The sequence below is a fragment of the Lagopus muta genome, chromosome 2, assembly GCF_023343835.1.
Source record: "Lagopus muta isolate bLagMut1 chromosome 2, bLagMut1 primary, whole genome shotgun sequence".
Taxonomy (NCBI): Eukaryota; Metazoa; Chordata; class Aves; order Galliformes; family Phasianidae; genus Lagopus; species Lagopus muta.
The window spans coordinates 53,617,958-53,906,315 of NC_064434.1; the positions used below are offsets into that span (position 1 = coordinate 53,617,958).

A 288,358-nucleotide genomic window follows, 5' to 3' on the forward strand; every position below is an offset into this window, starting at 1 on the left:
TTTTAAAATAAGGTACATTTTATTCAGTGTATAGTTTGTAGTTTATATAATACATCATATGTCAACAGAAATACATTACAAAGCATTTTTCAAGTAAGTAGAGCAGAGGAAGCAATTCTAAACAGAAATGCCATACTAAACAGGCAGTTAAAGGTCTGTTCAAGTCCTGCCATGAGCAGCTCTGAAACATACTATAGCACATAGTGTTCTCTATGGCAGGATCCCACAGACATACAAGAGAGCAAATATTTATTTCACAGATTTGGATTCTAAGGTGAAACATAAATATTTTGTATGTTGCCCATAGTGCATTATCACAGATCCAATACTACATTTCTCAGAAATCAATCACCTAAGATGCACTTTGTACTGAGACCCAGGGTAGGCCAGAATGCTTCATATTTTGACAATAATCCAAGTGGAAGTATAGGTGTATCCCACAGCAGCCTCTTAGAGAACTCTGAGTAATTTGGTTCCTGGCCAATCACATCAGTATTGTACTGTTTACGGTCCATTCCTCACATTCATAGCCAGCCTTGGAGTTGGTTCTTTTTGGACAGTCCAAGTGAGCTGGGTGTTCTTGGCCAAGGAGCGGGTGTTTTTCCACAGCTGGGACAGGAAGGGCTCAAGTGGGTACTTGTGAGTGGGAGGAGTTCTGGACAGGTTTCCACCACTAGAAGGAGGTAACTTCTGGTCAGTGGTAAGCTGCATCTGGACGAAGATCTATATGCACGAGTATTTCAGGGAAGAAGTGACAGAAGTCCTAGAAGACACCATTCACTTCTCCTCTGTCTTGGTGTTTGAGATGCAACCTGGCAGTTTTAACGAGAGTCATGTGGGTTCAGTTTTGCATGTCCCCAGAGATGTATTCAACATGGGAGTCAACATCAGGTGTGATCTCTAAAAACGTCTGAGATACACATGAGTGCACCACATCTAATGCCATACTGACCCCAAGTCATTTGCTCTTTTTTTTCTAGTAACTAGAGGCAAGGCTTCCCTCCTCACAGCATAACCCTTTCACCTTCCCTTTGCAGTATCAGATAACTGAAAAACATTCACTCTGTGACCACAAGGAGCATACATTTCATAAGATGAAACAATATATCCCACTGGTCTAAAAAAATACTACTCAGTCCACTTCAAGCCCAAGTGTGCAGACTGTGTAAAAAACATACGCCATGAATTGCATAAACTGACTACAAAAGGAATTACTTTTATTTCAAATTATTCCTGAGGAATAGCTACAAATCACTCTTTGTGTTGTCATACAACGTAAGAGAGGTACTATTTATAATTTTGTTTTCCACAGATCAAGTTCCCATCAGCACATCTGAACCAGACATCTGCAAGTTTTTTTCTAAGACTTTTTCATGCTCTGCTGCATTTCACCAGATCACTATCTCTGGCTTAATCCTATTTGTCAGCCATTAGATTCTTGGCTGCATTTGTGGCATCAACAACACTAATTCGGGCAAATTTACAAGCTATTCTAACCTGCGGTCTCCCATTCACGATAATAAACTTTTCTGTCAGCTAGAACTGGCCAGCAGCAAACTGTCCTTCCCCAGCCATCCTGAAGCATGTGTTCCCCTAATCTTTTGGCTTTCCTACGTTCAATAGCTTAAAAGCTCATTTACAACCTTCTTTTTCAGGGCCACAGTTTGGTTTGGATTAAGTTAATTCTTCCCATACCACTTACAGTTAGAGTGAAATACATCAGGAATTGGAAACAACCCTCTTTCTGAAAATCTACTACCTCTTTTTGTTTCGCCCTATCTTCTTTCTTTGGGAGGCAATTCAAAGGACACTACCGTAGAAATCTTTGCTTTCAATAGCCTAAATCTCTGTGTCCGTAACTTCATTCCTGTCCTTTGCCACAGGAAGAGTACCCACAAGGATCATAGCTGTAGTGTCTAGAACTTCCTATGGGTCTATAAAAGGCACTTTTCAAGGCTTAACAGCTGGATAAAGGGAGAGAAGACAAGAAGTTTTTGTGTTCTTAAGTAAAGACTTGTTTATTAAAAAATCTAATTACATCTAATATCTGTGTGGAGTGAGAGAATTACAGATTTACAAAATAATGCATGGTGCTATAAATACGAAGAAATTCTATTTAAACTCTACATGCTGTTTTTAAAATGTTATGTATTTCTGTAGTCCTCATGAGACTGAATCAACATGGTGCTGTCTGAAGATTTGTGACAGTATGAAGAGTTTTCAAAAATTATTACCGTTTCTCCTTGCCTATGCTTTTAAGCATGCAGACTGGGAGAAGCAACACGTCTGCCAATACCAAAATTCCTCTCAAGAACATGGGGTGAATAAATGCCTCTTTACCCAGAAATCAATACCCCCAGATCCATTTCCTCTATGCAATCTTCCAGCCACTCCGCCCCAAGCCTGTAGCATTGCCTGGAGTTGTTGTGGCCAAAGTGCAGGACCCAGCATTTGGCCTTGTTGAAATTCATCCCTTTGGCTTCAGCCCAGCTATCCAGCCTGTCCAGATCCCTCTGTAGGGCCTCACTACCCCCAGGCAGATCAACACTTACAGCCAATTTGCTGTCATCTGCATATTTACTGAGGGTGCACTCAACGCCCTCATCAGATATTGAAGATATCATAAAGATGTTGAAGAGGACAGGCCCCAGCACTGACCCCTGGGGAATACCACTCGTGACCAGTCACCAGCTGGATTTAGCTTCATTCAGTACCATTCTCTGGGCCCAGACCTCCAGCCAGTTCCTTACCCAGCCAAGTGTATACCTGTCCAAGACATGAGCTGCCAGCTTCTGCAGGAGAATATTGTGGGAGAGAGTGTCAAAGGTTTTGCTGAAGTCTAGACTACATCAACAGCCTTTCCCTCATCCACCAGAGGATTGTGAACTGCCTGGGTAAGCTAAGATGCAGAGAGAACATTCTGACTTAGTGCACTCAGGTGCACAATACACGTCCAAGAAACTTCAAGGAAGCAATGAGAGATTAAAGCTGACAACTTGTTAGATATGTCAGCTGTCTCTTTTCTTTATCTGTCAGCCAAAGATGCAGCCAAGGGCACTAGCAGACAGCACTATCTGTGCGCTGCTGTCCTCCCTTACAATAAGCCTGTCATTTGGTACCACACTGTGATACGTGGTGAGAGAAAAAACATCCTGCGGATAATGGAGATTATAACAACATGTGCGTATGTTTGTCTGTCTATAAAGAAACATACAAGAAAGCCACAAGGTGTGGGTGTTGTGAAGTGAGAGAAAAAGAGAGGTAGAGAAAGAGAGACAGAGAGAGATAGCATTTGCTAATGTTTAAAATTATCCATCAGGCTGTATATTATAATTATTATTATATTATTATTATATAATTATTATTATTAAATTATCCATCACTGTATAAAGAGAATGTTCTCCCTATCAAGCTGCTTTTGCAGATTTTTTTCCCTCCAAACAGCATTTTGATGAAAACAGGAAGAAAAATCCCTGTTTTTCAGGTATTCTACAAGAATACCAGCCTTTTCCTAGGTCACCAGATCAGCCTTGTTGACTGTTCAGCCCAATGTGATCTGCGTAAGTTGTTTCAGCAGTTGTGTACCAACAGCAAACATTCGCCTTTTGCCTTCCTGTGTCACTGAGCTTCTTTCTTTACCAAGGAGCTCCTGGCCAGCAGCCACAGACAGCAGACTCACCATCTTGACTCGGTCATATTTATTAATTCAGTCTAGATAAACACAGCTGATCAGCAGCGGCCAGGGTACCTTACTCAGCTATTCTTCCTGACAAACTCCAGCCATAGTGTGCAACTGTGTTACTAACTTGTAGAGATCTGGAAGATGGCATGGTGTCAATAAGCAAGATGTGCGCAAACACAAGACTCCAAAACAAGCCCTGAGAGTCTCTACATCTCCTAGGAAACAACCTTTTCCAGGTTGACTTAAGTGTGAATTAACAGTCATGAGATCAATTAATTCAGTGGTTCCAATGGAAAATGACATTTCTTGGTCTGCCCAAAGAAAGGAAAGAATCTGAGTTTAAAGAGGAAAAATATTACAGCCAAAAGGGCATAATTATCTTCAGGGAAGGTGATGTTCAATAAGACCAGTTCAAAACAAATTTCCTTGAGCAAAACTTTTGCCACGCTTGTTGGTTCTCCGTTCAGCTTGGAGATGTTAGACTGTCTGCAGGGAAACTGCAGTTACAGAAAGATGGATGCTTTCCATCTGCCCCCTTGCACCTGTAGTGATGCTTCTGATGCTGAGGTGGGCAAAGATACACTGATCCCACATTTCCAGAAGAAAATACTGAGAATCATAAAGTCAAAACAGTGAGCAGAATGATTGTACGCTCTCATCCAGTCTGGTTGCTGTTTAACTTTCTGTTGTTACACTGAACCACTTTGTTACATCTTTCATGGTTTCCACTTTTGCCTTAAATAACACAGATGTCTGTATTATTTCTGAAATTTTCTGAGCAAGGCATACTATAGCACTGATTCATCACACAAATTAGTTTGACTGGTGCCAGCAGGAATACTTCATTTACCATCAAAGATCCATTCTAGAAGGAAGGAGAATGCAGTCTTTTCACTACTGACACCTGTAGCATTAATCTTTGTTGGTTTTATTGTTTTAAATAGTTCTCAGATGGGCTCTGTATGGAACACTTTGCCCCTGTTTTTCACCCTGAATGGGGATCTTGTTCTTGTGATCACACCTCTGATGTCATGAGCTGGTTTTACCCTTGATGTGATGCCCAGTCATACTTTTTCCATGACTGGCTGCAGTATGGCAACAGGCATGGGGAGATGAGAGAGCCTGTGTATCCAGTCACCTACCTACCCGAGTGTAGGAATGAGAGCAGAAAGGGAAGATGAACAGGAAGCAGTCCAAATCCCCGTCCAAATTTACTGAATAAATGTACAGAACTGGGTAAAATACTCCCTCTTGCTTTCAGACGTGATGTCTCAGCTCTGCAGTTAATGACAAGCTGGCTTTGTTTTTCTGATCTAAGCTCTGGTTTAAGGATAGAAAGAAGGCAGCCGCCTTTTGCGTATGGTGGTAGGAAAGTAGGGGGATGCTCACTCCAGGACTGACTGTGGGATTTATGTGTACCACACACACCCCCAAAATTCCTCATTTATTACTATTTTGGTGCAATTTGAGCAGACACAAACATTTCCCAAGGGAGAGATGTTACAGCAGAAACAATATGCAATATTTTCCAAGTATTTTTTCCATCAGCTTCTACCTTAAAAAAGAAGTTGACAGTATAGTTTGCATTTATCCTGTTCTATAATATGATTACTTGAGAACAGAGAGGAAAAGGAAGAGAGGCAAATTACAACTGCTCATTTTCCAGGTGATTTATAAAGTTTCCTTTTTCATAACTAAAACAAATAATGAAGAAAAAATAAGCACAGGACTTGCTGACAATTAAACTTACAGGTGAAGAGTAAACATCTGAGCTAAATAAAAGAAATCTGTCAAGAATGCTGAATTCTAAGTGCTTGATAACACTCACTTTTAATTATCACAATTCAGAAAAAATCTTGTTAACTCTCCCATCTGTGATAAAAATGTTCTAGAAAAGGAAGTTCATATTAAGAGATTACTTTTTATATTAGCTTCTGAAGGGAGATGTAAAAGTATACTAAAATAATTTATCCCAGGTATTGCTGTGGATCTCTCCTGCACATAAGTTAAAAGAAAGGTAAAAATTAGCACTGAAGAAAAAGATGAGAATAACAACAATCTTTGCTGAATTATATATATATATATATGACTATTCTAAAACTGCTTTGAGCTATCAGTTATTACTAAAGTTTCCCAGCTTTTCCAATTTACAGGTTCTGGTTGAGTATAATTTTTCCGATTTCTTCATTTGGACATTTTTTCACATCTGAAGTCTGCTTTAGGCTGCATTATTTATGGAAAAAATCAGTCTGAAATGATTCACTCATTTCCAAGTAAGAGGTTAGTTAAAAATATATTGTTTTTCACGCAGGCAAAACATTCTGGCTGCTTTCTTCTGGAAAAGCACGTAAGTACCCCTCTTGTTTGAAATACAGCATGAAAAATTGTGTTGGATGACACAGAGGCTAGAAGTAAAGGGCTGCTCAGGTACTGCAGGTTAGCTCAGAGCACACTCTGGTATATTTTCAGCAAAGCAGCTAGCAAGGTATTCTCTCCCCACTAGAAGAGGCTGCCAGCAGATGTTTGTCAAATCAGTCTTTGAATCACACATCTTTCTCCCCATCTGCCACTAGCATATAGATCTGTGTGGGAGCTGACAGCCTCCAGCCACAGTGAGCTACCTGCTCTTTCTCAAGCTTTTGTTTGGAAATGTCAGCTCAGAGTGTGTGAGCACAGTGCAGACCTATGCTTGGAGCCTCCATGAGGTGCTGTGTTCCATATCAGACTTGTTGCTCCAACCACTGCAGCAATGAGCTGCACCAAGCAAGGCGCTTCAGGCTGGCTGCCCAGGCTGTTCCTCAGATGGTACACATTGTACTGGCCAAAAACTGCAGATGTTTCTTCAGAAGCTACTGCACTGTAGGCCTTTGGCTATAGGATTGTTGACAGGGGAAAAAAAATCAGCATTTCTGCATACTCGGGCTTCCACCATCTGACTGCTTTCCAAGACTGTGTGTGCATGACATGAGCAAATGGTGCAGGGCAACAAGACCTCAGGCATTGTAAATCCAGTTACCTCAGATTGTGTGCCACAGCCCTGCAGTCAGATGCAATGATTTGAAGCTAATGGACCTTTACCCTGAACTGCCAGAGAACAGAATGATAGAATTATCATAGAATCATAGAATGGTTTGGGTTGGATAGGACATTAAAAACCACTCAGTTCCAACCCTGTGCCATAGGCAGATCTGCTCCTCACTAGTTCAGGCTGCCCAGGGCCCCATCCAACCTGGCCTTGAGCACCTCCAGGGACGAGGCATCCACAGCTTCTTTGGGCAGCAGTGCCCATGCCTCACCACCCTTTGGATAAAGAATTTCTTCCTAACATCTAGCCCAATTCTTCCCTCGCTTAGTTTAAAGACATTCCTTGAAGTCATATCACTACCAGACCATGTAAAAAGCTGGTCTTCCTCCAGTTTGTAAGCTCCCTTCAAGTATTGGAATGCTGCAGTGGGGCCTCCCTGGAGCTTCTCTTCTCCAAGTTAAGCAAGCCCAGAGAACAGGATTAGGCCATATGTGCTGTCTGCATTCACATAGCGTCACTGTGACTGTTGATTTGTGAGGTCAGCCATCTGTATGTGCATATACCTGTAGACTGTGTGCGTGCACAGGTGTGCTGTTGGAGATGCACACTCAGCCAGGCTGTTGGCTGGACCTGGGGGCACACAGCTGAGGCAGCCTCACCTCTCTTGGTCTGCTAGACTTGGCAGCCCCAACCATACAACTTGGTATTTCCCCAAGCAGAGTAAGTACTCTGCTAACGGAAAGACGAAGATGCAAATAATCACAGGACATCCTCAGTTGGAAGGGACCCATGAGCATCACTGAGTTCAGCTCCCGGCTTTGCATATGGGCAGATAAAACTAATAACAAATCTGTTAACAGTCCCCATTAGGTGAAGACTGAAAGGCTGTGCTGTTTACACTCCTATTCCACCCCCTGCTGTTTCTGGAAGGCCGGTAGCTACATGTGCGCTCAGGCACAGCAGGGAGGGGGCTGGCGAGGATCGGGAAATGGCGGCGCGCTGCGGGCCACGGCACAGGGAGCGCGATGGGACGATCCTGCAGGCTGCGCCGGGCTGTGCCGCCAGGCAGCCACCAGGTGGCAGAGGGCCTGGCTTCTAGCTCTGCTTCGTAGGTCCGTCGTGTTTATTCGGTTTGGTCTGCGTTTCGTTGGGGCTGTTCCACGCTCTCAGCTACCCTGATTTGCATGTTTTCTGCTAAAAAAAAAAAAAAAGCTTGAACGAGGAGTTTAAAGAGGCTGCTTTGGTGATGATCTTTAGCTGCTGTGGGGGTGGGCTTTGTTTTACTCACACAGCGTGAGTGCTGCGTTTTTAGCTGCTTTTTCACGCCTTTCTTTCATCACAGCGGAACTCCCCCTTGGCAGGACAGCAGGAGGCAGGATTTAGGGCTGATGGAGACACGTTAACAGCACCCGCTCGGGTTCCCCGTCAGCAGAGGGCATTTCCAGCACCCAGGGAAGCGGCCGCTTCAGCCACTGAATGTTCGGAGGCGGCTGCCGCATGCAAACCTCGCAGGAGGCAGCAGAGAGTGCTGTTCAATAAGCAGTTGTTATTATCAATCTGATTCTCGTTTTAACGAAAAATCGAAGAGGAAGACGTGGAAGAGAGGTAAAGAATTTCTGGACTCTTTCTGCTCAGGGGAAAGAGCCCTCTGTCCTTTGCAAACGCTGGTATGGGACCCAAAAAAGACATGAATGGACATGGTTAGTGAGCATGGTGGTGATGGGGTCGAGGGTTGGACAAGATGATCTTAGTGGTCAGTTCCAGCCTCATGATTCTATGACTGTGTGATCAGCTAGCAATTTAAAAGCCTTTACGCTTGGCCAGTCTGTTTCTCCTGACTGGTTGTCTCAGCTGCAGCTGTTTAAGGCAAGGAGGTGGGCATATGGGGCAGACCCACAGCACGACACTTGGAAGGTACCAACTGCCTGCTACCAAGTCCAGGATTCAGTCCTTCAAAGTTCCCCTTCTGCTGTTACCTGGCTGTGCAGGCAGGTGAAGCATGTTTTATCATAGACCTCAGAGATAAAGAAGCAAAATAAATCCTTCACGCTAGCCAGAGTTTGTGCCATTTTTTTCTCAGGAGACAAAAGAAGAGAAAAACCCTAAAGGTAAAAAGAAGATGAAAACAGATCTTGTGTGAGACCTGACGAGGTAGCAGGGAATTGGAAAGTTCCATCTAAGACCACTGAATGAAAATGAAAGAAGGGAAGCCAGGAAACTGCAAAAGTGGGAATTAAACTTGAATATGTGAGTGTATTTCCCAGTATAGCAACTAATTTTTATAGGCAAACACACCTTCCATTACTCAAAAAAGTCAAAAAGTCCCACTTTTGGTGGAATATGTTGAAAGAGTTATTCTTAGTAAAAGTGAAACTTTGGAGAGGACTCCCTATAGTAGGATTTAATTTACAATCTGCTCTTGATTTGGGGTTGATTACCAATTTTAATATATATATTTTTTCCAATACAAGATATTTTCTCCAGCTCGCAATTTCCAAAATTTCCAACCTGTTTCAAATCTTCAGACAAAGACTCTATTAATTCTTTAATAAAAGATTAAAAAAAAAAAAAAAACCCACAAAAACAATAACTAGAAAAGAACCATGTCTGTGTATCGATTTCGGCAAACAGGTACTACTAGTCCTTTAACGAGACTTTTGTTATAAGCATAATGCATGCTTAGAATAGTTATTTTCCTTCCATTTACAAATAAGTGTTCTTAAGTGCTTACCAGACTACCCTTGCCAATAAGAGAATGTTTGATAAAATTTCTGTCAAATCTAAGATGACCTTTTCCAGACTGGAAAGACCTTAGAACTTCACATATAAGATGAACAAACAGTTGGACAGACTTCATGTACAGGAAGGCTTGGCTAATAGTCTTTTCCAGTGTTCCATAGTTTTAGTTTGCCTGATTGTCCCCAAAATCCCTTTAATAATTCCTTCTCCTCTTTCAAATCAACACATTCTCTACAAATATGTCACAATCCTCCATCTCTGTGATATCCAGCTCCCCCATGCATGTTTTCCCAAATTTGCATACCATTGTCCTGTGAGGCTTGGAGGGTGTATTGGTCTAACTGCGCATACATGGTGATGTCATGGGTGGCTACTAAACTCAGGACTTCTAAGCTTGGTTAGAACATTAGGTGTGAACCTGTTTGTTCTGTCTTTTATGCCTATGTAGAGATTATCCCCTCCTCCTTACGCCTCTGTTTTCCCCACCTAAGCCACAGTGTTAACCTTTAGCCATATGTTCAGCTGGACATTTATCTTTAAAAATTTCCTATGCTGTCTATTTTCTGAGGTGCCCTTCTCAACTTTCTGACCTGCTTTTCTTCATCTTGCTATCCTTGATAGTCCAAATCCTCTACTGCCGAAGGATGAGGTAGACTCATATAGCTCTATAAATGGATTCTTGCAACAATACAATGGCGGTGAATCCAGACTGTCAAGTCTAAAAATGTTCCCAGGTTCACTATTTCAATTACAGTCTCCCCAGAGATGAACAATCTGGAAAAAGCTTCTTTCAGTTTTACTGCGTGATGCCACAAATGATCATCAACATTTCAGCAGCTTTTATGGAATTCATAGCATATAGAAAACTTGTGACTTGATGTCTAAAAGACATAGATATTTATAGAAATTTGCTGTATTCCCCAGAAACACCTCACAAGTTTTTGCACAGTTTTTGAACTAGTTTTTAAATCCTATCTCCTTAAATATCTTAAGAAATCCTCTGACAACAGCCTGTCATAGTATCTTGAAGTGACAAGTCAAAAAGAAAAATGTACTGCAAGACATGCTTTTCCAGATATGAGAGAATTCTTCTGTGAAACAATAGGAAACTCTTAAAGGGGCTGTTTGCTTTGATGAAATAGGTATTTTTAATGCATTTTCTCTTGTACTGATAACCTACATTTAAAGCCGGAAGCTATTTGAGATTGTCTCATTATTCTTGCTCCTTTGTAAAGTTATATTCTTCACAGCATTGTGTCAAGCTGTAAGAGCTTTTTATTCTCTGATTCCTGGAGTAGGTAAGGGAAGGAGTTTTCAGCTTGGATTTAATCAGTTTTTCTTTCAAGACATTACAAATTTACAATGAAAAATGCTGTAATATTTCTTAAAAATCATGGTGAATGGAGAAGGTAAGTTATGATTGAATAATGACAGTATACTGAGAAAGTGTGTGTCCAGGCCTATAAAACTAAAAGAGAGCATTATATTTATTTATTTATTGCTGTGCTACTGTTTTATAAGGGAATTTTAAACCATCTGTAATGAGACTGCCTGGTTATTAATTACAGAAAGAACCACACTGAGCTCCCAGCTGGTTTCTTGCTCACTGGAATGGAAGAAGCTGAAAGCTTTTACAGGGTGGTATATATGTAACCCATGGGAGACATAAATAGGAAAGGAGAATACAGTCTCACAAAAAGCAATTTAATTTGCCAGTGACTCTCTGAATCTCAAGGAGCATTTATAAAATCTGTTTGCGTTTTACAGTAAGTTTTCTGTCTCTCATTGCTCACCTCAGTGTGACAGTGAAGCTGTTAGTGAAATTCAATGCTACATGAGTCTGCTGCACACAAAGTAGCAAGTACAAAAAGACATTTGCTTGAAATATTCTTTTTTTTTTTTTTTTCAGTATGGCTTTGTGCAAAATGTTACTTGACATGAAATACTGACAGGGCAGAGCTGAACATACCCATGTTCTCTGCTGGCCTCCTCTGCTACAAAGAGCAACCAGAGACCTCAGCTGCCTTGAAGGCAAGAAGAGAGAACAACACTTGGCATCATGTAAGGAGCTGACATATCCCAGGTAAAATCAACAGTACATAGGAAAGCATGACAGCTAGGAGAAAGGGGCAGTTATCTTTATCATCTCAGTAGGTACAACCTTTTGTTCCTAAATCTCTCTTTCAGAAAGAAACAGCAACAACAAAAACTTTATAAAATCAACTGGGGTTTAAAATACAAAGGAAACAGTGTAAGTTGAATGGAAAATATGTTGTACTGCACGTTAGTAAGTTGAATAAGATCAAAGCAACTCTCTCTCCCAAAAAGCATGCTCTGCAAGCTAGGAACCACTGCGGTATGTATCCACTTAGCTACCTATATGCTACCTACGACATAATAAAAGTTAATTTCTACACTATGATCTGGGTATGAACTTAATAATTAAATCATAATAGAAATAGTTGTATTCAAATTAAAATTAAGTGGAAATAGTTTAATTCTGATAAGCCTGGGAGATGAAAGCTGTTGCCTGTTTTAGCTAAAACAAGCCCTGCTTTGTCTCTCCTGGACTCTCCCAAACAAGAGAGCAATAAAGGAATCACACAATGATTTTATTCTGAGGAAGTGGTGATAAGGTAGTTGCTTCCATCTGCCCAGCATGCCAGTCTTCCTCTTTCTGAACTCATTCATTTACATTTTTAATGTTTCCTTTGCTTTTGGCTAAGAAGATGCATATTTAATTCAACAGAGCCTCTTAAAAATCTCAACAGTACAATTTAAATCTCAGAACTTCTAAAAGGACACTTCAACAAACATTTAATCAACCATGTCTACATCACTCTGCAACCTTTCTAATTGTGCAATATCCAGAGTACATTCTAATGAAGATTTTGTTTTTAAGGCAAATATTTATAGTGTACTGAACTTTTTCTCTTTATATTAGAGCAACTACACTTATTTTTGCTGTTAGAAAAACATACTTTGTCTCTCTACATTCAGCTGTTATGCATTTTTAAAATTAATTTGATGTATACAATCCAACTGTACAGTTTCTTCAGTTCAGAGCTCTTGTGATACATCAAAACACAGCATTTCCAAATTCTGTGTGTATATTAAAAATGTATATTACTCCTTTCTTATCAGGTGCTTAGATGGCCAAGGAAATTTATCGGCAGCCATATGAGGCAGTTCAGTGGCCACAGTCAGTTCCAGAGCTCGTCAGCATAGCCAAGAAGCAAAGAGCAGCAGAGCCTCTGAACTGCAGAGTGCACAGCCAGTACAGGTGTCACCAGTGACTGAGAAATATGAGGCCACCATTACTGCAGCAAGGACTTTAAACATATTTTGCATAAAATGCTACTTGTACAACAGTTGTTTAGAAAAAAAATCATGCTCCCATATATATCACGTTTATATTACATGTATACCACAGCTGTGGTAGCCTTGAAAGTTTTCAAAGGCAATCTTGTGAGCATAAGATTTGGCTTAGGTACTGGAAGCAAGAGTTATCGTTCTCTTCTGTCTTCTGCAGTAACATAAACCAGGGGAAAGTAGGTTTTAGAACAGTTATAATAATAACTGCATACAAAAACCACAGCTCACCATGTAATGTTGGCACTGACATGTTGTACCAGAAGAAAATGGTCCTCTATGACTGCTACCTCATATAGGTATTGCTCATATTGTCTTTTTCCACAGAAGAGTAGGATAAACAGGGAAGCAATCACAAATTTAACAAACACAGTTGTACCTTTAAAAAATCTGCAGTGTGACTGAAAAAGCTTTTCAATATTGAAATCTATGTGCATAAGATAAACCAAGTGGGTAATAGGAAGAACCACGTCTGATTATGCAGGATATCTCAAATGGCAGTATGTATAATTCTTGCTCAATAGTCTGGAAGAACTTGTACTGAATTTCAGCATGGCTTTTTTTTTTTAAACAAGTTATGATGAGTCGTTCCTAAAACATTTTGCTTTCACACGTGGGTTGTAAGTCATACTTTTTATACATGTTAAATCACCTTATATTCACATAAAAACTTACAGTTGTCTTAGAAACTACAGTTTCCACAGAAGTAGAAAATTCAGTCTGGGAAAATACTTTTTCTAGTTTTGATATCCAAACACACACTACGTTCATACCTGTATTCTGAGTGCACTAAGCACTGGGCTTGAGATTTCATGGTTGTTCCAGTAAATAGACAATTGTTTGTACAGTACAGTTAAGAAGCAAGGAGAGAGGAAAACAAGACAGTAGACCTGCATAACTAATTCTTCTCTATGTTGGGCAGAGCAAAACCTTCAATTTTGTGTTTACAAAGCAGTTGACTTAATAAACAGTCTGAGTTTGGAACAGAATCCACATTTTTTACAAGAATTAATATTAAAAAATGGTCTTATTATTTCTAAATTTATTCCACTTCATGAAGGTTAGCACTTTCCCTTACTTTGAAGAGCTTGGAGCCCAGGCTGTCCTCAGAGACATCTCAGACAATTCCTCCCAGTGTTCGTCCCTGACAGGAGAAGGCAACTGACCAAGGGGATGTTGGGGTAAGCAGGAACAGAAAATGTGCACAGTGGAGAAATGAGGAGTAAGTAGACAACAGTACAAGAGGGAGCAAACAGAGATGTGGGAAAGTGCTAGGGAGCAATTTTAAGAGAAATGACAGAGAGAAATTAGAAGATTTATCAGAAGTCAAAAGATAGAGTACCATACACCTCAGAAACCACAACACTGGCTTGTATTTGAACAAAAATTTTAATCCACATATTTCAATCACATTTTGCAATTTTTTCAGAGTTAGAATTTTTTTTTTTTTTTTTTAAAAAAACAAAACAAAACCTCATTTCTAGATCCCAGGAGCTGGAGCTTTATAAACACTATGAGTACCCAGTACCGCAAGAGATGACAACTCTGGTAGGTTGATGACTTTAACGTGCTACTCAACAGCTCTCAAATATTTTCAATTTCTCCATAATACTTCTGGTCCATAGACCAGGGCTGTGACTGAAAAATTTACTTGCCTAAGGGGCACATAGGTGGCATATATGGTGTGGGGTTTTTTGTGTGTGGTTTTTTTTTTTTTTTTCTGAAGTATCTACAAGCAGTGTATTCCCAGAGCCCAAGACAGTCACCAATAACTAAATGCTTTAAAAAATTCTGATCCTGGGTGATCCTTGGCATCCTAGGGCAAGCAGAGCAGATGGCTAGCTACACATCCCCAGAGTTTCAGATCAAGACCTCAATCCCTTTAGCCCTGAAGGTTCAATGCCAAAAAGACAGCTGTGAATGGAGAGTTAAAAATTGTGCTTGAGGACAGTTCTTGCTGATTAGTTAGTTGGCTTGCATATATATGCCCATAAAATGATGAGCCCGTTCCTGAATATGTTATGAATAGTAGTGAGTTGACTAAAGTATCTTAGCACAGCAGCTTTAGAAGGCATGGAAGTTCAGCGAGCCCTGCTCTGTGATCAGTGGTTCTCTCCAACCCTCCCTCCACCTCTTGGTTGTTGAGTCTTGTTTTCTGGGGACAGTCTGTCCACACAGGGCTAACATGCAGGCAGCTGGGGGCACCTATACCATGAGCACTTTGCAGGTGATGAGGAAAGGGAAAACCCACAGCTGCACCCACCCTTTGGCCAGCCTGTGCTGGCTCAGTCTGACTGTAGGATGCTGGTCATTTCTGGGGGTGCTGATGCTCCTCGAGGTTCCTGCAACATGGGGAAGCAGCCTAGAAGTCCCTGTTAAAACTATCATTTTTTACTCCCCACTTTCTTCTCTACTGAAAATCTCAGGATTAGTTTCCTCTCTCTCTCTCATGGCTCTATCAAAAAGCTTCCATAAGAGGCTCAGAGCAGAAGTGGAAATTCTTAAATGTGCTAGAAGCAGCAACTGGTCTATAAATAGCCCAATTCTGTATGAAGGGAGGAAAGAGGAGAATGAGGCCAGTGTTTTCACTGGGTTTTATTTATTAAATTTATGCCTCTTCAGCATCTGGGACAATATGGTCACACTGTCCCACCATTTAACCAACCAGGCTGATTTACGAAGCAAGACCTCACCAGTGGCATGCATAAAGCCCAGCAGAGGTGCACACCCACTGCTCTGCTGCTGGCATGTGTGTGGATCTACACACACTCAACTTAGAGGTCACCACATTCCAGGCACCAGTGGATGGACATGGGCTTGTGCAATGGAACTGGCAGAGCAGATGCAATCCCCAGAAGGTACAAGGAGTTACATAAACTCCAGTTGCTATCTTCTCAATATTCCTGAATCATGGTTTCATGATAAACAGCCAAAACCTCAAGTGGTTGTTTTGAGCCACATGCTCATAAAATGGAAGCTCCAGAATGAATAAAAAAAATAATAAGAAGAAACAAAGGGAACTAAATAGTATAAATTGGGTAGATAGACAGACAGGCAGACAGCATAGAGGTGATGGGCAGCTTGTCCATTATACAGTGAATCTGATTCAAGAAGATAGGGTCTTCCAGCCCAATACATTACTTATATATTTAGTTTCATGCTAGAAACTCATAATGCATTTCTTCACACAGGAAAATTTTGGCAAAAAATTCCAAGGAAGGTGTTCTTTACTTGTTTCACGCTCATTATCTCATTGATCTCCTGGTGGGTACTGAATATCTTTTCTTACGCAGTGGTATACTTGGAAATTATTTATTTACTTTTAACTATTATGAAAGCTTTGGGTAACTTTGGGTAGTACAATTCAAGAGTGTGTGCTTTAGCACAGGGCAATATTGAAAGTAAACCACACCTGTGCCTAAGAGCTTTTTCAGGTGCAGTGTGACATAGTAACTGTCTGCACCACCTGTATTACTTCAGTGGCATAGAGCTAACTTGTAGCATTTCACACTTTATCTTTGTTTTGAGCTTTGGACGTTCTTAGACTTTCAGCATTTACTTATTTTCTTAAGTTTCTTTCATAATATAATGTGCTTTTATTTGTTTTAGATCTCTTATCTACAAGTATCCCAGAACTGTATCACCAGTCTCTATTTTTATCTACCTGTGAAGCAAGATTTTCTTTTCTGTTCCTGAAGAAGTTATAAAACAGTTGCAGGTTAAGTAAAAATGAGCCTTTAGTATATAAGGGAGGTGTTGCTGATAACAGTGACAGTTAATTCTCACAGACATGCTTTACATCATCTCATGGCACACTCAGTGGCAACAACAAATACGCATTTGTTCACATGTTATTAGAACGGGTACCCATGGAAAGGAAATTCCCATAGACAAAAAATAGCACCAACTCAGAGAACAGCCAAAGTGAATGGAAAGTAACCCTAGATCTGCTTTATCTTAATTACAAACCAAGTCTACATAGGACTCATGCTAGTAGTCCAGAGGAAGCAGCTGCGCAACAGTGATAAAGAAACTCCCCGGGATTTGATGGGAGTTGCTCTCCTACTCCAAGTGCAGATTGCAGCGTCAGGAGGATTTAGCAGGCCCTATGAACCTGTCTTCACAGATGATTTTAAACTCCCTTTATGCATACGTTTCATAATGAGATTGCTATAGCTCTTAGAAATTTAATCTAACATTGATTAATTCTTTCATCTCTACTTCAGGCATTAGTATCTTCAATGCCTTTCTTCTATGAAGACTTTCACACTAATTGTCATTTTGGCTATCCACAAATTAGCTTTACCAGCTTTGTGATGCTTTCCTTCTCACTACTCAAACACAAAGAAGACAGATTCCAAATTCCCTCCTTATTATCCTTCTGATGTGACAGCTCTTTGCATCAGAATAGACTGCTCTCATGAAGAAATTTAATTTCACAAACAAGTGCAGGTTTTAGTGGTTAACATCCAATGACCCAGAAAATCAGTTCACTTCAACTAAATCGAGTTCTTGATCTACTATGGACTGAGCATACTGCAGCACGGTGCTCAGTGACATAGAATGCACTTAACAAAATCTCTATGTAATAATGTCTACAGAGGTTAGTTGTAGTGCTGGTGCTGCAGTGGTTAGGGAAGCACTCTAAATATCCAAAAAAACTTATTTTCCCAGCTGAATTCCAGTAATGTTTAGGCTGAAGTGTGGAAAATGTATAGTTAACTGCAGCTACAGTGTGTCTGTAGAAATGAGGACTTAGGGACAAAGTTGTTTTCCAAGTGTGTTGCATAATTTCATTGGGAAACTATTAATTAGGTATCTTTAGGAAGATTTCCCTGCTGAACAACATCTGAGTAAAGAAGACACAGATTTTCACGTTAAACAAATAAACAAAAAGTCATACACAAGGTGTGCGGTATGCAAAAAATAAGCTCTTTATCAACAGTTTGGTATATCAGGATGCTTGGCATGTGCTAACAATAGCTGCTGGCAGGCTCGGACTCTCCTCTCTGTGCATGCCAGTGCCTGGCATTGAGATTGATCTTCATCACTGCTGCTATATCGAGGTTGTGCACAACAAGGATGTGTTAGCCTCACCAAAGCTCTACTTGGCCTACCCAAAACCTTAAGAAAAAAGAAAGACTGAACTGTCAGGGACTGAGGAAAAGATGAAGAGAAGAAAGGAGGAGAGAAACCCCTGGTTAGCCAGGGACTCCTTGTACAGGGATCTCTATGGGGAGGTTTGGGGTTTTCATCCATTTAACAACTGTGGCAACTTGTTTTTTTTTTCTCTTAGGAGGAGTTGCAATGTACTGCTCCTAGAAATGGTCCCCTAAATAAATTCTCCCTTTACTGGCTTTACTGCAGGTGCCAGTCAGACATACCCAAATACATGTTTATAGCAATAACATCTTAACCTGCACATGTCACGAACCAAGACAAAATAATACAGCATACTCCAGGTGGAATGTGGTTAACTAAGTTTCTTTTAGTTTATTAATTTCACCCATATACATAGTTGTTTTGAAAACATGATGTGAAGAGCCAGGACAAAGTGTAACAAAATGGTATGTGAAAAGGTTTCAATATGCAACGTGCCAGTGTACCTACTGTGTTTTGTATATACTTTACACTGAAAACAAGTAAACCGCAGTTTTCAAAGGAAGTACACATTTTATTTTGAACTAGCAAATTTAGTTTATTAATATGTAAAAAAATAAATCTACAACAGCAACAGTGCAAACACATCAGAACTTGCATGGCATACAGAACACAAATGAATAAAAATTATTGTACAAAGGGCCCAAAGTTTCCTATGGTAGTGGATGTGACATGTACCACAAACAGCAGAGTGAAGGATAAACTGCAAGGTAAACAGGAAGATGAACTGCATATTACTGGTTCTGTCTTGTACGGTCTCTCTATTTCAGGAGGAAAAGCTGTCATGCCTTGGAACTGCAATTAAAATGAAAAATTATCAGTTTCATCTTATAAGAGTAGAAATCTGTCAGAGCTTTCATGAGAATCTGTTGATAGCTTTGCATTGCAGTTGTGACTCTTACTGTGAAGACATCAAGCTCTGTACAAATATTAATATATTACACGCCAAACAATCAGCCAGTGTGTGGATCCATTGTTTTTAGCTTGGGAACAGCTGCATACACTGGCATCCTCTCCAATAAACAAGGTCAGGCTTTTGTTGGTTGATCTGTATGGCCTTGTTTTGTTTTGTGGGATTTTCTGGCTGGCTTGATTTTTGTTTTCATCTTTCTGAGAGATGCTACTGGGATATTGGATGATATCTGAAAGTATTCATGGCACATACAAAGCTTTTACTTACATGTAGAAGGCTGTTGATGGGCACACGTTTTATGACTTTAGTCCCACAGAATCACAGGATGGTTGAGATTGGCAAGTACCTCTGGAGGCCATGTGGCTCAACTCTCTAGTCAAGCAGGGCCACCCAGAGCTGTGTCATGCTTTTATATATTCAGCATTTTCACTCTTCTCTTAGAACTCAGTGCAATTCTTATGGAGTATGGCATCTACCTGTCTCTCCTGGCTTTGGCATGGAATCAGAGAGATTTTGGTGCACCACTTAGTTATAAATTTCCTAAATCTACTCCATGCTTACATGGTTTAATTCTGAATTAAAAGAAACACTGTCAGGCTTATGTTGAAGAAAAGAAGTTCTATGAAAAGTGAGCCCCTGGGCACAAACATTTTTGCAGGTTTGAATGTCCACCTGTACAATATACGCATGGTGTTTTTCTCCGTGTTGCAATTATCCTGCACTGCAGAGAATGAATAATCCAAATACTGGTTTATTCCTAGTGAATACAATACAAAGCTAAAACTGATCATTAGGCTATCCCTATAGCAGAGTGAAGGTATTTTCAATTCACTTCCTCCACTTCAAGTTTTTACCTTCTTGTGACAACTCACTGATTGTTTAGCCTTTCAGGTTAAATCTGTTTCCAATTTTGATGAGTATGGCCAATTACATGTAATATCACCACTTAGGGAAGTAAAAGGAAAGAGTCCTAATCTCAGCCTTGAAGAATATGCCTGAGTCATTCAAAATAGGAAACTAATGATAAAGAGAGCTAAGTACTCCTGGTTCCAATGAACTCACTGTTTGACGATGTTAAGACCTAAGTACTATTCCTTCATCCTATAAGATAAAGTGGAACAGCATTTTCCTGAAAGCAAACCACTCAAAGCATAAAGAAGCCTATCCCCTCCTGATAAAAATTCTGAGTGTTTTCCATCTTCTTTATATGTTTTCTCACTAATAATCAGTGAAAAAGTGGCTAAGCAGCTGCTACTGGCCAGCAGTTTGTCAAGAATCTTACCCCAAACCAGTGAATAGTCACTCATTCTATCATCACATGTATTCAGTAACTACTTTTCACAGAAAATCTGCAGTGGGGAAAATATTATATATATATATATATATATATATATATATGAATCTCTTTGATTACTTATAGCTCATAGTATTTCACTTACCTTCATTGGGCAGAACAGTCCAATGCTGGAGAGACCTGAGAACACTGCTGCTGAAAGGGGAATTTCTCCACTACCTGAAACTACTGTGTGACAGCTCAGAAGCTACAGAAGCTTTTCTGCAGAGTGGGGATTTCCTAGGACCAATCTCATGAGTAGTATTTAGTATCAGCTATGTTAAGCTGGCTTAAAATGAGTTAGGAAGTAAAGTAGCACAATGAGACAATTTCCCCTTCTGGGGAGAAAAAAGTCAAAAAATAAAATCAAATCTTGAATTTGGAATCTGTAAAGGAGTTCAAAGAGCAATGTATGTTTTCCAGTGGATGATACTTTATCGTGCTAGTAGTTATTTATAAGCACATATTAACATTAATGATAAGAGTTTTTCCCAGAGGTCCTGTTAATATACCAGAAGTAATTTAGAATGAAGACTAAATTAATGGGAAATTATTTTTATCTTACAGTTTTTTAATCAAAAGTACAGGGAAAGGAAAACTTCTGAAGTTAAAAATCTTCCAAGAATGTACAAAAAGACAGGCAACGCTTGATGCATTTTTCTGCCCCACTACTATAGATATCTCTAAGATACAATACCAACAGAAAAGTGAGAGATGTTGGAAGACTTTGTATAGATTTAAGTGGTTTAGACGTCTGAATTAAGAAATCAGATTCTTGAGAATTCCTCATGTAGCCAATACAATTTCCCCTACAGAGTGATTAAGAGAATGATTTAGAAACTTTGAATCTTCCATTACAAGACCTTAACATAAGTCCCTGACAGTGGAGGGAGCCAATGGAAACTTGATGCCAACATGGACACCTAATCTGAATACATGTTTATTCTTTGATCTGAGAACTAGACACAGTAGAAGAGACCATACACCTATTATTAATCCCAAGACCTGCTCAAAGTTCCAACTTTTCTATTCTTTATAAACATTTCTAGATCTCAAGTTCATGAAAACATCCATAAAACATTCTCGTAATTTGTTATTGCAGATCTTCAGTGGACATGTAAACAGTTTGAGGCCAAGTACTTATTCATAATCAGTCAAGTACTGTTTCATGGCATAGTTGCCTCCTTTTTAACATTTAGAAAACTTAGATGGGAATAGACTTACCGACCACTCCGCATTATCTGTTTTTGAACATCTCACATTCATTGGTAGTTTAAGCACCAGCTCATTATAGGAGAGACCCTCTGATTTGGACCACTTAAACTTGTTCATTGCATCCATAAAAGATAGGTTTTTATATTGCTTAGGACTCTTGATAATAAAAGGCCAAGTCCTGAAGAAAAATCAATAAAAAGAATTTTAAAACAAACAAACACCACCAAGTCAGAACCGATAAGGGATTTTACTTTTGGGAATTTATTAAGAAAACATGCTATTAAAATTAATGCATACATACATACATATATAAATATAAAACTCATTTGAAATCTCTGCTAGTGAAAACTGATACAATGTCACTAACTTCAACAGAACTTAGAAAGCTTATCATCAATTTAGGAGTTGCTGCCAGATGCTTTTAGAAGTGAAGGATTTCCAATTAAGAACTACATTGCTATTCTCTCATCTACAAACTGAATACACAGACAATTGAAAGCAAATTTTCCACTGTAAGTTTCCCAAACGCATTAATAAATAAATAAATAAATAAATAAATAAATAAATAAATAAATAAATAAATCTTGCCATCTGCAAGGCTTGACAGGCAGTGTTGTGAAAGCAGTTAGAAAGCTGTTTCCAGATGGCTCTGCCATAACTCAGATAATAGGTCAAACCTCAGCCTAGCACAGGGTTGCTAGGTTGGCAATGCTGCCAAAGAATTGAATGAAAATAACCAGTGTTTTGGACGTTTTCTTTTGGCATGTCTCAGTGCTATGGCTGCAAGGGAACTTTTGGCAAGAGGTAGGTTAGAGATCTGCTGTGCTGCTGTAGGAGAGCTGACGTTTGGAAACCCTCTCCACGAACAAGTGGGCTTAGTCTCATTCCCCACCACCTCCCTGAGATGGAGGAGTGGAAGGAATGAGATCTCATATCTTTCATTTAGTAATAGAAAATTCAAACATAGTAATAACAAAAAATAAAATTTAATAATGAGCAAACAAAAAAAAATAGCTAAAAAAAGCTTTTCTACTGTTTTTTTCATTCTTCTTGTTTGAATCAAGTGAAATGAAAGGAAAAAGCATGGTAAATGGGGCAAGTTTTCAAAAACAAAGTCAGATACAGCTTGTGCAAAAAATAAAGTGACAGAAACTTAATCTAACTAACTTAATGTTTTGTTTTTCTTTTTTGGATGAAGTATGTATTATACATTTAAAACATTTTAGACAGGACTGTATATCTCTTGCAGTACACTGTCTCCCATTTCTTTGGATAAAATTGCCTATGCCAATTTCAGCTTCATTCAATATCTAGGCATGGAGGATGTGATTTTAATCAGACGTCTATTTTACACAATTGTAGCCCAATCATTTTAATCTCAACTCCTAATTATTTATACCACTGTCCATGCCACCAGACTGAGGGAAAAAAAGAGTTTTGAAGTGAGCCACCGTTGCCTTGATCCTGCATCCAGTTGCCTTTATGTCTAAGTCAAGAGACTTTAGAGGAGCCAGTGAAGCAATTCCAGTGTAAAACTGACACAAGAGAGACGAGCATCGGGTCACATACCCTTAGGCTAACAGAGCTTAATGAAAAAAGAATTGTGGATTAGGTCATAAATACTAGAGACATTAACAATCTCTTCTTCTAATTACTCCACCATTTGCAGCAGACAGTCTGCATACATACTCTATTCAAAACATCTTTATTTCCCCAAGCCAAATGTGCATTTTTTTTCTTAAATACAGTTATCATGAATGAACCCTCAAGACAGCATACATTCGTTAGAATATTTTCATTATAACCTCAGAAAGACTCTTTTTGCTAGGATTAGCTTAGAAACTGTGCTCTCCCTGTACAAAGAGAGACTGAAAACAGCAGTGGCGTCAAAATGAAGTACATACTGGCTGCATTCTGACTTTCTTTAAAATATCCAGTCTTGGAGATAAACTACAGGACAAAGACCAATAAGCCTGTACATTAAATTGCTTTGCGATAAATTTTATATGTTTTTATGCAGACATACTGCATAAGGAAAGCCACCTTATAAAATTTAATCAAAAGGCCATGCTAGTCATCTATCCATTTAATTTTAAAATCTTACTTACTTGCCTTGGACTACATTTTGAAGGCTAGCAAGAGTTCTGCTGACTTGAATAAATTCTAATGCCAAATTTAACCTTCCCCTCTGCAAATTCGCAGGCCAGCAGCCAGATGCCAGCTGAACTGCATGGGTCTTCATAGGGCTTATTACAGATACTGAATTTTCACAGTGGACACTGAATTAGTCAGATCCTACAACAAAATGATCCCTTTCAATCTGAGCAGCTGGGCAATATTCAGCATTTTGTGGGTTATTTCTGTTAGAAAGAAAAAATGATGATGGAGCTAGGGGGGTTTTCTTTCTTACGCAATCCTGTTTACCTCTCAAAAATGTACAGTGATCTGTTTCCCTCAAAAGTGGGAATCAAAGTGTCAGAAGACAGTGTTTGCTCAACTTCTGCAATCAGTGGTTAACCAAAAGCCTGTTCTTCCTCTTGGCTAGATTTCTACTGCTTTATCTCCCTTTTTTCTAGACTTACTTTGCATATCATCTCCTGACTTGTAATTCTTTCAAAACTCCAGTAGCCTTTATTTCCCCATTCATGATGCTTAACTACCATTTTATCTCTTATTGTGAATGACTTAATATTCTCTCATCCCCTCCATTTTCTTTCTTACTTAGAACTTCTTGCCATTTTATGTATTCTTGTCAGTGTCAATGAAACAGCGATGAGCTCCACATGTGAACATTGGTTCTACAAGGGCTGCTCTGAAATATCTCCTATTTTATTATGCTGGCCCATGACTTCCGAGGCAGATGTTGGCTCTATGGCAGTAGAAGCTGAACCCTCCAGCCAATGTTCCAATACATTTTGTTGCCATGTGACAGATGGCAGCAGAGGAGCAGTCTGACCAAATGGCATCTGACATGGAAGTGCGTATGAAGCAAAGGTGTATGAAGTATGAAGCACTGAATTTCTCCATCTGGAAATTGAATCTGACATTCACTGATTCTTGCTGAATATTTATGGATACCAAACAATGGATGTGAGTGGTACATTTCAGTGATGACACCGTCAGAGCAGCTGTGAATCAACTTCAGCAGAATTAATGACAGCAGATCTACATGGACTAATTCAATGCTAGTGCTCCTGAAGTCCTACTTTTTCAAAATTATCTGTATATCCTTTAGTCATTTCAGTGTTTCACTGATATGTTGTGATAAACAAATACATTTGAAACATTAATATGATATTTATATGAAGTTTTATTTGTCTAGGTGGTTGGTGGTGAGGTACCTGCTGCAAGAAAAATAATTTTTTTAACAGAAGAAACTGTTTTTCAAATAGTAAAAAAACATAATAAAAAACAATTTGGCCAGAGAAACAAGTAGCTGCAAAGCACAGGTTATTCATCAAAATGAAGTGTCATGAGTGATCTTACAACAGGTTGCACATATTCACAAACATTTCACTTGCCTGACTGGTCTGTAGATTTCCTTAACACCAATGAACTGGAGCTGCTCCATGATGTCGGGAATACTTGCGCACCGGGTGAGGTTGATTCGTGGGTAATAGAGCAGATACGACAGGCACATTTCATTCCTGGTGCTCAGACCACCCTGAAAACGGGATTTTTCTTTTAATCTAGGTAGCTGTGGAACGCCACAGATAGAAACATTGGTTGTATTTATATGCTAATGAAATGTGTAGCAGGAGGCCCACATCAAAAGGTTTACTTTGCATGGTAGTTGATCAGGTAACAATAAACTATTATGTAATGAATTACAAAATACACTGCAAGCTCAAGCAACAACTCCTAAGCTGAAGAGATGTCGGAAAGAACAACGGTCAATAAAACGAGCCACTGTTATGTTCAAGTTTGATCTGAGAACTTCAGGTTTACTTTTAGCTGTCCTGAACGTAGTTATGTCTACCATGATTCAGAACAGGTGTAGGAAAAATCTAGTAGGATAATTAGTCTTCTTAATACGAAATTGCATGAGCTCTGCCTAATAAAATGGAGGCTGGGATGGAATATGTTTCTGTATGGACTATATGGACCTAAGAACAAAGGAGCACTAACTATAAAAGAATTGGTAAGATTTTTAGCTCTTAGAAGAAACATGCTCTGAAATAGTCTTCCACTGAGAATCTAATTTAAAATTAATATGGGTAAGTATGGACAAGTTTATGACCATTATGTGCCCCCAAATCCTGTGGAAACACTTCCATAAATCTCACAGAACCACAAGTGATAAGAACATGGAACATAAAAAGCAAGAACCAAGGTGCAAGAACTAGTGCAGTCACCACACAGGATAATAGGAGAAGCTGGACTTTACCCTGAAGTATGACAGAATTGGATAATTAAAATCCAACCACTTGCTTCTCACTAATAAACATTAGTAACAAATAGAAAGTAGCAGAGTTTATTCAGTGTAAGGATAAAAGTTTTGACAATCTCTTAGTTTGCCCTTTTTTGTCATATTCTGCTTTGCTGAATTTTTTAAAACTTCATGCCCAGCATCATCAGGGAAATTCTCTTTTCCTACCAGTATTCTAATCTGTGCTCTTTCAGGAATATTTATTTCACTGCCCTGCCACATGCCATTACACGTATCAGTTTGTAAGGTGTCATACCAACTAAAATTACAGCATTCAGCTACCTTTCTCATCTCAAAAGTAAGCTAAGAGCTCAAACCACAGATTTACTAACATGTTTACTTCCATATTAATCATATAATAATAATATAATAATGATAATCTTTACTAAAAGATATACTTCTATATGAAGAGTGCTTTAACATGGAAGCACATCAGTGCGCTTCACTACTCACATTGTCTGAGTGTTTTTAATTGTTTCTATGCTGATATTTCACTCAACTAAGATACAGTTAGCACAACAAAAACTAAAATGGCTTGATTCTTGCTATTTTGCTTTTCTTCATACATGTCCCGCATTTGCCCACAGCAAAGCCATGATTCAGCAAGAGCTATCCCTGTGCTCTCTGAGCATCATAACAAGGTCTTCCTTACTGAACAGGTCTCAACTTCTGGAGATCTGGATCCAGGCTCTTCTGAGTATAAGGGATCAGCCCAGCACCCCTGCAGGATAGATGCCTGCAGCTGTGCCCATCCCATACATGTTATGGGTCTGGCAACACTCCCTGGTTTCACTGTCAGCTGGCACAGTCCAGCTGCTGCATCAGCTGCGAATGCATGCAGGTAGAACACCCTCTCCTCCTGCCCTGCACAGAAGAGCAGCTGCCAGGGAGCCCCTTTGCAGCCCCTTGCCAGCATGCTCAAAGTAGCAGTTGGAGCAATTTGCTGCTGCGTGAGAAAGGTAAAATAATGATGTGGCTATTCCCAGCCACCTTATCCCAGTCATGCCTCAGTCCTACCTGAGGTACAAAAGCAAGTGGTTTAATCCTCGTCATGGCATAAGTGAAAATAAACTCATAATTACAACTTCAGTGAAAAACAGGTAGCAAGTTCATAAACATAATTCATTAGAATATGCAGAATTTACATGTTAATGCATGTTATGAAGAAAGTACTCATTTTTCAGTATCTGTTATGAACTGGCTTGCTTATTTTTATAAACTAGTCATATGCAAAATTATTATGCAAGAGATCAGACTTTAATCATAACAGTCCTTATGACTTTAAAACCTAAGAAATGACGTGATTGTGTAATTAAGTACATACATAAATTAGCAAGTAATCTCACACTTTTTAATTGCATCTTATGAATAAGATTTTCTTACCCACGTCATGCGTATTCGGTCCATAGTGCTGTAGTGACATTCTGTGATTAAATTATCCCCCTGAAACAGACGATTTCAGAAATTCAAGTTTCTGAAGTTTATCAACGCTAACTTCAAGTAACTACAGATGATGGCAAAAACTTAATAAAAACAGATCAGAGCAGTGGATACAAGCTCTTAAAAGAGCAAAGAATTAGGCAATTATTCTATGCCAAAATTTGGCACTTAACATTCATATTAGCCCAGTGCCTCAAAGGATCTCCCATGGATTTAAACAGAACCTTCTTAAGAGGGTGATCTGTTTTTTCAAACAGCAATGGAAGTGCACACTTAAAAGCCCATTTTCAGGAAAACTATATAAGTAGACAGTGCACGCACATGATTCTTTCTCCAAAACTCTTCCAGTGCTACTTTGCATATCTTTTCCCAGGCTAATTTATTCTGCCAACTTCTACAGAATTACTTGAAAAATCAGGAAAATAAGCTTTTCCACATCACAACAACAGCTATTTATCTGCCAAGTCTGCGAGCAGAGGAGTGGCAGGCAAAGACTTAGCCGCACTGACAGATATGTATGGGAAGGGCTGAAGACTTACCTTCTCAACTAAGTGCAATTAACTTTTTGCTGTCTCTACAAACAGTGTTTTTAAATAAAAAGGCAGTACCTTTGTTCCCTGTACCTAATCAAACACTTGTCTCAAAACCACTATGATGATCAACAGAAACAAAAATACTGAAGAATATAGAACATACTTCAAAAATCTGACATGTTGGGGCAACTTCATGTCACAAGGATGCCAGAGGCTTACTTGCTCTGGTTTCTTTCTGTTTGTTATCATCTTCACTTATCACCCACTGTATCAGTCTTTCTGGAAGAAATCAGATTACCCCCCCGAAGGCTGAAAATTTCTCCTTTCCTTTGGGCTTCACTCCTGCCAGGTCACTGCTAGCAGTAACTGTAGTTCTGGGCTACCAGAAGAAGGTACGTCAACCTTGCATTGGGCAAATGAAGTCTGAGTCTTCTCAGGGAGCTTGAACTGGCAAAGCATCACTTCTCCTCATGGCAAGAAGCCAACTGGCATCAGTGAGGACTCTGGCTCCCCTGGTTGAAGCTGGATCATATCATAAAAGTTTTCCACTTGCAAGACTAGATCTTTTGGTTCTAAATTCAGAAGGTGGTACTAGTATACAAAGAAAAACAAATCATCTAGACTCCACAGCTTAAAGAAGAGATATCAGGAGAGAATAACAAGAACTTCTATGATATTTTTACTTATATTATTATTAGCATTATTAGTTAATCAATTAGTCTTGGTTAGAATTACACCATATAATTACATTATATGAAGAATAACACTGGTATTTTTTGCACAAGATGAAAACAATTCAAAGGCATGGAAAAGGCTCACTTCAGAGAAAGAATTCCAGCTTCTATTTTAGCTGTCTGTTAAGTTGATGATACTATCAAATACCTCATCTAATCTTTTTGCTGTCTACTCCCTTTTGTTCTTGAATTTTAAGAGGCCTTTCTCTATAATCTGCATGGATTTTCCTGAAAGTATTATGGTCTTTGTAAACCTGTCATCTTCTGCCAGCCCTCTTCCTAAACTCTTCAACATTTCTTTCCTGGAGGAGGTAACATCAGTTTGTCTTTGAAGTCCTCGCGGAGTACAAGCAGTTGGACTTCAAAGAATAGATGCTGCACCTGAGCATCAAGACATTAAATTCTAAAGTTAACATTTTAGCTTATTATTGCCTTTCAGGGACAAATGTCAGAGTATCCCATAGTGTGGGAATAGAGGCTGAAAAAAACCCTAGAAGATCAAACCATGAGGATCCTGACTACACTTGAAGTTCAGTCATTCCAACATCCTTTACAGCTCCAGTTATAAATAAAATGCAGTTGTCTGACACTTTGCATCCAACCAATTTCATGAAGTAATGGGCTTGTTCATGTGCACCAGAACAAACACATCTCCACCTGCTCTGCTAGTTGGAAGTGGAGTATCCAGCCCTTTTTAGTGATAAGCTTTCTATCCTCAGGCCACAGCTTCAAAAATAGGTGCCTGCTCGAACTAAAAAGAGATGAATGAATAATTTTTAAGCTAGTGATTCACTCAAAAAATAAAGATTGCTTTCATGAAATACCTGGGGATAGCTACTGGTTTAATTTGAAGCTTTGTAATATAAATATATTTTTTACTTTTAAAAAAGTATATTACATTATCACAAAAACAGCAGATAGAATTGAATGATTTCCTCTTCCCCAGAATTTTGTTTACTCAGTGAAATCTCGTGTGGAACACAAGCTTAGAATTTTATTCCTAACAATAAATTAAGTATGAAAAAAGGAAAAACTTGGCTGATTCGTAAACATGCTTGCAAGGGTGAATACTTGCTATGCACAAATATTTGTGATGCACTACCTAGTTCCAAGGGCTCATTAAAGCCCCATGGTGATGTTTCCATCCTTCATCTGGTTGGATGCACAACAAAGACGCAACCAGGCACGCCTGTGATTTTATTTTCTGCTTTGTTCAAGCATTTGTAATAGCAAAGCTCAAATCGAGCAATTCTGGACATAAAACACATCCAGTGAATGAACCGATATCGGGTCCACGTCAGTTCTGTAATGAACCAGGTGGATACTCATGAGACACAACAGCTTTAATGCATTCATCTATTTGCAGTAACTGGAAAAAGGACCAAAACACCAAAGGAATTATGTAGCAAAATTAATCCTAAGTGTGAGTAATGTTAGGCAAGTGATCTCTTAGGCAATTTCAGGAAAAGAATTAAGAGTGCCATACCGGCATGATGGTTCTCTCTTCTTCCAGATACTGAAACTCTTGGAAGTTGAAGTCAAACTCATCATCATAAGCAAGCAGCTTCTGCTCCTCACCATTGCGGAAGTGACGCATCCTGATGGCTCTGCCAGCAAGGTGAGCATGAAGGAGGACCGCAAATACATGAATCCCACTAGGCCTCTCAGCACCTAGAGCCTGCCATGAGGAAATTAAGACCATCAGTACGCCTAGAGGTAAGGTAGTGTAATGCAGAGTGAAGATATATTCATTCGTGCACTTCATGTTTTACAGCAAAACACAGCCTGGAGCAAAATTAAATCAGAATGGAAATAATGGTTTAATATGCAAAAACGTTGATTTTGTCCTGGGGATTTTTTTTAATTTTTTTTTTTAACAAAAACATGCTTTCACTCCTAATGCACGCAGCTTTTATGAAAATCAACAGAACTGCCTATAATTCTCAGTATATTAAGACTTTTAAGTGTATTATATCAAAACCTACACATTATTTTACTGTTCTTGGCAAATGCTACTGAATATGGATGTCTATTATTATATACATATATGCAGCTGTGAATGAACACTGTGCCAAGAGAAGCCCCTTATATTAAGAGACTATAATTACAATATATTTTACTTCCCATCTTCAAGCCAATGGGTAGAGAAATATTGTTGGTTTACATCTGAAACTTTTTTTTGCTGGTTGGTCTAAGTATACTTTTCAGACTTTCACTTTGCTATTAGGAGCCTTTTGCACACACATGTATCTTAATTTCTCTCAACAGTCCTCCTAGGTTAGTGATTTCAGGCTACCAACAGCTTTGCCATGGAAAGCAATGCATGTTTATATACTGAACACAGAATTAAATTATCACAAGCACATCATCCAATATTACTCAGATCAGTAAAGCAATAGAGCATCCCAAACGCCTAGATTAAAGACTCAAAATTCTGGAGGGCAGCAGATGCATTGACCCAGTTCTTTAACCAGCAACTATCAATCTTTCCAAGGAGATAAAGAGCCTGTCCTAAACTAATTCAAAGCATGAAAGCCATGGGTTTCAGACAGGACACATACCTCTTCTAGACATTCCAACGTGCAGTGACCCTCTGACACAAATTCAGGCATGCCCGGTGGGATATTGTGGAAGAGGCTGACCCAAAGACCAGCTTCAATAACACCAGCATCGTATTTCCTTAAAACTGGAGTATAAAATAGCCTCAGACCAGAGTTATCTATCAAGCCTGCAACAAAACAACACAGTCAGCCATGGCAGTAAATCAGTATTAAAAAAATATATAAATCCAATCATTTCACATTTATCAAGGCTTGTCCTACGTTGTTTTTTTTTACAATAAAATTGAAGAATCAACCTCAATAACCTGAAAATGAATCAAACCATATGTGGGAAGCAGTAAACAGGGGTAGCCCACAAGGGGGTTGTTAAAGATGGTATGTTGATATCTGCGGTGTTCAGACAGGATTGAAAAATGTGTGTTGCTTGGAGCACATTGATCCTTCTTTTAACTTACTCAGCATGGATATCAGAGAAAACAATGTAGATTACAGGCACAAGAAACAATACAAGGAAATGATAAAACCTCAGAAGTTGCCAAGTTTAGTTTTTAAAAAGAAATATTTAAAACAAAGCTTAAAGATGTTGTATTTTTTTTCCTTGAAATATTTGACTCGTGTTACCTTCTCCCTGTGAATTTATCTATTCCTTCACCTTAAGCCCCAGCAATAATAATATTTTTTCCTTTGTTCTGGATTGCCTGTCACATCACAGCATACCTCCGATGACCAAACATATCCTTTTTCAATCTTCCCAATTAAGAGATCATCAACTAAAGATATGAGAAAAAGCTTCTTAAATCACAAATTTAAATATAATACTACCAGGCTGAATAAAGAAGGCAAGGGAACTGCATTGGAATTTAATCCTCCCCTCAAGGATTTCTCTTGATTACAAGAGTAGTCTAAAGAGCAAAGGCCTGCTGTTAGAAGGTTGAGCTTTAAGAGTGAGAATAGTATGAATCTACTTCATTCATCTAGAAATTTGGCCGTACTCATTTGTTTATGTATCTACTCGGAATTTATGTTGTCTCCATCCACTAAGGTATTATAATTATTTATCTTGCCTTAGCTATTTTTATGAGGCAAGATATAAGCAGAAACAAAGACAGCTTTGTGTTGCACGAGCCCTAAATTCTGTGTTATCTTATCTGTTACCTTCCTGTTTGTTGTACTTTTTCAAATTTCAGCTTTGAAATCAAAAATGCAAAAATTTTGCCAAGTATCTCAGAGAAGGTAAGAGGCTTCTTCCTCTATCAGTCTTCTAAAAAAACTAACAGACATAGTAGTGGTTGAAACCAAATTTTACATCAGTACAAATTCAGCATGCTATTTTAAGATAGACAAATGAGAGAGGGATACAGGAGGTGCTAAGTCACCCAGCCACTGTAACACTTGAGACAGCATAGTTCATTAAAACTAAGGAACAAATGCTATGAGCTATGCACAATCACGTACGAGTGGTAGAGAACTATGAGACCATCTGTAATATACAAGTCATTATATTTCAGTTAATATACGCTGTCTCACATCTTGATGTTAATTCATTTTGGCATCTGTATTCATTCTCTTTCTGGAGCTATCTGTAATCTCATCAATTTGAATTTTTCCTTCATGGTGCTCCCCCCTTAAGCCTCCTGATAACATCTAAACGCCAGAAATTTTTATGATATCTAAGAGTTCTTGATAAAAAGACTCAAAAAAAGTCATCTTTCAAATTAAAAGTGGGTGTTCCTGAAAAAGAAGCATTCAGAATCCGCCAGGCTAGCACCAGTTCATACATTTTTGAGCTTGACCAGGAGCCAGCACTGATTATGAATCTGAGTCACTTAGACAAACACTGCTCCACATGCAGAGGTGAGGCTGCTGGCTTAACCACAAGACCCAAACTGGGAAAACACAGACCCTGAAATGGGAAAACAATGGTGAAGGTGACCTGGTGGCAGGATGGGTGGGAGGACTCAGGAATCGCACCCAGACTCAAGCAGCGAGAGCACTTGGGTTCTTCCCCTCCCTCTCCTGTAATAATCTTATACTGTGTGTTTTGCCAGGGAGAAGAGAAACCACCTGGATCGCACACACCTTGCTTTGCCGATGATCTCTGAATTTTCCCAGGTCTTAGTGAGTCTCTGTGATCACTCACACTGTCTCAATATGGCAAAGCTGCACCCATTGCTTACAAAGGAAACAAAACTCCTGATTCCCAGATTTTATACGTGTTACTTAAGCTAAGACAGAATCATACAGCACAATTGATTAAAATAAAAAAGTGAATTTAGAACACAGTCCAATTTGAAAAGAGGTTTTCTGCACATGATGTGTTGAGCTTTCAGGTAATATTTGATGGGAAATCATGTTCTACCAAGGATAGAATCATAGAATCATTTGAGTTGGAAGGAATCTTTAAAGACCATCCAGTCCATCTCTCCTGCAATGAACAGGGACACCTACATCCAGATCAGGTTGCTCAGAGCCCTTCGAGCCTGATTCTGAGTGTCTCCAGGGACAGGGACACAAAATAAGCTTACTGTATCACATAAGACCATGCATGTTGAAGGATGAAAGTCTGTCATTAAATAAAACAATTTTAAGAAAGTTATTCTCAGACATCATGAAGAGAGGGAATAGTAGTAAGATGGAATGCCCCAGCCAACACAGAAGTTTTTATTTAAATGCATGCGGCTGTAAAGGACTTGTACACTGTGCAATGGATTTTACCCAGCTCACTTATTCCAGTAATCAGAGTATCCTTAGGCATAGGAGCTCAACAAAGTTTTGTATAAAAGCAGAAAACATTACTGAACTTTTCAAAAGTCGGTTTTGAAGTATTCTAGATTTACCGAGCGTCTTAGTTTCACAAATTAAAACAAAACTTCCTTTTGTTTTTTCTAGATATGAATAAATTTTAGACTGAAGATTAAAAAATAGCATTATAAAAGTGAACCTTATAATTTAAGACAAACTGTTTTTACATAATGAATGACCAACAATCTGAATTTTTATTTTACTTTCTGAAATTGCCCACAGGCAGATGTATTAAAAAACACTTCAAAGCTTATAAAAAGCTTGTTCTCTGTGATGCTATCTTGCAGTCTGGTTGATGTGCTGCTATCTCTCAGTCTGATTGGATTTCTGAGCAAAAGCTAAGAATACAGAGAGAGATAACACAAAGAATGTCTTGATCAAAGGTGTATTCACCTGGTCCACAATTCTTTGTATCTCTGAATCCCCCACTTTCTTCAGGCTATGTTTCTTAGTGCAGTGAGGAAAACACTGAGAGTCAGAAAACATCAAGAAATGGAAAATGAGCCTCAGCTTTGCATCTGTTCTATTGCAGTGTGATGCAATGAGTACATTTTCCAGTATTGCTTATTTTACAGAGCATGAGGGTACAAACCTTCGGTGTACGTTGGATTGTCATAATGCACTTCCATAAGAACAAACTGAGGGTCAGCTGCTGTGCCAATGGATAATCCAACATGGGGAGGGTAGGTGAAGCCCTGGAACCAACACATGCACACTGAGAAAATGAACTTTTCCCATGTTTAAGAGTTCATTTTTTATATATGAATACAATTACTGCTTTGCAATGATACAATCATGCAAATGATACAATTTATAAATGTCATTTATTTTAAAACGTTCTGAATGTGACATTGTAGCATAATATATTTATTAATACTGCATGCACTAGGTAACTAGGCCAGTATAAATTAATAGCTTTTATGCTTGCTAGAGGATAAAGCCCTGAACAACCTGGTTTGACCTCATGACTGACCCTGCTTTGAGTAGTAGGCTGGACTAGAGGCTTCCCAAAGTCCCTTTCAACCTTCATTATCTTATGATCTTGTGATTATTTATTCTTTCCTTATTGCTTGAGTGGAAAACAGAAATGCCATTTAAAATGTATAAACAGTGCATCATTATGCATTTTGTCCGACAATAAAATCCTTATGAAAAAGTGAGTCTATGTTTTAAATGCTTCTAGTTTACAAAAGCAGTAATTTGCAGGGAATACAGTGGTCATTCATAATTAGATTATTTTTCCTGTACAAATCAATGCATTTTAAGCAAAATGATTTCAACAATAAAAACTGTCTTTGTGGCACATTTACATTAGTGAGCCATATGGTGAGAAAGAAATAGAACTGTACAGCACAACAGGTTGTGCTGGACTCACTGTCCCCAGTTTACTTTCCTTGGACAATCTCTACAGTCAGCCTTATGCACTGAATTCCATTTTTCATTGAGAAGCGCTGGGTTCACCCCCAAACATTAAATTTAACTTCATCCTCCCAAAAAGGATGACGTTACAAACAAAGGAGCTTAGTTAAAGGGGGGATAACTGAGAGATTTGTTTCAGAAGTTCATGCCTGATTCAAAGCAAAACACCAGTATCTTATAGGTGAACTCATTTACCATACTCACATTATGAGGAATGAATCTGCCCCATTTTATGTTATACAGATAGCATTTTAATATGCAATTTGAGATCCCAACTTTCTGATTCTCGATGGACATCCATGAATTAATCTTAGTATATAGTTATAAATATTATGATCTTCATGCTACATAAGCATAAACTGAAGCACTGAGTACTCCAGTAAACTCGAGTGTAACCCAGATCTTCCAGGTTGCTCTCTGTGGATCTTCTACAAGAAGAGCATCCTTGCAAAAGCTTCCATAACAGTAGTCAAATGATAAGTTATTTATATGAATTTTTTATTTCACTTAGATTAAGAAAGTTGAAAGTAGTAGGTCAGAGCATAGCTGATGGCAAAAATGAACAAAGTGTACATCGGAGATAATGCTCATAGTGGATTAAGCTTCTTTCAGTTTGTACATGTAGCAGCTCCAGCTTTCTCACACTGCAGCACTCAGAAACAGTTTCTGGACTGCAGGCTCCAAAAGCAAAGACTCCAGAAACTGTCATCTCCTCAGTCCCTCCCTTTGCCCATATCAAGACTGAGCTTGCAAACAGTGAAGCAAGGAGGTTAAAAAAGGTTGGGATGCTTCATATGGCAGTAGTGCTGTCTTATGTCAGCTGAAAGCATTAACAGCAGTTTAAATTAGCATGTGAAATACGCTGAAATCAGCGTCAGGGTTAACATGGCATCTACTATGTTTTCAGTAGATACATCCCACTGCCACAAATAAAGCACTCCTTGTGCTGGCTCTGCAGCAATACACAATCACTTTAACACTGAAATGATGACTTTTAGGTTTGGGAAGGAAATTTCAGAATATTATGCCCCAGTTGGGCAGTATTACAATCCAGATGCTGTTGGGGTGCAAAATGAAATAGATCTATGTCTAGCAAAGCCTTTGATGCAGTCACATACAGTGCTTTTAACTCTGCCATTCTCCACAGATAACAGATATCTATTTTCATTGATGAAAGCAATGCTTTCCTTTGTTGTATAGGACAAGATTATATGGTGACAGACTTCCATGCTCCCAGCCATCCTTCTTTACTTAAAATATAGATTTGGTCTATACTTTTTTTCATCACTTTAAGCTTGTCACTCAAAAAGTTCATTGTATCTAGCACTTAGAAAGCCAACAAGAAGTGGAGGACTTGGTGGTGAAGCATTTAGAGGTTGACTGTACAACCTTAAAAAAAGACACATAAAGAAATCACTAACGTACTAGAAGGAAGCTTCATTTTTATATACATCCTCCTAATTCCCACTTCATGCAGCACACTAGATAGCTATTTGTCCTACCTCTCCTCCAATGGCCCACGCAAAAATGACCGTCTCACATGTGAAAAAAGAGTCTGGCATGTTGGGGTGGTAACACTCATGCCCGTAATCCAGTACGCTGTCATTCAAGTTGCTGCTGCACTGATAGAGCAAGATATGGTGCACCAGGTTCTCATGGCCCTTCTGAATCAATGGCTCAACCTATCAAAGGTAGAACAAAGAAGAAAAGGAAAGAAAATATATCTCAGATATGATTGTTTCAATTAAGGTGTACGGATAGAACTACAAAGTACATTGTGCACTTATACTGAAAGAGAAGCCTCAAAGTTAGATTGTTGCTACATTGAGATGCTACTTCAGCACTCTGCAACTGCAAGCATTAAAAACATCTTCATTTAAGTGCATCAACAAGGAACAGAAAGGAAAACCTGTGTCCTGACTAAAGCTATGTTGCCATCTGTCCTTTCTCTCTTCTCCCACCCCAGCCTTGTACTGTCACTTGTCTTTCTCCCTGTCCAGCCCCGTTTAGCCACATTCCAGCATGTCTGGGATATAAGCCAGCTGAACGTCTGCTCAGCTAAACCAGGCTGGTATCAGAACTGTGCAGAGCTTTTCAGCCCCATCTCTGCCTCTTTTTCACTACTTTGAACTAAAGTTGCCTATTAATTCTGCACATGTAGGGCGAGCCTGGAGGTATAACCCCACATTCCTCAGCTCAAGATGGACTTTCAAATTTTTCAGACATCTATGAAAATTTAGAATTTATAATCTGCTCAGTTGTAAAGACTTTATTAAGATATTCCTCAGAGGCTGGATGCTCCAGTCTGCTTGTGGCAGTGAGGAGCTGGAGGGTTCTCGGGTGTGCAGGGGTGCCCCTAGTATAATTTGGCCACTGAACTTTAGGGTAGTCCAAAATTTCATTCTGATATAAAACAGTGCTTGCTCTCTCTTTGGATGGATGATGTTAAATCATCTCTGTCAGTGATGACACCCCTGAGGCAACCATGAATACTTCTGAAAAAAGTTACTTTGCTTTTCAGAAAGATAATATTCCACAAAACATCAGCATATAGACAACTTAAAATGAAAGGAGTTTTTTCCCTTGTTTTGCTTTCAAAGACTGCATCCCAATCTGTCATATCTACTTTAAAGTTGAGTAAGCTGAACATTTTCTGTAAATATGTTCACAAGAAATCTAAAGCTTAGCAATGCAACATTGAAGATGCAGGTATCTGTGCAGTATTGCATTTTAATACTGTTAGGAAATCAAAGGCATTTTAAGCAGAGGGGAAAAAAAAATACAAACAAAACATATATAAATCCTAAAATTGCACCTATTTATTTTGAACACAAATCCCAGGTACAAGAGCAGGGTAAGAGTTTCTTACCTTATTAAAACATTTTCAGCACAATATTGTCATAGAAATGTATCTCTGTATATTCTTCAAACCACTAAAGCAATTACGGAAGAGGAAGGACAGGCAGAAGTGCATATCGAGACCACTTTTGTTGATATAAATCCACAAAGTACCACTGAAGTCATGCACTTGAGGAGTCTAACTGCTGCTGAGTTATGTGTATGTCTTCCAAGAAGTGCACAACCCAAACCACCCACCTTACTGTGCTCAGAAGTCAATGGGAGGGTGCCAACTTGCACTGACACACCAAAGTTTTGTTCTAACGGCAAAACCAAAATGTTTCACAAGAAATCTTCTGTACTGTTTTCAGTAATCCCTATTTTAGTTAGCAATACCATTCTCATGAATTACTTTTCCATGAGAGTAGAAGTATTTTTGAAAAGGCGTTAAGAGTCAGTTTTCCCATCAGATATAAGGTATAAGAATTAATACTCAACTATGTGAGGCTGATTGACAGAGATTCAGGTGTCCATTTCAGACTGATGTTGTTTCTTTCCTCTGCTTTTTCATGTACATGTGCATTCACCCAAATACTGAAGAATCATATCATGGCACCTTATACATTAAACAGCAGCATATATCATGGAAATGCAGAATTTCCACATAACGTATAGATTAGTCAGGGAGTTGATTATGGAAATGCTATCCCTGTATCTACCAAGAAAAAAATAACAGTTTTGTCCAAACACTTGATAGCTCTGCGTGCTGCTACAAGATCTCAACACCTGCTGTGCTTACAATCACTGCTTCAAAACCAACTTCCTCTCAGAACAATGGGATATCATCGGAATTAGAAACTCACATCCTGTCAGTGATTTCTTAATGTCAGATACCTAAATAAAAACAGCACATCAGAAGACAGTTTTGTTCAGCTCTTTAGTATAGAAAAAACAAAAACCAAACAGTCCCTGAGCATCTTTCCAGTGTATCTTCTAGGACATCTCATATTCTTCAGATGCACCAAGAAATAACAAAAAGGAGCAGTGAAGTTAGACCTTTCATACATTTTTATTATAACTTGGTTAGAGAAGTACCAGCTTCTCTCTTTCCTTTTCAACAAATAGAAAAGAAAAAAAAAATAGAAACTACTAGGAGTAGGTCAAAAATCTTATTAAAAATGTAGGAAAATTTCATTAGTAGAAACTGCTCACTTAGGTCACCTTCCTGAAGTTCACAAGCATTGTTTCTGACTGAAATGAGATCTGGAAGACGAGCAAGCCCTGCTGTTGTGCTAAGTTTCCTTTCTCTGACCCAATGAGTAGATAGCTATAGTTAATTAGTGGAATATCTTCAGCAGAAAATAATATTTAAAACATTTGTCTTACCCCCTATTCTAGTGACTGGAGCAGGGATTTAAACATGCCACTTCTACACCCCAGGTGAGTGCTGCCCTACTTACTCAGCTATTTGTCATTGTAGCTTATAGTGTGAGAAGGTTCTTTAAATTGCCACCCTCTTTCTGTCTTTCCACAAGATCATCTGTACAGCTTAGTTTGCTCCAAGCAGAAAAGAAATTCCCAAATCTCACTTTTTTTTTTTTCAATAAACAGAATTCTTGTTTTCTGGCCTGCCTTACAAATAATGATGAAAAACGACAGAGTTCCTCAAACGTAAAGCCAAATTTAATAAACTGCTAAAGCATTTAAAGGTACACATAAGTAGTCCCAGATTTAAAATCAGCTGCTAGAGAATGTATCTACAATTAAATATCTTGATCAGGGTAGCCTTGTTTCCAGAGTACTTGCAGCCCCAGTGAGTGATAACACAATTAGTTGGACTCATCTCTACAAGGTTATTACTAATACAAACGGCTCTGTAACAGTCTCCAACAGGCATTCATTTACAAAATGTGTACTGTTTTATGCACACATTCAAAGTTTCCATCTATTTGAATTTTTAAAGCATAAAGTATTTTGGGTTTTGGTAGTATTTTATCCTCAAACCACAGAACTGAAAACTAAGCTAAGGATTACTTTTGCAGTTCTCCAGACACAGCGATGATGACCCCATGCTGTAAGTCACTATAACTGTCTTGTATTCTTGTCTTGGGAAACCATGCTACTTTTATAATATTCATGAAAAGACAGTAACTTACTATGGCAAATTAGGGCAGAGAGAGAAATACAGAAAAAATGTGATAAAAGTTGGCATATTATATAGTAGTCAATAAACTCTACAGATCTAAGGAATTCATTTTTATTGATATCTTGTTTATACATAGGCTTTGTTTACTTTGTACTTGTAGTGTAAGTAGACACTGGAGTGACACTTTCATCCATCAATACCTGAGCAAATCAGAATGTTGTAGTGAAAATGGAAGTCAGCCCTTCATTTTCACATCCTGTTAGCCAAGGCAGTGAGGGAAAATATCTGAACTTAAAGAGAATATGCATATAACCATCTAAAACACTAGTTTTTCCATTTTACTCTATTCTTTGATGTTGATCTGTTGTGCTTTAATTGTAGCTGCAATGCAAGGAAGAACCAGCTGTCAGGGTTCATCTCTTTGCCATGCCATGAATAAGCCTGCAGAGATAGTGCACTACTGCCAAGGCACCTCAGTGACTTCTCCACCTGCAGGCAAAGTGCATTTTCTGCTTGACATTTCATAACTGCCAGGGGCTCTGTGCACAAAAGCCCTGTGCCCACCAATTGCTGAAAGCATTTGGAACTGTGAAAAATAAGTGGATACCCAAAAATCACCCTCCCCTGCTTTTCATGAAACCTGCAAAAAGAAGCTGCTCTTTTATTATTCATGACAATTTACTTTTTAGATCTTTTCTACCTTTTCTGTAAGCTTGAATGAAACATCTTTCTAACTGAGTACACTGACATACATGAACAAACCCGACTCCCTCTGACAGAGGTAAAAAACAATAGATGTGCTCTACTCACCCACCACATCAAATCAGGGTCCCAAAGAAGGAGATATCAGGCAAAATAAAAACAATGCTTTTTACAACCAAGAAATGTGTTATGGTTATGGAGTTTTAGTAGCATGACCAATGCGGCAGGTGGAGAGGTTTTAAGGACCTCCTTGTGTAATTACTGTATCCCTCGGCACTTCTCTTTTGAGTCAGTATTTTTACTGACTTTCATAATACAAAATAATAAATTTTCAATTCATTATCAAGTTAAATTAGTTAAGACTTATGTTTCCCACCATTCACTCACCAGAAACCGTATTCTAGTCAACATGTCTACAACACATGAACAAAGAATGCCTGCATTACTCAACTTCAACTTCTAATTCCTCTCTTCTCTGTTATCTATTAACCTTTTACCTGTTATACAAATTGAACATAGAACATGTCTTTGTATCTTAAAAAAAAAAAAAAAGCAGGCAAAAATTCTAACAGAGGCTTGCATCTCAAGCTGCTGATAAGCAGGGTCAAGATTCTAATGTAAGACACATTGAAGAGGATGAAAAAGCAAACAGCATTTCTAAGAGCATAATCTAAGTTAGATTTCCTGCAAGGAAAAAAATATCTCCAGAAAGCTGGAAGTCTTTTTTGCTTATTCTCTTCTTTTTCCCTTTTTTTATTTGCTTTGCTTTCTTTGATGTTACAGCTGTGGTTTGTTCTTCGTGCCTGTTTGCGTGAATGATGAAAGTCAGTAAACTATCTCCAAAATCTCTCCATAGTGTCCACTTTACAAAATACAGTTCAGTGAGCTTAAGAAAACAAAATGCTGAATTTATTTTTGTATATGAAAAATGGCAACAGGTTTTTGGTCTTGTTCCAATGACAATTCTACACAGAAATGTCATTTTAAAAAGTAATTTTATTTTCTCAGGCTCAAAAGCAAGCTCCAATTTATTTTTACATTTCAAAGTGTTCCATTAAATTCTGCTTCCATTAATCTATTACATAATCATATCGTGACTTCTAATCTCCTTTAGCCATATGTACACTAATAAATACCAACCACAGACAATTCTTATCTTTGAATCTACCTGTGATGCCATGTTCATATATTCATAGAGCTAATCTCTCTAAAAATTGATGTTAAAGTTGCCTCAACCATACCTGGGCATCAGCTGTTCAGCAGTGGTCAAAACCATGCCAGGAAATGTGCAACAAATTAGAAGGTATGTAATCCTCAACTAAGCCTGAGATACTGAAAATGAGAGAGAGTAGGCTTGTGAAAAGAGCAGATGCATTCAGCCCAGAGTCTTCAACAAACTGACTTCAGCAACACAACTATCAAGCTACTAAGATTTCCTGTTCCCTCTGGAGAACATCATAAAGTACCAAGCATCCTACCATCACCTCTACTAACTGAAAGACACTATGGCATGGCATATTGCCACTATAAATGTCTGCCTTAGCCTTATATAACACTGTGTGAATGTAGCCTCTGGCAACACAGAGGAAAAACATTTTTCTATCATCTGAAAACTGAGAATAAAAATTTGACACAAGATTTTGTCCTGGCACTGTTATATCTAAGATTGTTTCTAGTCTGTGGTTGGTTATTTTATTGAGATTGCCATGTCCTTGATTAAACTCAGACCAAAAAGTAACAGTTTTGAAACTGAGGGCTGGCTGAGTTTGCTGTAGAGAAATTTTGAAACAGAGGCCAAGGTTTTTGCTCTCTGCTTTCCGTACTCAACTTTGGGAAGAACTACCACCTTTCTACTGATTACTCTGGAATTTGTACTTCTTACACAATATATACCACGTACATGTATTTAAGTAATTGTCCTATTTAGAAAAGTTCAAAATGTCATCAAGATTTTTCCAAATTTTTTTCCCCAAAAATGCAGTCTTGGAAAAAGCAAATATTTATCTAAGACATCTCACTGAAGGTTTATGATTTTTCTTCAGAAAAGCAAACATGTAGAAATACTTGGCTCAATAAAGTTGTCTTTTTCGGCAAAAAACTCTGTGTATTCCAGGAAAAAAAAAAAAAAATCTCAATAATAATATGGTTTGATTTTCATATACATTTTCTAGTGTTTTCAAACACTAGTTGCCTTCTGCTTAGCATTCGTTCTTCCACACATCCTAAAGGTGAGCTTGAGCAAAAGCCCAAGAGCTGGAAATGTGCCCTAGAGCTAGGAGAGAAATCTAAGTCCATGACTCCAGGGCAGACCAAGATTTTAACCTCAACAGCTATCTCATGTCAGGAGGAAAGCCTGTCTAGGCCAGCATCATATCTGCAACATTAATCTGCTGCAGACTTTCAGCCGCAAGTTCAGGAATCCTGAGGTCAGACAGGGACCACCCTCCCAGCCCCCAACCCCATCTGTCAGAAAGCATTAATTTAATGTCACAGAGCAGCTAGGGCTGAAAGAGATACCTCAAATGCTCAACAGGCTGCAGTCAAGCATGGGCTAGTTGCCTAACCTTTACTGAGATCAGCCCTATCATCTGCAGCCAAGGGTCTCTTCGTTTTTCTCACTGTACAATTCAGATCTTAAATTCAGTCATTACTATCAAAATCCTTTACACTCATCTTGATCTGAATTTAAACACTGCTGTTCATGTAAAAAGTTGTATATCTTGGTGAATGACTTGCAGTAGCCTTAGCAAAGCCACAGTTCCTGTTTCACTGGTAGTTTTTTATGTACGAGCGTTATTGCTTATCTTGAACTGTTTTCCAAATATAAAAATATTTATTCAAATTATTTTCACAGCTTTAAGCTGGAGAAAATATTACTAGTGATGCTACTGATATATATGGCTTCTTATATTTTAAGACAAAAGAGATACAAAGAGAAAAAAGCACAGGCAGCAGCAACCATCCCCACCCCCACCTTAATAATGTGATTAGGTAAGGTTTCTTTGGAGGATGGAAATTTTCCAGACCAAAAATAGAGGTTCCATACAAGTTAAGGCATTTAAATTTGCATGATTTGTCCTTAATATATCTGTTCTGGTTTTTTTTTTTTCCCCAAAGCAAGATTAAAATACAGGATATAATCCAAAATTGAAATAACAGTGCTGACTTGTTTATTTACTTTATTTAAGTTATATTGTTGGCATTTTAACTGGTTTAAAACACATAAAAATTCTAGCATCAGTGTGGAGAAACAAGTCCTTACCACATGAATGGAAAATCTTATTCAGAGCACAGATATTTCCTGTTCTTGGTGTAAAGAAGAAAGGATTTGTTTACTCAGTGTCTGTGTTGTTCAGTGAAGGCTCTTATTTAAGTTTTATTAGTATACCACATTAAGAACTAATTACCATACTGCAGTTTTAAGCTGCAGAATGTTTATAGAAAGAGAATAAGGCCTTCATGATAAAAGTTACTGTTCCTGTTAGTTGGAGAGGAGGCTGTACCTTTGAATTCACACAATTCCTGCCATTCTCACATATTACCATGATTAAAGAAATGCTAATGATTGCACTGTACAGCTGGAATTTCTATAGGTTAGTATGCAGAACAACTTAAATATTCTAATTAGGAGAAAGGAATCCAACAACACAATAACCATGAAAAACAAAGCATTTTAAAATGAGAATTAGAGATGGATTTAAGGCTCCTTGTTCTCTCTGCCATTAAGTTTATTCCTAAATTCTTATTCCTAATTAATTGCCTGGAATTTTGCCACTCACAAAGAATTCAGATCTGAAAGACACACAGTAATTTCAACTAAATCCAAAAGAAATATGCCTCAAAAGGAATATTCATTAAAAAACTGCTTCCGCCTGAGGAATGTCTGAAGATTTAAGATAACACATTTAGCAACAATTAAAAATTATAACCCTGAGGAGCAATCTGATAAAAAGCTTGGGTCAAGAAAAAACATGTTTCATTCAGTTACGCTTTCCGGCAATGCATTCATTGCACACCTAAGCAGCAGGAACATGGGCAGAGTGGTTGTGGTATTCAGTAGGATTGGAGTCTCTCAGCAAAGCTGATCCACACCAAACAGAACAAATCAGCAATTAATCAGTAACATCATCACCTTCTTGGGAAAACAGTATGATAATAAAATAATATGTAACCAAATACTTTTCAGATCTAAAGCCAAGGTGAATAGTCCATAAAGTCTTTGCATTTATCCCAGATGAACATATAAATATAATTATAAGTAATGCTTGTATTAACTTTTTTGATGAAGTCACTATTAATACACAGTGATGTCTAGCTGTTTCTTTGAGATTAGCAATGGAAAAAGATTTAATACTACGCACAACTGCAAAAATTTCCCTTTGATCGTAACTTAATAACATCAAACTTTTTCTCTTCCTCCTTGGGAAGCAACAAGAAACGTTACTGAACACAGAATGCATGAGAATTTCCAGCATGTCTGCTTTGTGTTTGACAAATACACAGATATAGGTAAACGTGTTTTCTGTGAACAAAATTCTGATTTCTATTCAGAAGTGAAGAAAAGGAAAGAGGAAAGACTTTAAGCATGTGGATACAGAATGAGTTCAGCAGTCACCAGCCTGCACTATTTGGAACCTCAAGTCTACTGAAATGAAAGTAGGGGATAAACTATGCACGTCTCCCAACAATGACTTGGCACAGCTTCCTGAGTCAGCACAACACATCTCAGGAACTGTTGCTCATACTGTCTAAATTTTTTATTTAGATGTTTTACATACATACAGACAGACATGAGATGATTTGTAAAATATATGTTGTTGAGTCCTGTGTGAGGTTAAATTATGTCTCCATTAATATCATGAGTTCCACATTTTCTCACCATAATCCAAGTCCTGGTAAAGTTACGAAACAAGTGCCATTTTCAGATGACATGGTCTTTGAAAGTTAAGTAAGAATATTAAAATTATACTCTCATAATTCTCTAGAAACCACAACTGTCACTGGCAGTTTACAAAACAGAAAGACACAGTGTCAGCCTAAGCAACTTCGGAGATAGCAAAGGCAAGGTCACTGAAATGAGGGGTAAGAGAAAGAAGACTAAAGAGCACTCGTTTTTCAGTTTACTATAACTCACTTATAACGTATTATTTTCTCAGGTTAGCACTCTGTGTTTGTTTGTTAAATTTTAATTAGGTCAAGATATAAGTTATTTCCGTACCATCTAAAACTTCACGTAAACCATGGTGCAAATGGAAACTGTTAATTTATCTACCTGCAATTCAGTTGTCATCTTTGTCAATTGACGTGCTATGTGGGGACATGGTGGAGTGCTACTGTCTGACTAACTTATTTTTTCACTGTTACTAATGCTCTTTCTTTCTATTTTGCCCCCAGCAATCAATGAATCTACGCTCTGGACATAACAGTAACTGCTGTGTACAGATGTGGAAGCAGGAACGGAGGGGATATCCCAGCATTATTCTCTGAAAACTGAACCAGTAACTAAATCTACGTTTGGAGACAGAGAGGTGGGACCTGAAAAGATAACACTTCATATGGTTAGAACGAAATTTCTTCTCCATATAAATTACATTGGATCAGTTCAGTATGGCCCTACTGAAAATCTGGTTAGGATAATGTTACTACATGACTTATCTGAATTAGAAAGTTAATCATAACAGACAGTGTCATAGGACAGAAGTAGATGTGCTCTGTGATCCACCCAGATGCTCACTTCATACTGCATAAGCTCCACCAAGTCAGACTTTGATGCCTGTGATGCTGCTGTTCTGCCATTTGCACAGAAGATGGCTTACAATTATTCATCAGAGGCTCAGTTTTTCTTGGAAATATTTTATTACCTGCTACAATAAGAAGTGTGGAAAGGATGACTGCAGACAATTGCTAGACAGGATTTTCTTATCTTCTCAGTGTGCTACCTAACCACGTCACTTTAAAACCAAATCTAAGGATGAGTAAGGAAAAAAGATGCTGCACAAAACATAGTGGGGTACATCAATAGCAATTCTCTACTAAACACCTCAGAAACAGATCTCAGAGAGATTTCACAAATTCAGCACTTTCTTGTTCTGCATTCTCACCTTTAGTCTTAGTTAAGGTCCCTTTCATCTAAGACTTATATGCAACCAGAACTGACATAACTTCTAACTTTCATATAACAGAAAATACATATTTTCCAACTACATGCCTAGTGAATAAATTGCCTTGATGGATAAATGAATGTAGTTTTAATTAAGGAAAAAAAAAAAAAAAAAGAAAATGAAAGAAACTATATTAAATTAACTAGATGTTCATGTTTGTTGATGCCAGAAATGAAATAGGTTATTTTTGCATACCAAATATGGAATAACTAATGCAGCAATAGATGCATAGCTTAAGTTTTCCTGTTGTAAAGGTATACAAGAGAAATGAAAGAAGACTACCACAAAACAAGAATACATTCCACTAAGAAATAATAAGTTTGGTCTGACAGTAAAATCTGTGGTAATATGTAATTTCATCTTTGATCACAAATAATTTTACATATGAAATAATTCAGCAGAATATGAGAGAAGACAGCAGTTCTTTTATTTCCTGAGAGAGATGCTTGGGAAAATTGCATTTTCTAGTCAGTTCAATCACATGTGAGTCTGTAACACTGAAAACCCAACTTAGGGCTTGAAGAGAGCCCTCCACACCAAAGGGCAGAGAGCCTGCAAGCTCTGCAGCATAAGATATCATTTCATTCCCATTCTAATTTACCAAGGCTGAAATTGATTTGCAGGGGAACATATAGGACAACACAGAACATTTGTTTGTTTCAGGCTGCATGATGCAATTTGCTTGAATTATCTATCACATTTAGCAAAACGTAAAAGTTCAAGCCAGAGAACAACAAGCAGTTACTGTCTGGTATCACTCAAGTTAAAAATCAGTGCCCTCATTTAGGTACTGAAGGCTACAATCTGCCCTTCTGGCTTTCAATCAATCAGTCTCTTAAACTGGAGTCCCTTTGTATTTCCACACTGGGGTCTTTGGTATTACTAGAGCATTCCACTGTCAAAAAGCAAAGTTACCCTTGGCAACAAGTTTTTTTTGGAGTTTTTACTTCCTTATCAGAGATTGCTCTGAAACTGAACATGAAGATTAACTGGCAGCTGCTGGTGTGCTCTAATACAGGCCCTTCTTTAACTGAAAAGAAAGTCCCTTTTCTAAACGAATCAGAAATGGGAAAACTTGGTGCTTGTATAAAAATATGCCCAATGTAACACTTCAAAACATGCTTAATAATTAAGGTTTTTTTCTGGTTATATGTTTGACCTGTTTTCGCTATTCATATATACTCAGCTCAGTGTCAAAAAATTACATGGAGTTGCGGCTGAGAAAAATCATTTTTTTCCTAAGGGCAAACTGAAAAAAAAAAAAAAAAAAAAAAGTGTTGGTTTTTTTTTTTTTTCCTCTCATAACAACCCTGACCATTTTGGTGGGACACATCTCTGATTCAGCCATCTGAGAGCTATGTATGTAATACAGGCTGATTCTCTCTTCTTAGTTCGATGGAGAGAGACTGAGTCATAAAGGGGATGTCTGAGCTCATCTATTTCAGACATTTACTCTGGGATGACATAAACAGCTATTTTTGCCACTGACTACTAAGGGCATTCAGCAGCTAGCTCAGACCAGTAGATTGGTCAAGTTAGATGTGAGGCAGCCCATCTTCATCACTGGAAATCTTCTGTCTTTAATAACTTTAATTTAATATGCATGAGGCAGACTGAAAAGATACCATCAAATCCCCAGCATGGAATCCAATAGTTTAAATGCTTACAAAATGCAACCTACTGTCCTCACTGCCAGTTCTGAATGCCCTCTAAAACTGGGCTTTCCATTAAAAATTCTCCTACAGAATCTGAAGTATTTTGTGCTCCTGAGCCTTTTGCCAGTGTTCTTCCACTCCTAATGCTGATTTCAAAAATAAATAAATAAATCGGAAAGTTCAGAACTATAGGGAAATAAGCAGTTCTAAGGGAAAAGGTATGTAGATACACCTAAATGACCCAAGTACTCTATAGCATTTGATACTTTACATAAAGCGTTTTTCCTGTTCTTAACAGTGAAATGCAATGTCAGGCATGTTTTTGTCTATGAGATTATCACTCCTCAAGCCTTGGGAACTACTTTCCCTGAGGAAAATGTAGTCTGTTTCAAAGAAGAAAGTAAAGTGGGAAAACAAAAAGTGCTGAAACTAGCATGGGCATGCTGTACATTGCAGCTGGAAAACTGTAAATTGATTACAGCTCATCTGGAAGGTAGATTATAGGCACTGTTCCCTTACCAGTGGGTAACAGACATTTTCAGAAGTTCACACATCCCATTACACAACATGTCAGGTGCAGGGAAAGACTACAGGTATAGAGAACTTGCAGAAAATCTAGGGACAGTTGAGGATCTGCCACATTTTAAGCTTATTTAAATTGCATTGGGAAAAACAACAGTGATAACAAAAAGCAAAAGCAACAAGTCTTAGCAGAGGCAGTAATATTAATAAGTAATAAGATTAAGTGAAGCAAATGGAAGACATAGAGTATTGGCACCTAAGGTAAAGATAGCAACAAAAGAGCTGCATCTTTAGAATTACAAGCAGAAACAGCACTAAAAACAGGTTTCAAAAATATAGCAAGAGCTGTATTTACTGAAATACTGAGAAGTGTTTCTTATGAATGTAAAATAAATTTTCATTTTCATGACATTAGTAAACATCTACCCGATGCCAGCTCACGGTTAAGCAAAACACAAACTCAGCAAATAGGCAGAAATAATCAATCACAGACGTGTCAATGCATACATAGGTACATACATCAAAAATAATGAAAAACAGATAGTAAAGGACAAACAAAAATTAAAGCATTTCAGAAGTGAGTGTGCTGCTACTAACGTTTTTTTTTTCCTTTTTCTTTCTTTTTTTTTTTTTTTTTCTTTTTGACTGGAAGGAAAATGCTAAGGATACTCAAAATGGACCACTGCAGTGCATGCTCCACGGTTAAGTGCCTCTCCCTTCCTAGGTCTCTGCTCCTAGCCCTGCACAGCACTGTTTGTCTGTCTGTCTGTAGGGCTAACCACACCCACGGGAGCTACTCTCCATGCAGCTTGTGCAGGGAGATAGACACCTTTTCATGGGGAGACCAGTACATGGGCATGCCTCTCTGTGTGTCTGTCTGTGTGCCTGTCTCACCCATGGATCCCTCCCTCTCTCCCTCTGAGAAGTCCTCTTGGAGCTGAGGGCCTTCTCCAGGTGCAGTCACTGAATCCAGAAAGCTTTAGCAATGTGATTAAGAGGCACACTCAGGACCAAGCAAAACAACGTTTACAGAGCACGGCAAAGATCCCAGCAAGAGCTATCCTGAAGCCCATGTCCAAAAAGTGTGGACTAATAAACAGAATGCTTTTTTTTCTAAGAAAGCTGCTTCTGAGAAAGCTCACAGCTAACTTCCATCTGTGAGGAAAATGAAATCCCTGTAGGATAGTAAGCCTGATGTGCATACCACAGCCTGGAGCTCAAAGTAGCAGAACAGGTCAATGCACAACTAGCTGCAGCGGGATTCTGCAGCAGGCAGCAGTGCATAGTGCTACACAAAGGGCTGCCAGTGTCTGCACCTTGGGACCACTCTGGTGCCATCCTGCAAGGAGCTAATGTGAAGGAAGATGGATGTCAGCTACTACATCCAAGCAGCCCCTTTCATTTTTTCTGTACGTTGCTGTTTTTGATACTGATCTGTTATCCTGATAACTGGTTCTGCTAACACAAACACATATGAAGAGTGAAAACTTTTTGAAGTTTAAGAACTTTCCAAGTAGCCACCTCTCCACCAGGTATGCTGCTTGAAGATGAGGAGTAATGTATTCCATCAGACTCATAAAAACAAGCTTGCTAGCTGATATCAGTTGCAATCTGAACAGCCCTTATCACTATTATGCCCAGCTATTGAGAAATCATCTTAATTCACTTTATTTCTTAGGAGGCATAAAGTCCTTATAACCAGCTTTGTGAGTTGTTTCTCCAGAAGTTCCTGAAGGCACCAGATCTCATAGCAGAAAGCACTGCAGAGACACGTAGGAAGATGCAGTCTCTTCCCTAGGGAAGAAGTTGCAGAGCTATGAAACAAAGGAAGATTTAAAAGAGCCATTCTGAATCTGGCTGAGTGCCCCATTATCATACTGAGGCTGTTCTCCATTGGAAAATATAGCAGAAGGAGAAGTTACTCAGCCACGTCCTCATTCCACCTATGAGATGAATGTAAGATTACAATCTTATCTCCTGCAGAATTTACATGTCATGTAGTGCTTGATCAAGAACAGTCAATGAAAATATTCTGTTTCACATTACCTGAGGTTCTTGGAAAGTAGCGTGAATATTATGTAGAGAAAGAAAACATGTAAGAACTTACATAATTTATTTTCTATTGATTTTGAGATATTGTGCTAGTTATTTATTTATCTTCTGCTAAGGGGAAAGCCCACTCCTTCAAAACCTACTCCAACAAGTCCTTTAATGCAATCATAGCTCACCCCTGTGAGCACTGGGGTAGAGGACTGTGCCAAAGCTCCCTGGAAAGCAAAGGCAGCACTTTGGGAAATCTGCAAAACAGCTTCTCCCTGCTCAGAGAGTCACTCTGCTCAGTGTTTGCTTTTTCTTTCTTTTTACTTTTTTTTTTTTTTTTCCCCTCCACATGAAGAACATCAACACCAAAAACGTGAAAGAGGAAAAGGACAGAAGAGGAAAACAATGTGATCCTGGCACCCACACTATCCAGAATCAGAAGTATCTCATGAGTTCTGTGTGGAGTGCTTTAATTGTCCTCCTGGTACATGCTTTACTATTCAGTTTCATGATCTCCACAATTGTTTAATGACAGTAATCATGCCAAAGTGAGGAATAAAAAATTCTAATCCAAACCACTGTAGATACATCCTAAGACCAAGCATCATCACTTCAACTAGCTAATATACCATTAGCTTGTAGACATTTTTAAGTGCTTTGAAGACATTCTGCCTAACAGCAGAAGGGAAGTTAAAAATACTTTTTAATTCAGAATCTGGCATTCATTAACTAGGGACAACTGCCCTCTTGGCTTGAAGTTTTAGCCTCTACCCTGGCTGCTAAGTCTAACTTTTTCCTAAGATATTTGCCATCATTAAAGTCTTGTGCTTTCCTGAGGAAACTGACATTTCAAAAAATACATAACTATGAAAAATAAAGAAATTTGCAAGATGAAAGGAATGAGAGAGAACAGTTGAACAAGATGAAAAAAAAAAAGAAGTCCAATTGTGGTTGTTAAACCTATTTGAGAATCCAGTAGATTTATACATAAGCTGCTGCTGGCATGCATTGCTCAGCAAAAGCTGAACTGCACAGTGTTCCACAAAATCATCATGGAGCACAGAAATGGCTAAAGCCACTTGTACAAGACTTCTGTAGACTGAATTATATCAGAGATGAATTTGTACTATTTACACTTTTTTTCCACCTATAAGATGTGTAGATTTGTATGAAAGTGACATTACAGACAAAATGGAATCAAGAATCAGCATCAACATAGTTATTTAGGGTCAAATAATTCATCTGCCTTTTCCTTTGTGAAATTCAATCTTTGTTGCACAGATAATGCAAGTACCCATAAGCCCAATCCTTAGTCTGTCAATAGGCTTTAGGAAATGTTTAATTAGATTGCATGAGTACATAAATACAATTTCACAAAAACCCTTTAAGATCTACAGAAGTTACATATATATATATGTATATATATATAAATGTATATATATACAAATGCATATATTTACATATAAGTTTATATATATGTATATATATAAAAGTCACAAAATACAAGCTATCTTTTCAATATATGAAAAGATATGCTAAGAAGTGTTTCTATGTTAATGCTTCTCTTTTCTATAATCATTCTTCTCTTTCTAACCAAATCTGCTGGCTTTTCTGTAGTTGGAAAATTGCTGGGGATTCTAATCTCATTTTAACCTTAAAGCAAACAAATTGCTTATTTCAAACTTATTTCAAACTGTGATTCTTATAAGTTACAATATGCATTATACGTCATAGTAAAAACATATTAAACTTCTTAAAAATTAATCAATTTATTATCTCTGAATTAAAAAGATGTTTTGTCTTCAAGTACTGTTTTGTTTAGTTTTGTTTTTTAAAGAGTGTCTGCATGCATGTGTAGTCAGGCAAAACATTTAAAAATACATTCAGTAAATATAAATAATAAATAATTCCAGAAAACACAACAGCTTGCATATATATAGTTCACCAAATATAACATGGAAATCATTATTCCAATATTCCCAACTTCTAAGCTCTCTCACTTGAGAGCACAAAACAAGGACTTACATCATATATACCTGATTACAAGTAAAATCTGTCTTTCATTCTGTGCAACTACCTGTCACAGCTTCCAAATGCAATTAATGTATCTGAAGGTGGAAATTTTGACCTTTATTCTGATAAACTGAGGAAACCCACAATATTTCAGAATAAATATGAGTATTTCTCAGACATACACTAATGATCACACATCAAATTATCTGAGTTAAATTAAAATTTCAGTTCTACTCAATTCGTTAGAGAAGTATGACTGACAATAACAAATAATAAAATTGAATACATTAATGAGTTCAAAGAAACACAAAAATGAGGGCCATGATTAAGCTGCCAGGTTCATACAACTAGTTACAGAAATGCACCAACTGCACTATGCGCCTCTGAGATGGTCTTCTTCATTTTCCCCATGCAAGCCTAAAATAACACTTGTCTCTATTCTTTTGACCTTTATTGATATAAATGCAACAACTTTAAGGCTACTGTCCATAAAGCATTCAATTAATGTTGAATGAATAGAAAAAGCACCTTAAGGCCTGTACATTTATTTTAATTACTTTATATCACTGTGCTATCTCAAGCAATCTTGAACAATAAGAAGTTGTTTCTTGATTAGGTTTCTAGTATATTGCCCCTTGGGAGGAGTGCGAGAACCATTTACATTAATTTTTCAATAAACTATAACATGCATTTCTTCTTTCTTTTTGTAATATTTGGCTTTTACACACCCGAAGATAATGAACTACCTGCTCAGATTATGTAACATGGCCCTTTATTTTAACAAAATTTTGCATTTTATTTTTTTTAATCTAAAATTACTCTCTTTTAAAAGATATCCATAACATTCTTATGTATAGCAAAATCTTAATGGAACAAGCTTTTTAGACAAACATGTTTTTGCCAAACACGTTTATGAACAGTGGTAAAACTTTCAACAGTATTTTCTTAAGGGAGAGAGGACATGAAAAAGTGAAAGAAAGCATCTCTGTCACTCCATGTGCTGATTGTTAGGGTGCATCAGAACCAGGTCCTGGGAGCATACATACACTTTTCCCCCACTTTTGTTAAGACATATAAGAGGTCTTGTTTAGTGAAAAAAAACAAGAAAACAAGACCAGGTCTTGTTTAGTGAGTGGTGAAACAAATTTTCAAAGTCCAATCAATTACTGAATCTGAAGAGCCATCATTCTCATCCGAACTCCTCTAAACACAAAAGCATAAATATATAACCTGGATTCACACAGTCAGAATCCCTCACCTTTGTCACATGGTGCTTCTCGTGTTGTACAGGGATCTTAAACATTTGACACCAATATGTTGTATCCTTGTCTGGTATGGGTACCTGTCTTAATGAAAAGGGAAAGAAAACGATATTATAAAAGTCATACTGTCCTGCTGTGTAAGCTCAGATGTTGGGCTGCCACCTTAGCCCACACAAACCCAAAACACAGAGTAACTTACGTCTTTGTTGGTCAGGTCAAAGTATGACAAAGAGGCAGGTGAGACTTCTGCTTTCTCAGGGTTCAGTAAACGTAGACTCTTTGTACCACGGGTAGACCCGTGGTAATTCTGACCTGCTTCTCCCAAGTCTTTGTGGTGGTAAGCCCATATTACCCGCACTGTGCTCTCCTGGAAAAAAACAAACAAAAACACGTAAGGAATGGGAACAATATGCTCTTGCATAGTTCATACAATTCCTAAGATAGATATGATGTGTTTGAACAACAATAATGAGAAGAAAACAGCTACTGACACAATTGCAAAGAACTTAGAAAAAATCAACTGAATTCATGATTTAATAAATCATACTCTTGAATTTGAGAGGTATGTGGGTTTTGTCTTTGTACTTTTGAGGATGAGAATGTAACTTAGCAAGCTCTCGTGGGCTGACGCGTCATCTTGGAGATGGACTTGATCCTTATGGATCTCTTCCAACTCAGGATATTCTATGATTCTGTGATACAAATTTTTATCAAAAATTAATCATGCTTATATTCAGAGTTCAATGTGGACCCACAAAATTTGAATCTCTTTCATAGCTTCCTTCAGAAATGTGGCAAACTTGAATCATATCTGAAAACAGCAGAACAGACTCATATAGAGGCAATCAACTAAGCACACGGAACATTTTTTCTAGACATGGCACTCATCTGACTTGTGGTCAGAAGCTGTCCTCCCAAAACTGCTTCCCAGCTCGCATGTGTAAAGGTCTGGGCACCTTCTGTGAACTGCTGGCCCTATACACTAGGAAAGATAGACATTCAGCTATAGAGCAGATTTACATCTTAAAAATCAGTTTGTAGCTACAGTGCAGATCAATTCTCTGTAAACCATTCTCAGATTGCAATAATCACCCAGTGAGACAAAATAATAAACACTGAAGGGTCTCAGAAAGTTAAGTTATGCTGAGACAATTTGGAACAGATGCAAAAACCACAGAACCATTGACAGATGGAAATGTGGCAGTTTATACAGCTGTGCATTTGCTCTATCTTTTAGCTCATGCTGTCGTTATCGCATGTATTGTGAAAACACAGATAATGACAATCATGTTAAACTACTACTGCAATGCTTCCAAAATGAATAGTAGTAAACAAGCCAAAGCACGAAAAGTCTTTCAAATCACGACAGCCTGTCATTTTCAATATGAAAATAATCAACTTCATATAATTTAAAATTATGCTTATGAAGCACAGCAGAAAAGTATTTACTATGCATAGAAAGGGCAGTATCACAAAGCTGTATCACAAGATTATTCAACCTCTTCATTTTTAATATGGAAATAAAACAAAAAATACGTTCCAACTATACATGTTCAAAACTTTTCTAAAAGTCCAGCTTTAACATCATTTACAAATTAGTCTAAGACCTAAAAAGTATTTCACAAGCTGACATCTCCTGAATGATTGCAAACATAGGATATGAGAGTTGAGGGCACAGGAGTACCTGTTTCACTCTTGGGTTCACATGGTGTGTGACATATTAAGGAACACTATGCACTGAAGTGGAAGAACAAGTAAAGTTGAAAATAAAATATGAGAACTCATTAAAACTAGGCAAGTATTTTATCCTGCTAATTTGATAGAATAGATGCTTTGGAAAGTGCATTGAGAGCTGAATAAGCACGTATCCTAAAATAATTTCTCCAATTAAATTTTAGTAGCCAGCATCAAAACCAGCTATACACTCATTCTGTGTTAATATATCATCTCTTTTCGTACAGGCAGTGCATCTCACCGTTATGCTCTTATCATTTGGATCACAAGTGTGCAGTTCTCTGCTAAAAGCCAGTATGGTGTGAGTACTGTTTTCCAAGGCATATTCCAGGCGATAATCCTGCTGTGGATCTTTTTTGAGTACTCTGTTTTCGTCTGTATGATAATCCTGTTGAAAATAAAAGGTATGCCATTATTAAAATCTAATATTCAAGCAATAACCTTTTCCTCAAATACTGAATACCCTTAAACGTTGCCTTTATGTAAAACACTGAAGGATTACTGTTTTGGTGACACTAAACATATTTTTGATTAAAAATCTTAGCGAAAGTGGGTCTCCTTAACAAGCAGCTTAAAAAAATGGTTTGAACAACTTTAACCATACACTGCCTGTACATAACTACAGAAATAAAGGTTGTAGTCAGTCCTAAATTATAGTCATAATTTACGTATGTAGTCAATTTATTTAATGTAGTCATCCCGGTCATAACTGGGATGTTGTGGAGTTTGTAGAAATTACTGAGAGAAATAAGTTCACTTAATACTCCAAACAACAAAATTGCCCTTCTCTTTTCTCCCAGCTTTTTGTTTATTTTTCCTTCCTCATGAACAGCAAATCTCCCAGAATAAAATCAATCACAACCAGGAATCCTACAGCTGAACCAGAAGAAACAGCACTTGGCGCACACAGAATTTGCCTGGAGGGTTTTGGGGTTTATTTGGTGGTTTGGGATTGGGTGGCTGCTCTTACAGGCAACGCTCAGAAAGATGATCCCTGGCTCAGCAGTACAGTAAAATGGAGGAACGATGCAGCAATGCCAGGTCATTAACCTCCTCACCCCAAATTCCTGCCACACCACCAGCTGTGCCATGTCCCAGTCATCCTCTTCCCTCTCTTCCAGACTGTTCCACCGCCTTGCCAAGGCGCAGTTTTTTGCTGTTTCTGCACTGCTTGGGGTAAGAGGAGGTTTAAGGATGCTGCTCTGTGCAGCTAAGTCTAGCGCAGAGCCTCTAAGCTTGGTTAGACACCTTTCTTTTCCAGAACGTGCCACCTTCCTCCCTGATGGCAGGTAGTTACTGGCGGGCACCATGAATTGTTTTGCATCTTTAGCAAAACACACCAACATCTGTTTTTTGAAGGCATCTATCTCTGAAGCTACTTGAACCTCCATTTAATTTTAGAAAGGTTTTTAGTTTTCATATCCATTCACTCAAGTAGAGGCAACAAAGCTGAAAAATCACAAAATGTTACGTTCAAATACCGTGACACTGGTAAATGTGGCTGACATCATTTTAATTCACAAAAATATCAACTGGGAGTTATTACCTTGAACTTAATCGCAGTTGAGAAATCTTTCTATGTACAAGAGACCACAAGCAACCTGTTACAGGTGTGAGAATAACTGCATGCTCAAACACCTCTTTAAGATATTTTTAGATGACGAAAATTATGAAATTATCTCAGTCGTGACACAATTTCAAGGAAGAAAAGGGTAAACACAGACCACTTATATCAGCAGAAAAACATTCTGTCTTACCAAAGCTACTGAAACAGTTCTGATTTTTACACTTCCAAAACAAATCCAAATTTTAAAGGTACTGAAAAGAGTAATGCTTTTCCTGTCAACACTTTTTGCAACTAGAAGTGAATGAATACTTATATGAAGGCACAAATACCTGGGAAAACTACCACTACAAACAGCAAAAGGGAAGCATGGAAGGTGAAGCTATGTACTGAAAAAAAGAGTAGTGATGAGCTATGTTTGTTCATAGAAAGAACTTTGGATTTCCTTTTCCAGATATAGTGGACCTGTTCTGGGATGGTACTCAAAGGTGGATATTTTGTGGGAACAAAGTGCTCCATTTCACCTCTGCATTAGAGCTTAAACAGAGACACAGCATGTCTTTACAAAATACCATCCCTCCTCTGAAAACACCTTTATATAAGTAGAACATCTGTTTTCATCTTAAAAATAGTAAATACCTCTCTGAACTAGAAGTGCAACCTTGTGACCATCAACTTTTACGAAGGTGTGGTATCTTTTTTGAGATGTTACATTAAACTGGAGGAAAGCATCTTGTATTAAAATAAGGAACCAGATAGTGAAGTACTGTGGAACAGAAATGGAAGAGAAGCTTTTCCTCGTGGGAATACACTGGGAGTCTTTGCCTGAAACAGCTGGGAAGGACAATTCATAAATGAGAAGCCAAATCAGGTGTGTGCACTCCAATATTTTCTGGTGATCTGCAAGTACAAAACCACGTGTAGAACAGCCCTAAGTTCTATGAGCCTGCAGGGAGTGGGCAAGAACAACTGGAAGAAGCGATGTAAAGAAGGGTACTTGCTTGGCTATGCCTTGATACGGTGACTGTTGGTGGAACTCTTTGTTCACTTGTGTGACAGCTGTGCCGCAGCCCCACTTGCTGTGGGCTCACCCTGTGCCCTGGGGAAGGGGCTTCCAGGCCCTGCAATGCCCCTGCCTGCCCACCACCAGCCCCCAGCAGCATCTCACTCCCCAACTCACCCAAGAGCATCCTGCAGGCAGATCTTAATCTGACCGACTAATGCTAATCTTTCCCATGTGAAAATTTCTGCAGAGTAATGAAGTCGCTGGCTCTGCTTGCTTCCTCTGCCTGATACACGGCCCCATGAAACATCCCTCGAATGTCAGGGTGCTGAGAATACCTGGAAAGCAAATTCGTGTAGTTCCTGGGAAGCTAGAGATATTCCTTTGTCTCCCAAATCCTACAAATCCACTTAGTGCAATCGGACTGCACTAGAGGAATAAAGCATGAATACATTTCCCAGAAGCTGTTTACAAGTTACCAATTGCCTCTATCACTACTTTTTATTCCTTCTGCTGAAAATTATCTAGGTGTTCATCATGAAAAATAAAATCAAATTATACAGCAAGAACATTTCTGAACAGCTCAGGATTAGATTGCTCAACCTCTGACATGAAAACAGTTTGTTTGCCAAATTGAGAACAAATGAAGGACATGTCATGAAACAAATGAAGGAACAAATTAACATGAACAAATGAAGGAAACATTCTGATCTCCTTCTGTTCACAGAACAGATTTTAAGTCAAACTATGCAAGTTTTGGTCAATTTATCCACCAGAGCTGAAAAGCCCTTAAGAAACAAAAAGATGTTTGTGCAAAAATGACAAAACAGTATCAAAAAAGGAAAAGTAACAAGAATTGGCTGGAAGTTTCACTCATCTTTTCTCATGCTCACTAAGCTAAACCTACATAAAGCACATTACTTTTAAAGAAATATTACTTTCACCAGCATAGAAGACACATAAACTTCAGGTAACTTTCTTGAAACACAGTTAAGCTCCCTTAAATCCCTACTAATTTGGGTCGGTAGCATCACAGATATTATGAACATATAAAGATGCATCTCTAGAGATATTTCTTTTCAGAGGAAAAAAAGTGATAAAAAGGGAAATTCCTGTTCCTGTGGTACAAATCCAATCAAAACACCATATTTAGGCAGCCGATGCTCCACTTCGTTAGTTAGCATAGTTCGTTAGATCTTTGTCAGGAGAAAGGTGGGTACCTCTTTAGGCTTTGAATGTCATTTACAAAGCCTAGGGACAGCATAGAGGATGTACCCACCAAAAGTCAAACAGGGGATGTCTGGGCTTCAGCAGCATGGAGGGCATCTAAATATCACAGTATCACAGAATCACCAAGGTTGGAAAAGACCTACAAGATCATCCAGTCCAACCATCCAACTATCACCAATAGTTCTCACTAAACCATCAACACAACATCCAAACGTTCCTTAAACACCTCCAGGGTTGGTGACTCCACCACCTCCCTGGGCAGCCCATTCCAGAGCCTGACCTGTCTTTCAGAAAAGTAGTATTTCCTAACGTCCAGCCTAAATCTCCCCTGGCGCAGCTTGAAGCCATTCCCTCCAGTCCTATCACCAGTTACACGAGAGAAGAGGCCAACCTCCAGCTCACTACAACCTCCCTTCAGGTAGTTATAGAGGGCAATAAGGTCTCCCCAGAGCCTCCTCTTCTCCAGGCTGAACATTCCCAGCTCCTTCAGCCACTCCTCATATGGCCTGTGCTTCAGACCCCTCATCAGCTTTGTCACCCTTCTTTGAACCCGCTCCAGGGCCTCAATCTCTTTCTTGCAGTGAGGGACCCAAAACTGGACACAGTATTAAAGGTGTGGCCCCACCAGAGCTGAGTACAGGGGGACAATCACTGCCCTGTTCCTGCTGGCAACACCGTTTCTGATGCAAGCCAGGATGCCATTGCCCTTCTTGGCCACCCAGGCACACTGCTGGCTCATGTTCAACTGAGCATCAGTCAATACCCCCAGGTCCATTTCCTCTACGCAGTCTTCCAGCCACTCCACCCCGAGCCTGTATCATTGCCTGGGGTTGTTGTGGCCAAAGTGCAGGACCCCGCATTTGGTCTTGTTGAAATTCATCCCATTGGCTTCAGCCCAGCTATGCAGCCTGTCCAGATCCCTCTGTAGGGCCTCGCTACCCCCAGGCAGATAGATGCTTGCAGCCAGCTTGGTGTCATCCGCAAACTTACTGAGGGTGCACTCAGTGCCCTCACCCAGGTCATCAGTAAAGATACTGAAGAGGACAGGCCCCAGCACCGACCCCTGGGGAACACCACTCGTGACAGGTCGCCAGCTGGATTTAACTCCATTCACCAAATATGGTTCCAAATGCCCCCAGTGAGAGCCTGCCATAATACAGACCTCACCTAAACTTACAAGCTTCACAAATGTAATTCTGTTGAGAAGGGAGGGTGACATTTCTATCAACAGAATGACAGTACAGTACTTCAAAAACTATTGCAGATGGTCTGAAATTTGCCTGATTTTGGAACAACTTACTATTCCTACCAAATAAAAAAAGACTCTAACATGGACACCTCTTTTATGCAGATTTAGTTTTAACACCCCCATACAGTCAGAAGACCTGTTTCTTTCGTAGGCAGGATTATACTGGTGCAAGATATTCTGAATTTTATGGAGTTCCAGCACAGATTTGCAGTAACTATCAGCTCCTTAATACTGAATTTCTTAGCAAGAACCCGAAAATGTGATTTATTTACTGATTTTGCCCTTGAATTCAGATCCTTCAGCTTCTTATATACACACAAAATATATGTTATATGGTTAAATGAAGATAAAGTTGCTAAGTTTTACATGAACTTGACAGAAGCATCAGTAGTTACAGAGAGAAGATAAGGGGAAAATGACTGTTCTTCTGATACAAACATGTTATTTTGGTTACTGTTTAAAACAAAGACTTGACAGTGTTGTCATGCTACATAATAACAAAATGTTGCTTCAAAATTTACTTACGTTTACATTAGAAGCATTTACAGTTTCTGCACTCCCATTGATTCTATTGCATAAACTGGCATTTAGAACTCTGGGCTATGTTGTGCAAACATCTCTAATGCTACCTAGGAGTTGAATCAACAGATTGAAAAGAGAAATCTTCCTGATACTGCACATAGTTTGCTCTTTTCCAGAAGTGTGGCTGATCACATCACACAGTTTTCAGATCCTATGAACTGCTCACTTTCTTAAGAAAATGTTTTGTGGTGTGGATGGTTTCTGTTTGCTGCTCAGCAAAAGACAGGGTAATTTCTCAAGGATGTAAAAAATAGGCGCAACTGGTTTTTTTTTTATCCTCAGAGAATGTAAGCACAGCTGCAGAAGGAAACCTCATGAGAAAAGCACTACCAGCTGTCATCGCATACTTGAACAGGTGTTTATAAGGCTCCCTCCCCACATTTTTACAATGTACAAGCTCATTTTGTTTATGGTATCCATTTCCCATGTTAAATTATATACAGTACCTTTCAACCTAAAGGAGCCACCAACAGCTCCCAGGCTGCGGCCCCATCACCTGCAGCTGGGCTCTGGCACAGTTCTGTCTCTGTGATCTCTGTGAGCTACCCTGCAGTCAGGAGCTCCTCACCATCCTGGCTGTGGGAACAGCCAGAGGAAAGCCAAGGGACAAACCAGGAAGGACAAATGGAGGAAAAATGAGCTAAGTCTCAACCAGTCCCAACCTATGGTTTACAGCCAACTCACAGAGTTTTGAACATTCCCAGAGTGCCCATACCTGTGTCTAAGAGCAGGGTTGAAGAGTATGGCAAAGGAACTGGGAAGCTGCAACCAAGAAGAGTTCGTGCAGGAGAAGATCAGTCTTAGTCTTATAGGATGGATAAATTGCTACAGGATGCAAAAGGCTCAACCAAAACTTCTGAATGAAATCAGCACCAAGCTATGCCTTTCTGGGTTTCCAGAAGAATAGCTGTGGTTAGCATTTCTCTTTTTTATTGTTTCATTTAATTCAGATGGAATCCTGCTGCTTGTGGTTCCAGCACACACTGGATACAACCACCAAAAAAATATATTTAAAAAAGCTGTTTTTACATTGTATTTGGCAAGAAGCAAACAGAGCATGAGTTTACAAATAAGAAAACCAACCTTTTTTCAACCTCAAATAAATTTCAGCTTGCGTTTAAGGCAAAGATCCTACTATACTCCCATATCAGGGAAAAGCAGAGCCCACCTACAGAAAACTAACACAAAGTGGGAGTCTGAAAGCATCGCTGCTTTAAATAAGAATATAAGAACACCTTGAGAGCATTCCAGTTGACTGATCTGATTTTGGAATTGGTCTGCAAATGGAATATTCTCAGCAAAAAGTTTGGTGGCGGCAACCAATCAGTTGCAAGAAGTTTCTAAAGTAAGTGGGATCAGCAAGTTCAGCCACAGCCCTAAGAGCTGACTGCTCCTAGTTAAGTTACTGATTGATTGGGTACTTTTTGTTGCTGCCATGTTTGTTTTTTTTAACCTACACACCAGATGAGTATGAGATGATTCACTGCCTGCTGAGAAGCCCAGCTCTCTGTCACATGGAAGCTGCTTCGACTGGCTGAGTTACACTGGAGTCAGCATGGCATTATGTTTAGTGCAACTATACTACTAACTTTAACAAGGACTGAACATTTTTATCTATAACAAATAACTGGGCTGCATTTCTGTTTGAAATGCACACACAGATACACAAAGATTCCCATTTTCCACTTGTGTATTTGCACAGATACTGCATTAAAAAAATAAGGTATTTTTTACAGATGAAACAATTCTTTACTGAGAGACACATCTTTGTTCCGCAAGCTGTGAATCATCTGAACATGCTTGGGTGTATTTCTTGTGTCTGCCCAGAGCTGCTCCCCAGCAGCCTATACTCTGTGGTGACACTCCCTGGTTCCTGTGGCTCTCCTGGGGGATGCAAAAACATAATTTTCTACACACAGAAATGAGAAACACTGAAGCATAATTTCTTCAGCTTGACACACAAAGGTGTAAGAAGCATTAGCAGTTGTGAAGTTGGCATCGCTTGTCAGCATGGAGAATCTGACTTTGCAGAGGAGTCCCAAAGACCCTGGGACATATTACAATAAATATTGATTTTAGAAGCGTTTTTCCAGTTGTATCAGAAGCTATAGAGCCAGATTAAAGACTACCCTTACACAAACAGACTAGACTAAACATGTAGCTATGTGTTTTAAGGGGAAGAAAACCTGTAACTAGGAGATGCTGCACGATCCAATCTCACAACTGCACTTTATCACAAGGAACATTCCTTATACAGGAGCTCATTCAAACAGCACAATTTTTCTTGTTTTAATTACTTTAATTGCTTCAATTATTAGAAGTTTTCTAAACACTGCAGGGATTTTGGATCACAATTATTAACGATACTTGTTCCCAAAGTGCCACAGAACATCTCTCCTAGTCTTTCTGCTTCTAAGATATTTGCTTGTAAGGAGAACGAAACCATTCCCCTGTTACTTGAAGCCCTCACGTCGCTCACGGTGGCTGCATTTCCATCCAGCGCAGGCTGTGAAGCTCTGATACTTACTCTAGTGGAAAAGTTAACTTTCTTGGAGTTACCAAAATCCAAACTGAAAGCGAAAATACCACAAGCACCAGAAAAAAAACCAACTTGCGAACCAGACCCCCGACCCTTGCCTAAGACGGGAGCTCCAGAGTGATCCCCATCTTTTGTTCGCCGGTAGTCGCTGCCTTGTCCTCCCCACCATCCCTCTGAAGGGCAGCACAAAGCGCCCGGCCCGAGGGGACGTCCGTACCGCCTCCCTTTGAGCCCCGCACCGAGGCCAAGAGGACTCATTAGTCATCGGGAAATCGCGCCACAATGCCCGAAGGCTTGAAATACCTCCAACAAAGCGCCGACTGAGATATGTCAGCGTGGCACTCGCTTTGCATCTCTCTTTTGGTGCCTTTCAAGTTGTTTTCTAAACACTTCTTTTGTTGCCGCTGGCATGAGTGCACTTAAAAGCAGCATATCGTTAAGTACAGAGAATGCTCACTGTTTTCTGTCCTTTAAAACCTCTTCCAAGTACTTCCCTACGAGCAATTAAGCTAACTCCATGGGATACATTTGATAACAGATATTCTTTAGTTCGGGTGATGGTTAACAAGCGGGGCCGTAATGAATAATAAAGTACTTTTTAGTGACACACAGTCCCTATTCACCCTGAGGAGGGACTATTTTTGTGCAAGTTCAACAGAAGACTCCAACAATGCCACTCTCTTGTGTAACTTGCACAAAATGGCCATTCATCAAGGAGGATTACTCGCCCCAAAACGGGGCTCTCTGCAGCTACGTGCTGTGGGTGGGGATGCACAATTCCAGACAGGGGTGGAGACCAAGGAAAAGGCATGGCGATGAAAATGCATGCTGTGTCAATTCATAAGCACAAAGGACATTAAAAAAAAAAAAAAAAAAAAAAAAAAAAAAAAAGTAGAAAAAGAAGAAGGAAGGAACACTCGATGCAATAGCTGAAGCTGACCCAAAAACACTCACGAAGAGCACACACACTGCAAGTGGCCACAGCCATGCTGTAGGAAAACTTTTGCAGAGTACAAACTGCCCACCCAAGCCAACCCCGGCAAAGATAAAGGCAGGTCATTGCTGTCTGACACCAGATCCCATTGGTACCTTCTACTTCTTCTCATTACGTTTGCTCCAAACCTGCATAACCCTCAGCCACACAGCACAAGGCTCTTGGCAATGCGCTCCCGTAATTCACTCCTCCACCTCCCTCTTTTCTTCTCTACACTCAGTACAGGCAGCTCCCTCAAAATACACCACTGCTACGGATGTATGCACACATGCATGCTGTATCCTCTACACTTTCCCAAAGTAAGTCTGTATTCCTGTCCCAAATACCAAACTTCAGAAAGGCTGAAATAATCAAGGTATAATTCATATATCATTCAGAAGTTCTTCAAAAAGCCACTCTGGTGCTTGTACCACTTGCTACCTCAATATATTTAGAGAAAAGTGAAGTTAAGTCTTTCAAATCTTTCTGCTCCTTACTCATTATCCCAGACCTCCTATTCCTTACATGCAGTTCCAAAATGGAAAAGCAAAACAAAACAGGTAAGCCTTGCACCTAAGTTCACCAAACATATAAAATATATATATATATATATAAATCCCATCTCAAATCTTCAGAACTTTCAGTCATCCAATTTTCTGAAGGAAAGACACAGCCCGCTGATGGTGGGAATGGCACAACTTGCAGTGAGAGGATGAACAAATGCTGGAGGAAACATCTTCTCTCTGAAAGCTCTCTGGAATTCTCCTTCTACCTCAATACATTGCTGCACAAAGCGGGCAGCACCTGCCATCTGCTAAGGGCTGCAGTCTGACTGCACTTGTTTGTTTGCTCCCAGGAGAGGACTCTTCCCCCCAAGAACACTTCCTATTTTGAAAGGAGAAGAGAGAATTTAAGGAGGTTGGGGGCAAGAGGTTCAGTTCTCCTCAGAGAGCAGCACGTTAATGCTCGTTTGAAAGGCTGTAAAGGTGTTTCAGAAGGGCTTCTGAAAATCAGGCCAATAACAAGCATTTCAGAATGTTCAAAGAAATAAAAAAATAACCCTCCTAAGAGTTTAGACACAATGCACATTTCCCAATGGATGACCATGGATTAAAAACATATTTCTGAAACCAAAAAGTAAGTTCTTTCATTTACAGTGCACATATTTCATAGAGTGCAACTAGGCACAAACCTATGTACTCCTAAATTCCTTCTCATAGTAATAGTGTAAACAATGATGATATGCAACTAATAAATGAAGTGTTTTTAAAAACTCTGTGACCAGTAAAGGGAAGAGTTAGATGTTACTGAAGTAGGGCTCTAGAACAAGGTACTCATTTTGTATCAGTCTGTGACGCCTGTCCAGAAAACACTCTGGATGGATTTTGTTTCTTCACGGGGTTGCTCCATCCTCTTCATATCTCACCCTTCCTTCTTCCTGGGCAAGCACAGAAATGTTTTAGCAGTCTGCCCTTCATAAAAGACCTCGTCCCACTTTACCAATAAACCTTACTGCCTAGTACTGAAGAACTGTGGATGGTGAAAGCCACAGGTTACCAGCAAGCTTCAGGGATAGAAGGGATTTCTTCTGCAGTATATCTGCTCAAGAGTGTAACATAATAACTCATAGCATTTTGCCTAGCAGATGTTTATGTGTTAAATCAGTGTTTCAGAACAAATATCAGCTGTTCCGTGACAGGAGGCAATCGCTACAATCCTTCCTTTTCTCTTTCTGTTCTATCTGTCATGTGGTGACAGGAAATTAAATCTTTGGCAGAAGACTGCACGGAGCCACTTTTAAAGATGCTGAAAACCGGAGAGAGGTGCTGAAAAGAGCCACGATGTTGCTTTGAGTGCTAGAAAAAAAATGCAATAGAATCATAGAATGGCTTGGGAAGGAAGGGACCTCAACACCCAACCAGTCCCAACCCTGTGCCATGGGCAGGGCTGCCCTCCACCAGCTCAAGCCCAGGGCCCAATCAATCCGGCCTTGAGCACCTTGAGGGATGGGGCATCCACAGCTTCTCCGGGCAGCAGTGCTAGTGCCTCACCACCATGAGTAAAGCACTGCCTCCTAACATCTGATTTAGGAAACTAAATTTCCCCTTTTGATTTCCTCTATTAATTTAAAGCAACCCCCCTTGTCCTATCACTGTTGGAAAGTGTCAAAAGTCAGTTTCCCGCCTGCTTATAAGCCGAGTCATGCAGTGGAATACTTACAGAGCTGCATCTATTTATTTTATGTAAAAGAAAATTGAGGAGTGACCTGATTACAGCATATAAATAACTTCATGGGGGCAGGATTTGGGGAGTAGGCTTTTAAATCTAATAGAGAAATTACATGGCTAGAATTTGGGCCCAGCCAAATGCATACTGGAAATAAGGAGCAGCAAAGTCTCACCATTGCTGTGCACTACCAAGAAAAGTGATGGATTCTCCATCACTGGGTGCCTTTACATCAGCTCTGGATGCTTTTCCACAAGGCTTGCCTTACATGAACACGTCCATGAATCAGCCAGACAGAAAGTCTGGGTTTCTTTAAATAGGTGCATGTGCTGCGATGCAGGGCTCTGGTGAATGCACACCCTGCACCTCTGAGAGCTGTGCTGCTCACCAGCCAGAATGAGGGTTTTATTATTGGTGTTTTATTTAGACTGAGGTTTTTAAAAATAAAAAAAAAATAATAAAAAAAAATCGATCTTCACTTTGAAATATGAGAAGAATTACTATGAAAAACTTTGAACTTAAATAAGACAAATATTTGCCTAAACTTGATATAGCAAACTAATAAGGAATGTATATCTACCTATCTATATATACATATATATAATAAAAAGGCACCTTTTTTTTCTCAAAAAGGTTTGATTTCATAAAACCTTGACGAACTGCAGAGAGAGAAGTTATGGAGCATTTCGTTTCCTCATTGGGAAAAGTTAGTAAGAGCCCGTGCTATTACGCTATTGAGGAAAAAAAAAAAAAAAAAAATCCAACTCAAAAAAACTGCCTCTTGAAATAGAAGCGGCAGTTTCAGTGCTCTAACACAGCTCCCAGCCTGTCCTCTTAACAATAGGAGCAGAGTGAGATCCAATTCAGAGAGCTGTCATTAGGGGTGACAAGCCGCCACGCCGATCCCGCTGCTCGGCCCCACGCAGCCCCCAGCTCGGGGCTCTGGGAGAGCCAAAGGTTCCCATCCCCCCACTGACACCTCCAGGAGCGGGTGAGCCGCTGTCCCGCTGTCCCGCACGCTTGTCCCAGCCACGGCAATACGTAGACAACTGCTGAAAAATACCCGGAGAATTACGCCCGTAGGGTTGGGCTCCCGCAAGCTTGCTTTACCAAAGGGTAAGCGGTGAGTTCCAGCGGTTACCCGTGAGCCCTTTTCAGTAACGAGGGCAAGAACACCACCAGGTGAGGAGGAGAGGAACACGGTACAGAGGTCTTTTAGCAGCCCGGGAGGGCAGCGGGACCGTGCGCCCATGTCGGCGGGTCACAGGGACGGAGCCAGGCCGGCGGCTCGGCCGCCCCGACGGTCTCCGTTCAGGGCAACCGCTCCCGTCCCATCCGGGTCCAGGCTCTCAGTACCCGCGGAAGAAGCGCCCAAGGGGACAGGCGAAGGCTGAGGCGCTTTGGGATGAAGGAAACCCGACACCTCCGACAGCACCCGTGCAGAAGTTTGGAAGGAAGATTGGCGGGGCGCGGACCGAAAGGAGGGGAGAGGCGCGCAACAATGGGAAAAACCGAAGGGCCAGGAGGAAGGAGCGGAGCGGAGGTAGAAGAAGCGGGGCGGGGAAGGGGACGTCCGCGCGGGGAGAAAGAGGAGCAGGGACGGCCGCCAGACAAAGAGCAGGGGATGCGGGTCCTTACCTGCAGGTAGGGCTGTCCGCCCTCCACGCCCCCCACCACTATGTCGGCCGAAGCCATGCCGCCGCCGGCCGAGAGCCCGAAGCCCACGTAACCGCGGGTGCGCACCTCCAGGCGGAAGGCGAGCGCGCTGCCGCGGCGGCCCCACAGCAGGCGGTAGGCGGCCGCGCCGTCCAGCACCGCGACGTGCGGGTAGCTCCGCGCCGCGGCCGCGGCGGTGCCCAGCAGCGCGCCCAACAGCAGCGCCCAAGGGCGCAGCGGCCGCATCCTCCCGCCGCGCAGCGCCGCGCGTGGCACTGGGCGCGCGTGGGAGCGTGCGCGCCCGGCAGCGCGGAGGAGGGATGGGACGGTCACCCCGCCCAGCCGCGGGCCGGCCCCGTCGGGGCAGCGCCCCGCCACCGCCGCTTTGTCCACTCCCGCCCCGCCGGCAGCACCTGCGGCCGCGCGCCGACGACGGAGGGTGGGTTTGCTTCGAGGTACGGCGCGGCGGCGGAGGGTCACGGCCGGCAGGTTGCGTCGGCCCTCGCCGCCTCCCGTTCGCACGTAGTTAAAGTGAAGTTGCGCCGCTGGATTTGGGAGCGTGTCTAATTCCGATGGAAAGAGTGCCATACTCAGCGCGGTGAAAAGCTGATTCTGCGAAAACCACTCAAAGCAGAACGTAAGGGAGGTAATAGCGTGTCGTTCGTAGGCTTCTGTGTGCAAATGCCTGACAAACATCACCAAGTGAGGTGTGGAGCAAACTGCAGAATTTCTAAAAGAGAAAAGGATGAGGAAATGGTAAGCACCAAGAAATTACTTTCATCCGAAGCACTGTAAGAAATACAAGGGGCAAAAATAACAGTGAGTGATTAAATACTGGAGACACGGACCTGATTTTTAAAGGGGCAGATTGGTGTGAGAGCGCTTCCAACTGTAGCAGTAATTTCAAAGGCGACCAACAGTGCAGAGCACACGGAGGTGTTGGGCGGTACTGTACTAATGCCCACAACTGGATGGGTTTCACTGAAGCAGAAACTGTAACTGCACGGTACCTGTGCCGTGTCGTCTGTCACAGAGTTAAGCAGAATATGCTGAAGATCTCCAGGGGCAGAGGAGTGGGAAGAATGAAGGATATTCCTTACAGAGGGGCTTAGTTTTCTTAAAATGTTTTCTTACTTTTCTTTTAAGGCTGTGTATTACGTTCTTACACAGCAGAAACCCTAAGAATCACAGAATTACAGAGTTAGAAGGGACCTCAAAGCCCATTCAGCCCCGATCCCCTGCTGTGGGCAGGGCTGCCACCCACCAGCACAGGCTGCCCAGGGCCTCATCCAACCTAGCCTTGAGTGTCTCCAGGGATGAGGGTCAGAAAGCCAGAGAGCAGGCTCTGAGTAACCCAGACTTTGGGAAGCTGAGATCATTCCGGAGAGCTCAGCCAAAAGCCGAGGCAGTGTGTACTCTGGTAAACTGGACAGGCTGTGGTGTTTCAGAAGGCAGAGCAGAGGTCTGCCCTGTGACAGGGGGTTGGCAAAAGTGGCAGCACTGTGGGCAGCCAGGTGTTCCTGGTGAGCTGCCGGGAGTCCTACCCTGAGGAGCAGCCCCCAGGCAGTATGGTGTGCCCTAAGTTCCCTGTGACCATGGGGTGCTTCCCTGTTCCACAGCACTGGAAGCCAACCCTGGGCTACTCCCAGGCTTTCTTTTGCAGAGAAATTACGTTTTGAAGGCTGAGGGCTGGTGCAAGGACAATGCCGTGCCAACCCTGGGGCTACAGCCTGTCCCTGGCTGTGGAACTGGACTGAGGCTCAGAGGCCCCGCTCACCCCCCCACACTGATGAACTTGGAATAGTAGAAGGGTGGGAATCACAGCCCTACAGTTTTCCAAACTCCAGCAGACATTTTTCCATTAAGACAAGCCATCCCAACGGAACTGCATGCTTCATCTACAAGCACAGTGACAAACCCAACCTTTTCAGGCTTGCTGCTATTTATACTCCTAAGAACAATACCAGTGCAATAAAACTTTCCTAGTGGAGTTAGAAGAGGCACTCTGTGGGAAGAGCAGCACAGTTCCCAAAATTCACAGTTAACAGACTTTGGTGACTTCAACAAAAACATTTGTTTTGCGTAAGAAAAAGACCAAACTCTCACAAAACCACATTGGGTGACACCTCCTGGCTGAACCCAGCCCTGTGCTTCTCTCCCAGGGGAAGGCAGTCTCACAGTGATGGGTGTTTTCCTCTCGGATCTCTTGCTGCTGTTGTAGGATAATAGTGCCCATTGCTCCCTCACACAATTACACAGGAGTTGCTCACACACCAAAAAAAGGGTTAAAAATTTTGTTCACGTCACAAACACTGGAGAAAATATGCACAAGAGGTGCGTAAAGCATGAAGAACTCACAAACGCAGGCACCCTTTGATACAAACCATGCACTTCGTGGTGGAGATGTTCCACCCACCACTTCCCAGCACTGCAAGAGGAAAAAACATATCCAAGGTGGAGCATCAGCCCACGTCCATCTAGAGGAAAGCTGGATGTCAATCAAGGAACTGCTGAAGCTGTGTAAGAAACAATCTCATATATATATATATATATATATATACGGAGAGAGAAAGTAAACCACTCAGAGCTGGCAGTGACAGTGAGCTTCATTCAGAGCAACACCTCCCTTGAACACAGCTCTTGGCTAAAGGGCAGACTGCACACCGCCTGGCTGATTAGTGCAGAAGTATTTTAAGCCTATAGGGTGAAGGCCTTCCCAGGTGCTGCAATCCATGGCTGCAGGTGCATTACCAGCAAGTGTGGCACCATGCACCTGTGAATAACGCTGCAGTACATAGCAGTCACTGGGAAAAAAAATCTCCTATTAAACCTATGTAAAAAGCATGGAAACTGTGTGTGCACCGTGTGATGGATGGATGGGCAAATAGCAATGTGTATTACATTGGCAAAAGTATCAATCTATGAAGCATAGACAACCATTTTTAAATTGTATATACTTACAGCTATGTATCTTAACTGCAGTCCCACTTTAGGGTGGATGAGTGCTGGAAGTGAAAGTGGAAAAATGGGGGTTGGGATAAATCCAAATGAAAGGGAAAGGGCTCCTGGGTTTCCCTGGGGAGCTGTGACCGGCAGAGATGCGCTGCCGATGGCCCTTGGCTCTGAGTCAGCTCCCAGCACTGCACTGCAGGAGGGGCCGCAGCAAAGCGCTTCCCTTCACAGAGGTGCTCTCAGAAGAAGTGAAAAGACAACAACCGCAACCAAGAGAAATGAGAGAGAGACTCTTTGCTGTGAAGCCTGTATGCTTTTCCAACTGGTCTAATAAAAACCGTGCCCTCCAATTTTCTCTCCCAAGAGAAGTGAGAAGTTTCTATGAACTTGACTCAGACTGTTTGGAAATTTGGCAGTGTCTGCAGATACCAGCCTGCCAGCATGGAAAAGTAAGCTAAACAATTCTGCTAATGCCCCGAACACAGCACTGGGAAAATAGACTCTTTTTTTTGTTGTTGTTTTTTCCCCTAAAATTTTGTTTTTCTCTCCTCAGGCGAGTAACTTCAAGCATCAACAGACATGAGGCAAAACTCATTGTAATAATACCTGAAGGCATCCTGGTCTTTACTTGTGTCAGTTTGAGATTAACAGAGCGTTTCACACTTGGGTTGAAGGTAGCACAGGGGAGCTCCAAAGCAATCCTAACCAAAGCCAAGATAAAGCTTCCTTTAAAGAGCATCAAGGTAGAACTGCTCCACCTCCGTTCCCAGAGGTGCCAAATGTTTCTTCCAGCTCCAGTGATTAATGTGTATTACTTCATAAGAAGAATTTGTAACTTCTTGGAATGCCAACGAGAAAGCAAAAACAATGGTGTCTTCTTCTCTGCTCCCCCCAGCAAAAGAAAATAAAAATGCAAAACAGCTACATCAAATGCACAGTCAGAGAATTAGAAATTGTTATATGAGCCTCTGTGTGGTTAATCTGTTTACAGAGATCAATTAAATTGTAAGTATTTTCCATTGCACCACGTAAAAATAATTTTCAAGCGTTTGAGAAACAGGGTGAGAAAAAAAAAAGACAAATGAAAAGAATAAAAAACTTTAAAAACTTAAAGATGAACCAAAAAATCAAATCCAGATATTTACTGAAGCTTGGGAAAACTTGTATCCCCACCTTGACTGGTGCCTTGCTTTCAGAGGGCAGTTACTCTCAGAAGATATACTGGAGCCATACATTTCCCCTCTCAGAGCTTCTCCGTGCCTCCAATATCCTCTCAGAAAAACATGGGAGTGCATAAGAACAATGAATACAGAATTTCTGGTGTATTTACATGACTGTTTTGTTCTCCTAAGTGCAGCTTCATAAACATCAACAAAATAGGCATCATGCTTTTCTCTCACCTTAGTTAAGCAGGTTAGAACAAAAGGCTTGTTCTCACCTTCCAAGAGTTTTGTTTTCCTGTATTTTGAGCATTTTAACCAAATGTTTAACAGCAACCAAGTCACTGCACACGCCTGAGGAAATGTTTGGCACTGCTGGAGGCACATGAACATTTCCACCTTCCTCTTGAAGCAGCTTTGGCCCTAGACCAAGACAGAGGAGTGCTGCTGCTCCTCTCATTTGCACTGGTACTCATGTTATCCAGGAGCCCACACTGCTGGCTCAGCATTTCCAAGGCAACATCAAGTCCAGCCTTCCTGCCCTCAGCACCCCATCTGCTCATCGTAGGCAGAACTATGGACACCAGATGGGTTTATTCCATGTAGGTATCATCCCAGTATAACAAACTTCCAGATGGATCTACAGCCTAACTCCCTGTCACTCTCACCACCTTGATATCAGAATCTGGATTTACATCAGTCCTTCCGGTGGGGAACAGAAAATGAATTCAGAAGTAGGTAAAGGTTATTTTGTTTCACTTTCCATGGGTGAAAATAGACTCCTGGTTGTTCTCCATTAACAAGATAGTGTTGCACTGGCTAAGGAATTTACAAAACTTTTTATAAAATGTTACGAGATATATTTGTGTTAATTAGTAGTGTACAGCCAATATCCAATACGCATGGATTTCCTGCACATAAACTGAATCACATAAGAGAACAGCCAGCATGCACCTTGGCCAAAGCTCACCACCAGCACTGAACGTTGTAGGAACTGATGGAAATCAAACTTTTGTATGTCTGTGGGACACCTCATTTTCTACAAATTGCCAGAACACAGTTCTGTGCTGAGCTGCTCTCTAGCAAGAAAGCCTTAATACATGGGTAGGTGTTAGGCTACCTGCAGTAAGGCTAAATCATAATTAGGTGACTCATTACAGTACAATGGAGACACCATCACTTGGCCTTCACTCCCTATCTTCCCTCTACCCTTAGGAGCATCCTTCAGAGGGTCATGCCAGGAGCAAAAGGCCATCTCTAATTTCCAACAACATGCTAAACCTATGTGTTCCCCACAGCACTAAAACCTTTCTCTTCCCATCTACATACAGGTCCTACAGACATAACCTGTGGGCCTCAATTAATGACAAACTCTTGATATGTAAAGAATATAAACACTGTTAATTAGAGAAATCTCTCTAATTTTAAATGCATGCAAACTACAGCTGAGCAAGTAAAAATAATGATAACCATTGAAAACAATGGAGTTACATACACTGCTTTTTAAAAATAAATGAGTAGTCCGAGGCTTTTGGTTTTGGTACTTTCTGGTGCACCAAAATGTCTGAAATTCTGAACCCTCTATATCACTGAATCATTAAGATTGGAAAAGACTGATGATCTACTAAGATCATCAAGTCCAGCCATCAATCAGCTTCTTACAGTGCCATTAAAAATTCAATCCACGTTTTGAAGTAATAACTCAAGGATTTTGGTGATTATACAAAACATCTGGATGAATGTGATAAAATAAAATAGCCTCTTGTATTTCCTGTAGTTCTGCATCTAAAAATCAACTCCTTTACTCCTCCTCTAATAGGGCAAAGATAGATCTTTTTATTTGGAGAAGGGACAGAGCACAGGAAGCCAACCAGCTCCAGAAAGAGCAGTGTGCAGCAGGTAGATTCTCAACACAGTGACACCACTGAAACAAGTGGAGTCATACAGCTTCTCTCTCCTGTGTCTTAGTCATTTCATACACAAAAACAAACCAAGGTTATTTAATTAAAGTCATTTTCTTATTGGTTACAAGGTGATAGTAGATAGATTTTTAGTAGATTTTGTTGGTTAATTAAATGTTCTCTATAGTTATCTCCACATAATACTGAATTTTTGACAGTGTATTTTAACTGGTTAATGACTTTAATATTAACATCTTTCTTACTAAAAATAATTATCAGTCTGAGAGTATACCTCTGGATCCTCTCTTCCTTAAGGCAAACTGGGTAAAATCAGCATGGAGGCCTTAAATACAGTAATGCACTCACTAGGCTGGAATTACCTTCCTGAGACCACCTAAGGTAAGCCTTGACTCCAGAACAAGACTGGACTTTACCTGGGTCAGGACTGAGAGACAAAACTGCCTAGTCTGCCCTATAGGAAGCTCATCAGCACTGATTTATTTTCTGTTCCCCTCCTCACTTCTCCCTTCTCATAACACTGACTCTGATCCAACACTATGCTCCCCCTCAAACAGCTCTGCTGAGTCACCAGTCTTAATAAAGGCAATTTAGGACCACAGCTGCTGTTCTGAAACTTACACATCCATCTGACTGACTGGAAGCCAGCACAGATGCTCCTGTGGGGGCAGGAGTGCCATTCTTGGTACCTCAACTCCACTGCCTTGCCTTCCTTGCTGGTCAAGTTCAGGTAATGTAATAATTGGTGGGTAAAGGGGGACAATCTTTACTTTTTTCTTAATTGGACAAATATATATAGAGAGAATAGCTTTATTTTCCCTCTCTTATTTATATTATAAAACAGAAGGAGGAAGGAAGGTGGGACTTTGTGCCTTTGGGGAAATAAGCTGATATGCACGAGAAAGCACATCCCCAGGCTGTTTTCTCTTTGCAAACAGGCTGAATAACCTGTCCAAACTATAAATACACAAGGCACAAAAATATAGCAGAAAGGGGAGTTGCCAAATATACTGCATCCTTTGGTCAACAGTGGTAGCATCTGTCTTCCCAATGACTTCTGAATATTATCACGCGATTGCTTCATCACGTAAAAGTTTCCAGAATTCTTCAACACAGCAAACCATTGAACACTGTTCTCTTTCCACTGAAGTCAGTGGTAAATCTCTGAATGCAAACAGAAGTAATCTTGCTTTTGAGAAGGAAAACATTCATCGATAGCAAAAATATCCCTCCCCAGCACTCTGCTGAGATGAGGTTTTCTACTCAGAACGGAAGCAATACATTTTGCTCGTACAAATAGCAACCTTGCTGCCTCTCCTTCCCAAACATTTGCACACACACATCTTGGCTTGTGTCTAAGCAATGAATAAAGTTGCAATTAAATGTAGAGCTTACATATAAAGCACATTCATACGAAATACATGCAGATTGAGGAATAAGTAGCTTGCTTGCTGATTTGAAAATACATTTACTGTAAGATTTCCAAAAGATGGTATTTAACATTGTCATCATTAAAATGTCTGGATTTTTCAGCTGGATTTTTTAGGTTGCCTGCCGTGACCACAGGTGTTCTTGTCCAGTTTCACACCTTGAATTGCAAGCACAGTTGTTGCTAAAGCAAAAGGAATATGACAGAATATAATGCAATTAAAATCCTTAAAACAAACAAATGACATTGTCTCTTGAAATTGGCAATGTCAGCAATAGAACACTAACTTCAGGAGGCACTCAGCTGACTCAGCTGCAGAGGAACACAGATATGCCAGACCATACATCAAGTGTAGAAAGTGCCATGGCTATATAATAGAAAAGGTACACTAGAAGCAACAATGCTGGAAGACTGTGGCATCGTGGTAAAAAGGGGTAAAAAAAACCAACACACACACAAAAAAGGGTAGATGTGGCACAAAAGGACATGGTTTAATGGGCATGGTGGTGATGGTTAGACTAGATGATCTTAGCTTTTTTTTTTTCCCAACCTCAGTGAATTTATGATTCTGTGATCATAACTAAATAACCTTCCAGCATGAAACAGCAGAGAGAACTGGTTGTGCCACCAGTGAAGGAGGCCAGATCTGCCATGCCACAATCCCTACTCCAGAGTCCCTGTACTGAACAGACAATTAAGAAACAGAAAATACATGGATAACAACCAAAATACTCCCTGAATGTCTGGAGAACCTGAATCTTTTTGTAGCTTCGAGTTGAAGATAGAAGATGAGTTGATCACAACCTCTAAGTATCTATGAGATAACATTAGAGTAAAAAGATAATCCATAAATAAAATACTACCCAATTGCATCACTGAAAGCTGAAACTATCCAAAGTCAGAAGAAGGACAATGAATGGAAAAGTTAAATGGTAAATACAAACACTTTCCAGAAGGTGCAGCAGGCAGTGCTGTCTTCTAAGCAGGACCTGTGCTCGTCTACACAAGTACATGCCAACTCAGCCAAAGCTGTGATTTTGATGCTGAAATTTTTGTGCAATAATCCATGGCCCCCACAGCTCTGGTGATTGGAGACCTCTGGGGAGAGGTCTGTGCTCAATGGTTTTGGACCAAACTATAATTGGAAATGATGGGATAACAATTAGATCATGTCCTGTCTAGTGTTACAGACTCCCAAGCTCAATTTGGTCATTCAAATGTTGCTTTAAGATAATTATTTTATCAATTTACATTCTTATTCTTTTGAACTATAGCTGTATTATGGATAGAGCATCATTAGTGCATAGATATATATTTTTAGTTGTTCATATTTTTTCAAAAATATTATGCAAGTACTGCTGAAAAAAGAGTAAGTATCATGAAAGATTTCAGGACATCCATAACACAGTGGATCTCAGACATATATTTTAAACGTCAGCAGAAAAACAGCTGTCAAATACCTCCATATGAGCACTAATTGTAAAGATTTTGGTCTGCCTGATGTCCAAAGGCAGAAACACTTTCAAATTAGGGCTCATTTCACCAAATTTAGTCTTCCAAACATAACTAAACAAATCATTGCTGGTAGCACATGATATCAGTACAAAGCACAAATACACATTATTTCAATTTTTGGTGATGATGGGTTTGCAAATACACCCATGAGACCGAAGGCTGGAACCCGTACTTAAGCAATCCTTCTACACATGGTTGTACCAGCTGGACACAATATCCACACAGTCACAGTCTATCTGCAGAGATTCTTGGCTGGAGCTGTATTTGGCACTTTCTGCTGGTGGTATGGGTTTGGGTCCTTGTCTGCTTTACACTCCAACAGATGACTCCAGGTGCCCTAAACCACGTGGATTTAAAGGTCATCACAAAAGTCATGCAGAAACAGCTGCCTGTTTTCTGGCTTTCGTTTTAACCAAGGCTTTAATTCCTTTTGTATTAGTCATAAACCATGATATTAGCAAAATATCATAGATAATCCCAATGCTGCCAAAACACTGCTGAGCTGTGGGAGAAAGAAACTACTTTTCATAACTGGATGTGCTTTGAGCTTCCAGGAAGGGTAGGCAGTTCTGACAAGTGGGAAAAAAATAGATTTCATTAAAAAACAAAACAAAACAAACAAAAAACACATTTACTTTTAACTATGAGGATAAAGACTGATTACTTGATTGCTAAATTGTCTTTGGGTCAGGCTGTGCGGTCATGGTTAGGGGCAGAGGAAAGCAAGAAAAGTTCTCACAGAATTGCCAGAGCAGGAGCTGCCCTTCAGCCAGTCTCAAAGACTATGAAAAAGAGGCACAATAGATAGGAAAAATAGCTCTGATTCTACTCCTGCAGACTTTGGGTTAAGAACTGGCCAGGCTGCAAGCTGTAAAACAGCAGGAGCATCCTGCAAAGCCAGGGCTGCAGGGTGCTTGCAGGGGGATGGAAGAGGGAGACATTGCAATTGCATAAGAAAAATAATAACCATGCAAATGCAAGAGCAGTGCCTTTTGTACAGTCCGGATGCAGGAGTATCCATGTACAAGGCAGTCTCCTCAAGTCTTCCTCCTCATGGAGGTAACATCAAAGGCACCCCCCAAATAGCACTTCTGCAAAGGAATATGCTTTTTTTCCTGAAATGTCTGCCTGCCCTACTTCAGTACACACATTTCAAGCAGTTACCTTTGGTAATGCTATGGCCTGTGAAACACCTTGCAAAGACTACTTCTGCACTCCAAGATTTATTTATGATACAGCATTTTGAAAACAATGACAAACTACATGTGATCAAAGCAAGAAAATAGCCTTTTATTTTCTTTTCCCTCCTGTGAGAAAAAAAAATAGTCCCCCTATGATCAACTGGGATGGACACAAGTATCACTCAGAAGGCAAAACTATGGGGTAATTCCATTAGAGAGGAGCTCTGTTTCTCATTTGGGAAAGGATATGCAATACAGTAGTAGAGGCCCCAGAGGCAGCAGTGTTCAGCAGTCTCTCTGGGCCCAGAAAAGCCCACCTTCCTGCTTGGACTAGGGCCACTGCACTTCCAGCACCTCACCGTGGACTTGTGTACACCCTTTAAAAACATCATTCCCAATACCAACGTGCTTATCAGCAATAACTCACTAACAGGATTTGCCCTCTGACAGATCCCTGCCCTCAGTTTTACAGGTCTCCTTTAAAATACAAACACCACTACTGCCAGTAGATCATGACTCGTTCTGGCAGTACAATGCTCTGGAGCCCACATACCTGGATCCACAGAAGATCTGCTTGTGAAGCAGGGCTCCTCAAGGAGGACTTCAGTGCTCTTCCCCAGAGCCTTCGTGGGAGATGGAGGAAGCGGTCACAGTGCATAACCAGCTGTGGTCACAGCCTCAAAAGGTTTCTGTGATACCAATCCTGTTGTCGACCGCTTCTTTCCTGCCCAGTAGCACAATGTGTCATTTTGAGTAAGTCGCTGCATTTCACGGACCTTAAATCATAATGTCTGTTTTGTTTAGCTTCATTCTTCTCTCTCTTCCTGTAAGACTGACACCACAGTAGCCAAACTCTGTGTTCCACCAAACAGATGATCTCCAAGTAATGAAATCTGGTTCAAAATCACTGTACTGTAATTTCACAGTACTAAGTATAGGTCAGATTCTGACTCCTCAGCATTTTTCAGGACCTTCTGTATTATTTTAACACCATACTTTTGTTACATGCAATCTAAGGCTTTGGTAGAATAAGAAGTTACAATTTCAACCCAAACTTCCCTGCAAATTGCTGGTTTACATACTCACAGCCTGTTGCAAGGCTCACAGATTTCTCTGTTAAGTATATCAACACTAGTTCAAAAGAAAAAAAAATAAACCCACAATTACTTGTTTATTCTTTCTGTGCCGCTTCCAAGATAGTGATGAGAAAAAATATTTTCTTAAAACAAACAAACAAACAAACAAACAAACAAAAAAACAACCAAAAACGCCAACAAAGCAACAACTAACCTTAAGAATTTTCCAGTCATTACATCTTGAGCTGAAGAGCTTGGGTTTTTCTTTTCCCCCACTCCTTTATATCACCAATCCGAGCTCTTACAGCTGGTGGAAAAAATACTGTCAGTAGAATAGTAGAATCACTCAGGTTGGAAAAGGCCTTAAAGATCATTGAGTCCAACCACAACCTAACCATACTACCCTAACAACCTTCCACTAAATCATGTTCCTGAGTACTACATCCAAACGGATTTTAAACACATCCACCTCCCTGGGGAGCCTATACCACTGCCCAACAACCCTTTCTGTAAAGAAGTTTTTCCTGATATCCAACCTAAACTTACTCTGGTTCAACTGACGACCATTTCCCCTCGTCCTGTCATCTGTCACCAATGAGAAGAGACCAACCCCTCTCTCGCTGTAAGCACCTTTCAGATATTGGAAGAGAGCAATCAGGTCTCCTCAGTCTCCTCTTCCCCAGACTGAACAGCCCCAGTTCCTTCAGTCTCTCCTCATATGGCATATTCTCCAAGCCCTTCACCAGCCTTGTTGCCCTTCTCTGGACCTGCTCCAGCATCTCAATGTCCTTTCTGTACTGATGTACCCAAAACTGAACACTCCAGGTGAGACCTCACCAATGCTGAGTACAGGGGCAGGATGACTTCCCTAGTCCTGCTCACTGCACCATTCCTGATACAAGCCAGGATGCCATTGGCCTTCTTGACCACTTAGGCATACTGCTGGCTCATATTCAGCCAACTGTCCATCACCAAGTACACCAAGGTCCCTTTCCATTAGGCAGATTTCCAGCCATCCCTCCCCAAGCCTGTAGGGTTGCCTGGGATTGTTGTGACCAAAATGCAGGACCTGACACTTGGCCCTATTGAAACTCACACAGTTAACCTTGGCCCATTGATCCAGTTTATCCAGCTCCCTCTGTAGTTCTTTTCTCCCCTCAGGCAGATCAACATCCCTCCCAGTAGCATGATGGCTTTGCAACTTGTCCAGCTTGGTCTGATCTTTGTGGGAAAAGGCAGCAGAGATAGGAATACACACAGATCTGTATGCTCCAGGCTCTACCACTACGCTGTTGCATAGTGTGTGTCTGAATTTCAAGCAGGCAGGAGATTTTTGCTGTTGTGTAGGTGTTTTTTTTTGTGATAATTTTTTCCCCCATCACTACCTTGAAATCAGCAGTGTTGTGAGGTGCCGTAATTACCTCTTGGCTGCTCTGACACAACACCTCCCCACCAGCCCTGGCCTTCTGCCATCCTGCTAAGCCCATTTCATCCCATTGCTGACAGCACTTCAAAAGTACTCTGCTTCCCACTAAAATCAAATCAGTATTATTGGCACTGTGATGACTAGTGGTCATTAAGTGCTACTCAGTACAGAGGGAAGTACACTTCAATGCATGTCCATGGGAAAAAACATACACAAACAGCTCCTAGAACAACTGTTGCTAGAAGCTCAGTTAAACGTTCTTAACTGTACATTCTCATGTCTCATTTTAATTTACAAATCATATATACACACACACTTTTTTTTTCTTTTTTTTTTTTTCTGTTAAGTTGAATTCTCAACCAGACAAATGGATAATATTGTACCTTTTGCCTTTGTTAAACATTTATGGGCTGAATTTATTAAAGACTTCATCAGAAGTTCTCAACATACACACATTGCAAAATGTATCAATGAAAGACTGAAACCCAGGATCCTTCATCCTCAGAGATGTGGGCTAAAGACTCACACTATTCTCTGTTACCACCACGACTTATTTGGGGTGGAAAAGCTTCAAGGAGATGCCCCACAAACAGATCCTGTCCCAAAGAGCCTCTAAACAGCCAGGAACTGGCCTGTTTCCTGTACTGCCTTCAGCCAGTCTGCAGCCCCACACGTGAGCCATCACTACTGTCCCTTTAGAAAGGCCTCAAATCATCATGGCCCTATGCTGAGAAGCCCCTGTCCTGTCTCCATCAAGAGAAACAAAGGAAGGCCAGCCCATATCTAAGTCTCCAAAAAATAAAAAGGCCTTGACTTCCGCTCCAGTCCTCCTCTGATTTCACTCAGAACATACCGCTCCTGAAAAATATCATAATTGGAAAACCAAGTAAAGTTCAGGGATCTGAGCACTTCCCTAAACTCATAACAAAATGATTCCACCAGATTACTAAGGTCTCAGGATACAAACAAAATTCATCACACAGAGAAGCTCCTGCTTTCTTCCTCACAGAGGTGTAAAACAACAACAGAAAAGGTATTTTTATGGCTATGGAAAAGGACAATTTTAGAAAGCTATTCATTGAAGAGCAATTTTCAAAATTTGAGTCGTGTACGGGGTGACAGTCAACCACAACCCACTGCACAGAATAATGTTGTGTACTGTATCCAGTACGAATTCAGTACAAACCTGCATAGCCATATGCAGTTTCTTGCCTGCTTTCAGGTGCAAATCCATCATCCTATTAGAGATGAGGAAATAAAAACAGAACAGCAAAACAACCAAACACTTCACTCCTGTGTCTGTCAGAAGAAACAGGATGAATGATCTTCTTCACCAAGAACAACTACAGCAAGATTGAGGCTATGACCCACTGAGTTCACAAAAGTTATTGCATTGATGGTGTCAAAGTGCTCCATCACTGAATGCCTTTGACACCGAGTGAACGTTTGCTCCTAGTCTTGAATTCCTCACCTTGCACAGTAATCATGTAGTGAACCTAACTGTTCTTATCCTCAGAAAGAAAATTAGCACAATGAATTGGCACAACTTTAAGGCAAAGCTGGTTTTACCCGTATGGGCTGCCAGATGAAAACTGGATCTCTGTCCACACGGACTGCTACAGTCTGTCCAAAACTGTAAAAATCAAGTTGAAGTGCAAATCTTTTCAACTGTTGTACATACAGAAGAAATCAGTGCAACAAGCAACAAAAGCAAAAAAAACCCACCCCAAAACTCTTTTTTTTCTCTGAATAAATCAAGAGCATATAATCCACTCTCTTCAATTTATATGGAGCAGAAGTAAATCCCAAAATAATCCCAAAACAAATTTTATATTACAAATATATTTAACAGATGCTATACATTTCAAAACAGATTTGGAGAACGTAACTTCCACACTTTATTAAAAAAGATAGACAACAAAATTGTGAAAGAAACTTCTACAAATGGAATCATGAAGAAATTCTTGACTCATCTCAAGGCACCACAGACTCTCACAAGCTGTTCCCACATTCATCTGCAAGGAAACTTGGGCTGACAACAGCAGGACTAGGGGAAATGGTTTTAAGTTGAAGGAGGGAAGATTTAGGTTAGATGTTAGGGGGAAGTTCTTTACTAGGAGAGTGGTTAGGCCCTGGAACGGGCTGCCCAGGGAGGTTGTGGATGCCCCGTCCTTGGACGTGTTTAAGGCCAGGTTGGACGGGGTCCTGGGCAACCTGATCTGAATGTGTATGTTTGGTGGCCCTGCTAGGCAGGGGGGTTGGAACTACATGATCCTTGGGGTCCCTTCCAACCCGGGTGATTCTGTGATTCTGTGATTCTGTGAAACCATAGAGAGATACATAAAAGGCTCTTTCCAATAATCCATCCATGTTTTCTCACTGTAACTTCAGATTCCACAGGTGCTCTGACACTTGATTTCATACAGTGTCACGGATGGCAGCGGCTGGTGTTTAAGTGTATCCTCTGCTTTAAATGGAAAAGCTGCTTCTGCCCTGAGACTTGAAAATTAATTACACCCTGTGCTTTAGCTGGGCCACTCAGGTGCGATCCTGCCCTTTTCCAGGGATACCACTGTGGGTCAGCAGTGGGAAAAAAACTTCTGTGTCAGTGGACAGCTGCTCATTGCTGCAGAGACCACTCCTGGAAAGATTAAGATTCACAGTTCTCTGCTCGATTTACAAACTAATTTATCAACTAATAAAAGTCATGTAGATCGGGGACAAATATTCCAGCTTCTGTATGCTTAAAATTCTCCTTTCACTATTTTAAATAAAGACTGCTTTACTAAAGACATCAAAACTAAGTATGACACAGAATAAGACTAGCCTTGATGTGTTTTTGTCACCTTACAAAGACAGTTTAAATCTACTTTTTAATAAGCATTTCTAATCTTCCCAGCTTCTTCAACCTAATTCTCTCTGACAACACAGCGGCTGGTCTGCATGATTGTATTTATGTATTCTTCATCTGGTTGAATAATAGCTGTCAGGGAACAGACAATGATATTTCTTGCTACTTCAACGATGCTTTGTGGCACTGAAGTACTTGAAGAAAGAGACACAAAGGTTCTCTTTCGCTAAGCTTCAGGAAGCTAATTTTGGGTTTCCAGTTCCTCTGTGCAGAGAGAGCATTCAGGCTGATGTGAGGGTGGGTGGGAGCATGCAAGATACACATGATTAGTAATATATTTAACTATCCTTTCTGCAAGCTGCTTCCTAACGTTCTCCCCTAAAGCAGAAAAGATGTGTCAGCTTGTGCCTGTTCACCTTTTGCAGATGAAGGTCTACCCTGCAGGCAGAGGGCATGGGGCAGCTGAAGCAGTGGCCCATACAGTGGCTCTGAGTGTAGTCAAGTCCTCTCTCATAAGCTCCAAGCAATTTTTTGGTTTGTTTTTGTTTTGAGTAAAGACAGAAAGTTGTACTATCATTTGGACTTCCTGGATTATTCAGTTTGCAGCTTCCTTCCCATTCTTATTACTACTTCCTTCCCATTCTTATTACTTATTCTTCAGACTTCAGCATGCATTGCCAAAGAGCAAGTGTTTTCTGCTTAAATGTTAAAGGAAAACATATTCATAAACCAGTTCAGGACGAATCTTGAAAAACATAGGAGGGAAAATGAACAGTGCTACTAGCAACTTTTTCTTTTTTAAAAAAATGTTAGATCTTAAAATCATATACTGATAGGTTTGAGAATGTTACTTTGTTAAATAAAGCTCCAATTGCAATCTGATTGTCTTATGCTGACAAACCTTGTGTTTTCTAGGTATTTTTTTTCTTCTATCAGAAACGCCTCTATCAGCAGTAGTACCAGAAAAATTCTGTGTTTGTGGGCAGAGACATGCTTATAAAGGAACAGACACTATGACTATTTCTTCTTCAGAGTATTCTTATCAATAAATGGGATAAATCCCCTTTGCCCTGAATACTTCCCTAATATTTGGAACAGGAACAAAATAATCGCAGCTGAGTTTACACCTAATCATTCAAAATTGCCAGAGGGAGAAGTACACCATCCATAGTCTAAATAGCAAGTTATGACATCATTTACTGCTCTTGTGGTATTCTACTTGAGAGAACACAAATTGTCTTTTGAAAATGAACATTTTGTTACTCTTCCTGGTTGTTTCTGGGCTCATAGTGCTCTTTATTGTTATGAAAGCACTTGGATTCTTTTATCACTGAATTCAATTAGGTCACACAGAGAATTAAACAAATGCCCTATTATCTGCAGGCTTCACAAGCAACATCAGAGACACACACAAGCACAAAGATGTCTGAAAGCTGATGAGTTTCAGGTATTTATCCTTGCAACATTATGTTGCAACAGCATCTAGGATGGCTCTGCAGGTAGGCACCTCATCAGAGAATAATTACGCCTCACCCCACAGCAGCTTTGGTTATGATGCTTGTGTTTAATTGCAAACTGAAAAAGAAAGCTGCATGCTATGCACTTAAGCATCACTGAGCACTGTAGGTACAGCTAAGAAACAAAGCCATCAGATGCTGATGTATAGCAAAACAAGAGCTTTCTGCTCTTTCCTCCCTCAAAAATCATCTGCTCCTGAAAACATCAAAAATGTTCACCCAGAACAACTAAATAAAAGCAAAGCAAGTCTTTTCCAACATGATACCCAACAGCACAACTGATCTTTGAAATAGCCCAAATTAGTGACCAGCTGCAAAGGTGTTTGGTCTTTCAAACATCTGCTAACAGACATGTTATGCCCTCCTCTTTCTCTGCTGTACCTTTTGATCCCTTACTGCCAAGACTAAAAACTGTTTTGTGATTTCAAATTATTTTGGATGTCCAAAACCTAACCCTCATTTCTGATATCAAACATTTGCATGGAGTTTGTGTGTGATGTAAGAAGACTTAGATATGAATTCTGATGATATCATACACCCTGTTGATTATCAAGAACAATTTCCAAGAGGGAAAGGTGCAGTGAAAAACAGAACAAAACAATCCACACTACCACAGAATCTTTAAAGAGTTGTCTTACCCTGTGATTTTCAGCTCTTTGAAAAAGCAGGAAAGAACAGAGAGGCACCCCTGGTGCCTGGGTTAAGATAACTACAAAAGAACTATTCTTACCAAGTTCCTTCAGCAAAATGAAGAGTGCTTTCATTGCATTTTTTTTTTTTTTTGGCCTCGCTAATCTCACATACTGATGGATAATTTCAAACAGCCAAAATATTTCTTCTAAGAACATTGATTCATGCATGTTAAATCCAGCTGTTTTTTTTTTTTTTTTTTTTTTTAGGTTCTTTACAACTATCAACATTTTCTTTAAATACTTGGAAACTGCATTTTGATTAAGAGTGCAAATATGTACATGAGGGAAAAGGCAGAAAGAGAGTGACTCCATTAAGAGCAATTTAAAGAGGGGTATTTATGGCTCTACCCTCCCTCTTCTACTCCCCCCTCCCAGGGTCTACATGCTAAATACAAAACAAAGCACATAACACTTTGTGCCTAATCAAAGTATTAGCATCACTAATTGGTAGCATTACCATGGCTGGCACTAGTCTAAAGTAAATCTGATGGTTATTTAACAAGAAAGGGTATGTAGAGTCCCAGCTTCGCACTCAGCACAAAGGCAGTCACATGAAAACTGTAGCTGAGACCTCAACACAAACATCCATACTACAACTTACTTGCAGTCTGAGAGGTTTTCCATAGGCTATAACCATGCAGTTCTTCCTCCCTTGCTTTTGGGATCCAAATACATCAGCACGAGTCTCCTTCCCACACTATGGATTCCTGTCTCTGTGCCAAAGGATAACTTAACATCTGTGCCACCCGAAATACACAGTAAAGCAACCTGTTCTCCTTGTTTTCCTAAGGCTGGGGTCACAGAGGTGGGGAGAAAAGATCCAAGAGAGTTTCCATTAACAATATGAATATTAGCACAGGAACAGCAGAAGAGCTGAAATTCTCTCTATTCTAGACATACCAGCAATTTACATAAAGGGAAAGACAATACTTATGCTTATATAGACAGAGTTTGAAAAGGAAAAAGAAAAAAAACAGTACTAGAAAAAAATGTACTCTTTAAAAGACCTTTATTTTGGTTGCACAGTTACAATTCTGAAGTCCATCTTTGCTTAGATTGTTTCCAAACATTTCATAGTTCACCATGTAAACAGTGCATTCTCTATCAGTCTAGTGTACAAGAACCTTATAAAATACAAATTGACTTTTTTCATCTGTACACTTTCCAGATTAGTTCAACATCAATTACAAATGCAAATAGATTTATTGGCAAAAAAAGTGTTTGGTTACATTTTTAATATATTAGTACAAAATGGCACAAAAGAAAAAAAGGTCATTTTAAAGGCTATAAGCATCAGAATTCTTAAGCAGTTTGAGTAAGTTCAACTGATTAAGAACTTGTTTTCAAATACCACTGAACTTGGAATTTAATTTGTAATCTTTTCTTCAGATGTATGAAAGACCTTACATACAAGTTTGGATCTGCTCGTGGAAACTGAATCACAGCAGTTTCAGAACAGTAACATTCAAGTGCAGTTAGGAAGCTGGGAATTTCTATTCTTCCCAGTAAATTTATGAATTCACAGATTAGAGCTTACTTTCATCTAGCCAAGCTCATTGATAAACACTTCAGATGCAAAGATACCAGGCGTATGCACATAACACTTTATTTCTTAATGGAAAAACTCAAAGAAGAAATCCAAATAATTATATCATCCACCCTATCTACTTTTGTAGAGTCTTCCAGGCTTAACCAGAGTTAACGCCAGATAGAGATATATGAATCATCTGAAAGATTAGAGGCAAACTGAAGGCTTAATTTGAAGACTTCAGTTAAAAAGAGTTCACACTAACTTCACGCCTATGTCTTAATTTTGAACCACCCATATCAAATGGGCAGGTGGGTGAGATGGAAGAGAAAAAGACAGAAAGACATTACTAGCTTAAAACTAAATTCCAACTTGTGAATTTATTGCCTCAAGCAACAATTCAGGAGTTTGTTTTGGCAACAACATTTAGCAGTATCTCAGTGATAATCCCATCCCACTCCCCTTCCTTCAAAACAAGTTATCAAGATTTTGATTAATCTCCTAACCCTTAAAAGGATTTTAAGTTAAGTTAACGGAACAGTATATGATGCTGACTGGTTTTACTGGTAAGACAGCACTCACGTCCAAGAGAGCAGGCAGTTACGATATGACTGAGAAAGTTACTTCTCAAGTTAAAACAAAAGTCTCATAAAAAAAAAGTGAGTGTGATGAAGTACAGAAAAACCATCATTTTTACTGAGCTTCATAATGAGCAAACCATTACTGTAGAAGTTTTGTTTCATAATTTAAATATCAATTGCAAAGCTTTCTCTAGAGACTTATTTTAGAGAAAACCATAGGATGATTCCAAGAATCAGTGCTCCAATAGCAAGTATACCAATGAGGATGCACATCTTCTTTCGGGATCTTTGCTGTAAGAAAGGAAAAAAAAAAAAAAAAGCTGACTGAAAACTGCATCACAAGATCAAGAAACAACTCAAATGTTTTTATGACCCTACTGCTTGTGAAATCTAAATAATGCCCTTGCAAACAAGTCATATAAAGTTATTCACGGAAAGAATAATCCATGACTTAATTTTCTTGCTGTATTAATCAACAAAAGGATTTTAGTAGCATTTCCTGGCTCAAATAACAAACTAATGAAAAAGAATGCAGCAACATAATGAATGTATTGGAATAAAACACTAGGGAAAGAAAATATTTGAAAGCAGATGGCCTTGTACATAGGAAAAATCAATCTGCACAGAAGAGGAGGTAGAAATGACCTTCTCTGAAAAAAAAATTAAAAAGTGTAAATGTATATACAGAAGTCCCAAATTACTCATTTTTAGACTTCTGCAAGATGGACTTTGCATCAACTCACAGTTACTTTAAAGTTGTTTTTGTGATGTTTATTACATCCAAATTGCTCTTAAAGAAAAACAAAACACAAGATTAAAAGACGTAAGTTCTAAGATGTCATTATAATACACTGTAAGTTAAGATCGTGTCCAAAACTTTCAGATCTCCCACAGAGGTTTGTAACTTGAAATACCAGAGCAACCACAACTAGGAACAGATTCTCATCCTTTATCTCAAGCAGAAAGAAAGGAAATAACACACTCTACTAGTGGTTTTGCAGGCTTTTGCTAATAGCCAAAGAATAATTACACGCAAATCTTGGGAATCTAGTTTACAGCTCCAGAGTTCTGCAAAGCTCTGCTCTCCTTTTAGCAAAGATTTATATCACTGCTTATGTTGCTTGTCCTGTGGGACTACATCTGTGCCAGTTCCTCACTGGGGCAATATGGTCTCTGCCCAATACCATGCAGACCATCAAGCTTCTTTCTTAGATATTCTCTGCTGCTAGTCTTACATATTCTCTGCTGCTAGTTTTGCTGACTCCTCCCATTTTCAAGCTGAGATTTCTGCCCCTTAGCTGTTTAATCACTTTGCTTGCTAGCACTCAACTTTTTATTAGGGTCTCCTTGCTGCCAGATTGTCTCAATTCTATCAGACTGTTTCCCTACAACTCTTACTACTCCCGGTTTCTTCTTTTTTCATTCTTGAGCACCTTTTACCAACACCACATTACAGTCAAACACTTTCTATCTAACATTACTTAGGCAAGGTAATGGAATAAAGACATGGGCATCTTATTTCCTTACACACTCGATGATCATTTCTACAAGTATAAAGCAGTGGCAATAATGGGGGAAAGAAACAGAGCAGCCAAGCCTAGAATCATAGAATCATAGAATCACTAAGGTTGGAAAAGACCTAAAAGATCACCCAGTCCAACCGTTCACCTATTCCCAATAGCTCCTACTAAACCATGTCCCTCAACACAACATCCAGTCTTTCCTTGAACACCCCCAGGGTTGGTGATTCCACCACCTCCCTGGGCAGTCCATTCCAGTGCCTGACCACCCTTTCTGAAAAGTAATACTTCCTCATGTCCAGCCTGAATCTCCCCTGGTGTAGCTTGAAACCATTCCCCCTGGTCCTATCACTAATGACACGAGAGAAGAGGCCAACCCCCAGCTCACTCCAACCTCCCTTCAGGAAGTTATAGAGAGCAATAACGTCTCCCCTGAGCCTCCTCTTCTCCAGGCTGAACATTCCCAGCTCCTTCAGCCTCTCCTCATATGGCCTGTGTTCCAGACCCCTCACCAGCTTTGTTGCCCTTCTTTGAACACGTTCCAGGGCCTCAATATCTTTCTTGCAGTGAGGGGCCCAAAACTGGACACAGTACTCGAGGTGCGGCCTGACGAGTGCTGAATATAGGGGAACAATCACCTCTCTGCTCCTGCTTGCAACACTGTTTCTGATGCAAGCCAGGATGCCATTGGCCTTCTTGGCCACCTGGGCACACTGTCGGCTCATGTTCAGCCGAGCATCAATCAATACCCCCAGGTCCATTTCCTCTACGCAGTCCTCCAGCCACACCGCCCCAAGCCTGTAGCGTCGCCTGGGGTTGTTGTGGCCGAAGTGCAGGACCCCGCATTTGGCCTTGTTGAAACTCATCCCATTGGCTCCAGCCCAGCTCTCCAGCCTGTCCAGATCCCTCTGTAGGGCCTCGCAAACCCCAGGCAGATCCACACTTCCAGCCAATTTGGTGTCATCTGCGAATTTACTGAGGGTGCACTCAATGCCCTCGATGCCCTAGCTTTGACCCCAACAGCTCTGCTCTACAAACACATTCCACAAGGCAAAGGGATAGTGCATACATCCACAAAAAGGAGTTGTGAGAGCACTAACCAAACCTAGTTCTCACTAGGATGCCTCAGCTTCTACCAGCTCCCTAAGCGGGTCACAGCACAAATATATTAAATGCTTTTTCAAGTACACAGAACAAAGCTGAGCTTTCAAGCAATGGCAACTTCAAATCAATCCAACTACACAGTCCTTCTTAACACAAGCAAGCTCAGCTGAGTATTCAGTCTCTGCTGTGATACATATGAAACAAGAGCTCATCAAAAACCTGATAACCTTGAAGTTACCCAACCCTTCCTCTTCAAGAGGAAAAAGGTTTTCATGTTAAATTTCAACTCCAAAACTGACACCTTCCAAAGAAAATTTTGACTGCTGCTATTTTTTTTTTCTTCCTGAATTTTGTCAGTATCAAAATAGCCATCAGTCATACTTAATGGTGGGTTGTGCCAATTACTGCCACTTAGCATACAGTTTGAGGACATGTCCACTCTTTTTCCCTCCCACTTCTGAAATCAGCAAGTAATCCTTCAGACATTTTGTCATTGGTTTACCAACCTGGTTACTGTTAATACACATAAGACGATTAATTTTTTTTTTTTTTTTAATCTACGGACTAATTTTTACTAAAGAGGGAAGACATTACTTATAAGATTATTTATAACAAGTGCCAAAAAATTAGAAAGAAGTGGCATTAAAAGGTCTTTTCAAAGGGACTTTTCATCAAAAAGTTTGAGAGTTTGAAATGCATTTTTTGCACCACGGCAGCAATTAACAGAAGCTAGACATGCTCAGTTTTGAGATGATGTTGTACAGTAAAAATTGATGCTGGTACAGCACCTTCCAAAGACCTTCATAATCTTCCAGTGATCTTTAAAGACTCACACTTCACCTTTCCTTCTTGAGCTGTTAAAAGAACTCCTTTCAGTCCTAGGTAACAGTAAAATTCAAGGTGATCTGAGACAACCTAGATAGCTCTACATGAAACACAAAGCTTTCAGAACTTGCTCTCCCTTCCCCCCCCAAGGTGACCCATCCAAGTCTAGGAAACACTTTCAAGAGAGTCCTCAAGATCTGAAAAAAAGTCAAATTCTGAACTGCTATATTAAATCAGGACTACTGAGAAAGGACACTTAGACATAACTGGCAGCAGATATTGACATTACCTGGTAGTTTGCTGCTCTTGCCAACTGCTGGTTTGCTTGTTGCACATGTACTTCAGCATTTTCCACGTTAGCTTCTATGCTATCTGTATTTTAAGAGGAAAGATTTCAAGCTTTGGTTAGTCATAAGCCAACTAAACGTTTGGAATACTGAAATACACTTGAGAGCAAGTGTGCCACCTGTCCCCTCAAAATGTTGATTTTTTTCATTCACACCCAAAGTTCCATACCATGCATTATGGAAGCTGACCTTTCCTATACTTGAGTTCATTTCTGAAATGCTCAGGTGAAGTTCATGTCAGCAAAAATCCCTCTTGCTCTCAGCAGGGATGAGCCTTAGAAACTGACCAGAATAGAAACTTTCTCTTAGTAGTCTTCTGCCATTCAACTTGCTACTGCCTACCCTTTGCTCAGATTAACAAAAACAACAACTAAGATCTACGAGATCAGAGGAAACAGATCAAAACACCCCAAGAGGCAGAAATAGAATATGAACACACAATTCCAAAAACTACTGTTACATATTTTACGTACCTTAAAAGGACATAATTAAACATACATTTAAACTATATTTCTAAAATTATCTTCATGGATCCCCAGCTACCTCAATCTACCCATATTAAGTTGCACTTGATTTGCTTTAGCATTAACATTCTCACTAGAGGAATTTTTCCAGCAAAACAGAATCACAGAATCACAGAATCACAGAATCACCCGGGTTGGAAGGGACCCCAAGGATCATGTAGTTCCAACCCCCTGCCTAGCAGGGCCACCAAACATACACACTCAGATCAGGTTGCCCAGGACCCCGTCCAACCTGGCCTTAAACACGTCCAAGGACGGGGCATCCACAACCTCCCTGGGCAGCCCGTTCCAGGGCCTAACCACTCTCCTAGTAAAGAACTTCCCCCTAACATCTAACCTAAATCTTCCCTCCTTCAACTTAAAACCATTTCCCCTAGTCCTGCTGTTGTCAGCCCTTTTGAAGAGTTTACTCCCCTCCTGGGTGTAGGTTCCCTTCAGGTATTGATAGGCTGCAATGAGGTCACCCCGCAGCCTTCTCTTCTCCAGGCTGAACAAGCCCAACTCCCTCAGCCTGTCCTCATAGGGGAGGTGCTCCAGCCCCCTGATCATCTTAGTCGCCCTCCTCTGGACCCTTTCCAAAATCTCAATGTCTTTCTTGTACTGAGGGCTCCACACCTGGACACAGTACTCCAGGTGGGGCCTCACAAGAGCCGAGTAGAGAGGGACAATCACCTCCCTGTCCCTGCTGGCCACCCCTCTCCTGATGGAGCCCAGGATCCCATTTGCCTTTCGAGCTGAACCACTGCTCCCTACATGACGTAACTTTTCAGATAATATTTGAGTTGGGCTTACCTATTACATCGCCTTGCTCATGAATCATCATTCCTAAGTCTTTAAAAATTTCATTGATGTCCATAATATCAGACTGCAAGGAAACAATCATAACGTTATTTGACAGAGCATAACAAGGTATCTGTAAATGCATCTTAAAACACTACTCATTTTCCTCCTGAATATACACTCTTCACCCTACAAGAAAAAGAGAACTTTTAATACTAATCTGGAAGACTTTTTTGTACTTTGAGACAAAGTTTATTAAAATCGAACTAACTGAAGATGGCTGTGCATGAGGCACAAATTCACATCGCTTCAAAAACAGGATCCATCACTGCTGAAGGCTCTTCTACACACAAGCTTGTCTCAGTTTAAGTGACAATGCAGGTTCATGCCAACTTCGCTTAATAAATACCAATTTAAACAAAATGAATAAAAGTACATGTACAGAGTGTTTTGCACTAGTTTTAGGAAACACACTGAACACACAAAGGCCACAAAATTTACAGATGTGGCATTTATAATATAAAGCCAAGTCACTGAATCAGGATCACACTACCCTACTACTGTTTGGCTGCAATGAAGTTATACATGTCACATTGCCACTGCATGTATGATCTCAACTAATAACTGATAAATACTTAGTTCATTGTACGTGCAACATATGGATGGCAAGGGAGAAATTATCACAACAGCATCTTTGTTGTTGTTGATGGCAGAGATGTGGATTCCAGGTTGGCTGGAAAAGCTCACTGTGTCTTCATAGAAGTCTCCTGATGTCAGTATTTTATCACATGACATTGGTATATTCACAACTCAGTGCTAAATACTTTTAATTTTTTGACGAACCCTTAATTACAGAAGTTTGAATAAAATAGTGCAACTCTATTTCTGAAAGAAGTATTCAGAAAAAAAAAAGAAGAAAATACTCTTACAAAATTAAGAAGCTGAATGATGGGAATAGCTGGGTAGGAAGGTACAGCCTTGGTTCAATTTATTTTTGAAAAAATAAAAAACAAATAATTGGCAACATTTTCCTCAGAATATTTTCTTGTTCCTCAATGAAATCATCTGAGATTAAACACATCAAAACATGGCTTTCACACATTAGATTTCTGATGTACATTTAACATATATCACGTAAAGACAGTATTTGTAGAGTTGAAAAAAAAAACTATCCACAAACAATTCCTAGGCCCCCAGGATTTATGCTAATATAAAACAGTTTTTTTCTTTGGCAGCATTAAGAGCATATTCTGAAATCTGCTGTGTAACTGTTTATGCCTACCTCAAGCTGCCTAATGGAAGATTCCCTCTCCTCAATAAGACGGAGATCATCCTCTGTAATTTCTTCATCTTGCACTTGTGCTTGAGGTTGACTGTCAAAGAAAACCAACCAAAGCCAGAATTGAACATTACCATATGGAATAAATTAGAATATGAAGAATAAGATGACAGCCAAACACGTATGGCACAAAGTTTACCAGTTAACAAAGCACACATTTTTAGCCCTGCATGCCTACCAAGAGACAAGACCTAACAATGCTATCTTTGATACAGGAAGCTGCTGCTATAGCAATCTGCACATAGCATTGAGCGAGCTGTTTGGAAATTCCAAGTAAGTATGTAAGGACAAAGTTTCATCTGAATTATGAAGTGCAGAGTTCAAGCAGGCAAAGATAGGCTAACCAATATCAACAGAATCTGAGACTGAGATGCAGTTTTTGTAAGAGTGTAAATAACAGGAGATCCCAGTAAACAATGGATCAATCACAGTTTAACCATTTTACACTATACACAGGTTGGACTATGCTTACCTAAGTTTGGGTGTCCCACAGCCCAGATATGGACTTGGGTCAGCTTAAGAAGATGATTGAGGTGTAGGAAAAAAAAAAAAAAAAAGAGGGAGACAATGTGAAATGCTTGATTTTCATCCCATCTATCTCACTAAAAAGGCTCTTTTTCACTATTTCTCTATGGAGCAAAGCTGCCAAAAAAACAGCAACTCTTCTCTGTAAGCAGTTTGTTTTTTTAAATTCTGAACTAGGTTAAGTTTTAATAAGAAATTCAGCCTACCTGTCCCAGGAGACGAGTGTTCCTTCTTTGTAGCTGTCTTCAGGAGCACCACCCTATGTGATCAGTGTATGGAAAAAAAAAAAAAAGGTAAAAATATTATGGACCAGAAAGGAGCACTGTCAGCATTTCTATAATGAGTAAATATTACAAGGCTTATAAAGAAGTCAACTTGAAACTGAAACATGACTTAACATGTTTGTTCCTTGATTTTGCTTTTGCATGCATAAAGTTGAAATACACACAAAAACATTCAGCTCACTAAATACCTGTTGAAATTTACAAGTACAGTGACATGTACTTGGCACAGACTAAAAAGGCAAAATTGACACGCTAACATCTCAGCCTCCTCAGCGCTTCTCCACATCAATACTGCATAGATACCTGGCAAGGGATTCTTCCTGGTAGAAAAAGTCCTCATTTCTAAACGCCCAGAAAAAGAATTTCAAGATCACTAAAAACTGCTTCTGTAAGACTACAGTACAAACTCAGGTGCATTCTGTGCCTTCATGTGACCAAGGGGAAAAAAAAAAAACAACAAAAAAACAGCTTTCAGGAGTTTTCATTACAACATAATTCAGCTTTAACAATAAAATGAACCGTTAAATTCAGCTGCATGGAAGTAAGCAAAGAAAGCCACTATGCTCATAATCATATTTTTACACATTCTGCAACATTTGGACTGAGATATAAGCTCCTGTAAAAAGCATTACAAAGGCATGTTTGAAACCACTACCACCACCACACCGTAAACAGAACATAACAGCACATTTTCCAGTACTTACAGATATCCTTGAGCTGGCTCTTACTCTGGCTACAAAGTCTTTTTCTTTCTCAGCAGCTTGCCTTTGCAGCCTCTGAAAATTTGTGAGCGCTGTGGTGAACTCCCCTACAAGACGATCTTTCTGTATTTTCTTTTGACGCTATGGGAGAAGAAGTTTTACCAAGCCAAATGAGATCAGGCTTTTCAAGACTCGTCATTTCCAGACTACTCAATACTCAGGTGTACTCTTTTTTGTTTTCTTCTTCCCTAAATACTGTCTACAAAACCACTTGCGTGGACAAACCTACCCTTTCCCCTGGGATTACACAACTCTGCCACAATTTTAGAGATTTAAAAAGGAAACCAATGTATTTAGTTCATTTAACAGCTGAAAATAAGAAATGAGCAGGTCATATACAAGGCACCACGCACTGATACAGGGGAACCTGATTAATAAATTTAGTCTGTGGTTAAGTGTGAAACATCTTGATATTGCAAATTCTAAAATAAGCAAAGAAGAATGAATGAGGGGAATAGTGCTGAAAAACAAGAAACGAGCAGGGAAAAAGCTCTCCACATGTATTTTACATAAACACTGGAGATGCATATTGAACTGCAACCAGAAACGGGTGCGCACCCCTTCCAAATCCTTAGAAACTGTTAGAGAAATAGCTACTCTATCTTTCAAGTCTTTTTTTCTTTTTTTTGAGGAAGATGCCAAGGAAGAAACGGCAATATCAGGTACACCAGAAAGCCTCAATTTTATTTCCCTAAATATATCCATTATACAAACTCTGTCTTCCAAATTTGCAAGAGGCCATAATTTGCCATTCATCAACCCAATGTCTGTGTATTTCATTGAGTGTTGTCTTTGATGAAAATGCTCATGATAAAAGGATTAGAATTAAACAGCAAAATATCCCACTGCCAACTTGTCAGCGACAAGGCAAAGAATAAAAAACATCTTTGACTCAACCAGAGGTTATGTCCTAAGACCAAGTTCTAACTCTATTAGAAGTTCACAACTTAGCAGGCAGAGCTCATGTGGAACACAGCCTGCCATTTGAAATGAGTGTTTCAGGACAATTCACTTTCCTAAGTGCTCTTTCCTAACAAGTCACAGATCAGACGAATTGTCCAAGCAGCAATAGGCTGCATTCATATTTTCCTTATTTAAGTTATGGATTTCATGACTATAAGAAATCAAAGGATGGAAGTTGAGAGTAAGCTAATGACAACAGCTACTTTGCATGTAAACTCCTGCATGTATTTCACACAAATCTGGGAAAGAAGCAGCTTAGAGACTGCACAAATTGTTTCAGTAACAGCTCTTGTCCATTCCTCTTAAGAAAAGAAAAGCTTGCGGACAAGATATAGCATATATGCTGATCTGAGTTATGCAGATCATACCTATTCTGCACAAATTACTTGGACAGTGTGCAAACAGATTTGGTCATCTGCCACATGGTTAAGGCAGGCAATAACTCCTGGCCACTGAAGAACTCAGAGTACCTGGTGAGTCAAACTCAGCAGCAACACTGCTACAGATTACTGAGTGCCATAGCTGAGATCACAGGCACAATGTACTGTTTTGAGTCCTGCCTTCTCAGTCAAACTCAATCCTAATATTTAAAAACATCTTTGAAACAAGTCTGGAGCAAAATATACTTGTGTAGTAATTGTTCCTGCCATGCAAATGTCCTGACTGACCAGTGCTTACAAAGCCTGGTGTAGAGTACAAAAAACAGGCATGCAAACTGAAGTCACTCAAATACTCTACATGAGCCAACACGATAGTCAAACAAGCCATGTTCTTTGGTTTTATACCTGTTCACTTGTTGCAGGCAAAGATCCAAACTCTTTAATGTATTTGTCAGTTTCTTTGGCAAGCTGGTTTGTGTACTGCTGCTTCTGTTGCCTAAAAGCAAATGCAAACCTTCATTAGAGACTGCTGGCTAATTTTGTTGAAGTTTCACCAGTTCTCAGAAACACAGTGGTATTAAACACTCACTGAAGTGTACGATGCCATCCTTCTACTGTTCTTCACTGCAAAAACACAACAACAGATCACCATGGATTCCAGATGACATGGACACTAAAGGAATGTTTCTCAGTGTGACAGCACAACTACGCACCTTTTACACTTTTTTCTTTTTGAGATATTGTAATTGTTCCCCTAATGCACAGCAACAAGGTCCCAATTACTGTGAATAAATAAAGATGCCTTTCCATCACTTTTTTCAGGCTATCAGTAATTGGAAAAAACCCTCTCTTATTTTGTTAAGGAGTTCAGAATAACTGTATAAGGGACCAAGCTTCCTCCTGTATTGAAGAATATTGGGCCCGAACATAATTCCATGAACATAATCCATGATAGGCCAATTCCTGATAGTCATGGGGAAGCTTATCCAAAGAAATTTATGTTCTCCCATGATACAACAGCTGTGAACTTACCAGGAAAGTTTAATTAATTGCTTAAAAACTTAATAACTTAAATTGTGCTTTAAAAATACTTGTGCTCAGCAGCACTTCTATTTGCACTTTATGTTTCTTTTCACTTCTGCTATTACCACACACTTCCATTATGACTTTCATTTTTGTTTTCTTTCCCCGGAGAAACTCTTTTTTTTTTTTTTTTTACCTGTTTTCACAGGCTGGAAAGCAATTAGCAAGCAATCAACATAAATAGTTGAAAGTAATCAAATAACTCTCCCAGACAACTTCAAACACAAAAGGAAGGGCAAAACGTTCAGACCAGTGGAAAGATAACGGCTGAAAACCTTACGGAAATTTATCACATTAGCACCTTGGACATAAATGGACAAGTTTCTAGCCTTTTTAGTTTTGAATTTATGCTTAGTTCTTGCCTGCTACTGCATAACTCACCTACATTGATCTTGATCTACTCCATCTCTAGCATGACATCCACCTGGATGTGGATCATACCTGGCTATTGTTATGATCCTCAAGCTCAGGTTATTATGAAGCAAGCTGGCTGTTCACACAAGATGAATACAATGCCTTTGGCTCAATACTTATTTCCTCCTACTACTCATTTTCATATTACTCCTACTGTGTGCAGCATTAGCCACAGTGAAGACTGACAATTTTCTCACCCATAGGGTTAACACAACACAATGTTTACTTGCATTTATGCTGCTGAGTTTTATGTGGTAAAGGAGGTTGATTTAAAAAAAAAAAAGTCATACAGGTTCATCAGACTGTGCTGAGGAGTGGAGAGATGCTGACTGACATGTTCATGAAAGTCCATCTTCAGGAGATGGAACAACAAAGCACAGCATCCATGTTTAAATCTTATTTCATCTTGCTTTTTTTTTTTTTTTTTGTAATCTGCTCCACAATATCATTGCTTACTGTAGCTTTCATTATTAAAAAGAGATTCCACTTTCTCCTCAGGTACTGTATCTCACAAAAAAAAAAAAAAAAAAAAAAAAAAGACTCCATACATCCAATACATTATTTTGTGAAACTGATACAGTCAGATTTGAAGAGTTGACTGGAGAATGGGGTGAAGGGTTGAAGTAGTGTTTCTTATTTAAACAGCCATGTTGCTTTTTGGCCCTGTTGCTTTCCCTTTGCTGACATACAGAATAAGTTTTGTACACATATTGATACTGTAGGCAATGTATGTGTGCATGCCACCTGACTAGTGCACAAAGAGTATTCAAAATTAATTAAGAATAAAAAAAGGCTCCTTGACATGCAAATTTCAAATATTTCCCTATACCTGCCTTTCTCAGTGAAGACAAGTACCTTGCCTAAGGAAAAAACAAAAACAACAACAACCCACATCTAATCATCTTCCTGGAAACTGTCTGCAATGGAATGAAATTATTTTCATGTGAAATACTCACAGCTGTTGCCTCAACTCATGTGTGTCCTGTGGTGTTCCAAGCTGATTTAGTATTCTCTGTATTTCGGCAGCTGTTTGTGAAGAGGAAGAGAAAATTTAGTGGTGCACAGACATTTCCAATATAAGTTCATGTTCTTTTGCTTGACAATTCTAAAACAAAAACAGTTGACAGAATGATATTGAACACTTTTTTTTTTTTTTTTTAATCTCCTGAAAAGATTTCATTAAGAGATTCCAGAACAATTTGTAAATGATTTTGCCAACTCAAAGACAAAGCCCAGGATTTCTCACAAAGCATGAGAATATATTCAAGTATCTAAGCAGAAACAGACAATTTAAAGGCTAGCATTTTAATGTAGTAAGTATAAATTAGGCCTTTCTATTATAATACTGTAAATTAGAAGCACAATTATTTTCTGGTTTAATCGTATTTTCTGCATGCTATTTTGAAAAGCCATATGAAGGCCTGATATGACACTACTACACAAAAATATTTAAGAAACGAGGCAACAACAAAGCATTCATTGGCTTACCATACATTAAAACACCAAAAATCAGGTTATCTAGATTTAAATTTTAATTATGAGATCCTTGTTGTCAATATGTACGTCCTTTTTTAAAAGCAGAAAAACAAACCACTTCAGGGTTGTAAAAGTATTTCATAAAATAATTTCGAAATGCAAAAAGCAACACTTCAGCTGCACGTTTGGGTTACTAAATTGACTGTCAGATGAGAAAGCAAGGGGAAAAGTGGACACATACTTCATGACATGCACTTAATCACACTACAAAACTAAAATTCTCTGTGTGCTCCATCTTGGCTCAACAGCCTCACATCTTTTAAAAATAAATAATATGTACACAAAATAATTTATTTTTGCTCAGCTTCAGGTAGGAGCCAACTGGTCTTCCTTGTACATGGTGCTCTGTGGTGCTTCCCAGGCAGACTGGTACAACACTCAGACATAGAAAACATAACAGAATAATAATATGCAGGATTCTTACTACACTGGTATACTATTCATTCTTCCAAATTCAGTTAAAATTACAGTAGAAGTCATTGTTTAATAATGGCAAAAACTACAAAGAATAGATACCAAGGGAGAGATCTGCAACAGAAAGAATTTCAGTTACAAAATGCAACTACTCAGCATGCTGATAAAACTAGAATTCCTTAGAACATTTTTACTAATCAGACTCTACTATTTGTATCAAGAGGTAACAGCCTTAAGTTGTGCCAGGGGACGTTCAGGTTGGATGTTAGGAAAAATACCCTCTCATAAAAGGAACAGGCTTTCTGGAGGTGTTCAAGAAAAGGGCAGATGTGGCATTCAGGCACACAGTTTAGGGGACACGGTGGTGATGGATTGGTGGTTGGTCTAGATCATTTCAGTGGTCTTTTCCAAGCTCCATGATTATATGACTCTATGATAAGAAGTCTCCAGTGAAACAGATATTAGATCTTCTACACTGCTTCACACAGCGCAGTGATCTTGATGACTGCTGCAGCCAGTTACTTCTTTGCACATTTATGTACTGAAGATATTTTTAAAAATGGAAGAAGTTAGTCCTTGAGTCTTACACGAGATCAAAAATCAAGTATCTCAAGACAGAAGGTTTTGAAGGAGTCACAAGCTGCTAAAAAATTAGTCGAGAAACAGGAACTGTAAGATGGGCTTTGTGCAGCTTGTTCCTTATTCGAGTTGAAAAGCACCAAAACCTAAGTAAAAGTTCTTCGATGCTTTCTACAGTTGAAACCTAATACCATCAGCTTTTCCCCAGGTGGAGGTCTGGTACTTGCAAGGGCCAAAAAGCTCTGTGCAGCCACCTCTACTTCAATGCTTATGCACAGCAGCAGCTTGAGCCCAGACATGCACAAGCAGCCACAAGTAGCCATAAATAGATATTTTGGTTAATTAAACCCTTTTTTTTTTCCTCCAGTGTAATGCATCATTTTAAAATAAAATGTGTCTTTTCGTTGTTATCTTTTGAATTCAGTGTTAAGTTTTAACATACGTACAAAATTTCAGAATACTTTGCTTTCAGTTTTATTTGATCAAAGAAACTCTCCCCTATGATTCAAGAGCCAAGGTCTTCATTTATTCTTTAAGTATTTTTACAAAGAGAGAGAAAAAAAAAAAAAAGCAATCTACAAGCACTCTGTTGAAATGTATTTTGCAGACAGAAAAGCTAGCATGCCGTACTGCCACCTAGAGACAGAGTTATTTCATTACAAATGAAGAAGTGAAAATGGTTTGACTCACACTTGAAAAGCTCTTGGAAACAAAGTCTATATTTAAAGTATTTTCATACCAGCTTACTTAGATACTTAGTATGCACCTGTAGGTCTACCCTTTGTACTCCTTCACATTAATAAGAACACGTGATTGCATACACAGGCTTAAATATGCTAACGTGTTTCCTATATACTCAGAGATCTTTTTTTATTGCAGATTCTTTACTGCTGCTTCTACTCACGAAGAGATTTCATTTAAAACTATGAAACTACCTAAACTGCAGACATTTACCCAGACTCATGAACTTACACAGATGTATTGCTAAAAATACAATTTATAATAGGTTTTAAGACAGTACCAACTGAAAGAAGGTAAAGCGTCTTGTTCCTTCAGACACACACACAGACCTTAAGAGAATTTGATTTAAAGCAAGAACTAACTTCAAAAACGTCTCAGAAAAAAGTTAACATCTTTCCCCTTCCCCAGCAGAAGGGCATGGTGGTGACAGCCCCGTTTCTTGGATTCACAGAATGATAAAGGTTGAAAAAGACCTCTAAGATCATCAAGTCCAACCACCAACCATCCCCATCATGCCCACTGAACCATGTCCCTATTAGAGCATGTGACTTAAGGGCAGAAAACACAAATCTCTGTTTGCAGTTGGTCCCTTTTCCCCGTTTTCAAACAGCTGGAGAAAGGCACACTGCTCCAATCCATGATTGATGCCATTCTGAGCTCCCTGACTTACAAACATCTCTGCTCTCTCCCTCCACAGCACCAGCTGGGAAGCACATAGTGGCCAGTCTTTGCACTGAAGGGGGAGAGTAAAACTGCTGGACACCCGGGAATACTTTCTGTAAGACAGAGGCCCCTACATTCTCTTCACTGCTGATCACAGCATTTATGTCTCCCCTGTTTCACCAGCCTTCTACCTCACGCAGGGAATTAAGGCTGGCAAATTAATGCATCTGGCTGCTTGTTAGATGCCTCATAATTCATCAGCAATGACACTCAGGTGTCCCAGAGAGCTGAAAGCACAGGCCAAAATCACAAAGCCATAAATACACTGATAATCACCAGAAGTCAAAGATCAGAAGACAATTTTGACTGGTTCCTAGGTGACCTCATCCCTTAAGGTTTTCCCTTCCTCACTTCCTGATTCTTCCAGCTTCCCACACCCTGTAGCAATGACAAGGGACTATGAAAACAAGAATAGCACTGCTGCCAGAGGTTCTCCCTGCTCTTCTGGGCGTTACCAATCCCACAACAGAGCCTGTACAGATCTTGTGTGTGATTTTAAGCTCTTCCAGTGCAAAGTCTGACACTGTAGCTCAGGTTCCGTGGGCACGCAGAAGTAGCTGTTGGACTTTGCTCCAGAGCTGCAGAAGTATACACACTGTGTGTGCACAGATATTTTTCAGACCTCAGAGGTACACTAACTGATCAGGCCATCTCTGCAGTGGAGGTCAAAGTAGATGTTTGTGTATAATGACAACCAAGAGTTCTTTCAGAGCTTACAATATCCCCACAGAAGCAGCACCTTGTCAGCTACTCTATCCAGATGTTTTCTTCAGGCAGCTACCATCTCATGCCAAAAATCTTACTTGTTCCATCTCTGAAAGAGTATCAGAAAGAAGCAATACCATTTTGGTAAGAAGACTTTCATTCTTTCTGCAGCATTCCTAATCTGTACCACATAATATGTAACTATCAGCTGTTGAAAGCTATTTGGCTGCTCTCTGAGCAGTCACGTGCATGAGAACAGGTCAGACATGGTTAATGATGAGCCAGCAATTAAGAGCTAACCTGAATACCTATGGAGAGAACTAGTTAAGAGCCAGCTTGTGTTTGCTTTTACTATCCCCAATAGGGGATCCATTTACAAGCAGTGGATGCAATAAGTAAAGGGAGCAAAAACAAACAAACAAACAAAAAAAGGCACAGAAAAGCCCTGCAATGCCTAATATAAAAGGGCCTAATTTTCTCTACAAGGGTTATAGGAGTAGTGAGATTTATGGTGGAAATACTTACTTTTAAAGAAAAATAAAAGTAGGGGTATTTAAGAAACATGCTCCTGTCAAATCTGCAGTATACAATATTTCATATATAAAAACATACAACATACTTGAAATATTGGATGCTAACTGGAGTAGTTGATGCTAGCATGCTAACTGGAGTAGTTCACTCACCTTCTCTGGTAGGGCTCAGAGATGTCCAAATACCACATTCATTCTTAGCATGACAAAAGGGAAACTGAGAATGGTCTTGATTCAGAACACTGACCCATAACTGTAGCTACAAGAGAGATGCTTTCCCAACTTACTATTGGCCAACTTCCTATATTAATCTCCCTTCAGCTTTATGTTACTCAGTTTAACATTCATAAAACAAACCCTAAAGCCTTCGATTGGCCATCTTCAGCTCATCGCAGCTTCACAGCTTTAGAGTGAGGTGAATCAACACACAGCCCAAACCGTTCGTAAGAAGAGGCCACAACACAGAAGTATGAAATTCAGGAAAAAGTATTTATTCAGCGCTGCTTATTGCCTCCTTGCAGCCTGGAACTCTCTTCTATTCAGATTACACAAGATGGCATTATAGTCATGGAGCAATAATTTCCTTCTGTAGTGCAATCCAAGCCAGAACAATCATATCACCATATTTCATTGAGTTGCTATCAAATACTTCCACAGGAAATGCGTGGGTGTGCATGGAAAAAGCACCAGCAACAAGCAACAAACAGGAGGTACCATACTACAAAGAGGACAACAACCAGACAAGCTGGACAAGCAAGTACAATGAATTCAGTATTGCACAATAGCAACACCTGAGACTCATCACAGAAAGAGGGAGTACAGTTCCACCAGCAACTACAGCTGCTCATCACTATTTGCTGCAGTGATGAGGGGTCATCCAATCCACCACTGTGTTTTGATGAAAAAGAGGCAGACGTGGTTTCAGTCACTGCATAAGGTTCAGTGCTTTTGACTGAAGCTGCACAAGACATTCCTGGACTAACACTGTATAAAAGCTTACATGCAACAACATAGCACAGTGGCAATAAAATCAGCATATCAAGAGCTTTCTGTACAAGCCTAAGTAGCTCTTTAAAACTATCAGTACAGTTCACATTCACTAAAGATTTTAAACATACACCTCGTTACCCCTGCTTTAACAAGAGTAATAGCTCACCAGAACAACTAAATCAGGATACCACCAGTCAAAGTTGTTCCAATCTAATAAAAAGCGACCCTGCCCCTCCAAGAGGGTACCCAGCTGCCTTTTTCTAAGAGCCTGGTGATTTGGTTTCAGATGATTAAAAAAAGATAAGTGCAATACATCAGTGTGGAGGAACAGTGAGGGTGACGGAGCACTGGAACAGGCTGCCCAGGGATGTCGTGGAGTCTCCTTCTCTGGAGATATTCAAGACCTGCCTGGATGCCTACCTGTGCAACCTGCTGTAGGGAACCTGCTTTGGCAGGGGGGTTGGACTCGATGATCTCTGGAGGTCCCTTCCAACCCCTACGATTCTGTGATTTCCAAAAACAGTACCTTGTATTTATGTAATAAAATGAGAAATGGGAGACTTGATTGGTACAAAAAGCAGGAAAACTAAGTCTCATACACTTTTCCATTGGGTTTTATTAAAGCTTCTTACATTTCTTAATGGAATCATGCCTGCAAGTAACCAGAAAGAAATACAGGTAGCAATGTCTGGAGTTGAGGATCTGCCTTCAATTTTTTCAGTTCAACTGTAATTACTTTATGCTAGTTTACTACCATCTCTAGTGGTTCATATAAAGAAGCTGTCAAGTGGGATTGAAGTACTGCTTGTTCTTCTAATGTGGATGTAGAGGACACTAAATGCATGTTAAGTGCATAATAATTGATCATGTGATCAAATGTTACAGCTCAGCTGAGGGGAAGTCATTAAGCCACTTTGTGTTTACATCCTAAATTCTTCCTGGCACCTCCCTGAAACCCAATCAGAACATTTATCTAAAGAACTTTTGTTCTGTAAGCAGTGCATGATTCTTTAGAGCACAATAGCTGCACAAACACCATAAACCCAACCCACCCAAGCAAAGAAATTTTGTTCGCTATGAGGTGAGGCCAGTGACACAGGAAGCTTATTCAGGCAAAGACATCATTGACTGGTCAACACAAGAAAGTAGCTATCACTCAGGGATACACTTGCTGTCAACCACTGACCTGGGCTTATTTGCAGGAGAGCAGCATACTGCATGTGAGCTTGAAGTATGTGATAGAGGGCTTCCTGGATAATCAAACTGCCATGCACTATCCTGTTTTCCTGACTACAGGGAGGATAATCCAACAGAATGAATGAGGTGCTTTAACTACCTTAGAGAGACTCTTAAAATTAACTCTAGACACAGGAAGGAACATGTTGATCCCTGTAGAAGAAAGACATGAAACTGCTGGAGCAGTCCCAGAGGAGGGCCACAGAGATAATCTGGAGCACCTCTCCTATAAAGAAAGGCTGAGAGAGCTGGGCTTGTTCAGCCAGGAGAAGAAAAGGCTCTGGGGAGACCGCACAGCAGACTGTCAGTATATAAAGGGGACTCATGAGAAAGACTTTTTACCAGGGCCTGTAGAGGATGAGGGACAGCGATTTTAAAGTGGAAGAGAATAGATTCAGGTTGGCTATAAGGAAAATATTTTTCCACCATAAGATGAGACAGGGAACAAGGTTTTGTCCAGAACAATTGTGAATTCCTGGAAATGTTCACATCCAGGTTGGATGGTGCTTTGAGCAATCCAATCTAATGCAGAATATCTCTATCCACAGACTAGTCCCTTCCAACCCAATCTCTTCAGTGATTCTGGCAGAACTCTGACCAGATCCCTTCCCATCTCTGCTGCAAACAGAGGTTGTTCTGCAAAAATTATCTTGTCTGGATGAGACCATATATATGTTCCACCACTGAAATAAACAGTTGTTCATACACAACTGTATATGTCTCCGCTGGTCATCAGGCTATTTGCAATTGCACAGTGATTTTATAATTACTACTTACATTTCTAACAATACCATTATTACAGTCTCATCAAGCTCTACTTGCTTTAAAACCACACCTGTACAAAACCACACTTGAAACAGAAACAGAATAGATTCTATTTTCATACAGGGCATGACTTTAACACCTCAGTGATCCCACTTACCATTCTACCATCATTACTTGGCAATCTCTAGTCTTCTAAAGAATAATCACACAAATCTGTTAGAGATACAAACATGGCAGCAGATATATTTCTCACAAATGTTTCAGACCACAGAGGGCACATATCAGAAGTCTAGTATTCCTCAAGGCTCAACTTATGTTTATGATTTTCTATAGTTACACAAATTGAAAGGAAAAGTCATACGATAGATGTAATTCAGCTCTGATTTTAACAACATTCAGTGAAGATATCAGCTTACAGAATGCTTGGGATTCAACAGAAATTGGACAAACTTGCTGTCACAGGAGAGGTATCACATGACAGAAGTATCACAGCAGTGATCTCTGCTGGTCGAAGCTGACCTTCAGGGAACGCACTCGTTATGAATACATGTCTGTGCTACCTTAAGAAACAGCAAATCAGGAGTTGGCAGAAAGCAGTGGTCCTTATGAGAAAGTCTCTGTTAAAGCCAGACAGACTCTCCCTAGCCATATGCAGATTTTGCCTACTGAATTATTATTTTAAAAATATGTTATGATCTTTGCAGAGCACAGCTAGGCTGACTTTCAGTGTCCACAAACAAGTCAAATACACTATCACTGACCTTGCCAGAACTAAGCAAGGGTAAATTATGACATTGTACTGACTTTGCAGACATCACTGGGCAAAACCTTGCCACATGACCTTTATAAACTGGGGATGGAGAGAGGGACAGTGGAGAAATATGAATGCTTCGGATGAGTCATAGTGCGCTCTGTAACTGCATGATTACAGTTTGTAGACCAGAAGACCCCTCAAACACTAAAACTGGGCATGATTTATCAACACCAGACTTGGTTGTGTGTTCTCTATCAAACCACAGCATATTGCTGTACTGCTTCTCAACCAACAGCTCCTAAATCCAGGCTTCAGATGTCAGTGGAGATGCAGTAATTATCGATGTAGCTTGCACTCTTGCTCTTCTTAGAGGATTTCACAGTCTTTGGTAGCTCCGTGCAAAAACAAACAAAAAGAATAAGGAGCAAAGTGAAACAAAGGCAATGACCCCCACGCAGGAGAAAGACTTGAGAAGAACACAGGGTTAGGAAAAGAAAAAAAAAAAACACAACAAAAACACAGTGAACTATGTAATCTTGCAGAGTTCCTGTCACAGATTCACAAGTCAAATCTTTCCAGCTGAGTAGAAGGGGGCCCTATTATCCTAACCACATATTTCCTACTCTTACAGCTGTGAAATCATCCTTCTAAATGAACACAACCTCCATTCTGTTCCCTGCTGGGCACAACCTTTCAAACAAACTGTTTTCCCTCGTGTTGATACACACAAAGAACTAATTCTTTAAAATACAGAAACCTGACAGATTTCCAATAATTCTTCACCCTCACCTTTGCGTTTGCAGGAAGTCTGAAATTAACACACTCTAATCTTTTAAATTAGGCCTTTTTTTTATATACTTATTTTACTCTAATCTTTCAATTTTCTGGATTTTCTCTTGTACAATTCACTGTACTTACACAAAAATAAATCAATAAATAAGATCACCCAATGCTCTCATCTTACACAGCATTCACTAGCATGGTAAAAAAAAAAAACATGCCTGGCAGAAAAGTTTCTAAGGAGACAGGCCTTTGTTTGCCATTAAAAAAATATTTTTTGTTAGCTCATCTGATTTCTGTGCATTCCTCTTTCCTTGCTTATCTAGATGCAGTAAATAAGTGACCAACAGGAAGTATTCGAGAGCAATGCCTTCCTTCAGGATGCAACAAGTTATAGCAGCTTTCATTATGCTACCATAACACCAGTGAGTGTGTGACCTATGAAACCAAGTTCTGGGACTACTGCTCCTTTGACAAATACAGATAAAAATAACTTGATAACAGGTTCTCTATCTGCAAAATCCAGACATGTTGGAGCTCTATAGAGTGTGTCATTCTTTATATACCATTCTCCATGTTCCTGTTCTTCATATTTAGAAAGTTAAGAACAGAACTCAATCATCTGTAAATTTATATTTCAAAAATCCCACACAAGGTGTATAATCTAAGTTTTCTAATCAGACATAAGACTGGCCTGGAATGAAAATCATACTCACTTAGGACCAGATTCCAGACAGAGGAAATTTCAAACCTGAACCATAAATTGTGCTCTAGTAACACAGCAATTTAGCAGCTATCTAAGCAGTGCCAAAGTGCACTACAGGCTTGTTGGTTCTTCTCTTTTAAATCTGAGATTTCCCTAGCTGTTCACAGTTGTTTCTCTCCCCAGATAACACAGATTCAAGATCAAAACATGGCTTGCAGACACGTGAGTATGCCCAGTGCAGCTGACAACACTGATGCTCAACACAGAACACTACAGCTCATTTAGGCACAGTGGTTCATGCCCCTCAGGTTTCATATTGCTGCTCATTGAAAAGTCACGCGAACTCTGAAAACATGAGGAATAAACAGGTCTACAAGCCCAGCTCTGACTCAAAGACTGCTACCCAGCACTGGATATCAAGTAGAGCTTTGATTTTTGCAATCCCAGCAGTTCAATGTTGCAGTTTCAATAAAAGAAGAAATGCCCCAGACTAGCTCCCAAAATCTCAGCTCGTAGGTAACTTCAGCAGGCAAAATATGAGTTTACATCTCTTCAGGCCAGGGAAAGTAGGCTCCACTCACCAGATAATATTAAAACTGCTTGTTTCTATAGAAGTACTGGAAATGAAAAATAGAACAAGAATACTTGTTTTTAAAGAACAGCTGAATTTTTTTTTTTTTATTCCCCATAGGACAGTCTAGACTTTGGGATCCTTAACACATCTAATGTGCGTCCCTGGCTTAAATTTCCAAGAGACCTTATATCTTTGAGATCTTAAAAACGACCTATCCAACACTCTCTTCCATCCAAAGCTCTGCCAGCCTATTACAGATAGCACTGACTGTTCCAGTTTACCAGGGGTTTGTTCAAGGCAGAATGAATCTACAACTCTTAACATGCCTTCAGCTGCATGGCTGGATCAACAAATAAAATCCATTCTTCAAGAGAGTGCTAAGCCATCCCAGCTGTTACCTGATATAAATGGTGCTCTCTATTAACACAGAACAGCTCAAAACAAAACCAATACTCTCTGTAAGTGATTACATTATTGGTCTGCTTAACCAGTACAGAGCTTTGTTAGCCAATAGCAGTGGATTAAAGAACAAGGAAAGAAGTAAGGATCACGAGTACTAACATAACAGCAGCATCATGTGGGTGGCATTATGAAATGCTTGATATTTCATGTATGCTTTTTACCTTGTGTATATATGGCATTTAAAACCACTTCACCAGGAACCAAATCAAATTTATTACTTTTGGAAGGGCTACATAATTCAGCTTTGAAGTTGAAAAGTGCAACAGTAAATGTTTTAATTCCAAGCAATGTTGCTTTCTTTAAAAATTCTGTATCATGAAATCTAATTCAGGAAGTTAATCTGTATTCTTCCACAAGTTAGAGGAACAGCTTCTAGCTGGAAGAACCAGCTTCCTTTCAACTAATCTGTATCCCATCTATATCTGTGTAGAACTATTCAGCTTGCATGTTAACAGAAGTATAAATTAGTTTCAAGGGACTTCCCATAACATACCAGTAGTCTGAAACCAAATTCTCTCCTACTTCATTAATTTCGTTCTGAAAACCAGAGAATCTCCACAACTTCAGGCACTGGAATAATGGAGGTAGTTCAAACACATTGCTCCATCTCACAAATACTAAGAACTTCTGTACAGAAGTGCAAAAGTGAAGCCAATAGCTTGGAAGCAAGAGTGCGGATTCAGGGTCAAGATTCCAATTTCTCTCTCCCTCCCCCTCTAAACAAGATCATAAAGGCATGTAACAGACACCTACTTAGCAGGCAGTAGCTCTGCGGCTCCCTAGGCTTGCAGGCTTCTCCCCATCTGACCTGGAAGTTCCTATGGTTTGTAATCTTCCAACAAAAAAAAACAAACAGCTTCTGAGCATGGAAACAAACAGTTAGAAAGTGGCCAATCACTTAGAGAGGTCTATCCAGGAAACATGCTCCAGGAAACATTCACAGAACCCAGAATGGTTAAAATTCTGTAGGGTCTAGAGAAGAGAAAGGGTGGAATCCAGTTGTGCACCTAATGGTTCCTAAAAAATCATGTGGGTGGACTTTTTGAAGCCTGATCTGGTTTTGAAGCCATGCAGCAGTGTAGATAACATATCTGGACTCAGGTCTTGGAAAGGCAGAAGCACCTCTCTATTCTTCTCTTAGCCATCTAAATTTCAAAAAGGAGGAATGAACTGCAGGTAACTTTTTAACTACACCTTGCCAGCTTTCTTTTTAAGTCATACTCATCACAAGGAGAAAGGAAACACAATAGAAGCAAGAAAGTAGATGGAAGAGGCAGGATGAGACTACAGACTTACTGAGCACAAGATGACTAATTACGTTCAGTGACAGTGTTCACAGTAGTCTGGTTTCAACTACTGATCTCACTTCATGGTTTTACCTAACAGCAGAAACTTACATCTCAGTGTCTGCCACAGGCTGCCAGCCTGGCTGTTGATGGCCAGCTCCCTTACGATGAAAAGGATTCTTTGCATGATTTGAGAAATCAATTTATATTTGCTGTTCATATTAAATAAACCTATGAAAATATAATGGAAAACAGAGAGAAGGGAAAAGGACTGAGAAGCCTAACTGCCCAAACTTACTCCTAACTTGAACGTCTCAGTTAGGTGGCTAAAATATCAGGTGGGATGAATCTAAGCACAGTATATTAACACTTGCATAATCTTATTTACATATCTAATATGTACTTCCAAGGGTGAGCTGCAAGGCCACAGCTTCTACCCCGATAAGCAATGAAAGCTCCAGCAAATATTTCATGCAATCCTTGCTCAGCAAACACTCCAACCCACGATCTTAAGGTGCCACACAACTGACCAGTACAAAATAGGCTTATTCCCAGCGGCCATCTTACTAACTATTCATTCATTCTGTGAATACAGCGTGATACTGCACTTCTCCCAGACACATCACACTTAACCACACATCTGAAGGACTCAGTCTGCTGCGTGGTATGCCACAAACCTGTCAAGTGGGCAGGTGAGGTCAAAGAGCGAATTACTATGGATGAACCTGCAAAACTAACCCAGAACACAGAGCATGGACACTGAAGTTTTGTATAAACATGCATAAATTCAACTTACAGCATTGTGTGATCTTCTGGATGTTAGAAGTTATGCGCTGGGCTAGTTGATTAGGATCCACCAAGCCGGCACTGTACGACATGGCTGGGTAGATTTGCTGTCAAAGTCATCCACGATGGGAATGGTCTCCACTTATTAAGGACACCTAACCCCCCCGCAAAGAAAACAGAATTATGTCCTGGTCGTTGGCTTACAGAAGTCTTCATCATCATAAAGAAAAATATACAAGAAAAGATTTTAAAAACCCTTCACATACTACTGTTTACTCTCTTCTACAACAGAGTATTAAATATTAAAGAAGAATGTGATAATACAATAACTCAGTATTAGGTTTAGTAATAAGTATAGGTTAAAATCTGCAATCACACTACAGCAGCTACATCACAGAAACTACCACTTTTGTCAAAGTTCTAACATCTTCCACAGTAAAATAAAAAAAGTATGCATTCTCATTAAAGAAAATGCTGAACATTTATTCTGTGACTGCCAAATCCTCTAATGAATTATGCCCACAACCAATTGTATGGTTATTTCCACGCCATGTATCACTTATATCACTGATAGATCCTAGCATATTGAACTGCTGGGAAAAACAGTGACACTTTCTCACAGGGTATCAGAATGAATGAGGCACCTTGTGTCCTCCAAATACCAATGATTTTTAACTGCAGTTGCAACTGAATTCTATGAACTGTCATTTTATACTGCTTCAGCTGCTATGTTCCTCAATATAAATTCATTTCTCTACAGCTTGGGTATACAAATGCATTTGTAGATGTGTTTTTTTTCTTTTGCACCTAGAACCTATGTTATTTTAAAAGGCCAAAATTCAGTAACACGAATATGCTCACAAATGCACTTGCTCTGAAAGAACACATATATATAATCATACAGTATACAGTAACTATTGGAAATGTCCTAGTTTACTTTCCATCATCACAGAGCAACTTCCAGTCCAAGTTCAAAGATATCCCAATTAACATGGCATAGCTATGGGTACATGTGCAAATGAAAACTGGCAACGCATCTGTTCTGCAGTGAGAATGCACACAAACCGAGTATATATGCATCCAACACAATGCCGCCATTTCCATGCTTAGTTTTATCTCATCCTTTCCAATCCCCTGCACTTCACATTAAAGGGTTCAATGTTTTAACTTCACCAGTTCCCTCCATTTCCACTGTTTGACCCAAACTGTGCAACGTTCTCTTTTCCTAGGCGACCAGCTCCTCAATAAGAGATATCGCTACAACAGTTTTAGGGTCAGCCAACCGACTTGCCAATGGTGATACCAGATGTCCAGTCTGCAAGCTCAAGTCCTTTTTATTTACTTTTGAAAGTAAAACTAATTCACAACTCTTGGTGCCAAACATTACTTTCTTCCACCTCCAGAATGGCATATATTAATACACTGAAGCCAATACCCTGGCTGTTTTACAGCAGAATAGTTCTCACAGCATTTTCAGGGAGAGCAGCTGAACACTAAAGAAAATTCAAATCTTTCAGTGTTCACAGTTTCTAGCAGAGCTGCCATGAGATTGCAATGGTCAGAGCTACAAAACATCCCATCCCAAAACTCCACCAAAGCTACAACTACAGAAGTTTGGCCTGCAGATGCCACCCTGCAGAGGGCATCACCTACACCAGGCTGCTACCACAAAAATAAAACTCTCCATGACTTTGAGAAGATTGCTGGCTGCACCAGGGTTTCAAATCCTGTTTGGAGGCACCAGGCCTTGAAGCATCCCCCAGTAATAAACAATCTGATGGCAGATGAGGAGACACATATTTGCATTCTTCAGCTTGCTTCACAATCTCTAGCAGGCCATTCTGCCTCTCTGCACTATACTTCCTATCTTAGTCTGTTGCACGTGCAGATGCAAGTTATTTTGGGTCACAGATGAAATCTTGAAGTCAGACAGCTTAAATCCCACTTCTCTGGACCAAGGTTAGCACAACAATCCTTGATCTCATTTCGAAAGTCTAGGCAATATTGCATTGAACTGGTAATTTCAATGTAAAATTTACATTAAGTAAATGGCTCCACAGCTTAGCATGCTGACAAAAGAAATTGTACCATTTTAGTGGGAAATACAATCACAGGCAGAAAATGAAAAGACTTCAGTTTAAAAAACTGTTGACACTGCTTTTTCCCTTCAGATGTTATTTCTAAACATGTCAGTATCATGCTAACTGGAATGCCAGCGCTGGCTAAAATACGTTTTAGTTAAATATTATATTTAATGTTAGAAGTTAAACATTAAAATGCAGTTGCTGAGCGGAAGAGCCAGCAAGAAACCAATCATCTTGGGTAAAAGGCTGCAGAACTGAAACAGTCCTTCACGGCTTTTTTTCCCTTGTATTTGTATTCACTTGCAGCTGCACATAACACATTTTTCAAGCATTTAAGTGTTGACAAAAGCAAAGCACTTAACTTTCTTGTTGTCCTGGAACTTAATACAGCTGACTTTCAGATATCTTTAAACAAGTTGCACTGTACTTCAATGAGGAAGCTGCCTCAAACGTACTGGTTGTATAATACACAAAACTTTGAGCTTTTCAACTTTCTAGTTACATAGCTGGGCAGCCAAACATAACAGATAGTGAGAAGATGTTCAGATGGTAAAATCGCAAAGTTCACATGATACACTCTAGCACATGTGGTCTTCTCTAATGAGTTCACCTTACCTTATCAACAGAAGGCATGAAGAGAATAATTTCAGCTGTAATTATATACACTGCAGAGTGCTGAGTCTAGGACACACTTGTAACTACAACAGTCAGCACTGCTGCAGAAATCAGTTAGTCCCCATTCTAAGAACACCCCAAAATGATAAAAGCTGATGCGATTCATGAGCATTTCCTAAATCAAACTTTTTATTTGGAAAGTTTTCAGCTTCTAGACATCACCAAACAGCTTCCGTTTCAGACACACAACAGCAGGTGCCAAGAAAATCTTTCTAATGGTGTAACTGTGTACATAGTTAAAATGCTGACTTTTTTTTCAATTTCTGAAGTTGCTTCTTTGGGAAGTTCACTTGGTTGTTTAAAGAATTAAAGTGAAATGAAGAGGAAGGGGTGCGGCTTTGGCAAGGAACAACATACTTCTTTTAATTAGAATTTACAGTCAAGTCACAGCATAGCAATGTAAATTCATAGCTGTCTTATCCCATACAAACTCTTCCATCAGTTATGATATTCCAGAGCACATCGATAGCACAAATTGGTGCAGGGTTAAGTTTCTGGTCTCTGACTAGTCCGGGTAACAGACTGGAAAGAGGAGTAAGCAGGCAGCCATCAGCTTTCATCAATTCCCAATCACAGAGCAGCCCAAAGAAAAGGAAATTTTTGTATCTGAAACAAACAAAAAAACCAACCCACCCTCTCCGACAGCAACAAAACACACACACAAAAAAAAAACGAAACGGGAAGTATGAGTTTCTTCCTCATTCTAGTTATATCAGCTCTGGTGTCTAAGAGAATGAGCACTCCAGATGTACACCCTTCACTCGTCAGCCTGGAGTCACTTGCCCTCTGCAAATCCAGACAGCTGCACCCTGGAAGCCAAGGGGAGCTCTGCTAACAGCAAGGTCAGGCAATCAGCCACTGGGGAACAAAACAGATGTGCACCAAGCACTTCCTTCCAGACAAAGCCAACAGGAGCATTCATTAAGACCCTACATTTCCATAGAAATTATCCCTTTCAGTTCCACAGTATTTAACTTCTCCATCATGCAACGCTTTGGCATTACTGCCTGCATGACTTTTTAAATGGGAACTAATGATGATATGCTGCAGTTTGAGGAAGTACGTTTTGCATTCAAACTGGAACAGATCTGCGTTTGTAGTAGCACTCAGTTCCTCTCAAAGTTTCAGCCTGGTGCAAGCTTTTGATTTTAACTCTCATCTTCTGCTTGCCAACATAGTCTGAGACTGAGACCACACCTAGAGGTAACTCAGCTAGTCAAATGACTGAAAAAGGTTCACCAAAGAACTGAGTCTATTGACAGGAGGGGAAAAAAAAAAAAAAGACTCAGAACACATAACACTGAATGAAACAAGATCTCTCTGTACATACAGAAAAATCTAAAGAATTCAGGAGATCAATATGTATTTTTCCTAACTTCTCTATTAATGAATTACTGTCCATCACAGTCACTCTGATATCCTAAGTAAATAAAGAACTCCAGTTTCAACTTGCTTTCTTGCTTTCCTTCATCAGGCATGGAAACAATTTGCTTTTCCCTTGGCTGTTTCCAGTAAGGTTGCTGCTGACTGCAGAGGCCAGTTTCTGCTGACCAGACAAGGACGTGGAACTCTACAACCAAGCAGCTCTCTGATGCCATCCTTGAAAGCTCTCTTGAGACAAAAAGATGAGATGTGACAAGCACAACATGGGCTGGATCTCAGCAGCCATTATCTAACTACACTGTAGGTGCTGGCCGGTTACAGTTAACAAACATCTAATCCATTTGGTATTTTCTCATTTAGACATTCTATGATTTTTCCTTCTCCTATAAAAACTGCCAATACACAGCATCAAGACAAAGAACACTTAAGCAATAATTTTACTATTTAAGGAATATTTACATGAATCCTCAGCTTATGGTAAGCAAAAATTATACACTGCATTCCAGAGAAATGCTTGAAAATTTAAATCTGATTGGAATTAGGATTTTGTGCCTTTAAATATCCAGAGACAAGTCATGTGGTTTTCTTGGACATGCTTTTCTTTTTTTTTTTTTAAATAAAGCTTCTTCAATGACTTTCTTTGTAATATAATCTCTGCTATATATATACGCACATATATCCTTCAAATAGGGCAAAAACACAATAAAAATTTTTGATGTAAGTATTAGAAAGATTCTACTCCCATTCCCCGTAAAAAACATCAGACAGTCATAATACTAACTATTGAAGATTTGTATCACAATGATTAGTAAGATTTCTGCAAGTTGACAATGCCCTGTCCACCTCATCTGAGTAGGCTTTGCCAACCAGCTTCTGAGATGAGACAAGGTGACATAGCGCTTTTACAGAGTGGCTCCAGCTCCCATTCTAAAGCAGCTCAAAATAAATCATCAGACATCAGCTTTTGCTGATCTTAGCAGCAAGTAGTTAAATTAAACTTCAAGAAATAAAAGCTTCTGGAATAAGGGAGAGACTGCACACCATAAGGTAACTACTTCTCTGCTACTGCACCAGAGGCACTATCACAACTGACTCATACAGGCAAGAATTAAATCTGCCCCTGTTCTCTCCAGAGGGGATGGGGAGGTAAGTTTTGTTTGGATATATCCTTTCCCCCCAGTTTAATTAAGGCCAAAATGTATTAAGAATAACACCATACTTTCCACTTCTATGCTTTACAGCTCCAGATGGGCTGAAACCCTGATCCGCAAAGGCACTCTATGGGCATCTGTAATACAGGAACAACTATGGGACATAACAAACAGAACAGCAACATGATTTCCTCCCTGTCTGTTTAAAATAAGTGAAAGTTAAACTATTCAGATTTCTTTTCTTCAAATCACCTAGCTTAAGGTAAAACTAAGCCTAAATCCAAAGTGGGAAGAAAGCAAGCAAAGTTTATTTTAAAACTTTATTTGCTCTAATGCAGGAACACTAAGATAGAAGAGATCAAAAGATAATTTTTTATTCCACTCTGCCCAATCACCTTGGTCTTGCCTCATCAGTTGTGTTGAAGCGCATCAAAACTGAACTTACATCATGCAAAGACCAGATGATTTTTAAAGAAGAAATAAGAATTGTTAAGACTGTGTAACTGGTCAGTGTCATTCCCCTAGAAAAGATTTCCCAACAAAGATGTAACTTAAACATTACATTTGCAGTTGTGCATTAGAAGTGCTCAGTATGTAAAACTGAACTATGGAAACATGAAACGTGATTAGGCGTAAAGGACAACCAATGCCGCCTCAGCACACATGGCTAACAAGGAATATACTTATCGCTATCCAACTCATTCTTACTGATTATTACATGAAGCAACAGAAGAATGTGCCTTTTGCAAGCCTAACAACACAAGTTCCCAAGGAAATGCCTTCACAAAGAGAATCATGCTTCTGAGGAAGAAACAGGAGATCAACATTGGGAACTGGCCCACAAGGATATGGCAATGACTAAATTACAGGTCTTCATTTTTCCAGAGCTTCTCTTTGATAAGCGTTACTCACTATTTTTACACAGGGCTACAAAAGATGCCTATTCCACAGGAATAGAAATACAACAGCTCAACAGAGCACCTGGCACCACTTTCCTCTAATTTTAAGAAATTTCAACTGTTTACATTCCTCCTTTCTAGTAACAACATTCATGTGAAGCCACGGGCTCATAGCAAGAGGCTGCAGGGCAACACCACTCCCAGCTTCTGCTTTGCTCGTTCCTCAGGGGAAGTCAGAATACACGGACACATCAGCTGTGGCATTAAGCACCCTCCGATTTTAGCGTTAAGCTTTGATGAAGACGCAGCGCCACGCGTTTCACGCCTGGCAGAGCCGAACCCTCCACTTCCCCCACAGCTTCACTGAGCTCCCACTTCTCAGGCAGCAGCAAGTCACTCGACAGGAAAGGCAGAGATAACGCCGGGCCCCAAGCCCAGGCTCTATTTGCACAGGCGATTTGAAGCCTTCCTTCCCGCAGCCAGCACACCTTGCTCCCCTCACACCTCCAACACCACGAGCGCTCTGATGCAGCGCAGCTCAACTCCCCGGGCTCAGACTGCACTTAAGCCGCCACAGCACACCGGCTCGAGGCCTCGGAGCAGCACGGCAGCGCCCGACAGAAAGCTAGGGGGATGTCACGGCGGGAGGAGCACGAGCTGCCACCCCGGAGCTGGGCAGCCTCCACCCGACAGCGGGGCTCCCCTGCCTTCAGCCGCCCAGCTCAGCCCCAGGCCCAAGCGGCGGCCGGGAGCTCCCGCAAGCACCGAGGCCCCACCGTGCCACCCTCTGACAGCCCCTGCTCGGCCACCGCCCAGCCCGCGCCATCCCTCGCCGGCCACCCGAGCGTGGAAGCGAGAAAGAAGCGGCCGCCCCGATCCACTCCCGCCGCCCTTACCCGGCTCCGGTGTACCTCCTCGCACCGGGCGCGGGGCGCCGATGACAGGGAAGCCGGCTTACCGAGGGAGGGCCGGGGCCTGGCTGCCCGGCACCACCCCGTCCTGTCATGGGGCGGGGGCCGCGCCGTGACGGCGGAGGCGGGGGGAGGAGCGGCCGCGGGGCCGGGCCGGGCCGGGCAGAGGAGAGCTGCGGGCCCAGAGCTGCGGGCAGGGGGCGCTGCCGGCTGGGAGGGCTCGGGGTGGGCGGGTGTGGGCTTCGCGCTGCGGCCTCCAGCGGGCGGCGAGGTTTCAGAGGGTCGTTAAGGTTGGAAAGATTGGAAAGACCGCTGAGATCATCTGGTGCGACCGTCAGCCCACCGCCTCCGTACCGCTAAACCGCTTCACTCAGTGCCACATCCATGTGGTTCTTGAACACATCCAGAGACGGTGACTCAACCACCTCCCTGGGCAGCCTGTTCCAATGCATCACCACTCTTTCCAAGAAATGTTTCCTTATATCCAACCTGAGCTTCCTCTGGCACAACTTAAAAACACTGAAATACAATGAAATACAGTGCCATTATGTGAATGTTCTTTCTGACCTTATGTTTTGGTCATCATCTCTAAATGGAAGTAGAAACTTATAAGTAAACTGAAAGAATGGGAGATTATAAATATATTTAAAGAAGTCTGGTGAGACGTCTGGAACAAAAGTTGTATGAGGAGTGGCTGAGAGAACTGAGACTGTTTAGTCTGGAGAAGAGGGTGCTCAGAGGCAACCCTATCACTCCCTACAAATAACCTGAAAGAAGGTTGTAGCAAGATGGGAGTCAGTTGCTTCTCCCACTTAACAGCAATAGGATGAGAAGTGATGGCCTTAAGTTGTACCAGGGGAAGTTCAGGTTGGATATTGGGAAACATTTCTTCTCAGAAAGAGTGGTGAGGTATTGGGATAGGCTACCCAGGGAGGTGGTGGAGTCCTCATCCCCAGATGTGTTCAAGAAATGTGAATGTGGCATTTAGGGACATAATTTAGTGGGCATGGTAGAGAAGAGTTGAAGGTTGGACTAGATGACCTTAGTGTTTCTTTCTAACCTTATTGATTCTGTGATTCTATGCCTAAAAACCACTGCTGCAGGGAGAGGCAGAGCTAGCAGTTGGACATGGGGGAACCTGGTCTCTCCTAACCCAGTTACTTGAGAGCATGGGATAGATGAACTTCTGAGGCTTCCTTCACAGCAGCTGCAAATGCTCCTGAATCCTGCTCCATTTTTAAAATGGAAAAATCACAGGATCATGTGTTCCCCCACTGGGATGCTTAACTTGCGAGATTAAATTAAATACTGCAGAGTAAACCCTGTTGTATGGGTGGCTGGGAATGCTCTCTCTTCCGCAACACCCAGCCTGGACCAAGGAAGTTGGGTAGAGTGATTGTCCTTCTTCTCCTTTTAAGCTGCCTCACTGTCTTGAGTGTTTATTTTTGCTCTGTCATGGATCTTGGTCATTGCTATGATTTGAAAATAACTAGAGTGGAGGAAACTCTCATAGCGTGGTAAGCAAATAGCACTAGTAGAAAAGTACAAGAAAACTAAAACACAATGCAGCAAAGTAAAAAGCCTGAAAGATTTACCTTACGTAGATTTTTAATATTTTTCAAAGCATGCTCAAATGGGAGAGGACTTTTGTGGTTTAATTCAGCAGCTCAGCACACAAAATCATTTCTTATTCCCTTCCTCCTCCTAGTGTTATAGGGGAGAGAACTGGAAAAAGAGAAAAGTAGAACTCATGGATTGAGATCAAAACTATTTATCAAAGTAGAAAAGGAAGAGATAAATAATATATATAACTACAATGTAAGTGACATACAGTGGAATTGGTCACCATCCACCCACTGATGCCCAGCTAGCCCCTAGTAGCGGCAGCTCCCTCATCCAACTCCTCTCAGTTTTGTAATTTTTTTTTCACATGATGTCTGTCATATGGTACAGAATATCTCTTTGAACAGTTTAGGTCAGCTGCCTTGGTTCTGTCTCCTCCCAGCTCCCTGTGCCCCCAGCCCCTTTGCTGGCAGGACAGTACTAGAAGCTGAAAAACTGAATCATTCTTGTCTCTGTACAGAACTGCCCAGCAACAACTGAAACATCGGTGTGTTGTTTTTTTCTCCTAAATCCTGGTTGTCCCAACCAGGACAACAACATAGCCTTCAAGACTGGCATATCTACATAAATTTATATTAATAGATGCCTGGAGATGTCCAGCCTTACATTTATAAATTAAAGTTGTTAAGAAAAAGCATTCTGATATGCCTAATTTTCTAACTTGCCATGGGAATGTTTACCTCTTCATTCTAAATTTAGTATGTTATTTAGATTAGCAATGATCTTAATGCAGCTACGTGCATGGGAAAATTTTCCCTCCACGCTGTTGAGCAGTGAAGTTAATCCAGGATTATCCCACTAGATGGTGCACTAATGAGAGGGTAATGCACTTCCTTTCTGTATTAAGGCCTTGCCTTGATTTTTACATCCAAGTTTTGATTATAAAATCTTTGACTGAGCATAGCCACTCCTACTTCCAGGAGCCTCAGCTAGGCTCACTGTCAGTTTTCCCTCAGAAAACAATGATTTCAAATAAGTACTTCCAATTGAAAAATAAAAGAAAAAAGAAGTGTCCTGTTATTCTTCCCATTATTGCCCCCATTACTCTTACTGAGTACTTCATCTGCAGATTGCCACTTCTTTTTTAGCTTGCAGATAACACACTCATCGATCAGTGTTCATTCTCACACCTTGGAAATAGGTGAGATGAATGATTGCCTAGAGATACTGGGTGTTCTACGGACAAAATGCTCGTTGTCACATGCTGTTAGCTCATTTAGCATCTACCTTTCATTGTTAAATAACTAGAAAAGCTTGTGATATTATTCTTTAATTTACCCAGTTCCTACAAATATCTTACAGCCTGGGAAGGAAACTGGATTATTAAACAAACTTTTCATTACAGTGTTGTCTTATTATGAAAATATTTAAACAGCCTCTTTAATATAGTAATCTGAAGTAAGATGCAGTTAAGACGGCAGCCAGAAAGTCCTGTTTATTGACCAGGTTCTCCTGAGAGCACAAAATATCCTTTAAACAGCACTATGAAAATGTGCGTGTTTTACAGTTGAAACAGCAGTGTTATTTCACTTTTTTCATTATTTCCTTTGCTAATAAATAATAGTGTTTTCGATCATTTGTAATATATGGCAGGAGTTCTGAAGAAGCCGCCTTTAAGTGTAATATTCAGAGATGCTGGAAAGGAGAGCTGCTAGAAAATTTAATCTATAAATTCATGCCATCAGCATATTTCTAGACCTCACTTGTGTTACGTAAGAATTGAGCTCTGAACCATATGTTCATCCAATTGCAGACTACATTACACAAAATGGGGAAAGCTCTGGAAAAAGAAAAGGAGAAATATTGAGACTGTGGTATGTGTAGATTTGGCAGAGAGGGTACTGTGGATATTCAGTAGATATCACTTAAGATACTCTGGATATTCATTGAGTCTGAAAATCAGCATTTCGTATCTCTGCTATTTTATGTAAAATTAAACTGATGTGGTGTAACTTCAAAAACATTCTGTTTATATTCCCTACGGTATCCGATATTTGAAAGAGGTTGAAATTAGACCAAGACCAACACCATGTGATTTGGGAGAGACATTGCTTCCTGCTCTCCCAGTGCCTGAGCCAATAGTCTGCTCCACCTTCCTGTCTCCTTCCTGGAGTCCTCTTGTTTCTGCAGTCCCCACCTGCGAGCACGTGTAGCCAGCAAGGCGCTGTCGCTGAGTGCGGATGATGAGTACAGGGTGGCACAGGCATTGGAGTTGCTGGTGAAACTGGGGCTGGGCAGTCACTCCTAACCAGCTCTGCATTCCTGTGTGATACACAACAGCACAATAATGCAGAAATTCATCCCTATCCTCATACTCCTTACAAGTGTCTTCTCTCCCAGGCATGAGCAGTGCATAATTTACCTTGCAGGCAAATCTCATTCTTGGCTATTGCATTTCACTTGCGCACCACTGACATTAGATATGGAGAGCCATGCTGTTCACATTTGCTACAAATGGCAAATTGTCTAGCAAGGCTTCCCAGCAAATGCTTGATGCATTCTACAGAGTGAAGAATTGGATTTACTGTTGTTATTGCTATTTGCAGATTTAATTCAGCTATCCACTCCAAAACCTGAAATAGGATTATGTTCCTATTACACCAGATGCTGTTCCAAGTTATGGCAGATGACTATTTCAAGCCTTAACAAGCTAGTGGGTGAATTACATTGCAGAATGGCTAAAAAATTGTTTAAAAAACTGTTTTGAACATTTGCAGGTTAATTAGATTGCTACTTACTCGCCAGCAGCAGTAATTGTCATATAGTATATATTTTAAATAACAAGAGAAAAATTCCATTCCCAACATGGATGTTTCCTAAAAGAATAAAAGAAAATGAGGCTTTCTAGCAACTTATTTAAATTTTTATTTGCCTTTCTATTAAATTCTCAAAAATCACAATATGCTTTACCTGCACAAGAGAAGTGAGCTGAAATTATTCTTGCAAATTCTGGTCTTTAATTAAGAGGTTCCTGGAAATAAAAAGTCCTTCTTCCCTCGGGCAGACCACTGTAACAAGATGAAGATTTATGCAGGGCATAAAACTAATTGTCAGTATTTTGTTCAGATAAAGAAATACAAATCTATGGAAGAACATACATTAAAAAGAATAAGTCTATGGAATTTGAGGCCAGCAACTAGATCTTATGGAACTAATATCTTTTCATTTTGAAAAGAAGTTAATTGTTGAGCAACTGATCTCCACTGTTTTATAGCTCATCATCGCCATTATCATTTTACAATTCATAATTACCTTCATTGCTTTTTGAAACCATGGAGAAAAATGCACAAAGGAGTCATGACAGAATTTGTCTACGTAAACATCAAAGGTAAGGAGTAAGAGGAGGGGTTATAAAGATGATGAAAGTATGAGTTACAATTGCTACAAAATGCAGTGACAGAAGAACAGGAAAGCAATTATGGCTGCTTCCAGACCTGTCTCACCTGTTTGCCCTAGCACTGTATGTGCCTCTCTCCATTGTCCCAACCCGTTTAACCAAAAAGAAGACCTAGCAACAGTCACCTAATGTGATGTGCTAATCCTTCTACTGTAACCTAGAAAATGATAATCCATCAGGGGAACAATGCTCATCCTCTTCCATAGAAGAAAATTATAAAGACAGATTATGCAATGGGACTCCAAAAAGAAGTGGCCAATTGAATATGTTTATGATGTGTACTTTCTTGAATCTATTGAGGATTGGTAGAAAATATCTCAAATAACAACTGGAAACTCAGTGGAAGCTCCCTTTCTCTATTGCTTTGGCTGTGGTGAGTTCAAGAGAAAAAGGTGTCAATAAAAGCTGTTTTTAAGATATCCATATGACGCAGTTCGGTTTGAGACTTGCAGATTTCTACATAACTAAATGTCTAAACTTCTGTAAGATGCCCTTGCTTATGCTAAATACCCAAACAGGGACATCTAGTGCTGTTTTAGATACCCAGGTATGTCCCACCTGGCTCTATGCCTCTGCTTCCTCTGAGCTGAATGCTAGTCTTCTGTAGTCATCTCAGGTTCCCTAAGGCATCTTTGGTGTCACCAGGCAGCTGATTCATATTCTAGAAATTTACTGACTGCAAGCAGAGCTTAAACATCCATTCTGGTTATAACTATAATCAGCTTAAACACTTACTGTAATCATGGACAGCTAGGCACATTAAATTTAAGAGCCTTCATCTTAAAACTCAAGCCACAATCTAAGACTTTAAATATATATATTGTTTTCATACATATTTCTGTGGTATTCTGTTGACAGAGACCAGCTCAAGACACCTGGGACAGATGGGCTTAGGCTCTGGTGGCGCAAAAGCAAAGTTTACTGTTGTTACAGGGTTTTTATATCTTTTAGCTACAGGAGTATACAATACTTAAATCAGATAACATTCATGCAGCTGACAGCAATACATCATTACTTAATTAACTCTTTTGTGGATTATGATCAAAAGGTGTTCTCTTCACAGAACATGTTCTGCTCTTGGTCACGGAACAAAGAAGCTGTAACTTATGCTTGCCAGTTTCACATGGCAGTCCTTCCCTTTCAGGAGGGGCCGCGTGTTTCCTGTTTGACCCTTTCAGGCCAGTCAGGTCTGTTTTGCTTAACAGTCTTCCTCATTCTGTCACCTGTATTTCCCTAAGAATCTGATTCTGCTTTTCTTTCTTCAGCCTGGTCACTGGCTTTGCTGTGCTATGCTAACTGTACAAAGTCTATAGATGTAGGCACTAGGGTGTGAGGTTTTTACCTTTTCCTACAGAATGAGTAGATAGAAGAACAGTAGAAAAGTCTTTGTATTCCATCCTAAGAAATAATGAAAATTAATACAACAAACCGGGGGAGTATCAGACACTGAGAGAAGGATGTGATATAGAATGACGCTAACATTCTAACTAACAGACATAGGGCTTCATAAATGTCTTAGCTTAAAAACATCGACAGTTTACTGTCACTGTCCAGGACAACCTCGAGATGAACTCTTAGGTATTCTCCTTCCTCTGTAAAGCTTGAGCTTTGATTATTTTGAATACTAATATATATATATATATTTTTTTTTTACTAGGGTGTTACGAGTATAGACAAACAGTAAAAAGTTTTGAAATTATCTGATGTCAGGACAGATTACAAAATGCTAAAGCAATAACTCATTTTTGCTAGTTGAGGAAACTCTTGCCATGCAGAAATCTTAACAGTATGATAAAAAAAAAAGAGCAAAAGGAGTTTTGGCATTTAGTTTATTACATACATAGTTAAAGTATATAGCTGTTGCAACAATTACATTATTGCTCTGATTTCCGACAGAGTATCGGTTGTGAAATTCCTCTCTTTTGTTCTGACACATGTGCCCATGTGGGATTGATTCAATTGCCTACCGAATTAGTAAAAAATTAATCGCTCTTTTAAGAAAATTGTTGGGTCTCTGCTGGTCTCTTGCTATTAGTTACTTTCTTTCTGTAGCTGTCTCTTCTTCTTTCAGTGTTTGTCCTATAGAAAATATGCCTCTGAATATAAGATTAAATGACATTCTTTAGAAGACAATAATAATTCAAACAACATTAAAACCTGATAACATTTTCACATGCCATTAACAGAATAAAATGATGGATTATTACACTTATTATTTGTATGCCTATTAATTCTTTATAAAAGAATTACTATTGCTTGGTACACTTCTTTTCTTGATAAAATGGTCATAACGTTGAGGTAGAAAATAGCTCCATTATGTATAGTACAAAATTTTACCATTCAGCTTGCTGCTTCCTGAACAGAGATCACAATGGTCTACAGATCTAAAATTGGCCTATGAAATCACAAAAATGTAAACATAGCTGAAGAAAACTAAGAAACTGCACTGACACTTCATGTGCAGCTCAAATATGTAAGCATATGTTATGTCTGTAAGCAGACCCACTTCTTTGGGATCAATCAATCAAACACAAAAGCGTGAGGAATCCTAGGGAAAAGAAAGACAGCAAAGAAAAAAAAAACACAAAAATTATTAACAGTTTGAATACTCCATGCAACTCCTTTCCTCCCTCTGTCCCCTTCTTCTACTCCTTTACACAGTAGGAATGGAAAAGATACGAAGAAGGACAATAAGGATCAAAGGTATGGAGCATTCACTTTGCACATTCTGATTAAACAGGTATCTTCATTCCATGGGTTTGAAGAGATTCTACCAAGGAATTTAGGATGCATTTCCTGTACGTAACATCTGGCTCAGTAGCAGGCTGGGAAAATTAAGTTAAAAATGTCAGATTGACGTTTCTTTTCCTCTGCTATTGTCCACTACCATAGTTAAGGATTTCGTCTTACCTGTTGTTGCATTCTTATACTTTTTTGTACTTAAAAATTAGCATACACCCTTTGTAACTTACTAAATCATCATCACCTACTTTGTTTATTAAAAACAACTGTCTCTTAAAAAGGTGTCTTCAGAGACAGGCAGCAATTTTTTCAGTAACAGTGTGGATGGGGTCCTATTTTGCAGCTGACTATAGACAAGTTTCAAATGCTTGTCACATCACATAGCAAAGTCAAGACTAACAAGGCATGTGTGCTGAGATAAATGTTGTGGACAATTATTCACAGAACAGCGTGCCTATTTAAACCTGAGATTTGCACAAGCCAGCTGTTTTAGGAAAAATAAAAAAACTAGCTAGCTGGATGATCCATAATATTCATGAGGAATGCCTAAACATAGCCTAAAATATTTTCAGTGGTGCATGAGAAGGCTCTGGTCATTATTGGTACAAGTCTACTCTTGATGTCCTGGAACAAAAGACCCCCTGAGTTAAGACTAGTTTCACAGCTTTCCTGAACCAATGATAGGAAAACACATAGATCAAGGGATTGCAGGCAGAATTAAAGTATGCAAACCAAATGAGGATGTCAAATAGGACTGGAGGAGTGATGAAATTCAGAAGGCTGTCTACCATGGTGTCAATAGTAAAGGGCAGCCAGCACAGGAGATAGATTCCTACAGCTACTCCAAGAGTCTTTGCTGCTCTCTTTTCACTTCTGGATGCTCCTCTGTGTAGCTGAGCCCCAAAACTTTTATTCATGTTGTTTATCAATCTGGCTTGCTTGTTAGCGACAGTAAATATTTTTACATACAAAGTTATCATTATGAGGCAAGGGAAGAAGAATACTGGGAAATTCAGCCACCCCCAGAGCTTATTGAACAGCAGCTGGCAGCTACCAACGCAGGGTACATCTTGCAAAAAATGGCCCAGCCCTTCTGCAATCTCTTTAATGTACAGGAAGATAGAGGTGTAGACCATGGGGACTGCCCACCCCACTCCAATGCACATGCAGGCCACTCTTAGAGTAAACTTGGTGGGGTAGAGCAAAGGGTCACAAATTGCACAGTGCCGATCTATGGAAATGAAACACAGGTGAAATATGGAGGTCAGGCAAAAGAGTGTGTCCAGAAAGGTGTGCAGTTTACAGAAATCATCTCCAAAATACCAGCAACTCTCTACAGACCGGATAGTGCTGAAGGGCAGCACAGTCAATCCCAGGAGCATGTCAGCCAAGGCAAGGGAGAGGAGCAGAAAGTTGGTGGGAGTGTGCAGGGCTTGGAAATGGGAAACAACGATGACAACGAGTAGGTTCCCCAGCACTGTAATCAGTATGCCTAAGGAACAGGCCAGGTAAATGGCCAGCTGCACCCCAAAGGGATGCTGGGTTCTGTGACAGGAGCCGTTCACCTCATAGCACAAGGCGATGAGCATCCCCATCTCCGCGCTACGGCCCTGGGCTGAGCCCATGGCAGGTCCTGTGCCTGCTCGGGTTAGCCGCAAGCCTGGAAAAGGATTCAGCTTCCAGTGGAGCTGCCAAATGACCTGCAAAAAGCTGTTTAAAAGGCAGATTAGAAGGAGAGATGCCTTTTAATCAAATACTTTCATTTAAACTATTGAACAGTTTGCATATTTCAAGTGAAAAAAAATGTGCCTATAATATCACTTTTGCATCTCCTGAAGCTTCAGATCAGCACGTTCAATTTTAGTTGCAACAATTTTCCTGCATTTTTGACTTGATTTTCTGTCATCCAATACTGTGAGTAGTGTAGGGAATGCAGCAAATCTGTGTAAGTAATAAACAAAATGAAGTCCTGCCATAGAAGGAAAAATACTGCTGAGTAACAGGCTTTGTGAGCCAAAGCTCATGGAATATATTAAAGCTGACTCCAGTATCATAGCACACTGATTCTTGTGAATTTCCCTGGAAAGGAAGTTCCAATTTAGTTGTGAATCTTTTTATTAAATAGAAACTGAGAAGTGATTTTTACAAAGTAACATCTCACTGCAAAAGTAAAACCTGCATGACACATTTCTCAGACTAGTTTCCTAGCTATGGGCATATGCATGGATATCTGGTGAGGTGATGACAAATATTCAGCAAGACAAACACAAATACTGCTGTATGTCCTAAAGATTGCCACTGTTTTATACTTGTGACATTACTATTCAAGCTTTACGTTTAAGTTATTTAAGTTTTAAATTGAGCTGTACCAAATACAAGATATCAGTGGATTATAATGAGTTGTTCCAGTAATCTGGAATTACTATATCAGATAACTGAATGGCATAGTTTTTAACAGCTACAGTTGAAAACACAATGTTTTCCTCAGTGTATTCTTTTTTCCTTAAAATGACTGCTGTAATAGCTGGATAATATTGTCACCTTTCCCATCCTTCCTAGCATCAACAGAGCTCTTAAATTGGGAATACTTACAGTGAAATAGCTCTTTCCATGCTACGGGAGCTGTACTGCAGTGTATTGAAATCCTTTTCCAAGTACGTCCATTGTCTGAGTGGAAAATGTGAGATCAGTCAACGCCTTAAATAAACCAGATGGAGTGTCCCTGTAGGTGGCTATTATACCTTAGGGGCATAGGGGGACTGTTGTGTATCTGGCAAAAATAGCCATTTTCTGAAAAGCTGTTCAAACACACAAATGCTCAGCTGCTGTTGAATCTCTGAAGGCTTATCTCAAGGTTAGTATCTGTACTTTCTTTCTTAGGATGCTTCTGAAAGAAGATGCAGCTCATGCTAGCTCATCCTGGGGTGTCACTGACCCTCACCCCATGGAGGCCTCCATGACCAGTGTGGACACTAAAAATCCCAGTGCATTAAAGTATAAATTAGGCATAGTTCAGTGAAGGACTGCACTAACCTGAACATATTTCAAAGTTTTCTCCTTTTCCTATGTCCATGTTTTAATAAACGAGCATTTATGTTTAGATCGTTAGAAGCTTTTGGATAGCTTTAGTATTACCAATAGCTTTTTTATACTCTATGCTCTAGTATTCCCATTAATTTTCATTTTTCCTATATTTTACATGTAATAAAATACCATTCTCACTCAATCCCTTTGTCATTCATTGTCAAAATACCCATCAGCTAGCTAACTATCATGGTGCTTCTGAGGTGATTATTGTCACCCTGAAAGAGACTGGTGTGTAACAAAACAATCTCAGTTTGCCCTTCCTGCACATATAATTTGCTTGACATCTGGTTGCATGAAAGAGCTCATGATCAAGAAAAGGCTCAGACAGTGGCAATGTATGCCTTTATAGCTTAAAACAGGAAGAGATTATTAACATGTATCAACTCTGAATGTAAGAATGGTACCATAAAATGAAAAATGTCAATCATTTTCAAAATGTTCCTTCCCTTACCTCTTCCTCTTTCAGACAAAACTGCTGGATATAATCTCAAACTGAGTTTTTGTTGAAAGTACTACATAGCCTAGTAGTCAGCAGAAAAAAAGCCCACAAAAAATATAGGAGGAAAAGTGTTCTATCTGGCATAGTTCAAACTCCTGCAGTGAAGACATGGATAGACCAAGATCTTTTTTATTGAAATTGCTGTCCGTGGGCTCTAAGTTTTTCTAAGTAATCTCTAAGTCTGAACTCCTTAAAATAGAACAAGGCAGTTTGAATGGATTATGGACTAGGACAGCCATCATCATTGCCTCTGTGCTGTGAATTTTTTCCTCACAGTTTCAAAAAGAATGAGTCCGGTATCCTTAAACAGAAAATAAAGAATGAGAAGGTGATAGGCTTGCTAAAATGACCTATGCTGCACTGCTGAAACTAAAACTCCAATCTTCTGTCTGTAATGGAACCTATTCTCCTTTGTAACAGAGAGAAATGGTTGTCTCTGAGGAAGTCTGCATATCATATATGAATGTTTCATCATTACTGCAGACTTGCTGAAATGTATGTTGTGTAAATTCTCACCCAATGCAGTCTAAAATCGTACGAAGGTGCCATTCACTGCAGACAGGGGTCTCCACAAGGTGCCACATATATCTCTTCTCTACAGGACTGAGGACTTCACATTTGGATGCAGTACTCCAGGTGAATTCCCCACTGGTGAGAGGGGAAGGATCACCTCCCTCAACCTGCTGGCCACACTTCTCTTAAGGCAGCCCAGGATGTGGTTGGCTTTCTGGGCTGCAAGGACACATCACTGGCTCATGTCCAGGTTTCCATCACCATTACCCCCAGGTCTCTTTTTTTTTGGCAGGGCTGTTCTCAATCCTTTCATCCCTGAGTTTGTATTGGTAATGGGGGTTGCCTTGACTGAGGTGCAAGATCTTGCACTTGGATTTTTTGAACCTCATAAGATTCACCTGGGCCCACTGAATGGCATCCCATCCCTCTGGTGTGTTGGCCACATCCCACTGCTTGGTGTCATCAGCAAACTTGCTGAGGGTGCACTCAACGCCACTGTCGATGTCACTGATGAAGGTATTAAAGAGTATCGGCCTCGGCACCAACCCCTGTGGGAAACTAATCTCCATCCGGACACTGAGCCATTGACCACTACTCTCAGGATCAACCTGTACCCAGTTCTTCGTCCTTCAAACATTCCTCCAATCAAATCCATATCTTTCCATGGAAAGATCTTTTCCAACTTCCTTTTTGGAGGAAAGGGTATTGTAGGGTACCATGTGAAAGTTGAAATGGAGGACATCAGTGGCTATTCTCGAGTCCATCGATGCAGCGACACCGTCATAAAAGGTGACCAGGTTGGTCAAGAAAGATTTGTCCTTATGAAGCCATAATGGTTCTCCAGTATCACTTCCCTGCTTTCCTTGTGCCTCAGCATAGCTTCCAGGAGAATCTGTTCCATCATCTTCCCAGGCACGGAGGTGGGACTGACAGGTCAGTAGTTCCCGGGGTCATCTTTTTTACCCTTTTTCAAAATGGATATGATGTTTACTTTTTTCCAGGCACCAGGACTTCTTCACCTGATTGCCAAATTGATGGGCAAAGGCACAAAATCTGGATCCTAGCTCCGCTGATGCCAGGTACCTGCAGTTTATGTGAAGGTAAATCTCCACCTGAAGGATTCTCCTTTTGTCTCCAGTCTATACACCAGAGCATTTCAAGATTTCAATAACAAAAGTCAAAGAGTAGCAGCTTAATGATGTATGTAGCTCTTTCTTGTAGAGTAAAACTAATTTTACAGTGGTTTTTATTTCAGAGTCTTGGCTTTTCTCTTTCTCGTTTTTTTTTTGTTTGCTTGTTTGTTTTTTGTTTTTTTTTCCTTGGCTGGAGAGGAGATGGAGAAAAACAGTTTAGCCTTTGTTTATGTGGCAAACAAAATACCTTCAAAGAGGAGCAGGTCTGTGACCCTGCTATTTCTGCTGTCTCAGGTTCAGACATCTGATGCACAGGAGCAAGTACATGTGTGGACTGTGAATGTAGCTTAGAAAGGTGAAAAAAACTATTTATTCTTTCAGAAGTGATCTAGCCACATAATTTGCACTGATTTTAATTATATGTGGTGATTCAGATATTTTTATAATACAGGTGATAATATCCTTCATTAAGAAATTATCCTTAATAATATCCTCTAATATGCTTTGCAGACACTTAAGAGGAGTTTTGCTATTTATAAACCAACTAGAGGCAAAGTATTTTGTCTGTCTGTTTTGTATTCTCAACAGTGCTTCAAGTTGTTTTTTGCCCCTTCATTCCAGTGTAGCCTCAGTTAGACAAATACTCTGATTCAGAGCTAGCCAGCAAAACATGTTTAAATATCTGGTCTGTTATTAGAATGCTTTTTTTCGGTATTCTTTTCTCCCATTATTGCATTTTGGAAGAAATGTTTAATTGGAATACATCCAAAACCAGTCTTTCTTTTATACAAGAATGACCACAATTTTCTCAGTTTATATGTAGTTAGAGTCTCACAGCTGTCCCTTGAGAAGTTACTCATTTTTTGCCACATCAGTTTTCTCTCTAATGCCTCAAAGATGCATTGTTGCTGCTGCTGCTGCCTTGAAAACAGACACACACACAACCAGTCGATGGGAAGATGATTTGGTTTGGTTATGTGAAAGGAAGAATAAATAAAGTATTTTAATATATTATGTTCACGTCTGTACACGCCCCTTTTGTCAGGAGTTTCATAGAACTCTTACTTCCACTTACTTAATTTTCATAAATAAAATGTCTCAGGGAGGTCTTTGTCAAAGACATTACAGATTGCATACTGACTATGGAGCATTAATTTTGGAAATACTATGGCAGTGTCTCAAGGAAATTGCCATTTGGATTTTTGTGTTGTTGCTCATCTCCAAAACATACCTCTGTGCCTCTAGATCCTCTGTTATGCCAGTGATCTGATGTTAAACACCTCCTAAATGCTCTTCACTATTAAGGCACAAAATAAAGATTAGCAGAGATCTTGTAAAATTAAATCCATCTATGTATTACAAAACGTACAAAATGGTGTTTTTGAAACCTAAAGATTCAATTTTATTTTATTTTTATCCCTGTATAGATAAAAGCAAAATAGAAATGTCAGTCTTCTTTAAAACTGCTTTTGCAGGTGGACTCCACAAGGGGGAAGGAAACCCTCTCAGACAGTTTATTTAGGATGTGACACAAACGATGGAAAAAAGAGACACACACTCCTGCTGCCTCCACTCCCTCCGAGGCAGTGTTAGCTCCTGCTGGAACCATTCCCAGCTAAAAAAAAATAAAAAAAGAAAAAATAGAAGCCCCAGTGCTTCTGGTTGCTGTCCCAAGGAAAGGAACAGCCTCGCAGAATTTGCAATAAAGCATGAAAAAATGTGTAAGAGGCTAACGTGTTTCAGAGGGAAAGGTTACATGCTATTTTTAGAGACAAAATCTTGAAGAGATCTGCACTGCTTACATCTGAATATAAATGTGTACCTCATGGAATTGAATGTGGTGAGGGTTATAGCAAAAACTGCAGACGTTCCAGTTCACCTGCAGACTAGCAGGCATGGTCTGCAGATGTTAATCTGCAGCCCTTGATTTCATGCAGAGCAGTGGTTGGTTTAGCATCAGGTTTTGAATTTGTGTTGTTTACAAGCAGGTGGAACAGCAAATGGTGCTGTATCCTGCAAGCCCCTCCCTGTGACAGATCTGCAAGACACCTTGTCCAGAAAAACTACTCCGGTAGTCCAGATCCAGCTGTAGGCAGACTGAGCAGAATACTCCAAACACACCCAAGGACATGAGACACTGAAGCCTCACAGGTAGCCGCAAGTCATTTTCTGAGGATTTGCAGTAGAAGAGATGTAGGTGTAATATATTGGGCTGACTGTGAACAGTTTACATAGATGTTACAGAAATCCTGAAATTATTACTTAAAATGTCTTTGACAGCATCATGTGTCACCAGCTAGGTATATAATATATAGAAAAAATTTTCAGAAATGCTTTAATGCAGAACCACAAACTTAATTGGATACCTACCATAAACACAGTCCTGTTGAAGTAGGAGGAATTAACACATGCCTGCCCAATAGTTGAGTACAGTGGTGATCACTTATGACAGCAAACATTGTGAAGATCCTTTTAAAGGATATGTGGTTAGTTTTCAACACAAACCCTTCATGGACTTACACCTGTGCTGTCTGCAGATGCTCATTCTTATTTTCACATAGAGACTGACTGATCTGATGACACAGAAGTTCCTCTAAAGCAGCCACATTGAACCATATGAAGGCATGGCCTGGGACATCTGGTTGTGACACTGCCTCTGTAGTCTCCCCTATCATCTGTCATGAAACCCTCCATGTTGACAGCAGCACACTGAGGATGCTACATATCCCTTCAAGCACTGCAAATTTCAAGGGATTAATCTCCAAAGGAGAGACAGAAAGTCCTGCATCTTTAAGTATAGCAAGGCTCACATGAAACTTACAAACAGGGTATTTCCAAAGGGAGATTTCTGAGTTCAGTTTCATGCCCAAGGGCCTTCCTATCTGGTAAGCTAATCATTTTCCCTTTCATCAGCTCTTAGTGGACAACAGGGTCCATCTGCAAAAGATCTCTCATTTTCAATGCTGATCAACAGTGCACCTCAAGAAGTCTACCCTGAAAGGCATCCCAACTGAAGGGAATATAAAGGGCAATAGGCAGTGGTCAAGAGCTCAAGGGGTTCTTCACTTAGGGCAGTATTTATAAGATCTTGAGATAATTAACTTTAATCAAAAATCTTTCAATTTCTGGCTACAATTCAGGTGAGGCAATCTTGGAATCTTCTCCTGTAGAGTTCTGGTACTCTCAGACTGTACATTCCTGGTGCCTTTCAGGCCAGGCTACAAGGAGCTTGAGTTTCAGGTATGGTCAGGGAGTGCCTGATCATCTAAACTCACCACACTTGAAAGGCAAAAGCACAATGGTGGCTTACACTGAGCTTGTAGAGTGTTATGGTGAGTCTGCACCACCACAGAGCCACAGCTAGAGGCTTCAGTTCCATGTTCGGGTTTGCTGGAGTGAATCTTGGGAGAGTTCGTGGTTGGAATATTCTGTAGCACCTGAAGCCTGATGTGGAAGCTAAGAAAGCACAGGGATGTACATAAAATGTGAGTAGAACTCTCATTCCTGTGCACTGTGCATATGGGGGATAAATGCTGCAAATCCGATTCCGCTGATTTCAAAGGAAAAGAGCAACTTCAAGCCAAAATTACACTGAAATTCTATACACTGGGAATTACAGCAGATAATATACATCTATACATTAATGCCTTAGTCAACCTTCAGACAAAAGGTTGGAAATACTATCACCATACTGGTTTGGGATGTATTCAGCTTAGGAAATTATTGATGGTGAACCTCAAGAAAGACTTGCTGCATGCATGCAGAATTAGATGAAATTAGATGTTTATAGACTGTATACTTCCTGAAATAGTTCATGCAGAGATTCTAGAAAAATTTAACTTCTCAAACAGAATCAAGGCAGTAAGAGTCAGCACAGGTGGCAACAAAATACCAAAATATAAAGTGTCTGATTTTATTAAGGGAATATTTGATAATTCTACAGAACTGAATTGTGAGATTCATATTGTACATTTCAAATAATTCACTGAATTATGAACACCAAGCAATCTGTTGTTTAATCTTCACCTTTAGAACTGGGTGTCAGTTGTAGAATCTACAATGTACTACTGTGACTAATCTTCAGACGAAAGTTTTGTTGTACGAAGTTGGGAGTTAAATATTTTGCCTGTTACAATATATTTAAAAGCTTTCCGAAACCATGGGTAGAAAAAGCCATATATTAATGGATTACAGGTAGAATTTAAGTAACCAAACCAGTTTAGAGCATCAAACAAAGGGGAAGGAATAGAGAAATTTAAAAATGGATCAAGTAGGACTGCAAAAAAGCAAGGAAACCAGCATACAAAGAAAGCCAACATAACTACACTCGAAGTCTTGGCAGCTTTCTTGTCTTTACTCTTAGGAAGTCCATTTTTCATATCACTTTTTCTGTGCTTGTGTGTCTGGCTCAACACACGTATGTGCTTTTGGGAGACTACAAAAATTTTAATGTAGATCCCTAACATAATACAAGCAGGAGCAAAAAGACCAACTGTAAATAAAACAATCCCCCACGCTTTGTTGAACATAATAGGGCACAAGCTTGAGCATTTGACCAAACTTTCATAGCCCTCAATTCCAGAAGCATAAGCTTCCGAGAAAACAACACCAAAAGCAAATGCAGCTGGCACTGACCAACACACTGCTGTTATTTGTTTTATGGCAGCCATGGTCATTGTGCTGGCATAACGGAGAGGGTGGCAGATTGCATAAAAACGATCCACTGCAATGGAACAAAGATGAAAAATGGAAACCAAGCAGAGCATCAGGTCAAAACTGTAATGAATTTTGCAGAACATCATCCCAAAATACCAGCAGTTCTCCACAGATCTCACCATGCTGTAGGGCATAATGACAAAGCCCAAGAGGAAATCTGTGACAGCCATGGATAAGATGAGAAAATTGGTTGGAGAATGAAGCTGTTTGAAATACAAGATGGAAAAAATTATGGCCGTATTCCCTGAGACAGTGAGAAGGAAGGCTGCAGTTATGGAGAAATACAATACCCCTCGTACTCTCGGTGACCTAGAGCTGTCAGAACAGGACCTATTTCCAAACTCAAAGCAGTCGGTAAAATCTCTCGAGATGTTCATGGAAAATATAATAATCCTTTATCAATTTTTCTACTGGGTATGAAGTTCCATAAGTAGATACAATTTTCACAAATTTCCAAAAGGTTCCATGTCCTAGCATGAGAAGAGAAGAAAAAGTTAGACAAGAGCATGAATAAATTACAGAGGGGAATGCAATAATTCAGAGACAAACTTTCTCTTGGCTTAATTATTGCAAATAGTGTATAAAAAAGCAGTTGAAAGCAAGCTTAATTATCTTCTAAATTAACTGAATTATAATACAGCATCAAAAGTATTTTATGCATTCTTTTGTATCTAGATTACTTTGTAAAATATTTTGTCTTTCAAATAGATGTCAATATCACTCATTCTAAAACATTAGAAGAAAAAGATGCGTAGACAGAGAGACCCAGGCTCACTTCAGTCTCCAAATACTTTACAGGATTTTTTTGTCTCTTCAATCCTAGAACATTGATATTTTCTAAAGGAGAAACATGTCATCACATCAACTTTCCTAGAGATTTCAGTTAGTGGGTTATATTCTAATGCTCATTTTGTAAGTCAAAAATCAGCTGCCAGCTCCCCCTTTTCAAATTATTAATCATTCTAAACTCACCTTTTGTGGATTATAAAGTATTAACAATTAATACATCTGATTGAAATCAGTTTCAATGCTTGTTTTGAGTTATTATAGTTTCAGTATCTGGAAGGGTTCAGCCTTGCCTTGTTTCCTGAAGTAAGCTGTGGTCCAGCTGCAATAAATACATATGAATACACTTGTGACTATTTTCAAGAGTCAAAAAATTCCCTTTCTTCTGCAGAGAACCTTTTCTTCCCCATCTAATTCTTCTCTTAGACTCAGAAAAAATTTAGAAATAGAAGCAAAAAGAGATACTCTTTTCCACATCAATATAACCCTATCAGAAATAACTTGAGAAGCATTTTAGTCCACTGAATTTTCCAATGGGCATCACCCTGAAATGAAGAAAATGCAGAAAGAGAGCACCAAAATATTTAAATAGTCATCTGTTTTATAGAATAACACTACCTGAATCTGTTTTAGTATCATCAGTAGATTCTTTAGTAGGTATTTTCTTGTTTTGTTATTGTTCTGTGGTGTTGCAATGCCTGTGAAAGGCAGACCATCTTTATACCACGGTTCAGTTTAGTGAAATGTGGGAAGTTATTTTTCTTTTATGGCTTAATACTTAATTCCCAGGAGTTTTTAAGTTAAAAATATTTGTATAATTCAGGGATTGACATCAACAGGAGATAAACATAGCAAAGTGTCTGAAATCCCAAGACCATTATTTCTCTTTTCTCCATTCACTTACCCTCATGCATTACTGAGCTGCTTTGGTGAGTTAAGGTAAATATAAGCCTTATTAAAATTAGTCTTTAAAAAATGATACTAAAGTTTAAGATGAAAGGAAGTTGTAATGTTTTTTCATCTACAGTGTTAGAAAGTGCTCCTTAACTTTCAATTTTAAATAATTACTATTTCTAATGAAACTTAGAAACAAAATATGTAATAAATTTAAGATTATCATCTTGTAACTTAATGAGTGGAAACAGCACTGTCTCTCATGCTAGTTGTAGCAGTAGCTTTTGTACAAGGTACAGAGGAACTTCCCTATACTTTAGCAAACAATAAAGATGTATAAAAAGAAATGTTATTTTAGAACAATTTATCATCTGCTATTGGACAGCTTCCCATTTAAAAAGAAATAAAACCCAACAAAAGAAAAACCCTTACAAGAAAAGACAAAAATAATTCACTACTTATATGAATAAATTGAGTCTTCTGAGGTTAGAGGTGGATATTTAGATGTTAAGGCTGAGAGAAGCTTATATGGATGTATGGAAGATTCATTACAAGCCCAAGTGCTAATTGTTGTTATTCAGCATATGGAGGATGGATTCTTATTGATTAATAAAGTAAGTCATGAAAAGAGGGCAGAAAATGAACACTGGTTTTAAAATTAACTAAGGAAAATGTTAGAACATTTAATGGAGTTTACCTTTTTGACAGTTGTTTCAAAAGACAAATAAATGGGGGAACTTTCTGCTGGCAATAAAATGCAAATACAAAACAGAATCATTTATTAACTCCAAAATAAAATAATAAAATAATATTTTTTTTCATTGTGTACAGTAGAAATATTTTATTTTTGAGATCTGACAGTATTTTTGTGACAAACATACCTAGAAACCCTTTTTTAAGTAATTGAGAAATAGGCAAGCTTCACACAGTTGATCTTTTGTTAAAAGAGTCACTAAAATATAAATCTGCAGAAATCCATGCAGACCAAATTATATTAGATTTCCAACAAATTACTGTTAAAGGAGGCTATGCTTCAAAAACCATTACCTTCAGGAAGCAGTGTTCCGTGCACCTCACTAGCGGTTCTCTTTTCAGCACGGTGCAGCAGACTGCAATGGGGGAACAGTTTGATATATTTCAGAAATGAGATGTTTAACAACTAATAATAAATTTACAGGAACTGAAACCTTTATGAAAGAATCTGTTTAACTGGGTTGAAGGAAGGTTGCTAAATGGATCTTGAAAGCTGTCCTTGAAAACTAATCATACCAGATACTGCAGCACAGCACTGGCAGTTTGGAGAGAAAATGGTGTAGCCACGATTTTCATTGATAGCACAACCTAATTCTTGCCTATGTTTTGCTTCATCTTGCACTTTGTTATTTCCTTGATGCTCTGAAATATTGATTGGTTCCAGTAAAGCACTGTGAAGACAGACCTCTCTTATTACCCTGAGATGACTTCAGTGAAGTGGAAATCACAACAAAGAAGCATAAAATATCATCTCAAATTTTCTCAAATGACTGCTTTCTCCTGTTGGTAACTGAGAAAGTACAGAGTATAAGGTACACTACACTCTGTTTTTCAGTTCTCTCTCCTTAACTGATGTATATCTTTTAGTTAGTATGCTGTGACTACTTGATGCTTAAAGAGAATAACTTCTCTGTCCATATATCTAGAGTGAGTTATGAAGTTCTCACTGCCTAAGTTGCTTGCAGATCTGATCTCTTAGGAAATTAATTTGTTTTACAAAGGCTAGTGCATGCATCACACAAATATTTTCAATTATCTAAGCACAACATTTGATTTAAAGTGAAGGTTATGAAGATCATGAAGAATAAAAAATGTTTTAAACAAACTTAAAGGAAAAGAAGGAAATTGAATTTAGTTGGAAATAATTAATTTAACGAGGCTAAATAACACTATGCAAGACTTGGTAAGTATGATAGGAATTAAATTTCATAAAATAACAGGATCCCAGAATAATTGACATTGGAAGGAACTTCTGAAGGTCACCATGTCCAGCTGTCCTGCTCAAGCAGTGCTATCTAGAGATGGTTGACCAGAGCTGTGCTTAAATGGCCTTTATATATCTCCAGGCATTAAGATATTTACAATAAATGTTCTCCACAATCTTCTGGACAACGTGTCTTTTCTTGGTCACCCTCACAGTTAAAAGGTGTTTCCTGATGTTCAGATGGAACACACTGTGTTTCAGTTTGTGCTCATTGTCTCATTTTCCAGTTCCTTAATCATCGTGACCTTTCATTGGACTGTATTCACTTCGTTCATGCCTTTCTTGTACAGAGGATTAGAGAAATGGACCCAGTACTCCAGGTGCCACTCTGGGTTGCAACATTACCCCTCTTCTATCAGCCACTCTTCACAATTTGGTATCATTTGTGAACTTGCTGAGAGAACTCCCTAATCCAGATCACTAATGAACATGTGAAACAAACACTGACTCCTGTTTAGACTTTGAGCCACTGATCACCATCCAACCCCTTGCCCATTCTCTCAATATTCAATCTGTTCTTTCAATCAACTATGCTTATCCAGTCCATATCTCAGCAGCTTGTATTTATATAGAAGAACTAATGGGATACAGTGCTGTAAGACTGTACTCAAGTCAAGGCAGACAATATATACTATCTGACTTGGTAGATAGTAGTATATATTGTCTGCCTTGACTTGAGTACAGTCTTGGCACTGTATCCCATTAGACTGACTACCAAGTCAGTCATTTCACATCACAGATGTTTATCAAATTTGGGCCATGCCTAGTGGAAAAAAAACTTACTCAAAAAGGAGATTAGAGCTAGCATAGTCTTTTTCTGTATTAGGTCACTGGATGATGCAGTTACACTGAAGACTGTAGATAACTAAGATGATCAGAAAAAAATGTTCAAGAAAAAGCCTTTTGTGGAACACTAAGTATCTTGTATTTGACTGTATCTAGCATTTCTGTTCTTCTCATCTGTGTTAAATGAGTATTTATGCAATGTACAAGAGAGTACAGTGTGTCCAGCCTGGATGAGTTAATGATCTAGGGAAAGCCATACACTTTGTGGAATTTACACAGTTTGAGAGCTTATTTTTTTCTGTTTGAGAACTTCACTAAATCACTTTTTCATCCAGCTGGTAAGAATGCTCCATTTTGGAGTGATACTTGCATTGTGAGGTTTCTGGAAGGGTTCTGCTTGGATAGCCAGCGCTCATCTTTTTTCCCTGTGCCACTTCTGGTGACCAAGGGGCAGGCCATGAGGCTCAGCTGGAGGTGGGACCACTGTGCATTGGGCCAAATCAGGTTGCAATTCACAGGCTGCAATCATGTGTCAAAACAACCAAAACACAAGCTACAGCTACCAAGACAGAGGCAACAGGTGACTCTGTGTCCTGGACTTACTGCAAGAAACCTGTCACTTCTGTTTAAAGCATGAGAGGAGGTGGCATTGAAAACTATTTTCACTGGTGGCAAAACAAATAGACCTGGGTTTACCAACAAAAAAGATCTGTTCATAATGTTGAAATAATTGCTTTGCAGAAGTTTTCAGGGAAGTTAAAACATACGAAATCACCCACTGGAGATTCATTTGCTTCAGAAAAAGTAGACATCTGGGAAGTGTTTAATAAGGTCACTAATTAAATGTGTTGATAAGTAGTTTAACAAGACCCTTTGCAGTTCATTTACATGATGTCACCTTGTAATCAGGTACCTTCTACATCACTAAAGCTAACCGATAATCTGATTGGACACCAGCAAGAGGTATTTTTTTCTGCTCTTCTAATTTATTAAAAACTCAGGTTTGAATAGAGACCCCATGGTCTCATTAACACCTCTCACTTGTTTGTCCCTTTCACACTGAGGAATAACTTTGTGCTACCTGTGATTAGAGCTAATGAGAGAAAGTAACGTGGGACTTCATTAAAGTTGCTCTGTCAAAGAAGACACTCTGTAAACAGAAGGCAAGGAGGCACTTTGGGAAAGTGACACCTTTGGGTAACAGCATACCAGAGAAAAAAAGTTTTTTCTGAAACTTTCTGAGGTGGGTTGTGCACAAAATTGACTTATAGGTCAAATAGGAAGAGAAGTGACTTCTAGATATGGATGGAGGTCATCAGAGAGTGGAAATCCCTTACTTTTGCAATTTATTAGCGTTGGTGACATCTTGGCCAGACTAGCTTTTAGGAGAACTGTTGGTTTACACAGTGAAAAATTCTTCCACCATTTCCGTAACTTGGCTGTGGTGGTTCTGTGCAGCCATGATGTTTTATGATCTTCTGCACAGTGTTCATGGGATGGCTAAGGTGATCCTAAGCAAAGGTCTCTCTTTTTGCGCTCTCCAGTAAGCCAAGATTACCTACTAGATGCTCACAGTTTGTGACCTGCTTCACTTTCAGTGTGCTCCAGGGCAAGACCTCAGGGAACTTCATGTGTGCCTCTGGGACTCCACCTGTCCCACCACCTTCTCCCACTTGTAGCTACTCAGGCAAACCTCAACTACTAGCTCTATGGACCACTACCTCGATCCAAAGATTCATTTCAGGGCTCTTGCTAGTCAAGAGTTGGTCCTTAGAATTTGTCTAACTGCTAGTTTCAGAAAACTGGCCTCGATGCAGTTTTTTTGGTGTCCCAAGAACATACCCACTTTTCCATAGTGTGAGATACATCTATGCAAGTAACCTTCATCTAAGCTACCTAAAAACTGTATCTGAAATTGCCTAAAACTTTGTGCTAGAGACTAGAAGATCCTTCATGGTAGTAAGAAAAGGAGCATCTACAGTGGCAATTCTTCTCACCTAAAAATGGATAAGGTGGTGAGATAAAACACCCTTGAAGGTAACAGTTTTTCTCCAGTGAGCATAAAAAGAAATGCAAATGACTAAAGTAGATAAAAGTACTGCTTTTGAGATGTCTAAATTTAGCTTAGATTACCATCAGCCTTCATGAGTGTGGGACAGTCACGTAGAAGCCAATGATCACCAGCAAAAAGCAAGATAAACAGATGGGATCGTACTTTTTCAGTTACAGACCCAGAGGGGTAAGATTTCAATTGCCTTAGGCAGAGGTTATTTATAAACCTATTACAAAATTGCAATTTACAACAACCCCCTACACATAAATAAGAGGAAAAAACAAATTAGAACATGGCATAAAAGGAAAAGATGAAGAAAGGTTCAAACTGTGATCTGTGTGCGCATTTTTAAGAGTTGCAAATAGAATGCTGTCTCTGGTCTTGCCACACATTGTTGAGGTTTTTATACAGTGAATGAAGGGGAAAAGGCAATGTCCCCTTTTGCTTCTTGAAGGGACTACAGTAACATATGCTGAATTTATTAAATATACCTAGAAACTCTCAGATGGTCAACATTCCTCATATGAAAACACCACTTACCTGCAGAGCCCTGTAGAGAAGGATCTGAGGATTGCAGTGGATGAAAAACTGAACATGAGCCAGCAGTGTGCTCTTGCAGCTCAGAAGGCAAATGGTATCCTGGGCTCCATCAAAAGAAGGGTGGCCAGCAGGGACAGGGAGGTGACTGTCCCTCTCTATGCTGCCCTTGTGAGGCCCCATCTGGAGTACTGTGTCCAGGTCTGGGGCTCCCTGTACAGTAAGATGTGGAGCTGTTTGAGAGGGGTTTGAGAGGAGGGCTACTAAGGTGATCAGAGGGCTGGAGCACCTTCCCTAAGAACACAGGCTGATGAAGCTGGGCTAGTTCAGCCTGGAGAAGAGAAGTTTGTGAAGAGATCTCATTGCAACCTTCCATTATTTAAAAGGGGATTATAAAAGGAGAGGAATCAACTTCTTACTCAGGTAGATAGTAATAGAACAAGCAGGAATGTTTTTAAGCTCAACGAGGGAAAGTTTAGATTGGGTATCAGGGGGAAGCTCTTCACAGAGAGTGGTGAGGTGCTGGAACAGGCTGCCCATAGAGGCTGTGGATGCTCCATCCTTGGAGGTGTTCAAGACTAGGTTGGATGGGGCCCTGGGCAACCTGATCTAGTACCAGATCTGGAGGTTGGTGGCCCTGCCTGTGGCAACGGGTTTGGAAATTGATGATCCTTGGTGTCCCTTCCAACCAAAACCATTCTATGATTCAATCTATAACAGTACCAGAAGAAAGAAGATATCACCTGGCAGCAGTTTTGAAGCTGCCATTTCAAGGGAGATCAATATATCTGAATGATCACATAGTTCACTTCAGAAAGCAACATGAAACATGAGAAAATCAACTGTATCAAGCTGACCTCAATGGGATGAAGAGAAAGGGAATTATGCATTCATTTATTGGAAAGGTAGATTTTTTTAAAATCTCAAATTACTTTATTTCTCTGAGATAAAGTATTAAAGTAGTCATTTTGTCACAATTAAGAATTATCTTCCACAGTACAAAGCTGATGTGTTGCATATTTCAGTCATTGTTCTTCTTCTTTTCTTTTCTTTTTTTTTTTTTTTTTTTTTTGTCATTTTGGAGTGTGCTAACTTACACAATGGCATTGTAAAGGAGTCTCAGATCCTGTTGTTTTGGGTTGTTTTTTTGCTCTGCTGAAATATAGTATCACTGGACTCTTGTGCTCTACAGCGCAGAGTGCATCAGTGCTCTGAGAGCACAAAAAAAGAAGATAACACATAGAATGTGTGCTTACCCCAGCAACACGAATGGAGGACAACATTTACAGCTGAGCATAGCTCTTCAACATCAAAGCATCAATTTCACCATAGCACTTTTAGGTACTAATCTTTTATTGTGCATTTCCGGAATTAGTCCATGCTCCAACCAGATGTCACAGGATCAGGCCAGAAGTGTTATTTCCTTCTGTTTGGTGATACGTTAATTCTAGCAAAGCCAGGTCATAGGCAAGAAAAGTTAGAGAAAATTACAGCCTGTGGGCCTTCTTCAGCTGGTGACCATGTTTTAGTTTTTGACTTATTTGTCTGTCCTTTGAATCCTGATGTGGTTGGTGGATGTCCAGAGAAGCCACACGTAGATGTAATCTTGAGAGCCTGCCAACCCAGGCATCATCACCCCAAGCCATTTCTATGGCCTTTCTGCCACTCCTCACAGTGCTCCCACATCCACCCTGTCCCAGTCACCCTATATTTGGGCCAGATGTAACAGTTCTGTAACAGTTCAGTATACAGATTCCTCTCTGGCTGTCACAGCATTGCTACCAGACAAAATAACAATATACTCAAGCCAAAAAAAAAAAAGTGTTGAAATAGGCAAATGTGAGCATATTTTACATTGAATTTTCATTATGAAAGTATCATTTTCAGGCAACATCAGATTCAGAATTGCTTTTCACAAGTGCTTTTCATTTCTTATGACATGTTTTCCATATTTTAGATTTCATTAAAAATGCTTTTGTCTTCATTAAGTGGCAAAGCCTGTAAGTGACAAACACAAAAGTGAGAAGCACCAATTGAAATGTAAAGAGAAGGAACACCGTGGCTTCTCCTTGTCGCATCCTCCCTCCTTGGAGTGTACTGATATGGCTGTGTATTAGGATATTCTGACTTCTGCACACATACTGAAGGGGAAGGGAAAAAACATAAAAACTTTGGGATTTTACTCAAAGGCATCTAAAAATTCAAGAGAAAAGGCTTTTCTGTTAGTTCTAGAGAATGGCAAATATACATTTTTATTTATTTATTTATTTTTTAATCTGTTGTTTAGGAATCACTTCCTAATGAAGAAAAGCAGTTAATAAATTGCTCCATATATGTCATATGAATAGCTAAAATCAAAACACTACATACCTACAATTCAATGAACATTCAAATACAATGAAAGGAGACAAAACAAAATAGTCACTTATATGCTTAAACCAAATCTGATAAGTGAGCAAACAAATAAGTGTTTTTTCTGCCATTTTCAGCTCCTGCCTCCTGGAGTTGCAGGCAAATCTCAGTGCTATGAAGCCAGTCATGTAAAGGATGTTACTCTAAAAATAACTGAGTCCTTGATAAGTCCTGTTGAAAAATATTTCCAAACAGAATAGTCTTTAACGCCCTGCGAAACCACAGGTAAAAAAATGCATAAACAATGGGATTAAATGCAGAATTTAAATAACCAAACCAAACCAAAGCGTCAATGAGAATAGGAGGTGCTGCATAATTCATAAATGGGTCAGTTGCTGTAAAGAAGAAGAATGGGCTCCAGCATATGAGAAATACTCCCACTATTATGCATAATGTCTTTGCAGCTTTTCTTTCTCTGCAGAATGAAATGTGCTTCGTTTCATATCTTTTCTTTCTTTTGCTAACTGCATCAATGGATCTTGCTTGCCTTTTGGCTATAGAGTATATCTTCCTGTAGATGAACAGCATAACTAATCCAGGGATGTAAAAAGACACTATGGAAGTGATGACACCTGAAGTTTCACTAAAGAAGACCAAGCACCCTCCTGCACAATGGATGTGATTATAAATCTCTTTTGCCCCTAGCAAATTTAACTCTAGAAAGATCATCCCAAAAGCAAAAGCAGCAGGGACGGTCCAACTTACCAATATCATGACCAGGATTACAAAAGTATTTATCTTTGATTTGTACCTGAGAGGGTCACACACAGCATAGTAACGATCAATTGATATGAAGGAAAGATGGAAGATGGAAGTCGTGCTCAGCATAATGTCCGTGCTTGTGTGGATCTTGCAGAAGAAGTCCCCAAAATACCAGCAGTGCTCAACAGAGCGTACCATGCTGCAAGGCATGATGAGGAATCCCAGCAAAAAGTCAGCTGTAGCCAGGGAAATTATCAGGAAGTTGGTAGGTGTGTGGAGCTGCTTAAAATGTGATATTGAGATGATAACCATTAGATTTCCAATCACTGTGGTCAGAATAATGCAAACCATGAAGATATACATGGAAATACGGACACTGTTTGACCAATTGCTCTTCACACAGGAGCCATTTACAGATTCACAGCACAGCTGCATCCTTACTGAGGGATCAAATGCACGCTGCTATGTGGTATAGATTTGCCCTGGTGCTGAAGTGCACTTACAGCTGTTTCCTCTTTTTGTTGTGAAGGAAGCTGCAAGAAGAAATAAAGAGACCATCATAAACACCTTCAACTAGTTGAATGTAAACAAAAATCACATTTCTTACTTTACGAGGGATTAAATTATTTTGTAACTGAACTTCTAACAGAATTAGTTTTTTTCACTAGACTTCCCTTGAATCATGTATCTCATTTGATAAAATAAACTACATAACTGGGGATCTCCACACCAGAATAGCACTCCAGCCCTGTCCTCACAGAGGCAGCTGGACCTGCTGTTCACCTGGCAAAGCCAAAATGTTTCCTTGAGCCCCTGGTTTTCAGACACATGGCACTGCCTGGCCAGATCAAATCATTCTGTAAAATCTTGTATGATCGAGCTGTAAGGAGGCATGTAAGGAAAGAAATCTGAGTGGAGAAATGAAGTTTTCAGACCTTGTACTGCTACAATGTAATTGAATAGCCTGACTAATCTGAAGCATTAGCTGCTATTTAAGCAAACATCGCTACTGTCAGGCTCTGGTTTATTTCAGTGGTAGTAGTTTAGAATCATAGAATCATCAAGGTAGGAAAAGACCTCCAAGATCATCCAGTCTATCATCCACTTACCACCAATATTTTCCCGCATCTAAATATCTAAAGTTTTCTTAAACACATTTAGCATCAGTACGTGTAACTGCTGTGTTAATACTGTGTTAGCATCTTTGGGGTGCAAATATTGCTGTCCTTTTGCGTGTGTAATAACTCACCTGTTTTGCAAGGCTATTTTTTTGCAAAAGCATTTCATGAAAGTATTCTAGCACTTAGCAAGCAACGTTCATCATCATTTTCCTTTAATTAAGAGAAAAATCTTATTATCATGAAAAATAAAGAATATTGTCCTATTATGTTCAGTAGCATTAGCATTACGATATAACATAATCTTTTAAGTCTGAAAAGTACAGCAATTCAGGCATCACTAATATAACTCATTTGCTCTGGGGCTTTGCTGCCTGTGTTTATTTTGTATAAACATACATTTTGATCTTCATCTGTTTTATGGGTAAGGAAATTAAGTACAGTAAAAAAAAATAAGACCAATCAGAGAGAATTAAGGTGCTTTCTTGTTTCCTTTCCTGTTTGAAAGATGAATAATTTTATTTCTGTTCTCTGACAATGTTACTATCTGTATATGTGTATGTTCTCTGACAATGCTACTATATAGTATATATATACTACATACATAAAGGTATATGAGATCTCCTGAAAACCATATATCTTTAAAAAAAAAAACAAAAAAACACACACCTTATTTTCAGGGAATTTTTCTGTTGCTGTTGAACAGCAAGAATAAATTCCAACAAAAAAATTAAATAAAAAGCAAATTGAGATCAAGTGTGTGGCTTTGCATGGAAAGAGAAACAAAATATATCAAAACTCCTACAACAAACTGTCCAATTAAGCTGAATATTGAAGAAGTTTTCAACAAGAAATTAGAACACAGTCCTTAATTACAAGTATTGATTTAAAATTCAATAAAATGAAAATTGGAAGAAGCATACTTTTAAAAACCTGCCCTCCTACCTTTATCTCCTGACACCGAATAGAAGTCTGCTCCTGGTGCTCATTTGTTCTCTGCTCAGTCAGTGCCACCCTTTTCTTTTAAAGACGATCTCAAAACACAGCTGAGCCTCTTCATCATCATAACTACTCTGGATAGCATGAATTTAAGAGGACTGGCACTCAATCCAGAGCAGCCTCCAGGGTCCCCAGCATATTGCTTGATAACTATTGGGTTATTATGTGCAATGAATGGAGTTCTTGGCCCTCTGTTTCAATATGAACAGAAGCTCTAACTATTTATTTTGTCATCTAGTTGTCTTTGTTTAACAGGCCTTATTTATAGACACATTGAATTCATCTGGAATATATTTACTTGCTTAATTAAGCACTGTGATCATTTTGTGAGCAGCTCAAGATTAACCAGGAGGCAAACAAAAATCATCATGTAATCTCTCTTCTGTAAGTTCCTAAAATATAGCAAATATATACAGGTGGTTTAAAGCAGCATGTAACATTACACTGAAAAGATACCGCACACAGATTGCCATGACGTGCATTTGTCAGCCTAGTTCTGCTTACACTACTGAGCAAACAGGTTTAATCTGACAGCCTAATCATTTAACAGCTATTTGCAAAATACAGCTAGTAAAAAGGTGTCAAAAGTAAACTCCTAATATTGATTGCACTGGAGTCATTGATGAGGCTCATTAACTTCATGCTCCACAAAGGACCACGCAGTCCTTTGAAACAGGGCTGTTACATCAAAAACTGGTAATGTGGTGAGCATTAGCTAAAGCCCACTCACGCTGGGTGACTCATGGAGATACGCAACAACATAGGTGCCAACTTGCCAACTTGCTAACTTGCTAACTGTACTCCATGAAGTTGTTTAGCTGCTTCATTATATTATGTCCACAAAAATCCAAACGAATGCAAACAACTTCCTTTATTTTCCTTGAGGATTAGAGCGTTATAGTTTAAGAGTTTGCTTGCTACAGAAAGAGTTCATCAACTAAAAAAAAAAAAAAAAAGCACACTATGATCTGGAAAAGCAACTCAGATTTCAGAAGCAGCTACCTGGCATCAATCAGCCAAACTCCTTCATCCTCCAGCATCCCGGTGCCATCACAATCAGAGCAGACAGGCTGGAAGGCCTATCTATGCTCTGAGCAACTCTGCTCCTTTTGGTTTTGATTTACTACTAGACAGAAAAAAGTTTCTCGTTTCCATATGGCTCATTTTAAAAACTTGGTCTCTCTAAGGATAGCCATGCTAGGAAAACCAACTGTTTGAGGCTATAAGGTGTCCTCGTGGCTGAAGAGAATTTTTGGAAGTATTCAACTTCACTTGTCATTTATGAAGTTGTCAGGGGAAAAAAAAAAAAAAGTTTTTTTCTTATGTTTCCATTTTTATGTTTGAAATATGCACAAATTCCCAGTGAGTCATCAATTCAAAGCAAGTATTTCACAAGCTGTTTAAATGAAAAGATGTACCAACTACTGAACTGAATGCTATTGCTGTAAACCTGATGTAATTCCACTGAGAGCAGATGAGTTGATTAACCTCTAGATATATTTCCACAATGTATTACCAAAGCATCGTTATTCCTTGCCAACAGCTGTTTATACAGAGAAATGTGACATTCATGCACTTTCCTAAAATGCAGTTTTTAGGATTAACCCCCAAAACAATATAAATGCAAGTCTCTGAGATGCACACAGGAGAGAGTCCAGTAAGACAAAAATCTTTCTGCAACAAAGCAAAACACGTTCAACTAAAACAAAGAAACCTTCTGCACAAGGAGGATTGTAAATACTCCATAGCCTTGCTATTAGCAGACACTGCTCCCACTGACTGCACCAGCAGGACTCTCCCCAGAAGGGCCAGTGAATTCCCTGAGCCACGGTGTATGAGTGAAGCAGACTCTCTGTGCCTCTTTGCCGTCCCTGTGCACCCAGCAGTCGCACAAGAGTGAACTCATGACCATGGCCAATTTGTAGGTGGCCTCCAAACACCACCTCCAGTGCAAAGGCAAATGGAGGAGGGAGGTAGGAAGCACACAGGATCCAGCCTGACCACTCTATGTCACCATGGCCTTGGAACAGCTCCACAGCTTTGCTCTGAATTCATAGCTGTGACTGAAGAGAATTTTGTCCCCTAGCTGTGTTGTTTGTTCTGGTGTTGAGAATGAGAAGCTTTTTAAATGATCCTCTGAGCCGTCACCAAAATCTGATTGTACGGATAACTGCTATCATAAGTGCTCACCATGGAAAATTCATATTTGAAACAAATCGAATTCCTAATCTAGCAAGTTAGCAGCTCCCTGTAAATGAAAAGGTGAGATACAGAGGCTGTACCTGCTCAGGAGCTACCTCCTCATGACAAACTGGCACAGCCTGCAGATACAGCACAACAGTGACTCATCCCATGCAGAGCCAACGGCTTGTCAGCTGTCTGGTTTGGTCTGCCTCTGGATTACAGCCTGATGGGAAAATCTCATCTAGAGAATGACGTAGATATTTGCTATTCAGAAAAGACAAGCAGACAGTGTCTATCACAAGCCAGTTGCATATGCACAGATGAACGCATCTGAATTAAATGTAAAGATGCATTTAAAAACAAAACAAAACAAAACAAAACAAAACAAAAAGTGTTTATTATGTTCAAAGTCTAGATTAACAGCACTAAACCGTCACTATGGTAGTCTGACGTTTTCCATTTCAGGGCCCTACTTTCAATTTTGTTAAACTTTGTCAAACTTTAGCAATTGGTGTTATCTTGGAAAATGTGACATGTCTATTGCAGACTGGGTATTTTCAAAAAAATTCAGTTTTGATACTTCAAGAGTATCTGAGAACAAGACATGCAAAAAAAGATGCTGTTTCTTCCTGATTGAAAACTTCTGTTTATCCTGTATTTATGTGATCTGGTTTCAGTATGCTTTGTAGCAGAGACTTAATAAATGTTGATTGCCTATTTGTACCTCTTTTGCCATCCCAGAGGATCTATACCTAAGTATGGACAAATTATAAATCATCAGTGATCAAATCACAACTTGCTCATTTTTAAAGCTCGTTTACAAGCACCTGCATCTTCTAACAGCAAGATTTTCAGTACTGCTGAGGAGCCCAAGGAGAGAGTCCTACCAGTAAGAAGTAATTCCAAGAGAGAGAACACATTTTGGGTTAGTTTCCATGTGTCAGCTAGTGAGTTGCACTGATGGAAAGTCAGCTCCTGCTCCTCTGAGGTTTCTCTGAGTCCCAAGCAGGACATGCACAGCTCAGGTCACAATATTTGTGTGCTCGCTGGGTTAGGAGGAAGGGGAGTATGGGACTGGCAAAGCAGCAGAGAGGACATGAGGCTGAACAGAGGGGAAAATTCACACCTTCTGGTCTGAAGGTGGCTGCTCTACTGAAAGCCACTAAAAAATAAAATCGCCCACAAAGGCATACACATCAATAAGCAAATCAAGTGGAGCTTCTGTTCTCACACAGAAGCTTCTGTTGCCTTTTCTCAAATGGATTTGACTGTGATTGGTGCATGCTATTTGCCTAGAAACAATAAGTAAATTTGAATATTTCTAATTGCCCAGGTGCAAGCCCAAAAGTCTGCATTGTACTGTAGGCTATTTTTACTGGTGGATGGGAATTTGGACATGAACCAGCAAAGTGCCCTTGTAGCCCAGAAAGCCAGCCACCTCCTGGGCTGTATCAAAAAAAGCATGGCCAGCAGGGTGAGAGAGGTGATCCTGCTCCTCTACTCTGTGCTGATGAGGCCTCACCTGGAGTACTGCATCCAGATGTGGAGTCCTCCACTCAGGAGAGACACAGACCTGTTGGGGCACATCCAGAGGAGGGCTGCAAAGATGATCTGAGGGATGGAAAACTCTCCTATGAGAACAGGCTGAGAGAGCTGGGGCTGTTCAATCTGGAGAAGGCTCCAGGGAGACCAAGTAGTGGGGGGCTGTAAGAAAGAAGGGGACAGGCTCTTTATCAAAGTCTGTTGTGAAAGGACAAGGGGAAATGGTTTCAAACTAAAGGAAGAGAGATTTATTTTGGAGAAAGTTTTTTACAGTAAGGGTGGTGAGGCAACAGAATAGGTTACCCAGAGAGGTGGTGGATGCCTCATCCCTGGAGAGACTCAAGGTCAGCATGGAGGGACTCCGAGCACCCTGATCTAGCTGTAGGTGTCTCTGTTCATTGCAGGGATGTTGGATCAGATGATCTTTAAAGGTTACTTCCAACTAAAATTATTCTATTATTCTGCTTCAACAGTTGCTTGCTGCTGCAGGAAGTAGCTGCACTGTGCATGAGTAAAGTGACACTGCAGTTCAGCCTGTACAGAAACTACCAGTCAAAGCCTGCACCCTTTCACGTACACCATTTGCTGCCTCATCTCAGGAAGACAAACCGAGGCAGTGTGACTTTTCACCAGAAGAGCTTTCTTCCTTCCTTTCTTCCCCCGTAGGCCATTTTGTTCTGAACTGCAGTCTTTACTGTTTCTCATTTCTGAACCCTGTAAACCTTGCTGTCCTGGGTGTCTACATGAACTAATGCCCAAATTGGAGCTTTGTGAAGGTCCCTTTTCTCCTGTCCGTTCTTTCTAACATTCTCTATCCATGTGGTAATTCTACTGCCTCTGTATGTTTTTAGGTAGGTTATTCCATACCAGTTTTTCTGAAGTTTCACTAAACACCTTTCTCATTTTCTGGGTGCATGAGAGGAGCTGATTTTTATAAGTAGCCAGCAATTAGAGCTGCAACCAGTCATAATGATGCTTTGAATATATAAAGTATTTTTTGTAATATGAAATATTCCGGCATCTTAATTAGTGTCTACTGTAAACATCAGTTTATTTGCACTTCATCTCCTATTCTACATGAGAGGATAGACTTTACTCCTTTGTTTATGGAAGTGCTACTATGGCAAATGTTCATTTGATATCAAGATACCATCTAATGCTAAGCATTAGAAAATCAAGTAGAGTTATGGTTTGCAGCCTTAGTGAAAGAAGAGCAATGACATGTAAGAAAATACTCAACAGAAAACAACTGGCACTGTAAAAATCCCTTGGTAAAACCCAAGTGTAATTACAACCAGTAAGTGTTGTAGGAAACCCAACTGAGAGAGTTTGCATGTCTACCTTTCATTTAGTCTAATGCTGAACTTGGAAGAATCCCTTCAAGCAGAGGCTAATGTTAATGTGAATAAAGAATTCAAAATGTCTAGTGTAACATTAAAGATCAGGAAATCTTCAGCAAAATGAATTTTTAAGCCTGTTGCTTACCAATATGAATGATCAGACTGAAGGTTTTTATTTGTTTATGACTCCAGCTCTTATAAATAAAGCCATCTGATACTCTCGAGGTACAGCTAAATGACATCTGTTATGAAAGGCACCACACATGTACTTTCACCTGCCAAAGCTTTCTATCTTTCAGGCTAGCTACCAGGAAGTACATCATCATCCATTAATGGCTAGACTTCAACAGCTTGCTATTCCATTTTATATCACAGTGTCAAACGTGTGATTTCTGCTTGGACACACAATTATTTTTTCAAACTGTAAGTTTCAATGAATGAATTATAAAGAGCTTTCACAAATTGAAATCACAGAAATATTCTGAGAAACACACAATGATCATTGAGCCCAATCCCTGGCTCTGGATATAACCACCCAAAATTCAAACCTTATGTCTGAGAGAGGTGCCCAAATGCTACTTGAACTATATGGAGCTTTATGAACCATTATTTATAAGAACTGCCCTGGTTAGAAACCAGAACCTCCAACCCTGGCCAGACCCAGTCAGGTGATGTGAGGGTTACCTTGAAGCATGAACTGAAAAGAGAGCTCAACTATCTGAAATCAAAATTAAAACTAACTGAAATCAAAATTAAATGCAGGAAGTCTCTGACTCCGCAGGTGCATGATCAGCAGACGTGAACTGATGTACCAACACTGATTTTAGTAGTAGTATAGTAACTTCACTGTCCCCATTTGTCCTTACCAGACCTCGGTGAAAAGTTCATTAGTTTAAGATATTTGGCTCTTAGTGCAGACAAACTGAAAGTAGGAGAGATAGGCATTAGATATCAACAATTAGATAAAGCAGAACTGAATGCTATTTAGAGAACTTAGGACAATCTCCAACAAGGACTGGAGAGTATATCCTAAAAAACATCTAAGTAAAATAGCAAGGATGTAGGCCAAAAGTTCATTTTATTATTTGTGCTCAACAAATAATGCCTGCTGAAATAACAGCAGGCACTTTACTTTCCACAGGGTCTAGACAAACCTGCCATGAGAAAGATAAGCCTGGTAATAAAAAATGAGCTGAATGTCTACCATTTGTTCAATCCTGTCTATATTCCTCTCCAGCTTTAGAAAGATTTTTATCAATTCCGTGTCCATTTGGAGTGCACAAAATACTCAGGATTTAGAGAACCAGCAACCAGTAAAGTGACTTCTCTTTCGAGAATGACACTGATAATCCTTAAAATGACCCCAGATTCTTCCTTCTGTGTGTGTGTGGAAGGGGAAGGATGGGAAAAGAATTAAAAAGTAATCCTATTGATACCAACCACTGAAAAAAAACAAGCTTTAATCAAGAGATTTGACTGTGGCAAGAAAAACAAAACTCAAATTACATTCACATGCTGCTCTTGGCTGCTCTTCTTTTCATTATACGAGCCTGACAGTTGACTCCAGTGAAAACCAAGAGACCTATGTTGTCATCAGAATGACACCACAAACCTTCAAAACCAGAACGTTTGTACTTGTTTGCCCTTCCCAAACTGCTGCCCAATACAAACCAGGTAAGAGGCCCCTGGAGTGTACTAGACTGGCTTGGGGAGCAGGGATGAGCTCCCACTCATCCCTGTCTTGAAATTCGGGACCCCATACCTGTTACACAACCAATAGCCATGTAGGATTAGTACTGCCACTGGGAAGTCATACTCTCTCTTGACCAAGATTTGTTTGATGGCTGTTCCAGGTTACAACCACAAGTCAGGCAAGAAAAGGGTGAGGTGCTGGGCAAGCCACTGGAAAGCACAACCTTGAGGCCCTGCATGTTTGAATAACTGCTCCCAAATTGCATGGCCCCTCCTCTGGTTATAAACTCAGCTGTTTTCTTTCCAGGATGAAACAAAGCCTCAAAGAAGTCTCCAAACCTGGGTACTGAGAAGCAACAGCACAAAGAAAACAGAACTCGTACGGTTAAAAAAAATTTTGGATAATGAATGTTGGTGAGCTTAAGGTGGGAAGCCACGGAGTGTTTATGTGCCACATTTAGGGCAAATGGATGCTAAACACGGTGCATGCTGCATGCCAGGGATGTGAAGAACAATACATGTAAAAGACTGTGGGATTAATGTTAAAGCAGGGATCACACTAAGGCATGTGGTCAAACAAGGCCTGTTTGCTGCAAAACATGGTAGATACAAGCCAGCCCAGGGCTACCAAGTTTCATGTGCCATCACTAGAAGTCCCAGATAATGCACATTTCTTACACTACATGTATGGTTAAAACATTGCCACTTCTTACATTTTCACAGTTTTGAAGAAATTTTCCAAATATCCAGAGGAATGATGTACTACACTTATAAGGTAAGTGTGATCTGAAATGCATTGGACCTAGCATGTGTATGCTACACATGCAAAGCAGTGCAGGACCGTAGAACTGAAGGTTCTTTATGGAGCAGACTCACTGTCTGTGTGGATCATGAAAAACTGCATGGAGATCGCACCTAAAACCATTTCAAATCTGTTTTTTGTTTCATTGTACAGTAGCTTGGTCAGAATGGCTGAGTTCCACTGAATATTAGGAAGGCCTTGGTGAACGGCACATAAAGTGGAGGGACACAGACATTTAGTGCTCCTCTAGTCTGAAAAACAGGAAGAGCCAGAAGGGACAGAGAAACTTCTTTGGGGAAGATTCATTTGGCAGAAAGGTGGCCAAATTCACATTCCACACATCTCAGCATCAGTCTTATGACTAGGATTATTCTGGCAACCTATGTTATATTTTTGAAAAATATAATAATTTCTAATCAGAGTTTTCATATGACAGAGTATAACAAATGCACTGGCTCAAGCATTAGTACAGTAGTGTACTGTTGATCTAGGTCCACAACAGAGTGACCACTGATCTTCTAAATAAACTCATCTGCCCCAGCTACTAAGCAGAAGAATAAGATTGAAGGATATGAATGATACAGGATAACTGTTACAAATCATGAGAAGCTTATGGATCACTGTGGGAAATTCTCATCCTGCCTATGCTGACTGATTAACATTTAGGGAGTTACATCACAGGAAGCTTCGCAGGGGATGAGGCAGGTCCTTTTCATAACACCTCCCAAAAAGCGTCACTGTTAGGAGTGGTTTTGATGTGCCATTCTTACTTTGCAGACGTCCATCAGGCAGTACCTAGTTGAATAGAGAAAGGATGATACTAATATCCAATAACAGAGTAACACTACTTCATGGTACAGAGAGGGTAAGTCTCTGAGGTCAAATAACTTGATGCAGTACTTTTTAAAGACAATCACAAGAATTAAAAGAATGTGAATCTTCTATCTTGCACATGGAAATACTCTTGCACTTCAGGCACTGGAATAGAGCTCAGACAATCAAAATGTCATGCTGCAATTGCCCTCCCACATTTCCAGAAAGTCTTTAGAACTCCCTCCAGCTCCATTTTTGTAATAAAGATAATTTCTCCATCTCTTCAGAACGTGAGAAGGGCAGTAACTGTTTTGTACGTTCTCGTTAGTTATTCATACATAGTGATGCGGGTTATATACCTGACCAGGGCAGCAAATTTTTGTTTGCTTGTTTTAAATTGTAGCCCACTAAATCATTTTCAGATGAAAGTAAAGAGAAGCGAAGTCTAATAGCCAAATGTTGCTTTGCTTAGTTACTTTCTACAGGTCAAATTCTCATCACTGTTCTGTGTAGACTATGAATATCTACAAACAGCTCCAAAGTGGGCCATTACCTTAAATTCCCCAGGGGCCAACTGCACACCGCTGTACAAGACTTCTGGAAAGACGTAGTTAGTGCCAAATGTGCCACTGAGGGAGAACATGGCAAACTTGGTCTGTGCAGTCTCTGCTGGCTGTCCACACGTTCTCAGGTCTGTGCTCTTACACTTGAGCAGTGTGCATATCTGTGGGGAAGAGGACACAGAAAAGTAAAATACAGTAAGCTTTCATACTCAAGAGCTGTGTTTAATAGCAAGAAAACTTCTGATGCAAAAACAAATGAATGTTTTGGAATTATTCATTCATTTTGGCATATAGTTACACTAATCCTTGCTGAACAAATTACCTGCCAATGGTATTTTATGACAGAGCCATGAAGCCCATCAAATGCACCCAGTACATAAACTTCATCTTCACTTTTATTTGACATCCGATAGGTCAAATGACAGCAGAGGTCTTTTTGACAGACTGTGTGATTTCCAGCTTTGTGCTTGAGTTCACTGAAAGTGAATATATCCCGCCGGACAGCTCCTGGAAAGGTCTTATTTTCTCCTGAATAGTTTTTGACACTTGTAGCATATGAGCTCCAGTTGACTGCAGCAGGATAGTTAGGAGAAAGACGAGGTCGTGCGCTGAGCTCTGCTACCAGGAGACGTCCCTCCTTTGTCTTGCTGTTGTAGTAGTACATGGCCGGCCCTTGGGGTGTGAACAGCCCGCTGCCTGCAAACAACATGCATGGAACCCAGGGTCACCGCCACCTGATGGGTGAACCACCACGGGTGCCTCATGAGCGTGCTGTGTGTAAACATGAGTGTAATCAATGAATATTAAGATGTTACAATTATGAAATAAACAAGAATGTTAGGCAAAGCAGATTACAAAAAGAGAATAGATAGAAAGCTTACCCCCATCTTGGGCTCACTTACAAAACTCCAGGAGAGTGGATCTCCAGACGAGATCCTTCTCCACTGGTAGTCAGCTCTTAAATGGGCCTAGGAGAGATGGAGCCAGGCTCCACCTCTTCCGGCAGCACAGGTGAATTGCCTTCACCTGTGCTCCTGTGGCTGACTCATTGCTTGCCTTAGGTGATCAATCACAGGTTCAGGCCGTGACTCAGCAGTTCCCATACCACATGAAGCAGTCTTCAGTCAATATATTAACCAGAATTGTGAAAGAATTTTAAAGCAGAGAGTCGCTAAAGTACACTTCACAGTGTAAAAAAAATGACCTAAGATTCAGAGAAGCACCTTTTTGTGCTTTACACAAAAGAAGACAATTCCTCCTTACAAAAAGCAACTCACCTGTCATAGACATGATGGTGTTGTGAGTATTTGCTGACAGTAAATTGACTCCCATGCCCATAGCCCATGCAGAGTGAAACTCCACAGCAGTCAGAAAGGGCAAGACATTCATCCAGGCTGTTGGGAAAAGCACCGTGTCCACCTGTAGCTCGCTCACCAGCACCACAGCGGGCTCCCAGAAAAGGATGTCAAAGCAAGTGAAAATGCCAAACTTCCCAAAGGGAGTCTCAAAGGTGATGACTTCTGGCTCTTTTGGGTAATTAAACTGAGTTTCTTGTCTAAACAGGTTGTACTGCAGGCAAAGAAAAAGACATATTAGGAAATAAAAATAAGGCAAGATTACAGAATGCCACTTTAGTGTCTGAGATTAAAGCAAAACTGACAGTTGAGATTCCTTCAGGTCAAGATCGGCATCCCAACTCAAATGTCATTGGACATCTCCTTCATAGTCATTGGAGATCTCCTGAAAAGGCTCAGTGAAGGTAGGGAGCAAAAGTAAGTAAAATCCTCATCCCAGAGGTCTACTGAGAAAGGACGGACTTTGTTCCTGCTGCCTACTGGCAGCAGTGTCAAGCCAGGGCTTTCTGCTACCTGCTGCCAAGACATCACTTGGGAAAAGTCTGATCTGTTCAAAACTACGCCAAAGACTATCTAACTGAATGAGATGATGACTGAATACATCACTGCTTCATTCTAGTTTGCTATCGCTAATGTAGCCTTGAGCTGCTTGATAGCATGCCTTCTGCAGCCATAGTGTTCATGAGTATAGCTCTTAAATATTGCCAAGTGCTTGTCTGCTCTTTCCTCTAGCTGCAGGAGCCCTCCATTGGATTGTCCTGGGCTGACTGTCATTCTACAATAATCTAATTCTATAAACCTTCTGAAATTTGTGCCCTAGAGATTAAAAGTATTTTGACAGTTAGTTACAGTGTGATGACAAAGCTTTTCTTTACCTTGTGGTAACGAGCCACCAGTTTCCCTTCTGTGTCAAAGACAACGTCAGTGTTGTACTGGTAGCGCCCGTCACTCGGGCACTTGGGATCACTGGAATTACATGGCTTCTTGTCCCCGATATTTGCAACTACATAGATGGAGTTGTTCCTGGCCATGCAGCTGAGTCGCTCCTGCACTGGTGCTCGACCAAATCTAAGAGATTTTTGACAAAAAGGAAAAACAATTATAGAATCAGAGAATGGCTTGGGTTGGAAGGGGCCATAAAGATACCTAGCTGTGGACATACAAAGCTATGGATAATTTTAGAAACCAAATGAGGGAATAAGCCAGTATACAGATAGAAACTTAAAACAAACATTAATTTTTAGGGAAATCTAATTCTCAACTTCAAAAGACCTTTTTTTAAGACTTTTCACTCTGTTTAAGGCTGTAAGTCATTGGGAAAGAGTAGTCACAACTTTTACAGACCTTTTGACTCTTGAAATCTCCCTTAATAAACTCCCAGAATAGAAGAACACAAAAGCTTGGCTTAGAGATAACCCTGGTCCCTTTTGTGTCCCTCCAGCTCCACCTTTGTAAGACAGACATTCACAGTAGCCCAGTATGCCACAACAGACTGTGCAAGCAGTTAGATCTCTAAAAGGCAGTTATTGCAGATCTAGAGAAATATTTTATGCAATTTGATTTAGAAATCACCCCAGACACGTGAGCTGAGTTCTGAATCATCTTGTTTCATCTCTGCTGAAGCCATGATAATTTACTAGCTTACAGTAAGAGAAGTAACAGAAGATTTCCCTCAAGCAGTCTGAAGTGATAAGCTTTTTGCATGTTCTCAAAATAACGATGCTGCCAAAATTTCCTCATTTTCCTCCTTTTTTAATTTTCAAAATTAAGGCAGACTCAAATGCTTTTTACCTTACATGTTCCAACTACCATTTACATAAGGGCTCTTTCTGATGCATTACATTTATACAGTATCTCGATTTTTGAGAGATTTTAAAAATCAGCAGTTCTCAGACATTTATTAGGAGCAACTCATGACTCCACAAGTCCACCAGTTTGAAACCACACAAACACCACAGAAAGAATCACCTTGTGGGATCAGTGCAGGGAATCCAGTTCACCTCTGGATCAGGAATATCCTCCAGGTAGGGGTAAATGGTGTCCCTCGTGAAAACCCAGCCATAAATGCCATCCTCGGGAGTCACAATGATGCGGGCACCCTGGCACAACAGGCTCCATTAAGAAGGCACCACCGAGATGGTCAAAGGGAACAGAAAACACCAATTAACAATACTCATAATCCATTTCATACCTGCTGCGCTGCTTCCTTGATAGCTCCTTCCAGAACATCCATGTTTCTGTTCATCAGGGCCAAAGCATCATTGGGAGAAACCTTGTGAATGGTGCGTGGCAGGATGACGGCGTGCTCATACACGGCTGCAATGAAGGTGTCCAAGGCCAGGGCCTGCAAGACTGCCAGGGCAAGCACTGCAGCATGTACCAGGATCTGGGAAGGGAGCATGGCTGCTGCCTTGTTGCTACTAGTGCACGCATAGGAATATAAAGCAGATAGGAGGAGGAGGAGTAAAGATTGTAACAAGCTTGTTTTGGAAGTAAGCTCCTATTGCATAAGATGAGGAAGTACAATCTGTACACACTGCAGTACAAACTAACCCTTGAATTGTTCTCACCTTTCTGCCTAGAGCTAAAATATTCACTTGTTCTGTGAAAATAAATTAACATACAATTTTTTATTTTTGCTATTTTATTAAAAGCACGTTTTTGCACAATGAGCAATTTTAAACTGATCATACAAAACAATTTTTATTCCTCACGAAGAGCAATGTTTTGCAGAATATTTTGGAAAGGCACATTTCTACTATAGCTCCAAATGCTTCATAAAAATTCTGATGTTCCAACATGAGGTATGTCTGAGGAAGGAAAGTAATCTTGCTATTCATACAGACTGCTCAGCAAGGCATCAAGGAATAGACTCGCCACCCTGACAGTATCTTCCTTTTCACTGTGCAGTTCCACTCAGAACTCTTATTTTTGCCCAGCAACAAGGTCTCATCAGGAGAAGCAGGCATTTCTCTGTCCTCTGACAAGTGCACATTGTGCTTGTAGGCAGCTGCAATGTAGCTGGCCAGGCATTAGGAGCAGACAGCACCAAAACCACAGCAGAGACGTGAGCCCTCAAAAGCCCCATACCTGAAACCTGAAGTCACCCAGGAGGACAGGGGTAAGGAAAGACAGGGAACTTTAATAAGGAAGGTCTTGCAGAAATCTGTGAATTCCCCAAGTTCTAGGAAGCCGACACCGTTTCCTGAAACTCTCAGAACATCAAAGGCTAGAGAGCTGTGAGCATTGAGCAATCCTGCTGGCTGTGCTGCAGCTGAAAAAACGTATCGCCTGTCAGATGAATGAACTATTCAGGCATGGCATTCAAAGCAAACCCAGATTGCAGGAGTTTGGGAAATGACAGTAGAGCCCGGAACTGACACATTCCTGGACACATTCCTGCTGGGTGCAGGCACGGCCGCAGGCCATCAGTGCTGCCATCTGAGCACAGCCCAGCTGCTCCCGGCTCAGGGCCACCTTGCAGCAGGGATGCCAGCCTGGGCAGGCCTGCACACTGCTTACTGATTGAGCTCTGAGGATCTCTCTTCCCTAGAAAAGAAATCTCTGCTAGAGAAGAGTCACGCCTGGGAGCTGTAACTTCTACATTTTGCCTGTTGCACCCTGCTATGGTGAGATCTACAGACCATCCCGTAGGAAATCTTGAAGATTAAGTTACACGTGCACATAAGTCCCTTGTATCTGGGTGCTGTGGTTTCTTACCTCCTTTGTTTCTGAATTAGCTGTCAGGCATAGAAATTGAAGTCAATATAAATCAAAACAATTGTTTTGATACACTGACCTGGAAGAACAGTTTATTGTAGACATCTTCATGCGTAGTGAGTTGGTATGCATATGAATGGGTAGATTTGCAGAGGATTTCATTCTGTAGGCCTGCCTCACTTGGCACAGCAACATATTTCACGATTGTAATTGCTGTGCACCAACAAAAAGAATTTAATGGTTTATTCCAGTCTTCTGTCAGAAAGTATTTGACATAGAAATGTATTTAGCCAGACAGCAACAGCCTAGAATCAAATCCAGAATACAAGGCACTTGCCTGTGTCTTAGCTAATGGACTTGTATCAGCAGAGAGAAGCCCTGAAGGAACTGCCTTCCAGACTTGCCCCACAGTCCTGGATTCCTGTTGCACTGCAAGATGAAACCTCCTTGCACACCATTGCATCCTTTAAATCCAGGCCCTTCCCCGGGAGAGAGCTGCAAACGTGACCCAGGTTTCCAGGGGACAAAAACAGAGTATGCATTATTTGTCCACCTGGGAAGCGGATGAGGCTGAATAATCCCTTGCCAGATTGAGATCTGTCTGCAGTCAGGCAACCTCTGACTCTAGAAGTGAACAAGACTTTTACAGAGGGTGGCTCCAGCAGCACGGATGCTGAGATTCCATGAGTCAGAGGATGCGGTGCAGGGGTGGGGCTGGGAAGATGGTTTCTGATAAGCACATCTACACTATTATGTCATATCACATGTGAATATTTATTTGCATTTAAAAGCGTAAGGGTTCACACAGCACTCATCAATGATAATCAGTGTTGGAGTCTGGATAGTATTTGCATTTCTGACTTCTCACCATCTCCATAACCGAAGAACCAGGAATGGTGCCTAGTTTGAGGAAAAAAGAAAGAGGTATTGGGACTAGCAGGGGCGCCTGACCCTTTTAAAAGACATAGCCATAGGGAGAGATGCACAAAGAGAGACAGAGCGATACACTGAAGGAAGGTTACTAGGGTCCTGCAGCAGCAGCAAGGCACAGGTCACTAAGGAAAAAGAAGCAAAGACATAAACAGACCCTTCTCATGGAGTAGCTGATCTCCCAGTCCCAACAGTAAATGAATTTGCAGGGCAGCACCACCCAGCAATTTCATGAAGCAGCAAAGAAGGCTTGTTTCACATACTCCAGCATTACGTGACCGGAAAGAAATCGAGAAGAGGGGAGGAAGAAGCTGTTACATGAAACTAGGCGCTTGGTGACCTCATTAGTGGCTACAGACATCTCCAGCACTGCATATGGTACAATCAGCAGCCCTTAACAAACTCTTGTTCAGAGCTAGCAAGCAGAATATACCGAGATTTCAGTCTCAAGTTATTCAACAGAGATTTCAGAGAAGTGATCATTCAAAGGCAGCTGTGTACAAAAAGAGGCATCAGGCTTTGGTTCAGAGTTGACATGTTGACTGAAATTCCTGCTCTGTCTTCACAATGGACTGTCCTGTGCTGCAACGTACCAACAATGTGTGTTGACAACATAAAAAACAACAAAACCAAAACAGCACAAATAGGAGAAAAAAATCACATGTAACTGTGGTTAAAAAAAAAAAAAAGACCTGTATAAGTCAGCATTAGTAATTGCACACCAGAGAAATAGAATTATTGAGCTTTTTTTTTTGTAGAAAGCTGCCATTTATCATATTTCTTACTGCTTTATCTATTGGTCTCAAAATAATTTGCAATTATAAAATTTGCAAAGATATTTTAAGAAGAATTTATCCTCTGGCCAAAAATATAGGTTTTCTGAGGGCTAGAAAATTCAAAATACAGAAAACAGAGGGAAATACAACTACTAATTTGTATTAATAAAAGACTACTAATATTGTAATATAGAAATAGTTCTTAATAAATGGTATCAATAAAGTAACTGCATTTTTATTAATTTATTTATTAATTATTAAATTAATTATTAAAAAGTTTGTGCAACAGGAAGCATCATAGAATCATAGAATCACTAAGGTTGGAAAAGACCTAAAAGATCATCCAGTCCAACCGTTCACCTATTCCCAATAGCTCCTACTAAACCATGTCCCTCAACACAACATCCAGTCTTTCCTTGAACACCCCCAGGCTCGGTGATTCCACCACCTCCCTGGGCAGTCCATTCCAGTGCCTGACCACCCTTTCTGAAAAGTAATACTCCCTAATGTCCAGCCTGAATCTCCCCTGCCGTAGCTTGAAACCATTCCCTCTGATCCTATCACTAGAAAGATAATCCTGATTATTTTGGTAGAGAATAATGCAGCTCATTTAGACATGGGATTGTTAGTGTACACCTTCAGTTATGGTAACATCATAGGGAGGCAGTCGGTTGTGGATCTTGTTTCAGAGAATCCTTTTCATACCACCGTCCAAAAAGCGTCACAGTGACAACTGGTTTTGTTGGTGTGGACTTACTTATCAAACGCCCATCCTTCAATACCTGATTGGAAAAAGTAACAGAAGGATATAGTTAGAGAAATACTAATATGAACAGCTGAAGAGCTGAGAAAGATGTCACAAAACAAGAAGGTACATCTGACCATACCACTTACATCAACTACTGACTTCATTAAATGGTATTAAATACGTTTGATTATCACTACAAGAGTTCACTTTGTTGTGACATAGTTTATGCCATTATTAGTCCACAGAGAATCTAGCATGAATCAGCTCCAAAGTGTGCCATTACCTCAAATTCCCCAGGGGCCAGCTGCACACCGCTGTACAAGACTTCTGGAAAGACGTAGTTAGTGCCAAATGTGCCACTGAGAGAGAACATGGCAAATTTGGTCTGTGCAGTTTCCACTGGCTCCCCACACGTGCTCAGGTCCGTGCTCTTACATTTGAGCAGCGTGCATATCTGTCAGGAAGGCAAAAAGGAAACATACTGAGCAAAAGGGAAACACTCAGTTATGAAAGCCTTGTGTCATTAAACCTGGTATGCATTGGAGTAGATGACTGTCACAGAATCTCTTCCATAGCTTATTCATTCACCCCTTGACCTAATTGAAAGGTATACCAGACTTGCACTTTAATAGTTAGAAATAACCTCAGTTTCTGATGTAAGCACTGCCAGAGCACCTTACTTTGTCCCTGCAGACCAGTGGGACTTCCACTAATTCTTCCAGCTTCCAATTCTCTTGTTTAAAGATTCCCTTCCCACAAGTCTTAATAACACTTAACAAGTTTGTGAATGGAAATTTTGTACAAATGAAACAAAGTTCTCCTCCTCAAAGGTACATTGTGCAACTGCACACATTAATGGTAGGTGTACATGTTGCTAATGATACTTCAGTAGGAGGGCTGGTAGTCCATGGGAATTCTGAATTAGATATTCTCCATCCAGCTTCTGTTGAATACTGGAGAATCGCATTGAATCACATGTTTACATGTCTACTGGGCCCACCAGTGCAGGAGACCTAGATGTGCTGGGAAGAATTCAATGTAGGGTCATCAAGATGATGAAAGGACTGAAGGAACTTTCCTATGATGAAAGGCTGTGAGAACTGGAACTGGCCATCCTGGACAAGAGGAAGCTCAAGGGAAATCTCGTCAATGTCTATAAATAAAAGAATGTGCAAAGAGTATGGATCAAGCCTCTTCAGTGGTGTCCAGTGCCAGGAAAAGAGGCAATGGGTACAAGCTAGAACATAAGAGGTTGCATCAGAACATCAAGAAGAACTTCTTTACTGTACAGGTGATGGAGTACTGGAACAGGATGCCCAGAGAGGTTGTGGAGTCTACACCTCTTTAGAGATCTTCAAAACCAGCTGGACATCTTCAAATAAGAGAAAAGGAGAATGAGAATTTGTGGTAGCCAACAGCTTCCTCAACAAAGGGAGAGGAGAGACAGGCACTGATCTCTGCTCTCTGGTGACAATGATAGAACTCGAGGGGATATTATGAAGCTGTGTCAGGGGAGGGTCAGGCTGAGAAAAAGTTCTTCGCTTAGAGAGCAGTTGAGTACCAGCACAAGCTCCCCAGGGCACTGGTGATGGCCCCAAGCTGCCAGAGTTCAAGCAGCGTTTGGAAAATGCTCTCAGCCATTGAGTTTGAATTTTGGGTGGTTCTGTGTGGAGCCAGGAGTTGGACTCAGTGATTCCTGTGGGCCCCTTCCAGCTTGAGATATTCTATGATCCTATGTTTCTATGATATGCTCCTGGGCAACCTCCTCCAAGCAGCCATGCTTGAGCAGGGGGCTAAGACCAGGTGACCTTCAGAGGTACCTTTCAATCTCAACCATTCCATGATTCTGTAATACATGACCATGTAGTGAAGTCAGCATCCTTTGTCACAGTTTTGTATTAGCAGCTGCAGCACAGAAAGTAAAGAAAGGTTAATGCTTTCCTTTTGTCCTTACAGTTAGCTCTCCAGCTTAAAGCTAATCGATGTTTATGGACACTATGAAGAAAAGTGAAATAGGACTAGTGATGCCTCAAAGAATTATTACCTGCAGATAGTACTGTCCTTCAACAACATGAAGCCCATCGAAAGCACCCAGCACATAAACTTCATCTTCTTGTTTCTCTGCCATCTTGTAGCTCAAGTGGCAGCGGAGATCTTTCTGGCAAACGGTGACATTTCCCTCAGGCTTAGAGAGCTCAGTGAAAGTGAACTGATCATGAAAGATAAGTCCGCTGAAATCATTTTCATCTGGTAAGCAGCTTCCTACATTTGAAGCATATGAGCTCCAGCTGACAGCAGGAGGGAAGGCAGTAGAAAGGCGAGGGTGTGAATCCAGTTCAGCAATGAGGAGATGCCCATCCTCAGTTTTCATATTGTAGTAATATGCTCTGGCTCCATCTGGTGCATAAATACCGCTCCCTGTGGAGAGTGGAATTTTTAATCTAAAATAGTTCAAACATTTCATATTGCCCTTTCAATTATTTTCATTGCTAGCTTGTCCAGTATTGTATAAACGTTACAGAATTGTCGCTAAATGTAACCATTAGCCACTCAGCAGTCAGAGATCAGACTTTGGAAAAAGGTAGCATTTGTTTCACTGCATGAGGTCTGTCTGATGTAGCTGAAAGGCAGAGTGTCACCTTACGGTACTGCATTTAGCACCCCTCAGTTCTCTTCTGCATGCAGCAGAGTCACTTGAACATTCCTTCATTCTTGGCAAGTTGATGTAAAAAGATTAACCACTGAGTGAAACCACTCAAAACACCATATAGACCAGTATCATAAGCCCATTCTGATGAGCACCAAAAGGGATAGCATCTGTCCAGCCCAGTTTATACCAGATGAAGAGTGACTCCTCCATACATGGGAAATTCACATCTGACGAGTCCTAAGTGATGGAGAAAAATCAAAGAAAATCTGTAATGCTAATCACTGAGGAACTCAGGTAGAAGTGGTAGTACTTCACAATTTGTTTGGAAACAAAGAAAGAAAGAGAACTCCCAGGAAGCTAAGGAAAAGAAAAGAAAGCATCACAAGTTTGGTTGGGTCTTATATGGAGCGGTAGGGAAAGAGTTTACAAAGTTTAAAATTCAGAGACTAAATCCTTCCAAATAAACACATAATATTCCTTTGCATTATGTTCTTTGCAGAACAGGGAATTAAGATTCATAATTAAAAAGATTTTTCAAAGGAATTAAAATGAATTACCTGTCATAGACATGGTGGTGTTGTGAGTATTGGAAGCTAGGAAGTTGACTCCCATGCCCATAGCCCATGCAGAGTGAAACTCCACAGCAGTTAGAAAGGGCAAGACATTCATCCAGGCTGTTGGGAAAAGCACCGTGTCCACCTGTAGCTCGCTCACCAGCACCACGGCGGGCTCCCAGAAAAGGATGTCAAAGCAAGTGAAAATGCCAAACTTCCCAAAGGGAGTCTCAAAGGTGATGACTTCTGGCTCTTTGGGGTAATTAAACTGATTTGCTTCTGACATAAACAGATTATACTGCAAGGGAAAGAATAGTAAGAGAAACCAGTTAAAGGTACCTGATGCAGAAACTTGGAGTCATTTTGCAACACTGTTCAGAATGACCAGAGAAAGTTTTTAATCAATGATAGAATGCTTCACATGTAGGAAGTCAAGCTGGAATACAACGATCACCATAGTGCCCCAAAGATGGATATGGAGAAACATATGTTGCCTTGGCACCTAACTAGAAAAAAATCTGGCTATCTGCTACTCTGTACGTGTCAGCCACCCACAAGCTCCCATAAAAATAATCTCTTCACCTAAGTTTAAAATACTGCTGAATCCAAAGACACACTTCAGAGAAATAATAATGGAAGAGAATCTCAGAGCAACTGATGGGTTGGTGATCTCGATGTGGAGATGCACATATGAACAGGAAGCACAGCAGTATCAAGAGGAAGCACAGGACAGCACAGCAAAAAACAGAGAAGTTAGAGGCTGTGGTGACAGGGAAGAGGTATATGATTTCAACTGACAGAAGAATCCAAGTGTATGACCCTTTCAGCTCTGCAACATTTTCATTCGTCCTTTGGGTTCCTCTTAAATAAGGGAGCCCTTTAATATACAAGCAACTTAGAGAATAAACACAGGTAAACGAGCCAGAAAATGAGTTCAAATTTACTGAACTTGGCACTTAGCTCCTGCACCATGCCTAGCTGGCACACAGAGTTCAGCCTCAGTATTGGCAGTGTCTCTCTGACCCAGTATGCTCACAAGCAAGTATCTTGGCATTGCCTGCAAAGAATTAGTTGAAGTACTGGGTTCAAAGAACATTAAGTAAACAACTGACTTCAGTCTAGCCACAGCAGCATGACATCTGGCACCCTGCCCCCAAACAATTTAGAAGAACCTCATAAGAAAATACATAGAACTGAAAACATATGCTTTCATGAGGTGCAAATGATTCAGTGTAGTCTTCTCGTTTTACATTCAGCACGGGTTTATAATTCCAGTTATACAAAAACTGTGCTGAAAATGTGCTTAAACATCACGTCAAAAAAAATAATAGGAAAGGGCTTTTTTTCCTTAAATCAGACTGTGCACATAAGATGGCATGCAAATGAACATTTTAAAATGCTGGAACATGAAGGAGTAGTCTGGTGAAAAGCTGGCACTGAAAACCAGAGCTGTTCAAGCAGCAGGGTTTTCACTAAAGTAGTTAACAAACTGACGCAGTGAATCAACTAACATGGGAACTGTGCAATCACTCAGTTTTCATTCTAGTCTGTTTTTAGAAACAGGACAGCAAATACAAACAGTGTCAACACTTCACAGCAGCAGAAAGATTCTATTATATTAAAAGCAAAAATCCATAAGAGATAAGTATGTGTCATGGGACAATTTACTGGCATTAAACTGCCTTGTCAAATAGAGACATTTTGGAAGGTTTGGTAGGCCACTTCTTACCTTGTGGTAACGAGCCACCAGTTTCCCTTCTGAGTCAAAGACAACGTCAGTGTTGTACTGGTAGCGCCCGTCACTCGGGCACTTGGGATCACTGGAATTACATGGCTTCTTGTCCCCGATATTTGCAACTACATAGATGGAGTTGTTCCTGGCCATGCAGCTGAGTCGTTCCTGCACTGGTGCTCGACCAAATCTAACAAGTTTCAGACCAGAAAAAAAGAAAAAAATACTTAAGAAAATACATAGTGCCGGTGGTGTCCATCATAGGAGCACTGAGGGCACACAGGCAGCACCTCTGTCCCAGCTGTCATGGCAGGACAGGCAAACATAAAGGGTGGCTGTACAGGAGGACTGTCATGCCAGATACATAGATAGTACAGAGGAATAGGGCACTGAAAGACTGTGATGGCAGGCACTACAATCCAGCAAGGATGCTAATGAAAATCCTGACTTAAGACAATGAAGAGATACAAATCACCTTCACAAAACTTAACTGTGTAAAGAACTGGAGTAAAGATGTGCTTAGACTTGTTGCCATCACCCCACACCACAGTCATTGAAAAAGACTCCTTATATTTCAGAAGCTGCACATCCTGCACTTCTCTCAGCACACATCACTCAATGCAAATATTCCTCTTTTAACCACTGAGGAACATCCTCACAGAGCTCATCTTATGGTCTTAGCACCTCCTCTTTGGATAGGTGCAGAACACTGTGGTGCAAGAATCAGACCACATCTGTAGTTCTACAGCTGAGCACTTAGCTCACACTGGATGGGTCTGAAGTCCGGTGCTCACCTACACGTAACCATGTCCCTGGTGGAACAAGGAAAGATCATGTTCTACAGCACAAAAGATCTATCAATCAGGACCTTGTCTTATCGCAGCTGTGGAAAAAAAGAGACTAAAACATTCTGGGTTTGTACCACTCACAGATTCATACTTTGACTAGTGATCTCATCACCTCTGTCACTAACTTTTCAGAGAGCTTTTGGCTTTTCACAAAAACTGTATGCGGGCTCCTATATGGTCATAACATTTGTAAAAACCCAAACCAAAAATAAATAGACAAAACAAATAAAAGCCTAGTACTAACCTTTTCAAAATGCAACAAAAACCCATATATTTTTGCCACATTCAGCAACCTGAATTCTGTATGTGGTCTGAATTTCTCTTTAAGGTATCTATTTCAAAAAGTATCTTTTAGAAGTATCTTTTTTTCTCTTGTCAATTTTATGATGCAATAAAACTTCAGATCATACTGAAATATGAAATAGAAATGTACCCTGATGTAAAATGCATTAGTTGTGCTTAGACATTTGTTGGGAGCTCATGACTCCATGTGGCACCAGTTTGAAACCACACAAACACCACAGAAAGAATCACCTTGTGGGATCAGTGCAGGGAATCCAGTTCACCTCTGGATCAGGAATATCCTCCAGGTAGGGGTAAATGGTGTCCCTCGTGAAAACCCAGCCATAAATGCCATCCTCGGGAGTCACAATGATGCGGGCACCCTGGCACAACAGGCTCCATTAAGAAGGCACCATCAAGGCACCCCTGGGACAGTCAGAGGGAACAGAAAACACCAATTAACAACACTAACAATCCATTTCATACCTGCTGCGCTGCTTCCTTGATAGCTCCTTCCAGAACATCCATGTTTCTGTTCATCAGGGCCAAAGCATCATCAGGAGAAGCCTTGTCAACAGTGCGTGGCAGGATGACGGCATGCTCATACACGGCTGCAATGAAGGTGTCCAAGGCCAGGGCCTGCAGAACTGCCAGGGCAAGCACTGCAGCATGTACCAGGATCTGGGAAGGGGCCATGGCTGCTGCCTTGCAGTTTCTTGAATGCTCTGAGTCACAGAGAAATGAAGAGGGAACATACACAGAAAATAAAAGAGGGTCAAAGTTTAACATGGGAGGGAAGAAGTGCTGGCCTGTTAAAGCAGTACCTTGGAATCAAGCGTCTCTGGTGATATACAGGAAAGTTCAACTTCATAAGGTGAGGATGTTGCAACTCAGAATAAAAGCTGGCAGAGGACACAGGCAGTCACAAAACAGTGGGTAGAGCCAAGTGTAATAATGCCAAAGTTTAAGTAAGTTATTAAGCATATGACTAGAAAAAGGCATCCAAATTTTCTCTTACATTGTTTCTGTCACTGATTACAATGCACTTCTGCCATTTACATTGGCTTAAGCCTTATACACAGAAGGCTGCACAGATCACCAGGCCCTGCAGCACATGTGTTCCACAATTCACCCTTCCTACCTCCAACAACATTCTGTTTATTGATCAGAGTGCTTCCTTTTTAATTTTTAACTTCAGTTCAAATGCCTTTCCGCATAACATTTTTTTTACATTCTAATAGTTGCAGCATTTTCATTTGGAAATGATTACTTAACAGAAAGGTTTGCTGAGTGGAAAGCAGAGCAAGGTGCCTGCCACCATTGCAGAGGCACCTCAGGAAAGACAGAAATGCTCTGGGTGAATGCAAGCACCACAGAGAGACAGTGAACAAGTGCTTTCAAGCATTAGGAACATCAATGCACATCTGCTGATGTTCATCACTACATACTTCTCCAGGTACAATGTCAGATACAACATGCTCATTCAGGAACCTTGAATATAAGCCCCTGAAGGGTAGCAACAGAGATTTTAGTGATAAGCAAAGTAATGTAGTTTGGAAGGCTTTTTCGTTGTTGTTATAAAAGGAAATACAGATTGTGTCACAATAGCCACAATTAGCCCTAAGTCTAAGGAGGAAGTGGAAAATGCTCCCCTGTTTAGCAAGAGCCAAGAAAACATTCAACCCACACAGATGACCACCCTGGCAGGGTGTGCACTGGCCTGCAAGGCTGAAGTCACCCTGCCAGGACGAGGTTTCTGCAGTAAGGCTGAGTGTCTGGTGCTGTGCCAGCTGGCACCACCGTCAACTGCCGGCAGAACGGGGAGCTCACCCAGGAAGAAGGAAATAATCAGGTTAAGAAAATAAACAACATAAAACGTACCGAGTCAAATCCTGTAAAACTACAGCAGTCCAGGCTATAGATGGCCACAAGCAGTGTAAGAAGATGGTTATACTGGAATTCCCTCTATTTTTCACACCTCTGTTCTCCCCCTTTCTCCAATTCCTGCTACTACATGAGGACAGAATTTACATGATTACTTACCTTTAAGAGAGAGAACACAATTTGGTGCCAAATCAGTTCAGCTGTAGGGACAGTCTGCCTTCACAACACATTCGTGCTCCTTTTCTTGAACTAAGAGAAACTGCTTGGAAAATGACTCTTCATTTGAAAAGTTAATCGTTCTGTGGAAAAACTTGTGAGAACGAATATTCCTTCAACCAGGAAATCACTGCAGAGCAGCAGGAACAGGCTGAGTGAGCTCAGTAGCCCCTCCTATTTTAACCACTGCACATAGTTGTGGTGCGGCTCTGAAACAGGATACCAAGTCCTGAGGCAGAGATACACATGCTGAGACACTGTACCTTTTCATAACAAGCAGTGTGTTTTCCACCTCCACTATATCAATTGCACACGGTTACTATTTAATACAGCTACAAAGTAAAATCTTATTTTTACCACATCATTTTGTTCAAACGCAAAGCATTTTACACCTTTACACCTCTAATTTTTTTTTATTATTATTTTGAACAGATTAAATGCAAACAATGTTGTTTTCTTTCTTTTTTTTCTTCCAAAAACAAACCTGAAAAATAAGCTGTAGAGTTTACATCATATAAAAATCTTAGCCAGTACACACAAAGTAATCCAGTGCACCCTCTTGGCCTATGGGTAAGTAATCTGTTCATGCTGCTAGCTTGTGTCAACACCTGCATGCAGCCTTGACACATCAGTATCAGCAACCATTTCATCTGGGAGACTGATACATCCTGTGAAGTTGCTCCTTTTCAGGATTTTTATTACAGCTCCACCTAACTGCTTAGAAAAGGTGATAATTATCAATAGCTTTGTGGAACAGAAATTTTCCACATTGTAAAACTGTATCCAGGAAGATCAAGTAGCCTCCCACAACTGCAATTTAGGGCATGGCATGCCAACATATTACACAGTGCTGAGCTGACTATCTGATTTTGAAGCAATATTCTTGTTTTCTTTTTACAAGTAGATGATAACTTAAAAGTTCAGCCACCTGCCTTCAAAGTTTTCATTACTCTTATCTGGTTTAGGAAGGGGCTTGCTCAGATATGTGGCTGAACAGTGTTGTGGAACTGACTTTGATACATCTCCCTAAAATAATTCAGATGGTTAAAAATCTTTTGTTATTGGGCCAGTATCCTCTATTCTGGGTCTGGATTTCATGCTACTGAAGTCAACAGGATTTACTTCCCCCAGTGGGATCAAGGTCAAGTCTATGACAATTCTAAGCTATCATACAAAAACAGACACAGAACTGTCCAGCAGAGTAATTCATTTTGTTGCAAGATTAAGTACACAAATCAGTGTGCGATGACTATGTTGTTAGGGCAATTTAAGAAATAATTTCCATTATAATTGTGTGTATTGGCATTAATTAAAATCAATTAATATTATAGTTAGTACCAGAGAAACAAGCAGAATCTTAAGAGCATCTGCAGTGATATTGTGGTGAAGCTTGGAGCATGCAGAGGGTCCTTTTCATACCATCTCCCAAAGAGCACTACATTCAAAACTGGCTAGGATGTACCAGACCAGCGTATCAGAGGTCCATCAGTTAGCATCTAGTTATGGAAAAGTAAAGAAAAAAGGAACATCAACTAAGCAATATTATTGTATGACAAACACAAAATAATATACTCATTAATGTTGACCTGGTTGAAAGATGTCTTAGAAAAAAGACATAGCAATCTGTGTGAATGCAATGTGTATGAATCACTTATACAGAGTTACTATGCCTAAATAGAAACCATACAATATTTCTGTCTTGGGAAAGATTTTATTCTAAGAGACTTAGGTGGACATATGGGTTGATCTGTGAATTTTCTATCAGTCCATAAGAGTTCCAGTTATTCGGTCAGGGGTTGAGGGATTTGGATTGACCAAGAGGCTGTACAAATTCAACTAGCAAAACCAGACAAACAAAGCTGCCCTGAACTTGAGCTACTTACAGAAATTGAGGGCACTAAATTCCATGTCTTGCAGTGCCTTTTTAATCATTCATACTACATGAATGACAACTCCAAAGGGTATCTTATTACCTCAAATTCCCCAGGGGCCAGCTGCACACCACTGTACAAGACTTGTAGAAAGATGTAGTTAGTGGCAAACATGCTGCTGAGGGAGAACATGGCAAACTTGGTCTGTGTGGTCACTGCTGGCTACCAACACAAGCTCAGTTCTATGCTCCTACACTTCAGGCGTGCATATCTGTGCAGAAGAGGATACTGAAAAGCAAAAATATCAGTCAGCTTTCACAAAACAAGAGCTGTAAGTTGATAGTAAGAAAACATACAGAAAGATAGTAAGAAAGGTACAAAAATCTAACACATTAAAAAAAAAGCCTAGCAGAAAAACTTAAAATAACCACTATGCTGACAAGCCATGTGGATATAAACATTATATCCATATTTAGTTTCTTCATTTTGAAAGATAATTATGCATTAGAAAATAACATTAGCACAGTGGCAAAATCCACAGCAGAAAGTATCTCTCTCCTGTGAGAAGAGCATCCATATGAAGTCAGTGAGAACTCTAACATCTTCTCTGCCTTTCATAAACATACAAGAGAAACCTTAGCATGTTAGAGCAAAGATCAATTCAGGGTCTTGACTTTCATGACTATGATATTATCATAATATAAACAGAAAAATGAGATCAACATCATTCATGTTAACATGTCTCATGAAGTAGTTTTGAAAGAGGCCTAAAAATGCCTCTTCTTGAACCACCTCAATCAAAAATGGGACAAATACAAAGGGTCTGTAAATAGAATATTCCAACCTTCCTGCTGTCCAAATAGAAAACTATTACCTGCATATAATACTCTCCTTCAACAACATGTGTCTATCAAAGTCACCTAGTACATGAAATTTCATCTTCCTGCTTGTCTGACATCTTGCAACTCAGGTGGCAACAAAAGTCCTTCTGGCAAATGGAATGATTTCCTTCAGGTTGAGTTCAGTGAAAAATAAGAGAATGTGGTACACAACTACGCTGAAATAATTCTCATTTGGTGGAAACTGTCTGATACTGCTGTCATACAACTTCCAGTCAACAGCAGAAAGATAGTCAGGAGACAGACAAGGGCACAAACTCAGTTCTGTCACCAGAAGGTGACTGTTTCCTGTTTTTGTATTATAATAGTATGCTCTCAGACCATTTGGGGCATAAGTACCACTCCCCCGGCCCCCCCCCCCCCACAAAACCAGTAAGCTTTTGATCTGAAAGAAAGCACAAGTCAGCAGACTTTTCTAGCTAAACATGTCTACTGGACTGTTCTGAAACTAAATCAGGTCTTCACAGACTACAGTCCTGATCTAAAGCTTTTTTGCTATCAATGAGAAGTAAAAGGAACTCTGATGTTTCTTGTACTGTAAGTCACAAAATTAGTACACTATGCTGTAAGATAGGATTTAAGTAGTTGAAGATGTACGTTTCTTCTTAAGTTTAGCTCCACTAGAAATCCACTAGATCCACTTGAAAAAGGAGTGCTTCTGATTAAAGTGAACACTAATGTTATTGAGTAAAAAACATTACCTGTAAAGAATTAAATTACCAAAAGTCACATTCCTATGCAAGCTCTTCATGTAAATGTATCTTTAAAGCCAAGAGTAAAACTATCTATAAACAATATGAGTTGTCTGGCTTACAGTCATCAATTACTGAGAATAGATACAGCTTGTATTTGCTTTTATTTCAAGGGTAATTTTTAAGGATACTTTTTAGCAGCACCAGTAAGTTTCTCTCATTCTGAAAACATTAAATCTGTGCTTTACTTCTACCATCCTTTCAAGAAAACTGCACAGTGAAGAGCCTGCAAAGAGAACTTTCTGTAGTTTACCAGACTCTCAGGAGCATTGCTTAGCACTATGCTTCCACCTAGTGGAGAAAAAAAGTTTGGGCCTTAACACGAACAAAACATTGATGAGCGCCACTTCTGTGAGTCAGAAGATGAAGAACCAATCACACACATGAAATCTCAGGAATTATCACTTTAAAAGGCACCAAAGGTACTCCAGCTATCTTAAACATTTCTGAGTTGCTATATATCACATTTTGATTTCCTCTTTATTTGTAGAAGTCTTAATCCTGTTTACATTTGTATGTATGCCCAAAAGTTATGGGTATTTCAGGTCAGGACAACAGAGTTACAAATACATAAATGTTTTCCTTCTGAACAAGACAAATATCATAGTACCTTTTGTATCCAAAGAAGAGTTGTGTGCATTTGCTGAGAGAAAATTGACATGCATTCCCATACCTGAGTGGAACTGGATCACCAACAAAAGTGGGAGAGTTATTAACAGAAGCAGTTGAAAATAGAATGTTGACAATCTGAAATGTGCTCACCAAAACCATAGCTGGATTACAAAAGAGTATGTCTGCACAAGTGAAGACGCCAAAGTATCCAAAGGATGCATCGGAAGTCAAAAATTCTGGATCCTTTGGGCAATTAAACTGTTTCTGTCACAAAAAAAGGATGTATTGTTTGTTGACAGAAAAGTATTTTAGAAAAGGAATCAAATGGTTGGAATCAATAATATTAATTATAGCATTCATTCACTTAAATACAAGTAATTGAGAATATGTTTTGTGAACATGTTACTTAATTTTGAAAAGGAAAATTCAAACCATTGCAAGAGGAATTAAGCACAAATATCTGTGATCCTGATTTACAGAAGTGAAAGAGATTTCTACTTAGCAGGAGTTCAGGAAGTTAAAGTTTTAATGCTTCATGCTACTTCCAACTGATAAACACTAAAAATAGATGGTCCTAAGAGTTTTGATTAAATTTCATTTCATTACTTGCTATTAATTAAAGAATAGCAGAAGTGAAGGTATCTTAAAGGAGTGACTTTTCCTTGCTGATGTCTGCTAAATAACGACTCTATGTACAAGTACACTTAAGCCTGAGAAGTAGCCTTTATTCCACATTTTTCATTACCCACGTATCATCCAGTTCCTGAACTTCATAGAATTGTTGTACCTTGTGATAACAAGCCACCAGTTTCCTTTTGGAATCAAAGACAATGTTGGTATTGTACTGGTAGTAACCATCACTCTTGGTTACCTTGGATCACTGAACTTACATGGCTTCTGGTTCCCCATATTCACAACCACGTAGATGGAATAATTCCTTGCCAGCACAGCTCAGTCTTTTCTGTACTGGTCAGGCAAATCAGCATGGAGGGAAGGAAATAAGACATCAAAAACAGTATAAATGCCAAAACTAAAACTAAAGACCACTAAAATAATCAGTTTAGTTTAGTTTAGTTGCTTTTCATACAATTGTTTTCCATTGTTCAACAGGAGGCAGCGGTTTTGTGTTTCAAAGCTTAGAATGCTGAAACTCTGGCTTTATCTTAAATCAAATAACTGAGGAACACAGCAGTTTCCTCATAGTGAAAGTTAATCTCTGCACCTTCTAGTTCTCTTTTTTGCTGCTGTCCTGTAGAACAATGATGTGACCTTGACATCTGAGGAGATCTTAGCATTCTGCTTCAGCTCTTGATTCAGCTGCTATCATGATGTAGCTCAGAATTTGTTTCTTCTACATTGTGCTCCATTATCTTTCATAAATTCACAGAATCTTAGTGCCACCGGGCTGGAAAAGCCTTTCAGAATCATCATGTCCAACCATCAACCTGATCTACCAGGTCTCATCAATAAACTCAGTGCACCGATCACACATCTCTTCAACACTTGAGCAGTTCATTCCTACGCCTGATCACCCTTTTCCATGAAGGAATACTTCCTCATGTCCAGCATAAACATCCTCTAGCACAACTTGAGACTGTTTCCTCTTGTTCCATCGCTTGTTACCTGAGGAAAGGAGAGAGACACCATTCTCACTGCAACCTCCTTTCAGGCTGCTGGAGGGACCAAAGAGATCTTCCCGCAGCCTCCTTGTAAGCCACTAAAAATGGTACAATTTATTAAGGAAAAATAAAACTTGAGCTTCCTTCCCTTTATAATGCAGTGATGTCAAAAAGAACTGGGTCAGAACAATACCACACTTTAATTTGAAGGAAGTAAAATATGTTAACATTAAATGGCCATTATTTCTTTTATATAAATCTTGATCTTCATGAGCATACTAATACACACATTTTCTATGAAGAAATAAACTTTTCTAAGAATTAAAGTGAAAAAGATTTACGGAAAAAAAAAAAAATCTAGGAAGTCGTCTGAAGCTATCTATGGCAACTAACAAAGTCTAAATTCTCTTCCTCTAACAGTTGCCCCAAGACATTTTAAATGATATGCATAAGCAATCCTCAATGCAGTTGTTTTTCTCAACTGTACTGTTCCCCTTCTGTAGCAAAGATTATACCTTTCAGAATCAGTACATGGAATGCAGTCCACCTGGGGGTCTGGAATATTCTCAAGATAAGCATATACTGTTCTCCCCATGAAGACCCAGCCACAAATACCATCTTCAGGAGTCACAACAATACAGGCATCCTAGTATTGACACAGAAAAACAAAAGACAACATCTCCCCCCCTCTCCGTAGTTGACAAGCATTTACCAAAATGAATGGCTCTAATTAAGTCATAATACCTACCTGCTGCTTCATTGACAGCCGCTTCCAAAATATCCATATTTCTGCCATCAACAACAAGGCCTCCTCAGGAGAAGCAGACATTTCTCTGTCCTCTGACAAGTGCACACTGCTTGTAGGCAGCTGTGACATTGCTGTCTGAGGCCCAGGCATCAGGAGCAGACAGCACCAAAACCACAGCAAAGCTATGAGACCTCAAAAGCCCCATACCTGAAACCTGAAGTCACCCAAGAGGAGGACAGGGGCAAGCAAAGACAGGGAACTTTAATAAGGAAGGTCTTGCAGAAACCTGTGAGTTCCTTGAAGTGCTAGGAAGTCGACACCATGCAACACAATCCCCATGTGTCAAAAACCTCCCAAAACGAAAGGTCAGAGAGTTGCGAGCATTGAGCAATCTGCATTACGCTACTGATACAGAAGTCACTGCTGTGCAGCAATTGAAGAAACACTGCTGGCCAGATTAGCGAACTATTCAAACACATCATTGCTGTGGGAAGGTAGGTTAATGTAAGCCCAGGTCACAGCAGAAGAAAGCCAGTTTGGGAAACCTGAGGGAAAAAAAAAAAAAAGCACACGCAGATCTAGTAGGGTGTGGGCAGGGAACTGGCCCTGAGGTCAGCACTGCTGTTTGGATGCGAATGGTGCCACCACCAGCTCAGCACTGCTCCAAATGAGTTTACTTATGCATTGTATTTATTCACAATTTTAGACTGTACGACTACACTAATAAAGCAAACTGGGTATTTAGACCTGCCATTGGATGACAGAATAACAGCACCAGACATGGGAGCACTCAGTTTTCCATAGGAGATTCCACTGCTCTTCAACCATAGTTCCTGGACTCCTAGATAATCACAGCAGGAGGTTTGAGAGTTAATCTGAAGAACAGATCTGGAAACCAGGACCTCAATTTAGGTTGTGGGTTTTTTTATTTGTTTGTTTTTTTAACTTCTACTGCAAACATGAAAGAAGGGAGAGAGAAGATGTAGTGCCAGACCTGTTAATTTTCTACTGTTTCTACTGGACAACTGGAGAAGCTCGTGGGCTGCAGGACAGCTCATTATTTTCAGTGACATTTGTGTTCTTGTAAATCCTTACCACTTCAACTCCTAGCAGCACAAATCAGGTAGGAAAGTGGGTGATTTCTCAGAGTGAATGAAATCTCATTTCTATGGATTTGTACCTTGTACCCTTTGCATTTATCTCTAGTTTTCTCAGTTCCCTCTCACCTGCCTCACCCACAGTAAGGGCAGGACTGGCATTTTAAAACAGGCTGAGTGGTACACTCTAGATTTCAGAAAGATCTAATACCAGACACAAACAGAAAGCCATTGCTTTTCTGCTTTTTGGCACCCTATTCAGCTCTCTCACAGCAGTTTTTCTCATTAGTACCCAAAAAAGAGCTCTGGCAGAAAATTTTTCATGTAAATTCCACTGGCTACTCACTACAAAAAAGTTGATTGCAAACCTAGGGGTAAACCATTTTCCTTATCTATGAGACAAATGGATAGCACAGAGTACCTCTTCCAGGGCCTAGTTCTGGGTTCAAGGACAAACTAAGACTCATGCCACAACTGAATTCTAAAAATCTAGAGTCAGTTTGCTGGGCATGTCCATATCTCAGTTCACATCACCTTTTGTGCTTAGTATCTAGAAGGAGATTTTTTTCCTCTCTGTTGACCCTAGACTTCTGATAGACACACTTATTGCACAGGCAACTGGGACAAACACTGCAGCTGGCATTTACTAGCAAAACAGTTATCTCACAGACTAACCTAGGCTTCCACATGTTAGAGGAATGTATGTGTACACACACACACACACACACACTTGGAGTACCCCATCTCCTCCAAGACTGGAAATCAATTCTGCATGGAGATGTTTACTTCTCATTTTCAGGCACTTTTGTATATTATAAATGCTAGCAGACACAAAGACTTTTCCTGTTCAAGAAAATTCACAGAACTTAGGAAAAAAAGAAGTTGTTTTATTGAAAACAGCATTATGCTTAAATGCTTTGCCACTTCAAAATTCTGTTTCAAAATTTTACAGTGTCAGTTAAGGTATTACAAGATAGTCTTTCTTCTAAAAAAAGAATAGAGAAAAATCATAGTAGCAAAATAGTAGCTTTATCTGAGAGTAATGCACAGCAGGCTCAAGTACAGTAGCCAGACATTTAAAAATGCACCTCTTCACATACAGTGGTACACTGTATACAGAATACAATTAAACAGGCTGACATTTGAAGGTTACTTATCAGTGCAGCCAATCCATGTGAGGACTTCCAAAAGAAAGGCAGTCAGTGTTTAGTGTTTCAAAACAGTGATGCAGCTCCAACTAAACCACAACTGGTCATTCATTAGGGAGATCATGTATCCCAAGACCACAACAACAAAACACTGTTAAGCCCGCTCACTTCAACACTAAGTTAAACTACAATAACAAACAGAGAATCAAACTCATTTCTGGCTATGTTTCACTACCCAGTAGATGAGTTCTTTCTTCATTATCACTAGAAGGGTTTTGCAGGCTGGAACTGGAGCTGTTCGCAGAAGGAAAGGAATAGGAGGGGAGAAACAGGTTTAACATTCTGTAGATATTTCTATGTAGTACCAATATTATAACATAAAACTCACACAAGATATGGAAAGAGCTAAGTGGATCATTGAATTTGTTTCCTTAGCATAGTGCAGAACTACGTAGTACTACTTTCACACCCCTTGTCTCTACTGACATAATTCACAGATATCCTTCTGAAGGAGCCATCAGTGGGATTTAACCCTTAATATAACAGTAAAGTCCAATAATGTCACAGTAAAGTCCAATTGCACGTAGAGAAAAGGCAAGACCTAGTTCAGGTCTCTGTTTAGGTCAGTAAGGATTTAGTAAAGAATAGAGATGTATGTAAGCAATACTTTTACTGCTCATTCTGTCATTTAATATCAGATTGGTAGTGAAGAAGAAACAGAAGCGTGGCTTCCAAACATCTGCTTTATACAGCTTTAAGTAAAACAAAGAATAACTCCACATACCTTTTCCTTGTGGCCTCAGCAATATAAAATATTCCAATTGCAAGTCCCTTTGAGAAAATGGTCAGTTACAATCATAATAATAACAACCTTATGCAACAGCTCTTAAGTGCAACATATACGAAAAGCAAAACATTTATCACTTACACTTAACACTGCCCATCCTCCTTGGATGGCTGACGCCCATTCAAAACCCAGCTTTTCATTTAGAAATCCTCCTAAAGTGGGACCTACAAATGCCCTGTAACAAAGCAAAAACAGGTGCAGATATCCCAAATAAATAAAAGGTACAGATTGTATTATTTGCACAGGTTTTATTGCACTTTGTGGCCTTCCTCCATTGATTCTTTCCTCATCAACAAAGAAGCTGACTTCTGCAGCAAGTATTAACTGTTTGTCATGGCCCCAATAAATCTACTAAGTTGTCTCCTCAGCTGTAGACAGGACATACATTAGAATGCTAAATGCACTCTTTTCTGTATCCTGCATGTCTTGGGAGCTCCATTAACTACAGTGTTCTAACAGCACCTACACAGACACCTTCTACCATAAAAGAAATTTAAACCCTCATCTCTCAAAATTTAAACCATCCAAATCTGGAAATAGATGGATATAAGCAGGTGGAAAGGCACAGTGTGATGGTTATGGTTCTCATTACTGTGCTCACAAGGTTGAGCTGTATGTAAATCTTGGCTCCTCTGTGTCAGCCTAAGAATGCCATGAAAGGTTATGCAAAAAAGTCCTACATGATTCTGTCATTTGCTACAGTAAGGGATGAAACTCTGTACAAGAAGAGATTTCCTGGAAGCCAGCCATAATAACAGCATGCTCAGCAGCAGCACAAAACTGAGTTTTATTAACTTCATACTGCATCTATCTGTACTGAACCCTGTACACCAAATAACTTGAGTGCTAGATGTCCTGTTTATCTTATAAAAATTGTGCAACTGAAACCCATCTGCAGCCACAGAAGACTACACAGACTGACAGAATATTGTGAAAGTGGCCGCCAAAAGAGGGGTTCATTTCTCACTAACAACTTTGGAAAGTTATTCAGATCAGTAGCATCTTTCACTCATTTCTGTGACAACCACTGGGTAAGAAATTCAGGAACACTGTGCTAAGCTCTACAAAAACAGACCCTGAATAATGGCTGTAGTCGAAAGAGAACAGAGTGTTCCATGCAGAACATAAAAAAAGGTAAATGCAGGAGGAGAAAAAAATAATAATAATAAAAAAAAAACAGTCTACTTATGTCTATAATAAACACCAAAGGTTTCAGTGGCAACAAAAATAACCATTAAAGAGGGCAAACTAACACCCATTTAATCAGGGCAGGTTTTTTTATATGAAGGCATTTTAAAGGTAGACAAGTCCATTCCCTTGCAGGATAAAAGCCTTATTTCAACACATCCACTACACATTTGGCAAGAATCTCTTGAATGGAAGTCAACACAGTGACCACAATTGGAATTCAGCATGTTTTCACATGGCAATAGTGAAGAACAACCAAACACTGTAGCCTATTAAAAGGTGACTGCATACATACCCAAGGGACCACACAGCATTAAAGAGCCCAGACACCAGCCCCAGTAGACTCAAGCCTTCTTCAAATCCATTTTCACTGCAGGGAGACAGCACAATTAGAGATGCACAACCATTACTGTGTCTCAATCTACATCCTCCCCCTAAAATGGGTTTGGTGGAATTACATTTGTTTATCCAGTACTTTCTTTGCTGTTTTTCTAGAAGGCTGCAATGCTACTTATCTCTCATGTCTTCCTGGGCAGACTTCTAACACCATCACTCAGCCTCCATATTTCATACGGCAAGTGTAAAACAACGATAGGTGGCTTTTAAGAAGGAAAGACCTTGCTTCAAGGGGATCATACTTACAAAAGTAAATCAAGACCCTTCTAGGGCATTGCTGTCAAGCCACATCACAGACTTTGTACCTCAAGCAAGTGCAACTTGCCAGTTGTTGGCAAAATGCCAACGCAGACTGAAAATCCAGTTCACACTGTGGACTAATGTTCTTCAGAAGGTGAAATAAGTCCTGTGTATATGAAACCACACACGAGTCACCCCTAACTATGAGATTATAAGTCTATTAACTGTGCCAGTAGTGCAGAAGTACACATCTACAAAAATTTACTTGCAATATGACTGTGTAAATGGGACACTCAGCCACAAAAATATAGGACAAAAAAAGTAGTGGAAGAAGCATGTAATTATTACTCACTGCTTTGGTCTCAAGACGGGAAAATAGCCACACCAAAAACCCACTTTGCATTCACCTCTGAAAATAAGTTACATCTTGAGCTTCCTACAATTAGTAGCATGGAAGATACACTGGACATTTACTTACTATGCACACTGCAGTATCTCTGGAAATACTGGGATAGCACTCATTCCAAGGGAAAAGCCAAGGAAAACCAGCACTAGGACAAACATCCACAACTGACTGCAAAAGAGGCATTTAAAAAACAGCTGAAGATTCTTTTCAGATCAAGACACCGTTTGACTGATTGCTGTTATGTCAAATCACACTGATTGAACACAAAACTGACTTTCCTGAAGCCAAAAAGAATTGCCCTAACACTTAGACATGAAAATAAATCCTTGTGCTTTAAAACAAACAAACAAAAAAGACTTCAACAAAGCATTTCAGTGTTGCATGCTCAGTTTCAGTATTTCTCCATCAAAAAATAGCTGATTTTAAGAGGAACACACAAGAGAAGTGGTGGACAGATGAGCTTAATTTAGTAATACAACTACACATGTAAAACCCATAGTTAATGAACACTGATGAAATTGAGAAGATTGAAAAATAAGACAGAAAGAGGACTTTGTTTTGCTGAAGTAGAAGTGCCATGGAACCAGGAGGCAAGGAAAATAAAAAAGCAGCACTCTTCTCAACACACGCGTTAACACGAGCAAACATATAAACATATTAACAAAATACTTAGAAAAAGGATCTATTTAAAAATGTTATCATTTCTACCTTAGCTACACCTCAATTTTCAGGTACTTTCACTGATTTACATTTAAAGTCTTGGGTTAGAAGTGAAAAACATACTGTTTCAAGGTCAGAGGTGCTAAACATAGATTCGTGGACAAACACAATAATGGCCATGCTAGCAAAGACTAAAACATTGCTTCAGGAGACAGGTTCAAGAAGAGGCAATTCACAACCTTTCAATGTGCAGTACAGGAGCAGGTCCTAACAAGAAAAAGCACATGGCTGTTACTAGGCCTCCTGACACCAGCAGCCATTTCCTGAGGTGCTGTGAAAGAAAGGAAGAAGCATGCAGTTTAAAAATGTGAATATGTAATGCAGCTATTTTGTAATACTAATTCTAATAAAATCTAATACTCCTCTTCTAAATCTTCATCTTTTAAAAAGTACTGCTGGTCTACAGACCATCATTACAAATAAACTAGCAATTCACAATTTCTAAACAATATTAAGAAACACTAAATTCATGTTTTCTTGTCACCAAAGCAATCACTGTCAGCAGTGCTTAGAACAGAGATTTCAGAATACCGAAAAAAGGTGCTGCTCTGTTGGAAAAATATTCTAGGTCTCATTCTTCCTTAGCAGAAGAAACATAGTACAGCACTGCAACCAGTTCTCATATACAAAGTCATTATTAGCTTCAGTCAGGAAACAAACAAACAAACCCCCAAAACAACCAGAACTGTCATCGCTCTTCATAGAAATTATTCAAAGCCCAGTTTTCCTCGATCAGTTAGTAGTGATTGTCAACAAGGCAGATTTACATAAATCTTACTCTTCTCAAAAGTGGATACAAATCAGATGCGAACAAAAGCATGAATAACATGCTTTTGTTCGTAACACATTTTAACAGTCTGTTCTGTACAAGCTGGAAACACTGTGCTTAGTTCATCAAAAGAAAACTCAGTACATTTCAACTTAATCAGTGTCCTGTACAATTTCGTCTGTTCTTGTACAATCCAGACCTTGCAAATGCAACCTTAAGTTGGCATTATTCAATGCACCTGCAAGGTCCTGAAACACAGATCTCTTCACAACAGCAGGTCATTGTACATTACTTCAATATGGGAGGTCCTCCACTTTCAGCTAAATGTATAGAGCACATCATCACCACTAAACAAGCAATCGGGACAGTACTCACTGGCATTTTGTCACTTAGGAGTCCAAGGAGGGGAGAAGACAAGGAGTATGAGAGTGCCAAACCCAGGAACACTAAGCCCACATATCCAGCTGGGAGTTTGAACTATGTAAAGGAAAAAACACAACAAAACAACACAAGCCATACAAGTTACATTAACTAAAGGACAATCCAAGAATTATATTTTAGGTCAAATAAATGAAATCTATTAAGAGTTTTACATATTTTATTGATCTCATACAGATGTTTGTCAAGTATTTGAAGTCAGTGAAGCTAGTTTCCTTCCCAGTATCTCTACACCAGCACACAGGACCTTAACGCTGATATCTGGCATGTCTGAAACAGGTATTTCATACACTGAAATTTAAACGGATTTAATCTTTACATCTCCAATCTTCAATTATATCTTCATTTAGAAAAGCATAAAAACCATAGGCACCCACTGCTAACTACTTTCTTTCTTAAAAGAAAGTAGTTCTGTAAAACACAACAATGGCTTTTGAACCAAAGAAAGACTTTAAACTGAATAAGAAACACTCCAAGGACTACATTTTCATAATGCAGCAACATCTCTATGTTGAAACAAAATACATAATGAACCAAATGCATACTCTCAAATGAATGCTTTAACAGCTAGAATGTATTCCAAGGTGTTTCATGTGGCATGAACTACATAAACATTCAGTATTTCCTCTCCATATGCAAAAACATGATAATAACTCTAATTCTGTGGTTAGAATACTTGCCAAGAACGCTGCAGCCCTTTCACAGCAAGCACCTGCTAGCACAGAGCAGGGAAAAAGCAGCAGTCACACCACTGCACGCTACTTGACAGTGGAATAATTACAGATCCTGTCTAGGTGGTAGAAGACATGTTCACATTTCTAAAGATGTAAGAGGTTAGCACCAAGCCTTCTCAATTCTGGATAAGTACACTTTATGCTGAACTAGACAGGGAAAAAGTAGCTGTAGTACTACATCTTATAAAATGCTATACCTAGAAAAACAAATAAGCAACTCAAAAAGCACTGCTTAATTTCATGCAGGAACCGTTCCCTTTTAATTACTTTAGACACTATTGGAAAAACAAATAAATAACATTAGACAGAAATATTAAAGTAAATCAAAAGCAAGGAAAACATTTGCTGTTGCATTGCCTCTGACAACAATTTGCCTTTTAACGAGTGCTGAAGAACCCAGCTAGCCAACTACCTAGTTGTAACCAATTTCTCTCTGGCATTGTTGTAAGTGAAAGCAGTGCTGTGACACCATGTCCCCATCAAGAAACACGATGCTGAAAATGACTGTTGCAACTTTACAGAATTTGCTTTCAGCAAAGAGGAAAAAGTCCCTTGCATATAAAAACTGCCTATTAAGAGAATGGCTTCTGCAGCTGAAAGCCAATTCAGTGGAAAAAGCAAGTATTTTAAAAGCCCTGAACTTTCTCATTCTCAAAGTTCCTGATGTCAACTAAAGGAGTAAATTATTTGGAAATCTAATTAATCTGGAAATCTAATTATTTGGAAAGCTAATTAAACCAACTGAAATGAATAAGGCATAACATTCTTCAGGATAATTTAAAGTACAATTTTTACCAGTTGTTCACTGCAAGTTAGGACTCTCCTGCACATTAACAGGACTTACCTTCTTTAAGATAAATAGAGACATTGTGGGATCCAAGAAGCCCAAGCATGCACTTAGAGAAAATATAGTAAAACAGAGAAATAAGACTTTTGGTAGAAGAGCGAGCTTCCAAAATGACTCCTTGGTGGGGATCGAATCTGATTTGAAAGAAAAGAAAGGCAAAGGAGAAATAAAAATATTGTGAAAATGCAGTTACTTCTTCACTAGTCCTTATACAATGAAAATTTCATGCATACGTTTTAATTTAAAACAAGCAAAAAAGGAGGGAAAATGAAGTCTCTTAGTATATCATCTGTACACTAACACTAATTCAGATCTCCTACATGTTCAATTCATATTGCAGACAGGAAGCTTCACTTAAGGTACCTCTATTGGATATCATTTCTAAGTCAGGCTCCCTTCTTGACGCTGTTTGTGCTCTAATTGCTGACTGCCATCTTAGAGCATACATAAAATTAAAGTTCATTCATCTGCATCCACCAACTCAGAGCTACATTTATTAGTGTAGTTTCAAGTGGCCATGTGGTTAACCACAGCAAATTTCTTCTAAAAGCCAGTGTAAGTGAAGTTAATCTTCAAGGCTTTTGAATTTAAGAAGAAAAATGAGGGGGAAAAAAAAAACCCAAAACTATTTTATAGTTACTCTGTTTCTCCTAGAATTAGAACATAAGAAAATCAGAACCTTTCAATCGCCATCCTGTGGAAAGACTTATCTTCAAGCTATCTTTCTGCCCGAACTGGATCATCTAAAATTTAACCAAATGTGTATGATCTCCAGCACTTCTGTTAACCCCCGCATTTATTAATTTTAACATTCATTAATGATAACCAGATTAGGTGTCAATCAGTACAAATAATCCCCTGTTTTGTTCTCACTGTAATTCTTTCCCCACTACCAAATCCTCAAACACACCAAGCTCTCTTGTCCCAGGCAAAGCCTATCTCCTGCCTTTCTTCAGCTGGCTATAACAAACTGATATTAAGCAGATACCACTGACCCTTTACAGGCTCTGAAGCTAAGGAGACACACACAAAAAAATATATCTCAGCTTAATTCCAGAGTCCTAAGCATCTGCAGAAATACACATGACATGCTGGATTCATTCCAGGCCATCCGCATGCACCAATTGGTAGAAGGTGGGCTTGATGAAGACGGCAAATTAATTCAGCCCTCTGAGTTGAATCAGATTCCAGAAACCAACAGTGTTCTAAAGGACAGTTAGATAGACAAGAAATTAAGGTAAAAAAGGAGGTAGGGAGAAAGGTGCTTACCATAATTTGGTAGTAAGCACATATTCATAGGCACTAGGAGCAATACCACACATCCCAGTGTAACAAAAGGGATCTCATAACCAAAGGATTGGTACAAAAAGCCACCTAAAGGTGGGCCCAGCACCAGTCCAAGCCCTGTAAAAATTTCAAGGCTGCCCTAAACAACAGAAAAGAAAGCAGATTAAAAACAAAAGTCAGCATATTGAGAAATTTCAATGTTACGATGACTTTTACAAAGTGGGATAGCAAAAAGAATGTTATTCAAACCACCTGTACCCAAACCCACTGCAGGGTTAGCCACTCAGCTACCACCCAGGTGTCCAAGTCCTGAGGCAGGGCAAATGCTTAACCGATGGAAAGCACTTGTAGGCCAACCCAGGCTGAAGTGATCCCCTCTCCGACATGCAGAGTTACACTATGGCCTCTATGGTGGGGTGGGAATATGAACTCCTGTATGGAGATGAGCATGTCTATTAAAGCTTTTTTTCCACAAATGGCCATCAAGATTCACTCACTAGGGGTGGGAAACACTGAAACTGCAGTAGGAAAGACTCAGATTAATTAAATTATAGCCAATCTGGCATCTTATATAAAGACTATGTGATAACTTTGAATACATTTGCGTGTGAGACAGCAGATTTTATCCTCCCAGTTTTAGAACTGCCTACAGCTAATCCACTGTATTGCGGGTACTCAGCTGTAATACTGTTTTTTTTGTACTTACCAGGACAGTAGCTATATTATTGGGAAATGCCTTTGCAAGGATTGAAAATGATGCTGTCATTGCTGCTGCAAAACTTATTGCATCCATTGCTCTTACTAAAAAGCACAAACCAATGAACATTGGTCCACTTGGAACCTTGTCCAACATTCTAGGGGGAAAAGAAAAAAAAAAGATGTAAATGCAGATCTTTCTAGATGCAACAAGTCATCCAAAAATGGCTCAGGAATATCACTGTTACTAGTTAAAGGACACAACTGTAAGACACACAATACTTTCTATTGCTGCATTTTTTTTAAAATCATATCAATATAGCCATTCAAACCCTATCAAATCTCTTTTGACATCTTTATCCTTTCCCCCTTTCTTTGATGCTGCAAAAGGGAAGAAAAAAAGAATCACAGTCTCCTAACTCCCCACCAAAAAAAAAAAACAACCACACAACAATGCCATCTTCTGTTGTATTTCATAGTTCTTCCGAGCAATGATTCAAGGAGTCTGATGCAATGAATTACGACTACCTAATAAGAAATTACTTACTTAATTTTTAATCATACTTTTATTTTCCTATAATGAGTGGCTTAGCCTCACTGGATGCCAGGCAAATCTTATTTGCACTCACAATTGTGGGTGGTTTTTTTGTTGTTGTTGGTTTTGTTGTTGCTGTTGTTTTTTGTTTGTTTGTTTTAAGAAAGCAACAATTAAAATATTATGCATATGTAGTTCCTTTATTGCTGCACTTTGGCGGATTTCTTGCAGTTCATTAACTCTGGAACATTTTTGTTTATAGAAATTTTCTCCTTAGTTTTCAAAGTACTATACAAGCCTTGAAACGGAGAAGTATTTATTGGGCTTTACAAGTGATAAATAAAAGCAGACGCAAAAAAAATGACTTAAGCAACACCTAAAAGATGTTCAAGAGTTTCCAGTTGTTTTGTGAATGTCTTCTCATTTGGATGAAAATAACTAGAAGACAAATGCAACAAAGCAGCCAAACAAAAATTACTCACCCAAATAGAATTGTTACCCATCCAGAAACAAACATCCCTGCCACAAACATGAATTTTGCTCCAATCTTTGTAAGCTGTAAATTAAATATAATTTCCAAGTTATTATTTCAATCAGAAAGTTACTGTTAAGAAATCAAAGCATTCTTGATTGAAAAAAAATCTCTATTTTACAGTCTATACAACCAAAAGATCTGGAGACACTTCTCCTGCCTGTGTGTCTTCACACAACACGGAACCTAAAAATATTCTAAATGGTTAAGTGACTTAACCCAGTTTTCAGCTGGGTAAGACAATGGCGCAGTTAGCTATTTCACAGCTGCATGTTGCAGCTTCTGCAGGGCAGCAGATTGCTGCAGGACTCCTCATAACCAACTAAAATTAATACATTCTCCCTCCAGTAAAGCCAGCGGTGCCAAGTCAGCAATACCCGTTTCATACATGGCTTGGAAGAGTCAGCAGAAGCTGATTTTAAAGACCTTTAATAATATAAAGTTTTGGAATAGGAGGCATAGTAACTTCAGGTCTTTTATTTGTTACCTGATAAATAACCCAGTTTTCAGACTTCATCACTAATGTGAAGGTTGAGAACAGGCCCTGACAGAAAACTTAATCCAATAACAAAGTACACTGGAGCTTCTAATTCCAAGCTGTTACACTGTAACATACCCTAAGGACAGTAGGTATTTCAGATTGTTTGTCTTGCTCAGACCTGGACAGCATCCTTGTGTTCCAGCCACTAATACTGAAACCTCTATTACGCCAAGTTTCGTTGAAACCCTCAAGTTTTCTGACTGTTGGACTGCCCACCTCTATTGGCAAAGACATGCTCACTTCACCTGTCCTCAAGTGAGTGTGGCTCTCTCTGCTGTGAAATACTCGGTGAGGGTGTGCCATAGCTAAATACCATGACAAGCTCCAAGAGCAGACTTAGCAAAGGCACTGGTGTGACACTGATGAGCCACCTCATCACCAGGAACAAAACATCACCAATGACTAAGAGGAGAGACTGCCCAGCCAAAGAACAAGAAAGTGAAACTGCAACAGCCCCAACTCAAGCACGGTTCTGGCCAAGGATTAATAAAAAACAGTGCTCTATGTATGTGCTTACTTATATAACATGTAACTTATCTGTAACTGTAACCAACCAGAGAAAAACACTGATTCTGCAAGAAAACTGAAGCTGGAAAAATTGGAGACATTGACCTCATGTTGCAGTTGGATGAAGTGAAAGGGGAAACTGAGTTAAGCAACAGTGCCATAATGGAAGGACAGGCTAAGAAAAAGGCAACATATCAGAAAAAAAAGGGTGAAGCAGACTAAAGGGAAAAAAAATAAAAAACCCATCTTACTAACACAGCCAAATAAAACTGAATATATATACAAGTGAAATAAATAAAATATAGGCTAGTGAAAGATATAAAATAAAGGAGGACTGATGGACAGATAGATTGTTCTGAAGCAAACAGAAAAGTTAACCAGAAAAGGACACAAAAACAAAACAAAAAAAAAAACACAACAGTTGCAGTTCAGAAACCCTATGCTGCTTTCAGGAACTGTGGAAGAGTAATTTTTAAACTGTGCTGACAAGACCTAGATCAGATTCAGACTGACTGGCCAGGCTCCAGTTACCACAGACAACATTTCAAGGGCGCTCCTGAAGAAACATTTCTTTTCTCACCCTCACAGAATTATCCTTGTGTAGCAACCTGTGTCATCAAAGAAGTAAATCACAGCTTCAATGATACTTACATAATTTCCCAAGATTAAAGAAGTCAAGAAATTGACCAAAGCAAAACATCCAAAAATCAGGCCAACAACTGTGTTATTGGCACCTTTTTTTTCTGCCTGCAAAAAAGATCACAACTAAGTAAAGATGGAGGCAAACCCTTCAGGTGAGTAACATTCATACTTTGTAAATTCTTTTTAATTCTGTCTGTGCAGTTACAAAACGATTTCTTTTCTCAAAGGCAGCAGGTGCTCACGAGGTAACTTCACAGCAATTTAAAGACATCTTCCACTTCTACTTAAGCTACACATAATCAAAAGAAAAGCAACATTAAATCCTCAAAGAACAGAAATGCTGCGCCGCATCTGATCTGATCAGGTGAACAGACTTTATACCCACTGCTCCAGCTGGTGGGCTGTACCTTCAGTTATTTGATCTCATTCACAGCGAGAAGGCAGCAAGCAGGGCAGTCTGTCAACTTCACTGTATCAGTTCTCCCCTTCATCATCTTTGTAGCCCACCTTTGCACACAAAGGAAGGATACAAAGGTGGTGAAGGGTCCAGAGGCAAGGTGTATGAGGAGCGGCTGAGGTCCCTTGGCTTGCTCAGCCCAGACCAGGGAAGCCGGAAGAGAGGCTTCATGTCAGCCTATGGTTCCTCACAAGGGGAGCAGAGGGGAAGCACACAGCTCTGTTCTCTGGGGACAGCAAAGGGACCCAAGGGAACAGCACGGAGCTGAGCTGGTGGGGGGGTCAGACTGGGAGTTAGAGAAAGGCTCTTCACCAGAGGGAGGTGGACACATAACAGGCTCCCCAAGTGGTCATGGGCCTAACTACCAGAGTTCAAGGAGCATTAGGACAGCACTCTCCGGCACAGGGTTTGGATTTTGGTGGTCCTATGTGGACTCCAGTGAACTCTGTGATCCTTGTAGGTCCCTTCCAACTCATAATATTCTATGATAACAAGTGTCAAGCAGATTTTTTACTTATCCAGCTGGTACAGCACACTTATGCTGGCATATCAAGGGCAAGAATTTCAACAATTCCTTTTAAAAATTGGGAACAACCTGGTCATGAGAGAAGTAGATTTCTGCTGCAAAGGCACTGTGACAATGTTTTGCATCCCTTATTAAGCACTGTAGTCACTCAGCAGAAGTAGAGAGTATATTTTTTCTTGCAATTCAGTGAGTTTAACACAGTGAATGATAGTCAAGCATGAGTTAACAAAGAGGAAAAAATAAATAAATAGTCATTGGGAGATTAAAGTACTGAAATGCAAGTCAGGACATGGCTTGAGTTTTAATCTCAGCTCTATCACCAAACTGTTAAACAACACTGCAAAAAATTACTTCATTTCTATTTTTAATCTATCTTGTCCCTATAACTCACTATCTAATCTATTACCTCCCACGCTAAGAGCTGGATGCCAGCTGGGAGACCTGTTTCTTAGACTTGAGAGAGCAGGGAAGCTCCAGCAGGAAATGGCTGTGGAGCTTTAGCACAAAGCGACCACATGTGAAACCAAGCAAGTGAATGTAGCTCAGCCATTTACTTGCTGTCTCCTCTGCAGCCACGGGGACAATGAAATAAGTCAGTGGGCAGGAACCAGGTCATTGTTACTTACACTGAGCTATTTTAGCCAGCACCAGGCCATCGATACCAATTCCCATAACCAAAGAGTAAACCACAGCTCACGCACAGCTATAAAGGTCCTATAGTGCTCAAGATCCTCTTAAAAACTTCAAGGTGAAAAACACAAATGAAAGAACAGACAGGTAGTTTACCTCTCCAGGGAAAAAGGGGCCCAGGATGGAATAGCATATCATTGAGCTGAAGTTTATGGAAGCTGCTGCAAGCATGGTAAATAGCTGCTGCCTGGTAAGCCTACTCGATTCCTCACCTGGTGCTTCTGGCGTGCCATCCTCTTAAACGAAAACGAAAAAAAAACCGGATAGAGAAAAGCACGATTTACAAATCACGTTTGGAAATCAAATTCTGTGCAAAACGCCGATCCTCCTCACCACGCAGCAGTATTTTCTCCGTAAAGCAGGACCGCACACAGGCACCACCTGCCCGACACACGAAGCAAACAGTCCCAGCCGCGTTTCGGTACTCCCGTGCCCATCCCTCAGTGTCAGCCGCTTCGCCCGGCGGCAGCGGAGCCTTTCCAGCCTCTGTCCCGCAAGCTCGGCCTCACGGGGCACCCGCTCCGCAGGCGGGCTGCACGAAGCACGACACCGGCACCCACCGCAGCGCCCCGTCCCGCACCCAGCGCCGCCCCGCGCGCTGAGGCAGCCCCTTCCAGGAGCCGTCCCGCGGGGCGCCGGCCCCACTCCCACCTGGCGGCCGATCGGGCCCCGCACCGTCCGCCGCGCGGCTGCCCATGGGGAAGAGCGGCGGGTTCGCAATGGCCGGCACCGCCTCCTCTGGCAGCGGCCGCGTGCTGGTAACGCAGCGGGGCAGGGACAGACGCCGGCCACTGAGCATGCTCGGGATGCGGCTCGTCCTGACTGCGGACCGAGGGGTTCGTGGGATGTGCTGGGGTCGGAGCGGTGGGCACGGAGAGCTCAGCGCTGTTGGCAGCGTTGAGATGTTAGGGTTTCGATTCCGACCGTTTCGATAAATCTTTATTTATGTCGGAAGTTCTACAAGGGTCCCGAGCAGCGCGGTGTCACAGGGGTTTATGTGAGCTCCGTCACTCGTGTCTTCCAACTGAACCCTGCAAGAGGTGTGCTGTGCCTCGCCATGCAATCTGCTAGCAAGCAGCCGGCCTCCACACACATCGCACACCTGTCCCAGCAACAGCCTGTAAGCATCACGATGCTGTGATCGCTAGGGGCTGCAGGGCCCAGGAGCTCCTCTGCAGTAAGGCCAGCTGAGCAACGGTTTGGTGGTAAAGGACCAGGCACAGGGTTCCATTCTGTGTGACCGACCTGGTGGTGGTCTCTGGAAGTTTTACCACCGTGGTCAGACTGCTCAGGTGTGAATGCTGATTTGCCTGCTAGGCGATCATCCACGCAACCTTCATCGAGTAGCAAAACAGTATACAGTAACAAAAGGGCTGAATGCCAAAGTTGTTAGAGAATGAACGGCTATAAAGTAGCAGGAAGAAAATCCAGGCTAGAGTTGGAAAGAAGGCAACTGGGCAATGCAGTCAGCACAGGTTCCTACAGAGAGGGGAGGAAAATGAGGAAGGAGAAGAGTGAGTTGGAGACCTCTTCAAACCCCAGTGAAAGACAGAGCATCTATTGCTATGGAGACAAACCAGTAACAACTTCCTAAAAGAACTATTTTAGCTGTGCTATCAGTACTCCATCTAGTCACCAGTTATAATATAAGATGCATAATGGGGATGTTTCAGAACAAGTGTTCCCATTTATGTTAGTTCAGAATGCCAGTGACAGTGATGAGAAAAAATACAATTCTTTCTTGTCACAACACTGGGAAGCCTTAAGTTATTTAGCAGTTCCAAAGAACAAGGGTTTATTGGGATCATATTTTGACAGTGCATTTTGTGTGGCATATGTTTATGGCTATTAATTTAAAAAATTCCCCAAGAACTACCGTGACCTTTTCCCATCTGCCTCCAGACAAAGCCATGAACAGAAATCCTTTTCACAGATGCTGCCCATTGAATGGCCTAGAAGGGAGAAATGCTTATAAATGATAAAGGATAACAAGAAAATGTTGGTATACACAAAGCATGAGGCACAAATAGAGGTAATAAACTGGTAGAGAGAGACTGTTGGGAAAAAGAAAGCTTTGCTTTTTTGCTAAACAGTCAACTCTGTTCAGGAGGTGAAATACTACTCCAGTAGTTTCTATTCCAAGTCTACTTTTCAGTGCAGAATCACATCCAACAAATTCCAGCTTCTTTCAAGACCTCATCCTCCTCTCATTAATAATTATATGCAAGTAGACAATAAAGCCTATGGAATCACATTTCCACAAAGTCCATGTGTGCAGTAGAAAGATGAAGTATGGGAAGCAGAAGTGACGTGATCAGCATGAGCTACAGCTCATAAAATGAGATGGGGCTACAAGCTCCCTGTGTGTCCATACAGTTTGTGAATGCAGTGCTTGTTGTCATGAGAAATAACTGGTTGACAGAACATGTTTGTTAATTCTTCCTATTTTTTAAAAAGGGAAACTATAAAACTAGCTATAAATTTTTATTAGCCTTTGAACAGGTACTTGCTACCTGCCTGTCACAATAGCTTCTTAAGCCTTACTATTCATTTTCTTAAAAGCATACTTCAAACCTTTCTTGCTTATGTCACGTCTCCAGCAACTTTAAAAAAAATCTGTATTTCAGATCCCAAATCATTGGTAGAATTCAAGGTTTGCAGTAATGAGCCCTCTATAAACACTACAAAGAGTTTACATCCATTGTTTAGTCTGCAAAAACAAACAAGCAACAGAAATATGCTATGAAAAATGCTTTATGAATAGCTTTCTGTGTAGACATTCAGGGTATTCTGAATTGATTAGCACAAGTGAGGATATGTTTCCTATATTAGTGTGCTGTATATTTGTATAACTCTTAAAAACACTTTTGCCTTACAAGCCAGAAATCACTTGGCCAGTGTTTATTTGTATCATATGACATTTTTTCCCCCAGAATTTATAATGGTGCACACAGGTAGTCAGAAAGTTCACTATTGCTGTAATGTAATCAAATGGTAAGCACATGCTTTGAGAGAGAGTCTTGTACAGTTTTGTTTTTTTTTTTTTTAATATTCATGACATCAAAGATTTTTCTTCCATTGGTGCTGAAATACCATAGCTTCCCTCTTTGTGAAACCCTAGAATGATCACACCATACTTTCTACAGGTGCTTGAAACTTGGTGTAGATATCTCTTGTTCTTCCGAGTAGTGCCACATGGATGGCTATTGTGAACTATTGCCTGAAGGTGCTTGGAAATACTCCTCTCACCTGTCTGGGCTGGTGAGCAGGATTTCTGTGGATATAGGGCAAGAAAATGGGTAAAAGTAACTTACCCACTACAAAAAGCATTAATGATGCAAAACTTTTTTTCTGAACTGTATGACCAGGAAATGAAATAATTGTTTAGGAAGAGCAGAGTCAAATAAGCACTGATGTTACTTGCAAGAAAGCTTCCAGCCTGATGTTCCATGAGACAGATAAATGATATTTTGGAATTAAAATTAGATAATTCTGTCTCATTGCATCAGAAATTTATCATAGCACTGCTTGTGCTTTGCATTTCTGGAAACAGACTTCACAGGGAAATAAGTTCTGCAAATACTGTTCAGAACCAAAATTCAGAACTGTCTGTTCGGAGTTTAGCAGTACTGTGGACCTTTCTTGGAAGTTTGTAACAGCTGACACTTTCACCCATCTATCTGACTGCCTTACTCTCCTGTGCTCTGTGTGAACTCTTCATTGCTCAGTTCCTGAATCTCCACAGTTCAGAACATGACAGGTTAAATTTTCACAACAGTTTGGTATTCTAAAGAAATATGGGTTGTGGATTCTAGGGAAAGTACAAGGTGAAAGCAGAGTCTACCACAGGCAGAGACCAGGAGAGAAATAGAGAAAGGAGCATGAGAAAGACATGAGATACAGCAAGCTGTTATATTCTTATTGCAGTACTGCTCTTTTAAAAAAGCCCCCCAGGTTCTATTGCTGTTTAGATCACACATGGTAAAAAGAGGAAAGCTGCCACAATAATCAGGGAGAACAGCAGGAGGTGTCAAGGAATTTAACAGAGAGGATGGAAAAATTTTAAATATATGCAGTGAGATTGTGAGTCCAACTGGGTTGTCCAGAACAGTTAGCTGGAGAGAACCCAAATTCCTGAACATCCTGTCACAGCATCTTGTGCATATTCTTCCTCTCCACACATGCAGGTTTACAGACAGTTGTTATATGGTCTATAATGCAAGCAAATCTCAGGAGGACTAAGTTCCTCTGTTGGGCTGGCTGTTCAGTGGCACATTGGGCCACTGCTGGCACGGACACCACCTCAACCCAATAGAGCACACAGACAGGCTCTTCCACTGTATATTTGTTTTCTAGCACTCCACTTGTTACCTCACACATTCAACCCTATGTGGACTAGAAACACTTTCTTTGCACTACTGTAATTCCAGAATTTTCTGCTCTGCCATGCATTCTTTCTGCGATTGGTCACCAGTTGAACAGAAGATCCTTTGCCTCTGGAGAACTCCAGAAAGAACTGTGGTGCACTTATGTAGTTAGCATGGTGCTGATGAGTACAGAACTGTAATCCCTGGTTGAAATGTATAATTCCTCCTGGTTGTATGCCAGCACTTAAGCGGCAGGGTGTTAAATGGTCATCATAACTCCAGATCAAGAACAAATACATAGGTTAGTAAACTCAATACTCCTTTTAGGAAATTGGGCAGGATGGTACAACAGGTGGGGCAGTGCTAACAGTGTGCAAAGGGCGCTCACGTGAGCACTAAGTTCACATTAGCACATTGTGCAGTGAGTGGACTTTCAAACTGTAATAATTATAATAATATTATTATAATAATATATATTATTATATATAATATAATATGTATATTATATATAAAATATATTATATATATAAATTATATACATATAATAAATAATATAATAATAAAAGTAATAATTACATATAAATACAAATAGCTACTGTGCTATACCAACATTTCAACACAGAGTTCAGTGCCAATGAAAATATCCTATTTACATATAGGTAACTCTTAGCACAGGTTTATTGTCTTGCAAATGTTCTAGGAAGACTATTCTTGCATATTCTGCTCTCAGAATACTAGTCTATAATTTCACCACGATTATGACAGATCTTTCAGATGTGCATACTTCCACCTCCCAGAGAGAAAATATGTTGCACTTATGCAATGATACGAAAGTGCCTTATGGCTGGCTAAGAACTTTGTGTTATCCTCAGATGATCTTGAGAATGAGAATGGTTTATTGTTCCACTCGACACAGAAATTTCTCTATAGATTTGGCATGTTTGGGGCTTTTCAAGAACAGGAAGATTAAGCAATATAGATGGATATAGGAAACTCTGCCTGGAGAGAGGAACAAGGTGGGCACTATAGTCTGTGTTTGTGTGCTTTCTGGGTCTGAGCAGTATAAAGTAAATCACAGAATCACTACGGTTGGATAAGACCACTAAGATCACCTAGTCCAACTGCCAACCCCTGCCCACCATGCTTACTAACTATGTCCCTCAGTGCCACGTCCACACGGCTCCTGATCACCTCCAGGGACAGCAACCCCACCACCCACCTGTGCAGCCTGTGCCAATGCCTCACCACTCTGTCAGAGACAAAATTTTTCCTAATATCTAAATTATACACTCTAATTTCTAAAACCATTCATTGCTTCTCTGGCACCCACATCATTGCGCATCTCCTCGCTGCCCGCATTTGGCCCACACCACGCTGCACGAAGGTAGGAGATCAAAGGGCTTTGCACAAAAGGTGGCTGACAACACTGGTGACAAATGCCCTCAATTACATCAGCCACAGACCATGGCGACCAGTATCTGTTGCCTATTTTCATTACTGTGTGTTTTCAGCCACACTCACGTTGCCAGGTCTGGCACAGGAGAGATTGAGGATCCCACCTCAGGGACCAGGAGGGAGCAAGCAAGCAGCGCCCGACAGGAATTCAGGCTTCTGAGTCGCAGCTTAGTGCGGTGACCACCGCTTAAAGACAGCAGAATCTGAAGTAAGGTTCGTTTGTTTGCAGGCTTTATTTTCCCCCATTCTTCCCCTCCGCGCCGCCAACCCCCGCGGGTCGACAGAAGCGCATCAGGCATCGCGCCGGACAGCCTCCGCACCGGCTGGCGGCGGGGTCCTCGCACTGTATTTGAGCGCGAGGCGGAAGGCCCGCCCCCTCTTTCGCGTGCGGCTCGCGGCGGCAGCGGGGTGAGCGGCCATGGCGGTGGTGGGGCCTGCCGGGCAGAATCCCTCCGGCCGGCGGGCCATCGCGGCGGGGGGGCGCTGGGCGGGGATATCGGGGCGGCCGCCGGCACTCACTGGGGCGGTCTGTCTCTGTATTTGCAGCAGGAAGCCGGGCGGGAGCGGCACCCACCGAGAGGGCCATGGCCGAGGAAGGGTGAGCGGGGCGGCGGCTGGCGGGGTGGAGGGCGGAGGTGGCGGGTCGCTGCTGGACGCAGCGTCGTGCTTGGGTGCCCCGCGTCGGGTCGGGTCTGACGTCTCGGGCCGGGCAGGCCGCGCCGTGCTGCCACCACCGCTACCTGCCCTCTGTAGGCGGGGTGAGGTGCGCTGATGGCATGGCTGGGTTTGCGACCGGCCCTTTTGTGAGGGATCATGGGGAGTCCACAGCTGGCTGGTTCACCAATAAGGTTTAAAACGTATTCAGGTTCCTTTTAACTGCTACTTTTTTTCAATTGCTGCTGTGGTTTTGCTCTTTCATTTGCTTTTTTTTTCCTGTAGTTTTTAGCAGTTGGGTGCTTGCAGGTGAATGGGAAGTTTCTGCTTATGATTGTGAAGATGCTGGCATGGGCAAAGCAATGATGTCTGCTTTCTGTTTAGCATTACTGCTGGAGGTGTAATGGATGTTAACACCGCCCTCCAAGAAGTGCTGAAGACCGCACTTATCCATGATGGCCTCGCTCGTGGTATTCGTGAAGCAGCCAAAGCCTTGGACAAGTAAGTGCTGTGTTTCTTTTATTTGTGAATAGCAAAATGGAGTGAGGAATATTGTGAAAAAGTATATTAAGCACATTAAGGTGGAATGGCATTGGTTGCCACCTCAAGCTCACAAACCTTCATAGACTCATAGAATGGCTTGGTTTGAAAAGGACCTCAAAGATCTAGTTTCAACCCCCCTACCAAAGGCAGGGTCACCAGCCACTAGGCCAGGCTGCCCAGAGCCACATCTAGTCTGGGTTCTTTTTAACCTTGCATTTTAAGAGAGGATGGGACTCCCAGAGCTTGTTAAGAATTAGAATTGAGAAGGCTAATATGTATGTCAGATTTAAACTGGAAAACTTGATTTAATTATTTTACAAAAAGAGCTTGCCTTTTTCTGGCTAGCTTCACCTTTTTGATATGGCTGTAAATAACTGACTTGGTACTATATCAAAATAGTATTAAATTTGTTACACATGTGCTAAATGTAATATGCAGGTACTATTTCTGGTATATGTGCATAGATACAAGCTTCTAGTATCAGCCTTTAAATAACATTTAAGTGTAAAGCTACAGTGTTTGAGTGATGACTTCACAAATTGTCGGATACCCCTTCACTCCTTCTGAGTGAGAACTGTGGTCTGACAAACCTGTATGCAAAAAGCTCTAAAACAGTACTGAATAAGAAAAGGGAGAAGTGTAATTGACTAAAAACTAGATGGCAAGAAGTCTTTTGAGTTAAGATAAAAATTTACATAATGTGCATTAAAAGAATAATATTTATACAAGGCTTGGGTGCATTTCTGTCAAATGGTTCTTGCTTGGAAACTTCTGAAATGTTCTAGTGGTGCTCATGATGGAGAAGGCTGTAGAGAACATAAGATTTGTTTGCAGTGGTCACATTACATTGAGTTAAGCATAGAAGACCTATACGGCTCTCTTTGTTGTCAGGTATCCCTTTGATATTCTTAACATTGTACTGCAGTATACAAAGATCGTAATTAGAATTGGGGCCCTGTCATAACAGCTTCTTTGGACGTAAGTAGAAAAGATTGTTCTGAAGAGCTTTTAAAAACCTGGCATAGAAATTCAAGCTTTTGTAATTACAATCCTAATGTTGAATGACTGTAATCTGAGGTAGAGGGCAAAAAGCAACTTGTAATTTTGTTGCTTTAGTGTCTAATAAAGACGCTAGTTGTGTATGGGACTTAGTGTTTAGTCATTACACCTTTTTCTAGTGTCTGAGAACTAATATAATGGTGTTTCTAGAAGCTTCTGAAGTTGTATAGAATCACATAATAAAACTAACAGTGCATAAGAGCTGTGTTGTGTTTGAGAAGCAGGAGATAGTCGTAGATCATATGAAAAGTGTATTTTATAATTCAAAAGTGGTTTAAAAAGACCAGAAATAAAGTGGCTGTCTACACATGAATGTACTGAATCTTGCTTGTCATGGTTTTGGTTATTAAGAAGGCTTGGTCAACCTTTGAGTTTGTTTTCCATTTCTCTTTTAAGGCGCCAAGCCCATCTTTGTGTCCTGGCTTCAAACTGTGATGAGCCCATGTATGTAAAGCTAGTTGAAGCACTTTGTGCAGAACACCAGATCAACCTGATAAAGGTGAGTGTCAGAACCTCGTACACAAGTCTGGAAGTTACCATACTTGTGAGCTGATCTGCTTGTTTCAGAGAATAAAAAGGTGAACTTTTGAGACACTGTACTGTAATTCTGTATATAGTTTATGAAAGCAAAATTTCTGACAGCAGCAGTGACTTTTCAGTTTAATGTGATTCTTAGGTGACCAGCATAAAAGCCATGGAATGGTTAAAGATGTATTTTAAGTTTAAAGTTGAAGTCTATTTTTGTGCTGTATTTGAAGAAACAGAACTCATTAGATTAACTCATTAAATAGTGGTTATAGAGCGTGTGTATGGTCTTAATGTGAGTTTTCTTGAAATTAAAAACATAAGAGCTGTACAATGATGAGACTTTGGCTCCCTCTACTGATAGTTGTGAGGAAAACAGCCATACGTTACCCAATACCTCTGAGAGTACAGCAGTTTTTTATTGAGCATAGTTACATTAGAAATTAACAGTTCTAATGTGATGTAATGTTTTATGCAGGTTGATGACAACAAAAAGCTGGGTGAATGGGTAGGACTCTGCAAGATCGACAGAGAAGGGAAACCTCGCAAAGTAGTGGGCTGCAGTTGTGTGGTTGTCAAAGTAAGATGATACTCCTTTAATTCTGGAAATGAGCAATATGAGATTTGTTTATGTCCCCTTGCCACTAACCATTAAAGACAAGTTTTTTAACTAGAAAATAAACTCAAGAGAAAAAAACACCAGTTAATAGTCTCTGCTCAACTTGAAAATGTTTTGCAGAGCATGTTTTAAAACTACTGGTAAAGTAAAGCCACAGTACGAGCCTTGAAGAAAATTTATTGTCTTTGAGGTCCCAAAAGATGGCTACATCTTCACCATAAGCAGTAATGACTTCTGCATGTGTTGTAGTACTTGTTACTGTTTTGCATACTGATATATTTGATTTCCTTTAAGAAGAAATTAAGTCTGCTTAGACCTTCACCAGTGGGTTATATGCTTAAATGAAATAGCATAGTCCAATATTAAAATAGTCATTTATTAGCAAACCAAGGGAAAGCAACTGGTAGATACGGTTTCTCTTGAGGTTAGAATTCATGTCAGAATACTAGCTCTTTTAAAAGTAGGATGTAAACTTCAGAATGGGTCGTCTTGTTTATAATGGGTTATTCTGTGTTACAGGATTATGGCAAGGAATCTCAGGCCAAAGATGTCATCGAAGAGTACTTCAAGTGCAAGAAATGAAAAATAAACTTTGAGCCTAATGAGCGTGTGTGTGTGATTAATGGGTGGGTGCTGGTGGGATTCTCATTATTACAAAGGATAACAAAGGATGAAAGGTCTTGAGTAGTTCCTTAATATTTAAGTTCTGTTTCTTAAGAAGGTAATGGGAATCCTTGCTATTCTTATTCCTTGGTGCTCCTTTCCATGTTTGTACCATGGTTTGCAACTTAGGGAACTTCATACAGCTTCTGAATTGCAGAAATGCTGATAGTTGATTATGGTCTTTGCTAGCACCTAGTTTGGCAGCATGTAGACCTGCACTTCTACAACATTTCCAGAGTAACTTGTCTGGGAAAGTCTGAAGTAACTGCTGCATCTGTGATGAAAATTTGGCTCCCTCTACTGAAGCAAATGAGGAGAACTGCCTTAATTGTTACCCAAATCTTCTGAGATGTTGCAGAAATTCTTTAAATAAATCTTATTCAGGAGACTAACTTGACATTAGTTCTGTTTTCCTTCACTCAGTTCTGAAACAAACTGCGTGGAATTACCTGTATAAAAATAGTACTGTCATGTAGTTAATAACTGTGTGTGTGCATGTGTACACTGCTGTCAGGATAGCCAAATGGTTGGGATTTCATTGCTGAGACAAGGCAGTTCTTAATAGTGTCTTGTCCTCTGTTGTCCTTTGTCTTGGTTTCATTAATAGTGGCTAGGTACAAACCTTTTGTTAAGCAAAACCTTCTTGGAAATCTGAACAGGTTTAATATCTCCTATGTGTTGCATCTTCTGCAAAGTGGAGCATCTCCAACGGGACTCCTAAGGATTTGCTTAAATAGGACATGAATGGGACTGAGACTGGGCACGTGTACACTGAAAGGACTGGAATGTGTGTCTGTTAATTGTGAATAAATTACAGCTACTATTAAATTTATATTACTAATTATATTACCAATTACCATTGAAATTACAGGAATTCTCTCGTTGATAGGATCCTCAGTTTATGTCATTGGATTACTGGAGGTTTCTAAGCAATTACTTTGTAAGAATACTTTCAAAATGGAATTGAAAGGCTACCACAAAATGTAGGTTGATTTGGCTAATAAGCTCAAGTATTTCTTGTAAATTGACATGTTTTAAAGTGTGGTTTATCTTTTGTCCTGTGTTTAGGAGCTGTACCTTTCAAGGGATTTGATTCCCTTTTGAAAATGCATGGTATACCCATGCCTGTGTGCCTGTAATATTTCTAAAATGTTTCCAGGTACATGCTAGGGGAAGTTGTCTGGAATTATGGTGGTAGCAGTGATCTTAATTGTATTAAGGTTTGCTTTTTCCTTGGCTCTCTGTTCCATTATAGTTTAATTCACAGGGAACTGGGGTCTGAAACTGGGGTTAATGCCCAGGTTAACTTGCTGGTATGCTGCAGGGTTTGGAAATTTTCTTAATTAAATGTCTAAGTGTGTTTACCTACAAGTAGTGAGGTCCTTCAAATTCTCTGGGCTGAGAGCAACAAATGAGCAGTGCAGTAAGCTCCTCTGGGGTAGTGGATGAAGGTTCATCAAAACAGTGAGATCTATACTTACATGCTCAGATCCAAGGAAACCCTGGCTGAGCACGTGACTAAAAGCAGCTTTTCCAGGTGTTAATGTTTTAATCAGGCACAAACATTTTCATTTTTTAAACAAAATGACATGGGCAGCAGGGAATTGCTAATTCAGGTAAATTTCACTTGACTACAAAGGGAGTTTAAATAATGTACAGATATTTACCTTCTGGTGTGTAGAAGCAGCAATATGTGTTCTCTGGAAATAACAGTTATAATTCTTGCCTGAACTGGTGGTCATTCTCAGGCCAAAATTCTTACTTTCTGTGTGAAGGAAAAAGCTAGAGAAGTCCTTTGAAGGAAAGTTATTTGGTTGTGAAGTATGCAGACCTTAGGCAGTATTAACAGGGACATCTGTGTGGGATTCAAACCCAGTATTTTGAGACCAGTGGAACTCATACTCTTTTAGAGGCACCTGTATGTCATCCTGGCCTGTTCTAACATTTTTTTTCTGTCTTAGGTCAAAACTGCTAGAGCATCTAAATGCATACGTACCCCTTCCCTCCTACTTTGATGGAATATATTTGACTGGTTCTTGTCAGGGACCTGACAGTACTTTCCATTAACAGTGTGCATTCCCCGTTTACTGTTTGAGACCTCTGAAGTCTGGCATAATGGCAGTGGTCTCATGCTGCGTGCATCTTGTTGTGAAGGAGGAAGTAGTTATGCTTATGATGTGCAGTGGAAGCCAAGTCCACACTGAAAAGATTAAGAACAGCTCGTTCACAGAATCACAGAATTGTAGGGGTTGGAAGGGACCTCCAGAGATCGAGTCCAACCCCCCTGCCAAAGCAGGTTCCCTACAGGAGGTTACACAGGTAGGCATCCAGGCAGGTCTTGAACATCTCCAGAGGAGACTCCACAACCCTCCTGGGCAGCCTGTTCCAGTGCTCCGCCACCCTCACCGTAAAGAAGTTCTTGCGCACTGGATCTCCCAGTGTAGAGAAGTTCCTCAGTAGCATAAATGCTAGGGGTCAGAGCTTGTCAGCATTAAGTTGCTGTGTGCACGTATCTGTAGGCTCTACTCCTTCGGAGAGTGTTTTCTCTGCTTTACCAAGAGAGAAGTGAATATGCCAGTTCTACTTAATGCTAAGAATGTTATGGCTGGTGAGCATCAATTCTGCACAAAGAATGTTTGGTATTAAACCACACAGTGCCCTTAACTATGAGAAATAAGCAGAATATTAGTGCCCTTTTCCTTCTGTGCTAAGATTGGTGCAGACAACATGCTCTGCTTTCTGAAGGCCTCGCATCCAGTGGTGTAAAGGAACTTAGAATGGACTTATGTTAGTCTTGCCTTCTACACTGGAGATTATGTGTTTGAGGTTTGAAATCTCAGAAGGATTTTTAACTCTGTGTTTGTTTTTCAAAGCAGATACTGTATACTGGGCAAGCACAAAAGTGTGGTGTGACTCACCTAACCTGAAGAAAAACACAAGAAATGGCAAACTTTCTCAGTAGTTACATGCAATGCACTTTTGACTGTCAAGTCAATACAGATTCTTCCAGTCACTGGTCAGCAAGCAGATGTTTAATTTTACAATCTTTTTAAAAAATGTTGGGCAGATGATGTGATAGACATGCTCTTATGTAATGATGCACATATCTGTAATCTTATTATGAGTTAGCATTATTTTTGAATGAAGGTTCCACTGATGGAATAGCCTAAATTCACATTAATTGCTTCATGTAGTTACTGTAATTGATAGTACAGTATTACAGGAGTGAAACACTGCATATGAGTCTCCTAGCACCTGTCACTGTGCTTCCTCCTCTCAGTCCCATAAGTTTCTGGCTCATTTAATACAGGAACTGATAAGAACCATTTTGAGAGTAACCATGATTTGCAGAAGCTTCTCCCCTGTTCTCCAATTCTAAAGGAATTAGGCAGACTTCTCATAGTATTTAAGCAAAATTATTTATTTTCACTGACATATGTGCAAGAAATACAGTGTTACATAAAATGGGGATACTTTCAGTAAGGAAAAGTAACCACAATTTTCTGATAATTAGAATTTATGGTTTTGTTTGTACCTGGTTTTGTTCTAAGTAAACCAAACAAAACCTGATGCTTTGTGCTGCTGAAAGATTACTACGTACTAGGCGGTGTTCTGCAAAAATATCCACAAGGGAAAATCAACATTGTGTTTTGCTTATATGACTGGACAATTTCTGTTTTCCCTCTAGCTCAGTAAATACCAGGAATATGTTTGTCTTCACTCTAGCTTGATTGAGATTAGTATCAGTAAGAGAAGTTTGACTGTTTGAAGCACAACAGTAGTTTTTGTGCCTTAATACTCTGCAGAAATACCAGTGCGAAGTGATCAGATGCTCTTTTCTAAAAGCAATGAAATAATCTGCATTCAGGCCATATCTGTGAAATTACTGCCCTGTAAAATTTTACAGTCAAGTTATGAAACAAATATATTTTGTGCTGATGTGCAGACAAATGTTTATTAAAGCAAATTTCCTGTTTTGTTGCTCCAAAAGAGTTACAGTTCCAATATGCTTAATTCCCAGCCTTCCCCCTCCTTCTTTCTTTCTTTCTTTTTTTTTTTTCCCTATTGAAATGAATCTAAGATACTTTCCACATAGAAAGATTTTAAATCTTTGTTAAAATAAGCTTTGTATTTTGAGGACCGAGTTGGGGGGGGGGGGGGGGAGGGAAGAAAAAAAAAAAAAACAACCGTGCCCCCTAAGTCACCTTTTATTCTGATTGTCTTGTTAGCAGCCAGTGTGTTGGATAACATAATGCAGATGCTAAGGACAGGTTTACGAAGGCAGATGGGGGTGGAAAACTAGAAATATTCTAGTTTTAAGGTTATGTGTTTAAGGGAATGGAGGTCACGCTTTGTAGAACCCCCTCCACAGTAAAAAAATGAAACACCCTCAGATATCCACATATATATATAAAGGTATATGTCAATACAAGCTACGGTGACTTTTTCATCCATGTATTTGAGTGGATTAAATATTACAATATTGAAGTATCACCCTTCAGCTTTACTTCTTTCAAGGTAGCAAAATACAATGTCAGCACACGTTTGAGAAATGCCTTTATGTGAATGGAATTTAGCAAGCTGCTTTTTAATATATATAAATTAATTCCTTCTTTCTGCAGTCACTGACTTTTACCTTTCTGTTCCATGGATGTGTGATCCAAATCAAAATCTCAGCTGTTTATTTCAAACTCAGCAAGACTGTTCATAATATTGCTTCTTAAGACCAACGTGTCTTGATGCTTTTCTTTCACTGCAAACAGGAGCATCATTTTTCTGGCTGTTTAGCCTATAAGATGCTTTTTTCCCCCCCAGTTTTCTACATTGATTCCTACTTGGCTTGCAGTTCAACATCATCTCTTCAGAGTGATGCTTCAAGTACAATCCCACCGTTTTGGAGCAATCTCCTCTGTGCAGTTCCAGGTTGATGTTCTTGGCATCAAGCATGGCATGAATTCATTTCTGTTTGATGCATAAAGTGCTTGTCTTGCAGTTGTCATGGTCTTTTTTGATATAGCCTCATATCACTTATTTGTTGCTCAGAATGAGCAGTTCTTGGGTGCCTATTGCATAATCTGTCCAAAGAAAAACCACCCAGCAAACAAAAACCAGCATACGTTTTTCATATGCTGAGCCTCGCGTGGGACAAGCTCCTAAACATCTGCAATGTTACCTTGCTGTTACCTTCCTCCAAATTTCTTTAACAGGCTTCTGTTCTTAAGATGTTACGAAAAGGCATGGTTAGTGCTAAACCTTTTCAGAAATGGAGAGTGCTACCTAAGGCGCATTTATGTTCACTGGTTAATTGGTCTGTCTCAATCTGTTCTCCCAGACTATCAAAAGATAGCGGTATGCTTAATAACCACTTGTACAGAGATTCCAAAAGGATTTGTATACAATTGTGGAGGAGTATTTCACTGAGGAGTGTATTGTGAGTGAATGGGTTCCTGTTGGGAACATCCAGGCCTGGCTGTTCCCATTCTCTTCATTCGCTTAGTGTGTGCTCCCTGCCTTCACAAAGGGAGATGCACCTTCCCGCTTACTGTGCAGGATCCTGCATTCCCTTGGAACTGCATCTGCAGGCAGGTAGTTCACAACCTGTAGGCTCTTCACAAGACACCTCTTGTGAAAGGAGGTAAGCAATGCCCCAGGAATGGCAGTTCTTTCAGGGTAGCACATATCATAGAATCATAGAATCACCAAGGTTGGAAAAGACCTTCAAGATCATCCAGTCCAACCGTTCACCTATTCCCAATAGCTCCCACTAAACCATGTCCCTCAACACAACATCCAGCCTTTCCTTGAACACCCCCAGGCTCGGTGACTCCACCACCTCCCTGGGCAGTCCATTCCAGTGCCTGACCACCCTTTCTGAAAAGTAATACTTCCTAATATCTATATTTGCAAAAACATTCTGGGTGGTGATGCATAATACAAGAACTGAAAATAATTTCTGATAACAAGTGCATAAGAAGACTAAACATTCTGTTCTGCAGCGAGCTGGAAAATGTTTCCTTTCCAGCTTGTGGTTACTCACATGCTAGTTGCACAATTCCGATGTTACCATATGTTTAGTTGGTGGTAAGTCATCACATCAGTTTCATTTGAGCTAGCTAATGTGTTCTGGGAACTTCAGATGCCTTTTGAACTAATAAAATTTGGGCAAGAGAGTGTAGAGAACCTCACGTTACTCTGATTGTGCTTTAATCTTGGTTAGGAAAAGTCATCACCAAATATGAGTCTACAGAAAAAAATAGAAAAAAGAAAAAAAAACCCTACTGTTATTTTTTTCAGTAAAGAATGCAAGTTTGTTTTCAAATGGAGCATTTAAATGAGAATTGGATTTAGATCAGCAATCTGAACAGCCATAGCCTCTTATTTTCCCACTTAGAACTGGTAACAAAAGGGATAAAAGATTCTGCTCAACTAGTAAGCAAAGAAATTAGTCCTCTCCTTTTTGTGTGTTAAATCACTGGTGCTTTAAGGAAAATATCATGCTGATACGCTGTCTGCAACCTACACCCAGACTTTCTGGTGCTGCACAACAGTACCTTATGAGAAGGGCAATTTCTTCACAGGTGATTAACCACGTGTGCTGATCACTTTCAACTGCAGTGTGTTTATTCCTCCCTCTCCAAAAAAGGAAAATACACAGAAAACCACAAGACATAAAGCAGCTCATTACAGAAATGCTCTCAGAGGATGGACAGTGTAGTTACAATACTAAACGCTTTGTGTGTTTAGACTATAGCGTTTCTTCTGTTTTCTTTTGACCTTACTGCAAACTAATAAGCATTGGTCAAAACCATAAAAGCTGTAAACAGGAAAGGAAATTGTGTACATAATTTAGTCACACGTTTCCTAGACTACTAAAGGTTATCTTGACTGTTGTGGAAAGCACCTATGCTTTCGTCCCAGTAAGTTATACCTTAAGGGTAGCAATTTCCATTACATTTTAACGTATGTTAAAAGCTTTAATTTGGAAGTTAATTAAAATATGTCTCTCTTCTGCTTGCGACTATGTGAAAATGCCCCTAAAAATACTGTTAGGAGCTGATGAGTGAAGTGTCTTTGCATGTATTCAGAAGACAAGAAAGCTTGTAGCCAGAATGTCCTGCAGGCAAGAAATAGTGATGGAATTGAGCCTTTTGTGTGATTGTCAATCATATGATAAAATCCATAACATGGTAATTGGCTGAGCTAATAGTGTTGTGAATTTAAAACTTGTTAACTATGTTTTCCCATAAGATTCCACTTACATGTGTGAGTTTTGTTAAGTTTATTTCCCATGGCCTGAAATTTTTCAGATATTTTTATTTTTTAACTGATATTTTTACTTTTCAGTTAAAGTAGCAAAGATGTTTCTGAGACTTCTTGGGAATAAAGTGATGGGGACTTTTTATTTTTTTCAACTCCATTAACTTAGACTTCCCATTGAAAAGATTTTTATGTGTTTTTTTTTTTTTTTTTTTTTTTTTTTTTTTTCCACAAACTTGATGTGTAATTGGAAAGCAGGGGGAGAGAAGGAGCAGTTTCAGAAGATGTGTGAAGAGAGAGGGCTGGATTTGTGGGAAACAGAAAGTGATGGATAATTACTAAGGCTGGTGAACATAATTAGCAGGTAAGGTCAAAGCAGGAATAGCAAGAGGCTGAGTCAGTGAGACATGCGTCCAAGCATTTAGATTTTCCCTATCCGACATCTGGATTTGAACCTGAAGAGGCCACTGTTTCACCATTCCTTTCCAGACAGTAATCATCCACAAAATTAATAGCAAAATGCTTTTCTCTGTTTTCTTGCACTGGCCCATAGAGAGGCAAACTATCATGGAAGGGAAGAGTTGGTGGAAGGATAAAAATTGTCATAGGCAGATTACCAAGCTCAAAGCAAGCAGAAGGTTGACTCTTGGGGCATGTACAGAGCGACTGAAGGAACTGGGGCTGTTCAGTCTGGGGAAAAAGGAGGCAAAGGGGAGACTTTATTGCTTTATTCCAATATCTGAAAGGTGCTTACAGTGAGAGTGGGATTGGTCTCTTCTCATTGGTGACAGGTGACAGGACGGGGGGAAATGGCCTTAAGTTACATCAGGGTAAGTTTACGTTGGATATCAGAAAAAAAACTTCTTTACAGAAAGGGTTGTTGAAAAACTGGAATAGGCTCCCCAGAGGTTGAGTCACCATCCCTACATGTGTTTAAAAGCCATTTGGATGTGGTGCTCAGGGACATGACTTAGTGGAGGGTTGTTAGGGTAGTATGGTTAGGTGGTGGTTGGACTCCATGATCTTAAAGGTCTTTTCCAACCTGAGCAATTCTGTGATTCTATGATTCCTTGTGACAACAGGCACATGCTGCTGTTTCTACAGTTCTTTTAATTCAAAGAGAAAACAGACCCTGAGTGATCCCGAGCTATGCCGAGAAGAAAGTAAGAATAAAACCACCTGTATTTTTGTGTTAAAAACAGTGATGTGGATTCCACTTCTTCTGCTGGGCTTCTAATCAGAGGCAGATGAGTCACTCAGAAATGCTCAAGATGTGTGTTTTTATTTCCTGGGTGCACCATCTTGCCTGTGCCTCGTCCTGACAGAAATAGGTGTTCACAGATAGCAAAACTTCGCTTTAAGCACGGGAAGCTACAACAGATACTCGATTTCGGAAGAATAAAGTTTTCAGGATGGCTATTTATTTATTTTGGTCATTTGTCACCTCTGAATAACCTATGTATACAGGGCTGTATAACGTCCCTGAGCTGGAGCTGCTTTAGTGCCCTGCCCGCAGGGTGCTACCGGTGGGCTCCAGCCGGGACCGGCCCAGGCGGGCCGCGCTCACCCTCAAGCGGCCGCCACGCGGTCACAAGGGGGCGCTGTTGTCGCGGCTACGCGGCGGCGGGCGGCGCGGTGCGCTGCTGGCTCCCGCAGAGTTACGGCAGCAGGTGCTGCGGTGATCCCGAGAGCCGGCTGCGGGGGAAACAAACGTGGCGTGGAACTCCTCAGCGCCTTTGAATGCTGTCGATTTTTATGCATATTTTCCAGCGTGATAGCCTTGTAAAATCCAAATGAGTCAGATGTTTAGGTTTTTACAGCGTGTAGAAATGTGAGTGCATAAAGCAAAGGGCTTTGTTGTACAGCTGTGGCTGCTTTAATCTGTTTTTCTCAGAGCTGTAACGCACAGAGCGGGCAGCACTGCCTGCTTTCTTTCTTTCACAGAGATATCTTAATTAATGAATAAGATACAGATTTGCCGAGGTTATGGGGACATGTTTAAGGAGTGGATTGTTTAGAAAATAGGTTGGTTTTGTGGGCAGCACTGTGTGAGGCTTGGACACACCTGTGTCAAATGGAGTGCTTAAGGACTGTGCAGGCTTCAGATAAGAGCCAGGATAGGTGAAAGCTTTTTTTTCTTCTCCCTGAAGTGTCTGATGTATTACAACGTTCAAAGCATTTCAGTATGCTTATATTGTATTCACACATATGCAATGTATTTGAAACATTCCTACCGAGGAGATTGTGGTAAAAGCTGTAACGTGCAGCTTGCTGGGTTTCATTGTGAAGTAATATAATCTCCACATGTGCGAAGGCCAATGCAGTATTTTATTTTTTGCTTACCCCAGGGATTGTGATATTAAATTTATCAGCTGAAATACTTGAATGAGAACTCGTAAATATTTTTTGAGGTGCATCAGTGGCGTACATGGGGAGGGAAAAGACACAGTGCTGGGGAAAAAGGAAACTGTTCTTACTTCTCGCTCTTTTCTGTCAAATAACAGCTCAGCATTGGCCTCCAAGTTTTAAATTGGAAAGAATTTGTTACTGACTGATCTTTACTGATAATTCAAATGTTCACCTGTATATAGTGCTCTGGATATCTTGGGGGTAGAGGATAAGATAATGGCCTCAGGTTGCACTGCGGAGGTTCAGGTTGGCTATTAGGAAAAACTTCTCTGGAGGAGTGGTGAGGCAGTGGCACAGGCTGCCCAGGGAGGTGGTAGAGTCACCATCCCTGAAGGTGTTCAAGAAGCATGTGGATGTGGCACTGAGGTGCGTGGTGGGGATGGTTTGGTGGTTGGACTAGGTGATCTTTTCCATCCTTAGTGATTCTGTGAGGGTTACCTAAAAGAGAGGTATTGACGTGAAAAGGTTTCATATGTGTGGGAGAGACTGTCTGTTTTATCCAGTGCACTGTAATTGTAAACACACTAGCTGAGAGAATCTAGGAGTCTGTGCACTGCATTAAGAGAGTTATATTCCAGAGCTTAAGCAAGTATCTATCTCTGCACAGCATTATCCCATGTTATGTTAGTCTAGTCACTTGCCTGAACTTAATTTCGGCATTCCAAAACAACTTCGTGGTGATCTAGGATAATCCAAACCATGTTGAGTTATCATTTCTTTGTCACAATTGGCTCAGTGTTCAGCTGCAGCCAAAACTGCCCCGATTGGAATGGGTACTGAGAACAATTTTCTCACTGTAGGAAGTCTTTTATGCCCCACATCTTGATTACTGCATGTATTCTTGATGGTCTTCACATCTCATGAAAAGCATAGTTTGAAGAGGAAAAAAAGATTTTAAACAACAAGCTAGGAGTAAGTACACTGAAAGTTATTAAGGGTGTGTAACAGCAAGCTCACTTCAGTTTGGAGAGAAGGGCTGAATAGAGATGGGCTTGCTTTACCATATCAAGAGCAGTGCAAAACATGAGTGCTAAACTTAATTACCAAATCCTGTAATAGCAGACTGGGGACATGGATTGAAACTGATAGGAGATAAATTTAAAGTGGATTTTAAAAACTGTATGCCCTTAAAGGTTGTGATAAACCTTTGCAACTTGCTGTTGCAAGAAAGTGTAAAGTCTTAAGACACTTGCAGCATATGAAGAACTTCAAAGCAAATTAGACAAATTAATGGATAAAAGGTGCAAATCAGATACTTTTGGCAATAGGCAGGAGTGTTCCTGATGATATCCATAATCTAAAAGCATGATGCAGGGTGAGAACGAAGATTGGACTTCAGTATCTTGTTCCATGTGCTCTCCTTGAGCAAATTCTGCAGTAGCCACTGTGTGAGATAAAACTGGGCAAGTGGATCATTGATGTCATCCTGTGGGCATTCTTGATTGGAAAGGATGTGGTGGATGTGCTCCCAGGAATGATAAAAGAACCCAGATGGCTACCTAAAGTCTTCTTTCATTTTCACAGCCATAAAAAGGTACAAAAAGAATCAGTAGCACTTGCAGAGAGAGCAAGTGAAGAGGAGGTGGCTACTTTGGCCCTTGGTTGGTCAAGAAACTTGGGTGGCTAGAATGTTTTTTCTAGATTTTTTTTTCAGGAACCTCCTTGATTAGCATCTGGCTCAAGAATGAAGGTTAAAGGGAGCTGTAGAAGGGCCGGCGTACTGAGTTACCAAAGTGAAGGAAACAATAAGCCTTGGTCATCATGAGAAATATGTTACTGTGATCTACTTCTTTTGGAACCACCTGTCAAGCCAGCTCAGAAACTGATGTCTGAAGGGCTGAATTTGGCACATGTTCTCTATTGCCCAATGAGCATATTGCCTTTGTGCACCAGAATGAGGTATTTCCAAAAGGAACTGAAATTCATTTATTCTTTTGCTCCATAATATATCTAATGACCCAGACCTGCCCATGTTAGAGAGCATCTCATCTCCTTTCACAATATTTCACCCAGCAGGAAAGGTGAGCTGGCACTTTTTTGGTATAGCAGTGAAGGAGCTCTTGGCACTTTAGTAGGCATTTCTCCCTTTGGTCTAAACTAGCCCATGCACATCGACTTCTCTGGCATACTGCAAAGCTCACCAGTTCTCTCAAGTTTTTCTGAGAGGAACAGAATAGTGAAGGTGGTGAAAGGGTGAGCAGGGGCAAGGATTTATTTGTTTTTTCTTTCTCTTAGCTGTTATTGGCTCGAGATCTGAGGAGCAAAGCTATATTTGTAATTTGTAAGGACTGTATTTTGAAATTGCCAGTTGCTCCAGATAATGAAGCAGGGATTTTTGCCCAGAGGAGAAGAAATGAAAATAAATAAATATGGATCATTTTCACCTAATTTACGATCTGCAAATGTGGTTCCTCCTCAACCTACATGATTAATTCTCTTCAATCAAGAGTGACCATCTTGATTACATCTTCTAACAATAAAAAGCCATGAAAACTTTCTTTCATAAGAGAAAATAAATCCAGCAATATCAGATGACTGCAGTGTAGATCTTTTTGCCATTTGTACTGTTTTTAACCATATCACAGCCAATATATAAATTATGGTACTTCACCTTTAACAGCACAGTCAAACTGAGTATAGACAGTTTAATGGAAATTGCCCTTACTTGTACCAACTGTAAATACTGTAGAGCTGGTAAACTGTTTTGTATGGGCAGCCTAAGAGCTAATACTACCTGTTGTAACAGATGCTCATTACGATAGAGCTGCTTTGTTTTTTGACCATGTGGATGTAACAAGGTGAATGAGAAAGATTTAGCTGTTGTTGTTGTCTTTATTATTTTTAAAGTTGAATTCTATTAACGTTTTTTGAGGCCCAGTGTTCTTTTATTGAAATGTTTTACAGTTTAAGTGCTTATAGAAGATGGTTGATTCCCAAAGGGAAAAGTGCAGCAGTTGTGTGTTAAGGTCTCTGTTCAGACTTATCATCCCAGCCTCAGAAATGTGTTTCCACTAACCGAAGAGCATGATAACCTGAAGGAGAGGGTGTGCAAGTTAGGCATTTGGCAGTGCTTCCACTGGAGCTGCTGTGCTGGGGTAGTACGAGAAGTTCATGAAGTGAGGTGTTCTTTCGAGTCTATCATGTCTCAGCTACTTTACAATCTCTGGAGGGTCCCAGGCAGAGTTTCTATGAGCTGTGCCTTGGTGTTCACCAGATAGTACATGTGCTGCAGATGTTTCAGCTTGCTCACCTGAAGTTTATGATAACTACAACACGTGGTATGTTTTGGATGATCTCAATAGTAAGTCTAGTATCTTATTTCTGAGGCATTTTTGTTGCATGAAGCAATAAATTCAATTCTGTCATCATTAGGCAGGTGTTTATATGTACTGCAAGACTTTAATCTCTCCCCTGGGAACAAAATACTTTAGGGGGCCATTCTACTACTTGGTGTTTGCTTTCCATCTCTGGCATGTTTCTGTTTCTCTCTATGCCAGGAGAACAAGCATGGTTTTATGGTTAGGATGCTGGCTTTGGATTGTTTCGCGGCTCTACCAGTGATTACTATGAAAGCTGGAGCATGTCTGTCTCTCAGCTCACCAACCTCAGTGTGAACGTAACAGCTTCTTTTTCTGCCATGCGTTTCATCTGCTTAACCTGGAAGATCTTCAGGACGTAGACTGTGCTGTGATAAATATGTGTGTCGTGGATCCTACTCTTGGATAGAGCTTTACACAAAATCACCATCTACCAGCAATAGTAGAACAAAAGTTTAATCTATGGAATACTTGTTGAAGAGCTCCCCAGAATACAAAAAGCTTCCCAGCATTCTGTATTTTGATGGTCATGTGATATGCCAGGTAATGTTTTTGTTACATGACTGCTGTAGTATTTGGGCTTGGGAGAATGTCACTGTGTATCAAATTTATTTCCATTAAAAAGGTTTGCACAGGTGTTGAGCTGATTTATAATTGGATAATGAATAACTTTTATTCAGACCTATCCAAGTCTCATCCATGGAATGTCTCCTTGGTTCCTGTAGGAAGTATCAGTGGTTCCTTCCATCTTGTTTCTGACTGCCATGATTCCTTGGTCTTAAGACACTTGCAGCATCTGAGTGGCCTGGAAAACCTGGAATCCACTGACTGCTAGTTGCTGAGCAACTGAAATTTTGTGCTGAACTTTGGTGAAAATTAAGTAGCCATCAGAAAATTAATGAAACAAAGAACAGAGGTTGAGGGAAACACATTGAAGCTGCTTTAGGTAGGGAATTTAAAAGGCCATTGGCTTTTATCATCAGATGACCTCAGTGGAAAAGAGCAGCATTTTTAAAGATCTCAGTCTTGGTAGAAAACTGACAAAAATTCAGCAGGTTCTTGCAAGGTAATGCTATATCAATTTGAAACAGCCCAGCCATAAACACAATGTTAAAATAATTATCTCAAGGAATTCTAGTCAACTTAAAAAAAAACAAAAAACATTTCCAAGTAGACTTCCTGTACTTAGAAGGCAGCGTGGTAGGAAATGGTAAGGCAAACAGACAAAGAGAAGCTTAAACAAAACAGATTTAAACATGAGGTAATTTGTTGTACGCATAAAATTAAGACATCAACTGTCATATGCATCATGCAGTTAGACTGATGCTTCCTCTTAATCATAGCTCTACTAAAAAAAAAAAAAAAAAAAAGATTCCGTTAGGTTAGGTTAATATTATGTTTTTTACTCTTGAAAACATTTACAAATGCATCGTATTATAAAATACATTATAGTCTAATACTTCAGAAATTTTTGCTGATACAAAGGAGAATTTTCCACATTGTTACTTTGCAGCTTGTAGTTTGTTTATTTAAGGAAAAATACACCATCATCTGATTCTTCTTTTTCCTGGAGACACTAGGAAAATTTGTTTCCTTTCCTGCCACCACTGCATATGTTCACACACATACAAATATGTGCATGAACAAATAGAATCTCCAAGTGGAGGCAGTGGAGGCACATTTCCCTTGGGTAGGGAGAAGAGGCATTGTACTTGCAGATATTCATATTATCATATATATAATATATATACATTACTTTAATAATGATGTTAGAGTTCCACACACATTTTTAATTAACAATGTGAAGTACTTAATTTCTAAATATGTAATATTTAATGAGAGTATTTTTATTTTAGCAAACAAGTATCCATGTTAATAGTCGTTTCCCATGTTAGGAAGTTTCTCTAATAATGATTTTTACTGATTTCTCTTCTGAAGTAATCCAGCCCTTTCATTTTATTTTTCTAGGGAGGGACAGTACCTGCTCTGCAGCAAGACCTTTGCAGCCAAGAATGGTGACATCTCAGGGCCAGGTGGAGAAGTGGTAAACACAGCCTGATTTGTAGTTCAGAAGATGCAATCTTGAACTGGAAACGGGAAGAGAGAAGTTTGCTTCTTGATGTTCAAGCAATTTCTTGGGACTTTTGGGATTTCTTCTTCAATGACTAAGATGCTGAAGCAATCCATGGGACAAAATACCAGAACTGATAACCAATTTCTTCTGGTAAGTGATCTGATCTCTCTCCTCTACTGTCACTTTTTATGGCTTCACGACCGATTTAGCAAACCTATCTATCTACAAGTTAGTTATAATTTGTGACTCCTTATTGTTGATGTGAAAAAAATAAAAATAAAAATTGGGATCACTTAGTTTCATCTTAAGGTAGATATTTAAAATGGTCATTGAATGAGGTGCCTGCTTCTCGGGAACAGTAAAGCGAGCCTGCGATGACCAACTCAAACATCTGCCACATACCCCTGTGCATGGTCTGTTGCTGTTCTGTGAATAAATGTAGCTCAGGCCTGATCTGGGTCCACTTTTTATGTATCCCTCCTTTAGTTTGTTACAGAAAAAGCCAGAATTAGATGGGGTTCAGTTTTTTTTTTTCATGTGCTTCCATCTAGCATCTAAGTAGTTGCCACTAATATTAAAATGTTTCTCAGATTTGTTGAGAATGGAGAGAACCTCTCTCCTAAAAGCAAACAAAAATCTAAACCAGACCAACCAAGCAAACAAACAAAACCCCAGTAATTCCCACAGAGAGTGAAACACATTGTGCTCTGTTAGTGAACTGTATGTGGGGGAAGGCACTGGAAGGAGATCAAAGGCAGGGTCAGTGCTTAAAAACAGTGTGCATACAGCTCCAAATGGCCACTTTACTCTGACCACAACCACCTAAAAACTGTTCAGAGTTGCAGTTTTACTCTCAGCATGCAATCTGGATATACCCCAAAGCTCAAATTGCGGCCCAGGAGACTGCAAACCCACATGGACAGTAGGGCATGCTTAAAGTCAGTTAAATAAATCCCAGCAAATGTAAGCACAGTCAACTGCCTCTGCTCTTAAAGCAAGAAGTACTAGCAAGTAGGAGTAGACAGTTGAGCCATTCAATCACATGCAAACTTTAAAATCTGGATTGAAGTCCTTGAAATAAAATTCTTAGCAATGAAGAGTCCCAGTGCAAAAGAAGATACTTGCCACCTCTTCCTCAGCATCTTTATTCAGGATGGTATGTTTTGAAAAGCAATGGATAAGATATATTGATTGCTCTGAAATCTTAGAAATTCTGACACAGAGCACACATCACTTCATGTCTCTTTGTTACAGGGAATCAGAACAGCCCATCTTCTGTACAAAACAGCTGATAGGACTTGTAGTTCTATTACGCTCTAGCAATATATAACGTGAGCAAAAAAAGCATACACCCATAAAAAAAAATGCACAGTTTGGCTTTCTCTGAATAGGAATAAGAAACAAAATGGACAACACGTCAGTTCTTAACACTTATAATACTTTTTTTTCTTTCTTCTTTTTTTTTCTTTTCTTTCTGACTGCAGATGCGGGACAATATCTTTGTGACACTATATCTCTTTATTCTCTACCTTGAAAATGTGTGTAAGATGTTCAAAACAAAGTCCAGTCCATGTTTTCAAGCTTTACAGTTTCTTAAAATTGGTTGAGTTTTGCACTGGTTTGGTACTATTGATTGTGATGGAGGAGGATTGAGTTGGGGAGCCAAAATGCAGGAGAACGAGAAAAGAATGGAAACTTTATAGGATGGTTTGTCTGGATGTTGGGTGTCAAAATCACTGAGCAAACGTGTTGCTCCAGGTTGGGTCTGAGACCTGTGATGTGTGTGGAATGCCCTGATCCAAGTGGTGAGCCCTATGAAGGGAAGGAGGGAGAACAGAGCTAAAGTGGGGTTGCTGTAAGGCTGCATCTCTTCCAGCTCACAACTGTGCTTGTCACAATGCCAGTCACAAACCTCCCAAAAATTCCAGAAGTGCCCATGGAACAGCTCTGCCCTCATGTCTGAGTTACACAGTCTTAATGTGTTGGTTCCTGATTAGTATCGTGGAGTATCTCATTTGTCATTCTTGAGGTAAACAAATTATTATGAGGTGTATTACAGCAGTAATGCATTTCGTAAAGCTTGGAGCATTACAGATTTAGCTGTGGCAGAGACATTCAGTGAAAATCACTGTGAGGCTGTGCCTTTTCTTAGAGCAAGAAATCACTCAGCTGATGCTATTATAAAACATTTGATAGTTATTAAGTGGTTTTCCAGTAATTTTTCAGTGCTTAGCAGAAAACATTATCATAACTGATATACACTAATTTTCTGTTGTTTATATGTGTATGTAGTGTAACCTCCATTAAAGTGCCATTACATTTGTGGAAAAGATTCTGTAGAAATTACCTGCTGGTCTTCCAAATTTATTCTTTCAATGACTGTGGATCAAATTTGCCTACTTTAAACAATACATTTTAAAATTGACATGTTGTGGATTCCACCTGGGATCAAGTTGTGTTCTTTCTGTGTCGCACTAATGCTGAAGATGATTTAATTACTTAGCTGACAATGTTATTAATGATGAGCATGAGAGAAAAGAGTTGGGCCTTGCTGCCTTGCTCCCATTTCAGGACTTGTTGTAACTGTAGGATTTGAACAGGGGGAAAATCTATGTTGGTCAATCAGGTAAGAAGATACACCTGGATGACAAAGACCACGTTTAGTTGGAAGGTGCCATAATGAAGTTTTTCTAATGATTTTGATATTTTAAGGCTAATGAGTGTTTAGCATCTTAAATGACTAAAAAGCTCACTTCATCGGTGGTTGCTTTCTGTTTTCTTCAACTTTGACTCTGGAGAACTTCTGTAAGAGTAACCTGAAACCATAAAACCCATTCCAGAGTTTTTCTTTAATTACTGTTGGACATTGCCCAGGATCCATCAGAATGTGCTTCACTCATCACTGCTCTATCAGCCCTCTCCTCATTTCCATCAGTCCGGAATTCATTTACTGTCCATTCTGTGGCTTCCCCAGAAGTAATAGGTCTGTCTGCATTCAAACATTTTGCATATACAGCTTTGTCAGCTAAGAGCACAGGAAGAGAAGAAAAATACCACTAATTAAACCAGCAGTTCTGGAGAATGTTCCTATACTGGGAAAAGCTCTATTGAGAGATACAACTTAAGTCACTTGGATAGCTGGTATAAACATTGCTAGCAAAAAAACTTCTTGCCAATAGACACCACATCTCCTCTAGGGGAGTTTGTGGTGCAAGCTACATCGGTGAATACTTTGTCCTCCAGAGAAGGCCCTGTTCAGAGGGTGAAAGTACTGTGATGCTAAAAGCTTGGGTTCATCTGAGCACCTGAGGCTGGTGTGCTGCTGTGGGGTGAGTGGCAGCTCTGTAAAATCACTGTGGGGATGGAGACAAAGCATGGTTATGTTCTGGTCTGCTTTGTCCTGTTTGTGTGGTCCACCATAACCCATCCTGGTGACCTTCCTGCTGGTGCTGCTATATGTTTGTTTGATGCAAAACTTGAATCAAATCAAATGATCAAATGCACGGTAGGGGAGAGGTAACAGTCTTTCCACAGAGCACATAGCAGAGCCAGGTAAGGTGGCACTGGGCTTCATGTCCCCACTCTTCAGTCAGGCAGCAGTGGGCGTCATCAGTGGTTTGTGCAAACAGAAAAATTCTCATCAGAAATAATTACATTCTCTCAGTCCTGGGACAGTCTGGACTTTTTCATTATTGCTGTTATTATACTGTGAACTAGATGGCGTAAGTGGAGTGAGACCACACTAGAAACAAGAATGCATGACCTTCATTTTTAAAAATGCTAGTGATCCAAACAAAGTGGGAATAAGGTGCAGAAGAATGAAAGCTCCCATTCATTGGAGATTTTGTAGCTTTATGAGGGAAATGTGTCTTAACATGAGCTTCATTTGAGGGGAATGCACACATGGATTAATCTATTAATTATAATCAAATTAAAGGAAAATGTTATCATATATTTTAAACAATCCCTGGCAGGGTTAGTGCTATCACAATTGATGTTTTGAATTGAAAAAAGAAGTAAAACCATAGTTTTCACTCTGTCTGCTTTTGTGTGTATGTGTTTAACTCGGATTAGAGTATGAATTTACTAGACTTGTCTGGTTCACTTTCCTTTATGGGCAGTGCAATGTTCTGGTTTTCATATACTATAAAAGTAGTGATGCCACAAAATTACAAGGGAAATGCTTCAGTCCCTCAGTATAGATATAATTAAATCCAACTAAACTATTTTCATTGCCTGAGATGAGGAATCTTAAATAAAATAAACAAGTCACTCAGCTAATAACATAAAGATCATTTTTAGCGCCATATTATCAGACCATTGATGAGAATTTTCAGTTATGTATTTAAATTCAAACCTTTTCTTTAACAAAGCATACAATCATTTTCGTGTGGTATAATGTCTACAACCAACAGTACCTAACAGGACTGTAATCCTGTTGAGCTGCTGTAATGGCACGAACCGCAAAAGCAAAACCTGAGTGGTTTATCAATGTCAGCAAACTCCCAGATGGAATTACAGTCTTATGCACACCGTTCAGTTGTATGCTATTCATTATAACATATGACAAAAATTATGCTTCTATTAAAAATACACAGATGAGAATATGTGTTGTTGAAGGGGGCTTGTTTAAACAACAGAAATAATTTGCTGCTGCAAAGCAAAATCATTTTCAATGCAGGATGTGGCCTGCTGCACAGTATCTTTTCAGGCATATTTACAGGATGATGGGGATTGATTCAAACTCTGAAAGAAATATAGTGCTTCAGGCTCAGTAGCATGTTTCTGGTTATGATTCCTCAGCTGCAGTTTTCTTCTGTTATCTGCCTCCAGGAAATCTGTCCATCTCTGAAGGAAGTATGAGCTGGAGCACAGTACTGCGATTCTCTGTGGAGTAAACCTTGAGAATCACCAGCCAGGGAAGTCCTTTGGGATCTGTCAGGACTTCCTAACAGTGTGGCAACACTTGTAGGATGTATTAAGGGTCATTATTTTGTAAAAATTCAAAAGTTCTATTTGCTATCCATGCAGTCACATTTGTCATCTTTTAATATGTGTGAAGTTCCTGACTTGAAATTAGAACTGGAGAATAGAGTGATGAGAGAAGCATGGATTTTAGCTGTAGAGAGTAAAGTTTTTTTCTGAGCTCGGGAACCCCCAGGTATTTCAAGGTACCTTCAGTGCTTCTAACACCAGAGGGTTCATTCATCTGTAACTGAAGTAAATGCACTTGCCAGTGTTTCTGATATTTCTCTGCTCAGCGGCTTCCCAAGGAAGCAGGAGGAAGCCGCTGACCCCATGGTAGGAGTCAGCCGTGCCCCAGGACATGGGGAGAGATGTCAGCTGTGGGAGTGGCTGTGAGGGTCCTGTAATCCGCTCTACGGATGCTATGAGATGGGATCTTCAGTGCCCGGGTTAAACTCCCCTGAGTGATAGGTGATGGCAGCTGAGCAGACTCAGCTCAGTGAGGACAAATTTCAGCTGCTAACAAATGGACAGCATGGAAACAAGGTTCGTTTGCAAGACAGCAAGAAGTTGTATGGGGAAAAACTAGGAAATCAGCTTCAGCTGGGTGGAAATACTGTCATTTGGTGAATCTTGGGTTTTCTTTGTTTTAGTAAAGCAGATTTTGCAGATTTCATTCCACTGATTCCTGAGAGCTTCTCTTTCATGCATTTTCCTCATGTAAATTGAAAGCTTTATTTCAGGTAAGAAAAATCAGAATGTGAATGAGAATGTATATATTTCATATTTTTATTTGTATCTGCATTCTGTAATTCCATGATATATCAATAGAAACATGTTTCAGGGAAGCACAAACACCACCCTAATATGTAACAATTGCAATATCTCACATTTCACTTTTTAAGTCAAATGTCCTGCTTTGTACTGAATGAAGTCTCTACTCCTCTTTTCCATAGCAAAATGTCTTCTTATTCTAACAAACCCTCTTGATAGCTTTCCATAACAGGCACACTTATGGCTATGGGACCAAGCACAAAAACATAAAATTACAAATGAAGTTTAAAATGAAATCTGAATGTGCAGAACATTACCTGTTTTCTAAGACAAGTACCAGATAAACAAAGCATCTTAAAGAATTATAATTCGGAATTCAAGGGAAAAAAGAAAAAAAAAGAAAACTTTAAAATTTTAAAAGCTTTCTGCAAGCGTGATTTTTTAAACTTGGTCATTTTCATGAGGGGCCTAAAAGCATGAATAAAATCAGATGTGACACAGCCCCCTGCCCTGCTCCTTTTCAGAGCCACTCTGTTCTGCTCCTGTCTGCCTGCAGTGCGGTGTGTAACTCTGGAGAGAGCTAGAGGTAGCAGGTGAGAGGGTTAAATAAGCTTCTTAAACAATTTCCATCCTGCCACTGCCCTGTGTTAAAATCCCTGAATTACTCACCAGCAAAACTGTTTATTTCATTATTAAAATGAGGCTGCGGGGCTCTCCGTTCTCCCACCCATGCATGTGTTCACGGAAGGAGAACTACTCCCACATGATTACAAGGTTTGCTATTAAGTGTGAACTTCATATTTAATTGTAATTGCTAGCAAAATATAATTTAACAGCAAAGTATGCTGAATTTGTAACAAAGTACCCCTTTTATTTTGAGCAGGAATATGGATGCTGCCCAAATGTATCCGCATGGTTCCAATTAAGGGGAGGAATGTTTAATGTAAAACTCAACTTGATGAAAATAACTGAAGTTTCTGACAAACCAATAAATTGGAGTCTAGAAAGCTCTGCGTATACAGTACAGTCAGGGAGGGGCAACACCCTCTGGGTCATCAATTTTGGTGAAGACTTCCTGTTCGTTTATACTAAAATAATACTATGTAGGTAATTCAATTTCTCCCCAGCTGTAAACATAGACTGGAATGCTGTACGCAGATCTGGCAGAGGGTGGAGGGGGGCTGGCACTCCTTGCTGCAATATCCAGGCTGAAATTGTGAGAAACTGAACCTTGGGTTCCTTTTATTTTTTTTTTCCTTTTTTATTTTACTTTATTTTATTTTCAATTTTTATTCATTCACTTTTCTCTTTAGGCACTAGTGCATCAACAATTGTTAAGATTTCCCACTCAGAAGACTTAGATGTGTACTGATGGAGATGTGCTCATGCAGGCAGCTTTCTGTAGGACCTCATGAGGATGTGGGAAAGGCTGCAAGGAGGCTCCCACCCAGCCAGGTCTGCTCCTCCCAGTCTGTTGCTACTGGCAAGTTCGACCTTGAGGTTGTGTTTACGATCCAGGTGATGCAGAAACTGTAATCTTAGATACAGAAATATAAAAATGGATGTGTTCCACTGTAAGAGATTATTCTTTCACATCATTGTCTCAAAGCTTGCTGGGGACACAGATCACAGAATCACAGAATCACAGAATTGTAGGGGTTGGAAGGGACCACTAGAGATCAAGTCCAACCCCCCTGCCAAAGCAGGTTCCCTACAGCAGGTCGCACAGGTAGGCATCCAGGCAGGTCTTGAACATCTCCAGAGAAGGAGACTCCACAACCTCCCTGGGCAGCCTGTTCCAGTGCTCCGTCTCACTGAATGGCAGCACAGCCTTCAGGCATGTCAACCAATCCTCCCAACTTCGTATCATCAGCAAACTTGCTGAGGGTGGCCACTATCCCCTCATCAAGGTCATTGATGAAGATGTTGAACAAGACCAGACCCAGCACAGACCCCTGGGGGACACCACTGGTTACACGTCTCCAGGCAGACTCTGCACTACCAATGATGACCCCCTGCGCTATGCCAGTCAGCCAGTTCTTAAGATGAACAAGTCCAAGCAAGTCCTGGGCAAGGGTTGTGAAATCCTTTGTCTGAGGGACACAGATGGACGAGGCAAGGCCAGGGGCAGCAAGAGAGAGAGAAGCTGCAGCTTAATGGCCGTGAAGTGGTCTTATCTTAAGGAAGACGGCCATCTCAGGAGGTGCTGCACATGACTCTTACCCAGGCGCCCATGAATACCATGCTGGCAGAAGAAGGCTAAAAAGGGGACCTACAACCATGAGGTTGAGGTTTTTCTGGCAACAGATTCCTCATGAAGAAGAAGAGAAGCCTCTGACGTGAGAAGCCTCAGAGCCTGCTTCTCTCCCTCCTGGACTTGCTCTGCACTCTACCAGCATGCTGAAGAAGAACAAAGGTGTCTGCCATCAGATTCCTCATTACGGAATTCCTGCATGCTGACGGACTCTCCTGGGCCTGCTACCTGAATCCTACTGCTTCCTCCCTGATTGGCTCTGAGACTTCTTCCTGCTACCTGCTTGCTGCCCAAGGCCGGCCACGCTGCTGCTCTCCCCCTGCTGCTTCTGCCTTGGACCTTTGAAACATCGTGCAACGGGACCGCTGCCGGATCCTGGTAGTGACTCTTTACGTGGTGCTTGCTTCTTCCTTATCTTTTCTATCGCTCTCCTTCTCTGTCTCCCTGGTTAGGATTTATAATAAACTGGTTGGATCAGCATTTGAACAGTTGTTTCTTAATCTCACGCCGGGTATGTTATATTAAAAGAACCTCCTCTCCCTCCTATAAATTGGAGTGAGTCACCCACCAACTTCAGAGTGTAGTTATTTATTTGATATGTGTGGGGCCACATTCTCCCACAGGGAGCTGCTGCACATGGTGTATGAAATAAATGGCCAGCTCATCTTCCTCCAGGATCAGGGAAGATTGGCTAGGAGAGGTGAGTTCCCAGGGAGTTTAAACAAAGGCAGTAGATTATTGTCAGTCTTTTCACTGCTGCTGTTATCAGCTTGCAGTGCTCTACTCGAGCCTCGTTTTCTTCTTGCAAAATATGCCTAACACTGTAAAAGATTTGCTTGTGCTTTAAATGTGGCAGGCTGTTATTTCCCTCCCCCTCCTCCAGGCCAATATCGTATGATCAGACTTTAAAACAGAACTTTGTAAGAGTCCATGCTTGCTAGAGGTATTTAGTTCTCAGTGCTGTGCCCGGAGTAAATTGTTCACTTGAGAAGAACACCATGGACTTTTATGTTTTGTTTCAGGAAATACAATCTGTACAAGCTTGAGGACATTGTTGAGTAGGTGACCTTGGAGGATCAGCTCTAGATTTTTGCCAGTTACCTCACTCTCCTTCCATTTTCTGTCTGTGCTCTCTTAATGTAACTCCATTACAGTCAACATTTAAGTATCTTTTTAAGAATGTAAGTGGGTGTTTTTGTTTTGTTTTGTTTTGTTTGCTATTTTTCTTGTAACTTTACAAATTCTAAATGCTTTCAGGTAATTATGAAATATGGTGACAGAAATATTGGCTGAATAATCAGCAGCGACTCAGAGGATCTAATATATTCTTATAACTATCAGGGTATATTGTTCTATTTTCCCAGAAGCTTAATAATGAATAACTATAAACCTGGAGTGCTTATATTAATCTCTGTAGGATATTGCAGTTTGCACTTCAGTCCTGAAGCACTTTTTTAATGACAGCACCAGTTGGTTTGTGCCTTTTTCATTTCTTCTCTCCAGTACAGGTCAGTCCATAAACCAGATGGTATTTCTTTCTGCATGGGGACAGCAGCTAGAAGATAATGCAGAAAGAAAACAGACCATGTTTGTATTTTCTGTTGTTGAAATACTGTCAACAAGGTTTGTATATATAAACTATTTCTGTGCTTTGGGAGACATTTTCTGTTGGTATTCCAGAACTTTAAACTGATATTTAATGGATAGTTTGACATCTGTGTGTGATATCTTTATCTTGTGAGTATAGACTTTACATGGTGCTTGATAAGCTCATCTAGGCTCCCTTTTCCTATGAACTATTAGACCTGATGACCTTAAAAAGTCCCTTCCAGCCTGGGCTGTTCTGTGATTCACTCAGTCTAAACTTCCTCATGCAATTGGACAAAACATAGCCTGATAATCAGAAGTTAAAAAAAATAGCATTTGGGCTGATTGCACACATCAGCAGAGATACTGAAGGAGAATGATAATGTTGGGGATTTGTTTTTATTCCCTACAGGTAGGGCCTGCTGGCTACAGGAAGTGCAGTGGGAAGCGCAAGGACAGAAGGTTCAGTGACACTGAATGGTAAAAAGCCAACATCAAAAATCATCAACCATATCCTTTCCTCCAATGATGAGCTGGAAATAAGTTTCTGTGCCGTGAATATTTATTTGCTTTAGAGGAGCTTCCTAGCAGCTACAGCTGTGTCGCTTCTCTGGCTGCCAGCCCAGCTAATACCATGGTAATGCAGTCATGCAGTTTGTTCTGCAGCTAAGTTCCTATTTGAACATCTTTACTTCCTGAAATTGAAGATTAAACATCTCTCTTGTGCTTTTCTAAAGGCTTTACATAAATCATTTGTGTCAGTACGCACAAGAGCAAATCCCACTCTGCTGTCGGCGTGGCTGCTCCCCAGTACAGCTCTGCTCCTAAAGATATGTGTGGCATTTGTGGACCTGGCGCTGCTACAATCAGGCTGAGGACTGATGTTAGCTGAAGTGAATCTAGTACTTAAAATGTCAGTAGATTTTGTGCTCTTAAAAGTGATGGACTAATACTCTTTGGCTTGCAGCTGGAGTAATATAAATTTCTCCAGGTGTTTTTGCCAAGCTTGCTCAATCTTGGCCTATATTCTTTCTGCTGTAGTGGCTTTAGTCTGAACTAGACCAAGTACTGAGGAACATCCAGTTGGGAATAATCTTGCACTGGGATGATGATGACCAAAATGACCTAATAAATCTTCCTCGCCTTTACTTTCTATCTTTCCTTTTTCTCTTATATTTCTCCCCACTAGTTGGAGAGAATTTTGTGGCCAGTGGACCAAGAGGACAATGACAGAGCTGTGGTCTTGGTTTTTCAGTGGTGAAAAGCCAGAACAGCTCAAAGGTAGACTCACAGAAGAAGGTTTAACATTGATGTTTACATGGTCCTCAGGGTACAGATATACTGCTGGGTATTCCTATCACTCTGACAAGCAGGCAGCATTTTGTTCTCATCAGGTTTTCCAAATGTTTGGGGTATTGGAGCAGAAGAAACTGTATCTTTCTAGAGATTATTTTTGTGGAATGCATTATGAGAAGAGGTCCTTAGGAAATAGCAAGTCACCAGAATGCTTATTAAAATGACCTTAAGGTCAGATTCTGCCACTGTTAATCACCATAGTTGTTCCTTACTCTGTGAGCTCTCCCATTGGATTCAGTGGGATTACTCAAGGAATTTGGGTACTACATGATGGGACCGAAGCAGCAGCAAGACTAGCCTTAATAATTGTAGCAGCTGTAACACAACATGCCTTTGTTTTTACCTTACCTTTTAGCTAGTTAAAAATATGTTGAATGACATTTGTTTTCTTTTGAGGATTCCTTTTTCAAAAAGATCTTTTTTAAAAAGATTTATCCTGGAAATGTATTCTGTCCTTTTTTGTCATCAGTACTTTAATATATTTATTGTCATAGTGTGAAGTTGTGAAGTCTTCTTTGCTGAGCTATACTTCAGGTTTTGTATCTCTCTCTTTTTTGATTTAAAAAAGTGTGTAATAGGGAAAATAAAATAATTTTATTCTGAACTCTCCTTGAAATCCTTCAGGCTTCACAAATGTATTTGCCAGGGTTTGTTTGTATTTCTGTTTTATTTTAAGCCATTTCTACTAAGTAGCTAATTTAGAACTGGGTAATACTTCCTACTCTTTCTGACATTGTAAGACTTGACTCAGTTTTCCAAGAGCTGCATGAAACTGAGAATACCACACAATTATGAATATAATTGGGAAACGTACTTATGAAGAGTCATTTACTTCCGCAAATTGAAGTGATGAGAACTAATTTACACAATTTTATGCACTGAGAGAAAAAGATGCAGAAATTATTTATTTATTTTTCTTTTCACAGAAAAAGAAAGCAGATTTGGCCGAGGTTTCACTTTAATAAATAGGTTCTTTTCAGGCTGGCAGTCACACCAACCTCTTCATAGCTTCTTCATAGCTTGTGAGAACATTCTTAGCTTTCAGCATTAGTTCAGGTTGTTGAACTTGAACTCAAGGACTTGAGAAATGCAATAAGATATTTTACTAAAAAGAGCTTCAGTTTTTCAAAATAATAGAGGGTTGTTCTTTTTTTTTTTTTTTTTTTTTTTTAAAGCCAGTAGATTTAAAATTGCTCAAATACAATGTAATTTTGTGACAAACCTAGTGATGTGGACTGCATTGTAGAAATATAGGTCTTCACATCAGAAGATTTAGGCTCTGTGCTACCCTGCTCTTAAGGATGAAAATAACCCTGTCTAGTCTAACTGTGAAATAATTCACATCAGTCATTGAAACTAAACCTTTTGAAAAGACTTTAATAATGATTTGACTGTAATCAGGAGGGTAATGCAAACTTAATGCAGAAGAATCAAATCTCAGTATGCAAATAAGAAAATACGTGGTTTTGTGATGTTTTCCCATGTCTTTCTGATGTGTCTGCAGTTGCTGAGATGGGGAAACAACCATGATTACAGAAAATTAAAAAAAAAAAAACCCTAACTGTTTAAAGTAAATTTAAGTTTGAACAATGTCACATGAAAAAAACAGGATTGTTTTGTGTTCTTCCTTGAGCCAAACTGTGCTTTAAATACATATGTAAGTGTGAGTTATTCTTGCAAGTTTTGTGGATATAAGAGTGAAAAATCTGGTGTAATGTTCAACTAAGCAAGAGTAATTATTTCTTATTTGTTATTTTTCTCAGTGTAAAGTGTTTTCTTCAAATAGAAGGAGAGCCGAAGAAATTTCTTGTTATTTTTGAACATGGATTAGTCAATGTGATCCATTAACTGGCAACTTCTGTGCTGAAAATACTGCTGAACTATTTGGACAATATTTCTGTAGAATTACAGAATTCAGAGGAGCATTTTGTATCACATTAGACTTAAAAGGAAAATGGAGATAAATATATTTATCTTTTCTGGAGGGGAAAAATTCTGTATCATCCATTCTGCTTTTGACAGTGCAAGGTTGTTTTTACTGTTAGCTATAAATGTTTTTGTCCAATGCAGTACTTAACAGCTCCAAAGTTGAAGGCTACGTTACTCTCCTAAAGAGTTCTTTTGTACACCAGCATCTCAGCATCTGAGGAGTAATTCTTTGCCTTACTGTTAACTGCGTGGTTCCTCTTGGTTATCCTATGGTGTTTCTGATCGTATAGTATTATGTATTTTTATGTATAATTTTTCACTCCAAAAGATATTTCAGATCTTTAAAATACTTGTAAGTTACTTTTATTCTTGAAATCACCAGTAGCCAAGTTATACTCATGCTGCTCTGCACATTTCATAGAAACACAGAATCATTGAATATCCTGAATTGGAAGAGACCCACAAGGATCATCGAGTTTAACTCCTGGCTCCACGCAGGACCACCCAAAATTTAAACATTGTGTCTGAGAGTTTTCAAATACTCCTTGAACTCCGTCAGCTTGGGACTGTGACCCTGGGCAGCCTGTTCCATGCCCACTGCCCCCTGGTGAAGATCCTTTCCCTAACTTCCAACCTGGCCCTTCCCTGACACAGCTCCATGCCATTCCCTCTGGTCCTATTGCTGTCACCTGAGAGCAGAGTTCAGCTGTCCCTCTGCTCCCCTCCAGAGGAGCTGCATGCTACCATGAGGCCTCCCCTCAACTTTCTCTGCTCTGGGCTGAGCAAACCAAGGACCTCAGGCAGCCATTCCTTGTAGCCCTTGCCCTCTAGGCCCTTCACCATCTGCATAACACTGTTGTCTGCATGTGGTGCTAGCAATGCTACCCCTGCTGGATCTTTAACCTGGCACAAAGAGACTCTGCAAGCAGGACATTCATAACTTAAAATATGAAGTAGATACTTACTGGCTAATATAGTCACAGAAGATAACTTTCCAGTCTTTTGATGGTGTCTGGGAAGTGTGATCAGAGGTCTGGATGCCATCATGCTTAGCGCTGTCCCAACATAATGTGGGAAGCATGAAAAGAACAGAGAAATGCTGGTCAGCCATCAGCGCCTAGAAACAGTGCTTAGGAAAGGCTACTCTTTGGTCAAGTGTGGCTGTATGTCTGAGGGTGTGTTCCTTCCCTCATATTGTCTGTGCTGGACATTGGAATTAGGGTCTTAAGGAATATTAAAAGAAACCAACAGCAAGGAACTTTCCTTGGCATGTAGGGTTAAGCCTTGAGACATTTCCCAGGATGGAGAAGTCTTTTGGCTTCCATACGCGTAAGAGTATTGAGTCTCTTTTTCCTCAGACAGACAATCCCTGAGTTTCTCATTTCACAGTTTGCATTGGCTGGAAGCAAGAGGAGTTTATTATATTTAAATTTATTTATGTTATACTTGTGACTATTATATTTCTTAATATTTTAAAATGTCATAAACATTTCAATTGCTGAGAGCTGAATCACTACGAATCACAACAAATTCCAGTGTGCAAAAAGTAAATCAAAGTGGCATGTCCCCTCAGCCAAAAAGGCACTGTATCAGAGCAGTCTCCTTCAGGGGACTGGAGGACGCTTGTGAGTGGAGAGCAGGGCTCAGGTGCACAGGCATCTAACTTGAACTGCAAGTTGATTTATGGGCTCTAGGAATGCAATAAAATGATGGGACAACACTTGGATTTTAAACTTTACAGGAGAGGCGACCTGTCTGTGCTACGAACTGATGCGGTGCCTAGCAGGGGATTCCCCAGTTCCAATGTCCTCCATCCTGATGTGGCCCCAGCACAAAGTAGGAGATGGGAGCCTTACCTCAGCCAGCCGTCTTGGAGGGGCATGGATGCCTTTGGAGGGAGTTTGGCACTCTCTCCTACTTCCCATCCCCTTTGCACATCCTGCTTTGATGGCTTCACAATCTCCTTGGAGTTTTTTTAATCTTCCCTGTTATATTGCACACTTACATTCATCTTTTTTCTGTAAAATGAAGTTGAGGGCTTGTGCTGAGCTGTGTGGCCCTATCAACCCCACAGTTCCTGCGAATATCAGTTCCTTCCAGGATGACACAAGAATATGCTACTCCCACTTTGATGTCTGCAACCCACACTTTTGCTCCAAAATGTATGTATTTGCACATAGCCATTTAAAATGTCTCCTTTTACAGAAGGAATGCAGTCCATCTAGGGGCATAGTGTTCCTCTATAGATGTTCTGACTTACAAGTGCTCTGGAAAGTATTAGGCTCTTCTGGATCTTTAAAATACAGAAGAGAATGACTTATTTCAGCACTTTTATTATATACTTTAACCCTTTCCATCTCATTCTACATTGTGCTTGGTTTTGCTCTTATGTTCACCGTTATTGCCATCCTGGTCAGGTGAGCCTGTTTGTCTTTCTATATCAATTTTCCACACTTTATAGCGTGTATTGCTTGCTGTATCTTTTTCTTGGTCTTGTTATTTATTACTCTATTTCTGTTTTCTTTTCCTGCCTCTTTGCCACTGTGAAACAAAATTTTGTTCTGAGACAAGTCATTTTTAGCTAACTTAACTTTATTCACTAGAATGCAACTCAAAATGGAGGCTAACCCCATTACTGAAGTTTCAGCTTGTAGAAAATCTTTAAAATAAACCTAAACTATCACCAAAATTTTTCCTCAGATAGGGAAGGAAGAAAACATTTTCACTTCAAAATTTTGGGGATTTCAAAATAATTCAGGTAGACAGTAGTTTTCCTTTAACCTTGCCTACATAGATAGCACTAGCTGCTGGCAGGTGTAATGCTAATTTCTCCTTATGAATCAAGGCAGTGATGCTTCTGAAGAGGAACTCAACTGCTAATGCAATGTTTGTTGACATCAAACTGTTCTCAGTGAGATTTGGATGATATTTCAAAGGGTATGTCCGAAGTGTGGCTTGCACATCATAAATCCATCCTTGACATCTGTTTTTCTTCTTGAATTTCTTTTACCCATGACTAGAAATATGAAAGCAAGCATGATGTTACTCTCAATTGGCATCTCAAATGCAGTTATCCTGCCCTTGGCTTTTACTCACCTGATGTTTGATATCAACATAATTATGTGATTTTTTTTTCAGGACATGATTAGTCATAGAGTATTAAAAAATACAGCACTATTGTAATTATAGCTGTGATATATTAGAAACAAAAAAGATTATGAAAACGTTTATCTGTACAGTAACTTGTTGCTTAAACATAATTTCAGGAAAGTGTTTCTATGGAAAAGTGAGCTTACAGCTTACCACCAGTCACAGGTCTACACCATGCTAAGGAAGGCACATTTCAGATAGAGAGAAAGTTAGGTGAGTGCATAGGTGTTTTTTGAAATGGAGACTTCAAGCATAATTGTGAGAAGGGGATGTTGTAAGAAATCAGGATGAGGGCTGTATGCTGTATAAGGCTGTACCCAGTGATGTGTCTCTGGGGCAGTGTATTTCCACTATGTTCCTACACAGTCCTATTGATTCCACTCTGACAGCACCATCATGAAAAAGTCAGTTAGCAAAAAGGAGGAAAAATAAAGCAGAAGTTTTTCTTACCACTCAACCAGGACACATTGGGCAGAATGTAATACAACAGTTCAGATAACTGGGAAGTCAAGCTAGAGATGCCGTATGTAATAACATATTTTCCAGCAAATGTTTCCATATTTTTAAAGTTGGATTGCCATTGAGAAGATTTTGATTAGTTATTAATCAAACTTATTTACAAAATTCAAAGTCTGTAGTTAATTTATGAGTAGCTTTTGGCACACTTCGAACAGCTGTAACGGCTGCACGGTGTATATGGTGTACTTCTATTTCCTGACTGGATGATGGGAGTGAGATTTCCACTGCAAATATTTTTTGTAGGACATCAAAATTTGCTTTTCCCAAGTATTTAAAAATATTTTGAATACTGTTTCCATGAGCATTCTTGTTTTTGTGAACACAAAGTCAACACAGTTGAAATGAAGAGTTTAAAATTTTAAAGGAAAAATAAAGCATTTCTTTTTTAGTGCAAGCATCCTGCTTGACCTGAAAGTCACTTTAATCCTAGTTCTAAGGTTTCATAGGGAAGTACACAGCCACAGGCACGTTCACACATTACTTGTGTTCATGGAAGTATTAATTGAATTTCCAAAGTCCTATCTCAGCACTTGCTCCGTGCAGAAGGAAGGATTCTTTGAAAGTGTCTCTTGCTATTCATCCGAGATCCTTGTGGCAAATGGTTTTATATAGGAGCAGGAGGAGCTTTCAGGTTGATAATCAGCTAATCAGATAATCAGAGTAGAAATGACTCTATAGCGTAAGAGGCTTTGAACTGAACAAAAAGAAATAAAATCGTGTTGGGGCTAGACTGGTGTTCAAAAGTATTTTTACTTTGGATTCCTGAAAGAGGAAATAGTTTTCCTATACCATAAATACTACCACCAGCAAGAGATAGCCCTTGAGCATTTTTGATTTTTTTTTTTAAATAATTGGCTGACATTCAAACAGTCAACCTTTGGCACAGAACTCTCACAAAAAATGCACAGGAAAATGCCACCCTAAAGCTTTCATTAAAGGTGGCTTTTCTAAAATGCCTGTCATACAGATATTTAAACCTCGCTAAACACAGACTGCACCTACATTTTCTTCTGTGACAGGATAGGATAGGTCAGATTAGATCTCTCTGTCATGCTCCTTTCAGTCACTGTATAGACATGAGAGAAGCCTAGCAATGCAGCATTAGTTGAAATAAACCATCATTTCTTCTTGCTATTTGCTAGTAGTGGTCAAGACAAGCTTTCCACTCAGTTTATTTGGGTCTTGGCATCTGTCCGACCATAACCCCTGCATGGGACTGAAAGGATCTAAAGCTCAGACTCGGTCTGGCTAGGTTTCTAGGGGTTTTACAATTGAATTTTTCTTTTGTTTGTGCAACATTTCCAAGAAATACTTTACCATACATATATATGTTTTAGCATAGCTGTCTGTCAATTTTCCTGGCAAAAAAAAAAGTATTTGGAAACTGGAGAATAGTAATAGTAGAGTTGTTTTTAAAGGAATCACCCTACACCATTCTGGGCCAAAAGCTTTTATTAAAGTTTTATGAAAATCCTCCCTGTTTTTTACATTCCAATGGAGTCTATTAGCTTTGCAAGTTTTGATGATCTAGCAGGTATAAGCACTTCTCACATTAAATGCAGTGTTGACAAAGGAAATTCACTAGCAAAGGTTTCATTAACTGGGGATTATCCTGAAACCTTTTCCCAGAATTGCCAATAAATGGAGCCCTAATCCAAAATTTGGCCTTAAATTCAAGTGCAACTAATATAATTTTGTGTTTGGTTTAAAATTACCTGTGGTTATTTTCTCATTTTTGCAATATACAGCATTATGTAATCTGGACTCTCAAACAGCATTGTTCCTATGATGAAAAAGCAAACTTAACTCCCGTGTATGAAAGAAACTTCAGTTTAACTTGAACTTTGAAGGATTTCTGTGAAAAGAGAGCTCTGTTCTGCAAAGACAGAATTAACTACATCCCCCAAATTAGCAATGGGCATTCTGGGCAGGCAGTGCCTGGTGCTGAGGTGAGGGGTCCTGAAGTGACACACTGACAATGTCCTAGCACTCTTTGAACATGAGATTGTGCCCTCCCCATGCTGATCAGAACTTATCTTAGGAAGAGGCAGAGGTGGGCTGGAGGCAAGAGGGTATCCACAGTGCTGGGGATCTGAAATCCTTTGGAGAATGCAGGAGCTTTGGGCCAGGGGAAATCCGGTGCCATTGTGAGCGATAGGAGCTTTGCCACTGACATAAGTAGCCTGAGGGTCTTGCCAAACTTGGTACAAAATAATGTAATACCCTCCTTCTAATCTCCCTTGTGACACTGAAGGTATCTAACAGGATCTCCTGGTTTGCTCTCCCCAGGTATGCAGAGAGGCCACAGCAGCTCCTTGAACCAAGAAAGTCCTGTCTAGAAAAACAGGAATTTGAACTTTACGCACTGTGTGTGTGTGAAGGAATTGTGAGGTTTTTCTGTTTGTGCAGCACTCTGGACTTTTTTCACTCTGTATCTAGGGAAAAAAATGTGACAGCAGGTTAGGGGGTTTATGGTCAGGGAGGCATCTGGGGCCTGGCCTTGGCACTATGGTCCCCATTGCCTGAGGAGGAGATCACTGGCCTGGAAAGGGAACAAGAGCCACATCCAAATCTCCTAAACTCAGTAGGAATCTCTCCAAGGATCTAATAGGTCCAGGGTTTATAACATAGCCTGTTAAGATTAAGTTTTTGAAACTACCTAGGGGAACTGAGTATGGCTTTCTATTAAAATTAATGGGAATTGGATATTTAAATTCCTTAGACATCTTTGAAAGTCTTACCTCTAAGTGGCATATAAAGATCTAATGTAACTTCCATTACACCTAATTTACAGTTTATAGGTAAGATGATGTAAACTCTGGGTTTGTTTCAGAATTAAGTTCCTTTATTTACAGCCCCCAGAGCTAAGCCACTGTTTAGTGTTCTATGAAAAGTAACCAAGTATTAGTAGCAGGTACCATGGTCACAGTTGTTTAGACTTGCATTTTGTCTGAGTCAAGAAGATGGCTGCATCTCATGAAGAGAACTTGGGTGGACTCATAAATCTGAAGTTCCTGGTTATCTTTTTAAAAGGGATTTGGAACTCATGTCTCCCTATGCTTCCTTAATGGTTTTACATAAACAATGAAGTGCTTCAGGAAAATCACAAATGGCTCTTCTGTCAACAGACGGCTTCATTTTCTCTGTCAGATTAGGGTGGTCTGAAGCTATCAGCAGCTGATCTGACAAAGTAAATCTGAAACAAATTGCTGTTGCTATAATCCTTCCTTGGCATGAGGTGCTGCACAGGAGAGAAAGCAAATATTGTTGCATAACTGAATTGATTGGCTTGTGATTCATTAGATTGAATTAAAGAGTGTTTGATTTGCTGCAATTCATATCTATCTGTCTGTCTGTCTATCTATCTATCTATCTATCTATCTACCTGAAATCACTTGAGATGTATTACTTTGCTCTCAGAATAGTGTAAGAGAAGCCATCTCTCTAAAATCAATGTCTTGATTTTAAGGTTAAATCCATGGCTATAAAACAGTTCCGAGTTTAACCTTCTGGAGGTTTTCGAGTTTGAGAAACGTGGTAGACTTTTTCAATGCTTTATATTTTTCCTGAGACTGCTATTTTATTTGAGGTTAAAATTCTAATGGAAAAAGCTATTAGAGTTGGCAGCAGCATAGACTAACATGGTAAAGGTAATTCTTGGCTGCTTAGAACTGGAAGATCTGTAATGTCAGTGACCAGCATAGTGTTGCTAGCTTCCAGCAGCCTCTGCTTCTTCTTGCACAGATGGAGCCACTCAATTTGATAAGCAAGAAGCAGCCCAAAGACTTCACCTGTGATTTGTGCTTCAGATGCTGCCCCTGTGTTTATTGCCATTTCAGGGACTGGATATCAAAGCTTGATCGTCTCCATCCTGGAACACCTCCAAATACCAGTGGGCATTGTTCTGCTGAACAGTTTTTAAGGAAAGTGGAGATGATACAGGGAAGAATGCCATTCCTTGCAGTTTGAACAAAGATTGCTTAGTTCTTAATTTAAGCTGCTGTGGGAAATGCCACCTAAGTAGGTGGCACCCTGAGCCTTCACTGAGCTCTGGCTTGGGGCAGCAGAGGGAGCAGTGATGGAGATTTCACAGGGCCACATCTCAGGACAAGGCACATTGACGATGCCCCTCTCCTTGCCTCAGAACCTGCCCTCTCTTGCCCCTTCAGTTATCACGTGCATGATTGTCTACAGGACTAACAAACTGGCTGCATTGGTTTGGGATTTTTTTTCTCTATTGGCAGTAAAATGCCGCCAGTGGAAGAGAGGGCTCCCCTGTTACATCTTAATGTAATATCAAAAGGAGCGGTGCAAATTGAAATGATTTTTCTTTCCTAGCAGAATGAAAGAGCTGAAAGATTTTAAAGCCTAATTGCATCAAAGGAAGGAAATTAAAATTTCCTTAAAGGAATTCAGGTTGCTGAAAAATTCAGGCCCAGCTCAGACACAAGTATGTTTTATATTAAAACTTGAACAACCAGCTAGTATAATATTTCCTGAAGTTTCATCCATCATGCTACTGGTTTCTGCAGGGAAGGAAACATAACCTTCCCTTGCTATGTCTCAGGGAAAGTAAATAATATTGTTAAGAAGCTTGTCATATCACAAGTGCCTAATTAGGGAGGCCTGAGGGGCTGGCAAGTTTGCAGGCTTCATTAAACAAGCTGCTATGCCCTAAGGTAGCAAATGCTGAGGGATATCTGCAAATTATATAGGTGCAGGCTGATTTGCATCCCTGTACTACCGAACAGTAAAATGGAGTCTCCAGAGAAGCCAAGAAAGTAGCATGAAGCTGCATGGGCAGAGGTACAGAGCTAATAGAAATGTGGTTGAAACGGCTCCCAGTTTTCTCTCCTGCTTGGAGGAAAAACAGGAGGGTTTGGTAGAAGCCTTGCACATTTTGAAGACAGGCAGATACCTGAGGGTGTTGGTACATGATGAGAGCAGCCTCATTTGGTGACTGAGATTTGGGTTCCACCTGAAAAAGCATGGTGAAATATGGTCTTTCTGAAGAGCTTTAAAGGCTTGGACCTCCCTGCTGCGCTGGGGGCATGTGCTTGTCTCTGGTCATGGCTCCTGCCAGCAGAAGTTAATAACATTGAAATGGAGAAGAGTATGCTCCATCCCAGCCCTCAGCCAACACAGGAATGGACATGAAGGTATATTTCCTTCCACCTTGGCAAATTCTCCAAATGCCACACTCCAACAGCATTCTGAATGGCATTTCCTGCAATTCCTCCCATTTAAACTGTTGTGTTTTTAATGTAATAATTAAGAAACCTAATGATACTAAGTAGCAGCACTGAGAAGCAGATCACACTGTTATAGGAGCCCAGGTCTGTCCTCTCCCCGATGTGTGTTCTAACCACTGGTTTTGATAGTAGGCTTTGCTGATCCCTTCCTCAGTAGCCAGCTGATTTGCCTATGAGGATTCAAGAGGGTGGACAAGGACCATACCTCTGGATGCTGTAGAGCCCTGGAGAAGCAAAGCTGGAACAACATTTTCTTAAGGTATATAGCATTTTTAAGAATAAATTATGAGGGATGAAGCAGTGGCTATATCAGATTCTCTGTGCTGTGCAGGTGCTGATCTGCTGTCCTCTGAAACGGTCAGGTCCTGCAAGGTAGTCTTGGCTGTGGCCCTGATGTTATTGACATCTGGTGCCAAGCTGATCAATACTGCTGAGGAAAAAATGTTTGAGACATGTGCAGAGAAAATCATCCAAATACCTGAGAAGTCTTACTGTGGTGGGAGGCATAGCCACGTCAAGCCCTTACTGATAAAGCAAATTATTCACTACAGAGAAAATCCTCTTTCTTGTCCTTCTCACTAAAAATGCTTTTTAAATCTTAAAAGCATGCTTATTAAAATTTTATTTTCTGATTAAAAGTCTTATAGAGGAATAAACAATCTAAAAACAATATTATTATTTATTTTGAAATTAAATTTTCTATTAAGGAAAGAAAACTTCTAGCTGGGTATTTGACATATTTGGGTGACTAAAAAGTGGAAGTCAAGGTGAAAATTTATATTAAGAGCTTGTATAAACATCTTAAAAACAGAGTGAAAAATAAATAAATAATCATAGTAAATTCATTTTCATGCCCTAAGCTATAACTTCTATAATTGTGTAGCAACTGTGTTTACTGCTAATGAGCCACCGAAATGTCAGGGTTGTATGGAAGAACTGTCACAAATTGTGACTTCATGTGATAAGCTTAGAAAAATCTTCATTCAATTAAACTCCCTTCAGAATTAGGCATGTAGAGAGCCTCAATGAGACATTAGTGAGGCCCTTAATAGAGATATAGTGAAGTACATCTACTCAGGATCTAGTTGGACATCTCTTTCAAGCATATTTATACCCAGCCTCTGGGCTGTGGGGTTTACTGCCTGTTTTGCTGATCAGCCTGTATTTGCAAATGTTTACAAGCCAAACAGGAGGTGGATAGAGGCACTAAATAAACAACATACTGTCAACTTGTTTCCTTGTCCTATTATGGTTTCTCATTAGTTCGTTCCTGAACTGTGATCAAGGGAGGATAATGACCTGAAGAAAAGCCTGTAATTTTTTTTGAAATATATATATTTTTTAAATGGATGACTTGGAAAATTTTGCTATTATCATGTCCATAAGTATCCATAAAGTTATATCCATACTTATGCCTATATCAATAAGTATACCTAATAACCTTAACTGTCATTTCCTATTATTTATGTGAGTTTTATACCAGGGTAAATCTTTTGGTAATTTAACTTGGGCAACATAAAACTTCTTGGCAAGAGCTTCATAATGTTCTTGCTCTGAGGGATTTCTTTTTTCTAGACAAACCTTCTATCCTTCTCCCTTATATCACTGAGTGGTGAACAAAAACATGCTCCATGGCATGCCTAATTGTTCTTGAATTTTCTCTCAATTCTACACTGTTGCCTGTAACCAGTGGCTTTCTGGAAAATAGATAATCTTATAGAATAAGTAATCAAGTGAGCTTGGGCTTGAGTCTACATGGAGACTTTGCACCACACTTTGATGTTCAGACATTGACTGATGCTACATTTAAGAATTGTGAGAAGGGGTAAAATCTAGGATCTTGCTGCCAAATTGTTACCTAGTGCAGGCCTATGAGCAAATGTTCAGTTTTGGATGGCCAGCTGGTTGTTGTCTGGCTCTGCTACTTCTTTGTTTATCAACTACCTTTGTAGCATTTGTTAGGCAACCAGTATGGGATATAACACATCCTGGAAGCCTACCTGTAAAGATCCTACATAAATAGTTACAGAGTCATAGGCAGCCAGAGTTGAGTATGTCTTTACATGCAAACTAACAGCATGGGTAGAATCAAGACTTCTGCAGGACTGAGACTTCTGCGTTTAAGCATCTGTCTGTGTGTGGGCTAGGTGTCTAAGTCCTGTTCTGGTTGATAGATAACTCATCAGTATAGCCTGTGAAGTGTAAACACATCAAGTTGACAAGTCACTGAATTCATCTGTCCATGCACAGGTACATCATACCATTTAAGATGCCCCAGGGTGTTCTGCCTGACCTCCTGCCAGTTTAGAAAATCAAGAGTCTTCTGTGGGGCACATGTCATTTTTACCTGCCCTATGGCAGTGTTTCAGATACTCTACAATATATCAAATAGCACAGGACACCTAAATGCAAGCAAGCATTCTAAGCATCTAGTTTTAATTGAGGTGAAATGCCTTTTAGACACAGTTGTAGATCTCATTTGGCTACAGTGCAAGTTTACACACCTGTATGTCCACATATAAAGATATGTGTCTTCATGCCAAGCTGAATCTCACCCTATAAATCACAGGTTGATTGAAAACAGTGATATTAATATGTGCTAAATCAGAGAACTTGACCATCCTAGCTACCACTCACATAAAGATCCAGTACAGGAAGGATGTGTTGCACTTGGAGCGAGTCCAGAGGAGGGCCACTAAGATGATCAGAGGGCTGGAGCACCTCTCCTTAGAGGAAAGGTTGAGGGAACTGGGCTTGTTTAGCTTGGAGAAGAGAAGGCTCCAGGGAGACCTCATTGTGGCCTTCCAGTACTTGAAGGGAGCGTATAAACAGGAGGGAGAATGACTGTTTATGAGGGTGGATACTGATAGGACATGGAGGAATGGTTTTAAACAATGACAGGGGAGGTTTAGGTTAGATGTTAGGAGGAAGTTTTTCACACGGAGGGTGGTGATGCACTGGAACAGGTTGCCCAAGGAGGTTGTGGATGCCCCATCCCTGGAGGCATTCAAGGCCAGGCTGGATGTGGCTCTGGGCAGCCTCGTCTGGTGGTTGGCAATTCTGCACATAGCAGGGGGCTTGAAACTAGATGATCATTGTGGACCTTTCAATCCAGGCCATTCTATGATTCTATGAAAAATTTCAAAAGAGTGTGTAGTTGTAGCCAAAATTTCGAGTAGGTTATTTGTTATGTTCAAGATTTAAAGTGCCCAGATTTTGTTTCAGAGCTGGATGCTATTTTGTGCGTAGTGAGAAAACACAGAAATTTGGCTATTGCTAGACAAACTATTGCTTTACATGAATTTTATTTTATTAAAGAACTCAAAAGATTGCATTTGCAGCTGAAAAACATGACTTGAAACTGGATTATTCTAATTAACACCTATTTCAGAGAAATGCCACCCACAAGTTTTTCTGAACAAGATGAAGAATCAATTTATCAGTGCTCACATTTAGTATAATACCAGGTCCTTAGCAACTTTACTCCATTTAATTACCTAACTTTGGTTGCATATTGAATGCCTTGGAAAACTCAGATGTAACTCAAACATCTGGCATTGTATTATACATTTTAAACGATGTATTTAAGACCTTCTGTGGCTGAAATAACACCTCTGTGCTCTGATCTTTGTTTCAGTTCAATCACATCATTTTCTTATAAGGCTAAAACTACCGTCACTAATTAGGTCTTTTATTTTGTTTTACTAGATTATCTGGTTTTTAACTGTAAGACCTCCTTGACCAGACAGAAGAATTTGAATACTTGGATTAAATTGTCTGAATAAATTCACACCAATTTTCAGAAAAAACTGAGTTAATTTAGTTTGCCACTTTCCCAAAAATTCAGAAAACAGTATTTTTTTTTCTTTCCCAAGATCCATGAACACTGCAGTGCATACTGCACTATTTGAATACTGCAAAACAGACCTTATCATAGGTGAGTTTCAGTCCTTCACAAGAAATTCTTCATTTTACTCTGAAAGAAAATCTTTACATTATGAATGTTTGTTTACATGTCATTTCCAGACTCTGCTTTTGTGTTATGATGATGTGATATGACAGGAGAACTCATCTATGAACCTGATGTTCAATTTCCTCTTTTTGTATAAGAGTCAAAGCGTAGATATTCATTTGAATCAATGCCTTTGCCACCTTAACTTATCCACATTTCAGGGAAATACATACATTCATTGATATACTCTGTGAAACGTACATGTAAAGATACAAAAATAAATAGGATAAGAATGAGCTCGGAAGGCACATAACGCAGACGAAGATGACAGTGCATGGAGAAGCTGCTGTACCTAAATGGGTTATGTGATCTTTGTTTTACTTCTGGATGTTTTTAACAGGTGAGTTTCAGCAGGTTTGGAAGTTGCATTTGGATAAGCTTGTTTAGACTCTACTGCAGTTACTTTAAAGCATTGAAGATAAAAGCTTTAATTATAGGTTGCTTGTAGATTGTTCACTACTACCTATTATTGCTGAATTCTTATCCCAGCCTTCCTCCTGGATTTAGAATTTCTCCAGCCCACAGCAGAGGGTACAAGAGTGTCTTCCAAGAGATCTTTCAAATAAATGGACAGTAACAATTAGCAGTTTTGTGTGTCTCAAATTCATAATTTTGAACCCATTACTGCTGTTCTTTGTACTGTGCCTAGTGCTGTTTGAGTGCATAAGCTATGCTCAAGAGCTGCAATCAGCTACAGGGATAATGTGGAGTTGAGGCCACATCCTGCATGGATTCAAACAGTGATGATGCATATGCAAGAGCTAAACTTTCTATGTAGTCCATAGAAAAGGGCATCTGTACATGGCTGGGAGCTTAAACACAGGACCACCAGGAGCTCTGTGATCCATAATGAGCTGTATATACTGAGTTTAGGGGCTTCCAATCCTGAAGGGCTGTTGCAACTGCTTGAATCATTCCCATGGATTTTGGAGGGATTAAAGCTTTTCAGTCCTGCTTGTGCACCGCAGCAAGAAATCTGAATCTCACTCTTTACCTTTTGCAGAGACTCTGCTTTATGACATTACAGAACGTGTTCACAGAGAAACACTAGTAATTCCTTTGACAGTTGTTTTCCAGGCACAGTGTAACTGACCTGTGTCACCAGCCATAGCTCAACCACCACATCACCAAAACGATGTACTTCAAACTTGTTTTTGGAAGTCTTTTAGCCTTAAATTGTGACTTACCTTTGAGGTACTACTTGGAATCTCCAATTTGTTGCTATTGAAAGAAATAGGAGAAGTACCAGGTCTGTGAGTACCACAAATTCTGTGCTGAGATAAAAATGCTACTTTGGCAGTATTCAAGCAATTTTTTCCTTCATCAGATGTATGATATTGGTTTTATTTTGCCTTACATAGCGGAATTTATTATGCTACAGTTTTATAGAGACCAAATTCACTTTTCTGTGGAGAGTAGAAAAATTCCTAGTGAATAATGCATTTGACATTTCAGTTCACTAATAAAAGAATTATCCTCTTAGATAAAAATCTTCAATCAAATGTGTGACAATCTTTAAAAATAAATAACTTTTTAATTTATGTTTGGTTTGGCGTCAGAATATACTCCAGGGAGAGGAAAGGAAAGAAGAGAATAGGAGAGGAGAGAAAAGAGAAAAGTAAAGGGAAGGGAATGGGGAAGGGAATGGGAAACGGGAGGGGAGGGGTGGGGAGGGGAGGGGAGGGGAGGGGAGGGGTGGGGAGGGGAGGGGATGGGAGGGGAGGGGAAGGAAGGGGAGGGGAGAGGAGAGGAGAGGAGAGGAGAGGAGAGGAGAGGAGAGGAGAGGAGAGGAGAGGAGAGGGAAGGAGAGGGAAGGAGAGGAGAGGGAAGGAGAGGGAAGGAAAGAGAAAATTCTCTGTTATGCAAAAATCTTCCAAAAGAAAGAAAGAACAAGGTCAGGATGCTGTACTTGCCAATAAGTAAGCTGGAAAAAAAAACAAACAAACGCACAATTATTGAACAGATTACAGCAACAAAGATCCCTTGTATGAAGTATGGGCAAGATTTCTTTTCCATATAAACCTGTCCACATCTGAAGTAGCTCTATTGATTTCACTATTTTCCACAGACCTGTACCAGTGCTTTGTCCCATGGGTGTCATGGATATTGGACAAATTATTGGTACACGTCAAAGCACAAGGTTTGAAAATGAATAAATAGCAAATGCCTAAGTATGCTTCCATTGAACTGTAACTGCTTGCTTTAAGAAAATTTATACTATGAGGAAGGTATGCATGAGTGTCTCTGTCAAAGGCCTAGCTTGTAAACTATTAAGTAGTTTTGCATTTCTTGGCTCTTGCTTTTAAGATCTTTGGACCACAACTGACTGTGGCTGAAAAATTTTTAAAAGAAGTGTGTCAGAAGGCCACATCTCCTGCTGGAACTTTGGGCTGCCTTTCACATGTGGAGTATGAGCTACCAGGAGTTTAGGTCATAAGAGGCAGAGCTGTCCCTTTTTCAGTGATGGGGACATATGATAAGGGCTGCTCCCTCCTTCTCCCCACCAACCCATGCCTTTACTTTGTCCTTATCCTTGTCCTTGTCTTTACCTGAAGAGGAGTAGAGAGGAGGAGCTGGCAGTTTCCAGGTGGCACTAGCATCATTAAAGAGATGAGCAGCACCACATTTCAGCAAAACTCTGGCTGACTCCTATGGATCCTTTTTGCTTCTCCAAATCTCTTCAGTGCCATGCTGGAAAAATCTGCCACAGTCCAGCCACACCTCTTGTTGTGTGACACCCTGACTGGACAAGGGCAGTCAGAGCCATGGACTCCAACAGAGGCCAAATGTATCTCAAAGAACTACACTACTGAGTTAGCATTGCACACTGCAGAAATTACAAGCAAGGAGTGATTGTGTACTAGATACAACTCCAAGTTTCCATTGAAGGTAATGGACTCCTTGGATGTGAATCTCAAGGAAAATCCAGGAGAGGAAAATTAAGCCTATTTGCAGCTATACAAAAGGATTTATGTTTCTGTGTAACAGGTAATTTATGTTTTATCTTTGGGATTTGTGCCATGTGTTCTTAATTCTCCAAACTAAAAGTCTGACAAACATTTTGAAGAAGACTAGCCTGTGCCTAATTTTTGTTTTGTTTCCAGGCTCTATCAGAAATCAATAAAGCAGTGTAGTTTAAAAATTAAACAAATACCATACCTTAAGTACTATTAAAAGCAGAATTAAAACTGCATAACAAATTGTAAACTTTAATCCATATCCAATGCAAAGTAAAAACCCTTCTAAAAATACTTATGTCACAAAAGACTAGTGTTTTAAGCAAGGGTCTTTTCCTGAAAAATTTTTAAATGGTAATGTTCTTAAAGGTTTATGTTAAGGTTCATTTTATTCTATTTCTTTAATCATCCAAAACATCTTCCAAACAAAGTTCTGCATACAACAGTTTTCAGTTGGGAAAATTAAATCATCATGTCTTGCTGCTTACAGGTTTTGCTATTTTAATATACGTTTAAGAAAATATAGCAATCCTTTGTTTTTAGAGAATATTATACATCAGTCCCAATGCAGCAGGCATAGCCCATCTCATTTGGGGAGTGAAATGGCCATAAATATATTTTTTCTGCAAAGCAAAACCCACCAAATGTGTTTTCTTTATTCTCTCAAGCATGTGTGCCCCAGGCCTACGGCCTACTGTGTATTTGGGGAGGATTATATTCAGCTGCACTGAGTTGCCATAATTCTGGGAGATATTTTTGTCAAAAAGAAATTAAAGGATTCATTAAAAAAGCTTAATCAAAACAAAACATTCATGTTATATATGTATAGGTGACAACAAAGGAGAAAAGCCAGTCAGCTTGTCTATCTGCTCCTCCTCTAATTAGTTTGAGGTTTATTAAGCATCTAGGAGGAAAGGAACAGAAATGATATGAGGACTGACCTAGTGGTGGCTCTGCTTACAAGGCTTGATTGACAAGAATCGATGGCAAGAATTTATTTTCCTTTTAATGTTGTGTTGTCCCAACATCTAACATGACTGGAGTTATGGATGTTTTTCCATCGTTTTTAACTTCAGAGGAAACAAATCTACTGAAAAGACAAATTCAACGAGGAATTGAAGCAATGTGGTCAGTCTTTTTATCCTGACAACATATAAGATGGTTTGGAAATGACAATAAATGTGGAAAGTAGGGGAGTGGCATCCACCAAGTGTAGAAAATTTGAAAAGCAGAATGAGATATCATACTTAAGTAAAGCATTGTTGCAGGAGGAGGCTCCCAGCAAGACACCCTCAGAAAGCCTAAGCTAGAAGGTATCGTTGAGCTAACAATCGGCATTCATTAGACTCTAAATGAAAATTTTAGAGACCTGTTTTCCTGTTCTTTTTTTTTTTTTTTTTTTTTTTCCATTGCTTTTTTGTAAAAAGCATTCTGAAAGATCTAGAGAGTTGCAAATGTACCACGATGGAGACAGTCTCATGGAAGAAAATTGTCATATATTATCATGTGAAGTAATACTCATCTTCTGTCTTCCCTTTTCCTCCTTTTTCTTGCTCAGATGTAAATAAATGTAATATAGATGTAGATAAATGTAATGGAGCAGACCAGCTATTGCCTAGTCAGCACTGAAATTGGTAGTTTTGAGATTCATGAATTAAGAAAACCATGATAGCTTCCTAAAATAGAGTTACCATGCTTTAGAGAAGAGACTTTACCCCAAATAGTCTGGCATCAGTGTACCATCATGTACCACTCCAAGCTCATGGCAGAGTAATCCAAGGGCACTGCTTCAGCTAGGAAAGAAAGAACTCAAATCATAGCTGCCTTTGTAGCTAAAAATAGGGGGGTGCTGGTATGCTGCCACATGACAGTTATTACCAGAGAGTTGGAACATTTTCATTTTGCATGGCAAGCCAATGGCACTGAGTTTGCATGGCTTGCAACTACTCCGCAGGGATCATCCTCTCTTCAGCCCCCCTCCCCTTACGAGCCTTCACCATCAGCTCTGTGTTGTCCACCCTGAGAATCTCTGATCAGAGATTCCACCAAGTGCCACCATCAGCCCTTGCCATTAGGAAAAGCCAGCAGAAGTTTTCCTCTGAGGCTTGCTTCCAAGGGAGAAAGCCTTTCCAAGAAGAATAAACAGTAAACATACCAAGTTCTTGCTCACTATATCAGGGCAATGCAGAGTCTTGTTACAGAAAACACTGTGTTGGTAAGGCTGATTTTGGCCTGTCACACACGATTGCACAACACAACACAGTGCAATGACGTGAGACAACTAAATGACAAAATGCTGGCTCTCAATCAAATATGTAAAGCACCTATTTTCAGCTCTACCATCTGCTATCAGTTTTCACAGTGTCTTTCCCAGCTGAAAACACAATGCAGATTGGCACAAATGGAGCATTCCTCTGGCTGATCACAGACTGCAAGATACTTTTTTTTTTTCTCCTCTTGTGGCTGGCCTATCTCTGATTCATTGGTTTTTTTTGTTTGTTTTGTTTTGTTTTTTAATTTATTTCCATAGCAAGTAGGCTGTCCTGTGTAAGCTAAATCACGATAAAGAAAAAACAGTCCAATGGGATAAAAGTTCTCTAGCATCCTGTCAGTCAAAATAATGGTATGTCACTTCTACCTTAAAAAAAAGCATGCAGAAATCAACAACTGAAACTAATACCAATATTAGTTTAATCTTTTCCATTGAAACCCCTTCACTGGGGACCCTCCTTCTGTTACTTGACACTCTAGAGGATCATTAACTCTGTAGTCATCTACTGATAAACAGTAAAAGGAAGTTCAGTAAAGTAAGTAAAATTACAGTAAGTAATTTTTTGTTGTTGTCACATAACTTTCTGTAAAAAAAAAAAAAAAAAAAGACACTTTAGGGAGTCTAATGTGGAAAACAGCAAAGCAAAACACAAGAAATTTAACAATATCTAAGCTTTTCTATGAAGGCCGAAAACACCCCCAGCCATTTCCTGGTTGTTTCCATTAAATTGATTACTCCTTTAGAGCCCTATTTTGGAGGGATGGAGCTAATCCGAAATTCTTTCTTTTTTTAATAAAGAACAAAACCACTGGGACCTTTGCTGCTTTCTTCCCTGAATAAATAAGATGTTTCTGAATTGAAACCCTGGCTCTGTTGACTTCACTGGGGCCATGATTTCACCCCAGGAATTATTCTAAAAGCATTACTCATTTAATAAGCATACCACACTAATTCTCTACTGTTTCCGTATGAGCACCTCCCAATGCCAATATAAACCCGCTGCACAAAGCTACATTAAAGCAATATTTATGGTTGAGATCTTAACACAAAAGTCAGGAAACTCAGAGTTATGGTTCCCCCAGCCAACCATAACCAGGGGTAGCTTTAGTGTTTTGCATTACTGTGTCTGTACTCTACAATGCATGTCCAAATGCCAGTGACTGAGTTATAGCTGCTGTGGGAACTATAGCTTTGGATTTCTGTATATTTTTGAATTTAAATTCTCATCCCAGGTCGTGAAAATTATGATTGCAGGGAAGTTTAGTATCTCCAGTTTGCTGTTCTTGGTTACTGCCAAGGGTCACATAGGAGAATGGTGAGCTCTAACTGTTGTGTGGATGTTGGGAAGCCTGAGGATCTCTTTTACCTTGACGAACACAATATTTCAGTTGCACTTATAAGGTATATAATGATCAACTTTTCCACAAGCTCTGTATCATTCAGCAGATACTCTGGGAGAGAGCAGGGGAGCTAATGCCATCCGACAGAGATTACTTAACGTAAATAATGGTAATATCCAATTAACTTGGTCAGAGACAGAGAAGAATAAGCTGCTTTTGTGTTCAGTTTATAGAGTGCTAGGCAAATGCTGCATCTCCACTGAAGGGAAATAAGACTGTTTTCACCCTGTGTTCTCAGAGTAGAGAAGATGTGGAGAGAAGAAAGTTTGTACAGTGGGCAGTGCTGACAAGAATGACTCACAGCTGTGTGAGAGAGTCCATGCAACAACACTGCTGTCAGACCTAGGGCTACTTAAGGGAATTTTTACCTGTAAGCTAGGTAGTTGGTATGCAGTTTATTTCAAGAATTATTTCAGACATGAATATTGTGCTGTAAGGGCTACAAATGGATTTAATAGCTTGGTAATATCTGGAATTTGATGCAGAATTTTACAGTAAATTGAATATATCTTTTAGTGGTGTTTCTCAAAGGACATGAAGTTGAACTCTGACTTACAAAGTCAGTTGACTTGAGAGCAGGGTAATGGCTTGAATATCAAAGAAAGAAAAGCAAAGTCTAGAAGCTCTTTCCCTGCACCCTGTGCAGTGATGGGCTGGAACTGGCCATAGAGAGAACTGAATAGTTGAAGTCTGCTGGCATTTATCTACCATAACCCTCGGAGGAAAAGAAATGACTTCAGCATGTATTTCCTTAGGTGGAAAGTTCACAAACAGATTCAAGTTTGAACAACCTCTAATTAGCTTAATTTAGCTGGGATGCATTTCTTGGTGTTCCGTTGTCTAATTTACATTGGGACTGTGATCACAATTTTTGTTCATTAATGAGCATGTCTACTTTCTAAAGCAAGTTGTCTCCTTGGGAAAATGTCTCCTGGGAAAATCTTCTCTCCTGGGAAAACGATCCAACCAAAGCAGAGCATGATAACTGGAATGAGAACTGCAAGTGCCTACTAGCAGCCTCTCCGAGTCATCACCTATGTTTGCTTTCAGATGTTATCAACATCCCACTGCAAGAATGAATGAAGTGATATATCTGGCTCATGGACCAAGACATGAGGAGTGTTTTCCCCTGCTCTTAACAGATGCCAGCAGCAGCACACAGCTGAATTGGCTCTTCCAAAACATAATCAGTTTTGAACATGGCTGCTGATATGTTTGTACCTTATGTTTATATGTCTTGGCTTTTAGTTTTACATATTGAACTGCTTGGACAAGATCAATATGTACGGTAACAGCATTCCCATTGACTACGTGAGTCCAGCTGCTTCTGCCCCATATTTTCAACAGATTTCCACCTCTGTCTGAATATAGCAATGATATAATTGGATTGCACAACAGTAAAACTGGCATTTTTAAGTCCAAGTAGTAGACATATTTTGCTTTATGCATATTTATTTCTTCAGTGTATTTTGCAGCAGCTCTAACACAGTGCTCCGCTTTAGGTAGGAATTAAAACCAAGTCGCTTGACTCAGGGTTTTTGCACAACCAGACAACGTTCTGCAGACAAATCTTTCATAGGCATTCATTTAATACCTTGGAGAAGAGACAACTAAGTAAAGCTTATCAAAAACCTGGAAAAAGCAAAAATCTCCAAATAAGGTATTTTTAGCTTTGTATAAGCAACATGTCTGTTGTTTTAGAATAATCTTTATTGGAAACTGCTTGAGGTATAAACATATGGACTCTCTGAAAAAAAGCTTGCTTGTACTCTGCAAAACAGTTGCTTATGCTTGGAAACGATGTCAATCTATACTCTTAAAAATAATGAAAGGGAATTAGAATTAGTTACCAAGCTATTAATCTGCCTTGGGTTATGGTATCCTTCTAGCAAACTGCTTGACCTTAAACAACTTTTATTATCTCATACTTATCAGTTCACCAGAATGGTAGTGTGTAGATCCAGAAATCTACCAAGCATATATTTTAGAATTAGGTGCAAACATAATTTTCAGTGTTATTTCCACTGCTGAAAAGAGATGTTGTCATGGCAGCATATTGGACTTTTGGGCAAAACTGAGGTATCAGCCTCACTGCTTATTAAATCACAGCTTGTGAGGCAGTTCCTTCAGATTCTAGATGTTAAGTTCTGATGCTGAGTGATGTGAACTACTGAATTTTTTTATGTCTTGTTTTTAAGGAGAAGACGACTGTTTACGTGCATATCTGCCGTGAGGCAAGGATCTCTAATGGGAACTGAAATTGAGAGTGTCATTTGGAAAGATGTGGAGTAGCTGGTGTCTGCTGCTTAGCTTAACGTAACCAAGGGAAAAACGCAAGTCTTTGCCCCTTAGTTTTCCATGATTTCCTTTTGCATGTGTAGAGTGTTTTGCATACCTGTGACCTTTCAATTAACGTTATTTATATCTCAGTAAACTGCCATGCTACTTTTCCAGATGTCCTAATCCGTTATGTAAATGAATTTATTAAACCCAGGCACTTGCCTCAATGAAATCTGCCAAATCCACTGCGTCTGGGCCCACATGCGCTGTAGACTAAGCTTTATTTGCATAAACTTGTTCTGTAAGCATAATCTGCAGAGTTAAAGTTTCACTAATGTAAATCCTTGACAAATCAAGTGCAGATGTAAGTCTTTGCCCTCAGGCTGAGCCTGTCAATTCACTGCCTCCCTTGTATCTTCTTGCTCTCCCTTCTCCCCCTGCAAGTGTTTTTTAGTACTAGTAGTCATTTAAAGCTGTTTATGTAGATACATTGCAGGTACTTAACATGACAATGAACGTTAGTCATTTAGGCTTTTTCCTTTTGATCAAACTGTCTCACAAAATAGTGCTGGCATGTAATTCTGGGTGTCTGCTTGTACCATCTGGAAAAATTTGCTCTGCCAGTCCCCGAGTGCCAGACAGATTGTTTCAGTTCACCAGGCGATGTTCCAGATAAGGAGTCAAACTCAATGAATGGTTAATGTAAGCTGGCAAATTCCACCATGTCGCCAAGGAACATTCAGTCAGAGGGCAGTAGGGGGTGTAACTCCCTAAAATCACGAGCAGGAAGGGGTGATGGGGTGAGGGGATGATTCCTGAGCTTGGCAGTCCATTGTCTGTGAGAAATGAAAAATCCCTGCCAGTAATAAACCCGGTAGATTTAAAAACAAAACAAAGTCTGCCAGCTCTTGAACCTCTTATGAGAAGGAGGAAAATGTTAGTTTTGAATTCAGAGAGTGTTGGCACACTCTGGGTTTGTTTCTGATTACTTCAAGTCTAAATATGTTTCCTTTGCTGGTACCCAGTTGCTATTTATTTGGCTTTAGTCTTTGATCTCTCTTATGCTGGCACATCATAAAAAACATATTCCTACTTGAGTTCTGTATTATTCAGTTAGTCTCTGCTTGGTTTGTTCACCAGGCCAGTTATACCTACAGAATAAGTCTTTCTTTGTTTTTGATAGACTCCAGGTGTTTATCACTGTAACTTACTAATGGACTTGACCACAGAATATGCGTGCAAGAAGCAAACTGGAAACCTAATGGCAAAATTACTGGTTTGATAATTCAGTGACCTGCTATATAGTAACCACACGAACCACACACATGCACACATGCATACACATATGCATACAGACTGAGTTTTGTAAAAGAGCAGATGTTTTTAAGACTTTGCTCGCTGAGCTTACTTGACGTGAATTTTCTATACTAGAAATTAAGTTTCACTTCAAATTTACTTGTCACCAGGAGTTTTCTTGCAAAGCTTTCCAACTTTAAGCCTTGCTCATTCAATTCCACATGACAGTGCATTTTAGGTGCTGCAGTTCGTAGGACTGTGCTCCCTGCATCTCAGAGTTAGCTGTGCGTTCACAAACTGTGGGATCTCCTATGGTTTTGAAGTTTCATATCATGTATTACTCCACTGCTTGGCAGGAGCCACAGATGGCTTTTTTTTATTATTATTATTCCAGTTCTGGTGAACCCAACTTTTTCTAATAGGAAATGATAGAAATTCTACTTCAAAAATATCCGTATTCCTACACATACCACCACATGAGAACTGCCTTGTAAAGTGCAGCTCTCTCGCCACTGCACCCCAGAAATAACCTGTAGTTGAATTTTTAGGAAGAACAATTTGTAGCAAAATGTCCAAACATATCTACCTGCAAAGCCATCAGGACAGTTCTCTGGGTCTGCTGGAAATGCAAATACTTTTCATATGCCTTTGTCTTTGGCATACGGTGCTTACAGGAACAGCAGCTCAGCTGCAGGCTGGAGACAATGCACTGTAAGGTCAAAGAAGCAGTGGTAACTCTGCTTGTTACGTTTAGAATTAAGAGTGGAATTAAGTCTGTAGCTCAGGTTGCTAATAAGTGAATCCATTGTGACATTACAGGTAACCCAACCATTCCTCACTGATGAACTTCCATTTCTTACTATTATTGTTTGTTCATTTCCATATTTTAAAACCTTGAAATGCTTCTTGAGTCTGAATCTGTTGCTTTGTTTACTGACTTCATAAAATCTCTCACCTTTTCAATTCAGAGTATTCATATGTACTTCCAGTTTTACATGCAGCTTAACATAGGTGTTATCTCAGAACTATAGAAATGTTCATTTTTGGAAGTGTGTGGAGAAGATTCTTTGAATACAATTACCAGGTTCTGTTTTACCCCATTTATACTTGCTAAGTATTAAATACAAATATTTTGCTACTTTAACCTTTGGCTGAAGGAGAGGTTTCTCTCAGAGAAATGCTTTCTGTGTTGATTACTTGTGTGGTCATCATGCTGATGCAGGGTTTTAGCTAACACCCGCAGGAGAAGAAACTGATGCAGCAGTTCAGCATAACAAAGAACACATGCAAACCGTTTTGAGGAGTATAAGGAAAACAAATGGCAACAGACAGTTTCCCTGCAACTGATTTGTAAGGCTGTCTTTCCATTGGATCCCATACATTTTACTGCTACAAATGCTTTTCTACTTCTCTCAGACAGTTTGCAGAAAAAAAGAAAAAAGAAAAAAAAAGCCTGCTTCAAAAATTACAATTTGACTCGAAGTCTGCTTCCAAATTGAAGTTCAAATTCCAACCCTTTGGTGCAGCGTGGTTTGGATTTAGGACAGGCCGTGGTGATCTTGTCTTAAGCAATGATTGCTATTATTTCAAGCTACTCATATAGAAAATGAATTTAATTCCATGGACATGAAGGAAGTCAGATCAGCCTCTGGCTTTTCTGTAATCTGTAGATGAGGCACAGCTGATGGCAACTAATAACATTTGCAAAAGAATGGAAAAGGAAGGGCCAGGAACTAGGGCAGAGAAGGAAAAGACAGAGAAGCTAGAAGTGACTTGAGGGAGCGGAGCAATAACAGTGACACAAGAAAAAAAAAAAAGTATAGAAAAAGGCAGAACTATGAGGCATAGTAATAAAGAACAAGGAATGATTACCCGTCTTTTATATCGCTTTAAAATACTTTCCATTGTACTTGTGAAGCTAAAATCCTACGCAGGAATGAAAAAATCAACAAAAGCCATTGATTTTATGCAACATACTGCACAGCACTATCAATCCCTACTTACGCTCCTTTCTACCATGACAGTTTGCTCCTTTCTACCATGACAGTTTAATTTAAAGAAGAAAATCTTAATTTCCTGTGCCTATTATATATCCAGTTAATTCCAAACTCTCATGTAACAGTTAAAATTGCTGACAATTAATAGAGGAGACAGAGCTTTTCTGTGGTAGTTTAGACCCACTCTCAGTGAATCACAGAATAATTCAGGCTGGAAGGTACCTCCAGAAATCACCTGGTGCAGACTTCTGGCTTAGCCAAGGCCAGCTTATTTCGCGTTTTCTTAGGGCTTCTTCCAATCAAATTTTGATATCTCCAGGATCAGAAATGTCACACTCTCTCTGGCACATCGTTTCAGTATTTGGCCATAATCATGGTAGCAATATTTTATCCGTATTGAATCAGATTTTTTTTCGTATTAGAAGGCGTGCTTTCTGCTTCCTCTTACAGCTGCACACTGTCTCTTTAGCACCATCCCATTAGTTAGCTGAAGCTGAATGAGATATGAAAGTATGAGTAATACTTCAGTACATTAACTTCTAAATTTTGTGAACCTACACAAAATATCCCATGGAATCCTCTCCATTAGTAAAAGTCAAATATATTGAAGAAGTGCTATTCATTTACCATATATATGTCCGTCTTGAGCCTCTTGTTGAACTGTAAATCCAAATTAATGCCTACTATTAGACTGCTTCTGCATATGTCAAATACTTGTGACTAAATTTTCCTTCTGACTGTATATTTTGTAAACATCTGTGTGGACATTTTTTGAGAATGTACAGCTGAATCTCTGTAACATAGGCATCAAGTTAATCTGTTTTAAGACTTAGTAGGAATTTCTCTGAACCAATTCTGCTATTTAAGGATTTTTTAAAATCACATTGCTCTTTTTAGAGGCAGATCAGAGTCAGTTCTTAATAGTATTTCAATGACTACTCAGTGAATCAGTAAAAAACTTTCTCTGTAGTTTGCAAAGAAGAAAAAATACTGTACATATCACCCAGCCTTACATATAACATGCATCATTTTCAAAGCAGATTTATTCCTAGCTGCCATCTATACTTTAGTAATTTCTTTAAATCTGCAAGACTGTGGGTAATGGTTGTATTTACATTGGTATGTGGTGTGTGCCCTGCAAGATCTGATATGTAACCCAACGTAGCTGTTATGTAATTCTGGAGGTTAGTGACAGGTGCTTATCATCCTCGTTCTTGTTCCTCCTGTCATGAGTGATAGTTATGGAGACCCCAGAGGCAAACTAGAAAATTACAGCTTAACGCTTATATCAATGATGCAATTAAACTGAATGATTTAGGAGCTCTGGGACAGGAAAACCCACCCACAGCTCTCTCTGCAGCACTGACAGCAAAGCGTATTTTAGTTACTAACTTCACTAACTTAAAAAAACTGGGGGATAGGCTTCTAAAGAACTGAGACTCTGGAGTTCAAGAATGTATCAAAAGAACCATAGGAGCAAACTTGTATTATTGAATTTTAAATTCCAGTACTTATGTAGTTTTTGCATTGGCATATAATAAAATTTTTAATGCTTGTGAAGATGGGATCTCTGAGGCTGAAATCCTGATTAAAATTTTTAGCTGCAAGATCTCACAGAGAAAGCAGAAATACCATTCTCTGAATAAATTTATGGCCAGTATAGTTTCTGGTGGCCCATGCTGTCTAAACACTGATTTTTGGGTGTAACCTGTGTCTCTACGAATGAATCTCTTCTCAATGGGCACTGCTGCCAGGTAGCTCAGCAGCTGAAATTGGAGTGACTAGGACAAGATAGGCAGTTTGCTCATCTTTTAAGGAGAGGTCAGACACATTTTGTTTTCAGTTTTTACTGCTTCTATATTTAGCCTTTTAATTTTAAAGCATTTCTCAGGTTGATAGTTAAATTGCCATGTGTGAGCAACTCAGCTCTTGGGCTGAAAAAAGGCATCTTAGTGTGGCAAATAGAGTACATGCAAACTTGAAATACCTTCAGAATCATAAAAATGAAGCTGGTGCAGGGGAATGAGTCTGATGTGTGGGTGAACAGTGGACCGGTTGCTGCTCTCGTTTATCACAATCAACACAAGCATGTAAAGTCTTTTTTTCACAGAACTGGAAGCCTGTGCAGTCAGGAAAAGCGAACAACAGAAAACTAAGGCATTTTAAAGTGTGGGGGGGAGCTTGTTAATTTGTTCTGAGCCTAACCCTCATGACCCAGACTGTCTATCCAAATCCTGGAGGCCATCAGCTCTGTCTGCCTCACCAGTTCCCAGCAGAAGCCACAACTGACTGCAGCAACAAAGTGCCCTGGGAAGCATCTTCCTTCGCCTGCTCACTGCTCCTCTCGTGACTGGTCAGGAGTGGGCTCAAGAGAGCTGTGGGATCTCCAGTCCCAGCAGACCCCACTTCTAGAGTGGCCTTCATGACAGCTAAGAGACACCATCTTCCCAGGGTGCCCCAGTGTCAGGCACTCTTGAACCTTCTGCAGTTCTCCTCTAAACAAACACACCACTTCTGTGCTGGCTGTCAAATGTCTGCAAAGTATCCTGGCTGCTTCTGTAAGGTTTTCTGAGCAGTGTGTGTGTGTGAAGGATGGAGGGCAGTGAGAGGATGTTTGTTGTAAGAAATGAACAAGAAGCAATATTTGGCTGCAAGCATATCTGGGAGTGGGCGGACTGGTAAAGCATGCAGGTGGTATTTCTGAGAGCTGAATAGGAATGGGACAGCAATGGAAACAAAGCACTCTAAGGAAACAAAAAGAGGTAAAACGGAAAGAGTCCTTAGTGTAGCATTTTGTGCTTATGAGGCATTTCCTCTTACTGATGAAGATAGATGGCTGAACTTTTCTGCACATTGTTAAAAATTGCAACTACAAATAGCTATCTGTTCTTCCATCTGCAAATTCCACACACAAAAAATGCAAAATTTAGCATTGGGTCCAGTGTCACATCCCCTGTGAAGCCAGTGGAAATGGTATAGTTTACATGAATATAAAATGATATTCACAGTCTGAATTGCTAAAACAGAAGAGTAAGTAATGAGAATATTTATTTATAGACACTTCAGTATTATCTAGAAGCCTTTTCCCATGCCTGTATTTTCCAGGCATCTTCATTTGCTTATTGTGAACTTTTCTGTAAATATAAGTTGTTGCACTAACCTTTTCGAAGATTATCTTTATGAAAGCAACAGTCATTTCTTTCACATAACAACAGAAATTCATTGATTAATGGAATGGTTTTAAGTACACAGAAGAGTTTAGGAATGGTTGAAACATCTAGTTCAAGAACTGGGGCAACACACTGGAATTTTTGTGACCAGTTGCTCTATGAAATGACAGATTCAGGACTACTAAATAAACCTTTCAGTATATGCCAAGAGTAAATCCAATGAATCTTGTTGGCCAAGTTGTTCAATGGAAACTGATTATCTAGATAAGCTTGAAAATAGTAACATCTGATCTACACAAAATCAGGATTAATTTGAGGGGCACCTAGATAAAATATGGAAATACATATATTACAATGTTATACTAAGTTATCTAAAGATCTTCAACCTTATGAATCCCTGTATGAATTCCTTATATGGCACATTGGTATGTCATCTTACAAGAGCAACCCTCAAAATTCTTTTTTTATAACAATAAAATATGTTTTTCATGTCTCTGATTTTGAAGTGTATTTCCAAGCCCTGATGTTTTTCCTAGGTCACCTTGAAGAATCAGAGCTCAGAATGAGGTCCAGGCTTGCCACAATGCAGCCTCGGTGGCCTTTTGGGGACAAGAACATTCAAATCTTCTTTAGGTAAGAGAAAAATAATTTTTAAAATCAGATTTAATTTTAGAACATGAGCATGTGTTCAGAAAGCTAAGGGAGCTGGGCGAGCCTGGGCTAACGCAATCTGGAAGCATCAAGCAAAATGTGCATTAGGCTGCACTGTTGAATCATTTGGTGATTTAATCCCCAGTTATGTGGCAAGAAATCCTTATGCAAGAGGATTTGACAGGAAGTGAGATGAGAGAAAATGAATTGTTGTGTCTTGTGATATGCTGTATGCAAAAGTGAGCGTGGGGTAAAAGGGTATGACAACAAAGCTGTTGGCAATTTAAACCTTGGCTCAGGCATAAAATAAATACATTACTCTTTATGGTGAAATTGGATGGTGCTGTCACGGATTCATTTTGTCTTCCTTGTCTTTTTCTAGCCCCTTTTCTATTGTCTGACCAATGGTGTTCATGTCTGTATGCTGATGTGTTGAAACACTCCTTGAATGTGTCAGGTTGTGAGAGCACTGTAATTGAAACCTAGGCTGCATGCTTTTTAGGCAAACTCCACATCCAGATCTCATTAAAACCCATTTTTGGAAGGCATTACAGGAGGCCCTCTACAGATGACAGTGTTTAAGTCAGTGCTGGATCAAGGCACAGCACCATTTGTGCCATGGCTTTTATGTTGTTTTGGTGTGTGAAGGGCTCAGCAAGCTGTCCAGGAGGCTTTTTATAAGTCTAGAAGCAAGGTCCTTAAAATCCACTAGAGGTAACATAGAACTCATAGAGGAAAAAAAGTCGAAGAAACCATAGAAATATCACAGCAATGACTGCCAAAAATTGTGGGTATACTGGGAACATTACTTTCTTGTTAGTGTTACCTGTATTTTTTCACTATGGTGGGTTTTTTTTTTTCCTCTCATGCTGTCTCCTGTTTCTCCTCTTCCTTCCACAGACTTCACATCCTCTAAAAATGACACCTTTTGTCATGCTGTAGATATCAGCACAGGGAAAGTTTCCAGGCCTGGTGGTTCCTGCAGTGCTGGAAAGGGGGATTTCCTCCTGATGCATGATAGGTAACCTCTGTTTTCATGAGACTGTGCTTTCTTTTAACCTTTCATAACATTTCAGTTTGCGCCAGCATCTGAGGGTAAAATAAAGGGAGCATGTTCATATTTTCATTTTGGATAACACCCCTGCCCTCCTTCTAGATTTCATTTGTTTATCTAAGGCTTATCTGTTACATTATGGGCTGGATGATAGGCTGGCAAATCACAAAATCATACATTTTTGAGAGTTCTTTACTACTTTCTGGCTTTGGTGTGGCTGGACATACTGCAAGCACAGCTTGTCACACAGTGTTGTGGTAGCTCTAACTCCTTACAGACATCTAGAGCCTAGATATATATGAAAAATTAAGTTAACAAAATATTGGTAGAATTCTTTAAGCACTCTGGAATGGCTGGTGCTACCTGCAGCTTTATTCTTGTCCTGTTTCTTGTTTTCTGGGAAAAGCAGCTGACCACTCCTTGTTCTCAGAGCACTTCAAAATGAATCAAATGCTGCCTATTGTGATGGGCCCTCACTGCTGCCCCTGAGACCTTCACTCTCAGCCAGCCATTTTGGAGCCCAGGTGTAAAATGGTCTCAAAAAAACCTATTTATGTTTAAATTCCTTATGAAATATTTGGTGCCAAGACGTTATTGTGGTTGTGTCTTAGTTTCTTATGGATCTTAATGGGGGGAAAAATGGAGCCATTTTACTAAAAATATATGGAATAGGATTAGCCCGCACCTTGTAAAATTTTATTTTAAGAAACCAAGGCCCTGGTCCAATCACAATGAGGTCAGTGGGATGCTTTCCACTGATTCAGTGGGCTTTGGATGTGGCCCTAAGACATTATTTTCAGTAATAAGGACTGTGAGAAATGTATCTAATATTAGAAATTTATTGTTTATGTTCTTTATATAATTAAAATGGCCAACTGCTGTAAAAAAAAGTCCTCCTCTGAGCTCAATGTCTGCATGCTAAGTTTGAGTCTAAAGCAAAATTAAAGATGTTGGCTTCTGGCAACAAAAGACTTCTGCACAGTGATTCAAACAGGACAGTGTCTCAGCTATCCTATTCCACAAGGCAGTGTTACAAGGGATTTGTTCAAGTCCTCCTTTGCCTTCCCACACATGACAGAAGAAGCCCACTATTGACATGTAGATCTAGACATAAAATTTACGCGCATCAGCAGCATGATAGGGATGAATGTGCCTGATCTTGTCTGTTCTTGATTTGTATTGTTCTTGGACAGCAGTTTCAGACAGTAGTTTCTACTTCTTTGTGGTCCTCATGGCCTGGAACCCTGAATGACCAAGGCACTTGCTGTCAACACCAGATGTATGGGCAGCCTGGACTCCAGACAGATGGAGGCTTGCTGGAGGAAGCAGCTCTTTGCCAATGTCTTTAGGAAAAATGAACTGCTTGGGTAGGCTGGGGCCATATGTGTGCAGATGATGGTCTGAGGTAATTTTGCCTTTTACAGCTGCTTCATAATTATGCAAAAATACCATCTGTATCCACCTTCTGTAACACCCATGCCCAGGGTGGAGGGTCACTTGTTGCATTGCCTCCTACTACAGGTCACTCTAGAAGGAGGCAGCTTGCAGGACTGAGGTTCAAGATCCAAGCTGGAGGGAAAAGAAGAAATAGAAAAAAGAGGGGAAGGAACACTGATGCAGGATTACCTTCCTTTTGGGGTGGTGAAGGTCTCCTGAAAATGCTGAAAATCACATCTGTGTAAATTCCTTCATTTAAAATCCCAGAATCTGCTTGGCAAAACATTTTGCAGTCCTGAGTGCAATGGGAATGTTATTTAGCTTCCCAATTTAGCATGGAAGGCTTCGGCAAGTGCCATTTAAGTAATTTTCACAGGAATGCCTGGAAGCTGAATCAGTCATTCTTGCTGCCCAAAGGGAAGAAACCATTTAAACACCAATCCTTTTTAAAAGTTACATTTCAGCCCATCTCAAAGCAATCTGGATAATATTGGGCAGGAATCATATGTACTTTATTTGCTTTGTCCATTGAATCCAACTGCATACTACTGTCAGTACTTCTGCTACAGCTCTTACTAATATACCAACTGAAGCCAAATTCTGATCTCACTCCAGCTTCACACCTGAATGACTGCATCTCCTGCAGCCTTACTGAAAGACATTGGATCTATTGGACACATATTGATGTTGGTGAGGAGTTGCATACACATAACTAGTCCTACCGGAGTAAGTAATGACTCACAGATTTGAATTAACTTCAAAATTTGACCATTAAACATCGCTTTGACCTCTTTACCTTTTTAACATATGTTGATTAAGTAATGGTTTGGATATTCTATAGAGGTGACTTCAGTGTTGATGGATTTCTATATAAAATGGGGCAGCTATTTTTGCTTGATCTGGATCACCTTTTATAGTAAATATTTGATATCCAGAGAATGTTTTAAAAATCAGTTATTTTTACTCTAAAGCTCGTTCAGTGCCAGTACCCAAAAAAACCAATAGTGATCAGGAGGTAGACTCCCTGATAACTATGCCAATTTTTCTCCATGAGAACAACAAATGCAAAAATCAACAACAAAGCTGAGAAAATCTTAGTTGATATTACCAAACGAGCAGTTTACAAATAGATATGCTCAGCAGTGTTGCACTAACAAGACAGACAACAGTAAATAGGAAACATAGAATCATAATCATTTGAGTGGGAAGAGACATTTAAAAGTCATGTAGTCCAACTCCCCTGGCATGAATAGGCACACCTACAACTAGATCAGGTCACTCAGAGACAGGCCAGCCTGACTTTGAATGTCTCCAGGGATGGGGCATCCACTGCCTCTCTGGGTAAACCATTTCAATGCTTCAATATCCTTATCTGCCCCAGTTCTCTCAGCCTGCCCTCATAGTGAAGGTGTTCTATCCCTTGGATGTTTTTCCACTGTAATTAGTGGTTTCCTCTTTTTTTTTTTTTTATCATACATCAATGTATATGGTTATATGCCACATATTGAGACAGGTATGCATACTATGTACAGTCTCAGACAAATGGATCTTGCCTTCTAATGGAAAAGTTTATTGTGGATAATTTGAAAATAGATAGTGGAATGTTTAAAAACTGAATTCATTTTTTAAGACCCTTTAAAAAACCTTTCTTTAAGGTCTTTATTTTTAAGGTCGTCTTATTTTTCCTCCCAAAATGAATCTTAGAATCACAGGCTATCCTGATTTGCAAGGGACACAACCGTCGAGTACAACTCCATCTTTGCTACATTTAACAAAGACATGCAAAGTGTTTAATCACATCTTGTCTTGGACAAGTTCTTCAGTTCATGTTGAGGTTGTATGTCTGTGTCAGGTAATGTTGTATGGGGGTTGAGATGAAAACCACAGTCTCTCCTTTCTGTTGCTCATCCTGTTGCATATCCCCATCCTTTTCTTATGCTGATATTACTGCTCATGAAGCTAGGCAGTGCTGGGAAAGCAGAGTGAGGGAAAACTCATTTTCAGCTGGATCATTTCCCTACTCCCTGTTGAACTTAAAAAATCACATACAATTGCAAGGGCACTGGTAGCTCTGGAGAGGCAAGAAGGGAGAGGAAGCCAATCTCCCCTTTCCACCAGCTCAGACTTATGGAATAAAATAATCATGAAACTTCAGCCTCAGTCAAGCAAGCAGAATTACCTGCTGAGGGTTGTTTTGAGGGGGAACAGAAACAATAAAAGTTGAAAGGAAGCTATAGGGTTTGATGAGGTTTGTCTGTGTTTGGCAAAGACTTTTTCCTTTCTTAGAGTTTCTTGGAAATGTCTTCTAAACATTCCAGGCTTGGTTTTTCTCCTCAAATATTCTTCAGTGTTTTACTTAAACAATGAAGAGCCAAATTCTTCCCTCAGATATGCATGCAAAAACTCCCACATTAATCAGAAGAATTGTATGTGCACATCCGAAGTGCAGGAGGTTTCTCTGTGGTATGTGCTGTGTTTCCTAAGAAGCAAAATCCGAGCACAAGCTTCCTCCTGTTCACGGGAGAGACCAAAACTTTGCATGCTTCCACTGTGTTTTGGGGTCACAAACATATTTCATTTCATACGCTCTTCAGAGATCACAGGGTATACCTGGACAATTAAAAGAGAGAATCTTACCTTTTGATTTATGAGACATGACGAGAGATAGGAAGAGGTGCATGTAAGACTGGGATAAGGCATTAATTCATTGAAGAGAAATTGGTCCATCATCTTTGATTTAAAATGCAGGGACTGAAACAGTAATGTAGGTCCTTAACCTTCTTGATAAAACACTAGTGGACTTAAAAATAGGCTTTAAAAACTGAGCTGCTGTTTTGATTTGTAAAACAAGTTAAACCAAACTTGACAATAAGGCATGTGCTTTAGATTTCCCTGGTTTGAGGCACTGTTTACTCTGGCAGATATATCCTTAAGTGAAGCTTTTTTTTCCCCCCTCAAAGCTGTTACATGGTAGACTGATGTTGGCTGACCCTGAAGCAAAAATTTGAAAACAGCACATTTATTTTCCTCCTAATGCTAAACACACATGCCATGCAGCAGTTTTTGGTCGAGCTGGAAAATCTTCAAATCTGGACTATTTGTCCCTTTTACCCTGACTTTAATGTTTTCATGAATATAAAAATAACACAACGAGCAACTGAGCGTGGGGGACCAGAGTGTGTGTTTCACAGTGCGGGAGCAGCCTGTAATTTGTAGGCTGCAGACTGGAACCAGCATACGGGAAGAGCTGACCAGGCAGCCGAGACCCATGTCATGCTTGTGACTGTGGGCTTTTCTGAATGCCTCTGTGCAGAGCAAAGCACTCAGTGTGCATCTGGGTGACTGGGCAAAATTTTAGCAGAATTGAAAATTTACTTCTTGGCCATTAGATTCATTAGTACAAGTTTACACAAAGCACCGACTCTTGAAACACTTACCTTTGTGATTTAGCACGAGATTCTAGATGACTTCAGTCTGCTGGGCATTACAGACCTGGTCTTCAGTTATGAGCAAATGCTTAACGGATGGTGAAATACTAGGTTAATATGTCATATTTGCTACCTTGCACTTGAATAATTCCTTGGAAAAAAAGATAAACCTTCAATAGTGACGATACTTAAAGATGGCCCTGAAGGGATATTACTTTAGGAGATATAAGTGTTACTGTGCTAATTAGAGTGTAAAGTATAGAGATTTTGTAGAGACTGTTTGTGATCATCTCTTTTTTATCCACTTTCATGAAGGAGTAAATAAAGCTGGTGTATTTGTATGGCCCTGCTCAGCCTCAGAGACTGACTTCTCTGCCACTGGAAGCCAATTTACAAGGCCATCTAAGACTTCCAGGAGTCAGCACAGGGTATCAGGGCAGATTATTAGATGAAGCAGTATGAGCTCATTGACCAAAGCTGCCATTTCTACTCTTCTTGCTAAGAGAGCAGTGGTTTGAGTAAAACACTGAGGGTCTGTTCCATGCAATTCTTGAATGGATTTGACTGGATTGGACTTCAGCTAAATGGATTAAATTGTTAAACCAATTTAAGAATGTCCATGTTCAGAGATGAAAGAAGTTACTTAAATTGGTGCCAATCCTCACATCAGTAAAAAGGGAAAAAAGATTTAAGAAAGAAGGACTTATAAGAGATCATTCCTCTTGATGAAATTTCTAAGTCTTTGCCAATGCTAACTGAAAGGAATGAACAAATATCCTCTGGAGAGCTTTTAGCAATTAGTTCCCGTTTGCAAAGAATCTGGGTCTGTACTGCACCAGGGCCCTGGGCCCAAACATTTTTTTTTTTTCACAAACTGGGCTGCATCTCGTTAGAGATGCCCAGCTGTATTTTTCTCTCTCTTTCACAGCCGTACACATCACTATTCATCCTGTTCTTTTCATCACCTACTACTTCTATACCAAGTAAAGCAAGTGAAAATGTAGCATGAAGAAATCTCTTACATACTTTGCAGATTTCCACTGCTGTTTAACAGCTGGAAACACACAGGTTAATGCAGCACCTTGAGATTCAGTGCTGTGGCCCTGACCCTTGCTGATATTCTGCAGCAGTCAGTGGTGCCTGGTACACAGATCAAGTAGCTCTATGAGATGGTACCATGAGTCTGATACACAAAATCTGTTTTTATGTGGTAGAGGGCCAAGATGACTTTCCCTCCCTCCCAGCTGATTTATAAACTAGTTTTAGTTTAGAAATGGTGTATCTGCCTTATTATAAGCTACAAAGATAAAGGGAACCACACACTGCCATGTTTCTACAGCTTCTAGATGGAATCAGTACTGTCGTAGTAGCATAAGATCTGTTAGTAATCATATATGTAGACATATGTCCAGTAGGTTATGGGTGAATCCTTTGAAAGCCTGTCTCTCTGAATAATAATAAAAGCTATGGGGCCCACCGTGTAACTATTCTTTAATAACTGTAGCTGAGGGATGTCCAAGTGTTAACTCTTAAAATCACAGTTATCTCATGTGTTTCTGCTATGGATCTGGCTAGTGGAGATGCTGATAGGTTAGGAGTGCATTTCTAGTCCCCCTCAAAGGAACCATCAGGAGGATTGCTGTCCCCTGCGGCTCTCTGAGGTTCTCTCCTTCTGTCCTCCCAACCATCCCACATAGCAGAGAAGCACATCAGAAATACTCTGAGGAGATTAAATGAGTGTGAGCTATGTGGCAGAACGCCTTTCCTTCCTGTACAGGAAAACTCTGGTAAAAGATACATGCATTTTTCTAATTTTAAATTTTACAAGGATACAACAAGATTTTAATCATTCTGTTGAATATTAATTTTTTTTTTTCTTGTTTTGTAAACAGCAAAATCCCCACTTCTGGGACAGAATTTCAAAGGCTTCAGTAAAAGATGTACTTTCAAAGGCCCCAAGATGTCCTGGTGTCCTTGAATGCAGTAATATTGTTGCCTCTGGAAAGAAGATGTGAATAACAGTACACTTCTGTAGCCTAACAAGTGGGGGTCTAAATAGATACTCTTCAAAAGATGATTTCCCATTTTAATTGGTAAGGACATCTATGTTGGAGAGTAGTATTTGTGTTTGAAGCTACCCAGTTCAGATGCAATTGTATTTGAGCTAAAATGCATTTATTAGGGTTCAGTAAGAATTCAATGTTATCTCTGTTTTTATGCATATACTCTGTCATGTACATATATATGCATACACATCTTCATATATATTTGTGAATATGTGTACATATGTATACGTTTAAAAGAAAAATTGCTACTACACAAAGCTCCTGTTACATTCTGTTATTATGGGAAGTAGTTCCACACTGAGTATAACTCCTGTCCAAGCAAATTAATTTGCTTAATTTTAATATTTTGGTTACTTTTTTTCCCACTCACTAAATTTACAAATCAAATGTGCCATGCTAAAGATTTTTTACATCCATATTGTCAAAATAGAGCCTCTGTTTCATTTGCTGCCAATATAAAATGAACTGTTTGCCTATATTTACTGTCTAATTGACCAATCTCTATACAGAAAAAGCAACAATCCTGCTGGTTCATTCCCTTCATGACTCTCCCACTAAGGCTAAATCAAGGGAAATTTAAATTCCTTTACAGATTTGTATCACTTTATAATTATTAAGTACGCAGTTACGATAATTTATGCCAAGAAAATACAACCAAAATAAATCACCCTCGCCATGACACTGGCTTTCAAAGCAGTTTTCTCATTGAGTACCAGGAGATTTCTGCTGCTCATACCCACCGTTTCACAGTTCTCTGTCAGTCCTTTGGCTGGTTATCTCAGTTAAGCATTTGAAGTTTAGTGCTCGTGTTAAATGTTTTATTCCAAAGGGTTTTTCTTTCCAAAGTAAATGACTGATTTTCAGTTTTACTAAAATCAGCGTATCATCATTGTGATTGCTCTGGGATGGAGTCTGGCAGCCCTCTAAGGATCAAGACCAGCATGGCAGCTTATGAGGAGAGATTGTACCCAGGGGCTGCAGGAGGAATCTTACTGAAAATGCCCCACTGAATTTAACACTTCTGTTTCATGTATTGTCCTACTTGATACTGACTTGTAATCGTGGAGGAATAATGGGTCCAAGACATTACTTCATTCAGATTTTAATTCAACTCTATGAATTGCCCCTTCTTTCAGAAATTCATGTAAACACAACAATTCTATGATGCATGATAGAGCCCTACATCTCCAGTGCTTTCTGTCCTTTGGTGATACTTACCAGTGGGACTTTGGCTGCTCCTGTCCAGGAGAGATGCATTGCTACAACCTGGCAGTTTCTGTATTTGGCTTAGACTGGGCTCTCTACAGTATGGCGGAACAACTTAAAACATCTGCTTTCATGCTGTCTCCCTGTGTAACAAGAAGTGATCCTGCATAGTTTGGTAGGCAGCCTATTTGTAGGAGACTTGGTTTTTCTTTCTCTCCTCCTGTCTGAGAGTGATTCACATATATCTGCACTCTTTGTAGCATGTTCTTGGCTTGTACCTTCTTTCTGCTTAAAAGGCTCTTAAAACACCGAGCTAAAACCTTGCACATCATATATCTCAGCAAGTCATAATCACATCTGTTTTAGTATCATGTCTGGAATCAGCTATTCTTAGCAACTATGGAAGCTACACATTGACCAGACTGTGTGAGGTGGATTGAATGGCACCTCTCTAGCCCTTGCTAATTTAAAGGTAGCCTTCCTGGCACAGGTGCAACAGGGGTGGGACAAAACATCCACCTGGCTATTTGGGACCTAACAAGTTTGGGATGCTGTAGTTCGAACGCATCAGCAAAGCCCCAAGGTGAGGTGTTTCCTGTTAAACTTTTGTTTATTGTAAGAGGGTGTTGCTGTATCCTATGGGGCTAAACAGAGTCTCCACAGATGTGCTGTGAGTGTGGAATTTCCATTTCAGCTTTTCCTCATCAGTTGTATATGGTTCAGTACGTCAGTATGTGTAAGTTCTGGCTGGGCCAAGTTGAGTTTTTGGGATAGAAATGTTTGCTTATTAGAAACTCCTATGATGTCTAAATTAAGTTACCTCTTGGTATTTGTTTATGTATCTTGTCTGCTTTAAACTGAAATGAACCAACAAAGAGATGCTGCATATCCTTGCAGAGTAAAGTATCGATATTTAAGAACATGACTTTGTCAGGATTGTTTCTACCTTCTCAGAGGTAGATGAAACTTTGGAGAAAGAAATATAGCAACAAATTAAAAATAAATAAATAAAAAAATAAAATTCTTTTTCTTTCTTTCTTTCTTTCTTTTTCTTTCTTTTTTTTTTTTAATTAAAAGAGAACAATGAACTAATTCTGCTCTTTGGGGATGCACACATCCATTATAAACTAAAATAATGTTGATAATGTTCACAAATTCTTCTTTATAATAACTTATTAAATAAGTGTAATGATAACACGTAATTTTTGACTGTTAAAGTGCATTTTGCTGTAATGGATAAGAAAAGAAAAGAAAGGAGGTTTGTGTAAAATTGATCAGCATTCTTTTTTCCTTTTTTTTTTTTTTTTTTTTTTTAAGAGAATATGATCCACAAGCTTTTGATTCACACCCAAACTTCCCAATTAAATATTGTTCAAATGCTTTGATTCAGTTAAAGGAAAGTATCCAAATTTAGATCATAGCTCCTCTACAATCAAGGAAAGGTGAGGTAGGTCAGCTCTTGAGTCTGGCCTCATTTCTAGTATGTTTCTGCAGGAGAAGAATGTTAATGAGGTGGGAAGTTTACATACAGTTTCTCCAGTAGCAAACCCAAGTACAGAAATTATCACTCAGAGATTAGCAGCAGAGGTTATGATAGACCTCAGCAGCTCAGTCACACCTTGATCTGCTAATGAAAATTCTGTGAAGCTATAGTGGACATTAGATTATTTCTGTGAGCTAAGTTAGGGAACAAAAAACAACAAAACAGCAAAGAAAAACAATGGTAAGGAATTGCTGGTTACTGTTCCTGTCCCGAGTTTTTCCATGACTTCACTTTTGCTGCACAATATGAGCACACAGAGAATTAGTTGCCCTTTTCAGCTAATGTGTGTTAGTGTTCTGTGCTGGATCCTAAGCTCTCTCTGCAACTTTAGAAGTATCAGGTTAAGATAAGGTCAGAAGTCTAGTTTTTCTGTAGATAAATCCATGGTTTGCTGCATGAAAAAAACATCCGTCTAGGAGGAAAATTCAATGGATTCTGTTAGAATAAATTAACATGATAATATTTATCTTGTATTTATCTACAGTTTGTGTTAGTTTCTTCTGGAAAAAAAAAAAAAGAAAAGAAAAAGCACTGTGATACTTCCTGACAGACAACTTCTGTGCTACAGATTTCCTTTGTCTCTCCCACCAGTTGCATCAGATACAAATTAAGTGAAACATGACATCCTGACAGTGAGACCGGCAGACAGATATTTGGCTGGACCTTCAGTTACACTTCAGTTTCTGCTAAGCATATCATGAATTGTGGCAGCTGGGGGACGTTAGTAAAATAAAAAAAAAAAAAAACCCACTGACAAATAAAAGATTTCTACCTCAGTTAATTAAAGATTCTCAGTTCAACAGGAAAGCAGAGATGCTAATGGTGTTTTATTTTTATCAGTATTTTGTTTACCTTAGATTTTTTTTTTCCTGCTGAAAAAAGATCATAAAAGTACTGTTCAAATGTTCTTGGCATGAATGTTTGATTATTGGTATTTATTTTACCTTTCTTTACATAAGACACTTTAACTCATAGTGATTAATATCTCCTTACTGGTTACTATGGCACCAATCTCAAACACATTTAAATGTACCTTAACTGAGTTCAGTAGCTTATTTGCATGTGTCAAGTTCCTAGCAGGCACATATTTCACAGCATTGGCTCTTGTAGGCCAGATTTTCAAAAGCAGCACTGAAAGCCAGTCTTTTCCAGCGCTTCCAGCAGTGAAACTCCAACTCTTCTGCCCATGGGGTCTTCCCAAGTCCTCCCTCTCTTTTCATCTCTTCTGCTTTGCTTGCTATCCTGAGGATCCTCAGGAAGCTCTGGAGGCAGAGTCCTATACAGTGCACTGTATTATACAGACACCTGTAACTGTATGGCACGTCATGCTAGCACTGCACCCTAGTCACGGCCCATCAGCTATTTCCATGGCAAACCGCCCTGCTCAGATTTGGCCGTGCCACTGAGAGCTGCAGATCCCTCTGGAATCCATCTGAAGCGTGTGCGGTTATGTTTTGTTTGACATTATGACAAATCCCAGCTGCACAAGCGGCTGCAGGATTGCCCAGAGGAAAGACAGTTTCCTACTAGGGAGGCTTGTGGTAACATTTCTACACTTTTCTCCATATTTTCCCATATAAAAAGAAATAAAATTGTATGAAGAAGTGCCCTTCCCACATGTATAAGGACTACTGGACTCAGGATAATTGTTCTCAACTTGTATTTAATTTTAGAGTTTGCTATTTCTATTTCAGACAAAAGATGGGCAAGTACACCCTTTCCAAGTACAGTAGTTCACCTAAGAAAAGATGCATTTCAGTTTACAAACTTTGCTTTGCCTGTGTGTCTGTACCCACCTTCAAACATACAAGGCTGAACACAAGGAGACAGTGGCATTGTTAAGGCATTTGTTTTGTAAGAAAACACAAAACGTAGTGTATTTCATTGAGGCTAGTCACTGCATGACCCTGCCAGCAGTAACACAGGCTGGATGGAGCCATGCTTTTCAGGAAAACATTGTGGTGTGGGGACATGAATCTTGGGTCAGATGTGGGCAGTAAAACTGTGAGGCTTTCTTCAGGCATGAAGTCAAGCAGATATCCAATGTCCCCTTTAATCTTAAACACAAGGGATCTATGAGGGAAGATCAAACTGTCTGCTGTGAAACTGCCAAAATTTCTCCATGCGTGGGAAGGTCTGAGACATGCCTAGGAGAGTGGCCTGGTTCTGTGGTCTGCCAGTAGCATAGGCCTCCGTGCCCCGGTGGAGCAGCCCTTATTCTACATTTCACTACTTCTGCTTAGCTCAAGGCATCACAAAAAGAAATAACTGGAGGGTCAGGGTGCTGAACAATGTATTTTACTGTAAGGAATATGCTTTTAATAAACTCTTGTGCTTTTTCATACAGTCCTTGAAAAACTGACCATGCACTCTAAGTAGTATAAGCTGGTTGGTCTCTCCCAGCATATCTTTTTCCTCACACTAAGCCTCATTTTGCTGTTGCTGCTAACTCCTGGTCCTAAAATGTGGTAGAGAATGGGAGGGACTACTGATGTGGAAATTCAATTCAGCTTTCATGCATTAAACAAAGCTGCTGAGCAGCCACCTTGGCCTGGTGTGTTCCACACTGTAGCTATGTTTCATCACAAGTGAGGCCAAACTTCATTATAGAAAACAGTGACTCCAAACATCACCAGGTAGTTGATGGGTTCCCAGGTGTGCCCATGGGCTGTGTCCTCCACCTCAGCCCTTACAGGCAGGGCTGCCTCCACTTGTGCACTTCCACTTGCCCCTCTTATTCCCTACCAGTTCCCCTCAGGAGCTCAACTCCCAGTATGTGGATATAAGAGCAGCCAGTCTTGGATGCAGGAACTCATCCTTCTCCTCAGGTTTGCCACTTTGCTTTTTGACATTTGCTATTCTTTTGTCACCAGGGCAGCAGTACTACTTTAGAGGCCCTTGGTTTCCTTTCCACTCTACAGAGAAAGTCATGAGTTGGGGGCTTCTGGATTTTTTTATAAAAACTCTCCTTAAAAACCAGGCTGGCATACAGACTGTCAGAAGGACATTACATTGTCCCTCATGTCCTTGGTGTCACCTGTAGCGTACTCAAACTCTCATTTAGAGACCTGAAAAAAATGCCTCTATTCTATGCAATGAAACAGCCTTGACAAAACTAGCTTACTTTCAGCAAACTAAGATGAAATTGCATCTCTTCAACATTAGTTTCTTAAAACAGAGGGCAGGGAAAATCAGATGGGTTATAATACTTTTCCATGTTAGAAGAGATGAGCTGCATTACTTACAGCTTTATGAGCACTTCTAACATTCATTGTTTATAATCATATCTGGCCTCATCCTAGGTGTGATTAAAAAAAAAAAACAACAACAATCCTGCAGTTTCTCAGCTTTTCTCTAGCTAATGATACTTTCATATTTTATACTGCTGCTAGTAGGACTTAGCTGAAAGGACTATAGGACAGTATTCTGGCAAGTTATCACTGCTGCTATCCTCATTCAAGCACCATGGCATTTTCTGCTCTAGTGACATCTACTTTGAGGCTTGGCTCAGAGAATAATATAGAGGCAGAATAAAGAAGCAAATAATCGACCTCACCAAGGTCTGCATTCAGAGTAGAAAACCACTTGGACTAACAGACAAGAAATGTCTAGCAGAGGCTTTTGGGAGCTAAATGCATCCCTCTGCTCTGTTTTCATGGAAAGGAACCTTGTCATATAATTAACACCAAAACATCTCTTTTGTCACAGAAAAAATTGAGCTGCAGAGGACATGAAAATGACACTGGGACTTAGGGATGAAAGGATGATGTGATTCCAAGAATAGTGCAGGCAACAAAGAGTTTAAAATTTGAGCCTTATCCTTCCAGCACGAGGAGGCAGCTGAACATGGCTTAGAGGCACTCCTCTTTGAATTTAGTCACTTTAATCCTCTCGTGGAGATTGTGAAATTATTTGACATGAGATAAATAGTTTGAAGGAGTAAAAATGCAGGAACAAGATTTCTGGAGTTAATGGGAACATTCAGTTTAAATGGAAAATCTAAATAAAAGAGCTTTGGAAAGGTTATAAATGTTCTGAAGTTTGAGATGTACACTCCAGGAACTGGAAGAAATCTCTCCATCAGGTTGCCATCCCCCAGATGCCAAGCTGGTACTGGTCAGTACCGCAGAAGAGGGGGAGACAGGATATCCTGATCACATTCAGTCTGGCTGAATTACTTTGAAGCAATGTGAAAAACGTTAGAAAGGTAATATATTTTCTGCCAATTCTTTTCCGTTGTCCAAAGTAGAAACCAACTAGGAAAATATGTTTAATATCAGACATACTTTTTCCCTGTATGTGAACAAATCCAAAAGATGAGTGTTTCATTATAAAAATATTTCATACTTAAGAGATACTGTCTGTGTGTCCTTGGTTGAGTAGCAGAGTAAACAATTGCATAAAAGTGAAAGGATTTAAGATGTGTTAAAAGGGAGTTCATTTTAACTGGAGTGTAACTACAATAACATACCTCTATTTTTAGGGCTTTTTTTTGGCCATGCCAATCTTGTATGAACACTCTCCCTTTTTGTTACTTTTTCACATTGCCTGGATAGGAAATCAAATGGAATGGAGATGGGTGACACTAAAAAAGTTTCAGATTTTATTAAACTTTGAGAGTTTGTGGAGCTAGTGGCTTACAGAGATAACACTTGCAAATTTCATCTGTAACTCAGTGATAAGGAATTGAAGGATGGACCATGTGAACGAATGCAAAGGAAGAGGAACTACATTTGTCTCCAGTTTTGTCTGTTGTAATGCACAAATAATTTGCAGTCTGACACAATTCTCTGACTTGTATCTAGAAAACATGGTATTTGGTTTTTTGAAAGAAATAAGTCTTTGCTGACTCCTCTGTTTGCAAATTCCCTTTTTGGTTACTCAAACCGGAAAGGATAAACACTAGAAATTTTATTAATACAATATTAAAACCCCCAAAAACCCACAAACACCCCCAAAAAACAATCCAGCTCTTAATTGAGCACAGGTCAAACAATAAAGTTTACAATCACACACTCCACACTGCTCTGCACTCTGAGCCAGCTAACTAAACTGGCCAGATTAGTTAATCTTCCTCAGCTTCGTCTTGGGCCCTATAACTATTGCGGCAGGTCATTAACCAGCTGGTGAAGCCCCGGCACATCGTACATTTATTCCCAAACCTTAGCAGCCGTTGTTGAGTCCAGGAGCCTTAAAGAGGTATTTCTGATGTTAGCTGACAGAACGATAATTTATGCTTGCTGTAATTCAAAGAGATTCCAAGGTAACTGTAAACTAATGAAATCTGTATAGCTTTCCCTGAGAATGTTCCTTATTTAATCAGTTGAACAAAGATAGAAATACGTAAAATGGGCAGTTGTTCTTTTTAAAAATACGGCCTTTTTGTAAAGAGGGAGATAAACGAGGTCATGTTGTATTAAAGGAAAGAAACGCAGAAAAAACATTTCATCAATGCAAAATGTTTATTCTCCCCATGGTTCTTCATTTTTTGACTATGCTGTTGATCACTGCCAAAAGTAAAAAACAAAGAATGCACTTCTAGTAAGTCTGGTAACCTAGCAGAGGTATTGCTTTTCAGCCAGGATTTTCTTTTTCTTTCCTTTTTCTTTTCTCTCACCCCACTTCCCACCCCCTCCCTCCCACCCCCCCCCTTTTTTTTTTTTTTTAATCTCAAATGAAAGGCTCTCTTTAATCAGATAATTGACCGGCTGGTAATTTTAGCCTTTTGTGACACACCAGTTGGCAGGTACAGTGGTTCAGAACCATGAGCCTTCCTCTACAGCCTTCTCTCCCTCTGGGGCACTCACAGACGTGCCTCTGTCTTATCAGTCCCTGGGGACCATTCCCAAACATTTTGCAATAAAATGTGAAGGAGGGCCTTTTACTCCCTGAAAAGGGCCAGCTGTCAGAGGTAATGACTGCCGGTGGACACAAAGATGGCACTAGAGGTGTTCACTGGCTCCATCACAACACACCTGAAGAAGGGGGTTTCCATTGCCCAGCTGTTCCTGTAGGGCCGAGCAGGGGTTACACTCTGTTCCCCATCCTGAGGTTCAGCGTCTTTGCCAGGCTGGGGTGGGCTCAGTCACGGTGGACACAAATATCCCCAGAGCATGCCAAGCTGATGGAGAAGAAGGCATGCTGCAAGGCATGCACTGCAGGGTTCTGGGAGCTGCCTGCTCTGTGCTTTTATCCCTCTGTTGCTCATCGCATTCAGTGGTGGCGGGGATGAAACGTAACTTGCTGCAAGACTGACAGCCCTTAAAGCTCCTCGACAGACCTTGGGCCTTATTTTGAAAGGCCCCTGAAAGAAAAAGGATTGTGTGCTCTCTGAATGTGAGGCTGCTGAACCGCTGCCAACTCCAGGCTGCTCCATTCAAAGGGCTGAGTGAATAAATGAGAATAACATCCTTGGGGACCTCGAGGATCGGTTTACGCTGAAAATCCTCAGCCTTACAAAGGGTCAGAGTCACAAGGTAAATGAAAATGGCTGGGAGGGGACTTTGATGGCCGAAACACTGTAACTGTAGAGGACTTGAAAGAAAACTGTATTTTTAAAAAGTGAGAGAAGGGAGGGAGCAAACAGGGGGTGAGGTAGTGGGGAGGGGGACTTCAGCCTGCAGTCCTGCCAGAAAGGAAAGAGGGAAATGAGAAGAGGAGAAAGCAACTGTTAATCCACAGCAGTCTCTAAAATATTGCTGTTTAGGGTACAGGCTTTGGTTGTAGCAAGACAGACTCTCCTGCTTTCTGCTTCACTGCTGACAGTGTATTTCTTCTGGGTAACCAGTAGTTCACAGGGCATGGAGGGCTTTTGGGTGTGGAGTTGAACAAATAGCACTGGAGTGCTACTGCACTATGCCTTGAGAAGCTGGAAAGCACAGCACCCAAAGGTTAAGATAGTTGGGGGCTATAAGCAGAAAAAAACCCAAACACGTAAGATAACGAGGAGATATTTTGAAGTGCATCTTAGAAACAGCCTTGCACTGGATTGAAAGACAAGTGATGTAAGTGTGTACACTGCTTTGGGTCTGTTTAAGATTTGCTGTGCAAATGTCAGTAAGTCACAGAAGGCCAGATCTGAGTTAACATCTTGAGACCAGTGGGAATTAGACACCTAAACACTTCAGTCTCAAATCACAGAATCACAGAATCACAAATCTCTGACTCTTGTTGGTTTCATCTCTTTACCTTCTGTTCAACAAGCATTTCCATTAATACTGACAGTAGTGGAGTTAAACACATTCCTAAACATTTGCAGGATCCGGATGTAAGTGACTCAGAGCAGCCACAGTTTCTTGTTAGGTATTTGTATGGTGCCTAGCATCTGGGCCCCATCTCAGTTGGAATTACTGTAATTCAAGCCCTAGTAATTACAAAAATAGGTTAAATACTGAATTATAATAGTTTTCTGTCAGATTCTCTTCTGCTGGTTAAATATTTTTTTAAGTTCTCTAATCCAGGATGCCCAGCTGACAAGTGCATACTTTTGGTTGGAAGCTGAGTACTGCTTTCCAAACAGAGTACTTTAACTAAGGGAGAGGCCATGTCTACATCAATGCAGGCAGCTGAGCTTGTCTTTATTCTCTTGGAGAAAACATGATACCTCTGATCCACTGAGAGTAGACCTGGCTCTGATGTTAGTAAAGACTGCTATTTTGAAGTATTTTCCTTTTAAAAATACTTATCATTCTCTGTAATGGAGGTATAAATAATATCCTCCTGGAAACAGAGAAACTCAACCATACTGCATTTACACATTCAGATCAGGATCCATCCTCCACAAAGAAGAGTCTGCAAGATAATGAGGAAAACTTCCATTCAGCTTCATGCTGTTGTATACGCCACACCTTTAAACTACACTCTCTCACTTACAATATGTTTTGGAGGCTAGGAATGTTAGAATCCCATTCTGGTGCACAGAATAATAGCGGGCAGTGAACATGCGCTATCCTATTTTGGGCTCTAAACAAGTGTCCTAAGAATTTCTCCAGCATCAGGGTCTGTGTAGGAATAGGTCAGTGAGTAGCTAGAACCTTCATCTGAAAGTAGAGATAAAGCCTATTTCGGACAGTTTGGTTTTGTGCTGTGTGTGTTGCTGACAGACTGATGACATTGCAGAGGTAAGTAAGATGTCATCCACAAGGGTGAACACTGGTAGGAGATTTTTGCAAACCAGAAACTTTTGTGGCTTTTCTTTTTTCCCCTGTGTCAGGTTTAGAAAACAGCATTTATGCCTAAATACTAGTATTCAGTGGATGAGAGATTGATGGTCTGTGATGCTGTTCCTGTGTCAACCAGTGGTTGTTCTAGGGGGACTCTTTTCACTTCTCTGTGTCACAGTTTTATCATAGTGCAGAAACAGTGGCACTAGTTTAATTTAATATGTTATGCAAAAGAGGTAGAAGTAAACTGTAGAAATCTTTCTTTGGCAAACAAATGAAGGGAGGAAGCAATTACTTTACTAAAAACTACAGAGCATACCAGTGAAGTAGATGAATAAAAGCAAAACATCAAAAGCAAGCCAAAACAAAAAAAAAACTAAACCCAACTCAATAGTTCACAGAACTGAAGTCTGTTTTGCTACAGGAATGAATTTCAAACCCAGGCTTTGAGATCCCTCGTGGATTCTCTAAAGGGGCAAGATCATGCTGCTGCTTACCTGGGCTGTGGACATTAATGAGGCTTCCCTTTAACCTGCTATATGCCAACAGCCAGTGGGAACTTTGTTATCTTTAAGATCTCTACTACCTTTGTCAAATTTAGCTGAAATAGGCCAATGGCTTCAAAAGAGAGTATCTCTGGCAAACACATGCTCATACATTCCCTCAAGGACAGCATGCTGGTCAAAGACTCGTTTCCATAGGAAAGCAGACTGAGAAAGCAGTCTGGCTCAGAGTACCCTCCCTGCTACATCCATGCTATAATCTGTAGAACTGTGAACATCTATCTAACACACACATGCACACAAATTTTGTAAGTCTACTGGAAGCAATAAGCAATCATCTAAAGGTAATTGTGTTTATTTTTCATAAGTATCTTTTTACAAAGGATTCTCATAAATCAAACACTTGAGAAATGAACTAAACTGGGATTTATCTTAATTATGAGTGCTCAGAAATATACAATTTATTTCTTTTTTTTCATGAGGAAAAATTGAAATGGCACACGGAGTTCATTAAAATTGAGCTAATGGTTTCAATCATGTTTCTAATACGTTAAAACAGCTGACTAGCAATGAGTGCAGGAAATAAATCTGTGTGATACCTGCTGAAACATACGTGCTTCTGTTCCTCATCATGATGGGCAAACTGTTGTGGAAACACTTTAACAAATGTAAATAAGGAGAAATATGAATAAGCTGGATGAATCACATGATGAAGCTATACAAAATCTGCTAAAGGTGGGTTTGGATGGACATGGACAAAGAAGTGCATGTTGCTGTAGAGTGCATAGAGCTGTAGAGTTGTTCATCGTTCCTTACCAGGCAGTCAGCTGTAAGAGTACTGTCAGGGCCGTTCTTTATGAACGTCCAACTTGTTCTTAGCCCAAGAAAACAAAAAAGCAGAGTGGCACGACTTAACCTAATACACTTAGTGCCAACATTTGCTATGACAATCTATAGATTTTAAAAATTACGTTAAACAGGCAGATTTAATATTCCATTTGTCTCCTGTGCAGCCCTGCTGTGCGGCTTTTGTGAGCACAGGGAAAGGCAGCAGCTGTCCCCATGCAGCCCTCTCCAAGCGGTGAGTTTTTGCTCTATAACCTTTGCAAATGCGGCACTCCTCACATGGCTTTTCCAGCGCTTCCAGGCGCTAGCAAAACTGCAGTCCCCTCTAAGCAGTTGGTGTGGGAATGAAAGGAGTTGTTTATCCAGTGCTGTGGATTTAACTGCAGCCTTCAGAGGGCAGCCCAGGGCAGCAGACAGCCGGGCGTGCCCTCGTGTTTTGCTGCAACCTGAGCACCCTTCACCCCTCACTGCCCACTGACGGTGGCGGCGGCCATCTTTGGTCAGCACACTTGGGTGAGGCCTGCACTCTCTCCTAGCATTTTATTCTCACACAGCACTATTGGTTACGCTCAGACAGCATTGCTCTCCACATGGTATGCTTATGCAAAGTGATACTCGAGTGCAGCTTTTTTGTGGCTGTAGTGTCACGATTGAGATGCGAGGTGACAGCCCATTGTACGGAGATGTAGGAGAGGAGAAAGCAGTGCTATTTGTTGTGCCATGTGTGTGTGCAATAGTCTCTTGTCTGCAGAGGTGGGCACTGCACTTTTATTCTCAGAAGCAAAAATAAAAATCAATTTTTCAGTAGTTAATATAAGACCCCTGTCTCTCGCTTGAATTTCCATTGGGCTTGAAAAGGGGAGAGCGGAAGTGGTGAACTGAGTGTGCCTCTCCCCAAACAAAACACGACTTGTTCAATTTCACTCTGAACTCCAATTTAAGTAGTTTAAATGCATGTTGAAAGACTCAATGGCTTCCAGCGGGCATGCCACATAAGCAGTTGGCATCATATCTACTTCCCTCATCTTGTTTTTAATTCTCTCTTTTCCGTCACTTTCTAATATCAACTTTCACATAACTCTGTATTGCCCTGGGCCTTCTTGTTCCATAGATCAAATCAATTTTAATAAGAAGTGAGTTGATTTATAAAGGAAACATTTCCTTGATGGGCTCTGGAAAAAAAAAAAAAATAGCCCAAATAAATTTCTTGATGATCCATTTCATTTCCCAGTTATGGTGCTTACAAGATAACCTCCCACAAAATTGCCTAAGAAAATGTCCCTCCAGCCTAATTGAGAGATTTCAGTTTCAGTTAAAATGGACCATTTCCTTCTGCTCAGTCCCCCTCACTTGAATTTAAGGTGATCAGAGAATTTTTTTTCAACATTTAGGCTTCTGAGCTGGCTGGCCATGGCATGCACTGCAGAGAAAATGCTGGAATGAAAAGATGCTTTTATATCACTGTTTTCCTTCTGCTTTATGGGAGTACTGCAGCGCCAGGAGAGAAGAGGAAGGTTTCACAACTGAGAGCATGCAGTATGGGGAAGAAAACCAAGTGTCCTTGAAAATATCTCCTGGGTTGTATCACATGTGCTCACAAGTGCCAGAAACTGGAAATGGAACAGCACCAGAGAAACAGGACTGCTTTAAAAATATAAAAATGCAAAAATGCAGTGGTATGTCTAAGGCTGTGCTGGGGAAGCATGATAAAAATGCCTGGCTACACACCTAGTTGTAGCAGAGAAGAATGTAGACAAACCCATAAAGTCTGGACAATTCTCTGAGAAACAGAGGAGCTGCCTTCCTGAACAAACCCGTGCTGCTCTCCAGGCTGAAATCTGGCTCCAGAGTGACCTCCACCAGATGCTCCAGAAGAAAGAAAAAAAATGTCCTGAAACCCCAAGGAGGGCATTAAGGGGACAGTTTGCCAATAATGGAGATTTTTTCATAATTGTCTTTAGTTAGTTACTGTCTTACACTCAATGCAGGAGAGCTTTAAGTGCATTGTTAATATACAAAACGTATATTTTAAAATTGATCTCCTCATACATGCATTTTGTAAGTTAACTGCTCGTGCACGTATATAAAGAGTATGTATACTGTGTAAATGCACGCATACACAGAAATGGATAATTTAAAAGCTGAAGCAGCTCTGTGCATTAAGCAGAAAATAGAATGAGTAACTATGAAGGCAATGTCCTCGTATTTTACACCAATTCCCATTCCCATCTTTTCCATCATTCCTCATTTGCTGCCTGTCCCCACTTTTCAACCTGGAAACTGGTTGAAATGGCCCTGCAGAGGCAGCTATCTGTCAGATTTTCCCAGCAGCGGGACAGTTGTTGGTGAACTAAGATTACAGCTTCAAATCTGCTCAATTCCTCCAATGGTCCAGCTCTTATACTTGGCACATGATGCTGGTACCAGTGTGCTTGCCCTCTGAGGGAGCCTGGTGCAACCAGCCTGCCAAGCTACTCAAGGAGCCAGCCTCGTGCAGGAGAACAAAGTGCATGAGAAAACTCTTTTGATATATGTCTGCAATACATTTTGTCTACTTTGCTGGCTGGGAGGCCAAATGGTGCCTTTTTTTTTTTTTCAGGATAGCAAAATGAATCATACTTTCTGTCTTAGGAGTAGCATTTATGTGTCTCTGGAAATGTGATCCCTTTTCTCTCTGTTACAGACATGAGCCAGATGCTTTTCTGTAGTTCACATATATGAATATGGCTTCCTTTCTCTTTTTCCTTTCCTTTCTCCTCCTCCCTTCTTTTTCTCTTCCTCACTGACATTTCTGTCTTTCTCTTGTAGTGTGTGGATATATGGTTCTTCCCAAACAAAAGGAATTTGCTTTTTTTGTAGAAGGAAAGTTGTGAGGGGAAAAGCTCTTCGTTCCTCAGTTTTGAGTGGAGATTATTTAATGTCTCAAGATGTCCCTTAAGTGCCATTGTACTCTCAAGGGAGTGCTTTATGTTTTGGGAATTACAAATAGTGCTTGTTTAAAGACATGCTGTTTATAGAAGCCATAAGCACCCATCACATGGGAAGCTGCTACAATTGGGACGTACAATAACATTTGACTAATCCTGGTGAGAAGCCTTAAGCCCATTGCTCTGGCTTCATTGTCATGGATGCAGGACTTTGTCATCAAGTCTTAGAACAGGAAAGGACCACCAGTGAAGGCCACTGCAGAGGGAGCACAGGCAGAAGCAGGGTCTGTCATCCTCCCGAGCAGAAGTCTCTGTCCATCTGACAGAGGTGATTTTACTGCTTTCTTTCTGGAGCACAGGGGCAAAGGTGCTTTAGAAAGGATCTGAAAGCCAGCTGACTGTAGATGTTTACAGTCAGCTCTTCCTGATTTGAGGAGTCGCACAGATGTGGTTGCTTACAAATGTAACAATTCAACACAGATGGGTTAGGGGAAGAGTTTAGGTCTGGGTATTGACTTGGAGTTGAGATTGTGCTGTGAAATGAAGCCTGATGGAATATGTTGGAAGAGGCAGAGTTAAAGCAAAGAAAGAGAGCTGTAACACAGTCAGAACAGAGAGGCTCAGAAATGGTCTTCAGAATGGCATTCTCCATCACTGTGAGCAGAGAAACTGTATTTGTCAAGACAAGAGGGAAGCCTGTGGCTTCCGTGGTCTGCTGTGCTTCATCCAGACCAGGGCTGAACAAGTCTTTTAATCTAAACAGTACTCACTTTACTAGACAGATTTATATATTGTATAAGTGTTACAGAAAGGTTCCTGAGACAGTATTTGTTCTAAATCCTTTTCTTTTCATTTTTTTTTTACTGTGCCCACAAATGCCCATTAAAATCAGGATCTCATAGATCTTGCGGATACCTGAATATTACTGCCACCTTTTTACAGCTACAGAGGATGTGAGAAAACAGCAGACTCCCATTAGCTCATTCCTGCGGCTGTTCAGAAATAAGGCCATACTGGCAGAGATGGGTGTCCTTCTGCTCAGTTCCTTCGTCTGCCTGTGCTCAGCGCTCCCCTTCTGTCATCTCCAGAAATCACTGGTCGTTGGGTGAGCCCGGGCAGATCAAGAGACTGCTATTGTTAAGTGGCTATTCATAGCATGTTTGTCTCAGTACAAGAGCTGTGGCAGTGAGAAAAGATGGGAGTGTGGATTTATACCTTTTCCCAGAAGTCTGGTCT

The 288,358-nt window shown here is 40.0% G+C and overlaps 8 protein-coding genes and 4 non-coding genes across 17 annotated transcripts; 5 read left to right on the plus strand and 7 right to left on the minus strand.

Moving 5' to 3' along the window:
- Positions 1 to 18,327: 18,327 nt before the first annotated feature.
- Positions 18,328 to 69,698, minus strand: MOXD1 (monooxygenase DBH like 1). Its single transcript, XM_048936053.1, has 12 exons — positions 69,435 to 69,698; positions 56,672 to 56,818; positions 54,896 to 55,063; positions 54,693 to 54,776; positions 36,860 to 37,039; positions 34,531 to 34,633; positions 31,137 to 31,303; positions 30,062 to 30,253; positions 27,252 to 27,311; positions 24,961 to 25,103; positions 21,449 to 21,617; positions 18,328 to 18,773 (listed from the first exon to the last, which is right to left on the minus strand). Exons 1-12 carry the CDS (start codon positions 69,696 to 69,698, stop codon positions 18,606 to 18,608), a joined length of 1,845 nt encoding a protein of 614 aa, XP_048792010.1. The 3' UTR covers positions 18,328 to 18,605.
- Positions 69,699 to 88,162: 18,464 nt separating this feature from the next.
- Positions 88,163 to 120,916, minus strand: STX7 (syntaxin 7). The gene is made up of 10 exons (XM_048936054.1): positions 120,784 to 120,916; positions 113,706 to 113,850; positions 101,085 to 101,154; positions 99,037 to 99,127; positions 97,232 to 97,369; positions 96,450 to 96,502; positions 95,662 to 95,752; positions 94,392 to 94,464; positions 93,018 to 93,100; positions 88,163 to 89,570 (listed from the first exon to the last, which is right to left on the minus strand). Exons 2-10 carry the CDS (start codon positions 113,785 to 113,787, stop codon positions 89,478 to 89,480), a joined length of 774 nt encoding a protein of 257 aa, XP_048792011.1. The 5' UTR covers positions 113,788 to 113,850; positions 120,784 to 120,916; the 3' UTR covers positions 88,163 to 89,477.
- An 8,240-nt stretch (positions 120,917 to 129,156) lies between these two features.
- Positions 129,157 to 130,155, minus strand: TAAR5 (trace amine associated receptor 5). The gene has a single exon (XM_048935721.1). The coding sequence runs from the start codon at positions 130,153 to 130,155 to the stop codon at positions 129,157 to 129,159; it is 999 nt and encodes a 332-aa protein (XP_048791678.1).
- A 7,710-nt stretch (positions 130,156 to 137,865) lies between these two features.
- TAAR2 (trace amine associated receptor 2) lies at positions 137,866 to 144,417 on the minus strand. The gene is made up of 2 exons (XM_048935722.1): positions 144,395 to 144,417; positions 137,866 to 138,901 (listed from the first exon to the last, which is right to left on the minus strand). Exons 1-2 carry the CDS (start codon positions 144,415 to 144,417, stop codon positions 137,866 to 137,868), a joined length of 1,059 nt encoding a protein of 352 aa, XP_048791679.1.
- A 3,563-nt stretch (positions 144,418 to 147,980) lies between these two features.
- Positions 147,981 to 150,467, minus strand: TAAR1 (trace amine associated receptor 1). The gene has a single exon (XM_048937267.1). The coding sequence runs from the start codon at positions 149,128 to 149,130 to the stop codon at positions 148,132 to 148,134; it is 999 nt and encodes a 332-aa protein (XP_048793224.1). The 5' UTR covers positions 149,131 to 150,467; the 3' UTR covers positions 147,981 to 148,131.
- A 7,149-nt stretch (positions 150,468 to 157,616) lies between these two features.
- LOC125688958 (pantetheinase-like) lies at positions 157,617 to 174,132 on the minus strand. Of its 5 annotated transcripts, none has more exons than XM_048935617.1 (8): positions 173,830 to 174,132; positions 173,596 to 173,726; positions 172,211 to 172,403; positions 170,627 to 170,779; positions 161,026 to 161,167; positions 160,071 to 160,444; positions 159,739 to 159,909; positions 157,617 to 159,167 (listed from the first exon to the last, which is right to left on the minus strand). In XM_048935617.1, the coding sequence occupies exons 1-8, from the start codon at positions 174,130 to 174,132 to the stop codon at positions 159,048 to 159,050; spliced, it is 1,587 nt and encodes a 528-aa protein (XP_048791574.1). In that variant the 3' UTR covers positions 157,617 to 159,047. The 5 variants fall into 5 exon arrangements, with proteins under 5 accessions (XP_048791574.1, XP_048791576.1, XP_048791573.1 ...); XM_048935616.1 differs by lacking the exons at positions 157,617 to 159,167; positions 159,739 to 159,909; positions 160,071 to 160,444; positions 161,026 to 161,167 and adding exons at positions 163,506 to 165,723; positions 167,166 to 167,311; positions 167,561 to 167,731; positions 169,322 to 169,695 and having other exon boundaries at positions 170,485 to 170,779; XM_048935615.1 differs by lacking the exons at positions 157,617 to 159,167; positions 159,739 to 159,909; positions 160,071 to 160,444; positions 161,026 to 161,167 and adding exons at positions 163,506 to 166,335; positions 167,166 to 167,311; positions 167,561 to 167,731; positions 169,322 to 169,695 and having other exon boundaries at positions 170,485 to 170,779.
- A 4,449-nt stretch (positions 174,133 to 178,581) lies between these two features.
- SLC18B1 (solute carrier family 18 member B1) lies at positions 178,582 to 197,952 on the minus strand. 2 transcript variants are annotated; one of them, XM_048935620.1, is made up of 14 exons: positions 197,839 to 197,952; positions 197,284 to 197,423; positions 195,524 to 195,619; positions 193,775 to 193,848; positions 192,768 to 192,915; positions 192,044 to 192,200; positions 190,772 to 190,908; positions 189,131 to 189,232; positions 188,166 to 188,257; positions 187,339 to 187,434; positions 186,520 to 186,594; positions 185,118 to 185,211; positions 184,974 to 185,020; positions 178,582 to 184,483 (listed from the first exon to the last, which is right to left on the minus strand). In XM_048935620.1, the coding sequence occupies exons 1-14, from the start codon at positions 197,882 to 197,884 to the stop codon at positions 184,411 to 184,413; spliced, it is 1,377 nt and encodes a 458-aa protein (XP_048791577.1). In that variant the 5' UTR covers positions 197,885 to 197,952; the 3' UTR covers positions 178,582 to 184,410. The 2 variants fall into 2 exon arrangements, with proteins under 2 accessions (XP_048791577.1, XP_048791578.1); XM_048935621.1 differs by lacking the exon at positions 197,839 to 197,952 and adding an exon at positions 197,521 to 197,819 and having other exon boundaries at positions 179,728 to 184,483.
- Positions 197,953 to 203,347: 5,395 nt separating this feature from the next.
- Positions 203,348 to 207,011, plus strand: RPS12 (ribosomal protein S12). The gene is made up of 6 exons (XM_048937049.1): positions 203,348 to 203,417; positions 203,556 to 203,607; positions 204,048 to 204,164; positions 205,662 to 205,764; positions 206,269 to 206,370; positions 206,929 to 207,011. The coding sequence occupies exons 2-6, from the start codon at positions 203,594 to 203,596 to the stop codon at positions 206,989 to 206,991; spliced, it is 399 nt and encodes a 132-aa protein (XP_048793006.1). The 5' UTR covers positions 203,348 to 203,417; positions 203,556 to 203,593; the 3' UTR covers positions 206,992 to 207,011.
- Positions 204,724 to 204,796, plus strand: LOC125690248 (small nucleolar RNA SNORD101). Its single transcript, XR_007375572.1, has one exon. It is a non-coding gene; the product is annotated as a small nucleolar RNA SNORD101 (small nucleolar RNA).
- Positions 206,116 to 206,202, plus strand: LOC125690260 (small nucleolar RNA SNORD100). The gene has a single exon (XR_007375583.1). It is a non-coding gene; the product is annotated as a small nucleolar RNA SNORD100 (small nucleolar RNA).
- LOC125690259 (small nucleolar RNA SNORA33) lies at positions 206,487 to 206,621 on the plus strand. Its single transcript, XR_007375582.1, has one exon. It is a non-coding gene; the product is annotated as a small nucleolar RNA SNORA33 (small nucleolar RNA).
- A 330-nt stretch (positions 207,012 to 207,341) lies between the features above and the next one.
- On the plus strand, positions 207,342 to 207,426 carry LOC125690261 (small nucleolar RNA SNORD100). The gene has a single exon (XR_007375584.1). It is a non-coding gene; the product is annotated as a small nucleolar RNA SNORD100 (small nucleolar RNA).
- Positions 207,427 to 288,358: the final 80,932 nt, after the last annotated feature.

Excerpts from the sequence above, each read along its gene's own strand:
- MOXD1 (XM_048936053.1), bottom strand. The coding sequence starts at position 69,698 with ATGCGGCCGCTGCGCCCTTGGGCGCTGCTGTTGGGCGCGCTGCTGGGC. Across the intron at positions 31,304-34,530 it reads CAATCCAACGTACACCGAAG|GCTTGATAGATAACTCTGGT; the intron begins GTTTGTACCCTC and ends GTTTTGTTGCAG. Across the intron at positions 30,254-31,136 it reads CGTTGGAATGTCTAGAAGAG|GCTCTAGGTGCTGAGAGGCC; the intron begins GTATGTGTCCTG and ends TCCTCATGGCAG.
- TAAR2 (XM_048935722.1), bottom strand. The coding sequence starts at position 144,417 with ATGGTGGAAGAATTTTTCACTGT. Across the intron at positions 138,902-144,394 it reads GTGGAAGAATTTTTCACTGT|GATTATTATATTTTCCATGA; the intron begins GTAAACCAACAG and ends AAATTGATAAAG.
- TAAR1 (XM_048937267.1), bottom strand. The coding sequence starts at position 149,130 with ATGCAGCTGTGCTGTGAATCTGTAAATGGCTCCTGTGTGAAGAGCAAT.
- SLC18B1 (XM_048935620.1), bottom strand. The coding sequence starts at position 197,884 with ATGGGCAGCCGCGCGGCGGACGGTGCGGGGCCCGATCGGCCGCCAG. Across the intron at positions 188,258-189,130 it reads TCCTAAGTGACAAAATGCCA|CACCTCAGGAAATGGCTGCT; the intron begins GTGAGTACTGTC and ends TTTCTTTCACAG. Across the intron at positions 186,595-187,338 it reads GAGATACTGCAGTGTGCATA|TGAAAATGGATTTGAAGAAG; the intron begins GTAAGTAAATGT and ends GTCTCCCTGCAG.
- TAAR5 (XM_048935721.1), bottom strand. The coding sequence starts at position 130,155 with ATGGGGATGCTCATCGCCTTGTGCTATGAGGTGAACGGCTCCTGTCAC.
- LOC125688958 (XM_048935616.1), bottom strand. The coding sequence starts at position 174,132 with ATGTTAAACTTTGACCCTCTTTTATTTTCTGTGTATGTTCCCTCTTCA. Across the intron at positions 169,696-170,484 it reads CACCACCATGTCTATGACAG|GGAGCGGTATTTATGCACCA; the intron begins GTAATTCATTTT and ends CACTCTCCACAG. Across the intron at positions 167,732-169,321 it reads AAGGACAGTACTATCTGCAG|ATATGCACGCTGCTCAAATG; the intron begins GTAATAATTCTT and ends CCTTCCTGACAG.
- RPS12 (XM_048937049.1), top strand. Across the intron at positions 204,165-205,661 it reads GCAGCCAAAGCCTTGGACAA|GCGCCAAGCCCATCTTTGTG; the intron begins GTAAGTGCTGTG and ends TTCTCTTTTAAG. Across the intron at positions 205,765-206,268 it reads ACCAGATCAACCTGATAAAG|GTTGATGACAACAAAAAGCT; the intron begins GTGAGTGTCAGA and ends TGTTTTATGCAG.
- STX7 (XM_048936054.1), bottom strand. The coding sequence starts at position 113,787 with ATGTCGTACAGTGCCGGCTTGGTGGATCCTAATCAACTAGCCCAGCGC. Across the intron at positions 96,503-97,231 it reads GAGCCAGCTCAAGGATATCT|GGTGGTGCTCCTGAAGACAG; the intron begins GTAAGTACTGGA and ends CTGATCACATAG. Across the intron at positions 95,753-96,449 it reads ACACTCGTCTCCTGGGACAG|TCAACCTCAAGCACAAGTGC; the intron begins GTAGGCTGAATT and ends TTTCTTTGACAG.